This window comes from Carassius carassius, chromosome 35, assembly GCF_963082965.1.
Source record: "Carassius carassius chromosome 35, fCarCar2.1, whole genome shotgun sequence".
Lineage (NCBI taxonomy): Eukaryota > Metazoa > Chordata > Actinopteri > Cypriniformes > Cyprinidae > Carassius > Carassius carassius.
In genome coordinates this window covers 18559866-18845615 of record NC_081789.1, presented here as the reverse complement: position 1 = coordinate 18845615, position 285750 = coordinate 18559866, and the positions used below count along the sequence as shown (strand labels likewise).

At 37.3% G+C, this 285750-nt stretch overlaps 22 protein-coding genes, 1 non-coding gene and 2 pseudogenes across 40 annotated transcripts in view; 14 read left to right on the top strand and 11 right to left on the bottom strand.

Annotated features, from left to right (window-relative positions):
- Nucleotides 1–17224, top strand: part of LOC132116140 (ribosomal protein S6 kinase alpha-3) — a 46808-nt gene extending 29584 nt beyond the window's left edge. For 3 of the 6 annotated variants that reach the window (XM_059524755.1, XM_059524757.1, XM_059524759.1), the window contains 20 exons: nt 3548–3664; nt 6767–6848; nt 7832–7912; nt 8025–8104; nt 8257–8363; nt 9231–9268; nt 9553–9695; nt 10028–10098; nt 10993–11081; nt 11537–11601; nt 11690–11792; nt 11990–12114; nt 12217–12342; nt 13120–13209; nt 13734–13892; nt 14577–14738; nt 14827–14903; nt 14979–15096; nt 15199–15339; nt 15913–17224. In XM_059524755.1, the coding sequence (XP_059380738.1) occupies nt 3548–3664; nt 6767–6848; nt 7832–7912; nt 8025–8104; nt 8257–8363; nt 9231–9268; nt 9553–9695; nt 10028–10098; nt 10993–11081; nt 11537–11601; nt 11690–11792; nt 11990–12114; nt 12217–12342; nt 13120–13209; nt 13734–13892; nt 14577–14738; nt 14827–14903; nt 14979–15096; nt 15199–15339; nt 15913–16035 (2097 nt within the window). In that variant the 3' untranslated portion in view covers nt 16036–17224. Of the gene's footprint in view, nt 1–2811; nt 3327–3547; nt 3665–6766; nt 6849–7831; nt 7913–8024; nt 8105–8256; nt 8364–9230; nt 9269–9552; nt 9696–10027; nt 10099–10992; nt 11082–11536; nt 11602–11689; nt 11793–11989; nt 12115–12216; nt 12343–13119; nt 13210–13733; nt 13893–14576; nt 14739–14826; nt 14904–14978; nt 15097–15198; nt 15340–15912 lie in introns of those variants that run through there. The other 3 variants (XM_059524758.1, XM_059524760.1, XM_059524756.1) reach the window with 3 other exon arrangements.
- Nucleotides 17225–18287: 1063 nt separating this feature from the next.
- On the bottom strand, nt 18288–19991 carry si:dkey-226l10.6 (zinc finger protein 337). Its single transcript, XM_059524050.1, has 2 exons — nt 19542–19991; nt 18288–19379 (listed from the first exon to the last, which is right to left on the bottom strand). Exons 1-2 carry the CDS (start codon nt 19824–19826, stop codon nt 18288–18290), a joined length of 1377 nt encoding a protein of 458 aa, XP_059380033.1. The 5' UTR covers nt 19827–19991.
- A 362-nt stretch (nt 19992–20353) lies between these two features.
- On the top strand, nt 20354–23002 carry eif1axb (eukaryotic translation initiation factor 1A X-linked b). Its single transcript, XM_059524754.1, has 7 exons — nt 20354–20532; nt 21074–21157; nt 21268–21371; nt 21651–21701; nt 22314–22395; nt 22524–22615; nt 22743–23002. Exons 1-7 carry the CDS (start codon nt 20517–20519, stop codon nt 22746–22748), a joined length of 435 nt encoding a protein of 144 aa, XP_059380737.1. The 5' UTR covers nt 20354–20516; the 3' UTR covers nt 22749–23002.
- Nucleotides 23003–24495: 1493 nt separating this feature from the next.
- Nucleotides 24496–45145, top strand: map7d2b (MAP7 domain containing 2b). Of its 3 annotated transcripts, XM_059524750.1 has the most exons (17): nt 24496–24782; nt 26084–26152; nt 26489–26652; nt 31123–31225; nt 32447–32536; nt 34296–34391; nt 34517–34646; nt 40191–40310; nt 40412–40635; nt 40962–41094; nt 41182–41362; nt 42137–42241; nt 42735–42782; nt 42875–42953; nt 43241–43367; nt 43478–43731; nt 44439–45145. In XM_059524750.1, the coding sequence occupies exons 1-16, from the start codon at nt 24755–24757 to the stop codon at nt 43722–43724; spliced, it is 1944 nt and encodes a 647-aa protein (XP_059380733.1). In that variant the 5' UTR covers nt 24496–24754; the 3' UTR covers nt 43725–43731; nt 44439–45145. The 3 variants fall into 3 exon arrangements, with proteins under 3 accessions (XP_059380733.1, XP_059380734.1, XP_059380735.1); XM_059524751.1 differs by lacking the exon at nt 32447–32536; XM_059524752.1 differs by lacking the exons at nt 24496–24782; nt 26084–26152; nt 26489–26652; nt 32447–32536 and having other exon boundaries at nt 30252–31225.
- A 1333-nt stretch (nt 45146–46478) lies between these two features.
- LOC132116136 (BCLAF1 and THRAP3 family member 3-like) lies at nt 46479–56512 on the top strand. 3 transcript variants are annotated; one of them, XM_059524747.1, is made up of 11 exons: nt 46482–46721; nt 50163–50206; nt 50297–50824; nt 51169–51852; nt 54877–55046; nt 55156–55294; nt 55482–55539; nt 55622–55752; nt 55949–56045; nt 56124–56230; nt 56417–56512. In XM_059524747.1, exons 2-10 carry the CDS (start codon nt 50169–50171, stop codon nt 56220–56222), a joined length of 1944 nt encoding a protein of 647 aa, XP_059380730.1. In that variant the 5' UTR covers nt 46482–46721; nt 50163–50168; the 3' UTR covers nt 56223–56230; nt 56417–56512. The 3 variants fall into 3 exon arrangements, 2 of the variants coding, with proteins under 2 accessions (XP_059380730.1, XP_059380731.1); XM_059524748.1 differs by having other exon boundaries at nt 56124–56241; nt 56417–56507; XR_009425601.1 differs by lacking the exons at nt 56124–56230; nt 56417–56512 and having other exon boundaries at nt 46479–46721; nt 55622–55821; nt 55949–56046.
- Nucleotides 56513–56928: 416 nt separating this feature from the next.
- lipib (lipase, member Ib) lies at nt 56929–62190 on the bottom strand. The gene is made up of 10 exons (XM_059524749.1): nt 62072–62190; nt 60054–60430; nt 59850–59958; nt 59660–59761; nt 59336–59425; nt 58940–59107; nt 58015–58104; nt 57817–57925; nt 57559–57732; nt 56929–57473 (listed from the first exon to the last, which is right to left on the bottom strand). Exons 1-10 carry the CDS (start codon nt 62121–62123, stop codon nt 57398–57400), a joined length of 1347 nt encoding a protein of 448 aa, XP_059380732.1. The 5' UTR covers nt 62124–62190; the 3' UTR covers nt 56929–57397.
- Nucleotides 62191–63548: 1358 nt separating this feature from the next.
- On the bottom strand, nt 63549–66466 carry zgc:112408 (uncharacterized protein LOC550260 homolog). The gene is made up of 6 exons (XM_059524746.1): nt 66357–66466; nt 66142–66248; nt 65720–65962; nt 65407–65610; nt 64999–65133; nt 63549–63879 (listed from the first exon to the last, which is right to left on the bottom strand). Exons 3-6 carry the CDS (start codon nt 65816–65818, stop codon nt 63691–63693), a joined length of 627 nt encoding a protein of 208 aa, XP_059380729.1. The 5' UTR covers nt 65819–65962; nt 66142–66248; nt 66357–66466; the 3' UTR covers nt 63549–63690.
- An 808-nt stretch (nt 66467–67274) lies between these two features.
- Nucleotides 67275–78703, top strand: abcc13 (ATP-binding cassette, sub-family C (CFTR/MRP), member 13). 3 transcript variants are annotated; one of them, XM_059524745.1, is made up of 23 exons: nt 67275–67536; nt 67881–67924; nt 68009–68138; nt 68243–68418; nt 68682–68859; nt 69033–69284; nt 69419–69484; nt 70274–70411; nt 70889–71035; nt 71155–71233; nt 71341–71380; nt 72174–72231; nt 72366–72585; nt 72660–72808; nt 73028–73183; nt 73304–73494; nt 74128–74248; nt 74327–74428; nt 74622–74765; nt 75279–75437; nt 75684–75850; nt 77519–77713; nt 77811–78703. In XM_059524745.1, the coding sequence occupies exons 1-23, from the start codon at nt 67465–67467 to the stop codon at nt 77893–77895; spliced, it is 3069 nt and encodes a 1022-aa protein (XP_059380728.1). In that variant the 5' UTR covers nt 67275–67464; the 3' UTR covers nt 77896–78703. The 3 variants fall into 3 exon arrangements, with proteins under 3 accessions (XP_059380728.1, XP_059380725.1, XP_059380726.1); XM_059524742.1 differs by lacking the exon at nt 67275–67536 and having other exon boundaries at nt 67855–67924; nt 69033–69293; XM_059524743.1 differs by lacking the exons at nt 67275–67536; nt 67881–67924 and having other exon boundaries at nt 68073–68138; nt 68243–68306; nt 69033–69293.
- An 824-nt stretch (nt 78704–79527) lies between these two features.
- Nucleotides 79528–80910, top strand: LOC132115730 (lysozyme C-like). The gene is made up of 4 exons (XM_059524138.1): nt 79528–79732; nt 79885–80040; nt 80398–80473; nt 80661–80910. Exons 1-4 carry the CDS (start codon nt 79597–79599, stop codon nt 80731–80733), a joined length of 441 nt encoding a protein of 146 aa, XP_059380121.1. The 5' UTR covers nt 79528–79596; the 3' UTR covers nt 80734–80910.
- Nucleotides 80911–82531: 1621 nt separating this feature from the next.
- Nucleotides 82532–87594, bottom strand: chodl (chondrolectin). Its single transcript, XM_059524137.1, has 7 exons — nt 87319–87594; nt 85409–85754; nt 85172–85329; nt 85008–85058; nt 84836–84922; nt 84527–84623; nt 82532–83481 (listed from the first exon to the last, which is right to left on the bottom strand). The coding sequence occupies exons 1-7, from the start codon at nt 87392–87394 to the stop codon at nt 83397–83399; spliced, it is 900 nt and encodes a 299-aa protein (XP_059380120.1). The 5' UTR covers nt 87395–87594; the 3' UTR covers nt 82532–83396.
- Nucleotides 87595–96273: 8679 nt separating this feature from the next.
- zmp:0000000991 (uncharacterized) lies at nt 96274–106310 on the top strand. Of its 2 annotated transcripts, XM_059524740.1 has the most exons (5): nt 96274–96778; nt 97739–97878; nt 98033–98204; nt 100991–101036; nt 101461–106310. In XM_059524740.1, exons 1-5 carry the CDS (start codon nt 96663–96665, stop codon nt 105754–105756), a joined length of 4770 nt encoding a protein of 1589 aa, XP_059380723.1. In that variant the 5' UTR covers nt 96274–96662; the 3' UTR covers nt 105757–106310. The 2 variants fall into 2 exon arrangements, with proteins under 2 accessions (XP_059380723.1, XP_059380724.1); XM_059524741.1 differs by lacking the exons at nt 96274–96778; nt 97739–97878; nt 98033–98204 and adding an exon at nt 100792–100899.
- A 965-nt stretch (nt 106311–107275) lies between these two features.
- Nucleotides 107276–110316, top strand: c35h11orf65 (chromosome 35 C11orf65 homolog). Its single transcript, XM_059524049.1, has 11 exons — nt 107276–107595; nt 107627–107837; nt 108170–108224; nt 108308–108431; nt 108528–108620; nt 108716–108769; nt 108947–109156; nt 109433–109566; nt 109713–109880; nt 109984–110127; nt 110238–110316. Exons 3-11 carry the CDS (start codon nt 108184–108186, stop codon nt 110314–110316), a joined length of 1047 nt encoding a protein of 348 aa, XP_059380032.1. The 5' UTR covers nt 107276–107595; nt 107627–107837; nt 108170–108183.
- A 670-nt stretch (nt 110317–110986) lies between these two features.
- Nucleotides 110987–111997, top strand: LOC132116132 (NADH dehydrogenase [ubiquinone] 1 beta subcomplex subunit 4-like). The gene is made up of 3 exons (XM_059524739.1): nt 110987–111190; nt 111631–111771; nt 111859–111997. The coding sequence occupies exons 1-3, from the start codon at nt 111014–111016 to the stop codon at nt 111919–111921; spliced, it is 381 nt and encodes a 126-aa protein (XP_059380722.1). The 5' UTR covers nt 110987–111013; the 3' UTR covers nt 111922–111997.
- Nucleotides 111998–112060: 63 nt separating this feature from the next.
- On the bottom strand, nt 112061–118093 carry hgd (homogentisate 1,2-dioxygenase). The gene is made up of 14 exons (XM_059524738.1): nt 117967–118093; nt 117859–117915; nt 116542–116613; nt 116371–116459; nt 116128–116293; nt 115932–116023; nt 115806–115840; nt 115577–115656; nt 114921–115020; nt 114701–114825; nt 113563–113667; nt 113349–113475; nt 113076–113257; nt 112061–112997 (listed from the first exon to the last, which is right to left on the bottom strand). Exons 2-14 carry the CDS (start codon nt 117871–117873, stop codon nt 112854–112856), a joined length of 1332 nt encoding a protein of 443 aa, XP_059380721.1. The 5' UTR covers nt 117874–117915; nt 117967–118093; the 3' UTR covers nt 112061–112853.
- A 9355-nt stretch (nt 118094–127448) lies between these two features.
- Nucleotides 127449–133946, top strand: LOC132115727 (aristaless-related homeobox protein-like). The gene is made up of 5 exons (XM_059524136.1): nt 127449–127752; nt 128488–129037; nt 130582–130627; nt 132072–132391; nt 132750–133946. The coding sequence occupies exons 1-5, from the start codon at nt 127569–127571 to the stop codon at nt 133003–133005; spliced, it is 1356 nt and encodes a 451-aa protein (XP_059380119.1). The 5' UTR covers nt 127449–127568; the 3' UTR covers nt 133006–133946.
- Nucleotides 133947–137429: 3483 nt separating this feature from the next.
- On the bottom strand, nt 137430–199487 carry pola1 (polymerase (DNA directed), alpha 1). The gene is made up of 37 exons (XM_059524737.1): nt 199314–199487; nt 194274–194398; nt 194092–194188; nt 193934–194014; nt 193722–193837; nt 193465–193527; nt 193237–193338; nt 192874–193021; nt 192628–192778; nt 192336–192511; nt 192004–192116; nt 191806–191919; nt 191643–191717; nt 191387–191525; nt 191116–191270; nt 190883–190967; nt 189954–190015; nt 189765–189854; nt 189556–189672; nt 189293–189468; nt 189050–189179; nt 188772–188891; nt 188579–188675; nt 188369–188493; nt 188140–188286; nt 185648–185770; nt 170493–170525; nt 170296–170388; nt 169897–170102; nt 169561–169693; nt 169024–169155; nt 168756–168930; nt 167097–167278; nt 164005–164136; nt 151935–152051; nt 147106–147202; nt 137430–138376 (listed from the first exon to the last, which is right to left on the bottom strand). The coding sequence occupies exons 1-37, from the start codon at nt 199360–199362 to the stop codon at nt 138234–138236; spliced, it is 4419 nt and encodes a 1472-aa protein (XP_059380720.1). The 5' UTR covers nt 199363–199487; the 3' UTR covers nt 137430–138233.
- A 956-nt stretch (nt 199488–200443) lies between these two features.
- On the bottom strand, nt 200444–200533 carry trnar-ucu (transfer RNA arginine (anticodon UCU)). The gene is given in 2 exon segments: nt 200444–200479; nt 200497–200533. It is a non-coding gene; the product is annotated as a tRNA-Arg (tRNA).
- A 226-nt stretch (nt 200534–200759) lies between these two features.
- Nucleotides 200760–202128, top strand: rrs1 (ribosome biogenesis regulator 1 homolog). Its single transcript, XM_059524735.1, has one exon. It carries the CDS (start codon nt 200804–200806, stop codon nt 201836–201838), a length of 1035 nt encoding a protein of 344 aa, XP_059380718.1. The 5' UTR covers nt 200760–200803; the 3' UTR covers nt 201839–202128.
- Nucleotides 202129–210640: 8512 nt separating this feature from the next.
- Nucleotides 210641–223178, bottom strand: mybl1 (v-myb avian myeloblastosis viral oncogene homolog-like 1). Of its 2 annotated transcripts, XM_059524733.1 has the most exons (16): nt 222708–223178; nt 219998–220097; nt 219428–219499; nt 218964–219056; nt 218298–218518; nt 218014–218200; nt 217749–217826; nt 217246–217344; nt 215970–216200; nt 214686–215057; nt 214467–214606; nt 214259–214373; nt 213667–213777; nt 213376–213489; nt 213086–213265; nt 210641–212735 (listed from the first exon to the last, which is right to left on the bottom strand). In XM_059524733.1, exons 1-16 carry the CDS (start codon nt 222728–222730, stop codon nt 212610–212612), a joined length of 2262 nt encoding a protein of 753 aa, XP_059380716.1. In that variant the 5' UTR covers nt 222731–223178; the 3' UTR covers nt 210641–212609. The 2 variants fall into 2 exon arrangements, with proteins under 2 accessions (XP_059380716.1, XP_059380717.1); XM_059524734.1 differs by lacking the exon at nt 217246–217344 and having other exon boundaries at nt 222708–223175.
- Nucleotides 223179–224180: 1002 nt separating this feature from the next.
- Nucleotides 224181–238290, top strand: LOC132116126 (serine/threonine-protein kinase Sgk3-like). Of its 2 annotated transcripts, XM_059524732.1 has the most exons (17): nt 224181–224438; nt 229649–229839; nt 229933–230016; nt 230647–230719; nt 231842–231917; nt 232262–232337; nt 232555–232604; nt 232761–232818; nt 233147–233230; nt 233336–233467; nt 234170–234282; nt 234755–234791; nt 235172–235258; nt 235674–235769; nt 235856–236011; nt 236197–236286; nt 237087–238290. In XM_059524732.1, the coding sequence occupies exons 2-17, from the start codon at nt 229762–229764 to the stop codon at nt 237255–237257; spliced, it is 1461 nt and encodes a 486-aa protein (XP_059380715.1). In that variant the 5' UTR covers nt 224181–224438; nt 229649–229761; the 3' UTR covers nt 237258–238290. The 2 variants fall into 2 exon arrangements, with proteins under 2 accessions (XP_059380715.1, XP_059380714.1); XM_059524731.1 differs by lacking the exon at nt 224181–224438 and having other exon boundaries at nt 229432–229839.
- Nucleotides 238291–238440: 150 nt separating this feature from the next.
- Nucleotides 238441–245193, top strand: LOC132115635 (minichromosome maintenance domain-containing protein 2-like; annotated as a pseudogene).
- Nucleotides 245194–254447: 9254 nt separating this feature from the next.
- Nucleotides 254448–257017, bottom strand: LOC132116125 (transcription factor 24-like). Its single transcript, XM_059524730.1, has 3 exons — nt 256089–257017; nt 255314–255768; nt 254448–255068 (listed from the first exon to the last, which is right to left on the bottom strand). The coding sequence occupies exons 2-3, from the start codon at nt 255749–255751 to the stop codon at nt 254967–254969; spliced, it is 540 nt and encodes a 179-aa protein (XP_059380713.1). The 5' UTR covers nt 255752–255768; nt 256089–257017; the 3' UTR covers nt 254448–254966.
- Nucleotides 257018–257969: 952 nt separating this feature from the next.
- Nucleotides 257970–264354, bottom strand: ppp1r42 (protein phosphatase 1, regulatory subunit 42). 4 transcript variants are annotated; one of them, XM_059524727.1, is made up of 10 exons: nt 264216–264354; nt 263908–264022; nt 263165–263338; nt 262567–262733; nt 262267–262405; nt 261670–261786; nt 260097–260214; nt 259433–259564; nt 258944–259076; nt 257970–258051 (listed from the first exon to the last, which is right to left on the bottom strand). In XM_059524727.1, the coding sequence occupies exons 3-10, from the start codon at nt 263294–263296 to the stop codon at nt 258009–258011; spliced, it is 981 nt and encodes a 326-aa protein (XP_059380710.1). In that variant the 5' UTR covers nt 263297–263338; nt 263908–264022; nt 264216–264354; the 3' UTR covers nt 257970–258008. The 4 variants fall into 4 exon arrangements, with proteins under 4 accessions (XP_059380710.1, XP_059380709.1, XP_059380712.1 ...); XM_059524726.1 differs by having other exon boundaries at nt 264174–264251; XM_059524729.1 differs by lacking the exons at nt 263908–264022; nt 264216–264354 and adding an exon at nt 263796–263859.
- Nucleotides 264355–267421: 3067 nt separating this feature from the next.
- cops5 (COP9 signalosome subunit 5) lies at nt 267422–272326 on the bottom strand. Its single transcript, XM_059524725.1, has 8 exons — nt 271984–272326; nt 271650–271884; nt 270491–270619; nt 270002–270067; nt 269810–269895; nt 269593–269704; nt 268140–268288; nt 267422–267677 (listed from the first exon to the last, which is right to left on the bottom strand). Exons 1-8 carry the CDS (start codon nt 272118–272120, stop codon nt 267587–267589), a joined length of 1005 nt encoding a protein of 334 aa, XP_059380708.1. The 5' UTR covers nt 272121–272326; the 3' UTR covers nt 267422–267586.
- Nucleotides 272327–273561: 1235 nt separating this feature from the next.
- LOC132115726 (GPI ethanolamine phosphate transferase 1-like) lies at nt 273562–280521 on the top strand (annotated as a pseudogene).
- The last annotated feature ends 5229 nt before the right edge of the window (nt 280522–285750 follow it).

Below are 285750 nucleotides of genomic sequence, written 5' to 3'. Positions count from 1 at the left end.
TGAAACACTGTCAGGGCTGGACGGAGATCCCGCACCTCATGGCAGGATGCTGGCTGCTTTGAGGGAGCCCAGGCTGACACGACGCCAGACTGATTTGGGCTGGAGCAGGATGGAGGATTCGCTGGCCTCACTTCCACATCGCTCTCTATGGGACTCTGAGGTATTTATAGTTCCATCGGCTTTGGTGATAACACTGAAGATGGGAAGAAAAGGGAATTTGGGGATCTTCATGGAGGTGGACTTTACACAAGTCTTGTGAGCTTTACATAGGGGGCTGTTGAAAATCTCTAGGTGTGTTCAGAATGGAATACACATATTCTGCACAGTGTTTTCCACAATTTTTCCAAAATAATATTAAGAACAGAATGCAGTAAGCAACTATAAATGTTAATTTTGTCCTGACTTTTGGCAGTTCAGTCAAATGAGTCACTATGTAGATGAGGCTTCAATATTGATTATGATTCATTTGTCACTCTCCAGATTGAAGGTTGGGTGCATTGCATCGAGGGGGACAACAAAACACACAGTGTGCTTGTACAGAGTGTATACTTCATATTTTGGCATTGTAGTAGGTTTTTCTGGTATTTTATGACAAACATTGACATATTATGCAAAAGTATACCGACAGCATTATTCCCTTCGGAACAACCTAATTTTAAAATGGAAAGAGAATTTGAAATGAATAATAATTATTTTGAATTACCACTAATATTTTCCAGATAATATTATAATATTGTATAATATCATTTTTTTTACCTTTATTACAGTGACAATGTAATAACAACTACATTGTCTTTATCATGTCACACATTATAATATCGTTATTTTTTTCGTATTGCACATATTTGGTGGTCCTTTGAATTGAAAACCGATTTTATAAAAATATATAATTTAATTTTTATTTCCATTTTAATCATTTTAGTATAACTTAAGCTTATGTATTTGTTAGTCTTTTTTAGATTTAGGTCTTTCAACTATTTCAACTATAGTATATTTCACATTTTTTATAGATTTTGTTTCAGTTAACAATAACAGCTTCAATTGTAAGCTGTCAGACTTTAAACTTTTGCCTGGTGGACAGTCAAATGGATAAGAAAATATAGACTTTGAAGCTGGGATCTGGGTGATATCTAGGCCACCATTTCTTAAGCCATTCCCTTCATCCCTAAATCCCCTCCCTTTCATTGACTTGGATCTATGTCATTGATTTCATTGCAAGAGTGCCCACTACTAGTGGAAGCCTTGGAAGAAATGGTGATCACTTGGAATCTGCTTTGAAGCATATATATTATTTATTATTGATGTAGCATGCTATACTGTATGTAAATGGGTATGTTTTGGCTGTTTTAAATATTAAAAAATAATATATCATAGATTTGTTTGAGGTGGGGGTAATTTAAACACAATCTGTGGTGATGTCACAACCTTGTTGCACTGTGGTCTGTGGAGATGCCTGACATATGAAGTAGACTTGCTTCATCGCTCAGAATCGAGGGGTCAAGGGTCCATCCACATAATCTTTCCTTGTCCACTTCACAAAGTGGAATGCACTTTAAAATGGCAGCGGGGATTCCCCTGAAGGGAAGTGCCCAGGGAAGTTTGTGAGTGTGTGTTTATAAGTGAAATGCAGCCATAGTGACCAGTGTTCAGCTGTATTAACTTAGCCACTATCAAAGCTGGGTAGATTACTTAGAAACTGTAGTCTGTTACTGAATCCAAATTACAAAACAAAAACTGTATTTAGTAACATAATCTATTACATTACACATTTTAGGTAATGTAATAAGCCTACTTTTTGATTACTTTTAGATTACTAAGTCGTTTATCACATTGATTTAAATAGGATAATCTTGTACCATATTGATATAAAAATGCATACATAGAATAAGTAAATAATTCCAATGCATTAAACATTACGTTACATCAAGGTTTCCCAAACGGGTTTGTAAAGGAACTGCTGGGAGTTTGTCAGTTTAATGAAAAGCAGATAATTAATGAAATCATAAAAATGCCAAATTATAATAAGTTTGAAATAACATGAATCAGAATAAAACACTTACCAAAAAAAATCTAATATTGATTTTTTTTTACCTGCATGTCATGTGACCATTAAACCAACAGGGAACTGTGAAAATGGAAATGTGAGATTTAATTATTAAAACGCTTGTTTTAAAATTTCAGGCTACTTCAAGTAAATCTATTAGGTGAATTATGTTCAGATGACAAAAAAACGTTTGGAAATGTCTGCATTACATGCAAATAAGAAAAATGTTAAAATTGTGCATTCTTTGTGTGAACTTCCACACAACTGGAAGACTTGAATATATAGAAGTGGTATAGGCTATAAAAGAACATTTAATAGATAAAGAGGAATTAGAAAGAATCAATTAATTGTGAATCATTTATTTACATGTGAATAATATATAATTATGTCATCAATAAAAAAAACAACAACTGTAGTCTGATTATGAGTATTTTCAAATGTAATTTAATCTAATTACAAGTACTTAAATTTTGAAATCTGATTAAATAATCCAGATTACATGTAATCAGTTACTACCCAGCTCTGGCCACTAGACTATGTCCATATTAGACTATGTCTAATGAACTAGTTTGAATAACTAGCAGTTTGTCAAGTTACTTTTCGGATTCAAATAAGGCCAGTCTACCTTTTTAGGTAACTGATTTAAAAAAGTTATGACCAGTCTCAAAGAAAAAATTAGGTGAATAACTATTTTATGCAGCCGAATGTTGTATCATTTCAGTTGAACGTTGTCTAATCAACTACTCTTTCTTAATGCATCGTAGTGGAGGTTTTGTTATTGTTTGGGTCTCAGTATATTGAGCAATGGAGGACTGTCTGTGCCCATAAACTTTCATCAGTTGCGTGAGAGACACTTTACTGGTACGCCAACGTAGGATGACATCATCTCACCATGAGGACATGGAAAGCTGATGGATTAGAGGGGGATACAGCGAAATGGATGGAGAGAGAGAGAGAGTGGGAGGAAGAGAGTGAGGAAAGAAAAGCTTGAACGTTGTGTCTTTAGTCACCCTTCTCCACACCCACCGTTACTGGGATTGAGCAGGAGGATTGGGGGCGGTGTCATGGCAACCATGTGGGAAGCTGTCCGTCACTGAGCTTTCTACTGAGTTCGGTCCTGCTCTCTCTGTGCATCAGAAGCCCAGCAGCAGGCGCACACTGGAGAGGGACTGCCGGGGCTCAACCCCTCCTCCCTCAGGCATGGAGCAGGGTGACGAGCCCCAGGTCGAGCCCGAGAACACGTGGGACACAACGGCGCACTGCCGTGATGTGCGTGGCGTGGGTGAGAGTGATGCGTTTGCGACCGCATATTCAAGCCACGTGTTCATTTAATGCTGCATGTTCAGGTTTATTATAGAGTTGAGGTGAATTAAGTAAAAGTGATTTCTCTCTGGCTGGTGATCTTTTTCTGGTTTATTTGAATGTGTTTGTACATCTGTCAAAGTTTTTTGTGTTTCTAGTTGATGTAATTCTCTCACTGGCTTGTTGTCATCATTTCTCCAGGAAGAAGTGTCGGTTAAAGAGATTAGTATCACACATCATGTTAAAGAGGGCTCAGAGAAGGCCGACCCGCAGCAGTTTGAGCTCCGGAAGGTGCTTGGACAGGGCTCCTTTGGAAAGGTATGTTGCATTAATTTGAGGCTGTGAACTAAGATTTTTTTTAATATACTGTATACATGATGGTACAAATTTATTAACGGGTCAAATTTCTGTTATACTGTTTATACCAAGGGTCTTCAACCTTATTAGTCCAAGGACTCCATATAGGTCCATGGAGAGACAGAGCAGGGACTACTGTTGTTATTGTAAACAAAAAAAAATTAGTAAACAGTTAGGGCTGTGCAAAAAATCAAATGCGATTTTCATGCACATCTCATCAGTAAAGATGCTCCTGTAATTAGAAATATATCTCCAGCACGTGCGTTCGGATCAGGGTTGCCAGGTTTTCACAACAAATCCTGCCCAGTTGCTTCTCAAAACTAGTCCAAAACTAGCCCAATCGCGCTTCCAGGAGGTTCCCCGATAAAAATTGCTTCCCGGGGTTACAATATAAGTTTTTTAGCAGGGTTGCCTTGGTAAAATTCGCATTTTAGGTGCTAAATATCACGTTATTTGTATTGGGGTCGCTTCGACCTTCGGACATGGAAAAACACCACAGACTTGGCAACACTGGTTGGCATTTACTACACCGAGCCGTAATTCACTGACAATCTACACAAAATCGATGTTAAAATCGCAGGCGATTCTTTGTCGATTTTGTGTTAGTTGTCGGTAGACTACGGCTCTGTGTAGTATCTGCCGCTCCACCTGAACCAGTGTTGCCAAGTCTGCGATTGTTTTTCATGTCCGCGTTTTGAAGCAACCCCAATACAAATAACGTGATATTTAGCCCCTAAAATGTGAATTTTACTGATGAGATGCACATGAAAATCGCATTCAATTTTTTGCACAGCCCTATAAACAGTTGATGAAAAAAAGTTTTATAAACTTAACAATAACTGAAATAAATATTTTTAAGTTGACATACTAAAATATTAAAATACTTATGAATGAAAAAAAAACACATAAAATTACAAAAAATATAAAATATAAAAATAAAAGCTAATTCAAGATGTTAATAATATTATAGAATTTAAATAATAGGGGCCTCCTTGATACATGCTGTATATACAGTATATGGTGCTGTATTTGAATTAATAAATTTAATCAATATTATATTTTTGCTTAATGCATACTTTCATTTTTCAACTTTTTTTCACTTTATAATAAAGTGAAATAAAGTAATAAAGTAATATAATAAGTTTTCATTTGTTAACATTAGTTAACTGCATTAGTTAGCATGAACTAACAATAAACAACACTTCTACAGCATTTATTCATCTAAGTTACAAATTTGTTTTAGATAGCATCTAAAAGTTGAATTAACATGACATTTTTTATTAACTAATTAGCTACATTTATAATATAAAATAGGTTAATCAAATGATTAACTAGGTTAATAAATATTGTAAAAATTTAGAAAAAGAAACTTACCTTCAAAAAATGATCAAACAAGGTTAAAAAGCAGTTAATACTAGGGGTGTGCACGGATAGTCGAACTTTCGAATATTCGTTCTGCTCTAATTATTCGATAAATAAAAATGATATTCGAATTATTAAATTATGAAAAAATTATTTTAAAAAGTCCACAATAAAACCTAATTCGGTCACTTTCTGTGATTCTCCACGGCATATTTGAAGATGTATGAAAGCAAAAAATAATTAATGAATCAATAAGAACTGCGGTCTTCTACAGTACTTCAAATATGCCGTGGAGAATCATAGAAAGTGACCGAATTGAAGAACATTGTTGCGGCATCTCTCAAGCAACGAATAAACACCGCTAACTTGGAGAATGCAGTGAAAACTCCTCTTCTCGCGTCCGCCCTAGACCCTCGGCACAAACATCTCAGGTTTCTCGATGAAAACATGAGAGAAGTAAGAAAAAAAACTTTTTTGAACATTATTAGAACATTTTCCTTGATGCGAGTGGTGCGGCACCAACGATGAAGAGGATGCAATGCCCACTCGTCGGAAAAGGCTGAGCCAGTTCTTCAGCGATGATTACAGAGAGTCCAGCCGAGACGAGTGGGAACAGTTCTTGCTGGAGCCATGTATTTCACCAGATGAGGATCCCATTCAGTGGTGAAACGAAAACACGAAGCGCTTCACAAAAAGTATTCGCTTAGCACACCGTTATTTGTGAGTCCCGCAAACGTCTGTGCTGTCAGAGCGCGTTTTCTCCATGGTCGGCCTTATTGTTAACAGACTAAGAAGCCGACTTTCCCCCGATCATGTTTACATGCCCGTGTTTCTTAACAAGAACATGTGAAACAATAGAGAAAAAGGCAAAAAAGATTTGCTGACCGTTTAAAAGTTTAAAAGTTAAGTGTAAGCTACGTTCTGTACAATAGCCTAATTGCTGCAGGCTGCTTTACGTTTTTTCTTTGTTCAATTGTTTTTTTTTTTTTTTTGCTTTTAATTTGTACGTTTGTTTGTTTGCACCCATTGTTAAAGGTTTACAGCTACAAAACACAATGTGTAATGTATAAGCTTATTGTGTGTAAGCTTGTTCAAAAATGATGGAAACAATAAATGTTGCTGAAAAATAACGTCTGTCGCATTAAACTTAATTTAAATAAACGAATATTCGAATATTCGTTTTTTGTGAGCTCAAATATTCGAATGTGATATTTGCGGAAAACGCCCATCCCCAGTTAATACATTAATTACTAAGTAATTAATGTATAACATAATCAAATGATGCATATTATATATTACCTGTATGTGATGTTTAAAAAATTTAGGTAAAAAGACTGTGTTGTGTTAATATTGTTACTGTAATTTGAAATTACTCATACAGTGATATAAGATTTTGGTCATACCACCCACCTATACGAATATATTTTTAGTGTTTGGTGTGTGTGTGTTTGCATTGTGCTTTGAGAGGCAATCAGCACAGATGAAAGCATGAGCCATGCACAGATTGAAAAACTGTCATTCATATTTTAACGACAATCTCAGTAAAATTACACGTGGAGCTAGTCATGGTCACTATGGTTACAGTGTCATGGCACAGAACTAATTATGTTTTCAAAAAGAACTGATGAGCACAACAGATCCTGTTTTAAAGCTTTTTTAATGTTGTTTTAATGAAGCCTTGATTTTGTTTGTGGGTTGTAGGTGTTTTTAGTGAGGAAGACAACAGGCCCGGATGCAGGACAGCTGTACGCAATGAAAGTGCTGAAAAAAGCCACCCTAAAAGGTATTAAGCAAGTCAATATTGGGTTTTCAGTGGCCAGTGCTGAGATCTAGAACAATGGCCAATATTACAGTATGTGCATGTACATACATATTTATTTATTTAAATATTTCGTTAACTTTTAAATTATTTAAACAATAATGAAGCAATAAGGTATGCATGTATGTAAATAATTAAAAAATAAAAATGTATATAAAATATAATAAATGTATGTGAATGTATCATTTATTTTTCAGTTATTCATTTTTTTAAATCCTTACTAAAATGAAATTACCTTTTTTTTACATAATCTTTAATCAAACTGCACTGCAATTGTTTATCATTCATTGACAAGACTGCTGGTACAATTTGACAATCCTATTTAAAACACTTCTGTAACCATTATTGAACACTGTTTATGTGTATTGAATAATCAAATATTGATGTGGGTCATGTATAATCTAGGAATTGTAGGAAGTACGATTTGGCAAATTTGACTTCTTGAAACAAATTCAATAAAACAGGAAAAAGGTTTGATGTTTGGCCTTAGTCCTATAGCTGAAAATTCAAATTAATTGTTTTTGTCCTCAAGAAAGGCATGCAGGTTTGCAAGCCAAGATATTAACGGCAGTTCAAAAGTTGCATTTACCTTTTCCACAGTAACCTGTTTAAATTCTGTTTGTTCTACTGTGTTGGTTGGTTAATTCCCAGCTGTAGCTGTTTTAAGAATGTAAATTGATGTTTGTGGAAGGGTACATCTATGAAAAAGAGCCCTTCCAGATGATAAACACATCTACATCCACAGGAGTAAATTGACTCTCCTCCCCCTACAGCTCTCAGCTTCTCTTGTCTCTCTGGCACTGCATTTTTCTCCCTACTTTATTTAATTAGTCATCCGGTGCCATCTGCGTAATTCTGCTGTGGCAGATTTCTGGGCGGGGGGGAACGTTGTTAGTGAACTCAATGGAAGTAAACAGAAGTGTTGTTATTTATGTGTGTGTTTTCAGTACGGGATCGGGTCAGGACTAAGATGGAGCGGGACATCCTGGTGGAGGTTAATCATCCCTTTATTGTTAAGCTACACTATGGTAAGTGCTGGTCAGCAGCCAATCAGAATAAAGAACCGCTCTCGTTCTAATGTTCTGTTAGCCAATGAAGCCATTCTTTCTTTCTCACACTCTTCTCGTGTACTTCTTGCAGCATTCCAGACTGAAGGAAAGCTTTATCTGATTCTGGACTTTTTAAGAGGAGGTGATCTCTTTACTCGACTGTCAAAAGAGGTAAATAGTGAGTGGTTACCTCAAGCAATGCATTTACATTTAAACCTTTAGCAAATGCTTTATCCAGAGCATAGTCTGATTTAGCCACCAGCTTGAAGTGTCTTTGCAGCTTAGAGAGGACAAGACTGTCTGATTGGCCTGTCTTTCCTCAGGTGATGTTCACAGAGGAGGATGTGAAGTTTTATCTGGCAGAGCTGGCTTTAGCTCTGGACCATCTGCATGGACTTGGCATCATCTACAGAGATCTGAAACCAGAGAAGTACTGAATGCTCTCAAATCCAATTTAGACTAGAATTTAAAAGCACAATTCACCCAAATCAATGAAAATTGTTTTTATGTGTGACATTTATTATTTCATTCCAAACTTATTTATTTTAAAACAAAAGGACCATCAAATTCCAAAAAGTGGGAATTTTATTGTACTTTTAAAAAATAAAAAGAAGGGGGAAAAACAAAGTGAAGTATGGAAAGAGAATTTGGGAAAATGTTTTAAATTAATTGAATTATTATAAATGAATTTACATTTTTATTTAGCAAAGATGCATGATATTATTTAACAGTGACAGTATAGACTTTAATAATAAAGTATAACAGAAAATTCTTTATTCATTATTAAGAAATAAATTCTGTTCTTCTGTTTCTTACGACTTATATATATTTAAAAAAAACATTTTAAATGGCAATAATATTTCACAAACAGTACTGTTATACTGCAGAAATGCAGCATTGGTGAACATAAGAGAATTATAAAAAAATATATATATATATTTTTAAAAAATCTTGCTTTTAAAATCTTAAAAATCTTTTGAAAAATAGTGTATATTTTCCTTTCTATGCTTCCAATTTTTTTTTAAATCACTAAAACACATTCACTCACTCGTTCTTTTTTTATTTATTTTTTATCCTTCCTCACTGCTCTCTGTAAAGCCATCCATAAATCACATTTATGCCTGGATAGAATAGGGCTTTAAAAATAATGGCTGTAGTCTTGTAGCCGTGACATATAGAGATATGTCCTCATGGCTCTGGGTGGGAATGGCAGTAAAAAAAAAAGGGGATCCTTTGTCTGAGTGTGTTCATGCTCTGTTAAATGACTTTTTAATGCTGTGAATCTGTGTAATTTCAGCATTCTCTTGGATGAGGAAGGCCACATAAAGCTGACAGGTAGGTAATTTCAGATTGCTGGAATGGCTGCATCAGCATGGTGCCACCTTGAGCGTTTAGGGCTTTGTGTTGATACCATTCGACTGCAGCCTCATGGGAGGGCAGACAGACGATTTAACCTTCCCTCTCAGGTTTATGACTATCTATATCACACTCTATATGACAAGGTGAATCGCAGAGAGCTAATGTGTGGGAAATGAATGTGTAGAAAATGGAGTAGTTTCAGTTGCAGTTTTGTAACACTGATGTTGTCATACTAAAATTGTGTTTGTGTGTGTCTTCAGATTTTGGACTCAGTAAGGAGTCGATCGATCATGAAAATAAAGCATACTCTTTCTGCGGGACAGTAGAGTATATGGCTCCAGAGGTGGTGAACAGAAGAGGACACACTTATAGCGCTGACTGGTGGTCTTACGGTGTATTAATGGTAAGGGAGCACCACTTACTGGTTTTTTTTTTTATTACAAAGGTTTTTTTTTTTTTTTGTACCTTTTTTGAGGGGGTAAATTTTACGCATTTTATTTTATTATTCATTTTTATTAATAAGTTAATAATGTTATTAATAAATTTAAATGATTTTGTGATTTTAAAAAACATTTAGGGAAAAAAAACATTATTAAATAATAACTAATATAAAATTATTGAACACTATTCCAGATTGCTCCAGCTCAGTTTAGATAGTGTTCCATTAGGCAGTAAAGCATAAACAAAAATTATTAACATTTCAGAGAAACAACTTGTTTCGTTCTCCATCCTCAGTTTGAAATGCTGACTGGAACGCTGCCTTTCCAAGGCAAGGACCGCAAGGAAACCATGACTATGATTCTAAAGTAAGTGTGACGGCCTCATCCTTCCGCTATCCCGGCAGAGACTCCACTCACACTATAATCTATACACAGTCATCCACTCTGAGTGGGAAGAGCCAGCGGAATTGGTCTGTGTAACATCTGGATGCTAAGTGCTGTAGAGATAAGGATAAGCCCTTGGTTTAGCTGACAGTGCTGTTTAACTTAAAAGACTAAGCACTTAACTGTCAGTAAACACTTAACTATACAAAACACGCGTCACGTCACAGTGCGGCCTGCTGAAGAGTGAATAACGCTCCAGCGTGACACTAGCACTGCTGTGGTGGATAATTATAATCAAAGGTCTGCGTACAGTTTTACGGCTTTGATAAACTGTAGTAATGTGGTTTTAGTGGAATGACCGCAGACATTTAGAGAAGGCAAGATGAGAGTTTCTCAATTACAATGTTCATCTGAGGCTTCTGCAGAGGACTGAGAAGAACCCACTATTGCAACTGAAGTGAATACAGTAAGTATTAGCTTTGGAAGTGACATCAGTTCAGATGACAGTGACTCATTTTGTCTTTTTCCTCTGTTCTGTGTTGTTGGAACTCAAGACTTGTGTAGACAGATTTTGGATCATAATTTGATTTTATCGCCACAAGATCTGATACACATACACTGATGCTCATTCTGATAAAAAACTGCTCACTTAGAAAGGAAGTGATTTTCTGGCTGACATGACATGTTTGGCATGTAAAGGCTGAAAAATTCTGTAGAAAAGACACTTGGATAACAGAACATTAGAATTACAGTGTTCTTCAATCTGATTGGTAAACGACCGGCACTTAAAATTGTGTAGCTTAATAATAAAGGGATGATCTTTCATTTGCTGACTATCTGAACTCTGGCTTGACTTGTGACTTTTTTTTTTTGTAGGGCGAAGCTTGGAATGCCTCCGTTTCTGAGTTCAGAAGCTCAGAGTCTCCTCAGGAGCCTTTTCAAACGAAACCCTTCCAATAGATTAGGTAAGCCCACTCACATACACTGACTTTGAAAAGTTTGGGTTCTTAATTCTATTCTATTCTATTCTACAAGGACACACTGAATTAACCACAAACATTTATATTGTTAAAAAAATATATATTTCAAATAAAAACTGTTCTTTTTAACTTTCTGCTCTTTAAACATTTTTTTCCACAAAAATGTACAGCACAACTATTTCAGCATTGTTTATAATAATAACGTAAATAATATTTCTTGATATTTCTTAATATTTCATATTAGAATGATTTCTAAAGGATCAAGTTATTTTTGCCTTTTACAGAAGTTAATTACATTTTTTTATATATTCAAATAAAAGCAGTTGTGTCAAATAATATTAATATTGAATTAATCATACTGACCCCAACCTGACTGGGTGGCCATTTCTGCAGAGTTAGTTATTCATATTTGATTTGAACTTGACTGTGGTCATCTGCAGGTGCTGGTCCAGACGGAGTTGAAGAGATAAAGAGGCACCAGTTTTATGTTACCATCGACTGGAATGTGAGTCTTTACAGGAACGTTTTTACAGGAATGACACTCTATTAATGTAAGGTGGTTTTAATGTTTTATCGTGTCTTGTTTGTCTAAGAAATTATTTAGAAGAGAGATTCACCCACCCTTCAAACCAGCCTCTGGCAGACCAGACGACACATTCTACTTTGACCCAGAATTTACAGCAAAAACTCCCAAAGGTACATCAGCTTATAATAACGGACTATGTCTGGTGCTAGATCAGGTAGACTGTGTTTGCCAGCCATCTTTAACCCCCTCTCAGATAGAAAACATGAAAACCTATTTATTTAAATGCTGCTAGACCTTTTGAAATCTGTCAGATTATTTAATAGTGTATTTAATAACTTAATCAAAGCCGCTGTGTGTTTTCTGCTAGACTCTCCAGGTGTACCCCCTAGTGCCAATGCCAATCAACTCTTCAGAGGTTTCAGTTTTGTGGCCATCAGCTCAGAAGAAGACTCTCAACCCTTGCAGAGCAACAGTGTGAGCTCTATAGTTCAGGTATACACGCAGTTAAGCCTCTTTCCACGTAGTATATACTGTTTTTAATGTCTAGAGTCAGATTTTATGTCAGCATTACATCTGGTTGCTTTCACTCCGTAGCAGCTCCACAGAAGCGTGTCTCAGTTCAATGATGCATATGAGGTGAAGGAGGATATCGGGGTTGGCTCATATTCCATCTGCAGACGCTGCATACAGAAAAGCACAGGAATGGAGTATGCAGTGAAGGTGAGAAACAAGTCATATTAAACCAACACGCTGACTGGTTGCTTTCATCAAGGCAGTAAGCCACCATCCAGAACACTTTAGCAAATTAATAAAAAAAAAAAAGCTAAAATATTTTTAAATGTCCCAGTCATTATTGGATATTTAACTGTGCCTGATCTTTTCCCATTATATTTAGATTTAAAATAAAGCACAAAAAAATAAAATCAATCATTTTAATTGTAAATTTAGTCCTCATAACATAACATAAATGTATCAAAAAGGAACACTCATAAATAATTATAAAATAATAATTATTGAACAAAAAACTTAATATATTTAAAAAAAAATTAAATCAAACTTTAAATGAGAGTTAAATGTTATTTTAAAAATTTTATATATGGACATTATTTTTCATTTTTAATAATAAAAAACACTACTAATTTATTATCTTTGTTAAATTGTATTATTTAACAAATGAAAATGTCTTGATTTTGATTGCTTCCATTGTCCTCATTTGTAAGTCGCTTTAGATAACAGCGTCTGCTAAATGACTAAATGTAAATGTAATATTTAGCATATAACAATGAATATACGGTAAAAAAAATTTATAGTGGACATTATAATACAGAAATTCATTTCACTTATTGTTTTATTTTCAATATATATATAGTTATTTAAAATGTAGACAGCATTAATTTTAAGTATTTTTGGCCTTTTGAAAGACAATTTAGTACTGCCTTTTTAAACAATGACTTTCTTGGACATTGTAATATATCTCTCTATATTTTTCTTGTTTAGATAATCAATAAAGTTAAACGGGATCCAACAGAGGAGGTGGAAATTCTGTTACGCTATGGACAGCATCCAAATATAATCACCTTGAAAGACGTGAGTGTTTCGAAACAAGGATGCAGTCTTTTTATTTCCTCCGTGAGGTTGAAAGACAATAGTCTGTGGCAGCAGACTCTGAACTTTGTCTTAGTGGCTAAACACAATTATATTAAGGTAATGTCTTGTTCTTTTCAAAGAGCATTGATGTGTTTACCTAAAACCGATTCTGGAATGAGAGTACTGTAATGAGTTTCTGCTCTCATAGCGTTTCCTGCAAATTACTCCGAGCAGGTTATCCATCATTCATATTCATTTAGCAGTGTATTAGTATTATTGTTTCCAGTGTTTCCTTACATTATAAATGCATCTGCTTCAAGTGTTCCTTAAACATGGCATTGATTGCCTTCTAACACAACGTTTGTTTTGCTGCAGATGTAAACATCCTAATCATGCTGTTATGTATTGCAGAATTGGTTTCTACAGCATTTAATGAAATGTGATGTTAGTAATAAAATAGAAGAGATGTTGAATTTAAACTGATTAGCGATGATCGAGTAATATAACTGTGTCACTGTATGCAGGTGTACGACGATGGCCGCTCAGTGTATCTGGTGACAGAACTGCTGAAGGGAGGGGAACTGCTGGATAAGATCCTCAGACAGAAGTTCTTCTCAGAGCGGGAGGCCAGCGCTGTGCTGTACACCATCACAAAGACTGTGGAGTACATGCACAATCAAGGGGTATGTGACCTCTCTAGAGCTCAAACTCTAGCATGTGCGCAGTACATCAGAGACAATAGCTGAGGGAATGAAACTTAAAGCCCTGTTGAAGTACATTAAGATTGTGATCTTGGGAAACACATGAGGCTTTGCCTTGGTCTTAACATGTACTGGTTTATAATGGCTCTGATGCAGATAAACTTAACATTAGAAGCCAGTTTGGTCTCATTCAAGCCGCGATAGATGTACACTGCCATTCAAGAGTTCTCGAGACATTTTGAAAAAGTCTTATATGCTCATCAAGGCGGCATTTATTTGATGAAAAATAGTCAAGGCAAGGCAAGTTTATTTATATAGCACATTTCATACACAAAACCGTAATATTGTGAAATATTATCACAATGTTTTTTATTTTAAACTGTTTTGTAAAATGTCATTCATTCCTGTGATGCAACTTTTGATCAATTTAATGTGTCCTTGCTAAATGAAAGGTATTTATTTCTTTAAAAAAAAAAGAAATCACACTGACACCAAACGTTTGAATGGCAGTGTAATATAACTGTACATAATAAAATTTAAATGTAAAATAACAATAATAATTTGAATTAGAAATTTAAATGATTATTTAAAATGTATTAAAAACTGTATTTATACGGTTCGTGAGCCACCTTGGATCTAACGTAAGCTTCCTTTCGTCCTCATCAGGTGGTTCACAGAGATCTGAAGCCCAGTAACATTCTTTATGTGGATGAATCTGGGAATCCCGAGTCCATCCGGATCTGTGACTTTGGCTTTGCCAAGCAGCTGAGAGCGGAAAACGGACTGCTGATGACGCCCTGTTACACTGCCAACTTTGTGGCCCCAGAGGTACATTTTACATGTCGGAGGAGGCACAGTATTTTGTAAAATAAAAGTCAGTTTCTTAATCCAAAAAAATAATAATTTTGGTCCTCAGGTGCTGAAGAAACAGGGGTATGATGCTGCCTGTGATATCTGGAGTTTAGGTGTCCTTTTGTACACAATGTTAACTGGGTAAGCAAGTAGGTAAACCAGCACTATAGTTTTCAAAATGTGTTTGTATTCAACTGACACTGGGCTTTTTCTCAGATTCACTCCATTTGCTAATGGCCCAGAGGACACTCCAGAGGAGATTCTAGCTCGAATCGGCGGTGGGAAGTTTTCTCTCACAGGCGGATACTGGAGCTCTGTTTCATTTGAGGCAAAGGTACCCACTTGAGAAGAGCATCTAAATTACACTCTTCAAAAAACATCTCCTTAAAGGCCCAACAGACAAAAAAAAATCATTCAAACACCTCGTCTTTTACAGGACTTGGTGTCTAAGATGTTGCATGTAGACCCCCATCAGAGACTAACAGCTGCACAGGTGTTGAAACATCCCTGGATCCTTCACAGAGACCAGCTCCCCAAATACCAGCTGAACAGACAGGACGCCCCCCATCTGGTCAAGGTTTGGCCCTGCCCACACATTATCCTTTAGAATAAAACTTATACATCTAAAAAAAAGATTCCCATAAATATTTTACTTTGCTCTTAGAATTATTTGATATTTTAAATGCTCCTAGAATACACAAGGGTCCCAAATTCACTGATTTTTTTTTTCTAATATCAAGGAAATGTACTGTATTTCTATAGTATTAGCAGTCTTTTAAATATTATTAAATGTATATTTAAATTCTTTTTTATATTTATATATATATATATATATATATATATATATATATATATATATATATATATATATATATATATATATATATATATATATATATATATATATATATATATATATATATATATAAAATATTGCATCCTTTGTTCCACAGTATAAATTCTTTTAGGACTTTGCAATTGCAATATTTTATATATATATATATATATATATATATATATATATATATATATATATATATATATATATATATAAAATATTGCATCCTTTGTTCCAGTAGGTAAGGACTAATTATTATGAATGAGGATAGATTAATTCAGGAAGGTTTGTGTGAAATCTTTCCTCCTGTAGGGGGCGATGGCTGCTACATACTCTGCCTTGAACAGGAACGTTCCTCCCATGCTGGAGCCCGTGGGCTGTTCTATTCTCGCTCAGCGCAGAGGAGTGAAGAAACTGACCTCCACTGCTTTATGAGCAAATACCTTCCACCTCCAGCCCTGTGAACTCTTGCTTGGTTTGAGCACAGCCAGAACTCGGCTTGCTTGCTGTCCACCATGCATCATGGCCTTAGAGCCAAGCGTAGATTCTGAGGACCCCTGGTGGACAATTAAAATCTTCCTTCACTGTTTACTACGAGGGCCAATAAAAACAGTTCGGCCTGTACAATCACGGCTCTGCCTCTAAACACAAACCAATAAAGAATCTGTGGACTATTTCTGAGGAGCAAATTACCTGAGTGTATGAATATAAACATACTGCATCTCAGTCATTATAAAAAGTTTAGATGTATTCAGGGAGGATGTGGATTTAAGAGGACGACAACAAATTCCTGCACCAAAGTGTGCGCACAGTTGCGAAAAGCTCCAGTTGTATGGGGATGTTGTATACGGGATGCGTTCCTGTCAGGCTAACACTGAATATTCAAATTGTATCCTGTTCTGGCCTTTTATTTTACGTCATTAATGCCACATTGCATATTTAAGTTCCAGCAAACCTTGTTCTCCAGTCATTTTTGGATAGCTAACTTGTAGAGACTCCTTCAGCAGATCCATACAAGACTATAAGACAAATGTTTATATGACCACTGCTGGCGTTAGTTTTTAGCGTTCCTTTTATAAAACGACATTGTGAACGAGGTCCAAAGCACAAAAATGCAGAGGAGGCCTACATGTAAACGGCACAGAATGTCAAATAGAGAACTCAGGTGAAACGCAATACATTATACAAAAAAAAGAAATAAGCTGGGATGGAAATGTAAAAGGCTGTAAACCTGCTGACCTGTTTATTTGTTTGGATGTAGAGAAATACAGAAATGCTCAGAGATTTACTTTTTTAGTGACTACTTACAGCCTTGACATATTTTTATAAATGTGCATGGGCAAGATGCTATATTAGCTCTGTGCAAGTGGGCATGACTGAGGATGTTTTCCCCCTTTTGATATTTTTTTTAATTCTTCTTCTAATTCCTTGCGGGTTTTATTTTTGTTTGTTTTTTCCTGAGCAAGTTTAAATATGTTGTGCATTTTTCTTTTCATCTCAGTTGTATTTTTCCCGTCTTTGACTTGGAAGAGTTCTGAAAATGTTGCTGTCCATATAGCAAGCTGCTATTCTGTTCTTTCTTTTGTACATGTAGAAAATAAAGTTTGCCATTTTTACAAAAACACTTTATTATGACTGTAAATGTCTTTTTTTGCACTGTTGTCATTTTTATAGAAAGTGTTCATCATGGGTGAGCCAAAATATGAAACCGTATGTTTCAACACTATATTAATTATTTATAATTCTGGTTTTTAATAATTTTGCATGCTTAGTTTGCAGTGTGACTGAGCCTTTAGAAACAAATTTACTAAATATATATACACTACCATTTACAAACCATATTGGTGTAAATTAAAACACTAATATGAAATATTGTTACAATTCAAAAACTTATTTTTAAAATGTATTCCTGTAATGTATAAAGCAGAATGTCTCCAGTCTCCAGTGTCACATGATCCTTCAGAAATCATTCTTATATGCTGATTCGATGCTCAAGAAACCTTTATTAGTATTGTCAGTGTTGAAAACAGCTGTGCTGCCGAATATTTTTGAGGAAAATTTTCTAAATGAATAGAAAGTTAGAAAGAACAGCATTCAACAGAAATTATAATTGTCTTTACTGTCACTTTTGCTCGATATAATGCATCCCCATGCTAAATAAAAGTATACATTTTTCATTAAAAAACTTACTAATGCCAAACCTATAACCTATTGTATTTATAACTATAAAATGCAGAAGATATAACCATAAATTTGTCTCTTCGCATCAAGACTTTGACCACAACAATTGGTCTTAAAGTAATAATCATACATGATATTTGAATACTGTTTTAAAGAAATGCATCGTATAAAATATTTGTCTTTGTAAATATGCACATAGAATGTCTAAACATTATTAGCAGCTAAACATTATTACTAACACCACAGAGACTTACATTTTCTACATGATAAAAAGATAATCAAATGGACGTACAATATATCGTTACATATTCTGTAAAAAGAAATACAGAAATCTGCCTACAATCTACAATTTGTAGTTTAACTGACCATGTAGCTAACATTTAAACAGAATTAGGCCCTTAGGTTTAATCATAAACCTACCTAACTAGTGAAAGAAAACATGGGTTTTCACCTTTGGTTAGCTAAAACTGTTAATTCATTATACAATTCTTGTTTAGACTGAGATCTCATTGTGTGCCAGAGACTCCACACCTTCGGCTGCTGCCGGATCCACTGGATTCCCAGACAGACCCTGTCTCATCTTCACAGAGCAGCTCCATCTCAGCTTCTTCCTGCCTCCCGGTGACTGGATCCATTCCTTCCTCAGAGCTATTCACACTGACGAGACTGATTTCAGGATCGTCGGGCTGGTTCTCAACAGACTCGTCATCAGGCTGCTGCTCGGGAAGGCTCTTGTGCTCATGGGTGGCCATGTGTGATGTGTAGCCTCGCTGTGAAAAATAAATTTTGCAGATGTCGCAGTAGAACGGGGTCATCACGTTGTGTTTGTCCATGTGTTTGACGTAGCCGTTGACTCTTAGGAACCCCTTATCGCAGATCTTACACAAGAGTTTCTCTCCAGCATGAGATGACTTGAGATGCTGAATGAGGGAACCTCTAAACTGAAAGCTCTTTTCACAGATGGGGCAGATGCATGTGAGTTTAGATGAGTGATGTTTCATGTGAGCAACGAGGGCAACTTTGTAGCCGAAACGCCTGGGACATAAGTGGCACTTGAACGGCATGGTCGACTCGGCATCCTCGTGAACCTTCTGGTGAGCTTTCAAAAAAGCTTGATGGGGGAAGCCCTTTCCACAGTGTTGGCACACAAACCTCCCTTCTGGATTCTCCTTAGTGTGTATGACTCGATGGCTCAGAAGGAGACCCATTTTATGAAACCTCTCCCCACAAATTGAACAAATATAAAACTTCTCCTTGACTTCGGATTCGGTTTTATTTTTAGCGTGATTGGCCCGTCGGTGCTTCATCAGGGTGCGTCTACTGCGAAACCTCTGGCCACAAGTTAGACAGTTGATGTACTTTCTGCCATGATCTTCTCTAACCCCGGAAATTTCGGTCGAGATGCCGTCCTCAGTAATGGCTAGCTCACTCTCTTCATCTTTAACACCCTCATCGGGTGAGGAGATCAGCACTTGTCCAGATGTCATGTTGGAGCTCAGCTCATATTCAAGAGGCTCCTCTTTGACACAAGCAAGTGAAACAGCCTCAGAAATGGTGATCTTACATGTGTCATCTGCCAAACTCTCATCTTCTGCTTCCTGTCAGATACAATATGACACAGTATAGTATTACATATTATTATACATCGGTAGATGTGTTTACATTTAAATTACATAACATAATTAAATGTAACTGTACTTTAAGTGTAATTATATATTAAGTTTATAAATCATATATAATAAATAAAATGAAGATCTTACCTGTATTACCCTTTCTGACTCGGGTGATCGATTAAGAGTTTGTACTGTAGGAACAGCATCCACGCTTAGTATCATGCATGTGGTGTAACCCAGATCCATTTTGAAGTAGTTCTCCTCGGAGAAATGTTGCCCGCACACTCGGCATGAAGAGGTTGGGTCTTTACCTTTACTGTCTTCGATAAACTTCAACCACAGACTGCGTCTTTTCGGATCCTCGGGTAACATGTAATGAATAATGGTGTCCGATCGGTTCGGACAACCACCTACCACACATTTATGCAGCATGTTTAAAACGCAACTGGTTTGAGCCTCAATATGGAATGTTTAGACTAAGCTGTTAATTGCATCTAGATTGCATACGATCAATTGATCATAGTAGAAAATTCCACTTTGAGACCTTTTAAATAGTGAAAAGGCGTTCAACCCAAGGCGCAATGCTGTTTCTTCTGATGCCACATTTTGATGAGGAAACTATCGCCACCTACCGGATAGGAGGACAAGTACATTTCTTGCGATTAGTTTGTTTTTTAATCTTAGATTTATTTTTATTAAGCGCTTCTTTCTTTTCCACTGTATTTTTATCCGTGTTAACATCTATACCTTTAGCTTTACATAATATATATGTTCTTTTTTCTTTTCTCTTAAACAATTATTGATTTAATTATTTATCATATTAATTTCATATATTATTATCATATCATATCGTTTCAGATAATAATACATTTTATTTAGCCCACTACCATAAAAATTCATATTCTATCAGTATCAGCTCCTGAGCTGGTGGCGGTTCTGAATAAAGTTTTGCGCTGTTGAATGAGGCGATCTGCGCATGCGTCGTTGTCAGCTTCTCTCGCTAGCGGCGCTGATCTGTTCACAACAGCACGTTTGAAATAGTAAAAAAATAAGTAAAATACTGTTAGCATTCCATAACGTTTCTGATTATTATACTAGAGCCTTCGACGTCGTTTAAAGAACATGCCGAAAAATAAAGGTAAGGTGGTATGTCAAGATACCCGTGTGAGGTGTTAGCATTGAATTTAGCACACAAGGAAGGTAACGTGTGATATTGAATGTCGCAGTTTATTGCCAGTGTTTGATGTTTAATTGTGGCAGTTGAATTAGTTTTTGCTTCTGTATTTGATTTGCGTTTTGGTTCATAATGTAAAATAAAAGCTGCTTGTCAAGTAATTAAGGATGCGTTTGGCCTCCATGTGTTGTGTTAGTCAGGTAACGTTAACGTTACTTATGGATAGTGGACCTGTTTAACGTATTTTGATCTTTACATGCTTATAAATCATTACGTTTAATATACGTTTAATGCGCTAATATTTGTAAAAGTGATCATACACGCTAAAGTTAAATAAATAAACGTGAAATTAAGATGTCATCGTAATGGGTGTTGAGTTTGTGTACTTTGCTCAGTCATTAGGCAACACTTCGTTGTTATCATAGGACTCTGTATTGTGTTAATAAGATGGCATTTTTCCAAGTTTTTGATGGTATCTGAGCACATTTAATTTTTCTGTATCCAGGAAAGGGAGGAAAGAATCGGCGACGTGGTAAGAATGAGAATGAATCAGAGAAAAGGGAGCTGGTGTTTAAAGAGGATGGACAAGGTGTGTTGTAATACTCTTGTGTATAATGATCTTTGCCTTCTCTTCAAAACATGATCTGCTTTTGGCTGTATCCTTTTATTTTCCAAAAAAAAGCTGCTTCTGTCTTCTAGAATATGCTCAGGTCATCAAGATGTTGGGAAATGGGAGATTGGAGGCCATGTGTTTTGATGGAGTCAAGCGGCTTTGTCACATCCGAGGAAAGCTCCGGAAAAAGGTGCACTTTACAGATCCAGTCTGTGACACTTCAGACTGAATGCAGATTCAGCATTTCCATCACTTTGTGAATGAGATTGGCTTTGTGGACTGACAGAAATGTTTAGACCTCAGTCAATATTGTTCGATGAACCTAAGTAATGTAACTCATTTTAACTGTGGAAAATTTCAGCAGAGGACAAAATGTCATGAAATGAATTGTTGTTGTTTTAGCGGTTTTTCATTAAATCCTAAAATGTGTGTTACTTGAGGTCTTATGTCTTCATCTTTTTTAATTTAGGTGTGGATTAACACATCAGACATTATTCTCATTGGATTAAGGGACTACCAGGTTTGTTAAATATTTTTAAATATTTTATGTAATATTATACATAATATAGCTATAATATAATTAAATATGATTTAATATTAAAAACACTTTTTACTATAATAATTGACTGACAGGTATGTTTAATATTTAATATAATTATGTATTGTAACATTTTGTTAATTGTATACCTTGTATAATTTATTTAGAGATCGCAATGAAAATAGCCTTGATGCTTGCATGGAGTTAAAAAGAGAAATGTTGTATTTTCAAAATACTATTTTGAAATTTTAATAAAAATAGAATTGTTATACTCATTGGATTAAGGAGTGTATATATAATAATTATATGTATATATAATTTAATATAATTAATTATAGTAATATAGCTGTATACAAAGCCAATAATCATATTTTATGATTGTAATATATTTAAATATAAATGTATTAGGAATTCCATATAAATGTCATTTGTTTCCCTGGAAAGAAATTAGTTTACAGTATTTTGCCATTTAAAAGCTTTAGTCTTTCAACTTAAAAATAAGATTCATGCTGCTAATGAGACTACAGTTCTCTTATGCACAGGCTTTTTATGAAGTGAATATCTGACGTTCTAAATTCTGAAACATCTTTTCAGGATAATAAAGCGGATGTCATTTTGAAGTATAATGCTGATGAGGCTCGGAGTCTGAAAGCCTATGGAGAGCTTCCAGAACACGGTGAGTATATTTAATCTGAAAAACCTGGTTCTTGATTAATGGAGGTTCTTGGCTTACAGTATGCTGATCTTTTTGCTGCACTGTATTAAATGCCTTGTCATTAAATTTTTACTGTTGGTGCCTTGCAGCCAAAATCAACGAAACTGATACCTTTGGGCCTGGTGATGACGACGAGATTCAGTTCGATGATATTGGTGATGACGATGAGGACATTGATGATGTAAGTACTAAAACACTCTTACATTCATCTGATGTTTAAGATTAATTAAAAAACTCAATGTTTTGATTAATTGAAATGGAGACATGATTTTTTTTTTTTTTCTTACAATACCATGTTCCTTCCCCAGATCTAAGAGGAAAACGCTGGGAAGTGAATGTTTCTCAACCCCGAAGCGACAACATCCTCACATCCCCCCTTGAAGTAGCCCCTCCATCATTATGTACACGGAGGCTCAAGTTTTAGGATTCTCTGACTAAACACATGACTGCATTTTCACCTTCAATCCATTTTGTTATCTTTTAATGTATTTATATTGATTTCACATCAAGTGGAATTTAGTTACAGTACGGAATCTATGGATTCGCAATAAAAAGATAACCAATTTTATGTTTGGTCTTGCAGTCTGTATCCTAATAGACATGTTTAAAAGCTCTGTAAAGGTGAGTGAAACTCTTTTGGTAAAAGCTGATATCTAAGAACGCCTCTTGTCTTTTTGAATGTTTTTGAAGTCTCTTATGATTTACTGGTCACACAGTGATGCATTGGACGATGCATTTATTCAGAAAGCCTATCTGATTAGCTCTTTGTTTTAACCCATCTTAATTTTCTTGTTTATTTTTTTCTACTTCAGATGATAATGATTGAATACTTATTTTGCAGGGTTGCTGAATTTATTAAATTAACTAATCTTGAAGCTCTATGTATTACTTTCCAGTTGTTACTTCACAGTAGTTACAACGTAATTGCTTGATACTAAACTACAGAAAACATCAGCAACTGAAATATTTGTAAGATGAAAACGGACACCTTTTATTTGTTACTTTCTAAAATGATAGCTCACAAAGCAGATAACCAGAATAAGGAAGTATTTTTGTATGCAAAGTGCAAATAGGCGAATCAATGCAAGGATTATGAGAGTTTATTGATTGTGTTCTTGCAGATTTGCCCTTTTGGATGAGCATGATGCTTGTTGGTTATAACTTGTTAATTTTAGGTGTATTGTTTTGATGAGCTTATGATGGTTGCTTTTTGTCCTCTGCTGCTTTTGATCAGAAAACCTGTTATTTTGAAATAAAATGCAAGAACATTCAAAATCCTAGAAATGTGTATTTTAAGCCTTTTAAATATCATTGTCCTATTTTTTTTATTATTTATCTTCCACCAGGTTTCTTCATTTTGTGGGATTTTTTTTAACCTCCAGTATTTATTTAAAGAACAATCTTGTAATATATTGTCTTTGTTGCAAGTGTTTTGGATATAAAAAATGCAGTATATTTATAGTAAGTGTGTGTCTAGCCGTAGGCTTGAGTGATATTAGTCACTGTGTTTCACCCCGTCACGTGTGTTGCAGTGTGAAAAACAAAGTTAGCCTATAGCACATGCATCTACATGCTCAGACAGATGTTAACACAGACTTGGAGTTCAATACTGTAGTGTGAAAATAGCCTATATGTTCCATAATATCATATTTGGTTTGTGGTTAAAATTGTTACTAAAAAATTTAATCACACACTTCTCTAACTGGATGTCTGCACTAGAAATAGTCTTTAGAGGATCTAATTGTTCACATTTTGCATGCATATATCTAGTCCAGACATATAATCCAGGCAGATATTTGCATATTTGAGCAGTCCCTCTCATTATGAAAATGCCATTTTAAGTAGATAAATGGCATCCTGTGTTTCCCTTTGTGATCACTGAAGTAGGCTATGGTTATATATTTCCAGGCACGTTTAATTAAACGTCTCTAGGAAAAAATCAATGAGAGTTTCTGCCCTGTGCACAGCTGCTGAGCTTTCCATATATATATAGCGCTATGTAAACTATGACGTAATGCGTTGCTCGTGTGTGCATTGCTTACGCACGCGCGCGTGCGCTCGGCACGCGGCAGTTGGTCGAGCGTGTTATTTATTAGAACCTCGCGCGCTTGTGGCTCTCCCTTCAGCCTTCGCTAGTAATATCTAGTCGAAGTCCGCGATAGTGTTCGGATGAATCAAACCTGAGGTGAAACTGTGTTTAGTTTTTCGTTGCGTTTAGATTTTTCTCAACTTAAATAGTGATTGATTGATAAATACATGTAATGAGACGGAATGTCATCTGGATTTTGATCGTTGGAAAACTCGCATACATCAACTGAAGATGGCTACCATCGTGGAAAACCTGACAGGTACGTTATGTTGTGTTATATTTTCGTTCTTTATAAAGAAGCCTCACCCAGATTTGACAGACTGAGGAACGATAACTGGGAAAGCGAGCTGTTGTCATGGAAACAGGCTGCTGAGGTGAGAGGAGGAAGACTGACCTGTTCAGGTAAAGAGTGCGTGACCATTATGAAAAGGGAATATACGTTTTTGCAAAGTATTTTTAAATATGTTTGAATTATTATTAGTATTATTAAAGATGTGTGACTATCATATGGGGAAGGAAGACCGGCAGGGGGTCAGAATTGGGCACAACACCGGGGCTAGTTGGCGCACTGTTTATGCCAGTAAATTCTTCTCAAGAGTTGGTTAAATTTTTAATCCTATACATACCTTAAACTACTACTACTACAAAAAAAATCATATTTCACATTTCCTCTGTTATTAGAAAGAAAGATGCGGGTTGTTAAAACACGTTGATCTTTTGTGGCAGGGCATGTTGTTAGACTACATTAACATTACATGGCGCAAATTTGTACTTGCCATCTTGAATCATTATGCCTATTACAGGCTTTTCAGCTAAATTTACAAAGTAAAACGATCATGAAGCATAAAACAGTAAAGAAACAGCAAAATTATCAAACCTGTTTTAGCTGACAAATGAATAAATTGTTTAGCATTTAAAACAGGCCAGAAGTTCTGAATTAAGAAAATTAACAGAAATATTTGAAACTAACATCTAAGATACAAAATCTCTGCTGTAGAAAACGCACTTAATTGCACTCAAAATCTTACACTGTAGTTACAAATATACACTCTGTGACAACTAGCCCTAGTTTGCACTGCAAGCTATTTATAGCTATATTTTAACAGACACATCAGAATAAATTAGTTTGATATCGGGTTTATTTATTAGATTCTGTTTATTGAAAGACTCCAATAATGATTTAACAATGCACACAGTATGATATAAATGCCTTTTCCTTTAAAAACAAAGCAAAAAAAAGTGCTTTGTCAAATGTGCTTTAGATATGAAGCTTAACAGGAATCTGACAGACTGTGCCACAGGCTCTGCTGTGAATCGTGAAAGTTCACTTCACGAAAAATCGCATTTGTGTTCCCTTTGAGCATGTTGACGTTGCATATATTTGCATACCATTACACAATTAAAGCGAAGGTTTTCCGCCAGCTTGTAACAGGACCATAACCACGATATACATTCAGGGGCTTGAATATTTGGTTGGACAAGAAAAAGATTGCACAGACTCCTAAAGTTGTGTTCACTCTATATGTGCAGTTTAACATTTGTTTCTTTTCTCATGCTAAGATGGAGGCTCGAAGAAGGACAGAATTCGACTGGCCAAAGAAAGAAGAGAGGAGAAAAATAAGAGCCAAGGTGAGCTGCAAGTCTTTTATTCGGTTATTACCGTCAACAACAAAATGATATGTTCCTTTTAAAGTTGTCTAAAACATTGGCCTGCTTTAGAACCATGTTTAATTCCTAAATGGATTTCATGACAATCTTGTTGATAAGTTAAAGCAGAGGGTTATTCCAGGGCAACAGACTACCGCTCCATTCATCACTAAATCCGATGGTGGAAGACTTCTGATAATACCACTAAGTGCTTAGCACAAATGAATCAGTATTGTCAGCAGGTAGGGAGAGGCTTGGCCTTTCCCGTATCAGGGCAATCTATAGACTTACCCGTGTCCACCCTCACCGTGTGTGTAGCTGTGCGGGAGCAAGCTCTCTTGGAGAAGGAGCAGCGCACACAGCAGCAGTATGAACGCTCGCTGGTGGAGCGAGGAAGGCGTCTGGAGGAGCAGCGGCAAAAGGAGATGCTCCGTCGTTCCGCCGTGGAGGAGAAAAGGAAGCAATGCATGGAGGAGGAAAAGGTCAGGGTTTACAGCCAAACTTTATTCTCTTTGTGATATACACTTATAGGACCGAAATGAAGTATTTTTCTCATACACCTTCTTATCTGTGAATTCTTTTATTTTTGGATTTGTTTTGTGTAATATTATGATAAATTATGTTTTGTATTATGCATAGTTATGCTTGGTTATGCATAGTTTAACTTGTTTAATATTTGGTGTGGTGTGTGTAATTTGTAGCTATTAAAATACTTAAATACAGAGTCCAAACAAATGCATCAGATAGGGAAAATATAAGTAATATGCAATACAAGTGAAAGTTTGAGGTCAGTAAGATTTTTCATTTGTTTTTCTTTTTTATTTAAAGAAATTAAAACACATTGTGTGTGTGTGTATGTATGTATATATATATATATATATATATATATATATGAAACAGTTAATACATTTATTTAGCATGGTTGCATAAAACTGATCAAAAGACAGACATTTGTCTTTACAAATTTTACTATTTCTCTTCATCATAACCTTCACCTAAGATGCCTGAATCGCAGTTTACAAAAGTTGCAAAAAAAGTTATGCAATTATTTCTAAAGCATCATGTGAAACTAAACACTGGAGTAATGATGATGAAAATTCAGCTTTGCCATAACAGGAATAAATGACAATTGTAAATATTTTCAAATAGAAAAGAGTTAATTTAAAGGGGTCATATGATGTTGCTATCACCATACAGTGATGCCGTCTTCTGGCATGGCAGGCAAAACCAATAAAACCCATTAAAAAAAGCATTTGTTGCAACAAGTGGGGATTGTGATGAGTCGGCTGCCTCCCCCCTTGAGAATGGCACAACGGGCAGACAACCACATTTGACGACCCCGGGCTGGACTCGTCCACGGTGAAGGCCGATCCAGCGAATCTATGCGCGATGTTGATATATTTCCGCAGCGACAAGCACGGAACAGCGCTAGGCATGACGAAGCAAATATCCTTCTCTTTTGGAATGCCAAACAAAGAAGTTTTCGCTTTCACAATGAAACACAGCTTCTCCACAACATGGCGCTGTCAGCTACAGCGAGAAGAGAAGTTATGCCTTCTTTCTTGGCAAGAACTTTTGTGCGGCGTTATGCAAATCTTTCCAAACAGTGACGTAGACATGTGGGGGCGTGTTAGAACGAGCTGTTTTGGGAGGGCGTGGTTGACTCTTAACAACGTTTATAAAGAATATCTCTCTGGATTTGAGACTTTAGTCTTTGCATCTTTACAGATTTTCTTTATGCACCAGGAGCTTGTAACACTCCAAAGAGAAAGGAAAATATCATATGCATCATATGATCCCTTTAATAATGTTACACAATATTCAATTTTTTTACTGTTTAATATGTAATAAAAGCCACCTTGTTGAGCATAGGATACTTAAAAATACTTAAAAAAAAAAGTGATAATCTCTTACTGGCCCAAACTTTTCAAAGGTATTGTATATCGCTAGTATTTCATTATATTATAATCTATATCTATGCTTAACATTGACCCCTTTGATCTCAAGACAACAACAAACACTCAACAAAAAGTGTGATTTTGGGGCTGGACTACCTTTTTGTCCAAACAATGGAAGATCTAGGGTACATTTAAGAAATCTGTTTGGAAACAGTTATTACCTTTGCATTCTTGCTGATAGCGCGAAAATTACACACATCATCTTTAAGCCAGAACAAAAATGTTATTTTTTGATGTGTACTGTAGGAAGTCATTCCAATATTTTTCATATGGTAATATAAAAGCCAATATATTGTAGTCAAACATCCCTCATTGGTGGAAATAAACAGATTTGAGTTGAAAATATGAAAAAAAAAATATATATAATTAAATCGCTGTAGCTATGTTAGCTCAAGATGTCCAATTTGTTATGGTGACTTCACACATGTTGACATTTTTATTGGGCTCCAGTTAGATTTTAAAACAAGAATAGTTTATGTAATCTGTGTGTAATTAAGTCTCTATTCCTGTTGAATTTAACCTCCTAGAGTTCCCACCTTTTGTGACATTGAGCTTTGTCTTAACAGAAGAGTGAAGTCTTTGTTTTTATTGATTGAAAACTAGCCCCCCCCCCCCCCCCCCCAGTCAGATGCTGCAATGATTGGTGACTCTCTTTGGAGTGATCAAATGACCTCACTGTTCCCGATATTCATCTTAACTGACATGTACAAATCAAATTTCTTTAAAACATGGTGTGTCATAGTAAGGGTCTGTTTGAAGAAGCTAAAAGGAAAATACTGTACACTGTGATTAAGATGCCTACTAAGAGAGACTGCAGTCACTGGATCATTGTGTGCAGGGTGTGGTTTGTGTGTAAGGGTATGGTAGTGATGTGTCTTACCTCAGACTACTCTGATCTTGACCAGCGTTTGGATTTAAATTAATTCTGGCTCTTCAGCATCTGCAGTGGTGTCAAATCTTTTGCAGTAGCCTGGCCTCCTTACATCCACCTGCAGACAATATGCTGCATGAGCCACCTAGTTTTATGTCTGCTCAAAGCCATTGATAGCCTTTTTTTGTCATTAGTCTTCATTAGATTAATCAAGTGAAAAAATAATGAGATGTGAGAGGAGAATGCAAGATGCATGAAGGGTTTTGTATCACCTTGATGGGTTTATTTTGTGATAATGACTACATTGTTGCTCATTACATGCTAAATTATGATGAGTCTGTCATAGTTTACTTACCCTTATGTTGACTTCTGTGGAAAAAAAGGTGATTTTTTAAAGAATAGCCTGCCTTGTGCTTTTCCTTATAATTAAAGTGAATAGGGTTTGGATCTGCTGCTTTGAAGCTACAAAATGACAAAGAAGCACTATAAAAGTATTGTAAGTATGATGGATACAAAATGTACACTAACAGTGTTTCTTTGTGAGGAACACTGATGTTTGAATTTTAATCGTTTCTCCACACAAAGCAAGCGTACGTCTTGAAATATCTCACAAGTCATGGGAACTGCTTTTATGATACTTTTATGGTGGTTGTTTGTGATTTTAAATCTTGACAGTCCTAGTCCATTTCATTTTGTTTTGTGAAAAGAGCAACAAGGATGTTCTCTGTAAGTAAGTGATGACAGAATGTTGATTTTGGGTGAACTGTCTCTTGTGAAAAAGAAGTACAATTTTAAACAGAGCACCTATTACAGAATAAACTATAATATACTTTAAACATATTAAGTACAAGTTGAATGTAATGTTTTCAGCCACTTAACTATAAATAAAAATGTATTGTTTGTTTAATTTAACATATGCGATTAGTTGAATTAGCACTTTATTGACTCATGTAGGACTTCAGTACATCTTTATATGTAATTTAATAATTGATTTGAATAGCTCTGAAATATGGTTAAACTGAATTGCTGAATATATTAACAAGGATTTCTGGTAAACCAAATTACACTAATGTAATCTCTATTGAAACCTTTATTGAATAAAGCATTACAGTTTAAAATTATAATCAAGTATTTTACATGTGCTTTGTTACTCAACACATCAAAATATGGCTTAAGAACATGACAAAAGACTATTAAAACTGATTCAGTATGTATGTTGAAGTAAAACTTTTAATTTAGTTGGGAAGCAGACATTTTTATGTAATTTCTTTAATATTGTATTATTTACAAGTACAGTTTTTTATAATATATTAACAAGAAATCCATTTGTAAATGGAAATGTTTTTAATCATAAACTAAGACGCTACAGAGTGACGAGATAAACTTATACTATATATAGTATAATGGTCAATATACAAATATATTTGAAGGCATTGTTGATCAGTGAGAATGAAGTTCTTAAGAGAGTCATGTTATTTCACTCTTATGATTTTATTCCTCATCTGACTAGGTTATGTGTTGTTTCCTTGAATCTGGGGAGTTGTTTAGTTGTGTATTTTATATGTGTAAACATCAGTGCTTTAGGAAGGGTTATGAGTATACAAAATCAATCAAAATGTTAAAATCAGAGGGAGAAACAAGGTTGTACTGGTTAGAGGAAATGTCGATAGTGGGGTGGGATAGAGAGAGAGAAATTCAGGAAAATACATATAGGTTTCCGTATTTTCCCTGATGCAACCTGTGTCATTATAACACTCACTCGTTGTGCTTGTGCTCACCGTTTATGTCAGCCGCTGAGGGGGAAGGGTGTGGGTGGAGTTATGGCCGTCCTCTCCTCCGCCTGGCTGTACGCTCTCTTAGACACACAGTCACCTGGGAGGAGAGAGATACGAAGAGAGAGTCACTGAGTACAAGGGAGAGAGAGGACGAAACAGAAGGCAAGGCCCTCATCATTTTCCACGTACGCATACGAGGAGGAAGAGCAGGGAGAGAGGGAGAGTCAGAGACGGTTAGGAGAGGTGTGTGCCATGGAGCAGCCAGCCTCATCCCCATCCACTCGCCGCCGCAGCGAGAGCTCTGTCAAAGAGTCTCTTTTCTTTCCTGTTTTGGAACGCAACGAACAGGAGCGACTGGAGGCCCTGATGCGACGTTCTATCGAGCGGAACCTGCAGGCGGACCAGAGGCCCAAACGCTGGACCTGGGGCGGACCTCCAGGATTCTGTGAGGGTGAGTGTGTGTGTGTGTGTGTGTGCACTTGCGAGGGCGTGGAGGGTCCCTTGTGTGAACTCCTCTCAGGGCCGTGGGAAGCGGGAATGGATGGAGAGATAGGAAAACAGGGTGTGGGAACTGCACTGCAGCCCTTTTGTTTTAAAACCGACTGGGATATTGACTAATACAGCAGCTGTGAGATGAAAATGCAGTTGTTTTATGAGTGAGCTGCAGTGTCACACTGAGACATCGAGCTGTTTTTGATCTAGGGGTGTCGCCCCAGTCGTATGAAAACACTCTGTCTCAGAGTGTCAGCGACCGATCACAGACTCGTAGGCATTATAAATCATCTGTGCAATAGCTGCCTGGGGGCAAGAGGCAATTTGGGCTGTTTTAGATAGAGAACAAGTAAACTGTGCTGTCACTGTGACTACACAGCCGAAAGCTTTTTGCTCTGTCACTGCCTCATTCTGACTTTAAATAATGCCTTTTTTGTCCCTGAACATTTCAATTACACAAGCCTACGCTGAAACTGTTTATTGGAGTATGTTTTACAAATGATATTTCAGTCTTCAGTCTACTTCAAAGTCTTATGCTCAGTATAATATTTATTTTACTTGCTGTTTCTTTGATATGGTGAAATTTACTAGTGATTTCTGAGCTCAAATTGTTTTTACACCAACTCCTACAGTATATCAACACTGGAAATAATGCTGCTTTCAAGCCAGATGTGAAAGCACCACCCTGAATCTGTGGTGCATTCATAACTACATCAATTATTTACACCGTTCAAGAGCAAAGCCTTAAGCCTGATCCTGAGTCAGTCTGATAATATATCTAGACAACATGAATGTAGCGTCTGTTTTGCTTTGTGGATAAGGGCGAATGATTGAGAATGAGTTTATGGTCCTCCTTGAAAAACATTAGGCTCTCTGATAACCTGATATCATCGCATCAGCTGCATGCTGTGCTCTGGGTTATTTCATCTTGCAGTGGTTCATATTACCATCCTGCTTTTATTAGCGAAATTACTTTCTTTTTTTCTTCTTTTTTAACAAAGAAAAACGTCCTGTTGGATATTATGCAGCTTCCCGTCAGTGGAAAAAACTGCTGACGGGGTGTATCAGTATTTCACAGGGACACGCTGTTATGACCTCTCATAATATTCACTGTGATCTTGTGAAATACTCTGTGCTCATGCACCTGTACTTTTTCTGCTTTGCATCACCTGCTGCACAGGTGATCCTAAGATCGCCCCGCCCTCTCCTGCTTCAACCTCCTTAACCAATGACCCCGCTGCTCACCCTTCTGCCAGCAAATCTAGGAACGGTACTGACTTCCTGCTGCTTAACGTGTCATCCTCGTCCAGTTTTCTAAAGTTTCAGTCACAGTGATTCTGATGTTGTTGTTGCTGTCATGGTTTGCATGTGCATGAGATTTTACATAGGTATATTATATGTGTGCAAAGATTTATACTACCGTTCAAAAGTTTGGGGTTGGTCATAATTTTTGATGTTATTTTTTAGGTTTAATGTGAATGAAGCAATTATTTTAAGCAAACAATCATTTAATCAAATATTATTACAATTTAAGATGTTTTAATATTTTTTACTATATTTGAATGACTCGGGTAATGGTTGCAAAAAATCAGCTTTGCGATTATAGGAAGGAATGTTCAGAATTGTTATGCTGCGTAATATGTTCGTGGAAACTGATTTCTTTGATAAATAGAAAGTTTAAAAGAGCAGCATTTATTTAAAATAGAAAATCTAAATAATCACTTTCGATCAATTGAATGTGTCCTTGCTGAATAAAAGTATTAATTTCTTTAAAAACATTATTGACCCAAAACTTTTGAACGTTAGTGTATATTGGTTTTATTAATCGTGGTTTTTAATGCTCTGTTGTCTTATTTCAGTGGTGATGTTTGTTTATAATTGTGCTTGCTAAGGCAAATATTGCTAGACGTTTTCCACTTAAATCATCATTTCTAAGTGAAAAACTTATAATATCTGCCTGACAGATGATAAACAGGAAAAAAACATTTCGACTTATTTTGAATTAGGGACCAGAATAACAGTGGGTATGAATTTTGGACTCTGGTCAGTGAGAAACCACTCAAAACACCTCAACGGTCTGCTGAAATCTACTTTAAACCCCTTAACATCCACATAGCAATATGGTAAAATATTTGCATATAAATAATTGGCTTTTATATAGTTGTTAATTATTGTTTTGATAAACCGTTTATATTGTTATTGTAAAAAAGCCAAATTAAATTATTTAAATATTATCTGAAAAATGCTATCATAATGTAAAAAATTATTTATGCAGTGTTTAAAAAAAAAAGTGCCCCCATCAAACTTCTACAAAATGGAGGTTACTTTTTTTTGCAAGGTCGAGCACCACTCACATTTTCTTCACAAAATGTACAAGTCTAGTTGTAATTATCATTATATTGTTTGAAGTGTATGTTTATACGCAATTGTAAGCTATATTCATGCTGCAGCGCCCTGGTAACACACCCTATAATCAAGTTTTGCATGGACAAGCACCTATCATTTTTGTGTTTGTATTTTGGAGTAGTTTTTATACTGTCAGTGTCTTTCTTTCCAAGTTGAATGTAAACATTGTATCAATGAGGAAGCAAAACATAACAGGACATAGAGGTTACAACCATCAGATTTGGAGTCTGTCATATTGTTCCTCGCCTAGTAAGGGATCCGGATCCACCTACAGCTGCATTGCACCCCCTAAAGAATGCACAGGGGGTCTCATCTGTCAACTCATTTTAAATGCAGGCCAGCTTAGCAAGCTCCCCTGCAACATAACACATGATCTACATAAACTCAGAAATCAACCTCATATGAAAATGAGCCTGCTGTTCATGAAAGTCTTTGATTAGTGTAAATATTCATACCCAAATGGCCACCAATTATTAATCAGAAGAAAGCCTCTGGCATATATCTTCCGAATGATCTTGTATTTGTAAGTCTCTGAGTGAATGGATATCATTATGCTTGTGTCTGATCGCCTGTGCCTGTGTTCTCTTCCTCCCTGAAACCTTTCGTAATATGTTTCACTGCAGTCCAAGATTTTATGATTCCACCCGAGTCCCCAGACTCTGTCCTGAGCAGGCATCTCTCCTCCTCCTCCACTACTTTAACCAATGTGTCAGAGAAAGGCAAGTGTTTTTGCATTAGCTTTCGCTAAAATTTAATTCATTGCAATTTTTGCCCCACCCCTATTTTCTCCTTTGTCTTCCTGTGACCTCTGGCCCCTCAGTGTCTTGTCTTTGTTCCCGAATAGCCTCCTCCAGCCCTCACAGGTCTCCTTACAGGGCTTCACCCATTAGAGCCGAGCGGAAGAAGGTTAGCACATCGTCCTACGGACAGCTGGATGACTTAAAAGCAGCCACAATCCCAAAAAGCCCTCAGGTCTGATCTGCATGGATGTGACCAACATTTTGTCAGATATTTATATTTGGTGCAAAGCACAATGGGACACAACCCACAGAGGAGCTGGTCTCCTAGCAACTGCATTTCACAGATCTGTGTATGTCCAGTTTCAGTTGTGGATTTATAGCCATAGATTTTTGTACAGGGGGTTCTGAATGTCCTGCAGGGGGTCTTTTGACAGATACAGTAAGAGACATATATAATTTTTTTGTATACTTCAGAATGTATTTCTAAAATGTATACATTACATATCTTGAACATTCTAGAAGGTGAACATGTTGATATTGGTGAAAATTCAAATCTAATATTATTTAAAGAGATAATTCATCTTACATTTTATTCCAAACCTGTGTGACTGACTTTCTTCTGTGAAATAAAAATAATTGTTATATAGTTGAGAAACATTTCCCAAAATAACTTATTTTATGATCCACAGAAGAAATTAAGTCAAAAGACCTGAGCAACACAGTTTCATTATAGTTAAATACAATTACATTTAAAACAATGAAAATTTTTTAAATAAACTAATTGTTAACTAAAATCAAATGCAATATAAATAACGTAAACGTCTAAGATTATGTATGTAACCCTGGTTCCTCAAAGGAACGAGACACTGCGTCGAGAACATCTCTGAATAATGTGTATAATCAGTCCAAAGGAAGGGCGAGACGTCATAGGCGAGACGTCAGAGACCAGGAAGCATAAAAGCATGAGCGGCGAAGCCGGTAATCAGTCTCAAAGGATGAAGCAAGCGCCGGCCAGAGATGCCGGAAGTGTGGCACTGCGACGCAGCTTCTCGTTCCTTCAAGGAACCAGGGTTACATACGTAACCTTAGACGTTCCTCTTCAGGAACTTGAGCTGCGTCGAGAACGTTTGGGGAACGAGAATGCCCACGCCGCCAGACTTTCAAATCTCTGCCTAGTGTGGAAGAGCACAGCTAAAGCAAGAGAAGGAGCCTGACAGAACTCGTGGACAACCCGTCCAATGGCCAAACTTCAGAAGGAGTGAGTCTTGACCCCCAGGAGAGGGTAGATCAGAGGACTCGAGGCTTAGGATAACATCCTGATCACCGCTTAACATAAGCTTCTTCTGGCCGGATTGCCTCAGCCTCAGCGCACCATGGAGGAAACATGTAACCAGAGGGTTTCTGCCCACTGACTGGCCACCGAGAGGGGCGCGGTAGGCCACCATGGCCACCACGTAGACCTTCAGGGTGGAGTGGGTCAACCCTGCGGAGAGCCTGCAGGAACTCCAGCACTGTGCCATACGGGCAGTTAACTGGGTCGAGCTGGCGGTCTCCGCACCAAGAAGTGAAAAGCTTCCACTTCAAGGCATACAGTTTCCTCATTTAGGGAGCTCTGGATTGGAGAACGGTCTTACAACCTCGGTTGTAGAGTTGTGCCTCCTCAGAGACAGCACCTACAGCCTCTAAGCTCCATGCGGGGGCGGACCCTCCGCCTGCGAGAGGAGATCTCTCCTGACGGGAACCTCCCATGGAGTGCCGTCAAAAAGAGAAATCAGGCCCAGGAACCATACCTGGCCCGTCCAGAACGGGGCTACTAACAGCAGCCGGACTCCGTCCCGGCGCACTCTCTCCAGAACTCCCGAGAGCAGAGCAATCGGGGGAAAAATGTACAGATGAAGCCTCGGCCATGTCTGTACCATGGCGTCCAGCCCCAGTGGAGCTGGATAAGTCAGAGGAAGCCAGAGGGGACAGTGCGATGTCTCTCGAGTCGCAAACAGATCCACCCGAGTCTGGCAAACATCTCTAACTCTGCTTCATCACCTCAGTGTGAAGCCGCCATTCCCCGGGCCTCGGCCCCTGCCTCAACAGGATGTCTGCTCCCATATTAAGATGCCCAGGAATGTGAACTGCTCTGAGCGAGAGGAATTCGTCCTGGGCCCACACAAGGATCTGGTACGCTAGTTGTATAAACGGCGTGAGTGCAAACCTCCTTGGTGGTTGATGTAAGAGACCACCGCTGTTGCTGTCGGTGCGCACCAACACATGGTGACCTCTTAGGTCTGGGAGAAAATAACGAAGTGCACGAAGCACGGCCAGCATCTCCAGGCAGTTGAAGTGCCATGTCAAATGGCGACCACTCCACAGACCACGGGCAGGGTGGCCACTCATGACCGCACCCCAGCCGGTGAGGGACGCGTCCGTCGCTAGCATCATGCGGCGACAAGGAGCTCCCAGCACCGGGCCCTGGGACAAGAACCAAGGCTTCCTCCACATATCCAAGGCACGTAGGCAGCGCCACGTGACCTTTAGCATGCGAAGTGGGTTTCCCCTCAGGGAGAACCCCTTGGTCTTGAGCCACCACTGTAGGGGTCTCATGTACAGCAGGCCAATAGTATTCACGTTGGACGCAGCTGCCATCAGACCCAGCAATCTCTGTGACTGCTTGACAGTGAGTGACCGGCCTTCTCTCACTCTCATGACTGCAGTGAGGATCGACTCGATCCGAGCAGGTGACATACGTGCCTGCATCGTGGTCAAATCCCACACCATGCCCAGATAAGTGGTTCTCTGAACTGGAGAAAGCACACTTTTCTTGGCGTTAAGTCTTAACCCCAGCTCTTTCATGAGCGAGAACGACACCTTGTTGCCGAACCGTCATCTGCTCAGATTGAGCTGATATCAACTAATCGTCAATGTGGTTGAGTCGTGAAAGTGTGGGGTGAGAGTGCAAGGCCAGTGGAAGATCTGTATTGGTAGGCTTTTGCCCCCAAAAGCAAGCCTCAGGAACCTCCGATGAAGAAGGATGGAGATAAGTGCATCTTTTGATAGATCGTGACGCACCAGTCCTCGGACTTGGCCTGTGCAGGCGTTCTAAACTTCAGTCCCATGACTGAGAGGTTAAAAAGCACAGATCTAGAAAAGGACACAACACCTCATCCTTCCTCGGAACAGTGATGTACCGGCTGTAGGACCCGGACTCTGCAACCCAAGGAGGGACCACCTCGATGGTCTCCATCCTCAGAGAGAGTCTACTTCTGTTCCCTTACCAGAGCCTGCTTGGGGCCCACCAGAACTGGATTCTGTGGCCTCTCACTACAGTGTGCAGGACCCACTGAGGCACATTTGGCAGTAGTTTTCACGCTGCAATATAGTCTACTAAGGGAATCAGCCTCTCAAGACTGATCTCTGCGAGACTGGCCTCTGGTGCGCCTAGAGCCACTAGCTCGGTGCCCTGAAGCGATGCACCGGCAGAGGACGACCGTACTAGCTGCTCTAGAGACCCCCGTAGAGGTAGCGAGCCTCTCAGCACCGCTACGTTTCCGGGCGGTAACTGAGAGAATCGCTCGCCGGAGATCGCTGCTCCCTGGAACAACGGCAGGGTTGGCAGAACGATCTCCTGAGGGCACTGAGGAGAGACGGGCACCGTGTAATGCGGTGTACACCACTCTTCCACAGAGGGAGCTGGCCCCCAAAACGTCCTAGGTCTAGGCGTCAGGACGTTATGATGAAGGCTATCCAGCGAAAACAACGGCTTTCCACTAGAAGCCTTCGGCCCGGGAGCGCCACTTTGACTCTAGCGTCTGCGGAGTACAAAAGTGACACCCCCAGCACGTGGGGCTGGAACACGGTTAGGACTGCTCCGCCCAGCAGCCCCTGACCGCCTCAACCTCCTCAGAGGAAGAGCGGTACACACGTGTTCTCACACAAGAAATCACATCCCTAGAGCCCCTGTACATCTAACTTCACATAGTCAGATAAATATGTCATTTTATTCCTTAGAATTAAATGTAGTCAGCAACCAGACTAGTCAACACGGTCTGGTGTAGAAATAACTCACATAAAAATAAAACAATGTAATACACGCATTGCCTCGGCAGCGCTCATGTCTTTTTTTTAATATATATATATATATATATATATATATATATATATATATATATATAGATATAGATATAGATATAGATAGATAGATATTTTTTCTTTTATGCTACTCAGTCACACAAACAACATCAATCTCCTCAGAGAAAGATGGATGTGGCAGCGAGAAACCGCAGCGCTGGTTTCCAAGCTTCGAGAACGAGCTCTAGATCTAGTGAACACGGGTGGAGATAGGACGAGCCGTCTCCAACCCGTTCGCCAGATCATGTGCGATTCCCGCTATCGTGGTCGCCGTAATGCCTCAGCACCAGCGAAACCGCAACCGCAAGATCGCATGCACGGACACACTCCTTGGAGCATGCCCGGCGAGAGCGGAGCGCTTAACAGCGAGAAAAGCACAATCAGCCCCCCGAGAGCTGACTGCACGAGCTCCACTCTTCATTAATGCTGCTTATGTTAATATTAATATGCTTGTGTGACTGGTGCTTGTGCAACTGGCGAGCTCATCGACGCCTTTCCACATCAATCTCCTCAGAGAAAGACAGGCAGCGCGTCGCGCCCTCTCATCGGGGAGAAAGTACCGCAAACGCGGGCTTCCGACCACCGAGAGCGGGCGCCGGATCTGGTGGCTAAGAAAGAAGATAGGGACTTGCCCGTCTTTCATTCCTTCCAGCAGATCCGAAAGCGAATCCCGCAAGCACAGCCACCGTTCCGCCTCGGCGAAAGTGGGGCTGGCACCGCGAGAAACACCAGTGAAAGCTCTCTCCTCAACTCCCTCGAGAGCTGACACTGCGCGCTTCACTCTCAAGCAGACAACACACGAGCTGCGTGTGTCGCCACCTTTTTTTTTTTTTTTTTGGCAGGGAAAACGCACAGCCTGAATGCTGCCTGCTCTCGCCCAAAACTTCTCTTGATTGAAGCTTTGACAATGGAGTTTATCAGTAGACAAACGACACTAAATAAGACTCACAAACAGATAGCAACTGACACACACACAGAGTGCTTACTGAAGACACAAGGCTGATTACCGGCTTCGCCGCTCATGCTTTTATGCTTTCTGGTCTCTGACGTCACCCGCCTATGACGTCTCGCCCTTCCTTTGGACTGATTATACACATTATTCAGAGACGTCACGCTGGACGCGTTCCCCAAACGTTCTCGATGCAGCTCGAGTTCCTGAAGAGGAACTTATTTTATTTTAGTTAGTTTACAAGACAGCATTTCTTATTTTCGTTTAGTATAACTTCATGTACTAAAATTTTTAAATTCAATTAATAAAAACTATACAACACGGTCACATTTGAAACAACAAAAACTTATACAAAAATTACAAATGCACTGGACAAAAAATTCCTAAACGATTTAACTAAAATTTAATTGAAAGCAGAAAATATTAAAATTTAATTAAATTCAAAATGACAAATAATAGCACCATAATAGTATATTAGTAATACTAAAAAAAACACTGGAGAAAATCAGTAAATCAGAATTTTAATTCTTGGTTATACGATCACTTAATGCATTAGTCTTTATGAATGAACAATACTTCTGCTGCATTTATTCAATTTAGTCTGAGTTTGGCTGAGAGACTATTGTTCAGGTATTTGTAGTTTTATGGCTTTGTTAGAACAGTGAATTGGACAAATGCATAATTCTGATATCTGTTTTGGATGTTTAGACTGAGAGACCTGAAAAGAGCATCACTCAAACGTTAGCTGACTCATCTACAAAAAAACCTGAGTCTCCAACAACACCCACCCGAAGTTCTTCTACAAACAAGAACCCCAGCACACCGAAAAGGTTTTGTATTTTATGATATTATCATATATTATTACTTTTTGTCATTTATTTATTTAAAGACTTTACTGAGTGTATATTTGTTTTTTCTCATTTGTAATTAGATCCAAGTCCTGTAAGAGCCGCATCCAGTCCCCAGCCTCCCCGGGTCAATACCCCCCTTCCCCACTGAGGCATAGAGCCATAACGCCAAGTTTAGAAAACAAGAGGTGGGAGGGAGAGGAGAAAGGGTCCATGGAGATTAAAGGCTGCAGCACTCTAGATAGAAAGACCTCCAAAGCAGAAAAAATCTCAAAATCTACAAGCAAGGAATTTGGACATAATGCTGGTATTGTTTTTGTTTTTTTAAGACAATTTTTTACCTTTATATACTGTTATAGCATTTATTATTATTTTGAACATGCTGTTAATTTTATATTTTCAGGTTTAATTTTAGATCAAGTTAAAATAATAGTAACTTTGTCATTTTTATTAGTTTATTTGGCAAGGCAAGTGAAAGTTTTCTCATTTTTATATTATTTTAGCTTTCAGTTATACAATTTTAATAGTTTTAGTTTTATTATTTCCGTTAACATTAAGAATACTCATTCTTTCATCATTTAATATGAAACTGTGCCAGTGGGTTCTCTAAGTGCCTCCTGTCTTGTGTTTCAGAGTCTCCAGTAACTCCCACTGGGAAAGCAGGTACCAATGATGCAGAGGAGGCCTCCAGGCTGCTAGCGGAAAGACGACGCTTGGCAAGAGTACAGAAGGAGCAGGAAGAAAAGCAACGCCTAGAAGATGAAAGGTTGAAATATTGTGTGCCTCTAGTGTCTGTGTGTCACATTTTTGTGTTTGCTTCCGTATTATATATCATCTTCTTCATGAATCTCAGGCTCAGGGCTGAGGAGCTCCAGAGGCAGCAGGAAGAGGAGAGACAGCGGCAGGAACAGGCAGCTCGAGAGGCAGAGGAGAAAAGACAGAGACAGGAGGAAGAGCGCTGTCAAAGAGAACTGGAAGACAGGCAACAAAAGGAACAACGCTGGAAGGAGCTCCAGGATGATCTGGAGAGACAGGTCAGAGGGATTATACAATCAATTACATTAAAATACAATCAATTAGATTCGTTTTTCAAACGGTCGAAACTAAACGTCTCAGACTGATGAAAATGTTATACATTTTCATTTATTTAATAATTTTTTTTAAATAATTACATTAATACTATAATGCAAGATCTATTACAGTTTCAGTAGTGGTCTTAGAATTTTGTACCTCACTGTTTTAACAAACAAAATAAAAATAAAAAATCTACATAATTATTACATAAATACATAAGGAACAAGGAAAATGCACAAAAATAAAACTGACTCATCAAGACACATGCAGCATACTCATCCATTAGGTCACTGACTCAAACACGTGCAGCACCAATCTGTCCTGATTCATTATAATAGTTGTTTAAACACTGGAACTCAAAACTCTGAGACCACTGCTGAAGTGATATTATATATTATAAAATACATTTATTAGATGTATATTTTAGATTGATTTGATGTTTTATTTTTTATTATAAATTATATTTATAATTCGAAATATATTATATTGTCAGCAGTGGTCTCAGATTTCAACAAACACAAATTAATAATAAAAAATTTAAAAAAAATCGAAGTAGTATACATAAATACAAAAAAAGACCACAAAAACAAACATAAATAACAACTCATCGAGACACATTCAGAATACTCATCCACCCAGTCACATGCAGCCACAATCTGTCTTCTGTAGCTGTGAATATCTGTAGGGGTGAATGTGATATAGTTGGAGATGTGATGTGTCATGATGTTTGGCAGAGGGAGGAAGCAGTGCAGCGCGTTCATAGAGAGGCTGAACGGAAGAGACAGGAGCGAGAGCTTCTGAAAATTCAAGAGGAGCAGGAAAGACTTCAAAGGAAGAAGGTTCTTTTCTTTTCTTTGTGTTTACGTTTAGAATCAAGCAATACATTGAAAATGTGTTCACATTGACTCTATTAAAAAGATTATGCAATGTAAAGTGCATTATAATGAGAGAAGTTTAGTGGTAATTATGAAGTTGTAATCCCTGAGGGCTACTAATCTATGCATAGATTTATTTCCCAATTAAAACTTAATTTAAACTTTATAGAGTGTGCAACAGAGCAGCTGTATCTGGCTGCATGTAAAGTCAACGAGAAATGGTGTTTGCAACCCATTTGTAATTTAAATCCTTTCATGGCAAACAAGATATTCTACTTGATTTTATATGATACGTTATTTATTTGGAAATGATTAGGTGTATTTTACATTGTCTGGTTTGTGGTAAGTGTTGAAAAAAATAATCAAAACAACATCCGCAACTACTTACTTTGTTGCGTTGAGATTATGTTTTAATTAAAGCTTATGATGTTGATGTTTGCATCTTTGATTTTGGCAGCGCATTGAGGAGATTATGAAAAGGACAAGGAAACCGGATGGGGAAAAGGTTAATAAATTCTCTGCAGGCCAATTAAATTATCAGATGAAAAATATTTACTGACTGTAGCAAATAATATTGCATGTCATGTGTTTGGATAGAAAGAAGAGGTGCAGATGGAAGTCCCATCCCCAATTTCTGTTTCCCAGTCCATCTCACTGTCTGCTTTGGAAACTGAAGGTATTGATATGACCTGTATCATTATACAGATCTATAGTGAGCATGTGTTTAACCCTCCCTTTCAGTGTATTAATTCATTTAAACACACAGACTCATAAGTCTTTTTCTTGTTGCTGAGTGACTCAGCATGTGGAAATCTATTGTCTCTAGAAAAAAAATAGCGCCATCAAGTGGTGTAATTACGACTGAAATTAGTTTGTCATCTCAAAATAGAATCTTGACAATCTGGTAAAATGCTCTTGATTTTTTTTTTTTTTTGATTAAACTACATTAATCTCACACAACAGGTAACACAGCAATTATTAGTCCACCAAAGGTAAAATCTGAGTCCCCAATCATATGTCTTGAGCCACTGGAAGCAAAGAGCTGCGGGGTAGATGATCTCTCAGATGGGGTTCAGTCCATGGATGTCAGGTTAGCTCCAACAAAGCCATGCCACGTTATTTCAGAATAAATAGGTTTTATAACCACATTGATCAAATATTGCCAGTTCATGTAATAAACCAAAATACTTGTCATTGCAGTCCAGTGTCCAGAGACGATCTCGTTTCAGAATATTCCCCCATCAGCGAGATCTCACAGAACAGCATGACTTCTGTGGCTTTGGGCGATATCCACGTTCTGACAGGACAGGTGTCACATCCCAAAGTGTCTGCTGCTCCAGCTTTTGGTGACTGCAACAAGAACCTGATCCAGGATTGCAGTAGCGCTGCTATTGACTCGTCACTTTTCCAGAGTCTTAGACCCACCTCAGACAAGCTCAACATCTAATGCAAAGGTGATTGCTTTTTCATGAGGTGATTTTGGATTTCTTTTTATCACTCCATGAGTCAGAATATTCTGTCAGCAGCCAGATTTTTTTCCAGATTTTTGGGAATAGAATGTTTTATAAGTGAAGTGAAGTGGAGATTTCTGACTTGGTGCATGAAAAAAACTAAATTAAGAAAACAGCCCTTTAAAATATATATTGTAAATGAAATCTAGAGATCCAAATAAATAAAGTACATTAAAAGTAATACTTAAAAATGTATTGTGGTTGTTTTCTTTTCACTAGTCTGAAACAACATGCTATGAAAAGCCAAATACCCCAAAATCTCAAAACTGACCAAATATTTTTGCCTGTAGTGTTGCCTTAAATGGACAGTTCACCTCAAAACTGAAGTTCTGTCATTTACTCGCCACCATGTTATTTCAAACCTGTATGACTTGTTTATTATTCTGTGGATCACAAAATGACATGTTAATGAGATCAGTAGCGAAGTCTGATTCTTGAATGAATCATTCAGACTAGTTTTGTGAACCTAAGCAGCTGATTCATTCATGACTCAAAAGAACAACTCATTCACTAATTGGCCATTTTCATTGTTTAAAGAAACTCAGGTTTGAAACCAAAATGATAGTGAGAAACAGGGCAGAATATTAATTTTGTGGGTAAGCTATCCCTTTAGCTTAACCATCTCATATTTGTTGTCTTTTCTGTTTTAGACACTATTGAAGCATGGGTCTGGAGTGAACTAATGAATTGGAGTTGAGCTGAAAGATGAGACCAGGCCTTTGTGCCTCAGCAGCTTCCTGAATATCCTCTAAACAGAAGAACAAGGACTTAACGTCAAATAATGTGTTAATAGCAAAGAAGGGACAACCTGACAGTTGATTCCCCCACACATAAAATAAGGTTCACCTGATCCTCATGTATATTATATTTCACATCATTTCAGCTAAGTATCACCAAACAACGCAACTGTATTAGGGCAGTCCTAGTGATCTTCTTATTCTTGTTATACACCTGTAGCTTTGAAGAGTGATGCATCGTGACAATTGTAGCAGCTCCATTGTGTAATTTGTTTTATTTTGGATTGCATAAATGACCAGCAAACCGAGCAGTTATGTGCTGCTTCTGCTAATTGTGCTGTACTGTATGGCTGGGGTTTGCAAACAGTATATTGTGTAAATCCATGACTTCTCCGCATCGTCTCTGCAATCCAAGCTTTGTAGTCTGAAAGTGGATATGAATAGATGTAAAGTGTGATATTATTCCACCATAACACTGTTAAACTGGCATTAATGTATTATTAGTCAACAGCAGTTAGACGTTATGGGGACATATACAGAAAAAAAGTGTACTTCTAATGCAATTTATTGTGTAAAAGTTTAAAAAGGGAATTAAAAGTGCACAGTTTCATTGTGATAAATAGCATAGTGCTTTTAATTCTTCATAGACGTTTTCTGTATTGTTTTGTTATATGACATCATTGCACACAGCTCTATGCAGATCAAGAAAACCAAGCAACCAAGAGCAACACAAATCAAACTAATTCAAAGATCTGAACTTCCTGAGTATGTTGCTTAAAATACTCTGTTTACCATCTTGTATACTCAGGTTGCTAGTGAGCTTTGCACGTGAGTTTAGTTCTTTTGATGTTTGGTGGTGATGTCATGATGCTATAGTGTAAAACTTCAGATGCGCTGGATTGCTTCAGGACCAATAAGAAACACATTTCTTGAAAGATGGAAGTTTCTATCTATCTGTCTATCTATCTATCTGTCTGAACTTGGGATGTTGATTACATTTTTGATTATACAGAGAGTGATGGGTTAATACTGTAATTCAGCACTTCAAAATGACATTTGAGAAAAGGTGCATGAATCCGCTGCTTAGAATTTGCTGAACCTTGAGATAATGACATTACAATAAAACATGTATCACACCGTGATCTTTCCTTATTTACAATTTATATAGTTGTACTGGTTTGCAATATGTATTTGCTTGCATTATTATATCGAGCACATGCAGCGACATTATATATATATATATATATATATATATGTATGTACGTATATATATGTATGTATATTTATATATCTATGTATATATATATATGTATGTATATATATATGTGTATGTGTATATATATATATGTATATATAGGATATAGGGATATACTGTACTGGATATATATATATATATATATATATGTGTGTGTGTGTATATATATATATACATATATATGTGTGTGTATATATATATATATATATATAGGATATAGGGATATACTGTACTGGATACAGTTTATTACAAGTTTGATTACCAATAGCGGGACATGTTGTTACAGTGTATAGTATAATATAATATAAAGATATATATAATGTAACAATATAATTAATATCCAAAACAATTGTTTGCGTTTTTTGTGAATCACCTTATATTTTCTCTCTTTAATGAATCGTTTTGTTTCCTGATAGATAGATGGATGTTTTTACATTTTTATATACACATTCAATTAAATTACATATAAAATATAATTTAAAAAGTCATAGACAACATTTAAAACACGTGCCAACGTGACGAATTATAAGTTGAATTATATGATGATATTATAAATATTTGATCAGGCGGATATTCCTGTGAACGGTCAAAATGTGTTTTTTTTTTATTTCTTTTTATTTTATTTTATTTTGATTTTTACATGTGGGTGACAATCTACAAAAGTGTCTGTAGGGGCCAGTGTCGTTCACTGTGAGCTGCTGCTGAAAACGAGGCAGTCACTGATTCTCTTCCGGGTCAATCTTGTGTATGGGTCAAGATGGTCGTGTGAAAAAAAAACAGATATATCAACAATTCACCAATATTTGAGTCATCGTTCTGATTCTCATAGCTCTTCATGCTGTGATGTAATTCACTGTGCGACAGTTTGTTCCTTTCTTTCGCGAGAAACTGGTATTTTGGTGGACGCATCGTCTAGCAGTGCGTGGAAGCCGTTTCGCGGGGTATGTGAGGCTAACAATAAGTAACGTACTATAACATTACTTTCTGGTATTTTATTCTATAAATTATGTTCATTTTAAAACGTGTTTCTCTATAAATGTGCTTTATGCCATACTGTAGTATCACCGTCGATCTAAGGTCATTTTGTGCTGCGTAGGACTATTAAATGGTTCATCTGAAAAATGTTGAGGAATATTAATTATTAACGTAGTGTTAGTTAGTGGAATGAGTTACTGTTTCATTTGGAGTGCTTTTGCAATCTCTTTTCATTATGTACGAGCATTAAGTGGCAGTATTTCTGTTGCTTATAATAGAGTTTTTATAGTTTAGCCCTTAAGTCATTTTGCGATGGTTTTACTTCAGTAACGCCTACTGCAGTCGATATGGTATTTTCAGGGCTTAAAGTATTCCGGCACCGTGCCGGATCTCCGGCGTGTGGCCGTGAGGGGAAAAAATATATAATATTTGAGAGCCTGCGCATGCAGTTTAATATTTTCGAGCCAATTTATTTCTTATACCAATCATATGAGAGGAACGCAGCTTTAACTAACGTTACAAGCCTATCAGAAGCAGAGAAGGGCGTGAAGGATGATTGACGCCCATGCATCAATGTCACGTTAGCGTTGTCGGAGAAAACAAAAATGGAGCGCAAGTTTATGAAGCCTTGGGATGATGTCCTAGACTCCTAGCAATAGATAAAGGACTCAAAAATAAATGGCGCTTTTTGGCAGTTGGTGCAAGAAACTGAGAGAGCCCGGGGCTTGTTTCTGCATGATTTACTCGAGGAATTACTGTATGCCAGCAGCGGTAAGAAAGTGCTTGCTCGTTATGATTTATGTCGCGTTCCAGGAAACCCGTGTTTTCCAACCTTAACCTGTGAAACAACAGCCAGTGTTTATGCAAGTGGTACACGTTGAAAAATAGATTTTAGGACAGTGTAACGTTGCAATAAAATTAATAATCTAGCTAAATTTCCCTGCGCTCAGAAGTCAAAAGTCGTTAGTCGTGATTTGAAATAGTGACTTGCGAGCTAAAACCTGCACCAGACTCCGGTCATAGAGCCGCTGCCCGTGCACTCAAACTTACCACGACGTTGCTGGGAGTAGAGACCTGCGCGGGAGGGATTTTTCCGTCCCGCTCCAGCAAAAATGTTATTTTCTCCCGCTCCCGTCCGCAAACAATAAAGTTTCGTCCCGCTCCCGCCCGCAAAATCCCGCGGGTAAACGTATAGCCTACAGTAGTTTTTCTTTTTTTTTAATACATTGCATATTCTGCCTGCTACTCTTATTTTTTCACTTGCTCCCCTGTTGAATATAAATTTAAAAAGAAACGGAAAATAAACAAATGTTTCGTTTTATTTGCGTTTAATTAAAAGTATGAACATGAACAAGGAACTTAGAACATATACAGTAAAAAAAGTAAGAAATGTAAATAAAAATATATATATAGGCCTACCTATAATAATTAGGCTATATAGCCTTATAAATTATATAATAATAATAAACCTGGATTTATTTCAGTTTCAAAGGAAAAGTATCTTATGGGGCCTGAGCAATTCAAATATTTAACAAAAATATCCTTATTCCTCTATAACAAAATAGATCAATTTGAAATATTAAGCTAAATAAAAATAAACTGAATTGACTAAAAAAACTGTACGACTACTTAATGTGCCCATGCAGGAATATCATGTCTCTGAAGCTCTCTTCTCTGTTGAGAGCTTCAGTTTAATCCTTCTCTGCTCCAGTATGCGACCGCAAATACTGAAAGCCCTCTCCGATGGTGCGCTAGCGGGAATACAAAGTACATGGCGTGTTTGCTTAATCTCGGAAATTCGTCTTTTCCACCACTGGAGGACATCATCTGGCTGGTCTATGTGCTTCTAATCCATCCAATTTGACATTTAAATATATCGCTATTACGGAATCGAATTACACGTCACTGTCTATGCACCGCATCCTCCCATTCCGCAAAGTCTATTTAATTTTATTATAAACAAAGGTCTATTTGTTTCTAGTTCTTTTGTTTTGTTATTTTGTCTTTTATTTGTCCCGCAAATAATTTCATTTTCCCGCAACCCGCACACAATAATATGTTGCCGCCCGCGTCCGCATTCAGCCATCAAATATTGTCCCGCGCCGCGCTCGGTGGCGCTGGGTCCCACGGTACTCCCGCGGGAGTGCAGGTCTCTAGCCGGGAGCAACTATTAGCTGACACACCGTTGTCTATGACTGACCATGTCTGCGATTAAAAAATACGTGTGTGCACATTTATAGCAGAAAATGATTTGTCATTCAGAATTTCGCAGCCACTGGTCACCCTGTGTAGAAAACTGGCAGAAGACAAAAAAAGCGTTCACTAGCCTGTTGGTTTCAAATCAACATGCGAGTTACATCCCAGAAAAAAAGTGATAATAGCCTTGATTTCACTTCTAATCTTCAGTTTAGCAGTTCAGTTCTTTAGCACTTTGAGCACTTAATTATTTAAGCACTTGTTATTGTTTAGAAGAAAACACTTTATTTGACATAGTACTTTTAAATAAATGGTGCCAAACATAATCATTGAAGAGATTCATGTCTATCTCAGTCTGTTTACCATTTTCTAAGCACTTTAAGCTCTTGTTACTGTATTTTTGTTACTATCGTCAATATTTGAATTAAGTCTGTCTGTGGAGTTTCTCTCCAAACACCCCCCCCCCCCCCCCCCACCCCCCAAAAAAAGTTCAGGCTCAGGATTTTTTTTCCACTTTAACCCCTGTATTTTTATAAATGTATTTTTTGTATTTAATTTTGCAGTGTTAACGAAACGATTCGAAGGGTAAAGAAAAAATACCTGCATAAATTGTTAGGGGAAAAAATGGGAGGGGGGTGGGGTTCCTGTCATTGAAACCTGGTAATATTAAAATTTTTATATGAATTCCAGGCTTTTGTTCCACTGAAAGCATGATTTAGGTGCTAATAAGTATAATAATTTAAATGTATTAATTTTACAAATTGACAAAAATGGAAAATTGTCTCATAAATATCTATATTAAAACAAATAATAATAATAAAAATAATAAAACAAAATCTTAAAAGCAATCATTAGTGACCAGAAAAAATTATAGAAAATCATGCATATTTACTGCCTGGTCATAATGTGCCGAAACGTCAAAATACTTTACAGATAAGTTTGTTTAAACTTCTTATGACCACATTCAGTGCGTATTTCAGGTTTATAATTCATATAAACTTGAGTTTTATATTTAACACACAAAAGAGGGATTTTAAAAAGGGTGTTTATATATATATGTATATATATATATATATATATATATAATACGCCATTTTGTGCTGTTGTATTTTGATGAAAAACAACTATGTTAAAACATCGGTAAATTCTCAGAATGGAGACCTCGGTTGCATAAATTTGGTCTCATGGCTAACAGTTTCTTGTTTTTCAAGGAAACAATGTCACGTCCGCGTTCGAGATCTCCCTTGTATTCAAGGTATTTAATCTAAAGTCGGTGTTACAAAAAACTTGTTGTTGTTGCATTGCTGGTTATTAACAGCTTCTTGAACCTCTCGAATATTAACAGAATCCCAACTATTCATGGGAGGAGAGCAGAAGGATTATATGATAACCAGATACATTCATCGGTACAGTCTGATGCGTGGAGAAAACCTGAATATGGTAACAAAGTAGAAAGTAGCACACATTGGAACAAAGATTCCTATCAAGGAGAGCAACATGTTGACCACTGGGCCAATTTAATTGATGCGATAGAGCATGCTCAAAAAAGAGGGGCTTCACCTATGACCAGATACCACATGCAGGGAGATGAAGAAAGGCCACCCAATTCTCCAAGGAGGATGCCTAGGGAAAGGTTACCTTCCCCCGATCACACACATTTTGGTGTTGAAGAGCGCTACAGGAAGCCATCACCAGGCTGGAACAAGAATGAAGGCGTTGATAAGGAGCTCAGTTCACAACATAACCACAGAGAGTCGAGGGAAAGGTCTTATCCAAGACATCCTGAAGGAAGAAGACAGGACAGGATGGATTATGGATATCATAATGAAGAATATGGCGGTCAATATCAAGAAAGGGGCTCCATTTCAGCAAGGTACAAGAAAGCATTTCTTTCCTCGATTCATACGTCTGACGTGGATGGAGAGGAACGAAGAAAAGAAGAAAGGATTCTGTCACTTCATTTGATAAATAAATGTTTTTCTAATTACATCTGTTATATTTAATCTCTTTAATCTTACATTTTAGTCAGTAATGTATTTAATAAATGTATTTTTTTATTTTTAACTTTTGTTTTTTGAGATTAGTTTAACTCTCATTATCATCAATTGGAATATATAGATCCAGTTAATTGTACTGTTCGTTAAAACCTTGCTAGTAACTTTATTATTGTAATTTAATTCTAATCTTAGACAAATGTTACTTGCTTTCTTAATACAGGTCATCAAAGTCAGATTATAGGGAGCATCAACCTCCTTCTGAAGGACTTGCAGATTTTGGTCTGCAGGATGAGTTTGTTGAGCATCACAGGGGCTTCAGCCCCCTTCGTGCACCTGTCATTGTGGAACACGATCATGGAATTGCAAAACAGGTTTCAAGGAACCGCGATCCCCCCAAAACGAGTGGCAATCTGTGGAGCAGAGACCCACCTAGGACAAGTGAAACCCAGAGGAATCGTGATCGAGATAGAAGAGACCAAGCCTATCATACACGTACCTTACAAGATAGACATGGCGGACAACCAAATAGTAATCCCAAAGAGGAATCAAGAAAGAACTACTCCTCTTATGGAAGAGAAACTCAAGGAAGAGAGCGCTCAAGACACATGGATCAACCTAGAATGGAGTCACATTCAAGAGACTCAGAAGCACGGAGGGAAATGGATTTAAGGGATGTGATGGATGTTGATTTGAGGAAAAGAGAAAGAGAACCTACCCCCGATTGGGAGGAAGAGAGATCGCAAAGTAATCATGGAAGGATGATGGGGCAAGGAGTGGTTCGCCAAAGAGCTCCGTATCACAAGAAGCCAAACACTAATGTTGGTCCTGCACCTAGAATGGATTTCAGTGAACAGGAGACCCTCAAGATCAAGGTGGACATGAGTCGCCCCGTTGGGCCAAGCAGGTATAGTATCATTGTCGTACCACTTTTGGTTATGGTCAAAAGTTCATGCCTCTTTTCTATGTCCACTGTCCCCACACCATGAAGACGTGAAGAACAACAATCTACAGATTGTGAACCTAAGGAAGAATCAATGGAAAGTGTGGAGTTGCAACCAGAAAACCCATTAATGGGCTGTTTTGTGTCTTATCATCGTGTACATGGGTATTGAAGATCATACTAAAATATGATCACTGCAAGAATAATCTTCAATCAAGCTTCCCAGGATATCCAGGGCAGCCCTATGAAAAGCTTTAAAAAAGGAAAGGATTTTAAGGATATTTGGATGTGTCCCCTGAAGTTCAGTCATATCTCTTGTGATTAAGCCATCTTATTCAAATCAGGGAGTAATGGAATGTATCAAGGATTGCTCTAACATTTCTGAAGTATTCATCTGGTACTTTTGTGTTGGCACACAAATTAATGTCTTGTTCAAGCAGATGTTCGGATGTGAAAGCTACTCAACATCAGTAATAGGGAAAATGGACTACTTCAAGGCCCTGACGTGGCTGATGCATCCTAAAATGGGACCAACAGGAGAAGGACACTACTGGTGATCATTCACAAGAAAAGGGTTACATATATGGAGAAATTCCAAACTCTGTACAAATCCCAGATTGCATAAAAAGATGCAATATTCAAGATATTGCAGTGTGCTATTTTTTTGAGTGTCTTAACATGTGAATGTTTGTTCTATGGAGAAGATGTGATTTGGATTACCTTTCATCTTCACTCTTCATTTAAATGGAAGTCACAGGACCAAATCACCAGGTTGGGTATAAATCCTGTTGAAAACACATCTTTCTGCTGTTAATTCCTTCAAATTAATGGTTCATCAGATGGCTGAAGTACTAGACTGGAATTACATGGATCTCAGCTTGATTTGGTTATGGACCATTGGTTAAGGGTGATGTTCTCCACCAGTTAGCCCAGGCAAAAGAAAATCAGTCCACCTTTTTTCATTCCCATTTCGGCTGTTCAATAACGTGTCTCCACCAAAATACCAGTGGCCTACAGGGTTTGAGCTCTTCTACTTTTAAAGCGGTATTGACTACAGGTAAGTCAGCAACCATACAATCGAATTGAAGTTGAGTAGGTATGCCCAAGTTTTCCAGATGTCTACATCATTCAAACTGTTTGCGGCTTCAGATTGATTTCCTTGTGGGGGAACAAGTATGGCCATGTTTGAGACGAAAAACACAGATTTTGTGATCACTAACCTGCATTTGATGATGACTCTCATTCAACAATCACCCATTCTGCATTGAGTGAGTACAGGAACATGTGGATGGAGCAAAGATGCTTGGGTTGAAGAAGACATGATGTTTCCATTGCATAGAATCCACAGCTATCAATTCACAATGAAAAAAACAAAACAAAAGAATATTCTATTCATGGACATTGCAACAGGAACATTTTGAAGCCTTTTTGTATTTACTCATTTGGAAGACACCTCTATCCAGAGATTTATGTAAACCGTGCCTTCAAGATCGACATTTTGTGTTCCTTGCCAAACAACCCATGACCTTGGCATTGCTAGCACCATACATTATCAGATGATCTACTGGACCTCCTTCTGCATTTTGTTTCCATATTTAGATTTTGGATTAGAAAGTCATCCCGTTGTATCAGTAAGTGAAGAGAACTCGGTAGGCATGGCTATTTGCAAGATTAAGAAATTTTTGCCAAGTTTCCTAAATATGTATCCATTATGTTAAGGGTATTTTTAACAAGCATTTGGCAATGCAGAAAATTGAAGACCCAAAGTGGCAACTGCAAATTCAAAAATAATGCCTGCTTCCAGATAAACTTGATTGAAGCAACTGCCAACAGACATTTAATTTCTTCCCCAAGACAGTCAAGCAGCAAGATTTGCTTATGAGATTTACATAGAAATGATTTGACATATGCCAAGGAAAAATATGCAATCATTGCTGAAATTGGAGGGTGTTTAATTTTATTCAGCAAGAAGAAGGATCTGTGAAGACACCAACTTAACCGGAGATCTTCAAAACTCTCTTCTAGAAGTTGCCTAAAGTTGATGCCATCGCTCCCATAATTGAAGATCTAAGTATCTAATACTTGTCTAAGGTTACTCAAGCTCACCAATCAAGATATTGCACTGCAAGAACATTTTTTTTGACCGGTTCTATTGTTCGCCATGTGTTGGCACTATGAAACAAATGAGTTTATTGAAGGATCCTCTGAATGGAAACACGCAATGACAGTGAGAGGAGAGGCATGAACTTGCCATATTTATTATGACCTGAAATTTTTATTATGCGTTATTCAATTATTTATTTAGTGATATGGTATTTAAATGAAGGTTGAGCCAACCCAAATTTTAGATTTGTCCCAAATGGCATACTTATGCATTTTTTTATGACGTTTTGTAGTTTAAATAGTGTGGGTTGTGTTCACACTGAAAATTTCAAAAAGAAAAAGTGGAATGTTAGACAAACTTCATGCACTCACCGTCTCCGCTTTAATTACCTAGAAAAGGGGCTTGCGCTATCAGTCACTGTTTATGAATGAAATAACTTTATCAAATTCATATAGACCTTGAGTGAACAAAAATTATGAATTGCTAAAACTTCTATCTGAATAGTTTGCACCTACTTTTTATTTACTGGGTCACAGTGAATTGACACGAAGTACAATTCAGTTTAAATTTTCTGAAAAAAAGAGAACAATTTTAACTTCATGGCAAGAGACGTCTTAGATTAATAGAAGTAGTGCTGGTAAATTTCTAGATAAAAGGGATTACATGACAGGTAAAGGGCCAAGTGTTTTGCATTAAAAATAAATATTGCAGTGTTTATGCATAATCTCCAACTTTCTTACTGAACTTTTGTACCAGAACTTTGTACTTTGCTATTCCAATTTATATTCATTCATAAGTGTTGTCATCTGATTAATGTGTTAAAAAGGATCATTTTAATGGAATGGGACCTTATATCTCTGTATATCATGTGACCTCTCGTTCAGTCATTTAGGATATTCTTCAGATAGGCAGTTATCACTTGACTTGGTCAATGTGGGTCGACAACGCCTTGATTTCCTTCCCATGCTGGAGCATTCTGGAACTTACAGGGAATCAGCAGTGCATTCTGGGACATTTGCCCAAGAGATCATTACCCTTGTGCACCAAGTTAAAGGTCAGTAACCAATGGATTAGCTTGGCAGTATATTGTGTATCTTAGAATGAGCTTATCTTACGTAGCAAAGAGTTGATTTTGGTGAAGTGTTTGCTTATTTGTTTTGCAGAAAACTACTTTAGGGGCCAAGGCATCACACTTAATGAACGTTTTGCAACCAAACAGTATTATTCACTCCAAGATGGCTTTAAAGAGGCAGAAGAAGAACAGGAGGAGGAGATGGGAAACGTGAGACCAGTTATGAATAGGTACATTGGCTAGTTAAGTTTTTGTTTTTAATTAGTGGGGCTTGCAATGGTAAGCATCACTTTTATTTATATTTAGGGTTAATGTTTTTATTTATGATTAAAGATTTAATCACCCCCAATCCTAAATTGGAAATTTTCTCCACACCATTTGCGATACAAGCATGAAAATTCTGTTATTTTATTTCAGGCAACACAGAATGCCTTCATCAGAAACTCAGATCTTCTGCAATATAGGGCCGGATCCAGTAAGTTGCCCTTTGTGTAGGTCCATCAATATCAAATAAAATATTGAATGTATGTTGGTACAAATTTGAAATGTTTTGCTAGCTTCAGAGACGACAGCTTGTCCCCGACCCTGGCGACCTCAGATATGACCTGGAGCGAAGAAGACAACAGCGAATGGAGGGTGTGAAGATCACCATTGCTGGGGGAAACTTTGCTCCATTGGCTCCTAAGGGGTATGGACTGTGAAGTGTTCCTGTTAGCTGTCTTCAGACCAACTTTTAATATTATTGCTATACATTCAGGTGCCATGCCAATATTTTTGATTTACAAAATTATGGTCTGGTTCCACATACTGTACAGGGCTTAGCCTAAGCCAGGATTAGGCCATAGTTCAATTAGCAATTTTCTATTGCTGTTGTCTTTCCAAAGTCAAGAGAGTGAGCCTCTCTATGTGAGAGATGATCCTGAAGAAGCGAATGAGAACTTTGGGTGGTCGGAACAAAACCACGAGCGTCAAAGGCAGTGGGTGAGTTGTTGTTGATGTGAAACATGTCTATTTTTAAGAGTATAATTGTTCATACCATGACTCATTTTGGTCCTTCAGGATGTTCCCCATCAAAGAATGCCAGTACCTAAAAGACAGAACCTCAATCCGCTGGGGAATTTCAGTCGGAAAAGCAGACCACGGGGACGGAGGACTTGAAATAAGTGGTGAGGAAAATGTGTGTATTTAATTACATTGATTATGTATGTTTAGATAAATATGTATTTATAACTTTTTGGACTAATATATTTATACATTATTTCTCTGAATTTCAAACACAAGTATTTGATGTAGTTAAGATTTGCTTCTTTATTTTTCTGACCTCTCTATTTTATTTTGTCTGTTACCTGCAGGTGGCAGTGCATGAGAAGAAAGTCATCAATTCAACCCTGAGGTCACTTGTGCGCACCTGTGTTTTTGTTGTTTCTGTTTGATTTTTATTTATTTATTTTTTTTTATAATAATATAAGAACCACTAAGACCTTGATTCAAGGTCCACTGCTTCTCCACATTTGGTGGATCTTTTTCATCCATTTTTAATTCACCCGTTACCATTTGTTTGATTTAAGGAAATTGCTTGTAAAGATTATTTGATTCGAAGATGGAAACAAATATAAATGGGGCACCTCATTGGGCAAGTTAAAGTGATAAAGCTTAAGTATCACCTTGCCCTGCTCTCATCCTGAAATAATGCTATTCTACATTATCAGTGGAGTAACTTCAGTTTTGTTTTTGATTTGATATTCCACAATATTTACAATTTATACAGTATGTAAATTGAATTGCTAATTGAATTTTGAAATTCAATTGCCATTTCATAGCAGTACACAACACATGGATAGTTTTGCTTTTATACTAAAACACAGTCTTACCTACATATGACAAAATCTGATGTATCCTGCTGTGTAAACTTGAAGTAGAAAATAAAATCTATTTGTTGAAAATTGTTCTCAAATGAAGCTTCAGCTGTTTTCAGTCCACATCATTTATTTTACAAAAGAATGCAAAAGCTGTACATGTAAAACATCTTTACAGTAGATTATTTGGTTCATACAGTATAACAATTTTATACTAGTACAATCACAGAAAAGGCACTAAAAGTTTTTAACTGTTTAGATGCTTTGAAATGTCTGTAATAGTTCAGGTGTTTCAATGTGATTTTCTACAGATGAAATTAATTACAGGGCAACAGTTTGAAAAACACCTCAGCATTCTCCTCCAAAATATTGTCATATCAACACATTGGTGGCATGTTGGGTAAAGGAGCACTCACCATAATTAAATGCCTGTTTTAGCTCAAATAAGTGTTTCAATGTAATATTCTACAGATGACATTAATCACAAGGCAACGGTTTAAAAGACACCTCAGCATTCTCCTCCAAAATAATGTCATATCGACACATTAGTGGCCTGTTGGGCGAAGAAGCACACACCATAATTAAATGCCTTTTTTGTTGAGCATGTATTACTCAGAAAAGTATTTGTAGTTACTCACCTGTTTGGATTTTCAAGTGGGGTTATCCGAATACGAAGCAGCCTTATCTTGTATCGAGGTCCAATCATATTCCCAGTGACAATCCGTAAAGAGATTTTCTGAATTGGATATAAATCCTCATCAAACTGTGCCAGTATTCGAGTGGATGTATACTGCTCAAACCTCAACAGCTTACTAACAAAAACATACAAAACAACCATTACATGATGATAAGTCAAAGATGAATGGATTTATAGAATCTCATTACAGTTTACGTACGTATCCATCTGGGACTCTATTACATTTTTGCCATTGTACAGTCGGAGAATGACCACCCCCCAGCGCAGAAACTGGTTCCAGGTAACTAGGTCCACTCTGTAACTTGTCTCTGTTAAAATGAGAAATCAGAATATTGCACAAACCCCTTTTGAGAAAACAGCTTTTGCAATGAGCCATTCTAGAGCTGCTAAAACTCACTGTTGTAGGGGAGCTCAGCCGTAGTTGAGAAATATGCTCTTGTTTGCCCCAACCTCAAGAGTGTATCCCTCCACTGGCTCATGTCATAACCTAAAAGTTAATCTTACATTATAAACACTCTTGATAGCGTAACAGCACTGTGAATTTTATTTTATTTTTTTGTATTGCTTCCTTTGTCTGTTTGGTTGTGATTGTTGGCTCAAAAAAGAATTTTTTTTTTATCTGTTTTGTTACATAATCGTTCAGAAAGCATTTCTGAATGCTTTTTCAGCATTTCTGAAGCTCAAGACCCATTTCTTATTATCAGTGTTGAAAATGGTTATGCTGTTTAATATTTTTTTATTGAAACCATGATACGTTTTTTTTAATAGAAAGTAGAAAAGAACAGTTTAAATAAAAATCTTTTGTAACATAAAAGTACTGTGTCTTTTGATCTAATAATGCATATTTTCTAAATAAAAGTATTAATTTTTTTTTTTTAATTGCTCTGTGATTGCAACAGTAGGTGGGGACAAGCGGCTGATTAGGCTGATTGATACACGGAGCAACTTTTTTGAGCAATAATTCTTGGGAACTTTTCCATAGAGAACGGTTAAATTTCTATCTAGATTTTTTTAGATCGGTCATCAGCTCTGTGTCCATTTGGTTGTCCAATGATGTCAGCATTGTCCAGTGTATCATCAGCCTAAGTGACTTTTTTTAACATTCAACTGATTCTTTAAAAAAAAAAAAACACTGAATTATATTTTTTCAGTGCAGTTTGTTAGGAACAGGCTGGCAGTACCTGGCAATGTTGTGTCTAAAATGTAAGTAACCCTGTATATTCATTTCTTTATTGAACTGTTGTTTATATCACACTTGGAGTGTTTTCTCAGTATTCATATTTTCATTTATTGTGGTTAATTACAAAATGTATTGCTTTTACCCAGAACAGGACAGGAAGCAGGCTTGAAGGTCTCACACTGTAAACATTGACCACTGAGGAAGTCGCTGTATGAGGAACACGGATATGCCATAAGTTTACAGGTGTGATTCAGAGTGCACAGGTACAGGAAAACAGACCTCTGATGATCACACACAAAATACGATTTCCCTGGAGAAGAGATGGAATGAGATTACATTTTAGCCCTATTAGCACAACCTTGTAATTAACTCAATCCTGTTGTGAGGATTGCATAATTTAATTATGACAATATTAATTAAACAGCCAGCTTTTTGCATTTTTAGGTTTATCTGGGGTTTATAACATTCTGTATGAGATATATCATTACATCAGATTTCAACCCTGACCTTTCCCAAATGTTAATCTTAATTTACTGACCTGAGAAGATGGTCTTGGGACATCCAGGCTGATCTAATCCTCCATTGGCATAGAAATCAATATGGCCATGGGTTCCTCTAAGGCCAAAAGCTGCCACAGGAAACAATGTTTGAGCGTGGGATTTTTAGGCTATGTTTGGCACACTATGTAATACTATTTTAGTAGATTATACTGTCCACAGTGTGCAAATTTTCAGTATGCATGGAATACTTGAATGACCTTCCACAGATGCAAAAATGTGAAATATACAACAAAAATGTATCTTTTTTTTTTTTTTTTTATTCTGTGATTTCAGTAGCATGTCCTTAAATTTATTATACTTACAATTCATATCTGTGTGCAGCACATCTACAAACTGGGCATCAGTTGGATCAAGGCGTTCCTCAGGGGGAGCGCTGGCAAACATTGGTCCTGCTGGGTCTAGACCTAGAGTTGACCAGGTGAAACATTTAGTAAACAATATTTATTGGACTGGAACAGCCGGTTTTGTTTTATTGGATTTCCTGAATGTCACCTGTGATTCTGCCCACCCTTCCTCCCAGCATTGCACCAATGAATCCAGCCACATGTGCACCCAGACTGACTCCGATCAGATGGATGGAGTCAAGAGATGCTCCCTCCTTCTGAAAGTAACACCATATTATTGATTAAATTGGCAGACATTACTGGCTAAAGCTATTTCAGAGCTGAAACGCTATTGAAAGACTACTGACCCTACCTCCATACTCTCTATGAAGCCAGTGATGTTCACAGCCGTACCCCGTGTGTTGGCCACAGCCGCAAAGTAATTGAGATTTGCCGCCCCTCTGTTCCAATCCACTACCAGGATGTTCATGTCCTTCTGTGCTGCTAATAAGTGCACAATGTGGTTGATCCAGATAGGCGGTGCCCCCGTGGGCCGGTACCCATGTATGACAAAGGTAGTGGGTCTGCTTACATTAAACAGGGGTTCATGAGTGAAGTTGTGGTGCAGGAGCTCCTGACCACACTCGAGGTTTGCACGGGTGTAGAGCAGCAGGCGCACGTAGAGATAGGTCCCCATAAAAGACTCATGGAAATCCAAATCGGTGAAGTTGTCGCAATCACTGTCTTCACCTAATGACAGAAAATACTGGTTTACTGGTCTGTATTTTGCTGTATGTGTTTGTGTGAAAGAGATGTTGTTGTAAACTATTGAACTGAATCATTGTCATGGCTCGTTATACCTTTTTGTTTCTAGCTAGTTTTGTTTCAGATAAAAAAGTACACATAAACGAAATTTCGAAATGTTGCTGTGGCTAGATTAAGTACTAAAATTACTAAAAGTGAAATTAATTAAAGCTCTATAGGAATATTTAAAGAAACTAATGACATTGCAGATGCACATAGAAAAAAAAAAATTATTTTTTTTTTTATAATTACATGAAAATGTAATTGTAATTTATTTTTTGTAATTGTAAATGTAATTTATATAAACATGAAAATGTTAAATAATGCCTGCATATCACAAATTATTACCAGAGCCAAAATGTTATTAAACATTTTCTTTTTTTTGTGTTTCTCATTTAGCCTTCGGTCACCAAGCTTAGCCGCAGCTTAGCCATCTAGCTTAGCATAGTACCAGTTGGCTTTTTTGATTAGTTAAAATAATATCAAAATACACTATTTTTTTACAGGCATCAATTAGTTTTTTAAAATGTGAAGAAAAGGTCAAAAAGGACTCAGAAAAGTGTAGGTAGTTCTGTGAATAATTCTAGAATCTGCCGTAGTTGATCATTTACAAATATTCCTGTTTTTTTTTTAACTGGTGATAATTTTGTTCTGTACATTTGGGGGGGGGGGGGATCACAAAGGTCAATTTTATCTCTATTCTTATTTTTTCACAATATTGACACAGACTGATCCACAAGTAAAGTAAGGCTGGATTTTAACGGCCCAGTTCCCATTCATCTCGCTGTGCATAATCTCCACTACACACATCACATTTGATGCTTCTATTTCTCTTTACCATCAACCTACAAAATATCCTTTTGATCAACCTGCAGATTCTTAAACCATAAATTTGTCCACCTCATATTTAAGCCACGCAACCTCTCAGGTTTTCCATGTAGATTTCCGACCCAAGAGGTAATCTGTGCTCTGTAATTAGCCTGCACGCAAGTCACAATTGGATCATGCTTCTATAAAAAAGCAGATCATCCCACTTCTCCTTCCACATGTTCCCCTGCCCCCTCCTCTTCTCCCAGTAGAAAGATCTGAGATGATTACAGGTGTCAGTCACATGAGCTCCATGAGGGTTTGTTGTATTTAACCCTCTTTCACACTGATCTGTTATGTCTGCCATCTGCAAGCATTACTCATTACACATTTTTATCAGGCTCTTATGTTAAGGTTAAGGAAATTAACTTTAATGTTAATGAAATGGTTATTAATCAGTTATTGAATGACTTATTTCCAAAAATGTCCAATGTTATATTCATAAGAGCCTGATATATATATATATATATATATATATATATATATATATATATATATATATATATATATATATATAAATGAGTATATAAGTTCAAATACAGAATGCTGAATCAGAAATGAAAAACTTCCCAGATTAAATATGACAGAAATTTTAGAAAAGAAATGGCTGAATCCTTCTCTAAAGAATAAAAAAATAAAAAGTTTCCTAATGCCCAGATGATAAGAGTCAGCGGAACAAACTGTTAGCCAAATTAAATTGAATATTGTCCTGTATCTTACCTTTACAAAGCATAAAGATGCTCGGCAAAATCAGGAAACGCCACAGTGACATTCGCACCACAAGATGTGACAGAGGTAGACACAAGGAATATCAAGAAAACTAAGAAACAACATCGGAGTATCTGTAGTAAAGGAAAGATCCAATGTAGGAGGGGTTGTGGGCGGAGCGAAGGAGATTGAATGAGATCACACACTGTGCTCAATGGACAGTGTGATAAGTCAACAGGCCATCTTAGGACTTCCAGAAGAGTACAGAACATGACAATCAGCATTTGGTGACTTTACAGGGATAGTTCATCCAAAAAAGGAAAATTCTGTCATTTACTCACCCTCATGTTGTTTCAAACATGTCTAACTTTTTATTCTTTGTGGCATTTTTGCATTTTTCCTTGACAGGACAGTATAGATGGGGGGTGGTAACAGGAAAGCTCCACATAGCGAAAGTCATACAGGTTTGAAATGACACAAGAGCAAATAAATGTGAACATATGACAAAGCTTACATTTTTGAGTGATCAAGTCCAACATTTTTTTGGACACTTCCAGTTGCTGCTGCTTCTTGTCAGGCATATTCTGCCCTCCTGTTTTGTTCTGCATTAAAGGGCACAAGGTCACAATAAAGTGGTTCTCCTTCCAAACTCTAGTAAAAGAGCCACCTCAGCACAGATATTCATAGAGGATACCCTGTCAGCAAATACACATGTCATTTTCATATTGCATCTATATAGAGCATTGCTATTGTAATAGTCTCCAGAGAGAAGCAATGACCCAGAATGCATTTACATTGCTTCCCTGCTGGGTGCCATAAAACTTGTTTTCTCCTAAAATGATGTTATGCATGAAATTAGCACTATCCTATATCTTGTAGCCTCAATAACCTACTTCACAACATCTTTGCATTCCCTGCAGGTCCTGTTTATGTGACTGTACAGTAGCGACATAGTACAGAAGTATGTTTCTTTTAAATTCTTCATCAGTATGTATAATCATCAGCATATATACTGGAGACAGCAGAAATGAGAGCATAATGACAGTGTGTCATTAGGGTTCAGGGTCAGACCAGAAGCTGTTTTGTCTATGTGAAGTTGAAACAGATTAGATGGCAGATTACAGTAACTACTAAACTGTCCATCCATTCCTGCATCTGATGTAGTCAATCCTATTATGTGACTCACCGATCAGGGCTCATTGTACCCATTTTTTCTGCATCAGGATGACGTATTAACCATTAGTCTTTTCTTATGACAGCATCAAGGGTTAAACAGTCATTCTGTCATATGATCATGTTCTCTGTGTGTGTGTACTTGTTGTTAACATAGGCTGTAGGCATACACAATGAGATTTAAATCAATTTTATTCTCATACATAAAGGATTAGTTAAATGCATACAAAATAATTAGATAATTAAATAAAGCAGATCGGATCAGAACAAAGTTTAGCCATAAATGTTTGATCATTTATGATTATAATATTCATGTAATAAAAAATATGTAAGAAAAGATGCAAAGTGCAAAATATCTATAATATAACCAGAATATGTTTTGCCTATATTTAAAACAAAGAGAAACATTGTACTGTACAATTGATAACTGAACATTAATAGATCATGCCTATATAAGGTCACCTTTTCATGAAATTAGAGATGAAGTCAATAGGAAGAGGAAAGACAATAGTTGAGTTCCTTTCTGAGGCAATCTCCGTCAGCGTCTGCATGTAGCGCAGCTGAAGCGCAGACGGAGACTGTGACATCACGTCTGCTGCTTCCTTCAGCGCACGAGAGGCTTTCATTTCTCCCTCTGCTGCGATCACCTGTTCATGATAGATTAGAACACAAATATGTTCATTTAACAAAGGCAACACTTAAGGGGTCAAGCACTTCACCATGATAAACACAATCCCAATTCACAGTCTGGCCTCTGGCACACACCTTTAATTACTCAGAAATTTCCATTGAGCAAATCCGGTTTGTTTTTCCGCTGTACTGTGCCATAGTGTTATGACATAAAGACTCAGGTTTCCAGGCAACAATATGACTCGCATTATTGTAGTGTTTATTGAGAGAGCTCCTGCTGTATTTTAAGGGGAGGTCAGGTTAGCATCACTGAACTATTGTGAATGGATGGATGGTTAAATTAATATAAAAAAAGATAAATGGTGGATGAATAAACAATGTATGACACTTTTCTTTTAATATATAATTAAGTTCATATGTTTACATAACTCAAGAGATAATGATAAATGAGAGATGATGACTAATAGATATAATAATAGCTGCATAATAGATATTTACATATACTGTATTTCACAAGAAAAAAAAATATTTACACACATTTTATATATATATATACATATATATAATATATATATATATATATATATATATATATATCACAAATTAAATTAATGTAACTACTATTTTACATTTTATTAATTTATGAATTCTAATTATATTAAAATTATCATAATATATTAGAATCTAATAGAAATATAAATCTATTAATTCTTCTGTGTGCACACACACACACACACACATACACACATATCCACAAGATAAAATAACCACATTAACAGTCACAAAATATAAACATATATTGCAGATTCTGTAAGAGTCTATTGTAAGTGGTCAGTCATCACAAATAGCAATAAAATGAGGCTAATATCTTGACCGGCAAGTGCTTTACTGGTTTGTAGGTCTTGTTTTGGAATTTTATTGGCTTTAGGGGGTTACAGTTCATTTATACTTCTGACCATATGTGAGGGGCTGCAGGTGTTCACCCACCAATCGGAGAACAGTGTGTCTCCCCAGACAGACTGAACACAAAGCTGCAAAGCTGATAAGACTAAACTTGGCAGGCTTAGCGGAACAGACAGAATAGCGTGTGTTTGTGTGTGAAGCATGTAACAATCTTTCAGTGCTCAGACACCCACCTTGGCTCTGGCGTCTCTGGTGGCCTCGGCCTCAGCTGCCATGGCTCTCTGCAAAGTGGTGGGCAGTTTGACGTCTTTAAGCTCGACCCGTTCCACTTTGATACCCCAGTTCTTGGATGCAGCATACAGCACAGCCTGTCAGGCAAAAGATGAAATGAACTGTTTTTATTTAAGGCATTTATATGATACTATCCAGAAGAAATTTTTAATATACTTTAAAAATAAAGATTTCAAAAGTAAGGTTTCCGCAGTGATGCTATGTAATTGAAGAAACATTTTGAGTTTCCCTAAAACCTTTTGTGAAAATGGAAATATACCATAAATGTTAAAGGTTCTTCATTGACCTATACATGCCAATAAGGAGTTAACAACTAAAGATTTAGTTGTTTTCAGGAAGGGTTATCTTACCTCCATCTGTTCAGACATCTCCTCACGGTCTTTTAAGATGTCTGCCAGACTCTTAGTTCCCAGCATGTTTCGTAATGTAGTCTGTGCAAGCATCTTTGTGGCATGATTTGCATTCTCCACTTTGGTAATAGAGACAGTGGGGTTAAAGACACGATAGTAGACCACCGCGTCCACCATGATTGTCACTGAGTCTTTGGTCAGCACCTTGGGAGAAAATGTGATACATATTAAGTTTAACACAATATGATATTTAACTCATAATATGTATTAATTGAAAAAACAATGATTAAACATTTTCAGTTTAATCACTCACCTCTTGTGGAGGGATGTCAAAAGACACTGTTCTTAAATCAACCTTTCTAAATGTGTCCACACATGGAATAATCCAGAACAAACCTTTAAAACAATCCATAAGGAAAACTGCTAGTTACAACTGAGCTAAGCAAAAAAAAATGTATATTGATTTTAAGAATAGTAATTAATAACCAGGTCCTTTAGCACCGCCTAGGAGTTGCCCCAATCGGAAAATAACTGCTCTTTCATATTCCTGGACAATCTTTTGACAAAAAGGAATTTAGATTAGGGATTGGTATATATAAATAATAAAGAAGTTATGAGTCATTTTTAATTAATTTGATGACCTTAATGTTTATGTCAGATTTTATTGTTTGATAATAATAATAATAATAATAAAAACATTTAAGTAGGTTTTAAATTAGGTAATTTTTTTCTTACCTTCATACAAAACCAGACCGAGACAGGGAAAGTAAGAAAGACAAGGAGGAAGGAGAGGAAGGTAAGGAGGTATCCACAGAACCCAGAGCTTCTGGATTGATCACTGTCTGATTAAACACAAAACGCAAAAAAAGAGGTTAGTCTCAATGGCATCAAAATGATCTGAACAAATATATTATTTTAAAAAATGAGCAAGAAATAGAAGCCCGGCAAACCTGACTGCAGTATGACTTTTGTGTCACTCTCATCATTTACAGGTTCAATTTTGTTCCTGGACATCTCGCTCGGAGAAGACAGAGCTATAGACATGGTTAGCAGTTTTAGTTTTCTGCTGGACTGATGAAATATAGTTTCAGTGAGATATTTAAGGTGATTTAAATATGTTCCCTTTTTCCACGACCGCCCATTTTCACACACAACACAATATGGAACTTTGCATGGCATGTCTCTAAGCAACAAAACTGAGCTCATGCTAAACCTGAAAGTCGATTACTTTGAATGAGGCCTTATCATATATCATCATTATATCCTCTTTTTGTTTACACGTTCTATGAACAACTGTTTTTTCTTCATGTTCAGGTGCATAATGTATTTGAATATACGGAATATAATTAAGAATATATATATTTTATATTTATATCTTGTATTAATGAATAAAATAATTAGTCCAGTTAATATTTATTTTAAGAACTAGAAAATGTATTTTAAACCTGAAAAAAACTGTCATATATATATATATATATAGAGAGATAGATAGATAGATAGATAGATAGATAGATAGATAGATAGATAGATAGATAGATAGATAGATAGATAGATAGATAGATAGATAGATAGATAGATAGATAGATAACAAAATAATACTATTATAAGTATTTTAGTGCCCTGAAGAAGCTGCTTAATACATATTTACAGATATTTCCCAATAATGAAAAATACAATTTATCTACAGCATATATATATATATATATATATATATATATATATATATATATATATATTCAGTCTTTTTCGAGTTCTTTTTTTTATTTAATATACTTTGTGTGTGTATTAAATTAGAAAAAAAGCTCTCGAAAAAGACTGAAAAGCTTTACCCAGCAAAGTGAACCACGCCCACAACCGAAAGCGCGCTCTCATTGGACATGTGCACACGCTGCACGCTCCTCTGTTTATACTCGGTTTTATTCCGCACGGAGAGCGTCCTTTAATTATCCCAAAACATGTCAGAGATGATTTAAACCTAAATATCGTCGACAATTGTAAATAACGTGAAATTTAGGCTACTTTATTTGTTTTCCTGTAAGATGCCTTTGTTCCAGCTGTATGAGACGCAGATGCAGTTATTTACACGCCGGTAGACATTATATTGTTTTCAGACGCTGCCACCGAAATGAGGTAAGTACAACTTTTATTGATCTTTTTTCCCACTGCATGAACTGAATCTCTCTTATTTTTAGACTGTCAAGAGAACGCCAGCAGAGAAGTTCACATTATTGTAGCCAAGAATTGATATTTCAAACACTTAACGTTAAATAAGATTAAATTATTTTTGTTTTGAAACCGTTTTCTTCAGAAATACACATTTATTTTTCTTTTGTATTCCCAAAACAATATTGTTCTTTTTAATCGTTTTTATATTGATGAATCTATTGATTCACTGCGATATTTAATAAATGCATATTATCTCCCACAACTGACTAAGAAGACTACTGTCTCTGCATTATGATTTTTGCACACAGTCAAAAGGGAGTCTTATCCATATGAACCTCTTTTGGATAAACAGGTAAGCCTGAGCCTATAACTGGGGAGGTATTCTATGATGTTATAAACCACAGCAAGCTTTAACCGTTTTTTTTTCTGTATTCAGGATGGTTGTAATGGGACGCAGGGGACTGCTGCAGTTGTCTGACCTTTGCAAGCTGTATAATGAGGAGTCTGTCCACACCCTATCCTCTGTGTTTGAGCACGAATGGGAAAAACAACAGAATTACACTGAGGTAACTGTGAACAATAGCCAGGGACAAACACCTCGGTTGTACTTGTTTTCATTGTTAAAAGCATGCTCTGACTGAGATGTATTGTTAATATTTTATTCATACAGAGGTTGGACTTAGAAGAGGATTCTGGAAGAGAGTCACTGATGGTCTCCAGAAAACCCAATACTGGTTACTCTCTCCTTTATGCAGTATGGGTGACATTCCGTCCAGCTTTAGTCAAAGTTGCGCTTCTGAGACTGTCAACTGATATTTTTAGCATTTTAGTTCCTTTGACTCTCAGGTATGACTCTGATTCTTATTTCAAGCCAGGGCTAGATAAGTTGTTCATAAATACAGTTAAAACTTTATATTGTTAAATATTAATACAATATAAAACAACAGTTTTCTTTTTAAATATCACGTTCCAGAACAAAATACTTTCAGTATTAAAGCACCAATAATAATGGATGAATTCACCAAATCAATGATCATGTGACATTGAAGACTGGAGTATTGGCTACTGAAATTCTCTGATCTGTTTTTGTACATGTTTTTTAACCTCAGGTGGGTTATCCTGTTCTGTGAGAGGCAGGCTGTGTTTGACTGGGCTGGATACACATATTCTCTGGTGGTGATGGGAGCAGTTTGTTGCTGTGCTGTTTCTCAGCATCACTTTGAGAAACATAGTAGGATAATTGCAGCCAATGCACAAGCGGTTCTAGCTGGCTTCCTCTACAGGAAGGTAAAGGTCTTATTAACGGTCCAAACAAAATACAGTCTGCAACTATTTTTCACAAATGTTTTGTCATGTCACTCTGAAAGTATATCCATTTCTTTATTTACTGAAAGGATTTCTTCTTTATTCCATGGTTCATGTTCCCTCCATTCCACCCCCCCGCCCCCAATACATTTAAGACATTGTCTTTTTCCCATAGTTCTGAGCAGCAATCCAACACCACTCAGGGGACAGATTTGTTAAGGGAGGTTGAAAATGTTACAGAGCTAGTGGTCACATTAGCTTGTCTTTGGTCCACTCCCCTGAGAGTCGCTCTCTGTCTGGGCTTACTGTGGGGAGAACTGGGCCCAGGTGTTCTAGTGGGGGTGGCATTACTACTGGTCCTCATCCCTGTCAACTCTGCAGTAGAGCGCAAAGCCAAACAGCTTCAGGTTAGTAAGGCAGGTCTGTTCAAGAATTCCTTGGGAGATTGCATGTGAAAAATAATAGATGAAGCATGTTCAGTGTGTTTCTGTAAATGTTCTGATGCTGATACGTTTTATAATCTTTGTCTTTTGTTCCTCAGAGAGCTCAGCTGATCATCATGGAAAGGAGTGAACAACTCATCAAGGAAATGTTGCATAAATTCCAGGTCTTTTCTGTTCCTAATCCTCTCACGTGATCCTGACATTTATAGTCCTAACTCGACTGAATTTGTTTCATTCCCAATCAGGGGTGATTCTAGGATTTCACTCTTAGGATGGCTCAGGCACGTACCTGAGCATGAGATGATCTAGGTTGGAGGAATATTTCCTGCCTAAAGGACCAAAAAATATCAAGCTCAGTTCTTACTTGAATGACTCATTTTTAATCATCTCCGCAATTATCAAACCGCAGCATTCCAATCAATTCCCGATGGACAAAATCAAGTCCTGCTCCGCACTTTTTCTCGCTTGAGAAGCCGTTGTGCTTGGATGTCAGTATAGGTAAAAAAAAAAAGACATTTGCAGCTTGCGTTTTGTGGTGCTTTTAAAAACAAAACAATAGCATCTCTTTCACAGTAATGGTTAAATTTTTTTATTTCACATGTTCAATGTAAAGTTCCATGTTGGCTGTCCACATACAAGGCTTTTTTATGCATACTTTATTCAATGCCTAATTAGAAATCATAGAAAATTATTTTATTTTGTATTATATTTAATTATGAAAATGTTAATGTCTTTCAAATAACATGCCATGTTATATATTACAGCAAAAACAGAAGTGTTTGAAACCAATGAAACCTTGTCAAAAAAAAAAAAAAAAAATGTAGGATGTGGACTTGGTTCAGTCCATCAGTTGTTGATTGGATGCAGACAGATATGTTTACAAAAAGATTAATAACATGCATTTAGGTGAATTTTAAAGTGAACCATCCCGACTTTAATCTGTCTTTGTGTAGGCACTGAAGTTTCTCACATGGGAGTCTTGGTTCCATCAAAGAGTTTCAGAGTCACGGGCTAGGGAGCTGGAGATACTGAGAATTCTGGGATATCTGACCGCATTCTCTATGCTCAACTCCATCTGTATGCCTTTCCTGGTGAGTGCTTGATATTCAGGACAAATGCCTTCATGAAAAACAGACTGACACAGCTTCAGCAGGTTCATCAGCAAGTTCATCAGCTGGTTTTTTTTCTAGTGCTACTAGTTATTTTACTATATAATGTAGTCAAGAAACCTTGTTGGTTCGTGTTTAGAGATATTCCATATCCTTACTAAAATTAAGTTTTTTTTTATTTTTTATTTTACTTCTGCTAAACTGCCCTCTGTGACTTTGACTTCAAATTACCTTGTCTCTGTTCTCCAGATGCACAGGGGCTTACTAAGTAAACAAATCCACAGAGCTCTGAGATTAAAACCCAAATCAAAGTCTATTATAGATTACAACCTGAGGTCAGAACATTTTGGTCCCCATCATTCCACGCTTTCATCAGAATGGACGTGCCCTGTCACTGGACAGATGAAATTAATATCTTCTTTGACCCATATTTCCCATATTCTTTAACTTTCTGTGCAGGTTGGTTTCTCTAGTATTGGTGTGTTTGTGCTGGTGGATGATGGGAATGTTCTCACACCATCTCAGATCTTTACATCCCTCTGTTTCTTCAGATTGCTCCGCCCACCTCTGCTGGAGCTCCTTGGGCTCTTCTCTGCGCTCAAGCAGGTAGCATGCATGTGACATGACATCAAAACAAACTTTATTGAAGGTTTTAAATCTAAAGTTTCTTAGTATTTTATTCATATTTTTGTTCTAATGAATTAATCTCAGCATGATTTATGCAGGCACAGCAGTCTCTTTGCCATCTGGAGAAGATCTTTCTTAGAAAAGACTTGGACACCACTCAATCAGTTACTTCAAAAGGTAACATCACCATATATGACAACTCACTGATGCTTGGTGAAACAATTTTTTTTTTTTTTTTTTTTTGGCTGTAAAGCTGTAAAGTGTTACCTGGTCATGTGTTACAGAAGAGCTTCTATCTGATGGCTTCCAACAGCCATGTGACAGGTAAGTTTGTACTTGTTTATTTGTATTTTAGAACATGTATATTTATTGTTTTATAATGTATTGGAATTAATCTATTGAACACTACTCATGTAAACACTTAGTCTGCTAAGAAATGTTCCTGTTTTAAAGAAGTCTCATATGCTCAAAACAGTAAACCAATCTTGTTATGAAATATTATTACAATTTAAAATAACTGTTTTCAATTTCAATATATTTTTAAAATATAACTTATTTCTGTTATCAAATCTGAAATTTCAGCCAGCATAATAGAAATACAAATGTTTGTGTGCATGTTACGTTATCCTCTGACATTTGATTAGGCAGACTCCAGAACATTGGGTAAAGCACAGTGCGTGACCTGACCCTTCGGTCTTGGTTGTCCAGTACAGATCCAGAATTAATATATTACATTTGCTTTAATCCAAGAACAAACATCATTGCATTTAAGAGCATTAGCAGTGCTTCTGATTTTAATATCTTTCTGATCCCCCTGAGAGAATGTATCATGCTTTTCTTACACTGTGTTCTATGTACTAGAGAGGCCTTTGTGGTTTAGTCATGAAGCTTAGTGCAGGTTAAGAAAGGAAGATATGTACAGAATCACAGGGATTGCTGGTCACAGGGTGATGGGGACCAGTAAAATCTCATGGGAAAAACTGAACAGGGCTGCCAAAGTTTTCTTTTTATCCCACATTAATGAGCTGATGTTTCTCCAACCTGCTATTCTTCTGATGCTTGCACTGCAGTTTTACCTCAAATAGTCGAAATAATTTTGATGTATTGATTTTTACAGGTGTAAAGATAAGCACAGTCATTCTGATGAGAAAAGTGATCACTGTCTATCCCAAAAAGTATGTACCAAAAATTATTTAACTTTTTTAATATTTTTATATATATATATCAAAATTATAATTGTCATCTTTCAAAATCTTTAAGAATAATATGAAATGTATATGTATATAATGATGTGGTTTTGTAATTTTAGGGCAGTGGAAAGTCCTGCACGCTGTATTTGAGGGCTTTCGGCTGGCACTGGCTGGCAGTTTCTTCGCTTGTCTACCTGTCTGTGTGTGCTGTTAGTTTAGCACAAGATGGGATCCTGAGTGTGTGGACGGGTGAAGCCAAAGAAGTTCAAGGCCTGGAAGGGTGGAGAGAGCTCAGAAACTCACGACTGTCTGCGTACGCATTGCTCGGACTCCTGCAAGGTTATTATCAACCTTTGACTTTGTATTTGAGAATGTGTATTTGTTAACTTACTGTATATGCTTTTGTATCGCAGCTTTCCTTGTGTGCTGTGCTGCCTACTGTCTGACCTGCGCCTCTCTCAGGGCTTCTTATACACTGCACTCAAAGCTTCTGTCAGATGTTCTTCACATGCCTATGCATTCCCAGACTGACATGAGACGGCTACTGCAAGCATTCACTCAGGTGAGTGTTGTCCCCCAGGAGGCGGTGTGGAGCATAGTTCAAAACAAGTGAACTGTAAAAGGCCTGTTTGATTCCTACATGTAGCAGGTCATCACTGTTGTGCCCTTGAGGAAGTATATATTATATAACATATACAAGTAAATATGATATAAAACCAAGATAGATCTTCCTTAATCCCGTTTTAACAAAACCAAACATTGTGATCTCATGTTGGATTAGGATATGCAGGTGATTGATGAAGAGCTGCCCAAACATTTGCAAAGCTGCTTGAAGAGTCTTTTGGACATATTGAGCACCATCACTCTGATCAGCTTCATCATGCCGGTTTTCAGCCTAGCTGTCTTCCCACTGCTAATCCTCTTCCTCCGTATTCAGGTACATCAGTTTTCCCAGAATATATTGACCTGAAGCTTTATACATAAGCAAATCAACATTTAGCATCAGGAAGTATTTACAAATGGATATTATACAGGTATTTCTTTTTTCTTCTTTCAGTCACGCTTTGCTTCAGCCCAGAGTCATATCAGACACATGGAGACAAACCCAGTTGCTTCTATGGAGTGTGTGACACAGTGTGTTGAAGCTCCACTTTCTGGGCCAAAACATAGGGAGGTGTGTCTGACACACTGCCTCCAAGCCTTAAATCAAAACCTGCTGGTCAAGTACAACAAAATCAACACAGAAAGGTCAAAAATGTTTATATATGTGTTATATATATATGTGTTTGTGTATGTATGTGTATGTGTATTATTTATATATGCTCAATATGTGAAGGATTCTGAGAGTTCCGCTTGTTGTGAACTGATTAAAAAAATTAAAAATGAAAAAAAAGTTTGACTTTCAACATTTGAAATTAAGCACCTAGTAAATCATCAGTGAATTTAATGATTAACCTTCTATTGTCTCATTCCAATAACGTAACTCCCAAAGTATGTGTGTGTGTGTGTGTGTGTGTGTGTCTGTATTTCTGCCAGCTTCTTATAGCTAATAAATTACATGAATCTTTTAAAGCAAAATTATTGACACTGATGTTTGTACACAAACTAAAAAGGTTTGTTGCTGAAAACGAGGTAAGAGATTTGGTGCTCTGCAAGTTTTGTTTTGGCCTGCCTCCTGAACAGCAGTACACCAGGGGGCGCCATTCAAGTGTAATACACATCTGTGATTGATTTTTATTATTGCTTTTGCAACTGGAGTTGTCTTGTATTTTCAAGCCAATTAAATATTGTACATATTTTTATATAAATAACTTTATATTAAAAAAATTGTTGCAACTTCAGCTGCAGCTATGATTAGTTTGATTTATGACCTGTGTGCAGTCGGGCTGCGTTGCGGTTAGATGGTATTGCTGGGATTTTGCTGTTCCTGGTCAGTCTGATTCTGCTGGAGACTGAAACGGACTCGGGGCTTGTGGTTCTGGCATTGATCTGTGCCTTCAATGTAAGTTCATCTGTTCTGATCCCTAACCTAAGTTTTGTATGATTTATTCATGATGATTATGAAAACATTTTGTTACAGATTAAAAAAGCGGTTCACCAATACCCTCAGGCTGCCTCTGATATCAACATGGACATGCTGAGCATGCAAAACCTTTGTGAATTTGCCAAAGTGGAGAAGGAGGTACAGGATAAAATAATACTTACTTAACAAGTAAATACTTCTCTTTGTGCTTGCCAGCTCACACCTAACCTTACATGGTCAGATTCATTGTGTACTAAATCCCAAAGAGGATGCCTTGTCACCTTTAAGTGTCACTGGTTGTCATTTCCTCTCCATGGAAATGGACTGAGCCAACTGCCCCATTATACCTTAGGCAGCATGGGAAAAATCCTACAGACCACCCAGTGACTGGCCCCAGCATGGAGAGGTGAAGTTCAGGAACTACGAGTCTGAAGCCTCCTCTAATGAATCACCAGCTCTTAGAGGAATCAATCTCACCATTCTAAAAGGGGAAAAGGTACTTTGAATATTTGTTTGTTTTCTTGCCAAAGATTTACATACTGAAAATAATTAATTAATGTTATTTATAAGCCAAAGACTTCCATACTGTACTGATAATAAATAAGTTAATTTATTTATATTAATATTTATTTATTTATAAGCCTAATAAGTAAATTAGTTACTAATTAATATCATCATTTAATTTTATTTATACAGATAATAATCAATATCTTTATGTATTTTTATTCAACATTTTTATTTTTTATTATTATTTATGTTAATCTCAAATGTAAAAATAAATCAATTATATTATTTTAATCATTAATTTATATTTGTTAATTTATGATTTAATAATAATACTTTTACTAATATTTTACTATCATTGTTATTAGATTTACATTTCTATTGGACAATGTATTCATTTTAAATAATTTATTTAAAATTCGTTGATTATACTTATGTATTTATTTTATTTTCCCCATTGAATATATCCGTATTTAAACCTCAGGGTGGTTTTTGTTTGTTATAGATTGGGGTTGTGAGCAGGGGGAAGAGCGACACCGATGCTTTGGTTAGCAGTCTGTTCCGGTCAGTGGAGGCCAGGAGAGGCGCTGTGCTGATTGATGATATAAACATCGCCCGCATGGGTCTATTTGACCTTCGTAGCCATCTGCAAATCATTTCTCAGGTTAGTCAAACAATTTTACATTTGCATAGAAGAGAATGGATGTCGATCTAGCTCAATCCAGCCACAGCAAAGACTGGAGGCGAAGGAGTGTTGACAGGTAACAGAACTATTTCACTGGGTGAGGTAGAAGGAATGCTCTCCAATATTGTATGTAATGTAAAACTAGCTTTACCCAGGCTCCACCAGTAATAAGCATTATCTAATTATTGAAGTCACTAATGAGTTATGGTGTTCTGTGTGTTACAGGTTCCAGTACTGTTCTCTGGTACCCTGAGGGCTAACCTGGACCCGTTTGCTCAGCATACTGACGCACAGGTGTGGTTGGCTCTGGAGCTCTGCCATCTGAAGGAGCGTGTTCGACTAATGCCTGCTCAGCTGCTGCACCCTGTACAGAGGACCTCCCTTGCTTTCAGGTGTGTGGGAAAACAATCTTTGGATCCCTCGGGCCAATTTTACATGTTTATATACCAGAATATAGTCCATCTTCATATAGTTATATAAATGGCTGATGTAGAAAATATAGTAACCTATTGTAGATATTCAACTCAAGGTCCAGGTAGTCTATTTATTTATTTTACTTAATCGTAACATTTATTTGATATAAAATGTCAAAAATATGCATTAGAAATTGCAAGTTGGGTACCACAATAATTTGTGAAAGTACGAAATTGAATATATTATATATATATATATGTGTATATATATATATATGGAAAACAAAAATTAAATAAAACATTTAATTAATACAATCAAGGAACAGGATAACAAATAACTGGAAAAAAAACAAGTTTCTTATTTGACTATAAAATAAATACGATATATTAATTTAAATTTGCAGACTGGGCAAATTTGTCATTGAGCTGATTCATTGTTTCCTATCATTTGATTTTAAGGCTGCTTATTGTGTGTTAAAAATTGTGACCAATCTGGGTCAAGTCCTGGTCAGTTAATAAACAAGTAAATAAAAATGTTTTCAACCGTAAAAAAAAAAAAAAAGTTAAATATTAAATAATCTGTTAAATATAAAAAATATTTTATTTATACTTTTCATACAAATAAAAATCAGTAAAACACTAAATCAATTAAAAAAACTGAATCACACTTTATAAGTTTCTCATTTTATTATTAAAAAGTTCTATTAAGTGAATTTTGTTAACATAAATAATTGAGCCGCAATTGGTAATAAAGGCTGCTTGCTTTGCATGGAGAAGAACTGCAGCGTGAAATGATTCACGTTCCGGCTGGAATCAATCATGAGTCCAGATCTGGACCAGGCGGGCAGGAAGTCGACCGGAAGTTGAAGTCGGCCGCGTATCGCCATCTTGTAGCAGAACTTCACTTGCGTTAGCATTCCATTGACTCCCATTCATTTTGGCGTCACTTTGACAGCGAATAACTTTACATCTGAGGCGTTTAAAGACTCCATTTGTCCATTATTTATTTCTAAAGATACACGACAATGTATAAAGGGCTCCATTAACTTCTATGTTACATTATGGCCCCGTAGAAACAGTTTTTGTAAAAATAGGCTAACGATTGCATCATAACCACTCGACTCTCTGTCGCATAGTAGAGAAATTACCGTACAGACAGGAGGAGAAGCTCGCAGGTAATCGGTGAGACGTCAAGAGAGAAGCCCATAGATACAAGCCCTGGCGTTACATTTTAAAATACTATACAAAATAATTAATCAGAATACTTACTCCTGCTCACTCACGCCAAAGAACTCCCCGCTCAAGCTCCCTGTCTCTGCAAGATTAACGATGGCAGTTTGCACGCACAGCCACTTAAAAGATTTACATCTGTTAGACAGGTTGCTGATGTCATCAAGCTTAGTTTGAGTCTGCGCGTCAGAAACGGAAGTGCTAAAAATCACTAAAAATGGGCTTCACTTTTCTCAATTGAGTTCCAATGGGGTCGCTGTGTCCATTTCTTTTACTGTCTATGATCTGGACAGTGGCTGGACAGTTTTATTACCTCATGAAACAATATAGTTTTCTCTATGGCAACCTTTGTGTACCGGCACAACAAACAAGTGGTTGTTATGGGTTAAATATTTTTCTGTTTTTGTGTTGTGAAAGCTTTGGCCAGAGGAGGCTGCTCTGTTCGGCCAGAGCCTTGCTTGCAAGGGTCAGAATCCTGCTTGTGGAAGAGGCCCTTCCTTGTGTGGACCTAGAAACAGAGGACCTGGTCCAGCAGTTGATCCACACTGAGTTTAAACACTGCACTGTACTGTGGCTCACTCAGAATCCGCTCACTGTCATGCACACTGACAGGTCAGGAGCAACAATCCTTATGTAACAAGTGACTCATCCTGTCATTAAATATCAAGTATTCCAGTTCGGTATTTATGACCTTTTGTTTCTCCTTCAGGGTGCTGGTTTTGAATAAGGGACAAGCTGTGAACTTTGACGCCCCTTCCACTCTCCTCCAGCAGGGGCCGCTGTTCAGTCAGTGAGACGGGACCTTGCTCTTTCATCCAACTATTATTCTGTTATTATGTACTTATTTCTTATTGACTAAATATTTAAGATATTCATTTTACATCATGCATTAGGTTATCTGAAGCACAGTTTATTCACACGTTAATTAATGAAGGTTTTGGACATATTAAACTGAATAAATGATTACATTAAAAAAAGTAACAAGTGATACACAAACAGATTTTGAAATATTCAAGCAGATTGTGGGTGTTTTTTTGTATTTGTATTTTCCATTTAATATTTTACAATATTAATAATCTATTTAATTTGATAATTTAATTGTAATACAGTAAAATGTTTATTAATTTATTACAATAATGTTTTTGCCACCTAGTTAAAATAATAATAATAAAAAGTTTAATGTCTTGCTTAAGCACACAAACTTGCCAGTTTATAATGTTTACAAACATGAGTTTCAAGATACCTTATATATCTGTGCTGTTTATAAAGGGCTATCACTTATCTTTCAGCTGATGGCAGATCAAGTTTGATATTTTTGACACCTTTGATACTCTTTTGCTAGTGTTTTACAAGAAGTAGAATATGTCACACCTGCAGTATGATAAATGATATGTAAGCAAGCAGCAGGTCTTCCCTTCTAAGGGCTGTTTGTGGTTATGCACAGCGGCCGTTTGAGCTGTTTGTTGACACATTCTCATCTTCTCCATTTCCTTTGCTGTTGTTGTCAGTTAATTGCACATTAGGTTGCACGAAGGAGCCGTTTTTTACACAACAGTTTTCCACATTGTAACTCTCTCCGCATCTTTCCTCAAGATTTCCGGATGTTTGTCTTTTAAGACATATTACAACTTGTATGGAAATTTCTGAATAAAAAAATATAAAAGCAATGTATATTTAATTTATAGAGCAGTGCATATATGTGTGTGTGTGTGTGTGTATATATATATATATATATATATATATGTGTGTGTGTGTGTGTGTGTGTGTGTGTGTGTGTATGTATATATATACATATGTGTGTGTGTATATATATATATATATATGTGTGTGTGTGTGTGTGTGTGTATATGTATATATATATGTGTGTGTGTGTATATGTATGTATGTATGTATATATATATATGTATATGTGTGTGTGTGTGTGTGTGTGTGTGTGTAAACGCATGTACATATATATATATATGTATGTATGTATGTATGTGTATATTTATGTGTTATACATATATAATTCCACATGTGTTAATTCATAGTCTTGATGCCTTCAGTGTGAATCTACAATTTTCATAGTCATGAAAATAAAGAAAACTCTTTGAATGAGAAGGTGTGTCCAAACTTTTGGTCTGTACTGTATATGTGTGTGTGTGTGTGTGTACATATATGCTGCTTTCTTTATAGCTACATCATGACTGGGTTTCCCCAGTATTGCATATTGTCTTATGTTCAATCTTGTTTGATCCAAGTCTTTTACACAGTTTCTCTGCACATAAAATAGATGTTTTTGTTTATAGAAGTAAAAATAGAACAGCCCAAAGTCAGTTATTGCCTCAGCAGCCATATCTGAAGCATCTGCAATCTCCATGCACTTGTGAAAAATTGGTTGCGACACAAACCTTTCACTTGACTTATAAATAATCCCACTCTACAGCTTCCACCCTCCACCTGAACTCCTCTTCAGATAGCAGATATTGACTGGTTTTCTGAGCAGCAGTGCAGATATGAGGGTGGCGATTGCGGTCTTGTGTCTGATGTGGCTGTGCTCGTGTGAGAGCCGCACGCTGGGTCGCTGTGAGGTTGTCCGTATCTTCAAGAAAGAGGGACTTGATGGATTTGAGGGATTCTCGCTTGGCAACTGTGGGTACTTTTGTTTTTGTGATTATCAGTACTGACTTGCAGTGTTTGGCATATCTGATTGTATTAACTAAATCTTCAATAAACATAAAATGGATTATAAAACTGGTCATAATATATTTTATTCCCTTTGGTTTTGAACTTAATTTCAACAGACGTGTGCATGGCCTACTGGGAAAGCAGGTATAAGACCCACAGAGTGCGTTCAGCTGATGTTGGAAAAGACTATGGGATCTTCCAGATTAACAGTTTCAAATGGTGCGAAGATGGCACTCCAGGTGGAAAGAACCAATGCAAAGTTCCCTGTTTAGGTACTTTATTACCTTTAAATAGATTTCATGTGACACTACTTGTATTTAAGTGGACTAGTTAAAAATTTACGAGAATTATTTGGATGTTGCTGCCTGAAATACAGTGGGGGTCTGAAAAATCTGATTCAAAATTGTATTTAGAATAAAATAAATTGATACAATTAATTGTATTGTATAAATATTTGCTTCAGAAGTTATTCTCACAAAACAATTAGTGCAGAAACAGTTTTCACCCAGAAATTTCTAGTCAAAAATACAAAAATCATGAAAAAAGTAAAACGGATTTTTGACTCCACCGTATCTGTGTTTTAAACTTTGATATTACATTTTTGTTTATACATGTTTACCATTTGATAGATTTGCTTCAGGATGACCTGAAGGCTTCAGTTAAATGTGCAAAGCTCATTGTGAAAACAGAAGGACTGAAGTCATGGCAAGTATTCACTGCATATATCTTTAGGCACAACTGACAAAGCTTATTTGTCTGATTAACAAAGGTCGCTTGTCCCTTTAGAAATTTGGCCTCAAGCTATGTCTACCACTGCATTACATCCAGTGTATTGATCTGTTGTGCATTTGTGCTTTTGACATAATGGTAATGTTGATCTTTGTGTCTGCAGGGACACCTGGGATAGTTACTGTAAGGGGCGTAAGATGTCACGCTGGGTGAAAGGTTGTGAAGAGCACTCATAAGGCCTTGATTGCCTGCAGGAGATTATCTATCTAATTATCTATAATGCTTTCAGATTATGTACTAATGCATTTAAACTCTTGGTTGATGTGACTTTTAAATCTAAAAGACATTGTCATTATTACCATTTGTGACCTTGATCTTGAGATGTATATTAAAACATCTTCCCAAATTGTTAATCATTTGTGCTTTGCAGTGCTTTTCAATCTCACATTTGGCTAAAGCTTATGCAGCAGCAAATTATGACAGATAGTTTGTTTGATACTAGTAGATAGTAGCAGAGGGCTGCTTTTATTAAAAATGGAATAATCAGTAAATTTGAAAACACAAATTGATTGAACAGTATTCTTAATATTGGACACGTCTCCCTCAATGTCTATGCTCATTATGTGTTTTCTATGCAATTTCAGGTGAATTAAATACAACTATATGAACACATCCATATCACTGTAAAAAAAAATAAAAAAAAATAAAGGCAAAATTTACAAAATAACACATTGAGTTAAATATGACATTTGTAAGTAAAAAAAGATTAAAATAGGCTTTTTTTCTTGTAAAGGGTACTCAAAAAATCTGTTTTATTTATAATGAAAAATCATTTTTACAGTGTACTAATTATTGTTAATGTATTATTAATCTTCCAGTTTAATTTTTGACTCAAAGTGTTATCCTGAGAATATAATATGCAATGCAAGTGACATGACATGCACACAAATACATAACATCGTATTGGTAGCACAACACCAAAATGCAATATTAATATTAATTTAGCAGCATAATATGTACATAAACCCATAATGTACATAACCAAACAGAATGGTTTTTCACCATAAATCAAGATGACTTTATTTTCACATCCAAAAACTAAATTTAACAATTTTACAATTTTACTGTGAAATTGTAATTAATAAGTATTTATTAAACATTTTTATTATTATTATTATTTTTGACCATAGCATTTCTACACTCTTTAACATTAAATTAATTAATGAATTTTCATCGCCTCCTTTATTCCAGTTCTTATAAAGCCATGTGAAGAGCTGTTTGGATCTTGTTCGGGTGGAGAATGAGATGCTTGTGTTGTATCTCTAATAGGCTAAAATCACCCCCCTCTCCAGATGGGAAAGGGTTTGTTTCTTTAATTCTACCCTGTGCCTCCAGAGTAGTGATTACAGTCATATCTATAATTACCAGATCCTGAGTGTGTGACGCGAGTTCTCCTGTCGAAGCAGAGGACTGATTAGTTTAATTGGCTCCGTAATTGGCAGTGTGCTTTAAAGTCTATGCTGTCACTAATTGCAGGCCAGGGTAAATCGCATACAAAGTACCACATCTTTTTGGTGTTAATGCGGTCCAGTTCATTTGTCTTATGTCTGGCTCTAACTCTGCCTTCCAGCTGGACCCCCTGAAAGCTTTGTGATCGCCATGTCTATTTAAATTCATGGCCACTACTGTGTTTCACATAAACAAATGGTGTAATTGCCAGGGGGAAATCTGTAGAAATGAGCTTGGATCTGTGTGTAAGGTATTTTTTCTGGCAAAAGAAACTTGCAAAAGTGTTTGAGGAGCAGAGATAAGGATATTAATTCTTTGTATGTGAATACAAGATAATGCTATTAATATTCAATATCTGCTAATCACATTAAGAGCTGTTTATCGATAAGAACCTTTTTTGGTCCGTGATGAATCACAAAACAGATTTAAAAATAAATCCAGTATCTAAAAACATGTTGAGTTTTTGTTTGTGATTAAGCATTTACGTGGCATGACTTTAGAGCCATAAAAACATACTGAAACATCTTCGCAATTCAATATTTTTAATCCGTTTGTACACGTCCAATTCAAAATATACAAAAGTATTAACAGCACATTTTAAATTCAAACACACAATGTTACTCACGCTCACTAACTGACTAATTTCGGTATCTGATACAATATCACTTATGCTAACCAGTTTAATACGTTTTAGCTTTGATATTTTCTATATGCAGTATTGTAAAAGGGGGTGATAAAATATTCACATGCAAAAAACTGCATATATAATAGTGGCAGCTTTGCAGTCACATCATACAAAAAATATGTACATTTTTATGAATTCATCTTTTTTCTTTATGACAACATCCTCATAGGCTGCAGAGCAGAACAGTCACTTTATAAGCCAATGATTCTGTTCATTTAAAGAATGAGTGCAGATGTTTTTTTGCTACCAAATTATTAATCGTATGCACATAACTATACATGATATTGTGCCATTATTGGCAATGCATGATACATTTTGGGGATTAAATAGGCCTCTCATTTCTTGAATGAGACACATTACTCTAATTCTCCAAAAACCTATGATGCTGTCTTTTTATGCTCTTTTGGAGATTAATTTCTTTTCAGTTTGTGTGTCCCTATTCGCAGTCACAACAAACTCTTTATTCCTCTTTTTTTGTGGTTGTGGTTCTCTGAAGAAAAATGAAATGGAGAAGAAGGTTATGGGAATAAGCAGGAAACTTGTAGACTTAAGAAATTTGTGAGAGCACAACATTTGTACAGAAATGCAAATATGTATCTAACTTTTAGCTAGTATTGTTAAATCATACACTAAACTAGCCACCAGACGAGAATGTTGCTGATCGAGCCAGAAAAATGGAGCTGTTTGAATCATGGAGATGATTCTTTAAACCTCCATGCCACTGTCTATCTTTGGCGTCTTGGAGATCCAGAGAGTTGATTGGTTAACACTCGTTTTGGTCCGTGGTTTACTGTTAAAAAAAAAAAATTATGAAATATGCACCCTAACATGCACCCCTCTATGGGTAGATCTGTTTATATATACTGTTATACTGTAATCTGTTAATATTTGACATGGATTGTTTGTCTGTGCATTGTGAATCAGGTCGATTTCCCCACGTGAAACTCTATGTTTCTAAAGTTTAATAGCACAATGCATGGAAGACCAGACATTTAAAGGTACACACTATAAGAAACACACAGCAAAGCAGCTGATATGTGACTCCTCCAGGTCTTATGATGGTATTTAATCATGAGAACAAGTGGCAAACATCATAAAACAGAAGCATCATCTGTTAAGGAGTTAAAACGTTCATCCAAAAGCTTTGAACTCACTCCAGGAAGCCTTTTATCGTACAGAGCGCACTCAGTCATTGCCAGTGATTAAATGCATTGTCTGAGGATCCCCGAGTCTGCTACAGTGATCGGAAATATGTTAAAAAGACATCACTCTGTGGGGCGTCAGCCATATAAACATAATAAATTACACAAATAAGCTACTATATAATGTCCTGTCAAGCACGGACCGAGGGTTAAAGGGAGATGAACTGTGTTTCATGTTTTGTGTTGAGGAGAGGGGGGCAGAGGACGGGAATGGCTTGCTTCAGCAGTTCCCTGCAGAGCCAGATATTGATGGGAATAGAAGTCAAGTTGGACTCTGTCTCTTAGGTAGTGTGACGTAATGTGTCAGGCAAACACCTCCCCCTTTATGCCAAATGTGCACTATAATAACAGTGTTGATGGTGATTAGTTTGGGCTGAGCTGTTTTGGCAGGCACAGTTATAAACAGCTGAATCTAATTAATCACGGTAAAACCTCTGGGTTAGAGAGAAAAACGGAGGATGGTGTCAGATCTCGGCTAGTGAGCTGAAAACCTGATTAATCAAGACGCAAAGGCTGTTAGTGAGACACTGACTTCCTGATGTGTCGCAGTTTTTGGATGATACTGTGCATAATAGGACAGCGCATTAGCATCCGTCTGACAGAGCTTACAGTGATTTGATCTTAATGGCTCACCTCTTGCTCAACATCTGGAAACAGCACGTTCCTGAAGCCACCAGGATCAGCAAGAGGAGAGGGATGGTAGGGATAATCACATATATTAGCAGCATACCTGGGAAAGAAAACAAAAACACACTTTGGCTTCCATATTCATACAGGCATTTATTTTTAGTTGAATTCTGGGTTCAATATGAGTGAAACTCAATAGACAGCATTTGTGGTTTAATGTTGACTACTGCAAAAATATAATCTTGACTCAATCATTTTCATTTTTTTTTTTTTTGTACTGAATATTCATTTAAATAATTTAAAATCTAATGTTACTTGAGGGCCCTGGCATTATAAGTAGAGGGTTCTCATCCTGATCAACGGGAGGTGTTCTCCCTTCCTCTTGTTCTTCTGAGTTAAGACCTGGAGGGCACATTACCAGATAAGTATCAACACATCCGTAACTCTTTAAGTCAAATGATGACAGATTTGACACCTAGCTGCTTACCAACATCAGGGCCTCCAGGCGTGTCACTCTGAACTTTTACCAGGTAACTTTCTGCTCAGAATAAAAAAGACATTGTAAGCTAAACCACTTTAGTAGGATGAATTGAGTTTAATCAGGTCACTTTTGACAGTCATATAAAAAAATTCACAATGCAAATCACCAACCTGGTTCATACTTGCAGATGAAATTGTGCTTCATATTGCACCTATCATCATTCCACTGATAAAGATACGGCCCACCAGGCCCAGCGAGAGCTGTAGGCTGGTGATACATCACCACGCAAGCTTCTCCTCCACATGATGGTTCATCAGCATACCAGTTTCTGGTCAAAAGAAGTGCTCATTATAATGACTGTTTACCTGAGGTAAATTTCTGCTTTGAAAAGATCAGTCACATCTCACCTAAACTGTGAGACACTTCCATCTGTCCACCTATACAGGTCAGGACACGAGGCGAAGCTGCCATGCTCCTGTGCGGTCTCGTCCTCCACCCGTGTCAGCCCGATCCAGAAGTCTCCGTCTGTGACGCCCGACCCGCTGGAAGCACCGGTGGAAGTGGAGACGCTGAGTTCCTGCAGAAGATGTTCAATGTGCTTCTGCTCCGCAGTGTTCTCAATGCTCAGCAATGAACCGCCATCCATGTCACATGCATGCTTAGCCTCCCAGAATGCAACGCGACTCGACACATCCCTGAAGTAAGCGATTTTATAGCACGGATGCTCGGAAGTGCCCTGACACACTGTCTGACCTGAAGACACAAAATGAATAAAGTATTTTTAACGACTTGTTCTGCATAACATTTGCTCCAGTAGAGGATAGATAGATAGATAGATAGATAGATAGATAGATAGATAGATAGATAGATAGATAGATAGATGATAGATAGATAGATAGATAGATAGATAGATAGATAGACAGACAGACAGACAGACAGACAGACAGACAGACAGACAGACAGACAGACAGATAGATAGATAGATAGATAGATAGATAGATAGATAGATAGATAGATAGATAGATAGATAGATAGAGATTGGGATGTTTAAAGGATGCTCATTTAAAGGCTCAGCTAAGAGGAAAATGCATGGAATTATTATTAAATCATAAACAAAGCACTTCTATTATAGAGAACACTTAAGATGCACTAATAGGCCCAGCAAAGAGAACTGTGATTAATACACAGACTGTTAAAAGTCTAATAATAACATTAGCTCTCTGCCCGGGAGGTACTTTAAATAATTGCTTGGTCCAGATCTGCTATATCATCAATCTTAGCCTAGTAATGGGCCGGGTTTAACTGGGGGAAACCTGGACTCAGCATTTTCTCTACCAATTTCCTTAGCTTTCCTCCACAATTCCTTTCTGTGTAGCACAGTTTCACTCCTTCCAGCATGGAATGTTCTGGCAGGTCCGTTCTTCAAAATTTCCTCTTTCTTGTCACTTTTTGTTAAACCCCAATCTCATCTCAAAGAACTACTCAATTTCAATTCCAGATTGTGCATGCTTTTAGTTACCACGCATATGACAAATCTATTTTATCTCTAACAATCTCTCTAGTTTTTCTTTCATAATAATTTTCTTTTTCATCCCATCGCTTTAAGACAAGTTGGAGACAAGCTTCAAGAATGATCTTCAAGACAAATCAACTTTGGGGAAGAGAAAGCTATGAGCTGATGTGTAAGATTATATAAAAGAATCATAACGTTTTTGAGAGATACTTAAATTATAAAATAAAGTAGTAGAGGTGAATAGGAATGAGCACTCAAAAGCATTATGAAAAATTACGGAATTTTGAAGCTGCCCCACAGAAAATCAGTTTGAGAACAAAGCTGGGGAAGAGAAAGCTATGTAAATATAATTTAAAAACCACTAATACTTCTAATACAGACTGTGGTGTGACAGTGGGTTGAAAATAATACTCAAAGGGACAGTTCATACAAAATGAAAATGTCATCATTTACTCATCCTGATCCTTGTTTCAAACATATATGTCTTTGTTCAGTGGAACACAAACGTTAATTTATTTATAATTAATTTATGGAGAATTGCAGTTTTGGTCACCATCTTTACACACATTTTCAATAGTGAAAGTGAATGGTGACTGAGGATGTCATTCTGCATTCAGGTTTGAGACAATCTGAAGATTATTAAATAATATTTTTGTCTGAACTACCCTTTAAACTCGACTAATAGCTATCTTTCGAGCAAAATTTTACCACAAATAACGGAATATTTTCTCACTGGTTTAAATTCTGAAATAAATTAGGCTATATGAATGAAAATAGCGTCATACTAAATGAACTAAAACTTACCACTCACAACTCTCGCGCCATGGATGCACGAGACAAGGAACGTCAAAGCACAAAGGATTCCAACTGCCGCGCGCATCCTCGCGTGTTTCTCGAGTATGATGGTGTGAACTTCAAACAGAGTTGTTCCAGTCAGGCGCCTTTTTAACGTTTATTGGAAGAGTCTCTTCTTCATAGTGTTCAAAGACATGATTTCCACCGAGCTGGTTTGACACTCTGAAAAGCGCCTCTGAATTCTGGAGGGAGAGAGAGAGAGAGAGAGAGAGAGAGAGAGAGACACGCGCCTCCACTCACGGGCGCGTGGCTGGCTGGGCTTTATTGCAGGTAATCGGACAGGGCGCAGATGTTCATCACCTCCTTTATTAAATGAAACTCGTCTCAGGGTCGACACGCGTTCTCCAGTTATAAGGTGGATGATGGGGCAAGTCACAAACACATAGTTTTAGTGTATAAAATGATTTAAGCGTGATTGGGTCAATGGTTGAGGTGAAAACACCCTTGAATAATATGCATCCAATTTAGGGAACCAGAAAGACGCAGCCAAATTATTATATCTCAACTGATCCTGGTGTAAGTTTAATGTAGGTCTGGATGGTCAACAACTTTCATAACAATATCACATTTACAGGTGCATCTTATTTTTTTTTTTTGAATATCATGGAAAAGTTATCTTTGTAATTTAATAAAAAATGAAAAAGCAAACTTTCCTATATTCTAGATTCATTGCACACAAACTGAAATATTTCAAGAGTTTTTTTGTTTTAATTCTGATGGTTATGACTTACAGCTTAGGAAAATTAAAAATTCAGTATCTCAAAAAAAAGGTGAATATTTTCTCAAAGATCAATCAAAAAAAGAGTTACAAAACTGAAATGTTCAAGATCTCCGAAGCAGGTTTAATTATGCACTCGATAATTGGTTGAGGCTCCTTTTGCAAAAATTACTGCTTCAATGCGGCGTGGCATGCGGTGATCAGTCTGTGGCACTGCTGAGGTGTTATTGAAGCCCAGGTTGCTTTGATAGCGACCTTCAGCTCCTCTGTATTGTTTGTCAGATGTTACTTATCTTCCTCTTCACAATACCCCATAGGTTCTCTGTGAGGTTCAGGTCAGGTGAGTTGGCTGGCCAATCAAGCACAGTAATATCATGGTCATCAAACCACTTGGAAGTGGTTTTGGCACTGTGGGCAGGTCCTAAAGTCCTGCTAGAAAAGGAAATCAAAATCTCCATAAAGCTTGTCAGCAGATGTAAGCATAAAGTGCTCCAAAATCTCCTAGCAGAAGGCTGCATTGACTCTGGACTTGATAAAACACAATGGACCAACACCAGCAGACATCACAGCACCCCAAATCATGACTCACTTTGGAAATTTCACACTGGACTTTGGATTCTGTGCCTCTCCAGTCTTCCTCCAGACTCCAGACATTGATTTCTAAATGAAATGCTGTAGCCCTTTTCCTGGAGAAATCTGAGTGTGGTGACTCTTGATGAACTGACTCCAGTTTCAATCCACTCCTTGTGAAGCTCTCCAAGTTCTTGAATCAGCTTTTCCTGACATTCTTCCCAAGACTGTGGACATCCCTGTGCACCTTTCCCTACCACAGCTTTTCCTTCCAGTCGACTTTCTATGAATATATTTAAAACAGCACTCTCTGAACAGTCGGCCCCTTCAGCAGTGACATTCTGTGGCTTACCTTCCTTGTGAAGGGTGTTGATGATTGTCTTCTGGGCAACCGTCAAGTCAGTAGTTTTTCCATAATTGTGGTTGCATGTTCTAAACTAGCCCAAGAGGTACCCAGTATTTATAATCAAAATTAATCAAACTAATCAAGCTCAAAATGGAATTTTCATTTTGTTTTTTGTTTTTTGATACTGATTTTTTTTATTTTCCTAAGCTGTAAATCGTAACCATCAGAATGATGGTTACAGAAAACAGAAAATTAATCTAGAATGTAAGAAAGTTTGCTTTTTTTAATTAAATTACAAAAAATAAAGACCTTTTCCATGATATTCTAATTTTCTGAGATGCATTTGTATGATGCACCTGTATACAAGTGAAGATAAAGGATGATGCAAATTCAGCCAGTCAGTAGATATTCTTTACACTGAGCCTTAATGACCCTTTTGGGGGTTTATTTTGCAATAATAACCATCTTATTTTGGCTATTTTATAATGAATACAGAATGCTTCAGTTGACCAATCAGAATGGAGTATTCAATTGTATTTAAATCTAAAGTACCATAAAATAATTAAATTCCTGTTTTAGAAACAAAACAAAGTGAATTAGGATTGACAGCAAAATTATGTGAACACATAAATAGATATATCCTGTTTCCTGTCAGACCTCCCATTAACAAAATCATCTCTTCTCAGCTGACACCCTTCATCTCAGTTATTTAACTCGCTTTACTTTTACAAAGTTGTTTTCTTCATAGAGGATCACATGGTTTCCCTGACCGCCTCTTCATGGTTCTGATCCATGAGTTGAATATCCGAGGGAGGTTTTCATATTGTCCTCAAACACGTTTCTCTGTATGATAACTAATTATGTTGTCAAAGCGAGACGTCAGCTCTGTGCGTGGATTGATCTGTTCATCCAGAAGCGCAGAGCCTTTCCGACCTGAAGGCTGTTAACTGAGCTGTAATATGCATCGACGCAAAAATGCTATTACTTAATTTGCTGTTCCCTATCGATTACTTATTTCCCACTGAAAATGCCATTCCGCTCCTAAAGTGTTCGATAACGACACCAAGATATTCTGTGACACATTATCAATAAAAAGGCAGCTGCGTTATTACTAGGACCCTTGTCAGCCAATGTATTAAGAAGATCTGGCAGGAAGCACCGGAAGCAGAGAAGAGAAAAGAAATGTCAGGCAATCACGAAAAACTAAAAAGCTGAGTGCACCACCGGCAAGCTTGCAGAAAAACATCTTAACTGGACCAGAGAAATGGGGTAGTGCTGATTTTGCAAGCCTGGACAATGGGCCCAGTCTGCAAGCTCTGCCAGAACATCACATAACTCTCCGCTCTCATCATCTGCTGCTCACTGTTTCTCCCCCTCTCTGTCTTGTCTTCTTTTCAGATCAAGCATCCAAGTCACACTGAGTTCATTCTATCAGTAAGCTTAATTGCCCTGAAGTAATCAGTGGCATCAGGTTTAGGGCACGCATGGTTCACATTAAAGGATTGAACTGTGCTTTCCTGCGAAAAGAGGTGGATCCAAAGAAGTCTAATGTTATTGCTTTGTGTCAACAGATGCTGCGACCCTTTTTAAGAGATTGGCTTTAAATGTATTCATGGTTTTTGTGACACTTTTACCATTCTGAGACCCCAGCCTGAGATACTGACACATTTTTAAGATGCTGCTGATTTGGAACTCTATTGGAAATCTGACTAGCAGTACAAAACACTTGTACTGTTCATTTGTGCCACCTTAGGATGACCTGACCTATGAACTTTGACCCAATGAACATATTTCCCTATTAGCATATACTCTTATTGTCAAGAGTACAAGCTAGTTGGAAACGACGTGTCAATGGGTTATTAAATCTCAAAGCGCATTTGGTTCCACTGAGCATTACTGTACCTAAAAATAAGCTTGATTTTAATTGAATTAATCCTGAATGGATTATTTCTGAGCAATCATAAAATGTAGATTGCTTTAGTGTCTTAAAACAGAAAAATCCATTGATAGCTGGTATTGACTTATTTCATTATCTTTCCTTCTAGGTTCCTTCAAATGGAGGTCTCTAAAGAGGGCAAGAGGGAAAACTCATGCTGTGAAAAATGACATGTAGAGGGGGAAAGACACCATCCTGTCATGGCTCACCCCACCACAGATGTATGTTGAGCCCCTCAAGCCTTCTGGGTAAATGAGAACAAGCTCTTTGCTGATTGGATTAAAGCCTACGGTTTGGCAATGTGAGATTAAGGGAACATTAAAGAGAGAGAGTGCCTGGGATCCATTTAAGAATCTCTGTGTTCAAATCTATACGCATATGCTTTCATCTCCAATAACTCATATATCCAGCCCAACTGATAATTGACCCGTATCATCTTTTGCTATAATTCACTTCTGGGATATTGTGAGTGTGAGTTTGGCTAGGCTTGCATAAGTATTAGTGCTCTATTATGAACATTTCACATGGGTTGATTGGGATTGATCAGCGGTCCATACCGCTGCACAAGCCAATTAATGGCTGTCTCGTAGGGAGAGTCTGGTTGGCCGAGTCGCAGTAGATGTAAATGCAATTGATTGACTGTAAGAGTTCGTCTAAGTGATTTGGCCCTGTATATCGGCAAGCCGAGTTTCAGCTATATTTGAGAAGAGTCTTCCCCATCCGTCACAAGAAATTGCTTCTGTTCCTTCATCTTTTAGGGTGTTTGTGTGCAAATTGAGCAAAGAATCAGAGTAGGAAGGGCTTAAGGAAAGTGTAAGTTCGGTAAAATCAGCCAGGGAAAAGTACAGCTTTAACAAGCAAATCTATTTATGACCCCTCTGAGACCCGGGGTGCAATCTCTTTTTGCTCTCTCTCATCACTTAGAGAGGTCATTGACTTCCCCAACAGCGTCCCTGTCCCAAAAAGCATTGGCTCCGTGGGCTGACATCAGCTGGTGACTGGATGCTTGTACCAGAATTAATGTAATCAGTTATTACTGTGTGAGCCAGAAGGGCAGCATGCCTGTAGGCTAACACATGAAAGCATGCAAATAAAAAATAGCAGTGTAATAGCAGTTAAAATGTTCATACACTTAAAATATTTGGCCCTTTTTTGTGTGTGGTTTTGAAAAAAAATTATTTTAATGCTAATCATGGCTGCATTTATTTAATTAAAAATACTGTAATATTGTGAAATATTATTAGAATTTCTGTGATGGCAAAGCTGCATTTTCAGCAGACATTACTCTAATCTTCAGTAAATGGTAAATGGACTGCATTTATATAGCGCTTTCAACAGACCACATGGCCATCCAAAGCGCTGCCTCACATTCACCCACTCATTCATACACCGACTGCGGTGTCAGCCATTCAAGGTGGCATCCAGCTCGTCGGGAGCAGCTGGGGTTAGGTGTCTTGCTCAAGGACACCTCGACACTTGGTCAGGTGGAGCCAGGGATTGAACCACCAACCTTCCAGTTTGTAGGCAACCTACATGAACCACTAAGCCACTGCCGCCCACAGTGTCATATAATTCTTCAGAAGTTATTCTAATATGCTGATATGGTGCTCGAGAACAACTGTGCTTCCTAATATTTTTGTGGAAACTTTAATGAATAGAAAGTCCAAAAGAACAGCATACATTTTAGAAATATTTAGCAACATTATAAATGCCTTTGCTGTCAATTTTATGATTTAATTATTTCAAAAATGTTAATGATTTAAAAGATTACAAAAATTACTGACCCAAACATTTTGAATGGTAGTGTATGTCCTGTTAAAATCATTTCTCGTCCTCAATTTTAATATGTTGTTTTCGGACACAGGAAAACAAACCTTATATTAATTACAAATGTAAAACTGATGTTTAGAGAGGCTGTTGATGTCTACTGTTTTCTCTGTTTATCCCTCTGTTTTATTTCCTAATTTAACTATGAGAGATTTGAAAAAAAAAAAAATCAAGACCTCAGTATGGTAGCAGGGGCAAATGACTTCTGTTAGGACCAAGAACAGGGGTGTATTTTCCCCTAAATTGCCCTATTTCCACAAATGGACTCTTATTGATTCTAAGAATGCATCCCCTCAAAACAGATAATCTGTTACTGCCATTTGCCTCCTCTAGTCACCACTTAAGTATAATTACCTAGAAGTCAATACGGCTGCCAGGCTGCTGCCACGGTTAACCTCTCAGTCACCAGTCACAAGCATCCTGCTCAAATGTCCTCTCAGCCTGGCACAATGACAGGGCTCTGGGTTTTTAATTAAACGATTGTCTTGTCAATTAATAAAGATGTTCCTGGTGCTTAATGAGCTCAAGGCATTTTAAAGACAGGCTTTGGTCAGCTGTAGATTTGAGGGCACAGGGGAACTGCATTAACTACAGCTAGATGCAGTTTAGCTGTACATAAGGCAACTTTATTTACTGTAGCATCTAATTTATGCCCTTTATGGACCATATTTTAATTACTCATGGCAATATCTGGCAAAATAAATCTTATTCTGAACCATACAGTGGTGGCCAAAATTGTAAAAATATATATATATATATATATATATATATATATAAATAAAATATTGAACTTTTTTGCCTCCAAAACATGATTTAATTTCATAATGTCCATGAAACATGCAGATGTTTGTTCTGCACAACAAATATCAGATAAAGTAAGTCTTTGTAAGTCTTTCTAAAGTAAGTCTCTCATATATTTCCTGAGAACGTCAACAGAAATGTCATGCAATGCCTTCTGCAACTCAAACCAAGTCTTTCCTTTTAATGTACAATTAGATCTGTCCAGTTTATTTTCCAACTTACCTCAATGAGAGTAAAAAAAGGTAAAGTGAAAAAGTAGCAGCAGTTTTTGCTTGTAAACAATAATATATGCATGTTTCTCTCCTGATTCATATGAGAATACTTTTTCAATGGAGAAAGCAATATTATGGAAAGACTTGTTTCTCACAAAGTTTCTCACTTCTTGTGAATAATTGTGATGTTTTATCAGCTGTTTGACAGCACCCATTCACTGCAGAGGATTCATTGGTGAGAAAGTGATGTAATGCTAAATTTCTCCAATGAACAAACAAACTCTTCAACTTTCGGGTGAACTAATCCTTTAATACCATTTAAGAACTTTTATTTATTTTTTACTGGTGCTATGATTAAGGTTATTTATGCTGTGATTTTACAAGCTATGCCACAACCATTATAACTATCTTAGTAATATACATCCACATCCACCACCTATAATAATAACATTTCATCAAAATATATAATTAATATATACCTTTAGTGATATTGCATGAACCTATTTTGTTAAGAGCTGACTCTTTACCTGGAGCAAAATGTGTTCTATTCAATATACTGAGGTCTTTCTGATTTGCTGATTATATTTTGTGATTACTAATTTAGGAACCTAAACCCTCGATTATGCTAACCACCACAATACATGCTCTGAATACACTGCCATATTGCAGCCAGCATTTAAGAAAATCAATTCACAGTTATGAATTGGCCTTGTCATAATCTCTACAGGAGATAATGCATTTTCCAGCACTGTCGGTTGATTTATACAGCAGATGACAAGCCATCCATGAAATATATAACTCCCTCCAGCTGACGGACTACTACAACCAGCACGATGATCAAACTGAGCTTGTGCCAAAAACCTAAAAGACATTAGGCTAAAGATGAATTTATCATACAAGTTATGCACTATATTGGTTTCTGTTTTAATCAGCAGAGTTCATTAAAACTGTTTAGATTTTATTAGAGATTTAAATTACATTGCTATTATGGATCGAGATAAGCATCCCTCCATGACAAGATTTATAATTGCGGTGGCTGAATATTTAGCCTTTGTCTGGAAGCAAACATCACATCTTTATAGAACACATTGCCCCTGCCTAGACAATAGAGTGGTTCATCACAATTATTTTATTCAAGTCAATATTATGTATGTGCATCTGCATAGCACCCTTAAGCAATGCAACCACTGATCTATATATGTTCTCTATTATAGATCAGTGAATGCAACACTACAATCAGGCTTCTTGCCTTAAACCAGTGGAGCTAATGAGTCTAATTGATGACCTTTAGTATTTCTACATAAAATAATTAGGAATCCTGCTCTGGGCTTATTAATCCTTGCAGGATAAGCAGAATGTCTGACCAGCTATCCCTCTTGATTACTGACAAGGAAAAAAAAAATCTTAATTAGGATTGATTTTCCCTTCCATTTTATTCACCACTTATTCAATATTTTGCTTCTCAGTAAACCTCATTTGCACTTTGACAGTGTGATTAAGGGAAATGAACAATTATTTTGTTGTTTTACTGCAATTTTCAATCTTATTAATGCTAAGAGTATAGTTTAGGAGGATTTTTGTTATTATTTTACCCTTCAAAATGTTTAATAAGAGGCTTGCTCGGATCCCAGATGCAGACACATTTGTTTACATTACCTGTTATTTGTGTGCTGTGTCCGATTCGTGGGCGAATGGTTCTTTTGAGTCGGATCTTTCACAGTACTCATTTAAACTGGTTCTCATTACCGGTCCGAGCAGTTCGCTAGTCATCCGATTCAATGATTATTATTTACATTAGTAATAATAAATCAAGCAGATGACAGTTTCACAAACAAGTTTTAAGCCTAGTCCCAGACTAAAATGTAAGTCTAAGCTGTTTTAGATTGCACTGATTGATCTTAATATATATCAATGCCTTTGTTTTGTCTCAAGGTGGACACCAGTCAAGTTAAAGCCCTGAGAAAGTTTTAGAGAATCTGATTAAAATGAATAAAGTCCAGTGGTGTAAATGTATACAAGTAGGCTTATGTTTAAATGCAAATTGCCATTTAAGTTCTAACTGGCTTGGATTAATCATAAATGCAACAAACTGAATGAAGACGAAACCAATCAACCATTATTAATCAAAAAGTTATAAATAGCTACATGTGTTGCACACATCACATGTCTTTGTTAGAATATTTGAGAGTATATAGCCTTTGCCACGCCGAAATGCCATCAGTGACCACGTGCTGACGCTGTTCTGTTGTGAAGTAAAGGAATCACTGAATCATTTTAACCGGTTCTTTAAAACGAATTGTTCTAAAGAATCGATTCGCGGAAATGCCATGCGCGGAAAAACACACGTACTATTGTTCAACTATCGCTTGTTTATAGCCTTCATATCGTTGGTTATCTGACATCATAGATTACAAGCTTTATAACAGGTCTATGCATTTTATTATTATAATTTTCATTTTTCAATTAAAATCAGTTTGGAAACGAAAGTCTCTCTCTTGAGTGGAAGTGCAAAATCCGAAATATAACAAGGTGACTTATGATACAGGAAAATAATCAGTTTCCAATTATGTCAAGGTGTCTTATCACTGTATAGGTCCCATAAACTTGACATTTCAAAGTACAGATTTTGCTGCTAAAACACATGCTCACTCCGCACTTCCGCGGCTCTGCCCACGATAACACGTCTCGGTGGGAAAGAAACATTTGACGGGTGGCGTCGGGTCTTACGGTTGTCGGTATGACGGGTCTGCATCACCGCGCGCGATTTTCTCCGATAAAATTTACAGTTCTGCCGCCTGTGAGGGTACTTTAGGGTACAGCTGATCCCCGGAGGGCATAAAGGGAGGTAACCAAACTAGATGAGCCAGATACATTAAGCCTATAATGTCAACACATGATCTGAAGTTGCAGCAGTCAAGTTGTCAAAGCGGAGTGAAAGTCAGCGTGACGTGCGGTGTCTCAGATCAGGAGGGATCTTACACACAAACTGATAAATCACGGTAGGCTACAATACAATGTTTCTATAAGTTCTTGAAGTTTTTAGTACGTTTTCTTACTCATCTTCTCTAACACAAAAACTGCTTTTCCTGCTTTTCACTGTCTCAAACTGACCCTTATCATCCTCCGCAGACAACATTATGGAAGTCTGTAGCTTTAAGCGAACAGGTTGTAAATTAGTTCTTACGTAATTTTGAAGAGCTTGCGTAAATATTAGTTTGCGTTAAGTAAGATGCATCCGATGTAGTTTTACCACAGTTACACATTCTTTGTCAAAGAATTATAACAAGATGCCAATGGATTGGACATTGATTCAATCATTGAACTTTTGTCTGGAACCACCCCAGTTATATAATACATGTTTTTATCTTGCACACACATAGAAATGCATAGCTACATAATCAAGGATTTAAGATTATATATCTATTTTTTTTACCAACATATTTGCTTGACTACTTCTATGTTTAATCGTTTCAGATTATTTTAAACGCACCTCCACAATATCTAATGAGGTGTCACTGATATTAATCTTTTGCTGAATGTCATCCCAACATGTCTCACCATGTTTATGGTAAGACTTTAGCTCTTGTGCAATTTGTCACACCCACATTGTCTCAATTGTTTTAATAATAATAATTTTAACAAAGGGTAATTTAGCCAAAATTAATGTTCAGCATTATTAGGAGAAATACAAGAAAGTCTTTTCTGTCTACTTGGCAACTACTGTAATCATTTTCTTTGCACATGTAGAGGTGAGACAAAACAAGTGAAATTTCACTGTCACTGATATGTGTCGATATATTAAGAAAACATCTATGGGTGTTCCAGTGAAGAATTCTTCTTAAGGGAGTGAACTTTAATTTTAACTAAGTAGCTGCAGACATGTGGTGTCTGTTGAGAACAACACTGCCGCTCTCTGTAGACTGTATTGTAGCAGTATTGTAATGCTGAAGCTTGATTAGTTTTCAGAATGTAAGTGAACATGAGAAAATCCATCCTGGACCATTGGCTCAACACATCAACAACAAGAAAGATTTAGAAACTAGAACTACTGCTTCTTCACCATCGTTGCAGTTAACAGGCCAGCAGAAAAGCAGCAGAGGTGAGTTTGTATGACTGGATTATAAGATGCATTTGTTTTCAGACACAGACTTTGGGACGTAACACCTTATCATAAATTCATTAAATTCTGACTAAAAGTTCATTTTTATGACATGCATTTATTTGCATATGTGAAACACTTCTCAACTGATCAGATTTGCAGATCAGGCAAATAATACTTCTCAGAGCTAAGGAAGACCTCAGTAGGACATCTGAGGAGCAGAGGAAGCCTGCCAGATTCACTTCCACCATCTCTATCAGTCTACCCAACAGAAGAAACAAAAAAGACACAGCGGAGGAAAAAACACTGAAAGCTACAACTAACCTGTGAGTTTTTTTTTTTTTTTTTTTTTTTACATTTCAACACTTTTCTTGGGGGGGGGGGGTCATCATGCTTTAAAAAGTGTAGTGTTCACTTTTGTTTTTAAACTAAATTTTATAGGTGCAAACTGTATATATAATTTTAACCAGCCATTTACCAGTTATCGGTTTAAAACATGAAAATAATTATCAGTATATGGCATTGACCAAAATTCCTTATTTAGTTTAAAATCCAATTTTATAATAAAACAGGATCAACTGCTGAAATAAACAACTTCAGTGAATGATCAAATTTGTAGCATTCACTCCAAAACTGTTAGTCTCCCAATTAGTAAATGTTTTATGAAAATGTAATTCCACTTAATACACACTGCACATAATATTGTCTTGTAAATTATGCCATAGCACTTTGTGTTTTGTGTCATTTGCACAGTCCTAGCCAGGGCAGCAAACGCCCTTTTGACCCATGACTGGCAGTAATAGTCCTTATATAGCAATAAATCATGATTTAATGACAATGAATGATAGTGTGAAAGTGTAAAGGCAAAGATTTGCTGTTTGGCTGTACCATTTCTAGGTGTGTTCATGCTCTCAAATAGTGGTTACACCTTTATAAAGTCTTTACACCTTGATCTTAGAAACAGTAAATATTAATTTATGTGTAGTATTACAGTATCTTATTTAAAAAGGTTTGACATCACTGCTCTCTCATTTTTCAAAGCAGATATTAAACAGGTTTTTTTTTTTTAAGAGGTATGTGTATTTGACTGTATGCATTAATGTGTGAGACACTCTGTACTAATTTTAAAACAGTTTAACCATGGACCCCTCCCTTCATGTCAGGCAAGTGAATTGTTAACTCCTAAAATGCTTAAACTGAGAGAAAGGATGGAATGTCGTTGATCTTGTTTTCCTGCGTTGCCTTGCTGAACATATAAAAGACGTTGAACTAGAAGAAGTACAACCCGAATTCCGGAAAAGTTGGGACGTTTTTTAAATTTTAATAAAATTAAAACTAAAGGAATTTCAAATCACATGAGCCAATATTTTATTCACAATAGAACATAGATAACGTAGCAAATGTTTAAACTGAGAAATGTTACACTTTTATCCACTTAATTAGCTCATTTAAAATTTAATGCCTGCTACAGGTCTCAAAAAAGTTGGCACGGGGGCAACAAATGGCTAAAAAAGCAAGCAGTTTTGAAAAGATTCAGCTGGGAGAACATCTAGTGATTAATTAAGTTAATTGATATCAGGTCTGTAACATGATTAGCTATAAAAGCTTTGTCTTAGAGAAGCAGAGTCTCTCAGAAGTAAAGATGGGCAGAGGCTCTCCAATCTGTGAAAGACTGCGTAAAAAAATTGTGGAAAACTTTAAAAACAATGTTCCTCAACGTCAAATTGCAAAGGCTTTGCAAATCTCATCATCTACAGTGCATAACATCATCAAAAGATTCAGAGAAACTGGAGAAATCTCTGTGCGTAAGGGACAAGGCCGGAGACCTTTATTGGATGCCCGTGGTCTTTGGGCTCTCAGACGACACTGCATCACTCATCGGCATGATTGTGTCAATGACATTACTAAATGGGCCCAGGAATACTTTCAGAAACCACTGTCGGTAAACACAATCCGCCGTGCCATCAGCAGATGCTAACTAAAGCTCTATCATGCAAAAAGGAAGCCATATGTAAACATGGTCCAGAAGCGCCGTCGTGTCCTGTGGGCCAAGGCTCATTTAAAATGGACTATTTCAAAGTGGAATAGTGTTTTATGGTCAGACGAGTCCAAATTTGACATTCTTGTTGGAAATCACGGACGCCGTGTCCTCCGGGCTAAAGAGGAGGGAGACCTTCCAGCATGTTATCAGCGTTCAGTTCAAAAGCCAGCATCTCTGATGGTATGGGGGTGCATAAGTGCATACGGTATGGGCAGCTTGCATGTTTTGGAAGGCTCTGTGAATGCTGAAAGGTATATAAAGGTTTTAGAGCAACATATGCTTCCCTCCAAACAACGTCTATTTCAGGCAAGGCCTTGTTTATTTCAGCAGGACAATGCAAAACCACATACTGCAGCTATAACAACAGCATGGCTTCGTCGTAGAAGAGTCTGGGTGCTAACCTGGCCTGCCTGCAGTCCAGATCTTTCACCTATAGAGAACATTTGGCGCATCATTAAACGAAAAATACGTCAAAGACGACCACGAACTCTTCAGCAGCTGGAAATCTATATAAGGCAAGAATGGGACCAAATTCCAACAGCAAAACTCCAGCAACTCATAGCCTCAATGCCCAGACGTCTTCAAACTGTTTTGAAAAGAAAAGGAGATGCTACACCATGGTAAACATGCCCCGTCCCAACTATTTTGAGACCTGTAGCAGAAATCAAAATTGAAATGAACTCATTTTGTGCATAAAATTGTAAACTTTCTCAGTTTAAACATTTGCTATGTTATCTATGTTCTATTGTGAATAAAATATTGGCTCATGTGATTTGAAAGTCTTTTAGTTTTCATTTTATAAAAATTTAAAAAACGTCCCAACTTTTCCGGAATTCGGGTTGTATTTAGGGAGAAAGAGTAGCGTGTGAAACATTGAATTAGACAAGAGATTTGTTTTCATCATAGTTTTGATGTTTGTTTATCTGCCTGAGGGAACTTATCTTTTGCTGAGATTTTGAAAAATCTAATTTAACACGGAGGTATTTTTTAATCTACGTACTTTTATCATTTTTGCTCATTTAAAAAATCATATGCTAATTAAAAATTATTTTCTCAAATTGACTGTTACAGAACACATGAAGACGTAAAGAACACAGCTAATCAACACCACTCAGAGGTAAGCATTCAAGCTAAGATGCATTAAGATGCATATTATTTTTTTAGCAAGAGAATGTCTGGTGTAAAGATACAATCTATGTCTTACAAATCAATATCTTAAATATAATGAATATCTCTATTGTACTGCCCTTTGAATACATTCCACTCCATGCTTGCATTTTTGACATGCAGACAATTTTTTTAGTGGAATGTAAAGCGCAGTTGTGAAGCTGAACTGTCGGTATAAACACTTATGGAATGGGAGTGGTGATTTGTTCAAATAGTTCAAATACATATGAGAAGCATATATTGCAATTTTCCCAAGCAGCTCTGAAATGCAATTTAGCAGTCTAAAATTTACAAATGCTACTGTGCTTGAATTAGTGCCTGTGATTTTTGCAAATTTTGGCAATAATCAAAAGATTTGTTTCTTGTTCTGACAGCTAAGGGACGTGCTTTCACAAACTGACCAATGTGGCGAATCAACAGGTGATTTATTTAAGAATGGGGATGGGCCAAAAGCAAGCTTTGATGAAGACTGTTTTTCCACTCTGCAACAACGTGGGACAAAGCAGGTACAAAATACAGGAATACAATACAACATAGGCCTTCACGAACAAACAGAAATTGTTCACAACTCACAAAGACATTCTGCTCATCCTGTTTGTGAGGTTCAAATAGAATTCAACAAGGAATCTGGAGCCAACGACTGCAGAGAGAATGCTTCAACAAATCCACAATACCACAGTAATCTGACCTCCCTTGAAGTGGACAATGGTCTAAAAGCAAGCACTGATTCCCAGTTTTTTACACACCATTCAGAAGTTGCAAACCAAGTCTTGTCATCAGACTATTTACCTGCTCCTCATTCTGAAAATACCCCTGAGCCAGAACCTGGTTTTATCAATCCTACATCAGCTATGTTGTCTTCAGCCCTGGCCTCAGTTCTTGTTCCACCTTGGAGTGGCCGCCTTCGAAGACCCAAGCAAGGCGGCAATGACGTACAGCATGAACCCAAAGACTGTGGACAGAATATGAACCCATCTACCTTATTTCGCCAGGATCGGCAGCAACAATCATTTCTTCCTTCCCAGAGGCGACCATCTGAACACATGTTGGCCAATGACAATGACATGCAGTTGACTGCAGGAACCAGCTATAACTCTCCTGACTGGCAAAAAGAGAACAATTCCCCGAACATCACAACCACAATACAGCCAAAGAGACCCATTACCAAGTCCTCTTCTGTGGTGATGTACAATAATACAGATTTGCATCCTTTTCCCACACCTCTGGACACACGTCAGGTACCAGGTTTGTCCCATTCAGGGTACAGAATATCAAATACTGGAGATAAACACGAGTCTTTCAAATCATTGAGCTCTAAGCCAACAACAAGCAGCCTACTTCTTTCCTTGAGGAGGTCAAATTTGAGGAACTCTAGTGCTGAGCCCACACAATCAGAGACTCAGATGACTAGGTCTGTCAGGTCTCTTACATTGCCTAGCAGAGATGTTCTAACAACTCCATCATTTGCCCATCCTGTTAACGCTGCTGCCCAAACCGCCGAAAACCCAGACACTCCTGCAAGAACAGAGGAAATGTCAGTCAGTCAGTTCCATTTCTCACCTAGAATTAGGAGAAGAGTGCCATTAAGGGCATCGCTGTTTCTAAAAAATCCAGAGACAGAAATTTCAAAGAGACTAGAAGCTTCTATTGCCAAAGCAGAGGAGGAACATTTCCCACACTCCACAACCAAAACCAGCCAACTTGGTGTTCTCAGATCCCAACAACGTTCTTATTCAGTTCTTTTAAGGGAATATTCCAGTATAGAAGACACAGATGCAGTGGAACAAAATACTGCCAACAACACCAACCTGCAAAACTCCTATGTGATCAAACAACAAGTAACTCCAGATACCACATTTTCTCCCAAAGATTCAACAAATTTTAATGTTCAACAATCTGGCTTTAATGTCCAAAGATTTAAATCGCAAAGCACACACAATATAACAGACAGCAGTTCTTTAGGCACAAGCACTTTCACAGACAGGCTTAACTGCTCACCCAGGAAAGACTCTCCTGTAGATGGAACAAGTCCCACAAATATATATCTGGACTCTAAGAAATATTCTCAGTCAAGTCAAAACCCAATGGATCTTTCAAGCCCTCTTTCTCCAAGCAGACCTCTCAGAAGTGTAAGAGAACCAAGCATTTATTCATACCTACGGGAGTACAGCCCGGCGGTGTCCACCCCTTCCCCTTCCACCCCTACTTCCCACATACAGAGAGGTGAAACATCAACTCTTAAGCAAGATAGAGGCGTAACACTCACAGGTGACTGGAAAACACTTCCTTCAAAATTTTCATTTGACTTCAACCCATTTGCGCCACAGGTAGAAGTGTTACAAAGAAGCTCTTTTGGCTCTCAAATAGCACCAGCTCAATCTCTGCCTCCTGATTTTGGACGAAGATCAGCTCCTCGTCTCAGTACATCTCCATATTCTAGCCTCATCTCCTCACGACCTGCACTCAACAACACTTTACAAGACCTACCCTCTCTGCCTGTGCACACAACTCATACCCGATCTACATCTTATGATATTGTAACCACACCTGCAGACTTCATAAAAAGTGTTCCAAGCTCTTCACTGTCCACATACACAAGCATTAGAAAACCAAAGGAACAGTTTGCTGCTTTTAACAGAGAACAGAGGACAGCAGTTCAAGCTTACACAAGCACCCTAGATAATCACAAACCTGCCCAGCCATGCCTTTTACAATCTGCTCCAGATGCAAGTTTTGTCATGGAAAGCCAAAGCACTAATATAAGCCCACACCCAAGGCAGCTCAGCACTGGCTCTAACAACTTCTTTAATCAGGAGCATGATGGCCTGATGGAACTTCAGCTTGATATGGGTAATGCATACCCCAAGCACAGGCAGGGTGAGAAAGGTAAGTATATATTACCTGATAAGCTCACAGGAGAAAGTGAAACTCCACTGACAGTTGAGAAAGAGATTCCTGCCGTGCATATGCCTGAGAGATTGCAGGAAATGCAAAGTTCCAATTCAAAAAAAGGCCTCTTTAGTTCACGAGTCAAGAAAGACAAAGAAGCTGTCTTCTCTTCAGCTTCTTTGCCAGACAAAGAGGATGTTAGTCCCCAGTATTTAAAAACCAAAAGACATTTACCAGTGTTTAGAACGAGCAGCAGGATTGACCAGATGTTAAATCGCTTGAAACTGACATTTGGTGTCAAACGTTCAGACAGCTCACTTGGCACACTACCAAAAAAGAACAAGAGTCTCACTCAGCAGCCCTCAGATACTGAGAATTTTGAAAGTCCCAAGACAGAGGAGAAAACCTGTTCTGAGAGCCACCCAGCACCCTCTAACTCCTCTTTAACAGCTGATAAAACATCTTTAGGTTCCTTGTCACTACTAACATTAAAGAAATTTGAGAATACATTAAATATGAGTGATCATAATGAGTCTAAGGCCGAAATAAATGATTCTGGGTCCACACAGGAGGCCCCCAGCTCATCCTTGACCGTCGGTAAAGCATCTTTTGCCTCTTTTGGATCTTTGTCGCCACTTACATTAGAGAAATCTGAGAATACTTTAAATATGGATTGGCAAAATAGATCTACAACTGAACAAAAGGGTTCTGGGTGCACATGGGAGGTCCCCAGCTCATCTTTGTCCACCAATAAAGCACCTTTTGCAGATTTGTCCCCACTTACATTAGAGAAATTTAAGAATACTTTAAATATGGACTGGCAAAACAGATCTACAACTGAACAAAAGGGTTCTGAGTGCACATGGGAGACCTCCAACTCATCTTTGACCATCGATAAAGCCTCTTTTGAGTCCTTGTCACCCTTGACATTAAATAAATCATCCGAGAATAAATTAAATGTTGATCAGCAAAGGAGGCATAGCGATGAAAATGGAAACCGGTCTTATGGTAGGAGCTTTAGTCCACACAGGCAAAAGACCCAAAATATGAATCGTTCTGTCACCTTACCACATTACAGAAAATCCTCTGTCGGTCCCCCATCGCCCTTTTATTTGTTTGATTTTGATTCAGAAGACATTCAAAATGACAATGTGTTTTATAGTCCATTGAGCAAAAAAACAAATTCACTTTGTGAGTCAGATGACTTCTCTCCTCAGAGCGCCACCAAGAGTCCTCTGCAGCAAAACCTTGTGAGGTCTCGCTTGTCCTCATCATGTGCTGATTTAAAGTATGGGCTACACAGTGGACGATCTTTCTCAGTTAGCAGTGTGGTTTCAAGCCGACCATCAGGTCCTGGACGAATCTCGACAAGCAGCATCAGTGACCTCTCAAGTTTGGATGAATTTCTGCCGAAAGAGAATTATACAGTAGTTGACTCTCCAATGAGTAGTAGCCTTTCCCCAATCTATGATGCAAATTCAATCACTGGTAAACAGTCTCAATCTGGATATACAAATAATCTTGATCTTGATCATGATGATGCAGACCCAACCCCACCTCCATCACCAACTATGTCCTCTTCACCTCGTCGTATGTCCCATGCTCCTTCTGTGTCTTCCCCCATATGGACATCTCCAGAAAATCTGTCTCCTCCTCGTGGAATCCTGTCATCAAGGCGCCACACAACCAGCATGACTGTTTTTGAGGAGTCTGATTCTGACACCACAACTGATGATGAATACTATCTTGATAATAGTGATGCAGCAGAAACAGAACTTTAGAGGAGAGAATTGTATGTTGTTCAATTCCATCACGTTACAACATATGCTAAACATTAACAAATGTTGCAGGGTTTTTCTATGCATAGTGTCGTCTATGACAAAGCTGCAGCAACATTAGACCTCTGTCAAACCAATCTAAATTGTAAAACAACTAGAAATACAGATTATATATAGAAGGAATTATAATTATTTCAGAATTATAAGACCATGTTGATTTCATATTTCTTGTTATATATTAAATATAATGGGTTGTTGAATACTTTAGTGCTTGAGGATAACAATGTTTGATTTCACGATGAATGTATTTACAATACAGTTCAATGCACTGTTTCATTAGCTTTTTTACATATATATTTTCTGGATCTTGAGGCTTTGAAATGGTGAATTCTCATGTTATTCCTTTTATTGAGGCCTGTCTCCTGTAGATTATTGGCTGTTTCATTCACTGTGGCATTTGAAAGCATAGCGTCAGCCACAATACATTATTTTCCTGACAAGACATTCTATAGTCAGAAGCTGCCAACCAAGAAACTGAACGGCAACTATGTTTAACAGATGTATTTGAATTTTTTAAATACTGCCTCTTTAACATTTAGAAAAAATATATAGAAAATAGAAAAATGTAATATTGGTGCCTGCAACGCTGATGATTCCACATTAATTATGGCTAAGTCTGTAAAGAAGATGATGTAACCGATATCTGCTGTCCGTTTGATATAATTGTTAAAAGTATGAAAGTGTTATTGAAAACAGTGGCTGATCCTCATCCACGACTTGTTAATTTGAGGTTTCAAACACAGGACCTCTCACAATCTACTGTATGCAAAATACATACCACAGATGAACTAAGCATTCTTATAAAAGACCACACAGTTGATTCTATATGCTGTATAATCTGATTTGCTGTTTTGTGTGCGGCTTTCAGTGTAATTTTAATTGATCTTTTTTGTAATTTATTATGCAGGGCAGGGGTTTGGGGCATTAGCCTTAAGGACTCTCCATAAGACATGTCAATTGCAAAACTGACCTACAGTATTACCAAATGCTGTGTAACATAGGTCTATGTAAGGTCCTTTTTGTAAAGCCATTTCTTGAATGTCTTTATTAAAACAGTTAGGCCTATATTTATGAACATTTTATATATTAGGTTGTATTTTTCCTAACACAGAAGTAGAATAATATTGATCACTTATAAAAATGTAATAAAGTATTGACTAAATGACTAACTTTGGATGGTCAACTGCTATGTTAAAATTTGATTAGCAAGTACACTCTAGTCTTAGTAAACTTGTACTCTAATAACACAGAAACTCTTAATTGCAGCTCATTAAAACAGGTCATGTCACAGCCTGCCATAATTATACAATAAACAGTCAGTTAGATGAGTGATGCAACTGATTGATCGATGTTTCAGTAATGGTTGACAGGTTTGCTCAACAATCACTAGGCCTGTTTTGTTAGAAAAAAAAATCATGTCTGTCGTTAAAGGGCCATATTTTGAGTAACGTTAGCCTATTTTTTTTTATTATTAATTAACGATTCAATGTCGCAATCCTTAATTTTTCGCAACCTACTGTCGTAAGGATGTAATCTGAAAAGGTCACTAAACGAATCTTTTAGTTAAATGATTAATCTCCTAGTCCACACGTAGTTTCCCATTTAAAATGTATTTTGGATAAAATCTCGTATTTCTAGCTTTCTAGCATTGAGGTAAAAATAAGTCTGTTTTCACGTTGCTTTGGTAACGGTTGTAGGCGTGCAGTCACCAATAAAGGAGTCATACTGTGTCTAGGCTTTATTTTTCAACTCCTTCAATGTTAAGTTTAGTCTTTGGTTGCAGTTTTTGCTCCCTTTACGTTGTTTACTTCAGTTTGTCGATGTAATTGTGAAACTCCAGTTCACGATTTTGTTTACTTTTCGATAATCACCGGATGGGTTTGATTTCTGTATTATCGTAAAGATAAAACGCTTTATTTTCAGTACATTGCTTATTTTAAACACCTTGTACCTATTGTAATTCTGGTATTTTAAGCATATTGGCTATTCTGTTACTTGAGAATGAAGAGGACTCAAGAGATCAAGTAAGTAACATTTTGTGGGCCGAGTGATTTGAAAAAAAAAAAAATCTTAATTTTGAAATGAGTAGGCTAACGTTATATGGATGGATTTAAATGTAGCCTAAAAATAAATAAAAAAAAACAATCATAATCCTTGCTGAATAAACCAATTTCCCTCCTTGACATGGCACAGGCTTAATCGGGGTGCAGAGTTTTAGCCTTAGTTAAACAGTATAATTTATAGGTTATGTTTTCTCTATTCCTTTTTTTTCAGCCCTTTTCGGTTAATTTAAATGTAAATCCATATTAATGTATCACAGTATAATTTTTTCTCTCTCTCTCGTTTTATCCTTAAGCAGCATGTGCTAGCATGAACAAGAAAATGACTGAACACACATACTCTTTTGACAGGTATGAAATACAGCAAAACATTTCTAAATGAGTGAAGCAAGCAAAAAAAAAAAAAACTAATCAAATCATTTTTTCCCCTTTAGGCATCACACAACATCTCCAGCTGGGGAAACTACCTCAGACACTAATGTCATACTTGTCCCACAGCTGGAAACAGTTTTCAGCAGAGCAGCCAGGATCATCCAGCGAGCGTGGAGGACACATGTTGTTAGTGATCACACTCAACTTTCATGTCACATTTTCTCCAACATATGACTGAATGATGGAATAAAAAGTAGTGCATGCTATGTCTGTCATGTGTAGGATACTGCTGTTTTCAAGCACCTCAAGAAACTAGTGAGTTTTCATAATCAAGGGGATCCACGTCTCCTTCTTAGATTTATTAACCCGGCAGAGGTAGGTTTTTTTTTTTACAATGCATGTGTGAATATTTAGATGTTTCTCTTCTTTAAAAAAAAAAATAAATCATATGCCTGAATGTTTTGTTGTAGGCTAATATTCTGGATGCTGCTTCAGGGGCACTTATCCGATTCAGACTGGGTGGGGTGAGTGTTGATTTTATTCATCTTTCCATGATTAGATGGTTATTTGTCCTCAAGAACATGCTGTAATGTTTTATTGTGTTCTGCTCTAGAAGGTTATGTTATTGAAAATCTAATTATAATGAAACAGACACATTGCCACAAATTGCAATTTACTTACTAATGTTTATAAAATTCCAGCCAACCTATCCTCCAAACATCTACTTTAAAATATACACTCGTGCACCCATAGTGGATATGTGTGCCTCCAGTCCTAAAGATTACACACAGCTAAAGAAACCTGCTCCAAGCCAGATTCATAATGGCCGACTGATGAGCAATGACAGGGAGGATCACTCTGGGTGGTACCAGCGGGTAGAGAACAATGGCTGGCGGATTTTGTCTTGCAAGGTGACATATCCAGTCATAATACTTTCATTTTCATTTCACCTTTTGTATATCAGAGCATTTCAGTAAACAAAACATATCCAACCAAACATTCAGCAGCCATCACTGCCTCCATAAATACATTTAAAAAAATATTACATTGCTGTTTTTACTGTATTTTTTATCAAATAAATGCAGCTAATTTCTACTGTTTCATGTACAATTTAAATTGTAACAGTACGAAAAATATACAATTGTTGCCTAAGCATTGTATGTCTATCACTGCCTTTTTGATTAAAGATTTCTGTGTTTGAAGACCCAATAACTCAAGAAACCAATGTTAAGAAGATACAATTCCATCACTTCAAAATCCGTCGGCGACAAGATTTTGCAAGAAAAAAGAAGATTCGGAAAATTGAATGGATGAGAAAAATGTTGCGTATTTTAAAAATGTCTTTAAAGTAGCTGTTTGATTGTTTGTATTTAGGTGATAAGATGTGTTCTGCTGAGCTAATCATAGAGAAAACTGGAAATATGTTATGAATGATGACATAATGGTAAACACAGATCTTGTGCACAGGCATGCTGAGGGTCTCCTGCATGCTCATACAGAACACGACGAAACAGCTCTGCTGGTGCAAGAATCCACAGAGTTGATGGATTCCTTTGAACAGATTGGAGCAGATTCAGTTTCTGAGCAGGAAGTAGATGAGCTGCTGGAATGGACCAAAGCTCTCAATTTTGATGAGTAAGATGTGACAGACTGTACTTGCCATCATCATGGTAGTCATAAAATATCCCAATTAGTATTTTTTCCCTTATACCATTTAGAATATTTGCTTGTCTCTCAGGTATATCAATGAATGGAGGAATTTGGGTACCAGCAAATGCTGCATATTTATCAAAGGTAAGACTTTGGGGTTTTCCCTAACTCATCTTTATTTAGGAAATAAACACTTTTGTTGCGTTGTAGCGCCCTCTACTGGTCAAAATGGGTAATCCACACTTCTACTTTTCTCGCTATAGATAGGCTATCGTCGGAGAGTGACAAGGAGGACTTTGCTCGTGTCTCTATGCGTGATATTTGTGAGATTCCTCAAATCAGTCAGGATCCAGTGGTTCAGTCCAGTGGTGAGCCAACATCTGGATCACACCTGAGGCTGGAATGTATCATGCAGCACTAATAATATATTGCACAATCTGATTTGCTTTATTCATTTGAATAAATATACTAGGTCATGTTTTTCGACTGGTTTTGTGTGGTCAAACACATTTTAAATATTTGATTTATCCTCAAGGAAATGTTTTTTTTTTTTTTTTTTTTTACAGCGGTATGCAGGGTTGTAATTAACTAAAACTAAATAAAAACACATTTCCATTACTTGGAATAAAATAAACATTAACTGAAATACAAAAACGTATTATTTTACACATTATTTACATATAATTTATATTTCAACAAGTTGATAAGCTCTTTTCACTTGAATTTGAAGTACTACAATAACTAAAAGTTAATACTATTAAAAACTGTATCCTGTAGCTATATATATATATGTGTGTGTGTGTGTGTGTGTGTGTGTGTGTGTGTGTGTGTGTGTGTGTGTATACACACACGTAGGCCTATAAAAAAATACACAATACAATTACAATATTATATATGTATATAATGGTATATTAATGACTAAACTAAAACAACGATTTACTTTCATTGAAATCGGATAAACCCACAGACAGTAAAATAAATAAATAAACCAGTCTTTGGCGAGACATTCTGAATTACCGCGAGACTTGTGAATGTGACGAGGTCGCACGCAGCCAATGAGATTTCTATTTTTTGTCGAGGCGTGGTTTTTTTTTTGTTTTGTTTTTTGCTGTTCTGTCATGGCGACCTACAAAGAGGCTTCTTTGGCCACTCGGCCAAAAACATTAGATCCAGCCGAGTATTTCAATCTTTCCCCTGAATACCGGCGGGCTGAGGAGAAGAGAGCGGCTCTGCGGGCTCAACTGAAGCGGCAGTATCTGCAGCAGCTGAACAATCCTCATCGGAAAGAGCTGATTGTAAGACGAGCCAAATAACACATTCTGCAAACATTACCTTGGGGTAAAACAGTTACAATGAAGCTAGAGATAGTTATATATATAACGTTATAGTACTAGTTTATAATTTTATGATGTTGTAATAATTACATATTTAGTCTACATTTATGTTTCAGAAACCTAGGTTGTTTGTTTAATATTGAATCCGCAGTGAGTGACCTTCACTGAACGCTGGCTAGCGCTGACTGCCTGTCAGCTTTGTTTTGATTAAGTCTCTATAATCTTTATGTGAAAAGATGTAATAACACTCTATACTCTTATTCAGAATGCAGCCTGGGTGTGTTGTTTGCCACATTATTATTCACTGTCCTGACAAATGCATTATTGAAACTTCCAGAAGGTAACGGAACACATTTAAACAGTTTGATGTAGTCCTCAAGCTCCATGTGTTTTATTCGTAGGAGGATCCTGCTCTTACACGCTGGACATATGCACGCACCAATAACAACTACTTCAGGCCGACTGCTAAAACTTCATTAATTGGTGGCTTGTTTGGAGTTCTTCCTCTTTTCGTCTTGTATGTGGTGTTTAAATCAGACCGGGTGAGTTGAAGATGTATGAATTCACTTCTTCTGTATTTATGTTGCAGTGGTTATATAATTTTAACCCTGTTTTCCCCATTTTTCCAGGACAAAAGGGAGGCCAAGATTAAGGCAGGGACCTATGAGCGCCCCTATAAACTGTCAACATAAAATTTTTGATTTCACTGTTTATGATAACATTGAGTACTTGTAATTATATTCTAAATAAAATACTTTATTGTTGAAACTTCCTTTATCGCTGTTATTGAAGAAAAATAAGTCTCACAATATTTTTGTAATTTCATAAGGCTTTAAAAAGGTCAGAGCAGTGTTATGGATAAAGGTGCCATGATGTATAAATCATGATATTAAATGTTGCCTGCATTGCTACAAATTGAATATCTTTCTCAGTATTGTCTAGATGTATATAATATCTGACATCCTTAAATCCAGATCCATGAGATACAACTTAAGATGCAAAATATATATAAGAAGTCTTGTTTTCTGAAATAATTATTAAAATTATGTGAGCTTGTGTGGTATATAAAACAAAATTTTCTTAAACTATTTGCATATATTTATTCTTGTTTTAATCATTAACATTTTGATCGGTTACAGAATACAAGACTTATTATCTTGTCATTTTTAAGAATCTTTAGACATTTGCACTGAAAAACAAGACAAACAAACATACTAAGAACACATGTACAGTAAAAGTTATTTCCATGTATTAATGGTTGGGTGCAGAGCTAACAAGTTTGCTTTTTTTGTGAATTAAAAAGTAATGGAGACCTATTGGATGTTGTATTTTGAAACTTTAAAGTGTTGCTCATACAACTCATTGTGTTCTCCCTAGACATTTACATGTTGATGTACTGTGTTCCTTATATATTCTTTACTTTGTCTTAAATGTATTTTTATAAAACCTGCAGAAACAATCTGTTTAGTTTTATTGGTTATATTCCAATAGCATGTTTTATTTTGATATCACAGAACAATCTCTGGTTCACTCTCAAATCCTCAAATCTATTGATAAAACCATTGTGAATCACTGATCCACTGTCAAACAAATATTATGATGACTGTTGAGGTGTAACCATGTTCTACTTGCTGCTGGGCTTCCAGTTTGGATTGAAGTGAGTTTTTAAAGCCTCCCAGCATTTATAGTAGTTCTTATCGAGACGGTGGCAGGTGTCCAATCCCCACTTGGTCACAGCCATGCTGAAGGATGACTCAAACATGAATGCCTGTTTAATACAGCATTATTCAGAACATCATCTAGCCTTTTACATGATGTATTTCACAATTAACCATTTGAACATTACCATAGTGCCTTCAGCAACTCTCTCTGGTTTGAGGACAGCTGTGCTGTTCTTCTCAAAACAGTCGACATCAGGGCCGTGTGGAGTCATGATGCTGTGGAGACTGGCTCCTCCAGGCTGGAAACCTTCTTCCTTCGCTTCATAATGGCCTTTGATTAACCCCATAAACTCGCTCATGCAGTTCCCTGTTAGCAGAGACAGAGGGCGCTCTTTAACAGCATGAATTTTATTTGATTTGAATACAAGTAGGCTGTGTAGTCAACAACTCTGACTTACTGTGGTAGTAGGGAGGCCGAAAGGTGTGATCAGCTACACCCCAGCGAGGAGGAAAGATGACAAAATCTGCAATGGCCACACCTGGACGAGTGGATTTCGCTGTTAAAACGGTGAAAATCGACGGATCCTGGAAATTTAAAAAAAATCAGGTAGCCTAATTTGATTGATAGTTCAAATGTAGTGATTTTAAGAGGTCAGATGAAACAACACTCACTGCGTGATCAAACGCCACACAGTTGATGACCATGAAGTTTTCCAGGTTGTATTTGTACGGTGTGTAGTTTCCGTGCCATGCCACCACATTAAACGGCGAAAAGTCCTATTTGAACACATTTAAAAAGACAAAAACATGGATACTGTAATAATACACTACGTAATGAATTTCTGTAGACTTTGAGTAAATAATCAATAGTAATGTCAACCGCGAAACACTAAGACGGCCGATCAATGCCCGCCCCTCAAGAAAGCGTTTTAACGCCATCGTTTTGTTTTGACGCTCTAACGTTACTCCTTCACTTGAAATACTAGGTTACGAGGCGCAGAAACGTCTTCGTTAAAAACCGCAATTTTATACACCTTGATAATGTTGCAGCAGACAGATTTTGAATGCTGCCGGAAAAATCAATATAATTCATTACAGCAGAGACTGCCTGCTGTCCTGACCCCCATGCGCCCTCCTGTTGTTTCAACCCACCCACATGTACAAACACACACACACCAGTCACAACTGTACACACAAACACAAGTCCAGCAACTCAAACAAGAACATGACTGTTTTTACAGTTACATTCAGTCACACAAAGACGCTCTCCATGCACCCTGGGGTTTCTGGGACCCCAAGGTTTGTAATCTCACAAGCATAACAGTTCTCAGGATAACTCTACCAGACTCTATTAAAATGAAGAAGAAGAAAAAAAAAAACCTCATACAAAACACAAACATATTTTCCCAGTCAAGCAAATAATAAGCTAATTTAAGCAATTTCAGCACTCAGTTGGAGGACAAAACAACAGGATAAGGTTGTACCTTCTCCTTCAAGACAGAGCGTAAACCGTTTAAGAGAGTACAGACGGCGAGACCTGTGTGCTCAAATATAGATGCCTGCTCTCTCTGCATTATTTTTTTCTGTTACAATGAGTGATACTGCCTTGTGATGCTACTTTTGCTGTCTCTAATTTGCTCCTGACAGCCGTAACAAGTCAATTATTAATTTGTCAAGACGGGGAAATAAATTCAGTGCAGAAAGATGCTTGAACTCTAGAGAAATTGAACATTTTGTGTGTAATCTATCATTCAGTGCCTCATTGATATCGGCGATGGGAATTACTAATGATGCAATCATTTCACGGCACCTGTTGACTTGAGAAGAGCTTTCCTTGGTACTTGTTGACAACGGTGTAACCTGTGGATACAGTACGGTCTTCGTACCAAGCCACAGGTGTTTGGAAGTCCCTAGGGTTAGCCAGTCCATTAGCCCCTGCAATGTACAACCAAATTAATAGATTTATCCAAGCAGCTTATGAAAGCTTTAGTTATTCAAAGGCATTCAAAAAGAAATTATGTTGTACATACCTATAGGACCCAGGTCAGGCAGCTCAAAGTGGGCCCCAAACACTTCTAGAATGTACCCCCTGGTTTCTCCAAACACATCAACACTAAAACGCATCCCTTGCTGGGAAACATAGAAAAGTACATAAAAATATTTTTTTTTACATTAAGTTTTTGTGTTGTTTATTGGAATATTGAATGCAAACTTGAATTTAAAATACCATTAAAAGATTTGAGTCAGTAAGTTATATTTTTTTCTGAAGTAAATTAATACTTTTATTCAGCAAGGATGCATTAAATTGATCAAAAGTGACAATAAAGCCACTTATAGTGTTACAAGAGATTTCTGTTTCAAATAAATGCTGTTATTTTGAGCTTTCTATTCATCAGAGAATTATGGGGGGGAAAGTATAAAGTTTCCACAAAAACTATTAAGCAGCACAGCTGTTGTCAACATTGAAAATAATTTAATAGGATTATGTGACACTGAAAAATCAAGTATTTGCTGCTGAAAATTCAACGTTGCCATCACATTTATAAATGACATAAAATAAATAGCAGTTATTTTATTATTTATTGTAATAATATTTCACAATTTTACTGTTTTACTGTTTTTGATCAAATAAATGCAGCCTTGGTGAGGAAAGGAAACAACTTCTTCTTCAAAAAAAAAAAAACACCTGAATGACACAAATCTCATTGGGCTCCACCATCATCTTCCCAAATTCTGTAGTAATCAGGATTTCACCTTGCTGGGGCACTAGAACACAAATTTCAGTCCTAATCAAAAGAAACTACTACTGCAAAAATCCAAATCACATAATAATCCTGAAAAATAAAAATAAAAAACTTGAAAATATGAAAATATGGCATGAAAATATGGCATGAATAATGAGACCGCAAGCTTACCAATAAGGAAATCACCATCTGCATTTTGGAAACATCTATGAAACAAAAAAGTACCATCTAAAAAAAAAACACTTTACAGAGAAGGGAAATAAAATCATTGGTGAGTTGAATCTAATTCAGACTGACTTGTCAATCATTGAAGTGTTGCAGGTGTACATGTGTATGGCGATTCCATTCCGAGATTTTGAATCTCCAGCTCCACAGACTGTGTGTAGACCCTGAAAATATCAAACCGATGAATGAGCATCACCGATGGCATCACTGAGAATTATTTAAATATGAAGGCCATATGAGCAGTGTGGACAAGGATGTAATCTTTTACCAATATGAAATCCACTTTTTTCTCAGAAGACTTGGGGATGTTAAACGGCTTCCATCGTAGCTGGTTGGGGTCGGGCTCCACTTCATTCCAGTTCTCTGTGAGATCTCCACCGCTCATCGGAGTGAAAGGCTTGTGGCGCACAGAGGGTAAAATGCGGTACAGCCAGCTATAAACATAAAAATTTGGTTTGACTGTTACATACTGTTGTTTGTTTTGTCTTGTTTTTTGCAAATGTATATATACCTTCTCTTATTGGTCGACCGAGGGCAAGTGAAGGCAGAACCAGAGAGTTGCTCAGCATATAAGCCATATGGACACACTTGTGGATTGTTCTATAAAACAATAAACTAAACTGTAGTTGATGTGTAAAGTTAATTGGTCAGGCCAGGTAGGTGATAAAAGTTGTGGTAATACCTGTCCCTCAGGTAGAGATCCTGGACAGCGAGGGTCCTCAGAGGCAAACTCATTTCCAAAACCGCTCATGTACTACAGGGTTATTTGAAAAGTATTGATAAAGTATGAGTTAATTTCATTTATTAAGAACTAAATGGCAAAATATGATAAAAGAGAATAGAAGAACACAAAGAAACTGTGTAGGGCCATCTGAGTATCTCCCCCTTCCTACGAGTGAGCGACAAAAAAATGTGCTTAGTCATCGTGCATCTGCAGATGCATATAGAGCAGCTCTTAAACATCTCAAATAATAACTGAAAACATAACTCAAGTTAAATATGGCAATAAACTCATAGGAATTAAGATTTAAAATGTAATCTAAAAACATCTGACAAAATATAGTTGATGCCAGTTGTTTACATTCTGCTTCTCTACAGGCAGACAGTTGAGAACAGCAAGAGTCTACTTTAGCAGACTGTCAGATTTCCTTTGAATTTCGATTTATAAAACGAGAGCATTCTTCTGAAAAAAAAAAACCTTCCATGAATTTAAAGTTTATGTAGCCTAGAGCCGAGATTAACCTCATCTGGGCAGCTGCAGATTCCAGTGATCTGATTGGCCAAGTTGGAACGCCCCCATCATGTAACGATGACATGAAAAACTCATTTTCAGGACTCGGTTCTTTCAAACAGTTCGCTACTAAGAATCGATTCAGACTATCAATTGATCGATGTCCCTGTACATGTTCTGAAACATTCAAAATAAAGACATATACTTATTGTTTAGGTTTTATTTATTTCGGTGTTTACTGCAATGGCATGTGTCCCAGTTAAGTTTGTTGTTCCGTTCTACATTTCAGCTTATAAAACTATATAAAGTTTTCTTTTTACATTTAAGAACTGCTCTTAAAGATAGATTGTCTCGTGGGTCATGAATAAATCTTTCAGGGCTGCTTTTCCAAAAAGCATCTTCAGGTGTTTGTTTAGGTATAGGTTTTTAGGCTGAAGATGGTATTTGGAAACTTAGTCCAAACCGGTTTTGAGACTCGCCTCTATCTAACCGTATTCAATAAAAAGATCCGACTCAAAAGAGACACGGACCTCACTATGCTCATAGGATGTAACGGTGAGTTTACAGCGCTGTTCCAAACACAATAATCAAGCATAATTTTTGCAATTGGTATATGTCTAAATAAAATTGAAGAAACAAGTATTTAATGAAAAAAAGATTACCACTATAACCTGTGAATAAAACTTTATGATGATATAATTACTGTAAGTTTAAACTTATGATTTATTTTAGATACGCATTCGTCAATGCAGTCCAAAGTGAACTTACCTTCAAACCAGCCATTGTTTCGTTATTTTCTAATACAGTCTAGTTATATATCAACTTTTCAAAATGAGCTGCAAACTTCCACAGATGCAACTTTCTCCAGGAGATCTTCGCTCAGCTCCGATCCCTTGAACTGCTCGTACTGAGTCCTCGCTCTCTTGCAGCAGAAGACCGAGGGAGGAACTTGGGTCTTATTTACTTTTTTCTCAATATGGTTTTAATTAGACTCAGACACGGCTCGTGACGCAACCAGAGATTTGGGCAACGTTTAGGAGGGGAGGAGAGGAGAGTTTCGATGTTCACAGATCGTGCAAAGAATGACCCCTGGCACAGGTACAGCAAATGTCAGTCAGGGCAAGATCGTAAAGTCCAGTTCTCAGTCCTTTAACAAATGCACGTAGGCCTATTTCTTGTTCAGTATAGAGGAAACCAAGGAATGTTCAAGCTTTTTATTACTGTAGCTACATCTGTTTGGGTTTTTAATCCCCAAGTTTTGCAATCCATCTGAAATGTATTATATTGTTACCATATTTGTGGAAATTTATCACAAAAGTTCAAATGTATTTAAATGTAATACATAAAAAACCCTAATAAAATCGAAAGCAAACATGAATACAAAGGCTTACAGTCTTTTTTTTTTTTTTTTTTAAGTAGCCTACATTATAAAGTAGTGTCACTGCCAGTGTTAAGTTTAATGCATTACTAAGTAATTACAGTTATTTAGTAATTAAAGTCAGGTAAAGGATTGCTCTTGTTTTTCTGTAATTTAATTTGCTACAGTTTTTTTTACATTTGCATTAAAAAGGCTATTGTACAACAATTCTATATAAAACAATTGACCATCAAAATGTAACATCTGGTGTTAAAAGCTGTTTTTTATGTAACTTTCTCCCTGTTAACATGTAGATGTTGTGTGGATGTAATCTATGCTGATTCATGATTCCAGTTCTGGCCTTTAACATCAATTTAGATGATCACAAATCAGAATTCAAGTGACCAAATAACATTGATGTTACAAGTCTGAAAGGAAATCTGTAACATGTACATACTTCATCCTGTACTGCACTTAGAGAAGGCCAGAGCTGATCAAATGCTGTTGTTGTTTCCATAATTTAAACATAGGCAACAGGCCGGGCCATTATGTAGGTTTGTGTCTAAGGTTCCACAGTATGATACTGAACTCGGGCACCGGTCCAATTGTGCATTTCTTTCTGAGAAAATGAATAGGCGTAATAAAAAACAGAAAACAATATCACGTCGAATCAATTTGCCTCTTTCATTCCACACACTATTCCCTTTCTCTCATCTTTTGGGGAGGTGATGTGTTGGTGGGGTAAATTATGGCAATTCTCATGGTGAGGCGCAAATAAACTCAGAGCGGCAGAAGTAACTGTTCTCTACTGAAGCGTGCAGCTGTGCCGAGACTCCCGCTGGCAGGCCGTTTAGGTGCTGTGCTCAAGTCGAGAAAGACTAATGCCGGAAAATATCTCGACCCAGTCTGCGGAAATTGATCTGCTCCTCAGGGGAAAAAAATGACTGATTTTAATTTTGTCACGCCTCTCTCTCGCTCCCTTTCTCGCCTTTCTTAAAGTAAGCAGTGTTCTTCCACAGGCAATAGAGTGACAAAAATGTCTCATGATAGGTGCACAGATGAGCAAAAGTATTTTCTACAATATAGCCTTGATGTTCTCCCCCCTTGGATAAACTACAAGTTGATGGACTTGAAATCAGACCCCCACACATTCCGTTCAGTGAAATTCACAATCACAGGATGCAAGGCGGTCCGTAAACCCCGGAAATTCAGGATAGATGGTAAAAGCTACTGTGTATGGATTTTTGGAGGCACCCCAAACCCAGTCTGATGCATGAGCAAGTGTATGATAAATGTGCTTCCAAATGCTGCGTCCTGATCCCTCTCACCTCATGCTGCATTTGCACCAGCAGTAGTCACTTACTGCTGAATAGATTTGCTGAGACACCCACTGTCCCCTTTTTAAAATGAAGAGCAACTGGCCTTGTTAAGGGAGTCTCTCCAGCGGCTGTAATGTTATGCAAATGGTTTAATATGAAGATAAAGACTGTAGCGGCATGCCACGCTCTACCAGTTCAAGCCCCGGTGGATCCTCAGAGCCTTCACTAATGAGAGAGGGATTATTCTGGAGTCATTAAATGGTGCCCTTCCTGACATCTCTCCCCTCCTCCCCTGGTTATGCCCATTAATGCACTGTACACAGACTTTAGAGATACCTTTTACCACCGGCTTCTGGTTTTTTACACATCAGAATGTCATTGAATAGCAAATTACATTCTCTTCCCACAGAGAAAATTGCTTTTGAATCGCTTAGTTATAAGGATTTTTTTTTAGAAAGGAGGGGGAAACATGCGAAAACATAATTACTTGTGTTGAAAATCTCATTGGCAGTTGTTGCTGCTGGTTGCTCTGGAAATGCATTTAAGGAATTATGCGGAAATGCATCTGTGTGTGTTTTTGTTTGAATGTGCACAAGAACATGTACAAAAACTGTGCTCTTATTGACCAATACTAGTGCATTAAGTAACTGAAATAACATCACACAAGCTAGCTAAAATGGTTGAGATTTGGCGAGATAGCTTAAGGACTAATATCAAAGAACTTCTATAAAACCATCACATTGAGCAAAAATGTTCTTCAGATTAATGTGTTCTTCACAGAAAAAAAGGTTCTTTAAAGACCGGTTTAATGAAAGGATCTTTGGGGAACCAAAAATAGCACTGTGTTGACATGTCCGCCATCTTGGTCTATGCATAGCGGCCCATAGAAACAGCAGCTAATAGGCCATCTACCCATATCTCTATGGGTTTCACAGCGATGCCACACAGAATAACCATTTTGGTTCCCCAATGATCCTTTCGTCTTTCTTGTGAGGATCATTTTAATAGTCTGAAGAACCTTTTTCCACTGTATTCAGATGTGTTATATGGATGTTAAATGTTCATTATGGAATCAAAAATGCCTTCAAGGCCCTCTTGGAACCTTTATTTTTAAGAGTGACATGTTGCATCAAACTCATTCAAAGCTCAAGAATTGAGAAGAGAATGACAGACAAAATATTGGATGACCCTTGAGTATCTACTCTAGATTTTTGACCGTTAAATTCCTGCTGTTGAAAAAGGGTAAGACCACCATGACCCTGAGGGGCAGAACGAATTTACTGTTACTACTTCCTAACCACAGGGACTCCAAGCACCAAGAAATGGAGAAGTAAGAAATCCAATATAGATGGCATGGCTTCACTCGGCTCCCCATTGTGCAGTTCATACCAGCAACCCGGGATCAAAACGGTTTTGTCTCTCCCACTAAATTGGTCTGGAGGCCTTGGAGAGCAGTCAACTTTTACTAATGATGTCCTGTGATACATTCACATACATTTTTTGCCCTTTTCACACACACACAAACAAAGAATAATATCCCCTTTTATCACTGTCAGCCACCCCTGACCACTTCCAATCTGCCAGCAACGGGGAAGCAAAACAAACAACTATGGGAGCTAGAGTCCTGAAGGAGAAAAAGAAAGAGGGGAATAGAATAACTGGCCTCGTGTGGAGGCAGAGACAGGGACGGAGCTGGACTGAGCCCGAGAAGAGCTGTCACAGCATCCATTACCATCGCAGCTGAACTCCAGAGAAGCCATCTCAGCAACACGCAGGAAGCTAATTTCATTTGAGATGAAGTCTCTGATGAATTGCTGGGGATTTATCCCCTATAAGTATCCACAGACCTCATTAACAATACCCCAAGACATCATGTTTAGTGCTTTATCAACATCTCCTGGCCCTCGCTAAATTAGTCATATATATAGGCAAGCACATTTTGAGCTATGTTTTGGCCCACAGTTCAACGGCCATTTGTTTCCGTTTTTGTTTTTTCGTTTTCTTCTGATGCCTTACAGCTCCACTGTCAGTAGAACCAATGTAACACATTTAGGAATGGTCACTGGCCATTTATCAAAATAGTTTAATTGGTCTGCCCTATACATAAAATGTAATTGAATGACCCTGAAATGTCACAGTACAGTTCAAAACTTATTTGTAATCTTCCTTAATTACAAGCCTTCATTATTCTTTGAACACAGTAGTGTAGGCTACACAACTTCATATTTTCTCCTAACAAAAATCAAAGATATGATTAAAAAATATAGCTAGGCCTTTTTACATTAAATTGTTTACATTAGATTATGAATTTCGGAATTTATGTTCATGAATATCAATAACGTATTTTTTATTTAAAAAATAAAAGCAATCAGGAGGCTTTGGAACAAAAAACAAAGGGGCTTATTGCATATTTCGGCACTAATCTGGAAGATGAAAGGTTTCAAATATCAATATTTTAAAACTAAATTACATATCTAAATGAATAATAAATCTACTTCAAATTACTACATCTGCCAACATTTCCTTTATAAAGAATGTCTACCTTTTCATGAGACATTTTACTTTTTTTAACAACATCATACTTATAACATATACATATATACTTCAAGCCCTACTTAAAAAAAAAAAAAAAAGCTATAAAATAGCGTCTCATCATTTACCCATAGCCTCCAATGCTTAAGAAGATGGTAAAATATAATTCCATAATACATGACCTCCTTCTGTGATGCTCTCCAGGTCCCGATAAAGCTCAGGCTACACAGATTATTTTCCTGCCATTGAAAACCTCTTGATTAGGCTACTTCTTTTATACGAACGTCTAAATGTCATTTATTTCCTTGTGTCGTTTTTACAAAATTTACATAAAACTCAGACAAGGTCAGATAGCAGCTAAGTCCCTAATTTACTCTAATCAACTTTCATTTGCATGGCGATATTTGCGCGCGTTATTGACGCTAACTGAATAAATGGACTTCTTCAAACTCAAGGGGAGAGGTTTTGATAAGCTCATGGGAGAAGAAGAATAATTTGCATGTATTACTTTGATTAACTTAATAAAGGATTGTCATTCTTGAATTTAGACTTTCATATTCTTTCCAAGAAGCAATCAATAAAGGGCAAGAGCACCTCTTTAGATCATCAGCACACATGAACCCTCTTTACAGGCAAAAAGATAAAGAAATAAAATAAATATATGCCAAGTCCTGAAGCCCCTGTACACTTCTTCATGCCTAAACGATAATAAGATCGGAGACGCAAAATTGTTCCATCTCATATTTGTGACCTTTCACCCAAATGCATTATTAAAGAAGCCATTCCACGCTTCACGATCCACAAATCGATAAGAATGCAGAGGCGACCTCGCGTCCCCTCTAATCTACAAAAAATTACATTCAGACTTATATGAAATGATGCGCAAAAAAATATAGAAACTTGAAAAACTCCCAAATGAGGCCAGTCGGCCGCGGCTGTATGATCTCTAGGCTACTGCAGTGTGATATGATGGGGGTCGGGTCTAACAAACACAAATAAGACCAGAAAGCAAACTGTGCATTGTTTTAACATAAGTAGCATGTTCAAACCACTGTTCAAAAAGACATTTAGTTACCACAAAAGCTACAAGAATGCGCGAAATTACTGCCAGCGAACAAAGTAGCGTTTGCTTGAGGAAGTTACCATAGCAACAGTGCAAAGACAACATGGTTGGCCTTCTGTCTTTTTATAGGATAGTTTTATTACATACTACAAATCATACATTTATTTAGAACGTCTTTAATATTTACGTCATTCACTTCCGAAATACCCACCTAAAAGTCGCTGAATAAAGGTCGTTCACACAGAACGCGTTTTCACATTCCACAGCGTTACTTTTCCAATTTTTTCTTTTGGGTATTTTTTTTTTAATGTGAACACGCAGTAAACGGATGTGTTTGACCAAAAATAAATAAATAAAATAAAATAAAATTATATATATATATGGATGTGTTTGTCTGTTGCGATGCAGCGTCTCGACGTTCCTTAAACATGGCGCTCAATTTAAAAGTTCAACTTTAAAAAATCTCGACGCCTTGCGTTTCCCCCCGTGCTACTTCTCCTATCTCCCGTTTTTCGAAACAAAAGTTCAGTTTAAGAGAAAGTGCACGCTATTCTTATTCGATACTAGGCTATATCAAAAGTAAGCTAAAAATGTATTCATTTGCATAACAATGACTTTGTTAGGTTTCTGTTTCATGGTCTTAAAGATATAGGAAGCACCTGTGGTTAGGTAAAGTTGAAGTGATACTAAAGTTTTTTGACAAAGGTCACAGGCAGTGACTGTTTACATGGACATCAGTTATATAAATTATCTGACTTATTCTAAATTAGACAATATTACAATAAAGGTGTTTGCATGAATTGCTTTTAGAATATCCCATGTTCCCGTTTAACACGTACATAAATCGATTAATGGCACACGTCATTACGTACCCACGTGACGCCATCCGTCCCCTTCAGCATTTCACGAATAAATATAGTTCGTCTTCGTGATGATTCCATATACAGTTGTGGGTTTTTCTCAATGATCCCTCTTGGAACCGAATTTATTTATCTTCACTATTGACTTGCCCATGTGATGCAATGCAATGCCCAATACTTAAAGAGGTAGTTTATTCAGAAAAAAAAAATTCATTTATTCACTCATATGTCAGCACAAACGTGTCGTGTCTAACGTTATTTCTTCTGAAAAACAAATCAAAATATAATTTTGCTAATTAACTCAAACATTAAATGATAGCTGGTCATGTGGTTGTGAACTTGGATGGCCAATGCAAGTCATGCATCTGTAAACAATACGATATGCAAATGATGTCTGTGAGCTGCAGACTCTTGATTCCTTATGGACGTCAGAAAGTATTTACAGATGAAAATATATCAAAATCAAAATCTAGTGTTAGCCTACCAATAAATAATCATTTGGCATGCAATAAAACAATTGTAATCCTATTTACTTGTGTCTCCAACGACAGGATCTTTGGTGAAAATGTTTGAGTTGTCTTTCCTCTTCCTCCTTCTCTCCCTCTTTTTAAATAAATTCAAATTATCGAGTCAGTTGAACAAAATTAGGGTCCTTTTGTTTTTATTAGTGCGTACTACTGTTGAAAATTACAGATGATCATTGCGTTCTAGATTGCTATTGTTGTTCCGATCATCGACTGTCATTCTAAACTTAAGCTAACAAAGTCATTAAATTGACTCCCTCGCGCTCTCATTATGCGTGGGGTTAATAACCACTAATTAACTTTGCTTATGCGCGCGTCTGAGAGCACGTCTTTTTGTTCGCCCTTTCAAGCAGAGTAGCATCCAATTAAGTCACAGCAACAGGAATGAAGACACACCACCTCTAGAGCACAACTGTCATCTGTGTGGCTCCTAAACTCAACAGTGAGCCGCTAACCACACAGTAACCTCTACCATCAACTAATTAATAATCTGAACTTCCTGTCTAATGCATGTTTTGAGATGGCAGATAGATAAATAGATAGATAGATAGATAGATAGATAGATAGATAGATAGATAGATACTGCTAAAAAAATTAATATGCAATTATCCATGATTAGATCCATCATCAAAACGAAATGTGGCGGAAACTTTCCACATGCATTACAGCTGATAATTTAAAATAGCGTCAATCATGAAGAAGTTCTCGTTTAGTTTTTCTTTCTTTTTTTTCTTTTTTTGCTCAACCGACTGAATTTATCCCTGAGCGCTTTTGTTAACTCCAGAAGATGGCGCTGCTTGAAAACGTGGGAGTGATGGAGTCTATATTAGGGATTTGGACACACTCTAAGACACAGCTGTTGATCTGTGGGGTATAACATCATCGAAACGATGTAAAGTGTCACCTACTGTTACTTACAGTTTGAGGAAAGCTTCTTGTGATCGGAACAGAGGTTGGTTTGCATACGCGTATCCAAAGCCCGACGAATTATGGGCCATGTAAACCCTGCAAAACAGAAGACGATTGTAGAAATTATCAAGTTAGGCTGTTGTGAAAATATGACACACTGTGGTATCGGGTAATAGAGGAGCGTGAAACTGACTGGCACCCACTAACAGTTTGCCTGCCCGCACGTAGAGCGCTAAATACTAGACTCAGGACCGAATATGGAAAAATTGCGCATTTTTTTTTCAAATGGGTGCGTGTAATTAGTGCATTTAAACAAAGCGCGGATGTCCTGCTGGCCCTGACATTTCTTTTCTTGGGTTAATAACAGAGCGTGTATAAATGAATCAAATTGTGCCCCCAAATTACATAGAGACTTTAAATACCCGTCTGCATTACGCGCCTGTTTGGGAACGAGAAAAATGTCTTATATTTTTATTACTGTCATTACTCTTTTCTGTTGATCTGCTTGGTGCTTAAGTTTCGAGGGGTGGGTTGTTCTATGTTCAGTGTTGTTTATGAAGCTGATATCTCAAAGTCCAATTAAAGCCAAACATTAAAACTTTCACAAATGTTTTTAAGCACGAGAATTTTTCACACACTGTATTTTCACGACCCTAAACTCAGTCAGCCCAAGAGCAGAACCGTGTAGGCTAACCTATGAAGAGGAGAGTGTAAATTGCAGCTTCGTTGCAAGTTTGGGATTGAATTGTGAAAATGATCCTTTTAACATTGATGGGTCTGAGCGGCGGTTAGGGTCATGCCATCCGCAGCAGGTTAAATAGACTTTCATTTAAAATTACATTCTCAATCTGTCTCTCCAGTCTTCTGCTGGAGTCTAGATGCCTGCAGTACGCTCTCATCGGCCTATTATCACCACCCTCACTTTTTAAGTCAATCATCTATGGCTATCTGATCGCTTCACTCTGAGAGGACAGGCAATTAGGCTAGGTGTGTGTACTACCGTTTTTATACAGTCTATGGTGTAGGCACAAGAGGACCAGGTGAACAATTCACCCGGTCAGGCCCTGCCTCTACTAAATGGGCTTGTGTCTCCTTTTTTGAAATGGATATGGTGTAAAATAACATCAAATATACTACCACAACTAAACATATAGATAAGACAGAACAACCAAAATTAGACAAACGGGCTTTGTTATTTTAAAAAGTTGCAAAAAAATAAATGCATGGCACGAACGTATTCAAATAATATAAAATAAAAAAGCAAGAATGCTCTTTCAGCATTATTTAAAAAAAAATTGTTTTATGTATTTGTTGTATTTTTTTGTAATGTCTGTGTATTTGAATACCTTCTTTTTTGTATTAATTTTAATTTATTTAGCCTATGAATTAAAAAAAGACAGCGATATAATAATAGCCTAATAATAATAATAATAATAATAATAATAATATATTTGAGTTATGATTAAAAATGAAACATTCAACATCTTGGTAAATAAAACGTTTCTAAAAGTGTTTCCCACTTGTTTAGATAGCCCAAATCATTTTATTTCAGTTCGGAGTTTTTTTTTTTTTTTTTTTTTTACTTATCTGCAACGTATTTAGACTTTCTTTATTAATCTAATTTCAGTCTAAATGTGGAGGTGCTTATCAGCGAGTTCAGTAATCCATCACAACATTCGCGGAGTTCATACCGTTTAACTTTAATGGAAAAATATATAAAGATCCCCCTTGTTCCCTTGGGAGCCAATCAGGTTTGCTTTACACGTCAATGCAACAGAACGGAGAGCGGAGCTACTGGGGATTAGTGCATATGGCATTAGCGGCCAGGGTGGGATAGGCAAGAGAGACGATTCAGATACAGTGCGAGAGAGAGTAACAGTCACCCACTCGAGCACAACCTCGGACGACACAAATATGACTAGTCAGTACGACGACAATAGCCGCGACCGAAGCGAATGTAAAAGCAAGTCGCCCACCGTGCTTTCCTCCTACTGCATAGACAGTATACTGGGCAGAAGAAGCCCGTGTAAAGTCAGACAACTGGGAGCGCAAAGTTTGTCAACACCCGTCAGACCGGACCACGACCAGTCAGCAGAAGGTAAGCGCCTAGACGCTTTGACGTTATTTCTTTTCTGCTGTTTTACGTTTTGGTCACAAACATGGCACACAGTTAATTGATTTCGTGTGCATTTAACTTCACAGTTGTAGAAATGTGTAGCCTACAAAAATAGTCTCATGGTCAGAAGCAACACCTCTGCGTGTGAAAACAAAGTCCTGAAAGTTTTGAGAACCTCTCAAATAATAAAAAATAATAATTAAATGAACAGCACTGAAATGCTTAACTTGTTATTACACGCTTCTTTTCAAAATGCTTTACAACTTTATTGATAATCGTCTGATCTAAAAGTTCCTTAGAAAACTGTGAAAGAACCCACATGGTTTCTTAATGGACCAATACTTTAATCAGGCTAACAAAAATGTATTAAATCAGAAATCATATGAATGTTGCCATAAATCATGGCAATCATTCATGGTATATATATATATATATATATATATATATATATATATATATATATATCAAATTTCCATATAGCCATGACTATAGTACACGATTGAAGAATCTGTATAAAAAAACTTTTTATTTTTACTAACTGTATATTTAAAAAATAAATAAAAACAACATTATGCAAAAATGATTCTTGATATGTTTTTGGCTGAACCACCAAAACATTTTTAAGAGTGCGTGATATTTACAATATTCCTAGAGCTGAACAGGTGAATTCACAGTGCTTGGTGCATTTAAAAATCTTATATTCTTTTATCTTTCCAGTCACCTCCAAAGAGAACTCGTTTGACGCGGACATGCACCTGCCGCCCAAACTGCGCCGGCTCTACGGCCCTGGGGGGAAGTACCTGGACTCCGGGAGGGGGTTTCACGAGCATCTAGAGAAGGGTGAGAGGGAGAGACTGCTGGACCAAACCTGTGAGAGTCTCAAAATCAGCCAAGCGCCACAAGTCAGCATCAGCCGTAGCAAGTCATACAGGGAGAACGCGCCCTTCAGCCAGAGTGATGAAGGCCAGAGCCCCGAGCACACGGCGCAGGAGCTGATGGAGCTCAGCACACTGAAGTTTGAAGAGGACGTTGTCAAAGAGGAGGCGTGCGGAGACGCCAGTCTGTCTCCCAAGGATGAAGAGAGCCTGCACAACGATGGGGATGTAAAAGATGGCGAGGACAGTGTGTGTCTGTCGGCCGGCAGCGACTCGGAGGAAGGGATGCTTAAACGAAAGCAGAGAAGATACAGGACTACCTTCACCAGCTATCAGCTGGAGGAACTGGAGAGAGCCTTCCAGAAAACACACTACCCTGATGTGTTCACTAGGTACAGTAGATATACCACTTATTATGGTTTATAGATTTTAATTATGAACAGAATGCATGCCTTAAAATGAACGAAAAGAATAAGTATTTTTTCCTAAATATTAAAAATGCATGTAAATAAAATAGTTTATTGTTAAATTCAGATCTGTGTATTTTAATCATCGAAATAACATCACGAATCCATAGCCTACTTTATTTTTTCCAATCCAAATCAACAATTGAAGAAATAAACAATTTCATATTTATATTTAAATTATAAATATTTGTAACATTTTAAAAATACAAAGCCCCAGGGGTGTGTGTGTGTGTATGCAGGTAGATTAATGAAATAAAACCTTTGTGCCCAACACATTTGTGGTGGATATATGTATATATTCCGTTTTGAAATTAAATTTTATTTTGTTTTGATTCCCTCGGGGGAAAAATTACACCGGTTGATCGTTTTATATTAAATCGAGTATAATTGGCGTGACATTCTGATATCAGAGAAATAATCACTAAAACGTGCGCACCCTCGTCTGTGTCCTGTCCTGTACACTTTATTTTTATAAAACTGAAACTCACATTATTCTCTATGGATCAGTTAGTTAATAGACTACTGCTAGCATCACTGTGAACATTCGTGACCGTCAAAATAAATATACGTGGGCCTTAAAAGAGCTCAACAACAGCAACAGCCTACTTAAAACTCAAATATATAAATTAATAGTTTTAATTAAGAGCATTAGAAAAGTAAGCCAAAAAAATGCGGACAAGACAAACTGAAACATATACGTTAAGCATAGTATAAACAATGAAAAATTTCGTGGTTTTAAATAAAATAGCATAATAAAATTAGGCCTATTTTTTATATGAATGTGATGTAGCCTACTTTGTCCTTATGTCATCGATATAAAATTCAGTTTGAGTTATACTATTTTGAGTTATTCATTACAGACGTTTAGACAATTTTGTTTATTAAAAATGTTGCTATAGCCTACAACTGATGTTCTTTATTTTAAAAGGGAAATCAGTTTACGAAATTTGAACATTAATAAGAATTTTGTATTTGAACTTTATTTGGAAAACGTTGCCCCACATTTATTCGTATAGTCACGTTGCATAAAAGAAAAAATAATCAATATGCCACACAACATAAGTCTATCAAATAAAAAACATCAGTCTGCCTAATGACAGATTTACCCGAGGACCGTTTTTCTTTAACAAAAATGTTCGTTGTTGATCATGAAATATCGATGTTTATATTGACGTGGTAGATAATTGTCATAAATTTAGCCAGGTATATTTTCAGTAAATGCTCAATTGTCATATAATAGTCTAGATGCCATTATTTCCATCATTATGTTGTTACAGTCAGTGCACTAAAGCCTCGCCCAACGAAACGATCCATTATATAAAAAAAATACAAGTTACCCGTTCGATTCTCATCAGCCCTAAATTGCTTTCACAGGTTTCTGACAATTTAGGCAAAATCTGTTTTCTTGCGGTGTTTGTGTTAAAAGAAATCCCTGCACACATTTTGATGATCTATGTTTTCTATTCCAGAGAGGAGCTCGCGATGAGGCTGGATCTGACAGAAGCGCGCGTTCAAGTGAGTGCTTACTTTTCTTCCTTTCGAGCATAAAAATAAAACAAACTATATCGAATTTAAATGCACAATAATATTAACGAGTAAGCTACTGTACAAAACACAACTGAGAACGTTGACTCCATTCAGATGTTAAAAGCATTTAAATTGCAACGAATTGAGAGAAATTGGCTGTGATATGACCACTTGACGACATTTTAAAGGTAAAGATTAACTAAATGATGTGAGCCTGCGGATTCTTGCAATTTGCTTACTTATAGGCGTTAAGACAATACACCTAATGGTCTATATTTAATTTCATTTTAAAGTGACAATCGTAAACTTGGGTAAATGACCCTGTACGTCATGGCAAGGTCTTTCCTGTTATCGAAAGTTATTATACACAATAGAGCGAACATTTTAGCGGCAATTACACAGACGCCCCTGATTCATAAAAGCGCACTTAGCGAGAGAGCAAACACTGCTATTCCAGGGAGAAAATGGTGTTTGAATTCTCATCGCCGGCGCGGGGGAGAGGGAGGGGGAGGGGTAGGGGGATAATGCTATTTGATTTCCCATTTTGTGATTGCAATAGACCGGCATTGATCCGATGCTTTGCACTTGGAACGAGTGAGAGACTATTAAGGGTGTTTGCCTCCCCTCCTTTCTCTATTCAAAGCGTGGCTCGCATGTTCAAGCCCAACTCTCATAACCAAAGAGACAGTGCAAACATGAGGGTTATTGGCCATGTAAAACAACAGATGTCAATTTGGAGATGTGGGAGAACAAATCACTTAACAGGCACGATCAGGAGGTGATAAAGCTAATAAATGCCCCAGGGGCCATGCAAAAACGGTTTGGAGCATGTGTGAAAGGGGCCGAGGTCCCTGTTGGTTTGTCTGTTTACACTTTCCTGCATTATGAGATCCCTGTCTGCAGGTCGTGTTCTTGCTGCACAACCTAGTGGGGTTTAGCAGGACAGGAGGGGGATCGTGGGAAAGTTAAATAGCCTTTTCAAGCAACTTACATTTGGAGGAATTTAAAGTGCATTAATTGTTATTGGATGTCGTTCAGCTGTTATTCCGACATCTTTTGTTAACACGGCTCTTAATTACCACGCTCCACCCCGTTTTTTGCTCTGCCCGAACCAGATTTTAATTAGCAAAGTTAGGGTAACAGACCGTAAGTTTGGCGCCATGTAATTACCCTTGACTTCCAGCCTATTTGTCACCTCATTAAAGCGAACCAAATATTGCACATGAACAAGTGCGACAAGCTCATGCTTAAATGACCATGCAGGCTGTCAGGTGGAATATTAATGTCTCTGGATCAGAAACAGAAGAGACAAATTCTTAAGGCCAGCTATTTAAGTGTGCTCCTCACCAAAATCGCATAGATGCATTAATCTGAACACCAGCATTTGTTAGTAAAGTTTGGACTTTAATGAGGCTTCTCTCCCAACTCTTAGGTTTGGTTTCAAAATCGAAGAGCGAAGTGGAGGAAACGTGAAAAGGCAGGTGTCCAGGCTCACCCCACAGGCTTGCCCTTTCATGGGCCGCTGGCAGCTGCTCACCCCCTGAGTCACTACCTGGAAGGAGGACCCTTCCCACCTCACCCAGCTCTGGAGTCAGCGTGGACCGCCGCTGCAGCAGCTGCTGCCGCATTCCCAGGTCTGGCACCACCCCCAAACAGCTCCGCCCTCCCTCATGCCACACCCCTAGGCCTAGGAACCTTCCTGGGCACAGCGATGTTCAGGCATCCGGCCTTCATTGGACCTACTTTTGGCAGGTAAAGACCATGCGATAACAAGGCTCCAAAAGCTTTTGCAGTGATGCCATAGAAGAACCATTTTGGATTCTCCAAAGAACCTATAAGTGAACAATTCTTAAAAGAACCTTTTTCCAGGCTAAAGACTCTTTTGTGCAATGTCAAGGTTCCATTGATGCTAAAGGTTCCTCATGGAACCATAGATGCCAATAAAGAACCTTTATTTCTAAGAGTAATTATCACATCTAATAAATGCCCATGGCTCTTCTGTAGTACACTGGAGTCATCCGACTGATACTAAACCTAAAAATTAGCTGTATAATCACTGGTGTGAGCATGAGTGCAGTACATTGTATCACAGGAACTCTCTTCTGTTTAGACTCTTCTCAAGTATGGGTCATCTGACCAGTGCTTCCACGGCCGCTGCTCTCTTGCGCCAAACTGCACCGCCAGTGGAGGGTCCAGTGCAGCCGCCGACAACCCTACCAGAACCACCTTCTTCCTCATCTTCTACGGCCGCCGACCGCAGGGCATCCAGCATCGCAGCTCTGCGTCTCAAAGCAAAGGAACATTCGGCCCAGTTGACCCAACTGAACATCCTGCCGTCCGGCACTGCGGGGAAGGAAGTGTGCTGATCCTTCTCCTTAAAAACAAAACAAAATATTAAAGAAACCATCTCAACAAAAAGCACGACCAAATCCATATAGCACTAGCACACCAGAGACCCGTTTGACACTGGAGTCACTACTTCACTGCGCCTCCCACTGGACAACATCACTATAATTTACACAGTGCACCAAACATGTTTCAAAACCCTGAACATAAAGATTCTGAGTGTAATGTAGGCTTCTCAGAGGGTAAGTTAGAGAGGCTGTGTTTGGTAAAGTCATTGAATAAGTTGTGTATTTGGGTCAGGATCAAATGTGGTAAGACCCATTTACTGTACACTCACACAGAAAAGAATCATTGGAGCCACACTGCAATACACACAGAACTCGACATTTCTTCCTCTTCTCTCAGTGCTGAAGCAGAGATGGGTCAATATGCCAAAGGGAACTGCCACAACTACCCATCCTGAACCATATCCATTCACGTTTGGCCTCAATATTGGGAAAACAAATCAAATTTTTGAAAACAAATACTCAGCTTTACTTTCTGTTCGTTTCCAATTCTCATGTTAAATATGATATTTAGGAAAAAAATAATGAAAAAGAAATGTTTTGTTTGTTTTAAGGATGAACAATGTGAAAATCTAAACTTTAGCTTGTTTACTGATCTGTTAAGGGTATCCTGTATATATAGCTCTGTTAAAAAAAGGAATGAAAATGGGGGCAAAATGACAAGAAAAAAAAATAGTTTATTTCAAAAGATGTTTTGAGAATATGCTCTCGGTGTAGTACTGTAGGAATGGTTTCACGTAGATTCATCCTCTGTTCGTTTGATTCAAATTTTAGATTTTTAGATGAGTATTTATGTCTGCCCGGTAGAGAGCCTGAAATCCAGAACGGGAAGTTTTGCTATTCAGTGAGAATTTTCCCTGTCGCGCGCAGGGACCAAGTCGAAATAAAAGAAACTTGTGAAACAAAGACCCTCCTGTATTATTTACAACTGATAATGCGAATTAAGTTTACTGAAATAATAAGTTTACACTTTTTAAAGGTTATCAATATGAAAAAGAGAGAGATAAAATTAAAACACCATTAGTGTAGGCTATAGCCTACTTGGGAAACGAAATATTTCTGCAGTTCTAAAATAAAGCAAATCAAACTTTATTTTATATTAAAAATATGAAATAAGAAGTCGATCACAAATAAACATCTGTTACAAAATATAACTAGGCATAATATTTTTTTTTATCGTAAATGCTTCAATGGCGCGATTATTTGACTATCTAATGATCATACACATATATGCGCTTCTATAGTGCCGATTAATAGTCATAAGAGTCTATTTCTAAAAGTAAATGGGCAATTATTCGGCGGGGAGCATGGAGTAATAAGAGAAAACAATTTAAGTGGTCACTTAAAAATGAATCAATTACCACAGCAGTTCAGTGTGGCTAACTGCAATCATAAACATTCATGTCGTGGAAAGAGCCTTTTTCCGTTTATTTCAGTTTGCTATAAATGATTGATAATATATTGTATTTATTTGTATTTAGTCAGATGATGATATTCATGACGGCTCTATTCTTCAAGCCTTGACAAAAAGCGACTTGTAATTATTCTGCCATCTCATCCGATGTAGGCCTTACAACTTGTAGAAGCGCTAAATTGGACGCAACATCTGTAAATGCCCAACTCTGTTAAGTCCCTTTCTCATTAATGAAGTAACAAGCAGTTTATCAAAAGTCTTTCTTTCGAATTCCTTATTTAATTCCCCAAATCCCTCTCCTTTGGATCTCACGGGCGAAGCGATGCCATTACTGCAATCAATGCGCTCCATTCAAACGAAGTCATTTTCGCCCATTTGACCCATCCATGGTGTCGAGCCAAATCGCGTGAAATTACCTCAAGGATTACTTTTCTTCTTTATCGCGCGCGCCGCTGAAAAGATTTCTCCTTTCCTTGTTTTACCCGCGCTAATCCGTTTCATTATGACGCCACAAACAAGCAGGATCAGTAAAGATTGAACCAACGAAATGAAGACGGGTTTGGAGGCGTGCATGGGGGATCAGTGCTCTTATAACGCCCAACAAATTCTTCTACTAAATATCGCGCGTTAAGGAACCCCCCCCCGCAGCAAGTCCATATTAAACATGTTGGCATGCGAGAATGTTCAAAGGAGCATTAAGCAAAGGAAACCAATTTTCTCTCTAGTGCCATACCTCCAAGTGAGGTGCATAGACTTTCCCCCCCTTTATTTGTGGAAGGGACCACTGGAGCGTGCAGCCCACTTCTGTTGGGATTTTTATGAGATTTTCCAGAATGCCTTAATCTTATTGTGAACATTATTAATGAATCGCAAACCAATTTGCTCGTAATATCTGGGGAATGCTCGCCACAATTGTAGAGGCATTGACCTGAAGTGCTTAGGGCGACTTTCTCTTTAACTCTTTTCTTACAATTCATGAATGAATGAAGAAACAGGCTTTGTGGAGACTAAATTTGCCTCTCTATTTGTGGAGTGTGTGTAGATGATTCATTGCCAACGTTCTGACCACATATGCTAAAACACCTGTTTGGGAACCACCAACAAAAATCAAAGGCACCAAGTCATTCCAGCAAAATGAGTGCATGCTTCATTTTCAAAAAGCAATTCACAACCCAACTGAAACATTCAATCAGACAAAAAATGGTTTTAAGTGTTAATAAATTATACTGTAATGTATTTGTGGATATATCAGTCTTCAAAAAAAAAAAAGTTAACAATTGTATAGCCATTTTAGTTTTGCTCAAGTTCATGACAAAGATTATATATATATATACACACACACAAATATCAAGTTTTTAATCCGTAAATGGTTTACTGTGCAAAATCTTGGTAAGCAGCGTTCCATTAAAAAAAAAAAAAAAAAAAAAAAAAAAAAAAAAAAAACATTATACTTACAAACCTTTGTCCTTAAAGAGTTCATTATGAAAATGTTTTATGGAATTGTGCATCATTTTAATAATCCTTATGATTGTAGCAGGGTGGATACAGTGCATCTCTTTAATATAATATGTCTATTAGATTAAAACAAATAATAATAATACAAACAAAAGAATAAACAGGAGAGAGAATCATTTTTGGCATCTTTCTAGGAAAAAAAAATGATTTTTTCTTCTTGTGTAAATGGTAACTTTTAAAAGTAATTGTTTACATGTTCCCATGAAACAGTAAAACAACATAAAATATCAAAATATAAGTACATTTAGAGTTCATAAATGCATGGTAAAATTTCACATGCATTCCCTTGATTTTGGCTCACTGGGCTGTGCTTCAACAACCAGCGAATAATCACACTTTTCCATCTCGACACAGCTCGAGACACCGGGGGTAGGTGAAAGCACTAAAGGCGCTTTGATGAGCCTTTCGTCCCCTATTGGAGCAGTAGAGTAAGAAATCACGGTGAAAAGGGCTGAATAGCGGGCCACTGGAACCCTGTCCCCTTTTGGTGTGCCTTAATTCCCTCGTCTCTTTTACCCTCATCCAATTAGCCTAGTGTATTAAGCGGTTTATCATCTCATAGCCTGCTATTCAGAGAAACAAGAGGAGCACTTTGCAATAGGGCCGGCTTTCCTTTTGACACCCACGGGTACTTACATATTCCACGATGCCATGAATAATAGAGAAAGAATAGGGCACTAATTCCCTCATCAAAGAGAACCTTGTCCACCGCTTTGCTCAACACCACCATTCTGGTCAAAAAGACAGGCAATAAAGCTTAGCATAACAAAAACGAATCATTCTTATTAGCTTAGTGGGGTAAATTAATGCAAAGCCTCGTCTGCATTGAGTGGCCCAGTTTGAAAACAGCCTCTGTGGGCTCGACGAAATCGCGTTTGCGGTTAAAGGAATGTCCTGTTGAAAGCCCCACATCATGCAATGACTTAATCTTGTAAAAGTGCGACATAACATTAAGGAGCTACCTGCATCTGTTAAGTTTCACTCTGAAGCACACATTAAGTTAAATGTATATATAGGCCAATATGAGTTTAATACATCAGCCGCAAAGGCCTACAATGTGCAAAATGCCTTCTGTCATGCTACGGACATAAAGTAGCTCTTAAGTGTTGCTGCACTCTGCAAGGTTGGTGCCATTAGTCGCAACCATTTAAGGCGATTTTTTTTCAAGCATGGCATTTATGGAAATTGACATCTGATGAAATGGTTTAAGACATCGTCTAACTGTCATTATAAACACATGGAATGAGCAAGTGAAGCACCACATTCTTAAAACCGACTCGATTTAAGTGGACTAATCTCCTCGCTTTCACACACTCTTGGCTTGCAATTCTCCAGGTCTTGAAAATGGAGCCTTCCATTTGGAGAAGTTAACTCGCCCTCTTCAAATGTGTAAATGTCATCACTCCCTGCAGCATGGTGAAATAAAATAATCAAAAAGGGGGGAAAAAGGGACATTTTATGAAATAATTTTATTGATGTTTCCATATCAAAAACAATTAAGAATCTTGAGACACTTTTATAAGCAATAAACGTTCAAAATATGCAACACAAGCTGCCACAACGATGCAAGTCTAATAATCGGTCTAATAAATTTGGAACATACCAGCTGAGAGCATTTCAAAAACGAGTTCAATCGTTCAAAACTCCACAAATCACTGGCTATCTCTGTATCATTGGCTAATTGCTGTGCTGTTAAAGATGAAGGGGGTAGTAGAGAAGTCATTACTGAACTAAGACCCCTTCAAACCGCTACAAGCCCCCCATGAACTTGCCTGTCATTACCCCTGATTGTTATCTCTAAAAAGCCAATGTGTGTGGTGCTACCAGGGGAGTGGGGGGCTGGGTTTGTGTTGAGAGTGTCTTTAGCCCCTTATCATGGCTATTTTACCACAGATTCATCATCGATTAGACCTGGACAAAGGCTAAATGGGATGGGACACAAGAACACAGATTAGAGCGAGAGACAGGTGCTCAAACATGGAAAGGTTTGGTGATTACATGCAGATCGACTGTGAGCTCGTCACCTTTGACCTTAATTCACGTCCAAGCCGTCAGGCACAAAAACACTGTCAGGGATTACAAATGCAAATCGAGTGAGCCAGAAAAAAGCATAGATTACAGAATCACAAGGTGTATTTACAGCAGACAGGAATTAAAAGATGAAAACATAACATTGTACGGGTTCTCTTGGTGGGAGGATGGGCATAAATATTATGCCATATCTGATTACCCAGGTTCGCTTCAGGACAGTTGGTCAATACTTGAGGGCTGTAAAGGCCTGGAAAAGTTTGGCGAGGTTGACCTCAGAGTAACCGCTTGTGGAGAGGACGTTGTCGGTTACATCCTTCAGCATTTTGTACACCTCCTTTTCTTCTTTCCAGACATTCTTGAATTTCTCTGAGAAGAGAATGAGACAAAATGTAAAATCAACAGACTTCTAAAACCTTTCGATGCCATTATGATTCCCTTGTTCTTACCTAAAACATAAAAGAGGCTATATATTTTAAATATATATAAACATCCATTTATACTGTATCAAAAATAAATAAAAATCATTATATTACAAAGGCAATATTACATAACTGACACATTGTGATTTTGCTAAGGCCAAACTATTAAAATAAAATTATGGAAAAAATTTACTTTGCATTTAATAATAAATTTTATTTTTAAAAAGAATATAGTCAATGTAGCAAAGTAATTCAACATTTTATTTTGATCATTTATTGAATGTCATAAAAAAGAAAAGTAAAAAAGGTAAAGCTTAATTAGTTAGCATGTTAAAGTACAACCAGTCTTTAAAAAACATCAAATTAACTAGAAAAAAAGTTGATTATACTAAATAACTTAATATATTATAACAATATTCTATGAAAGTACATCACCATATGCCTTTTTTCAGCCATAATATATTTGAATCAGATATTTATTTACTTCTGTCTACATGCAACACCTACAAAACACACAAGCCTTGTAGCAGGCAGGGCTGGAGTTGATCCATAACGAGTCAAAACTGATACGAAAAGAAAAATATCAGTCATAATATCGAACTATGCTCAAGGACATGTGCTTGAGGAGGTCTATCAAGTATTATTTCAAATGAAAGTCTTTGAGAATCGATAAGGAACCGGCAATCCAGGCAGTTTGAGGCTAGAGCGCTGGCGAGAGGGGCTAGGTGTCTGCAGAAGCTAAATAGACTCTTCTGCCAGGGGGCCACGGGGTCATGCAATCGGGTCGATATCCAAGGTCATTTATCCCATCAGGAGGGCCTTGAATACCATAGAGACGATAGAGGAGTCACCGGCAGGCTAGCAGAACTGAATGAGAATTACAGACTGAATCAAAAGCCTTTAACCAAAGACTTTTGTTAAAAGCAAGTCTTTGCTTTGAGAAGAAAGAGCCAAGACGAGTATTAACATGAATGTACCTTGAGAATATGTAAATGACCAGGGTGAAATGTGGCCCTGTACCTTTTATTACCACAAAACGGTTTTTATGCTTGAAAGATGACTGAATCTGTGCCTCCTAAACGTTGCTGGTCACCCAACTGGTGGTCTAGGACTCAATCACAGTCCATCTCCATTAGCAGGTGTAATACAAACAGAGTTACAGAGTTGCCCCATGGGGGAAGAAAGGTCAATCGTAAAAAGTGGCCAAACACGAGCATCAAAAATGAGGGATGGCATTCCAAACGCACCATCTGCAGAGCCACTTACCATTATCGTGCACACATTTCTACCTCTACAAGAAGAAAGAGACTTGAAAAAAAAAACAATGCTGGCACATGGAATAGGGAGAGGGGGACTATTTACCTGAGGAAAGAAAGAAGGGGGGGGGGGGGGGGGGGTGAAGAAAGATGATGATGCATGATCAAGGGAAAGCAATCATGTCATCATTTTTGAAAGGTGGGAGAAAATAAATTTTTTTTCTCTTTCCCACATTCTCCTCTTCTCTTCTTCATTCTTCTCCCTCAATCACTGTGTGCAGAATATATAAAAGAAACCTAAAAGCCACAGAGGTTGTCAGAGACCTCGCATTCCCTCCCGGCCCGGCAGGGGTCGCGTTTAAAATAAATAGCATTTTTAAGAGGAAGAAAAGATGTGAAGAGATAGTGAGGGACGACGTGAGAAAAAGAGTGGAGCAGACAGCAGAAGAAAGAGAGGAATATGGAGCGAAAGAACAGATGAAATAAAGAGAAGGCGATGGGTGCGACAGAGGACAGCGACGACAGTCCAGAGAGAGAGAGAGAGAGAGAGAGAGAGAGAGAGAGAGTGTATCAGCTACCATGTGCTCTAACAAGGTGTAAATACAATAACAAGCATGTAATTAAGTGAGCATGATGAAGTTAATGGGGATCATACATTCCATTTGGGCTGCTTATGAATATTCTATTAGATGTTATCAGGCAGCTGGAATAGCTTTTAATTTAATCATCATTCCGAGCAGAGAAAAGTTCTTTGTGCGAGTGTAATTGCACAGAATGAATAATTGATTTGACAATCGCACCCGCAGACTTCCAGCAGCTCAAGGCAGGCAGAGCGTGGGGGAGGAAGTCTGGGGGAGGGCACGCGCGTCGTGCCCTGAAGAGGTTGCAGAGGAGCTCGCCTGCAAATTGAGCACTATCAGTACACAGATAAAGGACAATTTCTATTTTATCAATGCAGTGAAATTACATTACTGCCTGAACATAATCACACTGCCCACACTTAAGAGGAGACAAGGCAGAGATGGAGAGTGAATTAGAAAGAGCAAGAGATACAGAGAGCGATGGATGCGGAGAGCGGGAGAGAGGAGGAAATGGAACGGAGGGAGCAAAAGGGCTTGCCTAAAAGACGTTATGAATTGCTCTTCATGAAAAGAATGAAATCAGAGTTCAACATGATTTGGAAGTCATTGATATGGGATATCTAATTTCTTCGAAACTGCAGAAAAAACTGTTTTATTATGGAAGGACTCCTGCCGTGCATGAAATTGCCTCCACATTTAACTCAGTAGCTGCAATCAGGCGGAGGACTGTGGTTTACATGTAGATCAGACTCAGAGTCTGCATCTAAATGTCTCTCATTTCTCACATGCGTATGCGCTGATATACACAAAGAAAAATCACCCCACGCACGCTGCATGCAGACACAATGCGTGTGTGCGATATAATCCGCTAACGGAGCCGTTGAGAACATCGGTGAAGGAGGTTGAACAAGAGGATCATGGGACTTTTTTATTTATTTTTATAGTCAGAAGGCCAGAGACTATAGTGGGTCTGCTGATGTGCGTTACAGTAGAATTTGCCCAAAAAGTGAGATATAGAGGTGTCTTAAAATTGAATGCATTTAAAACATTTAATCGTAATTTATATATATATATATATATATATATATAAAAAAAAAAAAGTTGAATGTAATGTGTTTAAATTTACTTAACTGGTTGGCATGTCAAATTTGATATAGGCATTTAGTTTGGTCTGACCTTTAACAAGCTATTCTGAATATGAACAGATGCACAAGTGTCTGTTCAATACACACAAAAACATTATTTTCGGAAAGAAAAAAAAAAGGGAGAAAAAGTTCATAACAGTACAATAATTACTACGATATTTTAAAAAAAGTCAAATGAAGACCTTTGTGTGGTTGGGGACAGTGTTAAATTAAATTCAGGGCTCCTACCCATGTTCTTAACTAAGAAAACTTAAGTCAGTGGAGAAAAAAAAAAGTCAGTGAATTAAATTGTCTCTGACCTTTACAGGGGACTCAACCCTCTTTTTAGTTGTGGTATAGTTTACTGTCTTAGTCTAATTTACATTCACAATGGTGTTTACGGAAGCCAACCAATTTAGAATATAATAATAATACTAACAACAATGACAGTAATAGCCGTATATTGTAAAACAATTGCACTGTAAAATAAATGTAAACTAAGCTGTTCTTAGGCATGGAAAACACCGGATCACGAGCTGATCGATTAAACAAAGTGCGTGTTTCGCTTTGAAACGCATAGCGAAAACAGACTTGATGAAGGGATTAAGCCAAATTGTGCTTTTGATTTTATTTAGAGGTCTAACAATAAGGGTTTTTCACTGCCCGATGCCGATATTTAGAAATCAGGGCAGCCATTGGTTGACATATAATGCCGATTTTTAAAGCCAATATGGCCATTTTTCTTTTTTCCCCCCATTCATCTCATAATAGTGAGTTTGAGCAAATTATTATTGCAGGGTACAAGATAACAGTAAGCAAGTAATAGTAGTAGTAGCCCAATTTAGAGTAATAATGCATGGCTCAAAACTTAAGCATCTTCTCAAAACAGTTCTGAAGCATGCTTTTTGTTTATGTTTACTGACAGACACCAGTGTTTCCAACAGACTGCAAATTTAGCGGAGATATAGCAGTTTCCCCAGTAAAAGCTGTAATCAAATAAGCGCTGCTCACAAACGCTACTTTATCAGGCATTACAGGAAAGACTAAATGAAAATGATATAGAAGCTTTTCTGAAGACAGTCAGTTCTTTTCAATGATAGATTCACATAAAAACACCCTCACTGCATTTTAATTTTGAATCGTGAAGAGCTCATTTTATTCAACGAAATATAATCCTTTTGGAAAATCTATTTGTAGCGGTCAGTTTTGATATGACGAGCCATCACAAATAACTCAATGTATAGGAAACACTGGACACTGTTAGAAGTCAAATGGCCATAGTGATAACAAAAATAAAAGATTTCACACATATTCGACAGCCTGCTGCTCCTAACTGCTTAATTGAACATGTTTCTACTTTCACATGAAAATGACTTGTTGCATTTATGAATATGATAACTTTCCGGCATCAATTCTAGTAAGGTAAAACGTAATTCCGCTTTCAAAACGGTCTGTTTTGCCCTGCCATTAGCTGACGCTTTGTGTGAAAAAGCCTCTGCTGCAGAGTAGGGGTGCGCCATATCATACCGTGCATGATAATACTAGTATAATTTTTTACATGATAAAAAAAAAAAAAGTGTCATAACGCGATATAGCGAAGCAATGATATACTGTATGATGCACATGGTGGCCACGTCGAAGATGTGTGCAGTGTAAATAAGGGGTTATAAGGTGTTTTTTCTGTCTGTGGCAAATGTGTGTGTGCTCGCACTGGCACGACCACCGTGTTGTCCAACTCAACTCGCTGTTATTTCTGTTGGATCTGAGAAACATCAAACGCAAACGAAACGAAAGTTGAACTAAACTGCGCTATGTTTTAGCTGCGCATCGCAGACCATTTATCAGCTCGAACTGCGATGAAACAAACTTGCTCTAGCTCAGAACAACTCTACTCCGGAGCCAAAGTTGATTTCGCAACACTGTTTTTGCACAAATGCAACAGTGCTGCTAAATCATTGAAATTCTGCACAAAATTCTGTTATACACAATGCCGACCTACATCAGGAAATCAGAAGCAGTAAGGCTAACTGTAACCCTGGTGTGGTAGAAATAGACAAATGCTTTACAATCTTTACAATCAAATTCTGTATAAACAATAAAATAAAAGTAATAAATAATAATAAACAAGAAATTAACGTAATATGATTAGTAACTTGCACTTAACACATAAAACAATAGTAATTTTATGATTAAATCTATATTTTAATACTTTTAATATTCTTGAAATATTGGGATATAATTTTGAGGCTGTACCACCCACCCCACTGCAGTGTGTAATCTGCCGATATGATTAATTAAAAAATTGTCAAAAATCAGCCGATTAATCGGCCAGCCAATCAACTGGACGACCTCTAGTTTTATTTAGTTTGACAGATACTGTGTCAAAGCATAATGGCCCAAAACACGACTTTAAAGACCATTTATGTTAGAATAGGAAGTTTCAATATATTTAAGGAACATTTTATACCGTAATGTGACCACGATGATGTAGAGACAGTTTTGCTATCATGATACCACGGTATTGATAATACCGTTACATCCCTAGTATATTATATAATATATACTACATATACATATATATTTAATTCTAAATTACTACTAAACTAAAAAGTGTAAAAAACTAAAACTGCATTTCGAAATAGAAAAAAGTATGAAATACAAAATTGCATTAACTATAAAGTAAAGAAAAAATATCAGACTAACAAAAACCCAACTTCAAACATTACGGCGATGTAATGAGCTGAGGACAGGGGACAGGTTCCAGACAGTGATTTCTTTGAATATAGATACTTGAGAGAAGGCATTTTCTTTCCTTTACCTTACTTTCTGTGTGTGTGTGTGTGTGTGTGTGAGAGTGAGTGAGTGAGTGAGTGTGTATTTGTGTGAAGGGGGGTTGGGAGGCCAATTACCATCAGTCTTTTCTCTCTGAAGGAATCAGGTAATCTAGTGAGGAAAAGACTGCAAATGGATAAAGCACTGACCAGCAATTTCACCATCAAGCAACAGAGGGATGAATTCACCATAGCCCTCCTTCCATCACAGCCCTGCAATGCATCCCAGCAGAACCAAACCACAGCACCACCTCTGGCCAAGATGACACACTGCAGCCCGTCCAAACAAACTTCTTCAAGGCAGCGTGTAATTTTACTCTTCTCTGGGCTTAACTTCACAGACTGACCAAAAGGTTCATTCACCCCTTTTCATTGTTCAGACGCCTTCCAGCGACCATGGCTGAAGACAGCTGGAGACTTCTAACCTCCAGCCTCAGCGTCCAGCAGAAATGGCTCTCTCTTGCTCAATCTACCAGCAACGTACGTCTCCAGTTATCTAAAGCTCCACAATAACAGCGGAGCAGACAGAATAGGGGGAAGATTGGTTTTTCTATTGTGCTGCTGGTCTGGCATAATGCCCACTTTAAAAGCAATTCCTCCGTCATCAGAGACGGACAGAAAATCTGGCAGATACGACACTAAATGTCTCATGGTGTGAGGGGGAGGTGGTTGGTAAATTACGAAAAGGCGTGCGTGTATGTGTGTGTGGGAAGAGGGCAGCTAAAAGTTTTCTGAACTGTACTTTATTCCACTATCGCTCCTGAGCGCTTCCATCGCCGTCAACAGCGGCGGACCACAGCTCAACCCTCTACCTTTGTTCGCTGCGCTCTGGTAATAGGTGCAAATGCACTGAAGAAAACACACTTTTGTGGTGCAGCGTAACAGGCTTCTAGAAAGCTAACCTTCTAAGCCCTTGTGTGGTTTATAGTCACGTTATGATTTTCATTTTACCAATTGACCATCCAATGACACACATGATGCCTGCTTTTAAATCTCACTGATCTACACATCTATGAGCAAATAGCTGAGACCACCAAAAATTACATATAAATGTATATGCAATTTGAAAAACTGAAATAAAGTAAAAATACAAAAAAGGCAACATTTCTCTATTTTGTTTAACTGAAATTAACTAAAACTGAAATCATATTAAAAATCAGATAATAATAAAATAAATAAAATAATACAAATTACAAAAACTTATAGAAATTCAGCATTAAATTGCATTATACATATTACTCAAAGGTTAAACTTTGGGACTTGAAAAGAAACACCTACATTTACACACAGAATCATTTTTAGTATATAAATAAAAACAATAAAAACTGACTGTAAACGTTACTAACCTGTAACCACCATTACTAACCGGCATTTAGACTAGCTTTTCACTGACTGGTTAAGGTAAAAGTCTTAATGGTAAAACAATTAAATGTTTTAAATCACAGCTGGCTAGTATTTGACCAATTCCAGGTGGAAACCAACATTACTGCTGTATCTTCATCATGAACTAGACACCTAACCTGCACAACATAAATACAAGGATGCTGTGATGGAACAGGTGCCCAGTGCGAGACAGTACATTCAGAACACAAATTACAGCAAAGTTACATCCCAGGGTCTAAATAAGAAACTGGACCAGGTAAAAGGATGTACAAGCCATGCAGCCCTGTAATTTCACCCCTAGACCCCTGTAAACGCGGTCTATAATACAGTAATGTGTAGTATTATAGTGAGAGGGGAGATAACCGTTCCAAGGCTATACTTCAAAGCCGTGTGTGATGTCCTCTACTAATCCTACAATATACACGTGTACATGCCGGAGCTACATGTATATACAGCACGATGATAACCAAAGATGAGTGTGATACTAAATGTAACTAGAAAGCAAAAAATTCCAAACAACAAATGGAATAAACACAGTTTTGGAGAATATTTGAGAAGAGTATAATATTTTTTTTGCGAAAAAAAAAAAAAAAAAAGAGGAGGAGGACAAGAGGAGTAACGTCACCTCTCATTGCGCCTGGTGGAAATCAGGGCTAGAGGGTTAAAATCACTCCTTCAGGAATTAGAGCCCCGGCTGCAATGATGGGCAGTGTGGCTGACAGAATGCCGCAGATTGGCCTCAATTACTAGCAGAAACAACAGTCGGGAAAAAGTAAAGAAATAAAATTCCCCAGAGAAGCCAAGTCTATAATCATGTTAGGCCCCCGCCCCCCGATAACACTCTCCCCTCGGCCTGCTCTACGTTCTGAGTGGTCATCTATTGATTACACATTATATTTATCTACGGCTCTCGTGCCCAGCTCGGAACCTCATCGGCACATGTAAAAATAAATAAATAAATGTATAAGTCTATTCCAAGAGGTCCTTTTTAATCAAGTGACATCAATCAAAAAGGATTGTGGGTAAGTAGCCACGGCTCGGCTAGCGGCGGCTGTGAGCGGTCTGGATCCTCCAACGACCCGCTGAAAACATATGCTCCATGTCCCATTATTTATGAAGGGCTATCCTTTAGCCTTCTCTCCAATTACTCGCCCTATCATTTTCCAAAATCTAAAAACTGTTTTCAATCAACATAGCCAGCGCTATTACCGAGGGCCTACGGGATGAGAGGAGGCTCTCTCTCACTCACTCCCCTCTTCCTTCCAACTGATTGGGCCGCTTTGCATTCCGCACCGCGCCGTTCCGTGATTGAATCCGTCGCCTGAATTACGGCTGTCGACTCGAGTAGCTGAGGATTCTTAACCCAACCTTGTGGCCGCCTCCAACCGCTGTGAGGTGTGTGCGCGTAAGTGTGCACAGAGACTGGAAAAAGTGCTGGACGAGTGTTTATGGGTGATGTTTGTGAGTAAATTTCCAAGGTAATTAGTGATAAAAGTCTTACGTCTATCCTCTGTCGACAGGACCTTTTTGAAGGCGTATTCCCAGTCGAAGATGAATCTGTAGAAGCACAGTTGGTGGTAAAGGGCTTTCTCTGAATACTACAATAAAAAACAAAAAAGAAAACATATTAGACCAGTTATTACAACTTACAGGGTTATGAGACATACACAAAACTCCATGGTTATGCTTCTGTGAAACAAAACAAGGTAAAAAAGAAAGGTTAACATGATTGGTCTCAAGTTGGTCCAAGAACCAAGCTACATAAAAGGCCAAAATCAATAGCTTTCATCTATTGGTTCCAGACAAAATGCTCTGTAAAACTGTATCACCAATACAGGTATAACATATGGAATTTAACAATTATCTGCGTTCAGCCATTTACTGTGGCTCTTGACTGATTTCTTGTGGATCTCCAACAAGTACAAATTCTATTGCACTGATGTGAAAAAAACAAAAAAACAAACCAAAACTTCAATAAAATAAGTGTAAGAATATTGGGAGTACAGACTAAATTCAGTACGTCCATGCAAGCCAGCCACAATGAAACTAATGTTTAATTAATACAAAAATTATTATCCAAGAAGAGTAGATAAGACAGTTTTTCACTGATTTGACATTGAAGATATCCCTTTTTTAAGGCTTTAAACATGGCCTGCTATTCAGCAATCCCATCCAAATCACATAACACAATAAAAGATTATATTACAAATTTACACTGTACTGACATTACAAAATTGGTTAATGGTTGCAAAATGTACTTGTGACCAGTTCACTTTTTTAAGTTAATTAACCAGTTAATTTTTTCAGCCTGGTTCTCATAAGAGAACCTGGTGATTTGGTTTGGTCCTCACACTGCATATAGCGTGACCCATTAAATGCCACTATAAAAAAATGAATTAATAATAGTTATAATATTATTACACTATTTATTTAGTTTTTTTTTTAATTAAATAATAGTAAATAAACTAAATGATAGTGTGTGATAATATTATTAAAAATAAAAAGCAGTCCTAGTATTAAATACAAATGCATTTATTTCATAGTAAATAAACTTAAAAATAAAATGCTAATATTTACTACTATTTTGTTTGTTTGCCTCTTTAAGAAGAATCGCTTTATGTTGGAAAAAAGCATCTAAAAATAAATAAAAGCGTTTTCATCATATTCAAACTTAAAATCAGCAGGCTTTTATTTTGGCGGGTTGATGGCAAGTAAGTATCCGCGCTTCCGGATTTAGCGCTGCTGATTAAAGAGCGTCAGTGGATGAATGCATAGACAGTAAAAGAATAAAAAATAGCCTAGATTTATGCTTTCAGGTTGAAAATAAAACTTATATAGTACAGTTTGTGATCTAAAATGGTAATGGTGCATTAACAGCTATCAACCATGTCGGTACGCAAATGCGCTGTCAGAAAATATTTATATTACGCATTTGTTATTTTGGTCGCGCATGCGGACCACTTATGTGCACCCCTGTTTATAAACACTGCTGACGCTATCTATTCATTGTTTGTATGTTTGTGGTGATTTAATCAAAGAAAATAAAAAATATTGTTTTGTAATGTACTGTAAAAAGGTTTAGGGCCCTTTGGCATGGTTTTAAATGCACTGTGTACTGTATCAGTGGTAGATTTCTCCACAAAAATGTAAGATCTGTTCATTATAAAAAGTAAAACTATTACTTTAACATTCAAAGCTCTTTACCAATTCTTTAGTGACACTGTGGTTGCTGATTATTCTCTTGCATATTCAATATAACTGAAAAAAAGAAAAAGGAAAAAACCAATTAACTAAAATCATACTGATGCAGTTTAGTACGTGTTATTGTCCCGGAGAAAATGAAAGGCTGAAGCGTAATGAGATTGGTGCGGCTCAATCAGGGGAAAGCTGGAGAATCACCTATGTTAATTACAGCTGCGGAGACAGGTAGTGTTTGTCATATATTCTCCACTGTCACAGACAAACACACGCGCTCAGTCAAACCCTGAGTTTGGAGTCACAAAACCAGTGAAACTGTCTGATTGGCCGAAAACAGTCTCTCCTGACAAAAGCAGGAAACGGTGTTTGGTTTGTAAATTTGGCTGTAATTACCGTTAGCCATGTGTCTAACTGCCAGAGGCGTGCAGGTCGAGCGAGAGAATAAAAGAGAATGGGGAGGGAGAGAAAAAGAGAGAGAGATGTTCAGCTCTGAAATTACCTCTTTCATAATAGTTTGTTTTGGTAAGGCAGCATGTGTGGATCTGATGAACAACTGTTGCTGTCAATTTGATTAGCCATTATACTTTTATGTTAATTGCTGTTATTGGGTCACAGTCTTTCTGTGTCACCATAGAATCAGAGTGATGTGGGTGCCGGAGGAGTTTAGCAAGGGCTCTCTCCTCAGCACAACAGCTTTTAATTGCCCTCTACAGCTTCCGATGAGCCCAGCAGCTGTTGACCCATAATGCACTGGCTGGTCAACAGCCGTGCCTGTCTATTCAGCAATGTGGCCATAATGGAGCTCCTATAATCAGCGCCAGGTCACCATGTGCGCGCGAAGGAGATCGTGAACTAAAAACTCAGTCCAAGAAATAAGTGGACGGACATGCGAGGCAGGGCTAGGACGAGCTTCACAGCTGTGCTGACAGGTGTCAAAAGGGGTGTGACCAAGGCACCGTCAAACGTTATTGAATTTAAACCCCCCACCCCGCAAACCGAGGCCCCTCCCTTATGCAGCTTTGCTCGGCTCAATGCTTTGTTCCTGTACTGACACCATTTCAATTTTCTCCACAAATCTGCAGCATTTTTCGGCCCGAGTGACTGAGGAGCAAACCAGCTGTGAAATTGCCTCTCTCCTGAGACCCCCGCCTCATCTCCCCCTCCTTGATAGAGACGTGGCAGCCAGTGCCGTACCACCGAACCTTTGGTACAGCCCAAATGCAGCCTGCCGGAAGAGCTGGATGGAGGGGAAAAGAGAACGTGTCAAGCGTGAGGCCTTAGATCATGACCAAAGGGGTGTAAAAATAAAGTAGCTACATTTAAAAGACACTCAATGAAGATCAATGGCCAAACATATGATGCAGATCGTTTAATGACTCATGGTCATGGTGGTTATATGTAAAGGATGTATAATATCCTCTATGAGATAAAACAGAGAAAATGGCTACTCTTTCAATTGCCATAGATCTGTGCAGCTGCAAAAGAGAGGACGTGAAAAAACAGACGAAAAATCTCCAAACAGTTTTAATGAGGCTTAAAAAAAAAAAAAAAAACTTCCTATCTATCTGAGTTAATTTTAACGGGCTGAGCTGGAAAAGGAAGGCGATCGGCATCACAAGGTTTCATAACGAGTCAATATATGTAAATCTTTACAAGGCAAACACAGTGGGAAACAAAGACATTTAACTGAAGCGCCAGTTGATGTCTCCACTTTTTGTGCACATAATTTCTCCCCATTGAAAGGTATAATTGCCTGCTATTTGAAGATATTCATGCTCAATTTTTGAAATTAATTTCAATTGGGGGGAAATGTAGAAATGTCAGCTCCCGTGAAAGGGATTTGATTTCAATTATCCTTGCTCAAAGGACTGTGATTTCCAAATACACTTAAGCAAAATTATGACAAGAATTTTTGTTCCCAGAAATTCAGTGTTTAAAGAGCGATTAGACGATAAATGGACTGGCTTTGAATTGAAGTGAATGTGCCGGTTACCATCTGAAAGGCACTCAATTATCCCTGATTGCTCCTGTTATAATGTATCAAATAGAGATACCTGCTATTGCTGTAATTTGTGTGAAAATTAACATGCTGCAATTTCCACTAGAGGGAAAAAAAGGAAGCCCTAATGGGTGCCTGAACGTACATCAATAAAATGGAGAGGGAGAAAGAGAGAGAGAGAAAGAGAGAGAGAGAGACAGCGGGTGGGGGTGGTTGGAGAGATCTACGAGCGAGGAAAAGCAGCTGAAAAAGAAAAACGGAGAGAGAGAGAGCGTGCCAGTGAAAGAAAACGAGGGAGAGAGAGGGAAAAAATTTAATTTACTGAAAATATTACAAATTGCACCTGTGTACAACTCCTTCAAATTACCGGCCAATCAGCCGAGGGTGCCTATTACGCTTCCATTTAATCTGGATACAATGGTAGTCAATGTCTCTGTGTCCGTGGAGACACCAGAGGAGACGCATTGCTGTCAGCCGAGCTGTAAAGCCCAGAACGACAGAGGGACGGTAGAGGGGTGAGGAAGTTAATGTTTTATTCAGCCGGCAGTTTAAACTGCCATCTCACCAGGCAGAGCGGAGGACAGCTAAGTGGCTATGGTGACAAGAGAAATTGTCCTTTTGGGTTTCAACCTGTCGCCACAGAACTAGATGCAGAAATAAAGCACGAGAAGGAAGAAGGAATTGATGGGGGGGGGGGGGGGGGGGGTGTTGGTAAAGGGATGGAAATGATAAAGAAGACAGACAGGGACAAAGACAGACACTAATTTTTTTGGAAAGGACGTTCCTCACTGTGTCTCTAAACTGGGCGAAGATGCTTCAAGTGATCACAGGATGAAGAGTGAAACACCCCACATACAGGTTTTCAAGCAGTGAGTCCATGGCCAAGTCCAACTGGAAGCCGTTTCTTATCAGAGGAAGTTGTTAAGGCAGGAAGCAAACCCATAGTGTGTCATACAGGTCAGACAGGCCCCGTAATATATAATGGGTAGAAACATGAGTGACTGATGGGGAAAAAAGTACATGGACAGGGAATAAAAGGCCTGGGCCAAGGCATGGAGAACTTTCACAGGCTCCACAGCACCACCATCTGGACAAAGTGACTGTTTCTGTATACAAAAAAATGTGTGCAGTACCTCAGGCCTCAGCGTGGATCTGAGACAGGCTGGACAGATCGGTCCAGACCTCGAGAACGCGATGGGTAGCCGGCGGGTTCGGTTCTGGCAGGCCTGATCCTCACACAGCAGCCAACCCTGTGTAAATAGAGAGAAAGAAAATAGTTTAAAAAGCTGATCAGCAGTTATGCACATGTCCATAAGTGGCTCGGCCCCCAGGAGACGGGTCGCTGGTGATTTTGCCTGTGGTGGAGCCGTGTGAGGCCTCAGCCTGCAGCAGATGCAGCTGCCCCCTGCTGACACTGCCTTTCCTGCCCCTGTTATTACAGCGGGGGCCAGGGGTAATGCCCTGCTAATGACGGAGCACTAAATAAACCCCTAGTATCAGAGGAGCACCTGTCCCTGAAGCATTACCACCACCTACCCTACTATAGACTGAAGGAGGCTGAAAAAGAGAGAGAAAGGGGGAGACAAAAATAGAGACAGGAGAATAGGGCCTGGTGAAAGATGCAATATTAGATGAAAAGATGCAATATTAGACATAAAACTAGAACTTCAACACTTTTTTTGTGTTGAAATTACACTTTCATTCAGAGAGAACACATTAAAGAATTATAAATGTTACAAAGAATTCAGTTTAAAATAAACATTGCTTTTATAAATTTTCTATTCATCAAAGAAAACTGGAAAAAAAACTGTTTCCAGAAAATTAAGCAGCACAACTGTTTTCAATGTTGATAATCACATTAAATGTTTCTTAAGCACCAAAACAGCATATTAGAATGATTTTTGACAGAACTTGTGACACTAAAGACTAGAGTAAAGGCTGAGGAAAATCAGCTTTAAAGAAGAATAAATTACATTTAAAAAAAGTATTTTAACAATATTACCGTTTGTAAAGTTGTATGATATTTGAGATCAGATAACTTCAACCCAGGTGAACACCATTATCACTTAAACACTTTAAAAGTCAGTTTATTTATTTCCTGAAGTTGTCAGTCTTTACACCCAGATTTTATTTCTTTTTTAATTATTATTATTTATTCATCTATTTTATTCACCTGTACGACCCACATGAACACCATGACTCTACATGATTACATGTTCCAGGTGTCAATTCAAATAACTTCAAAGCTTTCCTTTTTAGATTGCACAGAATATAAATGTTAACTAACAGCATTGAATTTTTTTTTTCAAACTCAGTTAAGGTCTGACTTAATTCTGGTTTAAAATGCCAATTTTATGCTGCAATTAATTCCTTATGTATATAACAAGTTTGCTCAAGTTTCACTCAGAAATATGGCACATAAAGGTAAACTGGTTTCATTTGTCTCTATTGCCTGATCTACAAGCATCTGTGGATAAGCTGGTCAGCTGCTGAATCCAGAGCTGAGTCTTGTCATCCCACCTGTGCTGTCAAACCTTTTCGGCCTACATGGGTTATTGTTCAGACCTCACAGCATTATCGGAATCAACGGCTTGTTTTCATTTCTCAATTAATCTCATCTGGGATGCGTTTTGTGCGGATGTTATTTGCGTAATTAGCAGTAAGCCCAGGGGCTAAGGGAAACCCAGAGTGTGTAATTGAATCTGAACATATGTGAGCTGTTTGGCTTTCATTTTGAAGAGAGCGTTGGTGTTATCACCCCTCTGTTTGCCTTAACAGATCTTTTGTGCCCCTGGAGGCCCAAGACTAAACCAACAGTCCAGTTCCCATGGGCTTAGCAAAAGACTGCGACTACAGAAACACACACAAGCCAACTGAAAAAAATTATGTCATTGTTTTTAAACCCAAAATTCAGCAGGGATGGCCAGTAGAGACTGTCCTATGTACAGTGGCCTGATTTGATGAAAAAGGGAGGGATGGAGACTTTTTGCCATTTCACCTGTTTGCTGACACACATTTCTTTATTCTGAATTACTGCCCCTTAAAGAGGCATTGAGCTTACATACATGCAGAGTTCTGAAGTATTTTATTCTCCTCCTTGGGCAAAAGAATAAAAACAGAGTGGTGGTGAAAGAGATAGCATTAGCGTCAGTGCACATCACAAAAAATAGGCCAGAAACACACTCTTTGCAAGCACATTCAGTAGAGGTGTATTTACACTTTTACCGGGAATCAGGCTGATCCGATATTAGAAGATCTGCACTCCACCGTGGTTAGCGCTCACATTCACTGATCTATATATAACTGAACCGCGCACTTGCCCACCTCTTCCAAGCGAGCCAGGGACTGCTAAATGGAGCAATCACACTAATAAAAACGAACCAGGCTTTGGGGGTCAAACTCGCTCCGGTTAAGATTGCCTAGTGTGAGCACATCCTAATTATTCTATTAAAAAAGTGCACAAATCACTACTTTTGAATGCATTTTTAGTTCTGTGCATAACAATGCAATTAATTGTGATTAAAAAATTTATTTGTTGCCCAGCACTATCAATTACATTTTAATATTTGGTCACAAATTGCATATTTAGACATAGGTTTATGTATTCTCCTGTGTGTTGGCAAATGTTTATAAATGATTTATGTTACAATTCTAGTGAGATAATGCTCACTAGCCGTGATTCCACTGTCGGGCCAGTGCGAGCCAGTGCTTCAAACGGGCTCGGCAGGGCTAATAGCCTCGGGCCTTTAGCACCAAGGTCAAAATAGAACTGCGTTTCCACTGTCGGGCCAGAAGCTCGACTGCGCTTCACTAAAACCCGCCCTTAACATGCCTCTCAAAACAACGTCACTCCACCCCATCATTACACCAACAAAGAGAAGTTATCAGAAAAGTACCGTATTTTTTGGACTATAAGTCGCATCAGTCCAAAAATACGTCATGATGAGGAAAAAAACATAAGTCGCACTGGACTATAAGTCGCATTTATTTAGAACCAAGAGAAAACATTACAGTCTACAGCTGCGAGAGGGCGCTCTATGCTGCTCAGTGTAGACCACAGGAGCACCGAGCAGCACAGAGCAGCATAGAGCGCCCTCTCGCAGCTGTAGACGGTAATGTTTTATCTTGGTTCATGTCTCTTAGTTCATTTCTCTTGGTTCATGTCAAATCAATTTTGATAAGTCGCACCTGACTATAAGTCGGAGGACCAGCCAAACTATGAAAAAAAAGTACGACTTGGAAAATACGGTAATAAGAAAAGTCACTGGAACTAGCGCAATCACAAAACGAACATGATAACAGCTGCCTTTTGTTTGCATGCTTTGTTAAAAATTTTAATCCAGAAGCATGATGTTTTACTATAATAAGTGATACTTTGATCATGATGAATTAATTTATCATAATTGAAAATGTCACACAGAAATAAAGCTTTATCCTGCTTATTCAGTCGAGTCTGTTTTTGTTTATTTAAAGTCACAAAGCCTATATAAATCACATTTAGAAATAATGATAATTTCTATATTTTTATAAAAGCTCCCGAAAAACCCCCAAAAAAACCCCATTATATTTTTATTTTTATTTATTTATTTATTATTTTTTAACCTTTATTTAACCAGGGGATCTCATTGAGATTTAAAACCTCTTTTCCAAGAGAGACCTGGCCAAGATGACAGTGTATTGACAGCGCACAGTAACAAATATGAACAACCAACACACATACATAAAAATAAACAGTGTGCATTACACTACTTAAAAATTAGACAACATTAGACTACTTAAAAATACATATTAAAAGCAGTGACAACGATTTATAACATCTATATATTTATGATAGGCTACACGGAGCTAAACTCTCGAGACGAGACTTATGACAGATAAAATATGTTACTAAATAAATACACGATTGTGATAAAGAATAAGAAACTGGCATTTCTTCAAGCGGTCACATTTACCATGTTTACTATGGTAACGTTAATGCCTAGCGTGCATAGTCTTTTGCATCATTTATAAATTTCTGCCTTGAATGGTGATTATAATCCACATTGGATCAAGTTATTTGAAACACTCGCTGCTGACTGAACGTGAGTTTTGAGCTCAACTTATTTTAAAAAGTCTTTAATTCTGGTGTTCTATCTTAACTTTATGAAATGATCCGCGGCGCTGAAGCTCTCCAGATGCGGAGAAACTCCGCCTTTGTTCATAACCACTCCTCTCCTTTCGTAGGGCCAAAAAACCCAGGCCGTTAGCCCCGAGGAAGCACAGAGGAGGTACGATCAAGCACCGGAAGTGACAGTGGAAATGCGTCTGGCCCTGGCATGCATTAGCATGCCTGTTTTTAGCCCGAAAGTGGAAGCGCGGCTACTGTTTTCCCAGCAGTTCAGATTCACGCTATATGCAGAGGAAGAGTTTAGCCCCTTTCTCACATACAGTCTTTACTGGTAAATTACCATTAAGAAATCATGTGTGAAAAGGACCTTTTCAAAAATCCAGGTAAATATGTTCTGGCAATCATATCGTTCTTATGGAGATTAAATTATTACTCAGAATAACAAATTAAAAAGCAGCGGAGCTTTGTGAACCGCTCTATGTAAATATGCGTTAGATGGACATCTCGGACCATGGCACCTTGCTGCCTTTTGTCGCGTTTCTCTATTAATCAGGGCTGCGACTGCAATTGGATACTATTATGCGCATCTCATGTTAATAAGAGCAAAACATTCTGATTGGCTAGTAATGTTAGTTTGGTTGAGAGTGAAAGCTGCTCCTCTCATACCATCATATATTTTAAATGTAGGATTTTTTTTTTTCACAGCCAAACGGTGCACGCAGGAAATAATTGTTCTGGTAAATATTCCTTAAAAATCATGTTTTAATAATAATTGTATTATTAGTAGCAGTACTATTATTATATTAAGTAATATATTCGTCACAGTTTCTTCAAGTTAAACTGGACTTTTATTTTGATGGGTTACTGTGAAAACCTTTATGTCTCTTTGTACATATGATGATAGTTTTTCCTCAAAAGGAATTGTAAAATTCTTATGAAGTGACACTCAGAGCAGTTCTAGAGATTATGTTTGTGTGTTCATGCACTCATATATTGTGGCAGCAAAGGCTGAAAACACTTCAGTATGTATGTAGTAAACCAAACCGCACATCTGCCCCATTCACTCACACAGAGACACGCAGAATATGCAGGATTTATATTTATATAGTATATTTGTGGTTTATTATTCACAGACATTAATCAATATTGCATTTGCATTTAAGTGTATGTTTTATTTATTCACCCAAAATTTGGCAAATCCCACGTTATTCAGTAAATTCCAATTTTAATGCCATGATTCCACGATTCTGTAACATGTCCTTTTTTCAGCAGCCATTATTCAAGTCACATGTTCATACAGAAACCATTAAAATATACTGATTTGGTGTTTTTTTTTTTTTTTAATTAGTGTAGAAAACAGTTGCTGCTTAATATTTTCGTGGAAACCATGACATACTCTTGGCATCTTCCAGTCTTCGGTAATATATGCCTGCCCTGCTCACCAGTGGATGCTCAAAACATTCTAAGAATCTTCTAAAAATACAGAGGAAACATTCACTCTATAAACTAGAGACCAGACAAAGTACTCTAAACCAGGTGACAAAAACACAACCTGCTTATTTGATAGACAGACTCAGTTTGCATCTTCACTGTAACCAAGAAATAGGGGATGGGCAGAAAAAAAGAAGAAAATCAGGGAGCAAAAGAGAGAAAAAAAACATCTAATTGATACACTAAGAGCTCGCTCTGTGAGAAAGAGGCAGGGTAAAGCTTCATAATTGCATAATTATACCAGTCGATACCCGACACTGCGAATACAGCCACTTCTGCAGCCGTCAAATGAGTTCCACATAATTTAACCAAACACTGGGCAAAGACTCGGGCCCACAGATCAGTGCAAGCTACCGGAAAAACGTTCTCACTCTTCTCCTTTCTTTCTCGCATCTATACCTGCTGGTCTTTTTCTAGAGCGGCTACACCCAGAGTATTTCGGTTCAGACTGCAATCAGAACTTGGCACTTAAGGTTTCATAACTGTGTCAGGTTTGTAAGGATATGTGTGCTTTCTTAACCATTGTGAATGAGAAATACCACTTTTACTATCTCTTCAACAACTGATGCGGGAAGGATTTTTTTACAGTTTTCCAAAGAAAATGATGCAACGGGTGGTTGCTAGGGAGTTGCTATGCAGTTACAAGCTCCAAGTCTTTATGATATTCTGGTCCATTGGGCTACAAAATTAATCAAAATAACACAAAATCGCAACATGGCTCAGTGCAATTATCAAATAGCGAAGGCTGTGATTTAATTAAATATATATGCACTGTGTTTCAGCGTGTTGTGCGAGATGATCTTTTACACAGTCACAAGTATCCTCTCATGTCAAAAACTGAATAAATAATAAAAGTCATAAAATTAACAAGCAATAGAAGACAAAATAAAAATAAAAAATTTCACGTGATACTATTTTAAAATATCTAATATTAATAATAATGGTGCAATTAAAAATGTAAATGGTAAATAATTTAAAATCACAAAAATCTAAATTTTATCAATATCAATTAAGCAAAAAAAAAAAACCCTACTGATCCCTAAATATGGTAAATGCAAGCCTCCTTTTTTTTTTGTGCCTGTTTTAATGCAAAAATTATACAAGTAAAAAGTACGTAAAACATACAATCCAAAAAACATGTCAATTGCACAATTTGAGTCATTTCCATCCATAACCCAAACACGCTTGATGGCATGCTGAAGAAACCGCAACAGAGATGTGTGCCTTAGCAAGCACCGCTAAATGAAGGAATTTTGCCATCTAAACACCCATAAATTCACCAGCCCCACTGAACATGCACACAACCCCTCTGATGCCCTTAATCCAGAGCTGCCCCTTTTAGTTGAGGAAAAAAAGCTGCAATTACAGGCAGCTTGGTGCAAAAAAGCCCCCAAGACAACAGCCTCTCATGGGCTTTGTGCCTTGGTAATCAACAGCTGTACATTCACACAGCGGCTGCGGAGCCCGAGAGCGGCTGAATGGACGCAAATGCGTCCACTTTGTACATCTCTGCTTTAATCAAGCCTTTTCTATTCAGCAATCTGACCTTTTGTTCAAAACAGGATTATCACCTTTTTTATTTATTTTTTTCGGTCACCCCCCCCCCCCCCACAACCACCATCACATCCCGAAGCCAGTTACCAAGGGCGAAGCACATGACGAACATAATTGCAATAATTTGTTAAACGCCATGGCAACCCACATTAGAATGGGGTAAATACGGGGGGTGCCACTTGGTGCCACGCTCTCATTTTGTAGAAGACTCCAGGAGTCAGAACGGATGACAAGGAAAGAGAGAAGTGGGGGGGGGGACGAGGGGAAAGCATATTTGCTTTGTCTCTAAAGGGTGGTTTTATTGGTAATGGTGGTGGGCTGAAGGTGGAGGTGGCAGTGATTTCTTTCATGATTAATGCCTCGCTGGTGTTCCGTAGGAAACTCAACAAACACCGCTGACTTCCAATCTGTAACCATGTAAGCTGCAAGTCCTCCCTCACGCAGCCAGGCTTTCTCTCTCTATCTCTGCGAACAAACAACTCTATTTGAGCTCTCCCCTCAGCTGAAAGGAATCCTTAATTACACAATATCAGCCTCTTCATTGCTCCTAGTGTGGGAGGGGATGGTTGAGCTGTGTCCGCTGAAGCCGGGCCTGAGCGAGGAGGGGGGCCGCATTCACTACCAGCAGCTGTTTCACACATACTGACAAAAGAGCCTACAGGCACCGTCCCAGCAAGGGAGGTGGCTACATTCAGGCCGCTAATTGATTTTTCTGCACAGCACTGTGGGAGAATATACCCCCATGTCTTTCAAGTCGGATTCGTGAGTTTACGGCATTCCAGAACTTCCCAGCTCGGCTAGAGAGTTCCAGAACCTGGCTCGCTTTTTCCCCAAATGGACATGACATGTAGTGATTATGGTTGTCGATCAAAACCCTCAGCTGGGAAATTAGATACACAGACGTATGTGCACTCTTAACGCAGGCCCAATATCTGCACACTTGTCACATCGCCAGGGCCGGTATTTCTGCAAAGACACAGCAAGTGCGCACAAAATTAAACCCATTTGTGACACAGCGGGAGGGGGGCGGTAGCTGTTTGGAGCAACGCACAAAGGGCGAAAAAACGCATCTGAAATTCAATAAAGACAGGAAATAAACAAACAGAATGAGGAAGGTGAGCTCAAATTAACCCATGTTACATGCTCACAGAGTGGCCGGGTGGTGAAATGTAAATGAATCACTTAAGACCAACTCATTAGGCAGGGAGCTAATTAAAGTAGAGGATGAAGACTCTTGGACAACAGGGCTGTACAGTGCGAGCATTTCACTCGCATATGCGCCTAAAAATAGTTTGTGCGAGTAGAAAAAATAAAAAGGGAGCACCGGTGCGACTACGGATTTCAACCCTTTCATTCGCATTTTGCTCCTAAACTAAATCCATACTATGTGTATCAAAGTAGAGTAGCCCACAATTCTCGCGCATCTCTGTATAAAAAATGGACAAGCACTGTCCTACAACTTCTTTTTCACACCTGCAAAACACAGAACTCATGTGATGAGATGCGGTGACGTCGCCCTGCGGCGAGTTTATGAATGAAAACATCCACGCCGCACGGCCAGAACGGGCGATTTCCCGCCCGCGGAAGTTAAAATTAGGACAGATTGATCTCTCTCTGTGTGTGTGTGTGTGTGTGTGTGTGTGTGTGTGTGTGTGTGTACGTGTGTACGAGAGGAGGACTAGTTTCTCCACGCCACTGCGGAGTCCGACGATGCGGTGGAGTTGAGCGGAGCGATATCGGTGTGACAGTCGTAGCCCGCTCAACTCGAACGTTGAAGGAAAATTAACTGACCATGTACAATGAAGAGAATTGACTCGTATTTCCTAAAAAAGCAAAGCGAAACCGCTGACAGAGCGGACATCGGTGAGAGAAATGTGGGAGAAGTGGAATCTGGGACTGACGATGTTGACTCCGTCGAGCCGGAGGAGATGCCAACAGTTAGCCTAGCTAGCACCGGTAGTGCTAGCAAGGTTTACAAATTTAAAGCCGACTGGATCAAGCTCTTCTCCTGGTTGGAATTTGAGGACAACCTCATGTTTTGTAAATACTGTAAAGGCCAAAAGCAGGCAGGAAATTCGGCATTTGTTTCTGGAAACCCCCATTTTAGGGTGTGACCTGGCAGCTGTTGAGGATGAGTGGCAGGGACTGAAGATCTTGGTCAGTCAAACTTTCAAGGACAAGTCCTACAGTGGCCTGTGGGAGACCATGCTGACCAAGGAGCCATACAGGGAGGATTACAAGGTAAGCAAACACTGCTGAGTATTTGCATGCTGCAGTGCCCTTCTCCTATTATTGGTGGTTAAAGATGAGATAAGTGAGGCCTATCTTAATCCCCCTAGAACATACTGGAGTTGGTGCAGCTGATGCTAGTGTTGCCCATTTCGGCTGCCCAGTGCGAAAGGGGCTTCTCTGCACAGAACCGCATAAAGAGCTCCAAAAGAAGCAGCCTTGCAGTCTCCACCACCGAAGACCTCATGAGGATCACCCTGGAGGGGCCCAGTCTTGAGGACTATGATCCAAGTCCTGCAGTGGACCGCTGGATGAACTCAGCCAAGCGTGCCAGGCGACTTGACTACAAAAAGATGTGGGACAGGGGTGTTCTCTGTGTTTAATTGAGGGTTACAGTAGGCCTTATGATGGCCCTGTGTTTATATGTATTAGTGCACATGTGTTACTGTGTACGTGATTTGAGTGTAAAATAATAAAATTGTGTTATTTATGAAATTTAGTAGTGCTCCTAAATTTTTTTCTGTGCTCCTAAATTTTTTCACTAGGAGCACTTGTGCTCCTAGTGAAAAAGCTAAGCGTACAGCCCTGGACAATAAACTTGATAATGTGTACCTGTAGTGTTACTGTATAGGACATATTTAAAAGGAAGGCACACGAACACAGAGCTTCGGCAAAAGCATACGCAAATTATTATTTTGTCTTTCACAGGACACAAATTCTGTGACCCTTGACCTGTCAAGGTTTTTTTTTTGCATGAATTGCAGTGTTGTGGGTGAGAAACAGGAGAAGTTGGTTTAATATTTTGAACGTTATTATAGGTATGCTGATATTTTGAGTATTGGGTCTACTGACAGACCGGTATCAAAAGACTAGTATTAGTAATAAAAATTATTACTACATTACATAGCTTAAAATATCATAATACATTTTTATATTCACATTTGTATTTAAAAATGTAAAATGTAACTAGAGCATAAATAGATTGATTCTGAAAATCATAACTGACCATAAATATATATATATATATATATATATATATATATATATATATATATATATATATATATATATATATATATATATATATATATATATATATATAAAAAATTTTTTCAGCCATATTTAAATTTTTAAATAATATTTTTAAAACTTTTAAACTTTTAAGTATTTTTGTAGCTTCTTAAGTGCAGTACCAAATGAAAGAAATATAAGAAAAATGTACACATCATCATCATGTTCATATGTTCATATGTTTAACCCTCTGGCTCTTAATGCATTGGACTGCCTTCTCGAGCATCAGTAAATGTTTCCTTTTATAAATGTTTCCTGTAATAGCTGTGTGTAATAGCTGTGTATCAGTGTGAAAAGATGGATCTCATCAAATCATAGTCACTGTTGGAAAGGGTTCAAATATGCAGAAGAACCAAAGAATGTACAGGAACTGTTCAGGACCATCGAGGGACTCATGAACAACTATCACAACACAGAAAAACAGTTGTGAATCATCCAGGAAACAACACACATTATTAAGATTGTACACCATCTTAGACTGTACACATTTGGTGAGGACTTTCTCCATCGATTTGCAAAACTCTTGGTGCAAATTAGGGCTGTCAAAATTGACGTTCGAATATTCCCTCTAAAAAAATACACGAATATTCGAACTATTCGAACATCTGGTTGCGCATGTTGTCAATGACGCGCATTACGTCAATAACAGGCAAAAATAATACAAAGAGACATAACTGCTTGTATAGATAGTCTATTTAAGTTTAAACATATATGACAACGTATTACCTACACAAAAACAAGGAAATCAACTAATGGCCAAGACTGCAGACCTCACGCTCTCTCACCCTCACGTTCTCTGCGCATAATGGTTAAATGAACAAACACATTTTTGTGCAAGCAATTTAAGGTCGCGACTGTTGTCCCAAATATAGCAGGCTTCATTCAGTGATTGAAACATATATTATTAATATTAATTGAAGTTTTACAGCATATAGAACTGACATTGAATGCTTCGAGCGAGCTGTGCTATGGTAAACATGGAACTTTTCCTTGACATGAAACGATAAATAATCAAACCTCGGATCCATTGCTTGACAGAACTCCCCGAAGCCTGCCCCATCCGCGATACTGATCGGTCTCATGTCCTTAAAAATGAACGAAATTATTTTATCCGTTATGGCCTCTTGTCGTGTTGCAGACAAAGAGCTTGCGGCGGGCGATGCAAAGTAACGTTAAGTGTCAAGACTTGACTGTTTAGCTGGAGTTCCACACATTATGCCATGCTCATTTGGGTGCACATTTTTGAGATGTGACCTCATGTTGCTAGTGGTCGAATGGTATGCTAACTGTATCTTAAATAGCTTGCATACAACAATCTCGCGGGTCAACAATTTTACCTCATTTTCTCTGCTGCGGTCGAGTTGGGCTCTGCACTTGCTGGCATCTTCCATGAAGACGCATCAACTTTCAGCAGTGATGCTGTGCCAGACAGTGCGACTCCTGTGAGGCTGTGACCTGTCCCTGAACCCTCAGGCGCGCTAGCGCGCCCACTCGCAAAGCAGACAACCACGCCTCTACTACCGCGGGCCTTTTTTTCCACATTTTTTTTTTATTCAAATATTAATTTTCACCTTCGAAATTCGTTTTTTTAAAACTATTCGAATTTAGAATATTCGTTGACAGCCCTAGTGCAAATAGGTATTTATTAGTTACATGGCTCCTTATTATGCGACACCTTATCCACTACACCTGCAGCGGCCAATCTGAAACACATAGGTGGTGCATTACGAGAAGGATTTGTTCATACTCACACTGTAGTATCTCCTGATGTGGCGGCGAATGTCCAGTTGCAGTTTGTTGCCAATTTTAATATGATGCTCAATAGGGCTGCCTCGACAGGGGATATGGCAACAATTCTTTAGGCTGGGCTGTAAGGTGCTCCCCTGGAAACAAATAACTGAACTTAACACAGCATTTGATCACGGCACACAAGCCACACACATACATCATCATCCACATCATAATCAGGGCATTTATCCTGTTGACTGGCATTGCCCAAAGAAGCTTTTAAAGGCTATTAGACCTGACCTATTAGACATTCAAACAACCTAAAAATATAATGTCAGTGCCCTTGGACCAAGGCTCTAGGGTATCTAGGTTGGGAACAGAAACATACGAGCAAAAATGGCACTTCATTAGGCTTTCAGCTGTGTATCTGGGTGACAGCATGTAACAAATGCCATACTGCGCAGATGATTTGCAAGCTTTGCCAGCTTTTCTACATCTAAAAGGCCCCAGACCTCCCACTAAGAAACAGTGGCAACAATTGTAGTTAAACAGTGGATAAAAACTACTGTAGCCTGATATCCCTTCAATCTAACCTCACATGGGCACTAGCAGAGCTGTTTATGGTGCTCATTATGCCTCAAATAAGCTGTGTGTGCGGCTAATGCATCAGCACACTTGCTCGAGCTCACCGTCTCACACAAACACATCACTCTTGCTTTTATGGTACGGTGGTGGTGAAGCTCCGCTCAATTCACTCTCCGGTAGTCACTGTGAGCCATTAGCGTTTTTATGATCTTTACATCTCTCTCTGAGCGCCACTTTAAGGGGGAACCATGTGTCTATGCAAATACTGTCTAGTATCGTCTGTTTGCATTCCTGTTGTCCTCCTCCCGCTCTCCACGGCCGGCTCTGATAAGAGAGCGATCTGCAGTGACTGTGAGTCAAGTCTGTTCTTTAAAGCCTTCTTTTCATCAACGCACTCCCTTTAACCAGAACTCCGCTATAACCCTGTACTCCTAATTATTAGATACCTTATCAGAATTGTATGTAACACGCTATATGCCATGCTGAATATGAAAATAAGGCTGTGAAACATAAGTATAGTTTTGTTTAATGGCTTTAATGTTTCCTGCGCTGCTTTTGAGAAGTGTCCCCTAAGCACTAAGGTTAAATATTTTTATGTGAGCACACAGGGCTGCCCAAATTTGTGAACAAACTACTCAGTTGTGGTTTCTTAATGACTCCGTTGAACTGCCTGGTGAATCAGACAGCTCACATTCTTACTGTATCAGCCCTAGATGAAGTATTTGGACACTGAACCACTGAATACAATCCAACTGAACCAAACAGAGAACTGTTAAAATACTGTAATAAACACAGACAAAAAATTAAATCATAAATTGTAATAGTAGTTAAAGATACATAACTGTAACGAGTTTCAAAGTTTTGTTTTAATGGTAAATAACTAAAATAAATGGTTTATCATTTTCAAAAAAAATTGTTCAAATGTGTCCATTTTCAGTGAAGTAGAAAGCAATTAATCCAGCGCTATTTCACAGCCAATTTGTACGCATTTTACGAGGTGGCTAATTCGTATGAACTCGCTTGTATTATTTTTTACAATTTCTTTGACTTTTAAGTTTAGGGGTGGGGTGAGGTGAGGTGTGGTCCTTTTCCACCTTGTAAAATACGTACGATTTTTCACAAATTGTATGAATTCACACAAGTGAGGTAGTACAAATTTTTACGTATTAGCCTAGCCACCTTGTCAAAAATGTATGAATTGCCATGAGATCAGGAAGATTAATCTAAGTTCCGTACTGGAAATTGGGGAAAAAGGGGGACTGAACCCAATTCAAAAGTCCTTTGAAATAAATGAAATGAATAAAGTTGTTTAGTTGGGGATTGTGGGTCAGTGCCTTTTGTTTCAGAAACAACCCTGCAGGAATCTCTCTCTCTCTCTCTCTCTCTCACACACAAACACTAAAACCCATGTTTCCTAAAAAACTAAACCAAACAAAAAGCAGTTACAATCTATTGATCTGCCTTTTTTCCTTGTTTTCATTCACTTCAGTTTAAATGTGTGACCCTGAACCGCAAAACCATTCTTAAGTGTCAATTTTTTAAGTTTCAGATTTATACATCATCTGAAAGCTGAATAAATAAGCTTTCCATTGATGCATGTTTTGTTAGGATAGGACAATATTTGACCCGAGATACAACTATATGAAAATCTGGAATCTGAGGAAAAATGGCTTTGAAGTTGTCCAAATTAAGTTCTTAGCCATGCATATTACTCATCAAAAATTAAGTTTTGATATATTTATGGTAGGAGATTTAAAAAATATCTTCATGGAACATGATCTTACTTAATATCCTAATGATTTTTGGCATAAAAGGAAAATCAATTATTGGGACCCATACAATGTATTTTTGGCTACTGCTACAAATATAACCCAGCTATTTAAGACCGGTTTTGTGGTCCAGGGTCACATATGGTGTTTACCCTGATTAAAGTCCATTATGGCTTGTAACGCATTTCTAAGTTATAGTGCGCATAAATGCCAACCAGTTTTTCCCAGAATTCCAAGCCTTCCCTGGCCTGAAGCATGCAAAATCTCTAAACAGCTAGGAGGACAGAGGTCAACCCAGTGGAGAGGGGGGTCAATGTCACTTTTCATGAGTCTTGGACAAGAGAAAGCTGTGCATGAGCATGTGCGTGTGTGTGGACCCTTAATTAGAGGCAGATTACACACGCTCCTCTAGCCCCCGCTGACCTCGGCCTGGAGTATGACGGACATCCTGTGTACTGAAGAGCTCCAGGAATATACCCCAGCAGAACCTCTCTCCCCACTGCCCAGCTCTGCCAAGCCTCTATAAATAAAGTGTGTGGCTCTGAAATTAATAGGCCGGTAAAAGCCTGAAGCGGAGGAAGTAATTACCTGCGCCGCTTAAATTTATTGTTACCTGTCATTACACAATATTTAACAGGAAGTTAAGGTAGGATGCAATCGAATGGTGAGAAATGCATGAATCGGGATGGACTGCTTGGCATTTTGCTGACCGATAAGATCAGGTCTGCTAATGGATGTGAATATGAGGACTGATAACTCACCGCCCCTTCAAACACGTTGTCGTAGATGTTTTCGGTACCACAGTCAGGGCAAGTGAAAGTAAACCTCTCGCAGTCACGGTAGCGCTCTTCGTCAGTAAGCTGGGCGGGAGCACCCAGAAAATTGTCCACTTCGTCCTCACGTTGCTGCTGCTGCTGAGCTCGGAAGTGACTTGGGTCGAGCCCTGGACAAGCAGGTAAAGAAAAACGTTCAAGTTATAAATCTCTTAAAAAAAACACTCAAACCATTTAGCATTTAATAGCAAAGGAAACAACTATGTAAATAAACAAAGAAGTCAGCAGTGCAAGTTTGTTAAGTTCTAGGTTGAAATGTACTTCCAGTGTGTTGGCGATAACGCCATGCAGGCTCAGACTTCCCCATGGATGTATTTATGGACAGTGATGGAAAGAGGGGTAAAAGGAAAAGCTGAAAGAGGAAAGAGGGACAGAAAGAAAGAGAAGATGGCACGGCCGCTGGAGGCAAGAGGAGGGAGACTAGCTAACGATAAGAATAAACTGGAAACATAATAAGGGGAAAGAGGAGGGGTAGAGAAAGCGCAGCTATCCGATTTTTCCCAGGCAGCTGAGATCATCAAATCATTAAGAGACAGCAGCTGAATCTCCATTTAATCCCCCCAGGTGACACCGAACACTACTAGAGCACGGAAAAACAGCCTACGTCCCCCTGGGTAATTTGGCTAAGTGAATAAATGAGCACATAAGTAAGTGTTGACTATGAGACTTCGGGGATTAAACGCCGTCTCTGAGGATCCAAACCCGCAGAGGCCCGAGTGCTGCTGCCATCTACAGGTACACATGCAGCATGTCTCTCACACACATACACACACACACACACACACACACACACACATCTGTGGTCAAGGGAACAGGGTGGTGCATGAACTGTAGTTAGGAATGGACACTGAATGTTGTGTGCATTGTGAGAGTGTTTTACATGACTACTTGAGATTTAGTTGATCGGGATATACTGGAAGCAAATATGGCGTAAATTGTGCTGCTAACCGATAAATAAATGAAGGTAACCAGCTACTTGGTTCTGGTGACACGGTGGGAAGATTGAATTAGCGTCTGAGTTTTGGACCCAACGGCGGGATACCAAACAACAAGGGTCTGTTGTCATGGAGACAGAGTGGCAAGGGTTCATGCACTTTTTAAAGAAACTGAATTTCCATCTGGGGGTGGTGGTGGTGGAGGGCGCTGTAAATGGGATCTCAGCTGCTAGGGAAAAGAAAGCAATAAATAAACTTGATTTTTTTTTGTAAATGATCTGAAATTAACATGTTTACAAAACAACTAAACATATAACCTTAATCTTAAAAAAAAAAAATATATAAAAATTATATCAAATCATGAATGATTCGTTAACAACTTAAATCAGTTAAAATATGTTCAGAATTAATGTTTTTTTTAATAAAAACAAATACCTAAATACATAAAATGAAATGGCTAAAAAGCTTCATTAATTTTCACAATGACAGTTAAAATAAGTTCAGAGATTACAGTGAGGTAAAAAATTATAGTAATTCAATATCTATATTTATATGCTGCTCTTTGTGTCAAAAGAAATTATCAAACTAATCCTTTTTCATTCATCCTTTTTGGCAAAATATAATCAATACTGATCCAGACAGACTGTCTCACCAAGCCATGTAGCAATAAGCACTGCATCAATGCCTTCGATAGGCTCACAGATTCGGCCCACCACAGGGTGCACCTGCTGGGACAGGTAGTACTGTGTGTCCAGGCTGAGTCCCGGCTGTTTCTGTAGCTGTTCCAGGGCATACGCCCTCTGACTGGCTGCCAGGTTTGAACCATCCTAACAGAGGAAAGCACAGGCAGTGGGGGAAGGTTAGTGTGGGTTTACTGCCAAATTTTAGAGTCAGAAGTACAAAATACAGAGGCCACTCACCTGACAGATGACATAAGAAACAGTGTCACCCGCTTTAATCTTCTTTCCACCCTGGGAGTTGATCCAGAGGGCAACATGGACATGGGGGAGACTCTTCTTGTCAGGGTAGTCCTGAGGATCCTTTGTCAGGGACTGGAAAAAAAAATATTTCCCTTGAACACACTTCACGAGACAGTCATGAAATTTTTCCCATGACTTAAAAAAAAAAAAATTCATGGTTTTAATGGTTTGAACATTTTAAATGGGTTTTGTGCCATTCTTTACACAACTACATAAATAAACAGATGAAACTCATAATATTTTCAGTTTAGAGTAATACATTATTTTTGCTTCAAATAAAAGCTGCTCATTTAAACTTCATATTCATAGAATAAAAAAAGATCCCAAACTTTCAGTCACTACATAAACCAAAACACCATTTGTTTTTTTGTTTTGAGCTGTTAAGGTTTTATAATCTTTTAACTAGTAGTGTAAATATTTTCCTTATTCATAGCCGAACCAATCTGCGAAAAGCCTGTTTGTAACTCAGTCCTTTACCTTGTGTATCTCAAACATATTGAGTGGAATAGTGCCATTGGCCACCTTCTCTCCAACCTCAATCAGATGTTTCTGAATGTTCTCTACGATGGTGTCCCGGTTCTGGTCTGACAGAATCTGACCAATAACATAACTACACGAAAGAAAAAAAGATCATATAAATCACAACAGTATTACAAAAGAATATATACAGAATCAGAAAGAGCTGTTTGCACACACACACAAGGCATTTGTCTTGGTGTCAGGAGCTTCAAGTAAAACAAGAAAGATTATTACTACATAACTGTCTTTATAAAGAACACATAGGGCTAATGATTTGTAGTTCAGTGCACTGACTTGCCACACTCTTTGGCCAGGTCACACCAGTCTCTACGCACAATGTCCAGGCCTTTGAGCTCTTGCTTTGTGGTGTATTTGCCATCTCCCTGAGGCTCAACCATCAGTGCAGCATATTTCTTCTTCTTCAACAGCAGAAGGGACTTAAAAACACCGTCAATGTCAATCTCCAGAAGCTTATAGAGTTTATTCACCTCGCTTTTCACCTACACACACACACACACACACAGAGAGAGAGACACATTTATTCAGTTGCTGAATGGTTGATTTTAATTCTCTCCTGACTGTCAGTGATGTCTCAATCATTAATGTCAGACTCATTCAAGCTTTAAAAATCCAATAATGCATTTTTCTGTGAGAAGTGCAGAAACCCCCCTCCCTTTCCCCCAAAAACCTTACCTTGTTTCCCAGTTTGAAGACCTCCTCCAGATTAGTGCTGTTGGTGTTGATCATGATGGAGTCGGTATCCCCGTATATGACCTCAAGATTCATCTGAGAGAGAACCACAAACCATCAAACCCACGCACGGCTTACAAGTAACAAACACGGCAAGTGCAGCTTAATTATTACTGTAACGTACACCAATCATGACTCACCCTCTGCACCAGTTCTTTGGTGTGCATCAAAATCTGCGTGAGACAAAAGACCGCATGTCACTCGGGAAACACAATAAACACTAAACACAGCAAGTGGAGAACAATATCAATTTCAAATCGGTCTAACTTGAATGTCAAACAAACCCACTCACTTCGGCGAATATACATTTATCAGCAAGAAATACTACGGGGGAAAAAAGCGCACATCCGTAAACTCAAACACATGAACATTAGGACTCGCACATGCAAAGTACACAAAGAATTTAATTAGCAAATCTATTCAGTAATTCAACATTTATCAAAGGGGGAGAGAAAAAGCCTCTGTGATTTGCTTCTAAATGGAGGATAATTGGCTAAGAGGTCTATTAGCTGCACTGAAATGGGGCTCCAAACCCACACACCAGCAGAGTCATTATAAGGCCTAATAGTCTTAATCACCACTGGACTGCATGACGAGAAAAAGAGAGAGTGAGAGAAGGGGAGGGTTTGTCCAGCTGCAGAGGGAGACCCATGTAAACCACAGCTGTCAGAGAAAAAGAGAGAAACAAAAGGAAAAAATGAAGGGCAGACAGAGCGAGGTAGAAGAGTAGCGCAAGAGAAAAATAAATACATAAAAGCAGCAAAAGAAAAATTAAACAGAGGCTAAAAAAAGGGAAAAAGGCTTAGTGGTCAGAGTCATGGTGCTAATTTGGGAAACAGGTTTGAATCACAGCTCCCAGCTGACTGTACTTACATGTCACTTACGGATTACAACCAATATTGAATTTAAAAACAGAGGTTTACAAGATAATTAAATGAATTTACTATAGTACAATGCAAAAGTGCGGGGTCTGTAAAAATTCTCCTATGCAATTATTTGATCAAAAATACGGTAGACAAAAACAGTAATAGTGTGAAATATCATTACAATTTAAAATTACTGATACTTCAAAAAATATTTAAACATTCCTTCTTATCTCTGCCGAACAAAGTTTTGCACTTAGGATTCTTTGATGAATAATACATTCAAATTCATTAAATGCTCTTTGTGCTCACACACACACATAAAAATATTTCAAATGTCATGGAGAGCACATACAACAGCATTTATTTGAAATAGATTTGTTTTTATTATAAATGTCTTTAATGTCACTTTTGATCAATTTAAGACATCTTTTCTGAATATACAACTATTCATTTAAAAATAAAAATCTTACTGAAATTTTTGAAAGGTAGTTTGTTTTATTACAGAAAAATAAAAACAACTAACATCAAAAATTAAAGTCACAAGAATTTATGCTGTCTCCAAACGCCCACAATTACTTCTGGGTGTTTTGAATATAAACTGATAAAAAATAGTATTCTATTAGTGTATATTCCAAATAAGGATTTAATGACAAAAAATAAATAAAGGTATATAAACATCATATTTGGAATTTTCAAAACAGAAATTGTGCCTTACATGAGATTCATAACTGGAATATGACCAAAATCTGATTTCTAAAAGAATATTCCTTTGCATTAAAATGTTTCTTGACAATTTCCCTTCAACTCTTTATTTTAGAACTCTTTGCAAGTGGCCTCAAAAATGATAAAAGGAAGGTGACAAATCTGTCCCATAATAAAAACTGCAGACAGTAACAGGTAGACAGAGACACTGTACATATCTGAAGTGTCATGATAACAGTTACTGTTTACTCAGGGTGTCCAGCCTTAAACATACACCCCACAGCCGCTGTGCTGGCATGCAGGGTGACCTCTGTGGGAGAGGGACTCGGACAGGTGGGGGTTTCAGCAGGGGAATAAGGGGCGCTAATCTGAGGCCTCAAAGAGACAGGGACACACTGCAGCCTGTCAACAGCAATCGAGCAAGACACCAGGATTCATGCCCCCCAGCACACACATACACATAGCCAAACCCAAGCCCTCAGAGGGACAAGGACGAAGCTATTTCAGAGCACGGGAAGCTCCACTCCTTGAAACTGGAGCAGGACTTAAGCATGCTTTATGAGGTGTAACATACCTCCCAGAGGGAAGTAGGAGGTCAGGTCTGAGTAGTAACAAAATAGCTGTCGGCATTAACCAACATAGCCAAGGTCACCCCAAAACACACAGAAACGCACAACTAATTAAGCAGGATTAAACATCTGTTATGTGTGGTTTGCTGTTGGTGTGCCATCCATTTTTGCATTTTCAAAACTGGACCATGATATAGACTAGACTTGAAGAATATGCAAGTACTTGCCAGTGCAAAAGTCGCTGCCAAAGTGTTGCTACATGTTCTGTTCTCAGTGTTTAAGGGTGTTCTAAACAGGGCTCTGAACCGGTTCAAGAAACAAAAACCGAAAACCAACGAAATTTTGGCAGGAACAGAACCAGAACCGAAATAAAATTTTATAGTTCCGAACAGAATCGAAAATTTGAAATGGCCATTAACCAGTTAATAACGTTATTTTATTGTTCCATTTAATATTTGAAATTTGCTGTCAACCAATCACGAATTCCAGTAGTACGTCCTATGCAAATGTGGCGCTGAAGCCAACGAGTGAAATGTTCGCTCAGCTGTGAACATAGGTAAGTAGCAATGGCAATGAACCGCCCTTAGAGTTTATCTGAAGATAGCGTGAGATGAATTCAACAGATCACACACACCTGCAGCGCTTCTGTGAACGGAGAAAACAGAAAAACTATAGGATTACATAAAAAGGAATATAGGCATATAAACTATATATATTTCGCTTAAATCATATTGACAGATTAATGAAACAAAATAATTTTTTTTCTAAATTACAGTTCATTATGACACGTTCCAAAGTTTTTGGAAAGGAAAACAAAACAGCAGAGAGTGGGCCCCTAGTTCTTTATTTTGCGAAAGCTTTACAATTTGAATTATTTTGTAAAAGCTTGACAGCTTTGAATAATATCTTGCTTCTGTATAACCAACCAGTGTTGGTATGACCTTACGCACACACAACATAATTTTGCTATATTGAAACCTGTTCATTATCAAAATAAAATAGAGTTAAAGAAACAAATAAAAAAAGTTACACTGCTCCGTTGTACAAAGTTTGTTGCGTTCAGCGTGACCGCGCCTCACTGTGCTGATAAAGCCGATGTGAAGGATGATGTTTTACGTCGATGAAAGTACAAACACTATGTAATAAATCATATTTTAGCATCCAGATACATCGGGAATATGGAAACATTTGGATTCGTGCCGAATGAGAGAGGTAGGCATCAGATTCACCTTAAATTAATTTGTTTTTGGATTGAAGTTTTTATAGCCTAAACATTAGATGATTTGTTTTGGAGAGGATCTAATAACCGTTTTTAGAATGTTTGTTAACATTTTGCTTTAGCCTAAAGGCATTTTAGCCTTCATTATTTTGGAAAGTAAAAGGGCTAATAAAATGTGACGTGAGATGCAACTTGTTTTTTTTTCACTCCCAAAACACAATCTTATACAAGTATTGTTTTTTTGTTTTTTGTTTACAAATACAGCAAACTTTATTAAATATCTTAAAAATACTTTAATGTCTTTAAATTGTTGACAGATTTTTTTGTTTGTTTCTTTAGTAGCCTTTTGGCCTATACATTTGGCCAAAATCTAGAAAAGAATTTGGCTGTGACTTAACTCAGCGTGTTATTGGCTAACCTTTGGCTAACCAGATCTCTCTTTTTTCCTTTTCTTTTTGAGTACAGAAAATGCTGTACTTTATTATTAGGCAAATTATTAAGCAAAGAAAATTGTTTAAAAAAAATAACGTTATTAACCAGTATTTCTTCCACCCGAACCGGTTTCGGAACGGTAATAATATCAGAGGAACGCAGGAACAGAAACATTCAAATATAGATTCAGCTCAGAATGAACTGATTGAATTCTTTTTTTCGTTTTCAAGCCCTGGTTCTGAGGAACTGCTTACTTTGCATCTTCAAGGTATAGTATGGGCTCTTTTGACTTGGGCAGTCACATTAACAACATTTCTGGGAAATTCTGCAGCCAAAAACGCCCAACGTCAAGTTGCTCTTTGTGAGCAACTTTTTTCCCCTACACTTTTGACTGTGGGGATTCCCACATAAAATACTACCAAATTTTGTCAAACAACAAGTGTGACTGCAACTTTAGATATTTTGATCTCCATATACTGAAGTACCATTTGTTTTAGTTTTCTAAGTTTTAGAAAAGCAACAGCACATGAGGTTTATTATTAGGGTTAAGGGTTTGCTCAAATCCATTACAACAGTAGTAATACGTGGCATAGCAAGCACCACTAAATATAATACATAATTCAGCTAGGTAAACACTAGGTGGGATCACAGAGACTTTCCAGGAGGCTGAGATGGCTCTTGTCCTCTGCCTATGCTTTGCACCCGGCTCTCCAGCAGTACCCTTAGAGCCCACACTTAAATTGATACATCATCTGTCTGTGTGAGTGTTTCTGACCCTGAGCAGGTGCGAGTTTACTTCAGAGGGAGCCATAAAGTTACAGCTACTTAGCACTGCAACTGTATACTGTATTACACAGTTCATTTAGCTTCACCACTAATGCTGACGTAGACATATTAAACGAGTTGGGAAAAGGAGAATTAGAGGGATAGAGGCACCAGGACAAAAAAAAAAAAAAACGTAAAAGAGGCTACAGTGATAAGTTAGATTATGTTTGTATGTTTCCATAGCCACTGTACTGTATGTCGGTGTATTATGACAACAGAAAAAAATTGGTGTGAGTGGGGCCCATTGAGCTGAAAGACAAGTCATTCGACTATGGCTCAGAAATGAGAGCGGAGACGGCTCATCTTAAAACACATGCCGACCAACACATCTGAGAGTAAACATACTGAAGACACAGAGCCTCTGACACCGGAGTCCAGAGATGTTTTGCCAGCATTGGTTTTCTGAGTAAACCGTTTTTACAATAAATGACACTTCGTTGCATAGCATATTAAAGCAATATTATCTTTTAAAGTCTTTTAGTGAAAGTGAAAAGTGAAAGTGACGTGACATTCAGCCAAGTATAGTGACCCATACTCAGAATTTGTGCTCTGCATTTAACCCATCCGAAATGCACACACACAGAGCAGTGAACACACACACACACTGTGAGCACACACCCGGAGCAGTGGGCAGCCATTTATGCTGCGGCGCCCGGGGAAAAGGAGAAAAACTGTGAATGTGCCAGTTTAAATAGGCAAATGTCAAATAGTTTGACAAATGTCAAACAAACTCGATTTCATAATTGTGGTCCATATAGAGTTAAGCATACAGTAATTGTTAATGATTCATTTTAAGAGACACATGAAAAAGCACAGTAACACATTAATTCAGTAAACCAATAACTGATTCCACCAATGATTCATTAGAATTAGAATCACTTTAACAGATGTAATAAAAGAACCAGCTCACAAGAGTCTTTTGGTAGTGAACTGGACATAAAAATGCTAATTTGGTGATAAAGAAGTTGTTTAAAACAATGTCTTTATGGTCTCTTTTGATCAGTTTAACACATTATTAATAAATAAAAGTATACATTTATTATTTAAAAAAATAATGGGCGATATGAGCAAAAATTAATATGTCTGTATATCTCATATTGGCTGATTTGCAGTATACGGTAGCCTATTATCTCTGTATTTTGCATTTGGATTAAACAAATGTAAGCATGTAGGCATATATTTTGTGCAAAAATAGCAATTACACTTTACAGTTAATGCGATCAAATACACTAACTTGTAGGTTTAAAATTCTACATGCGTCACATTTATTGTCCAACTATGAATATTTCAGCAAAATGTATACATTAGACAGTTATTGCGCACCCATTTCATTGAGCTCTGTCTTTTTGCCGTGCATGTGTGCGGTGTCGCTCGTTCTAAATTGAGTCTGTGGAGTTTAGCGGAGAGTTGCTACAGCAGAAGTTAATGAACTTCAGACAGCAAAATGGAAATTTTCCATGTTTTTTTTATAACATTTACAGATGAAGAATATACCTGTGAAATGTAAGTTATGGGTTAAGGAAAACAACACATATCAAACACATTAAACAGTGCGTCAGCCTTACACACATCCTTTCTGCCAGAGCATCTAACGGGGCTAGCGTGAGCCGCTTTGAACTGAAACTATAAACTATAGTCTATTTAAATGAAAAACAAACAGAAAACTATCCGATTAGTTTAACTCTTCATCTTTTTCTGTTGCTTGTTTTGAATATTGCTCATGGACGGGCCATCACTAGATTTTTGCATAGTTTAGAGTAGGGCTGTGCAATATGGGGAAAATATCGAATTGCGATTTTTTTGACAGATACTGCGATTGCGATTCGATTTGAGATTTAAAATGTGCGAAGTCAAGCTTCAGCTCAATATTGTCAATAATGTGCAGCACAGTATGAGTATCATTACCCTGCTGAATAAAAAAAGCACAAATTACAGTTTCCATTAAACCATTACAAATTCCTTTTTGTTTTAGGCATTATTCCAATAGGAATGACTGTTGATCTATTGGTTGCCATCTGCCATATTACATCCCACCAATAGAATCCATCAAATAGACACCATTATAGTTTACATTAAAACCAATACAATTCCCATTATAACCCTGAAATCCATTCAATTATCAATTGTGTTTTGGGACAATTGTATATAATATATATATATATATATATATATATATATATATATATATATATATATTCAGCAGTCTGCAGAATATATATAAATTCAGCAGACAAGACTATAATGGTATTACTACTTTTACAGAATTAGCTTAATTACTGAATTTCACTGGATTTATATTTTTATATAAAAGAACTGTATTTTTTAATCAATTATTAAAGTATTACGTTACATTGTATTTGGGATTTCAAGAACAAGTGGAAAATTTGCTGAATGTTTCATTTCATCCAAGTGAAATTAGCAAGCAGTTAGACTGAATTTACATTTGTTTTAAATGCAGAGCCAGGCGCGAGTCGACGCAGGTTGCGTGTGTGCGTCAAGCCTTATCCATACTGCCAGATGCGCTCATGGAGATTTGTGGTAGAGTCACGCGCGAATATAACAGAGCATTACGAAACAGGCTGCATGAGTGCGGGAAGTGTGAACGGCTCGTCCGTGACGCGGGATTCGCTCCACGTGGGGCAGAGAGGAGCAAGTATGAGAAGCATTCAGAGACATAGGCTGTGTGTGCAGTCTTCTGAATCGGAAATAGCGGACATACAATAAGGGATGCTCTTGATATACATAGTGATGCAGCTCTTGCAAATTATCTTTTTTTGTTTGTTGTCCGTCTTTTCGAAGCTTAATTTACATAACGTTTTTCTTTTAATTTGCTTAACTATTGATCTGACCCTGTAGACGCCATAATCCCACTGTCTCCTTTTTTTTTCATTTTAATTTTTTTAATGGTGGGCGTTTACACAGTTGGCTAGAGCAGAGCTGGTTGGGGCGAACGGAGGTGCGCTCACTCTATTGGTAAGTAAGACTGAGATTCAAGATTCCCATCCCATTTAGCTAATTACATTCAATTTACATGGCAAGCTAACCAAGGAGTAAAAATGTCACATTTTTAGCCATGGCTCTGTCTCTAAATAGCAGTGTATGAAACACTAAACACACAGACCACTCTAACTCTTCTGTAAATGTTTTTGACATTCTGTACTTTTGTCCGGCGGGCCAACAGTGCCCCATTTAGCCTTTTCTCAGCTCCCTGTCTGACTGCGGGCAGAATTGACAAAAGTGGACTGTAATTACAAGGCTCAGTGAATTAGCGGCTGTGTCAGAGCAAAAGCCGCCCGTTAGTAAGACGGAAAAGGGGACCGGACCCTCTCCGTCACATGCCTGGGGACACATCTGGAGCGTGACATGATGAAGAGTCTACAGAGGGTTATTATGGAGCCTACCATCAGATCACTAATGCCTCTGTCACACACATCTGACTAATTGTTCTTCCTTGACGCATCAATAAACACTTTTTATTTTTTCCACTTAGTTGTTTTTTTAATGTTACTTATGAACTGCATTCATTCTCCATTTAAACTTGCAGTAATGTAAAGTTAAACATGCCATTAAGAAATGAGAACAAATAAGATAATATTAAAACCTACTTTTTAATAACCTAATTACATGGTGATATATTAATTTAAGTCTCAATGTATTATAATATTCAATTTAACAGTTTAATTTGGAAATACACCACTTTATGGAAGTAAAGTCATTCCAAATACATATTAATCCAAATTGACTCCAATAAGCACTTAATGGAAGGCGATACCAAGCAGTGCATCCTAATGGTGTTAAAATACCACCCATGAATTGAAGCAACTGGCTCAGATTGCAGTGACTGACAGGACAGAAGAGTTTGGACCTGTCTACCCATAAGGGCCTCATCTTTTTCACCCCAATCGACAGGTCTGTCATTAACACGTTCATTTATCTCTTCTCAACCATTTCAAGCGGGCGGCGGAATAGTTATAGAGAAAAAACGAAGTCTACGGCTGCTCTCGTAAACAGTTCATTCCTCCTGCCCCGTGGTGCCATTTGCTCGCCGGGGGCATCTGGTCTACTGTTGGCTTCGGTGCACATCATAGCAGGCATTTTAAGCCTTGGAGCGGTACAGAAACCTTGTAAAAGAAAGTATCTAGTGACGATTGTTTTGAAAAGTGTCCTGCTGAAAAGCATTTTGAGGATGACAGTCCTCTGCCTGAAATAGCAACAGCAACACTGCACTGTCAGGGTGAAATACGTCCGCTGTCATCTCTCTATCCTCTGACCAGAGGATCTAAAATACACACACAGAGAGGTAGATTTAAACCACAGAGGGACGTGCAAAAATGAACTGCCCTCATAGCATGCAAACATATTTTTTTTTAGATAGATGGCTGCATAAAAATGTAATCTCTCTGACAATGTGCAAATCATCTAAAGGATGTAACAACAGTACAATGACAGTCAATAGAGATACATTTATGCAACACAGGTGCACGCACATTCACAGGCCTTGTGGATCACATGGGCTCTGAGCTCCAAGGGGTAAAATATCGCTGCAAATCCTTTCTGATTTAATACGACCGCCTGAAATCACTTCAGCTGCCAGCCTGGCATTTAGAACTGGAGGTAAAAATATCCCACTAAAAAGAGCACAGCGTTCCCTTTCCAAACCCCAGCATAATACCTCTAATCAATATTTCCCAACAAAATTTATTAGATCTTGTTTCTGAATTATGAGCTTGAGCTGACACGTACATTTACACACTCATGAGCTCTATTTTCTCATACAGCACAAATAAACTCGACACGAGTTACAAGACCTTTACATCAGTGGGGTCCAGTGTGAGAACATTTTGGGCCGGTTGACAGCAGTATTATAGTTAACTAAAAAAAAAATAATTACATTAATGTAAAAAAAAAAAAAAAATAAAAAAAAAAAAATTATATATATATATAATAAAATAACCAAATTAGACTAAACTATAAATTTAATAAGTTTAAATTTGAAATTAATTGCAGCTAATAGCCAAGATAACAATTAGGGATGGGACGAAAACCGGTTTTATTGATAACCGTGATAAAATGTGCTGAAGGTTAGTAATATCGTTTAAAAATGAATTATCATTAAAACCGTGTTTGATTATCGCGGTTTTAATAACTCACTATTAAATCATGTCCAGCCAGCAACAGTCTGACGCAAGCGCAGCGCACAATGTTTTTTTTCGAGAAGGAATGGCGAAAGTCAGTGACTTTTCTATGCTTTTCTATGCTTCTACACTTTTCATTGTAAGGAAGGAAATGCCACAGAATTTAATCTTTCTTTAAATTAAGTGCATAGAGTTGCTTGTTTTATTAGTTGTTTGTTGATTATTAAATATAAAACTTGCTGAAATGTTTTCAGTGTGAGCATCAACTATTTTTGAACACTTTCATCTCGTTTCAACAAAACCGTGATAATATTGATAATCGTGATAATTTTAGTCACTATAATCGTGATATTAAATTTTCATACCGTCCCATCCCTAATAACAATACATTTTCATTTAGTTTAACTTGTACTCAAATTGATAATTTTATTTTCAAATTCAATTTGAAAATCATTTAATAAACTACATTAGGGCTGTCACTTGAGAAAAATCAAATTCAAACGGATATCGAATATCATGCAATATATTCGAATATCTACAAAAAAAAACTCGTAGCCTAATGGCGATTCAATAACAAATGTATTAACAGTGAGGCATAAACAGGACTATCTATCTGGATTATTATTATTTTTACTTAATGTTTGAAACAGCAAGGCATATAGCCTAGCATAATTCATTTTTTAATATTGTTTGCAAGAAACACCAGTCTATCAACTTGATCTGGATTAAGTGTGGCTCTCTTTTTATTTACAATGTTCCCCGCGTTGGAGAACACAAGTTCGGAGCGCACAGACGTGCCTGCCTGGCTACTAGCTATTATTCCCTTGATTTGGTCATGGGCCTACGCTACAAAATGCGCTACACATGGCATTTTAAAAATCGGATATTTTAAATTAAAATAAAACACTAAATTAATTATAATAATTGTTGTTGTTTACCCTCCCCCTAAATAGGTACACAATAAAGGATGATGGATAATTTTAATGAATCGTCTTTGTTCTAATTGACTTCAGAATCAACAAGCAGTTCTGTTTTACTCCCAAAGGAGGCTGTGGTGTGTGTAACGTAACACTATGTTCTACAGTTTACTGAACTACATCATTGGAAAATTGAGTGACACCTCAACACATGCAGGGTGACATGATTCTTTCCACCTATTCATTAACAACAGTAATACCAGTATCTCAATGAAAGATGACTATTACATTAGAGCTAAACTGAAACATTTCAGTAAGCTGAATGGGGAAACAGGGAGCAAACGCTTATCGTTAAATCAAACAACATTGAAAGAGTCCGCAGAAGGCATTAGTAAAGAATAACACCTCACTCACAATGCCGGCCTAAATTAAAAGGTGCAAAGCTCTTGAAGGAACTTGTGTGAGGAACGTGAAGCTACGCGAAGCTGACTGCATCTCGTGCCCAAATCCAAAAATATGCTTTGGGCCCTGTGACTATTTGTTAAGTCCAGTGATATCAGGAGCAAATCCCCAACCAGAAGACCACAGGGTCAAACGGTGCATGCAACAATGCCTACAACGGGGGAGGAGGGCACTCACATCTTATTCTGGGAAGGTTAAAAATGACCTTTGTGATTCGGACAACTGGACGTTTCCTCTGAGAGAGCAGAAAGGAAACAATGTTTACTCCGATGACACCCAACTCACCACGACAGCCCACCTCGTCTCACCAACAGCCGCTCGAGATCTGAAGTAGTCATGGCACAAGGACATGGCATCCATGACAGCATGATTCGTTTTTTTTTTTACCTTTTTGAACTTGTCTACACTAGGTAAAGAGGGGTCCAGGGCTTGGTGGCAAGGCAGGGTGAAAGGTCACGCTAACTAACGTTCCAGAACCATCAGCAGTCCGCAGCAACAGAAGTTGTAAACATCACTCGATTAACCCCGGACCCAAACACCCTCCCCCCAGCTCCACAGCTGAAGCTCCGCTTTTCACACTGGCCGCCACACAAAGAGCTCAAAATAAAATTTAGGCACATCAATCAGGACGGACCCCTCAACATGAAACCCTAAACGCCTATTCCATGGCATGCATGTCATACCAGGGGAGTACAGGGTTCGCACCAGAACAAATGTTTCCCTGGAAAGGTCAAGGGCCACAGAACGTCACTTCACAAGTGCTAGTAAAGGCTAAATGCACACAGCTCTTACTAACTGGCCTGCAGGGGGATTTCCCCAAATTGTAATACAGCAAAATAAACTAAACCACAACGGCTTAAGATGGTTTTAATCAATTCCAAACTGCATTTAAAAAGAATCTGAATCTGTAGTCATATTTTAAATCAGAAATATAAATCATTTTGCTGACCCAGACTATGTCTGTGTCTATAGATTACAAGCAAAAACACAATGACCACTTTTAAGAACTTTTGCAGGGTATATAAATAAAATTAAAAATGCAAATAAATACAAAACATCTTTTTCACAAACTACTGAGGTGGGTGTTGAGGTTCACAAAAAACGGTGCTAGGGGAACCATAGAAAATGTATTATACACACACAAACACACACACATACATATGTATGTTTTTGCTAGTCTAATGAAATAATAGTTATGTAAACCGGCCCAAAATCAAGAGATACCCCTGCTTTAAGAAACTGAACCTATTACTTCACTCGAAGCAACCAGCAAATAAAGCTCAAAACATTCTCCCATGTGGCACCTCTAGACTTCAACCCACTTTACAACACCTGCTGGCTGAATTTACACCCCTGTGGCAGGTTAGAACTAAGCTAGCTTCTCAGAAAGTATTAGTTAACTCTATAAAAAGCAGAGCGCTTGTAATTCTTATCCCAAAACAATGATGGTGCAGACAGCAGATCATCCATCAGAAGATGAGACCGATGCATCGGACTGACAGGATTTAGTGTTTGACGATCGTAAAATCCAATTGTCAAATTAGACAACGGTTACGATCCACGTTCTGAGTGTCTGGCACCAACGGAAGACACGAAAAGAAAATTGCCTCTATGACTTCTTGCCCTCTTAAAAGTTTGAAATGGAACATCGTGCAGTGAAACCCCTCAGACGCTGGTGCCAAACACCCGTCATCTCCATCACGGCTCTGAGAACCTGCATATTTCAACAAGCTGAGAATCACCGGGGGCTTGTCCAGATCCCCTTACCATAGGCCAATCAGGAAAGACGAGAAGCTCAGGAGGGCATTCGAACAGGGGCCAAATCAAGCATCTTTATCGCTATGGAAAAAATTACATCCGCTACACCAAAGCCTATCACTAACACTGTTCTCCACAGATAAAGAAGGCCCTCAATCAAAATATAAATGGCAACTGAATACAGGAGCATTCAAGTCACGCCACTAATGTCAGGGTCAACGTAACGCAAGTACGTGTGAGTATTTGTTGCTACCGCCCCCCTTCCATTTCCCATTGATCTCTACCAAAACATCTTAGTGTATAGTTCAGGATCATGCTGATTGACACTGGAGAATATGTATCACAATAAGACTTAAAGTAATTAAAGTTGTTGAGTCAAGCTGGGCTTGTAGAAATGAAGAAATGCATTATTAATATCGTCAGACTCCAGTGAAGTGGTTTAAATACTGCAAAACTGAATTTTAAAATGCAAAAAACAACCTTGCAAGCATTCCTTTCACTGAATTTCCCTCACTGAATTTATTGGGTTTTTAGCAGCTCTTCTTGTAACAAATGAGGCAGTGAAAACCTGTTTTGAATGCTGGGGCTAATGCAAAAAGATTGTAATTATTGGTTCCCCCACCCAACATATCAAACAATGCCCCACAACTCCCAGCAGCACTGTGGAAGAAGGGAGAGGGGTAGGAGCGTGAATGTAGCCATTTGTATAGTTACACCCTGGTGGGTTTTCAAAGTCTGGTCTCATTAAAGTCAAGAGCAAGTAGCTGGCAATCATGCCAAGGAGGTGGCATAAAAGGAACAAGAGATCAAGTCAAATTGGTTAAAGCACAAAAGAGAACAGTGGCTCATGAGGAGGCAAGTGAAATCAGAGCCAGAGGCCTGAGGTGCAGCTAACATGGACACACGCTTAAGGATGGATTTAGACTGCTCTCTAGTGGCAGTAACTGTAGATGGCACCTGTGGTTAATAAAGGGCAAGATATGTAATATAACAAGGTAAACTTCATGTAAATCTATTTCAAACTTTTTTTTAACATTTAAACTAACTAAACACTGCATATTTTACATCTGGTTTTATGACCTGATTGAGAAACAAGGTGAACACTTGTGGAAAAAAGTCATACCACAGCAGTGTTGTTACTGTTAACTAAAACTCAAACTTTTTATTACAAATCATTTTTTATTAAAACAAGGCTAAGATAAAATAGTATATTTAGACAAATTAGAATGTTGCTTAGGCAACTAACTGAAATATCATTGAGCTTAAAGGGACAATAAGTAACTTTAGGTATTTTATTATCTAAAATCAATATTTTTATTCATAAATATGCCCTCAATGATGTACAAATACCTATGCCAATGTTTCAACTAATCCTCGTAAATGAAGAATTTATTATCTTTATATACATGGGACGGGTAGGTCGACGGAGGCTTCCATGTAGTTCCGCCATCTTGCAAAACTATAATAGCAGAGAGGGACAAAAAGTACTAAGCCAACGCGTTTCCACAACGCGTTTTCGGTCAGAGCCAGAAACGCAGGTGCAGAGCAGTGAGAGGCGCTTGAAACTGCACCGGCAAGTTTAAAAGTCTGGATTGCATTCTTATTATGGATCATACATATGCCGCGCCACATTTTATAGGTGGAAAGAGCTAATGCTGGATAAAGATTTCAAAAGAGACGCTGAAGTGGCCTGTTTTCTTCTCGACAGGTAAGTCAGTGTTACAATTTATATTATAATATTTTTTCTTTGCTTGGTTGTTATTATATAGATAGACGAACATTTATAGTTAAAAGTTAAACAGGCTATTTGATGAATAGCAGCTATTGAGTAATGTAGCGAAGGTGCTAAAAACTAGATTTGTAAGTTTTAGTTTTTGTAACCCAGAAATTCTATAGAAATATTTTATTAGAGCATACGATTTTTCTTGCATTGTTTGCACACCTAAGGCTACCAAGTTAATGTTATCTGACATTTTCTGTTATTTATCAGTTATACTGTGTCCTCGCATTGAATAATACAGACGCATACCGTAATTCAGTATCTTACTCGTATAGTGTTAGTTGTCATGTTGCAGTTTGTTTGAAATAACACACCTGTTCACCTGAAGGAAAACTCGACGAAGTTATTGAATTTTTGCTTATTTCGTTAAAAAAAAGTCAACTTTAAAGTCACCTGTATGCTTATATAATCTAAATGTTGACAAAAACTGGCTTTAAAAAAATGCATGCCTTTGCAATTTACAGCCTCTGACAGAAATATGGACCCAGAAAAAATATATAATAAAACCAATGTTTTTTTGTAAAGTAAATGATACAAGTCATTATAAAAGGCGAGACTCAAGGTCTTTGTTACATTCCATTTAAATAGAGCATATCTAAACAATGTTAAATACAGGATTGTGTTACATACCTCTCTTCCTTTATGAGTGACCAATGCAGCCAAAGGCTTGGCGTAAAAGCGACTGAAGGAAAAGCCAAGGCATCCATACATGCTGTTAGCGGTCAGCTTCAGGGCCTTCTGCCTGATATCATACTAAGAGAAAAGATTCATCAGGGCTTGCATGCAGTGTTTTAAAACAAAAATACGATTAGCAGAGCTAGAAAAAAAGAAACATGCCAAACTGACAGCTTGTTACAACCCTCTACAGACACCGTGGCAATTTAATAGCCATTGAGTAAATTTTTAGTTTACTCACCAGACTGATATATATACACACATATATACACATACACACATATATACACACACACACATTTTAAAAATGTTCAGTTTTTTAAATATCTTAAAGCATATCAGTCAGTCAATCATTATATAGATACAGACGATTGGTCTGGAAACGCCCTCGGGAACGCCCCGTCACGTGATGTGAATTTAGCCCATGGGGGAAAACATTGCGTTGGCGCCAATTGAAATGCACGGGACAATCATGCCGAAGAGTTGTTGTGTCGCTTTCTGTACCTCCAATAAACTAAGAAATTATGAAATGAAGTTCTACATCCTTCCTAATAAACATACAGAACCGGAAATGATGACAAAATGATCAAGGGAAGTTGTGGAATCCCAAGACTAAGCATGTGTATGTGTGCAGTCGGCATTCATCACAGGCAAGCTACGTTAACATTGTGTTCATTATTAACGCTATCAAAACTGTGTAAGGTTGTTTCAGAAAGTGGCATGTATATATAATTAGCCTTATCATTCTACCTTAAGCAAAACTATGTAACGTTAGCCTAGTGTCGAACATAAACCCGTTTACCCACTTAAAAAAGCGCGTGGACACGTAACAACTTAGTTTTGTGTCAGAACTTTTACACTTTCATTCATAAATTCACCCCGTCTGTGTTTGTGAAACGATTGAATCGCGGAATCCAGTCAAAAATAGAACTTGCTGTATAAAGCAGAACGTCACGGAATTTGGCTATTTTTGAATGAATACATCTATATTAGGGCTGTAAAATTAATCAAATATCGATATGGACTTGTGTATATGAATATTAAAGTTAAAAGAGACTAAAATTGTTCTACGCGTCTCTGGGAATGATCGCTCAACATGTGCATTTTTGTCATTCAGATACACACGATGTTCGCAGTGTTTTCCCCCACAACGACTCCGCCCTCGCCACGCCCCCAGCTATGACTATATGCCGACTGTATGTATGATAACTTCATCATACTTCAGCAATTAGAATTAAAAAATGGGACCATGTATGAATGCATATTAGTCATTTTAACTGAACTTAGGACTGGTGGTGGTGCTTTTTTGGTCATTCAGTGTTTTTGTAAAAACTATAATAATATTAATTAGGGATGCACCGGTTGGTTATTATTATTTTTTTTGTAAATTAGAACTTGCATACACGTTTGAAAAGCCAGAAATAAACGTCAGTTCTGCATTAGGATGATTAGATTTAAAAATCACCTGCTGTAGCACACTGAAAAAAAAGTGTTTCATTCATCAAATTAAAATATTTTAGGGTAATGATTCACATCTATATTTTTTTACTTGAGAAAATTATTTATTTAGTTATTTATTTTTCATTGGCTCAAATAAAAAAATATAGATGTGAATCATTACCCTATTTTTATTTTTTTTAATTGAATGAATGAAACACTTTGTATCTGTTTTATTCGCACCAACATTATTTGATTTTAACATTTTGGAATAATGTATTTATATAGCATACTTTTATTTAGTCTCACTGGTAAAGACCTTTTTTTTAAATTTAAAACCAAATTTAAAAACTAAAACTGAAGTACTGAATGCTGATTAAGAAACCTCTTATTGAATGTGTGTTGATTGTGTTGTTTGGACTGTAGAACTATGTAATTGTTGCCTTTAATTTCACATGGTTACAGTTAATCTTTTCATTTAAGGCCAGTTCAATGTAGTTTCAACCCAATTCAAAAACCAAAGCTAAATGCTGATGTCTGTACCATCTCTGTTTGTATTGAATGTAGGCTACTTACTGTGCAGTTACTGCCGTTAATTTCAGATGGTTACGGTTATTGTTTTCAATAACCAAAAGCCAGTTTGGCCTATTAAATACCAAATAAACATCTTGTTTATGCACACTTTCCTTCTTTCTTCTTTGTTGCTTAAAGATATCGGTATCGGCCATGAAAAATCATGATCGTGCATCCCTAATAATAATAACAATACTAACAAATACCACTAAGAACAAAATGAAATGCCAATAATAGGACGATAACTTATACTCAGCTTCCAACTCACACACTGGTAAGTAAAATATGAGAATTTATCAGCCAGTGGCTAATACTAGACATTATTTATTTGCCCAGAGTGAAGATTTAGTCGCATATGTGAATGATTTACTCTCAATGTAGAGGGCTGTGTTATCAATAAAGAAAGGCTTTGAAGTCTTGCCTGGGATTGTACTTACTTGCAAGTACACATCGGGGTTGAGGTCCGCTTGCTTCATTAGCAGTTTGACCTGTCGTCGACGCTCCACAAGTTTTCGAATTTCTTTGGGAAGAATGCCCATCTCCAAACTCTGATCTGGCAACTCGGGAATCTCATCATCATCCTCCTTTAATCATGGAAGTAGTTTAAGGCATGCTCAAAATACATAATCATACCCATGCAGGCAAAGCCAACCACCCCCAACGAACCTCAGTTTTCTTGCGTGCATTGGTCGCTCCTCTCTCAACAGTAGTAAAGCAGATGTTGAACTCCTGGATGATGGAGGGGTACAAACTGTTGAAGTCCAACAGGAGAATGAACTTATCATAGAAACCTGATGGAAGAAGATACAATAGATCAACTGAGAGGCACAAACATAAAATGCAACAAGTGGTATGCACAAGGACATTGTCACTCACCAACTTTTGGGTCCAGCACCAGACCTCCAGCATAAGCTGCCTTCTTCCTTGTTTTGTTGGACTTGCCCTTCCCTGAGTCTATATCCTCATCCTCACCCTGAGAGCAGAATTAAAATAAGAAAAAGTTCAGGAGTAGTATTAATTAAGATTAAATGGTGTGATAGCTGCAATAATGGAGGGAGGAATCTGATACCATATCTTGCTGTGGCTTCTTGAAGAATTGTTTGTCTGGAACAATGAAGTTCTTCTCATGGAAAGCATGGAGCAGTAGGTACTCATTCCTCTCAGAGCGCCCTCCCATCAGAGTACGAGACTGTGAGAGAATAAGTATTAAAAGAGAAAAGCATGACATGCATGCATCATTAATAAATTAATCATGTGTTTTATCATTTACATGTTTTATACTAATTGTAATACAAAAGCCAAGCTAGGATGTGGTTTGCTTATGTGTAGTTTGTCAAGGAATCTTACCATGACATTACCAGCAATGTTAGTGATCTGCAATGCTAGTGGCAACACATTCAGCTCACACATGATTTGCAGAATTAGCTTGGCATCCATCCAGGTAAGCTCCAAAAGGTAGAGTAAGTGCGGGGAATCACTATGAAAAAAGGAGAGAGAAAAAAAAACAGAAATATTTAAATACTGCTGCAAACATTCTGGATGAGGATCTGAAGCAAGAACTCAAGTTACACCACACAGGTGGCAACTAACCTGTAGAAGTTCCTGATGTTTTCTGGTGGCACCACCACCCTCTCTGTCTTTAGGATCTGGGCAGCCAGCTCAGTCAGGTGATAACTCTTACAGCGGATCAGTTCTTTGGCAGAGATCTCAACATCACAAACCAGGCGTCCACAAGTGGCACTCTTCTCAGCAAAGCCACTGCGACCCTGAGATAAAAAGAAAAAAAAAAAGATTAAAACATGATAAAGATCATAATCTCATATGACTTCCAGTCCTCAAAGAATTCATCGCACCCCCAGTTTTGGCATGTTGGCTCTTCTAAGACGGCCAATCTTTGACCAGTGAGGCACTTTGCACACATTGATTCTCTGCAGGAGTACTTCAAGGTCAAATCCAAAGATGTCATGCCCCTACAGCATCAAAAGGAAGATGTGATCGAATTAGAAAAAATAAATAAAATGCACCAGCAACACACCAGGTGAATGCATGCATTTGAACTCACAACGATCACATCTGGATCGATCTTGTGCATCTTGGCCAAGAAGAAGCCCAGAAGCGTACGCTCTGTACCAGCAATCTCTACTATACCGTTCTGAGTCAAAAGAACAGTAAAAAAAAACAGGGGTTTATTAAATGCACTTCATAATTCCAAAACAAAACAAACTTCATCTAATAGATAAGAACAAAATACCTTTTTTCTAACCGCATCTTTAAAGTCATATGGAAAGATACAGTCGTTGGGCTTGCTCACCACTGCAACAGAAAATAATTAGTTACACAAGCTAAAAATAAGCTCTGACATTATTAAAATGACTCTGTTTAAATGTAACCCTTATAATGCACGGTAAACTAAATATTTTTGCATTCTGGGTCAGTCAATTTTGACATTGGATTTTATTTAAGTCATAACAAAAAAAGTATCTGATGAACAACTTCTCTTTAATGACTGAATGTACAAACTTTCTATACTTAAATTTTAAAAAAATCTTTAAAAATGTCAATTTCACCATACATGAAGTATAGCAAAACCAATGTAATGCAAGAAATAACCATCAACATTTGAGAAACCTAATCTGAATATACAGTTACATTAAACCTGTAATAACATGTACAAGTCAAATAACTGATGACTATAACAAAATACATAAAATCTAGACATTCTTATACTAATAAAACATCAAAACAACAAATATTACTCTAGAATGTTTTCCAACAGGGTGGATTAATTTTAGTTGAATAGACAGTCACTTTTAAGATGAAAAGATCATACATTTTTCATGCTGCAATGGTTTAATATCAATAGGTAGCAGCAGTATAATGTCCACTTTTTCAAACTTCCATTAATTTGGTCTTTTGTAATTATTTTTCAAATGTAGTTTATTTGATCAAGTCTATCACATACATTTGCTGTCTCTTTATAGTATGTTTGTGCATGGATACTCATATTTAGCAGGACAATTCAGTCTCAAATGAGTCTCATAGCTCACAGATAAATGAAATAATCTCTTCTGACTCAAATGACCTGAATGTGTTATAATGCTTAAAACAAGACAGTTTTGGACTTTATGTTGAGGGTATTACTCTCACAAGCATATTAAAATGCAAAGTGATGGAACTCACCACAGAAATGGGTCTGGAAAGGGGGCCGTGGTGGTGCTTTGTCCAGAGGAAATTTATGATGAATGAGGGCAGAGAGGGAAACGATCTGCTCAAGGCAAAACACAAGCAAAGGAAGTGATAGTGAACTCATTTAAAGCCATACTGCAGCTGATCTACGAGTTAATGGGGAATGATTCTATAATCAGTCATCAGAGACCAGCAGACAGGTCAGAGGTATCAGACCCAGATATTACCTCATTCTGGTGAGTCTTTGGGTTCTGCACAGTCTTAAGGCTTATAGACATGACGACCAGTGGAGGCGGAGACAGGTCTTTAACTACTGAGATCAGGTCAATCTTCTGTGCAACAGCCTCCACTTTAGACCAGCTAATAGGCTGATTGCTCAACTCTAGAGGGCACAGTGAGAGTGGACACGGTTAAAGATTAAAGTATGTGGACAATTATCAAATTTTACCTGAAATACAGAGCAATGGTATGTTTGTGTATTTTTAAAGATAGACTCACGAGGGGTCTTCACATCAAGCCAGCAAGGCCCCCGGATCTTTCTGTTGAGGAGGAAGTGTTCTAAACTAGAGGTGTTGGCTCCAAACACATGGGAAAATGTAGAACCCTTCAGCTCAGATGGCAAAGGAGGAAGTTCCGCCTACAGAAACACAATATACACATCACAAAAAAAATGTCTCAGATGCCAAGATTCCAGGAAGTTTTTCTAAAACGGACATGACAGTTTTGAGTTTACAAGTGAGAGATGTCTACTCACAGAGTATTTGACTTCAAGGTACTCGCTCTGTGAGGGGATATCTGGGATTTCAAAGGCGTAGCTCTTTGTCACAGGCTGTTGGAAAAGGGGAAGCAGAGTTTATAACTTTATATTTGTAGCACCAAAGTTACCTCAAACAGAAATTATAGGTATTAGCAATTACCTTGGACTTAAACTTCATGATTTTGAACTTCTCAGACAGACCGTTGAACTCCTGATACACATCCATCATTCCTACTGGAATGTCTGTCTGCTCGCCAGTTGCCAGATTCACTTTCTAAAATTACACAAACACAATTTAAAAAAGGTGAATTAAAGGTGCATGTTTTGTATATGCACGTCAACTAAAAGGTGGTTTTACATGTTCTCTGGGAAGGAGATACATCGTCCTCTCAATGTTTTTTACAGCAACACAACAGCTGACATGTGCTTTAGCGGACTCAATCCAGACTTTTCCAAACAGGTACACCACCCCTGGAGAGGAAGACACAATTAAACTGTATAATGCCACTTTTGATCATTGCAATTATGTAGGAATAAGAAGGAAAACTTTAGTAAATTGTGCATTTAAAGTCAACGCATTTGATGTGACTATATAACAGTCAATTATGGGTCACAGAATAAAGCTAAAACTATTAGAATGGATTTGTATGCACATTTATTATGCACACTCATGGAGGTAGAGATGCTCACCAGGTTGGTTGTACTGGTCTTCAAAAGCATCCAACCAGTAGAAGCGGAAGACCATGTCTCCATCAGCTCCCTCCACTAGCGGGAGTTGGCTGGAGTCCACCTGCACTTCCACAGGAGCCTCGATAGGTTCCCCCTCCTCAATCTTCTCCCAGCCCATGCCACCACCCAGTCCGGATCTGAGGAGCACAAACAAGATGGTTATGGCAGAAAACGGCCTTCTTTGTAGGAGGACTGTCACATCAATTCATATATAGACAATTCTTAATACAAAGCCTGTGTCTTGCGGACATACATTAACATCTCATCCTGTGGCTCAGTCTTGGGCTCCACATTAACATTGGAGGTGGTCTCAAGCTCCGCCTTCACTTTCACTGGTTCCTCCTCAATGTTCTCTGCCTCCATGGGCTCATCAAAGTCCATCTCATCAAACTCAATCGCCTCTTCTAAATACAAATATAAAATTACAATTACAAACAATATTTTTTTTTTAAATTGCACCCAAAGTCTGTGGGAAGGAAGAAGGGCAATTATACTGTACCTTCAGGCTCCTCCGCCTGGGGCTTCTTTATCTGTGTAGCAGCTGGTTTACTAGGTTGAATGTGAGCAGAAGACCTGGGTGAAGGGTCAGCTGGAGGAACCCGTGTCACCACAGGTCTGGGCTTCGACATTTGGACTCCAGGTGACTCCTGAGAGATATACAAAGGTTTTAATAGAGAAATAATAGAGTTTTTCATATACTAATCCAACACCGTGTAAACTAGTCTAATGCATCTTCTCAAAAGATAAAAAAAGTCTCTGATTCTCACTAAGGTTGGATTTATTTGATTTAAAAAACAAAACAAAACAAAAATCAGTAAAAATAGTACTATTGTGAAACATTATTGCAATTTATAATGACTACCTTTGGCACCTGTGGTTTGACTGAAAAAGGATTCATAGGCGATCCCAGTGTTTTCTTCTTCTTCAAAGTAATGACTGGTGGTGGAGTGAACAAAACTAGTTTCTGGGAAACATTCAACTGGTTATTTGGTCATATACCTGCAATAACTGATATACTGTAGTACAAACACTACAGACAGAAAGCACCTACAAGATGCCTGATTTGATACAAAAGGTCATAAACATTCACCTCAGAGTGCAGATCCTGCAGAATATCTCCCAGCAGATCATCTTGAGACAAATCCACATGTTTCTATAATGCAAACATGGTAAAGACAATTCTATTACACTTCTCTGACCTTTATTGCAGATGCCAAATAATGACAGAACATTCCTTCATATTTAAGAACAGGTTCATTTAATTAATCTTTGAATTAAACATTTACGTAAAGGCCTACGTTATGCAAAAATACCAAATGGTGAACAAAGTGGCAAAGTGACTCATACCTCAGCAGGTTTCTTCACACTGCTATTCATGAACATGCTTTTAATGCTGTTGGGTTTACTGACAGACACTTTTTTCACATTCTTTTTCGAATCCCCTCCCTTTCCACCTTGTTTACCTGTTTACAGTTAAATAGAGGGCAAAAATAACTGGTAAATACAATTCAGGGAAAAATGCTTAATATTGCAAACACAAGAATATAAAAAGGACTTACTTTTAGAATCCTTCTCCAATGCGTCATCATCCAAATCTTCATCAAAGATTTCTCTGCCATCCTCCACATACCCTGTCCCATCTATTAAAGAGAGCAGACATTCAGCTGGTGCCCATTTAAGCACTGAGGTCAGTATGAAGTATGAAAATTTGACTGACCATCATCAATGATCCAATCATCATCCTGTCTCTCCCGCACCATTTTCGAGTACTGCTCTTCATCCACCTCCTCATAGACACTGGTGAACTCCTCCACCTGATCAGAACACAATGTCAAAACACTGGAACAACACAGAAGACGTGTACATCGAGAAAACACCAAAAGCAGGCATGCAACTCACCTCATATTTAACCTTCTCTCCCTTCTTGGCTCGTTTAAGTTGCTCTAAAGCCGACTTGCGTCCCACTTTCTCTTTTTTCTCCCGCCTGGAACGTGAAGTGGCAATGCCACATGTGTCGGACGTGTCTATAGGACAAAGAAATGTGCTTCAGTAAAACCAAACTGCATTTAGTTAAAACATATTATATAGAAAACTGTAAAATGACAGGTCAGGAGTGACATATGAAATTAAAATAGATGGAAGATTATATAAAAAAAAAACATTGTTATAATTTTCCAGCAAAAGCTATTATGGAGTTAAATCAAATATGCTGCATAATTTTATTATTGTAAAACAATATATATATATGTATATGTGTATATATATATATATAGAGGTCGGCCGATATATCGGTCGGCCGATATATCGGGCCGATATTTGTCATTTTTTAATAATCGGCATCGGCCAATATCCGTGTTTAGTAGCGCCGATTTAAAGTCAGGCACGTCGGCGGGCAGCCCCGTGTTATTGGTGCGGTGAAAAGTGCTGCTGCTGCATGTGAAGCACCCCAAGCCAAAAGTTTTGGAAGATTCAACAACAGTCCTGGGAGATAAAGGTAATCGGAGATTTTCACTCTGTAAATGGGGTGGAGAGGTTGACCGCTCTAACAAACACTGCAGCGTGACGTTACCAAAGTAAACTGTCTCTGACGTTACTTCGCCCCGCTCACAGACAGCACCGCGCTCGGAGAGACAGCTGTCCTGGAGCTGCCCAGAACGGTGAATCACATTTGTTCGGAAGCATGGTTTGATGCAGACAATAACCAGTTTTCCATCCAACTCATTTGTATTTAGGGATGTCAATATTCGATAATTTCCATGATCGATCGTCGTTTAAATTAATGGTTAATTAATTACCTTAATGCTGCAAAATGCGTCTGCAGTGGTATTATTATTATGTGCAAAAGCCACTTGGAAAAAAAGCTTTCTCACCCGAATTAAAGGGGTTTTAGTCTGACTAAAATGCTAGTAGCAGGACTATAAAATGAATAGATGTGATTATGATCATTTGATAAAATGAAGAGAGCGCGCCATACGTTGGAGATCATTTTACTTTGTTGACTGTTTCTCGTCAAGGAGACCGCTGAATGCGCCTCTTTAAATGGTGTCGTGGTGCTTGTTGTTGTATTTTAAAACGCAACTGCAATGTTTTCAAATGACACGCTATAGTAGTGGTGCAACGGATCATCATTGATCAATATCTTCGGTTCGGCACACACGTGACCCCCAGATTGATTTATGAAAAAAAAAAGTTGCGCATGTTTAGTCCACACTCAGTGGTCATGGCGAGCGGAGGAGCTTGAACGCCCCGCGCATTTTGGATTCCCTGTCAGATATAATGATGAAGGAAAGAGGTTAGAGTGAAAAGATTGTGCCAGATCTTTATGAACAGGAGAAGAAAAAAGTTGTGGATGAACTATCCCGAGTATCCTTTGTTGCGTTCACGACAGACGGGTGGATGTCCAGGGGGACGGAGAGCTCTGTGACGATAACTGCTCACTTCATCACAGCACACTGGAAAATGAGAAGTCGGGCTATTATGTTAAAAAGAAGATATTATGTGCACTTTAAGTTGATTTCATATATTTTAATTTAATAATTTAATGTTAATAAAAAAAAAAGACAAAACGTATGTTTATTTGTCTCGGCCTTTTTTTTTTTTTTTTTTTTTTTTTGCTGATCCGAAAAATGATCCGATCTATACGAGGACGAGCGAGCGCGGGTTTGACGAGATGTATTTGGAGGTTATTGCTCACGTCTCGTTCTGCACATATCCAATTGTTTCCATATTCGCAATGTATCTGAATGTTAAACTATAATATTTTTTATTTATTTAATGTAAACTAGACGGAAAGATCATTCTCTACACATGAGCAAAAACCTCCTTGGCATAACAGCAGAGTTTGACCGGTATATTTATAGACCGGTATACGGTCTATTTAAACTGACCAGTGTGACCTTTTAAATGTTTGGTTGATTATACTTTATTTTAATAATGAACAGACTGCCATGTAAGTTTGAAATTAGAATGCACTTTAGATGTTCTGTGTCATTTATACCAAACACAAATGTTACTGGTTGCTAGTGTGTTAGCAGCACTACTGTTGTTTATTTTTTATATATTTATTTTTTTATATTTTTCAGTTTAATTGACTTTTATTTCTAAAATTGTATTTATTTAAATGTATATTTAAGTTTACATTTATGTTCTAACAAACTTGAAAAATTCTACTTGATAAATGCTCTAAAACTTTAATGCAAATGATTGACTTTATATATATATATATATATTACCTGTTTTATATATTTAATACTTGGTCAGTTAATTGATTTTGTTTGGTTAACTTTGGATACATTTTTTATTTTAATACCGTGCAGTGCACAAAATTAAGATTCGAGAGATGGTTCAAGTCAGTGCTCAATAAATGATAAGTTTAGAAATGTTGTGCATCCACTTATTATTAGTGTTTCATTTTAGCATGCAAATGAAGGGGAAAACTTCAAGATATCGGCCCCCAAAAATCGGCAGCACATATCGGCCATCGGCTGACCCTGACCTCTAAACATCGGCATCGGCTATAGAAAAACCCATATCGGTCGATCTCCTTATATATAAAGAGTTTTTTTTATTTTCATGACTATGAAATTGTAGATTCACACTGAAGGCATCAAAACTATGAATTAACACTAGGGGTGTAACGGTACGTGTATTCGTGACGGAATGCAATATTTTGTATGCGGAACATAGGTACATTTTCGTGTTTCCAAACGAACATATTAAGTGGCGGAAGTCTCCGCGTTCAGCGCAAATCCCACCCTGCAGCTGATTCTAAGGCCGGTGACACACTGGATGCGTGGCACAAGCGTCTCAGCCGCGTGGCGTGTCCGTTTTTAATTCGGCTCCCATGTTAACAGGTTAGAGCTTGCAGACTGCCTGCATGAGGCGCGCGTCTCAGGCGCGGCTCGAGCTGTGCGGAAAACGCGTGCATGCTAGAAATAGAACCGACGCCTATTTTTCACGCGACACGCAAGCGTGTTGGAAGCGTTTCCAGGCAAAATAGAATAGGAAAATATGTTTATATGTCATTTTGTACACAAATACATATTAATTCATGACACTTGGATGTTTGAAAGTCTATAGGCAACATGAAGTATAGATATTGTTGTCATGAAGACAAGAGCCTGGTCTGTCGGCGGTCTCCCTGTCACCTACAGCAGCAGGCACGGCACGTTTCTGGTGAAGCAGGCCTACAAGCTGGGATTGGTAATGCTGCACTGTAATCATAGTTATTTATATTTTTCATTATATTTTATTATATGATATTGGTTTGAGACTGAGATTATTTTATTTAGTGGAGAACTTTGCAGCAGTATTTTATTTCTTATTATTTTTTTATTTTATATTTATTTTATTAAAAAGTATTTTTCTTTCTCTTACTGTACCGAAAATGAACCGAACCGTGACTTTAAAACCAAGGTACGTACCGAACCGTGATTTTTGCGTACCGTTACACCCCTGATTAACACATGTGGAATTATATATGGAATTATATACATAAAAAGTGTGAAACAACTGAAAATATGTCATATTCTAGGTTCTTCAAAGTAGCCGCCTTTTGCTTTGATTACTGCTTTGCACACTCTTGGCATTCTCTTGATGAGCTTCAAGAGGTAGTCAACTGAAATGGTCTTCCAACAGTCTTGAAGGAGTTCCCCGAGAGATGCTCTGCAGCAGAGGTGACTCTTGGTCTTCCTTTCCTGGGGCGGTCCGCATGTGAGCCAGTTTCTTTGTAGCGCTTGATGGTTTTTGTGACTGCACTTGGGGACACTTTCAAAGTTTTCCAGATTTTTCGGACTGACTGACCTTAATTTCTTAAAGTAATGATGGCCACTCGTTTTCCTGTACTTAGCTGCTTTTTTCTTGCCATAATACAAATTCTAACAGTCTATTCAGTAGGACTATCAGCTGTGTATCCACCTGACTTCTGCACAACACAACTGATGGTCCCAACCCCATTTATAAGGCAAGAAATCACACTTATTAAACCTGACAGGGCACACCTGTGAAGTGAAAACCATTTCAGGTGACTACCTCTTGAAGCTCATCAAGAGAATGCCAAGAGTGTGCAAAGCAGTAATCAAAGCAAAAGGTGGCTACTTTGAAGAACCTACAATATGACATATTTTCAGTTGTTTCACACTTTTTTGTTATGTATATAATTACACATGTGTTAATTCATAGTTTTGATGCCTTCAGTGTGACTCTACAATTTTCATACTCATGAAAATAAAGAAAACTCTTTGAACGAGAAGGTGTGTCCAAACTTTTGGTCTGTACTGTATATATATATATATATAGAGAGAGAGAGAGAGAGAGAGAGAGAGAGATTATTATTATAAACACTAAATATTGTATTAATTTCTTTAAGATACATAAAATAAAACAATTAAAATAATGTCTGATAATGTTTTTACTAGCATATATAGAAATATATTTCTAAAAATAAAACTATTTGAGCAGATATCAAATAAGAAACGGTTTATGGTTGTTATTATTATTATAACAATTACTAAGGTCCGAGATACACATATATCAAATATATGTATTAAATATGTTAATGTAAATGTATAAAGATTTAGGTCTAAGTCTATTACATACAGGAAACAGTTATAAACCGATCATTTAATATGAACTTATGTGTCAGTTAATGGAAGCGTGACGCTTAACGTTACAAAGTGAAACATTCGGTCAAAGTCGCTGTTGACACTTCACGTTCAATTTACATTCAAAGACTGAAGCATCATAATTACTCAACAAAAGCATATTACACTTTACATAAACGCATATTTTAGCGATTGGTGCAGGTAACGTTATATTAGTTCATTATATTTCGTATTATATTCGCGCCGTCTGAGCAGGCATCCAATAAGCTGCCTGTCTGAATTCATTGCATTAATATTCTAAAAGCTAATAAATACTGAGCTCTGTGAACACGCTCACCACAATCTCCACCGTCCATGTCTTTATCAGGAGTTGAGACAGGAGCCATTAATATAAACTATTGCCTGATATGAGGTAAAAGTACAGTCGTCTTCAGAAGCGTCGAGCCAAAACAAGAGATTCCGCGCCAAAGTGTCTTCCCGGGGAAACTCGAGCAGCGGATATGACGACATCAGCAGCAGCCGTCCAATCTGAACCAGTTCAAAGATCCGAGTTGTTTAGACAAACATGATTCAGTTTGTTTTTAGACCACATATTACTTTACGAAGGTTTGAGCATTAGTTTTTTTAGTTATTATTAAAGTTACAAATCACTTCATCTGTATAATGGGAAAAATAATTCAGCATTTCTAATAGAATTTGGTATTTGCCAAGACATATTTTTGCATGCAGTAGCCAAAAACAATGGAACATATTTTTATTTGATATATATATATCAAATAAAGATATATATATATATATATATATATAAAAATGTATATATATATATATATATATATATATATATATATATATATATATATATATATATATATATATATATATATATATATATATATATATATATATATATATATATATATATAAAAATATATATATATATATATAAATTTTGACAGAGTGGCCCCTAAAGCACCTGACAAACATAACCAACACAAGTACAAAACACACAATCAGTTTAATACACGACAGTAAAACAAGTGTGAATATGAACTAAATATGAACTAAATTATACGAAATAATAAATTATAACACTAAATAACATGAAACTAGTTTCCATTTAAACGTCTCCATTCAAAAATTAAATATTTTGTTGTTGATCTGTATAAATATAACCATTTTTGTCGACCTACTACCTCTATGTATGTTATTGTTCTTCAAAGAAAACGTTAAATAATCCTCCTAACATATTCACATAGCAGTGATAAATATTAACATAAATTTAATATTTGATCGTAAGTATCGAAAATAACGCCCCATAGCTTTAAAACACATATGTTCAGTTCATCTATAAGATTCACATATTCTCGGAGTGAATCACTGAACCGTGTTTGGTTGAATCGTATCCCCGAACACTCAAGGTAACTTCTGGCATATGGCCATTATTATCGTTTCTAAAAGCAAAAACTTCGACTCTGGTGGGACTCGAACCCACAACCTTTGAATGACCTCGTTCATCAACCTAGAAGTCCAATGCGCTATCCATTGCGCCACAGAGCCGATGGGACGTTCTGCAACCGTATCGGTACTAGTTCCTACCTCCGAAGTTTTAGTAGACTACTTATCATATTAATACATAGACACTATTATATTACAAATTATTGTTTTTCTAAAACTTTATGCTTAAAAACATATTATACTTTTATTTGCTTAAATATTTTCGTATTTTATTCTTTTCTTAGTAGGTTGTCAGGTCTTTTATTTTGAAATGAAGTACTTCCGCTTTCGGCAGCACATGTTGGTAAACCACGTTGTGTCTTTAGAACCAAAATGGCTTCGTGCAGCGTTGAAGACGTGCTCGCTAAAGCCGAAAGAGACGAGGCTGAAAAACTAAAAGGTATTACAGTAAGCAAAGAGTTAGACCTTGAATTTGACCCGGGTAATTTGCTTGCGTTTGATAAGAACCGGGTAGATACTCGGGAATTTAAAGACGGCAAACGGGAAGACTTTCTCCGCTCACTGGCGAGAGATAACACTCAACTCCTCATCAACGAGGTATGGAAACTTCCAACAGAAAGAGTTGAAGAAGTCATCGTCGCCAAGCTACCAGAGCCAACCACTCTATTACCCAGAGAAAAGCCTGCTCCAAAACCAAAGCCTCCTACAAAATGGGAACAGTTTGCCAAACTGAAAGGCATTCAGAAGAAAAAGAAGACCAACTTGGTCTGGGATGAAGTCCATAAGGAATGGAAGAGGCGATGGGGATACAAACGTGCCAAAGATGACACCAAGGAATGGTTGATCGAGGTCCCAGAGAAAGCAGATCCCAATGAGGACCAGTTTGCTAAAAAGAATAAAGCCAAGAAAGAGCGAGTGGCCAGGAATGAGTACAACAGACTCAAGAACATCGCCAGAGCTCAGAAGATCAAGGTGCCAGGCATGGGACTCGCACCCACCCCTCAGCAGTCCAAAGTAGAGCTGGCACAGGCGGTCAATATCGCCAAGATCTCCACGGCCTCTGTTGGGAAATTCCAGGACAACCTGCCCAAGGAGAAGAAGCCTAAAAATACTGGGAAAAAGAGAAAGTTCCAGCCTCTTATTGGTGACTTTAGTAGTGAGAAACAGAAACAGCTGGATTTACTGAAAGTGATGGACAGTAAGAAGCCACGACTTGACATCACCAAAGCTGTGAATAAGCAAATGAGGGAAGAGGATATGGAAGCGAGGCAAAAGAATAAGAAAGACTTTGGAAAGAAGGGACAACGGGGAAAGATGTCTGGTAAAGGAAAAGGAAAGGCTGGTGGAAAGGGAAAGGGTCCTAAAGGCAAAGGACGGAAACCTCAAATGAAGCAAGGAAAGAGATAGAATCTTCAGCAGTGTGTGCTGCTTATATATATTGTAAAATCCTATATATATTGTATACGTGATGTTGACCTGTCATGTGTCTCATAGAGCCATAACTTTTAGTGCTGGTTTGATTCTGTACAATATGTGGTTGCACTCTGGTGTTCAGACTTTTACAGTGTTTATAAATAGCTTGGATGTAATGCTGGACTGAAAATAATTGGGATTTGTTTTTTACACAAATCTTTGATTTAATATTGACAACTGTTATTCACATAAGTGATTTCACAATAAATTCAAATCATCTCTGGTATGTCGTCTGTTCTTGGTTCAGATAGATTATATGTCATATTTTACTCAAAAAGAAAAGCTAAACTTTATATATATATATATATATATATATATATATATATACTACCATCAAACATTCCTTTATGTATAAATAATTAGCTTTTTTAATTAAATTATCTATTGCATTTGTTAATCTCTAGCCAGTTTTACATTATTCTATGCAGAATGGAATTAGTTTCAGGCTGTTGGTATTGAACAATGCTGGCATCTAGAGGTACATTTATGTAATACGTCTAAATATGTTTAGTTTATCTAGTTTTTCATTAACTGAAGAAGTTAAAAATCATAAATGTACTACAACAATGTTCTCTGCATGATTTGGCCATGTTATCTGAAACTACCCCTAAACATTTGTTTGGATTTGTCATTCTTGGTAGATTAGTTAAGTGTGTTACTATATGGAGTAATTTAATGTGAATGAAATGACCTTAAATACTCTCACCGATCCACTGAATGAGAAACAAGACACCATATGTTCAAAATATTGATGCGTCTGCAGAGTTGGTGGCTCTTTCTAAACAAATTAATAATCATTTCATGAATTGATGGATGGTGTTTGACCACAGGCACGATCTCGGATCAGCTGGGGGCTTTGGGAGGGGAAGTGCCCATCTGTTGACTGCTGTCGGGTTTGTTAAGCATCATTAATCAAACAATCACAATACAAATAGCCCACGCCAATGTACAGAAATATAGGGCACACTTTATGTCAAAATCAATTAGCAATGCTGTGCTGAGAATGCGAGGTGTTTACCGATACACCATGTGAGATTAGTATACAAATGTTGTAAAAGGCTCAAAACCACCAGTTGATGTTATATATTTGAAACGATCTATTTAGTACTCCACTCAAAATACAGTGTATCTCACAAACATGCTGAAAGCAACAGCTCATTTATTTAGTCATATATTTATATGGGCGGTTGGATTTTTTTATTACAAAGTAATCTTAATTGAAAATTTATTTCTGAGCTATCACATAAGTAATTAATCTATTAAATGTAATTAGATGGTGTTAACACAGCGAAGAGCAGAGACTCAGTGAGGGTGACGTCATTGGTATGGTGGTACGCGCGCGCGAGTTGAGTCATGATGAACATATGTGACCCTGGAGCACAAAACCAGTCATTAGGGTCATTTTTTTATTTACATTTTTTTAAATATATGTTTTGGAAAACTTATTTATTCATCTCTCAGATGAATAAATAAGCTTCTGCCTTTAAAGTTGTTCAAATGAATTCTTTGCAATGCATATTACTAATCAAAAATCAGTTTTGATATATTCACGGTAGGATACATCTTTAAAATATCTTCATGGAACATGATCTTTACTTAATATACTATAAATTTTTTGAAAAATCAATCATTTTGATATACACAATGTATTGTTGGCTATTGCTACAGTTGTGACTGGTTTTGTGGTCCAGGGTTGTATATAAGCTCAGATAGTGCCACAAAAGCAACATTTCATACACTATATTCTTTCTGCAGCACATTTTTTTATACAAAGTGGAGCATTTTAGGACAACACGAAAATAATCTGATTATCTTTGTGATTTAGCTTTTGTTTATGTTTCTAGAAGGATGAGTTCATGGCTGAGGCTTACAACAGCTTAAGTTCAAACCAGGCCGGGACTATAGTGATCCTGGGGGAGGGCATGGGGTGAGTCTGTCATCATACATAATGAGTCTGCAAATAACAGATCTTTACGCCCGTCGACCCCCACCGACACACACGGGCAGCTGCTCCCCCTCCCAGCATCACACTCCCTAAACAGGTGGCTCACTGCACATTAACTAACAATGCACACAGATAGAACACCAGGCCTGATCAATTCTTACACAATGAACCCTTACAAACAGTTGTGCTACTAAATATTACAATTAAAATAAATATTATAAATGGTAATGTTTTTCAGGATACTTGAATTAATATAAAAATTGAAAAGAACAGCATTTATTTATAAATAAATAAATAAATATATATATATATATATATATATAGCATCAAAAACTGTTTACAACATCGAACATAATAAGAAATGTTTCAAATAAGCATATAAGGATGATTTCTACAGGATCATGTGACAGTGAAGACTGGAGTAATGGCTTAGCCAGCTTTGCCTTACAGTAATATATATATATATATATTTAAATCTTAAGAAGTATTAAAAGATATTTAAAACATAAAATACATTATAATAGAAAACAATTATTTTAAATGTAAGAATGTTTTACTGTAAGTTACTGTTTTTACTATATTTTTAATCAAATAAATGCAGCTTTATAGAGACTTTTTTCAAAAACATTTAAACATCTTAATTATTCCAAACTTTTAAACGGTAGTATATAAACCGAGCAGGAAACATTTTTATATACAGTTCCTCATTCGATAGAAACTCTTTTCATGCCATTTCTCAGCCAATAAAACAATGCTGCCAGTGCAATTTCACACTTTTCACCAGCGTGAATTTCTGTGTGGTGACTCTCTGGGTTCGAGGGGCTTGTGGAGATCCTATTTGAGCAGTCAAGGTGTTGCAGATTAAACCTCGCTGTGGTCCTTTGATTGGTGATGGTCCCGGACCAGTGCTGAACAGCCTGTCACTTGTCTCCCCTCGTCAATGAGCTGGAATCTGGGTCATCGGGAATAAACAGGGCCTTTGTGCTTGTTGTTTCCTCTTTGTGTTCCCCAGCAGAGGCAGGCTACAAATCCCCTGGGAGGGACGAAATGGAGGAGGGCGCTTTCCTGGCGCTCAAGCGTGAGGCCCAGGCACACAGCTCTCCCAACTTGCTCCAGAGGATCTTGTCCAAGCACTAAAGGAATAGCCACTGCCAGGGGGCCACCAATGGGGCTTTTGATGCTGAATGAATGACTCTTCCTTTACAGAAGGCATAGGAGAAGTAGTACAGTAGCTGTTTTAGATTGGGTATTCGTATTCTTAACTAATTATCAACCCTGTGATACTATATTAGAGGAGACTGGAGGCACACATTTTCCTTCAGAATCTTATTTTCATATAAGGAGCATGTATTTATGTGCCAAAGGTAACATATTTTGCATTTGGACAGAATTAATCTTAATATTTAATATTTAATTAATTAAGTAGTCATAATATTACAAGCTGAAACAGTAGTTGAGGTAATTGTAACACTAGATGAAAAAATACTTAATATTAATAAAATCACACCTCAAAATAGTCAGTTTATTGCTCAATAATATTTTAATTATATTAATAATACTGTCAGATTGTAGTAATGTCATAATATACATATTTAAAACAAAGTTTAAGGGGTACATTATAATTTTTTTAATTAAGCAAAATACTAAATGGTAAAATCTAAATATTTAAATAATACTGCATTAATGTTTATTAAGGATTTAGTCTTTCAATTCAGGCAGATATTTTCAATGCATAAACAGTGTTATAATTGCACTTGATATCTCCTGGTCATGATAAATAATATTGTACAGCTACCAGTAACAGAAATACTTTGTAGTATTTTTAATTTGTTAATATTAATAACATTTTAATAACACTATGATTACATTTATTTTTATTTTTTCTGAAAACCAGGAAGATAATATAAATTTAGGTTTTAAATCGAAGTCATCAAAACTTTAGATAGCAATATTTCTTGTAAAACACACTCCAATAATCTTAATTTTTATAGTTTTATATATATATATATATATAAAATAGCTTCAATAATGTTATTCTAATAAACTCCTATTTCTATGCATTGGTTACTTTGTGAATTTATATATTGGCTAAAAAAAATATTTATTGGTGTAAGTAAAATTTAAGAGCTAAAAAAACAAACAAATTTTTTTACCCTTGTTGCTGTGTAGTGGCACAGAAAAAGTCGAATCAATAAACATGTCAAACTCGTCAACCACTAACATTTTAATGTAACAACAATAATTATCTTCCCATAGACCAGTCTGGCTGCTTTTCTAGAACAACCGCCAAATCCAATCCCTGTACTTTAGTTGGAAATAAAGTACTCATCATGCACGCCATATATTATAAGATTAACTTTTTGCTCTACTGTTTCCTTTGAATCAGATCAGCCCCAGTAACTGACTTCTCTCACTTTTTAGCTTAATAAGATGCCTTGGCCATCTGCTATGCTTGGCTTACTGGTCACAATGACTTCAGCTTTCTCCTGGACCCTTATGCAGGGCTCTTATGGAACCTTATTAACCCTAATCCACTGATGCAGTGACTGTTGATGTCATATTGATATGCTACTGCACTTCAGAACTTTTAAAACTGCTGACTTTATACATCTTCTTTGTATATATCTTACAATTGTGTTGTTATATCTCATAATTTTGTAATTCTGAATTCTCAGTATTGTTTATATCTTGTTTGTTTATATCTTGCAACTCTTACTTTTGCATTTTGTGTACATGTGATTTTGTGCACTAATATAAATTGAATGTACCAAACCACTTCTTGAAGGAAATATGCATGCTGTGATATAAACAGTTCATTTTGTCTATAATTCCAAGAAATAAAGTCAGAACTGTAAAATAAAAAGTCACAATAACCTTTTTTATCTTTTTATTTTGTGACAGAAACGGGCTTCCATACTAGGCTAAACTGTGTGTGCAGCAGAAACATTCATACTAACATTGTATATGAAGCGCAGCACACTATAGGCCTCTGTTTGAGATTGGTGTCAGCCAGGGCCCCTTTTGCTCTTGAAACTCAAAAATCACCCATCTAAATGAGCTTTTTATAGCTCAAGCTTCTACTGTATAGCTATGTGCCTGGCCAGCTCAGTGTCCAAACTCTCAGCAGTCAGCCAGTCATAACCAGTGGAAAGACTGACCTATATTAATAGGCACCTTTGGCAGTGGAGCACCACGCCTGGGTTTCCCGCCTGAACTGAGGGTGCCTGCCAGATGACTGGGTAAGTCACTGCTGCGATAGCCTACCATCTGCTGTCTACTGAACACAATGGCAGGCAATGTGCACACAGACCCAAGGGAGGGGCTTCATGGGATGGCTCTGTACAACATGCTGCACTGGGACACCTCTAAACACACACACACACACACACACACACACATGCAAAGTGTGCATGGTGCTTGTCCCACTCGTAAGATTATATCATTATTACAGGAAATCTAGGGAAAAGGTGGTGTGCATACAGGTTTTCATCAAATATTATGTTGTATTAACATTTGATGGACCTAGTTTGCCCAATTTTCTTTCATTATTTACTCGCCCTCATGTGGTTCCAAACCTGTATGATTTTTCTTTCCTCTTTAGAACATATAAGATATTTGACGAAATGTCTCTGTTCTTTTGTCCATACAGTGAATAACCAAATTGGCTTGGTAACCAACATTATTCATAAGAAAGTCAGGCAACAGTTTTGGAACGACATGAGAGTGAGTAAAATGTTAGAATTATCACTTTTGGGTAAACTATCCCTTTAAGTACACAAAAATTGCATAATTTTGCACAGGACATGACTTTAAAATTGCAAAACAGCCAGTGAGTCAGATGTTGATTCAGTAAACTGAGATTCAGTGAATTTCTTCAGTGAAGGATTCGCCAAGCAGAATTCCTAAGTTTGCTGGGCTTTTTGAGTGATTCATTAAAAGAACCAACTCAAAAGAGTTGTTTGTTCATGATTCAAATGAGATTGACTTAGCTGCATTATTGATTCACTAAAAAGAATCAGTTCATAAGAGTTGTTTACTTGCAAATCGGAACATTTTTGTTTTCGTCATTATTTATACATGTACTGTATACTCATTAATAATGATTTTTAAAGATCAGTATTCTCGATATAAATAAATTAATATAATATATAAATAAATTATAATATACAGTCATGTGAAAAAGTGTGAATCTACAATTTTCATAGTCATGAAAATAAAGAAAACTCTTTGAATGAGAAGGTGTGTCCAAACTTTTGGTCTGTACTATATATACAGGTCCTTTTCAAAAAATTAGCATATTGTGATAAAGTTCATTATTTCCATAATGTAATGATAAAAATTAAACTTTCATATATTTTAGATTCATTGCACACCAACTGAAATATTTCAGGTCTTTTATTGTTTTAATACTGATGATTGTGGCATACAGCTCATGAAAACCCAAAATGCCTATCTCAAAAAATTTGCATATTTCATCCGACCAATAAAAGAAAAGTGTTTTTAATACACAAAAAGGCAACCTTCAAATAATTATGTTCAGTTATGCACTCAATACTTGGTCGGGAATCCTTTTGCAGAAATGACTGCTTCAATGCGGCGTGGCATGGAGGCAATCAGCCTGTGGCACTGCTGAGGTGTTATGGAGGCCCAGGATGCTTCGATAGCGGCCTTAAGCTCATCCAGAGTGTTGGGTCTTGCGTCTCTCAACTTTCTCTTCACAATATCCCACAGATTCTCTATGGGGTTCAGGTCAGGAGAGTTGGCAGGCCAATTGAGCACAGTAATACCATGGTCAGTAAACCATTTACCAGTGGTTTTGGCACTGTGAGCAGGTGCCAGGTTGTGCTGAAAAATGAAATCGTCATCTCCATAAAGCTTTTCAGCAGATGGAAGCATGAAGTGCTCCAAAATCTCCTGATAGCTAGCTGCATTGACCCTGCCCTTGATAAAACACAGTGGACCAACACCAGCAGCTGACATGTCAACCCAAACCATCACTGACTGTGGGTACTTGACTCTGGCACCTTGATTTCCGAATGACATGCAAAATTTGTCCAAAAGTCCAGTGCTGCTTCTCTGTAGCCCAGGTCAGGGGCTTCTGCCGCTGTTTCTGGTTCAAAAGTGGCTTGACCTGGGGAATGCAGCACCTGTAGCCCATTTCCTGCACACGCCTGTGCACGGTGGCTCTGGATGTTTCTACTCCAGACTCAGTCCACTGCTTCCGCAGGTCCCCCAAGGTCTGGAATCGGTCCTTCTCCACAATCTTCCTCAGGGTCCGGTCACCTCTTCTCGTTGTGCAGCGTTTTTTGCCACACTTTTTCCTTCCCACAGACTTCCCACTGAGGTGCTTTGATACAGCACTCTGGGAACAGCCTATTCTTTCAGAAATTTCTTTCTGTGTCTTACCCTCTCGCTTGAGGGTGTCAATGATGGCCTTCTGGTCAGCAGTCAGGTCGGCAGTCTTACCCATGATTGCGGTTTTGAGTAATGAACCAGGCTGGGAGTTTTTAAAAGCCTCAGGAATCTTTTGCAGGTGTTTATAGTTAATTAGTTGATTCAGATGATTAGGTTAATAGCTCGTTTAGAGAACATTTTCATGATATGCTAATTTTTTGAGATAGGAATTTTGGGTTTTCATGAGCTGTATGCCAAAATCATCAGTAATAAAACAATAAAAGACCTGAAATATTTCAGTTGGTGTGCAATGAATCTAAAATATATGAAAGTTAAATTTTTATCATTACATTATGGAAAATAATTAACTTTATCACAATATGCTAATTTTTTTTAGAAGGACCTGTATATATATATATATGTATATGTATATATATATATATATATATATATATATATATATAAAATTAATCCATATGTTCCCAGTTCTTTTTCAGAACTTCTTGTTGCCTTTGTCTCTTCCTTGAAACATCCAAAATACATAAAGCCATCACAAATAGCACACATAACCATTATGGTAATTTTATAAGCCGGCTAGTACATGCAGAGTAATTTTTTTCTACTTGTAGACCAATAATCACATCAATCAAGACTTGGATTTCAACGTAAAGATTAAAATTCTTTCTAAATTTACACATCACTGTCAAAAAATACAACAGGTGTTTGTTTTCGGTTGAGCCAAAATGGATTCAGTAGCCATCAAGCACTCAGTGCACTGTACAAAAGCCAACCAATTTATCCCCAATGGGCCTTTGACATCTCTCAAGCCTGCATTGACCATCTGAAAAATACAATAGCAAAGTGTTCTCCAAATTTGAAAGAAATATATAAGAGCACATGTGTTATAGGCTTGTAATGGCCGTCAGCAGCAGAAGGCATGTCAGTGGGGCCTTGCGCCCCTCTATTCAGGGGAAATTGAGTGAATGGGCCTGCAAAACCAACAGACATACAGAACAATAGAGCCAAAAGACATTATTTCATGGGCGAGTGGGCCTCTTTAAAGACAGCAGCTGACCTGTGGAGAGCTGTGTTGTTCAGGGAGGGTGTGAGTCCACAGACCCCAAGGGCAGAGATTGCAGCACCCCACGGCCCAGTGACAGCAGATAGCATCAACTCAAGAGACCTCAACTTCCATTACCGCTGTAAACACCTGGCTTTCAGAAGAGAACAGTACTCTGCAAGGTCTTTCGCAGTGTGACATGAGAGAGTAGGTGATTATTAGCCAAAAAATTAGGTCTTAGGAAGGATGGAAGAGGTGTCAATCAAAAAGCTAAATACTGTTTGAATCAGTTTCGGAATAATCCATAACCTCTAAAGAAAAATACATAAGTGGCACATTTTAAAGAGCATATTTTTATTTTTAGGTATGTGAATGACAGCATGGCTATTGGTGAGTTGGTTGTAATATCAAAAAAGCAGGTTATTATTGTTCAGCGGAAAACAATGTCAAATACGTAACACTGCATGAGAAAATTGTATGTCAGTTGAAGTGCACTGCTGGTTTTCATGCATGTCCGCTTGCTACATATTCTTGCTTCCCTCAAGTCTACAGAAAAAAGGAAATCCCAACAAACAAGACAAACACTTTGACAGTAAAATGAAGATGACCAAGACATAATAAACAGTTATCTACAATGTTACATGAGCCATTATAAATGAATCTCAGTAACACAGATGCGTTGAGGGACACAATATGTAGTGTTTCTTTGAATACAGATGGTGTTTTTGCATTCCAATATCTGGGTAACATTTAGCAAAAATAAACTTTTTACAACTTTTTTTATAATGATAAAACCCAATATGTAACGCTAATACTGCCGAATTCTTTAACATCAGGGTTTTTCTTTTCCTCAGACTAACTTATCATTGTGAATAACCTGAAACTATTTTACATGGGCTCTTCTCATGTTAATAAAATAATAAAACAAGACATTTAATTCAACATTTCACCTCATATGAGAGCAAAGCAATTGTCCTACACTTCCTTCAAACCATTGTGCTTATGTCAATTCCTGCTGTAACTCAGTAGCAGCGAGCAAATCCTTACAAACATTTGTTCCAGAGCAAGAAAGTGGGAGAAAGAAACTAAGTTTACACCATTTTCCCTTTCGGATGACGTCTTGACATGTCAGTGTTAATGAAATGTTTAAATACATTCAGCCACCAATAAAAATCCCCACATACAACAAAATGTAAACACTACAGAGGGCATAAAACAATAGATAATAATGACAAACCAACAATAATGCAATATTTGAAAAAAGTGCAATTTCCCCATATTTTGGAGGCTGAATGCTGTTTGCTCCTACTTTTATGGTCAACCAATTGGTGTAAAGAGGACGGAACCTTACTGTACAGGCCAAGAAATTAGTGGCAGTGTTATTGAAATGAGAAATATGTAATGGAAGGTAGTCAAATCTTTAACAGAAAAGAAATATAATTAGATTTTCTTTATATCTTTGAAATAAATAAATTAGTTAAGATTTAATAAATAGAACCTACAGCTCTAAACGAACAAATCTCACCTACGTATCTGTTCTTGGAACGTGTTATTTATAATGCAACATGCGCATTAATATAAGTACCAAACATGATTTTGGCTAAACTGAGAACATTTTCATAAGCAGCGAAGATGCTGGATTTAGACTTCAGTTGCAAACATGCAAGTCAGCGATTTTACGCCTCTTTAACAACCTTCACTTTAGAGCAAAAAAATACAAATAAAATGTTCGAGGTACCTTCCAGTAAACGTTAACTTAGCAGATTCATGCTATACAATACATTCAGTGAGTGTCTTACTCTTAAAAAATAAAATAAAATAAAATAATCGGGGTGGAACCTTTGTTACGTTTGGAGCGGAAACGATTACGTTGTAAGTGCTATCCAGTTACTCCTCACCCTAGCAAACAACCACAGTAGTGCAACACTGCCAGTGCTCCCCAATCCTTAACACCAGTCTCTAAAATCCTCTAAAAAGAGCTTAAAACTATCTGAAAATATCAGTTTTATGATTTTTTCCTTTAAAAAAAAGCAGCCCTTAAGAATCAGCACACTGTCTACAGCTAAAATTTTTAAAAACCATTAGCTAAATTCTGAAAATCTAGTGCTATTTGTATTTTGACTACATATTATGACTACATTTCCATACAAGTTTTTTTTTAATCCTAAGCGATACGTTGTTATGTCAGTAGGTGTTAAGCAAACATTATAGTAAGTGTTTCTGTTTCCTACACCAGATTGTCTGAGAGGTTTAATGTCGGTGTGATAGAGGAAAAGAGGAGGGTTGCTGTAGTGCAGTAGTGATGTTTAAAGGACGAGAGCTCTGGAAATGCAGGCGGTAGGGTTGGTGTTTAAGTAACGCCTGGCCTGCTCAGTCATGATCAGCTGATCCTCCGTTTTCCCAAAAACCACCGCCTCCCACTCACTGTTGGCCTGTTGGATATGAAAATATTTGAGTTTGACCAAGTAAGCTGGGAAAAATCAAGCTGGGAAAAAATTAAATATCAATATTAGATATATATATATATATATTTATTTATATACATAAAGTTTCCTTAGTAACTAACTGAAGTACTAAATTACTAAAACTAAACTGAAAACTGAAAAATAAAGTAAAAGCTCATTTAAAAATATGAAACATTCAGTTTCTAAAAATTCTTTTTTATTTCAGTTAACGAGTCAATTATGCGTTTCTGCAAGCACAATGAATATAAATAAGTGAATGTCATATCAGATGCTTTTCTTCTTTGCTCTGATGCTAACAGAACAACTGAGTGAATTACCGGAGCGGGTGTTTGGTATGGTGGGCCCCTTTGGGTCATGTTTTTTCTCTTGTCCTGTGGGCTAAGCGAGCGGACTATTGAAAAAGATTCCTTCAGTGATCCAGGAGAGCAACAGTTCTCCTCTCTCTCCGTCAATGGCATCATGAGCATTGATCTGGTCAGTAGGTTGTTACTATGAGACTAAAAGAGGGGCGAAGATGTCGCGTGAAGAGGAGAAACAAAAGCAAACTCAAAAAGTTAAAAACACTAATGGTGCATCATAAGTTTGTAAATTAGGATAATGGGCTTACCTCTTCATTGCTGTTAATCTGCTGTTGGGGAAACAGCTGTACATTTAAACAGTCTTTTTCCCAGCTGTCCAATACCAAAGACTTTCTCACTTTCCTTGCAGGAGCTTCCATCAGCTGTGAACCCCAAATAAAACAGTTTAAAAATAAAAACTAATGTTAATAAAAAAAAAAAAAAAAAAACTAGTGTTAACTAGTTTAAAAGTTAACATTCGATAAAAGCATTTGAACATTTAAACTAACCCCATTTGCATGATTGTGAGACCAGAACAGACGTAAGAAAGTGGCCGGTACCTCATAAGATCTGAACTGAGGTTGGTTCTGCACTTGTGTGAAGATGTCAGCCCCAGTTTCCTCTTTCAGAACTTCTCTGATGTCCTCCTCAAGAAGTGCCAGTGGTTGGGGCTGAACACACCAACATAATATATGAAAAGGCAAATGAATGAGTGAAGCACCAGATAAAGCTAATAGATAAATGCTAATAGTTTAATTTGGGGGTGGAGTGAGGCATTTTTTTTTAAATATATAATTTTCTCACCTAAATGTTTGATCATGCAGTGCATTTTTACAATGGGGAAAGTGCTGCACAATAGTTTACACACAGCACAATCCTGATTTGTAAGCTGTATGTGAGGCGGCCTTAAGGCCAAAGTATACTGTGTCCATCCAAGTTACGCGGTTGTCCGCGTGACAAAATTTTCATAATCAGAAGTGTTCGCACACCGTCCGCAGGCAGCCCAATTTTTGTGACTGCGTGGATGGCTCGAGAGCAGCGCAGACTGTTTTACAATATATATATAAATATATATACACACACATAAATAAATATATTACTATAGGCCTCTTAATAATGACACACATCAAAGGTTTTTCCATTTGGACTTACCACCATTCTTAACGGGCCGTGCATCTTCTCCTGGGCAGCAAGGGCATTTTTGAAAGGAGTGGGTGTTCTTGGAGTGTGGACTATAATATTCTTATGGAGTTTTGGGGTCCTAAAACTGTGAAGACAAAAACAGTATTAGTCATTTCTGGATTCTGAGATTTTATGCTCGATATTCTTAAGACAGCAGAAGTGAAGAATGATGCCTGACCCGGTGTTCTCCTTCTGGTGTTTTGGTGTGGTCTCTCTCTGGTGGGGTGTGTTGAGGAGGCATTTCTGTCCACACACTGGAGTGGATGTAAGAGCAGGATTGTCGAGGCTCAAGGGCTCACCACCAGAGACATTGAAGAACTAAATGGGAAAAAAAGGTTTGAATGAATCCAGACAATTCTGTGGTCTAAAAGGTGTTTTGTTAGAAATCTAGCCATACCTGAGAGGGTGAGAATGGCAGGCCTTTGACAGGGGTGTTTTTTGGTGAGTTCCCACTGTTGTCTATGTAAGCACAGCTCCTTTCATCTGCAGGTGACTGATCTCCTCTCTCTCTTCTCTTCTTTCTCATGATGGACAGTGGTGGAGAGCTGAATCTGTTCATGCAGGTGTTAGAGAGAGCCACAGACTTGCCCTGGTTCACCGCGGCACACTGCCTGCTCATCGCTGGGACAGCGGGAGCATTTATTGGATAGGCCAGGCTTTCTGTGCACCTCACCAGGGTCGTACAAACATCAGTGGGGTTAGTGGCCTTCGGAGAGGGGCCTCCCTCAGTGAGATCAAAGCTGGTCACATCACTCCAGGCCAAAGGATCCTGAAGCATCAAAACATTTTCCTCACTTTTCATTAGTGGCAAGTAAAAATATGCATCTTTGATATCATTTTACTAAACTGAACTAAATTACTAAATTTATAATACAGAGTAAATTATGCTTGGCATATAATGAAGTAAATTATATGTAACCAATATTGAGGTACATATACTTTACAGAATGCGTTCAGAAATGCTGTAAAAAGGGAACTGAGAAAAATAGAAAACATGAAATCTATAACTTAAAATATAACTTCAAACCTCACCTAAATAAATACAGCTTTTTAAAGTTTTGATTAGGAGGGTGTGCCACTTGCAAGACCAAAAGCAAATAATTTTTTTTTTTTTACCTATCATTTATGGATGCACAATATAGGTACAGTCTTATATCAGTTATTGGCTAAAATACTTCTTTTTTTAAATCGATCAGTATTGGTTGATATTGATATTTAATTGTGCATGTCCCCTATTTTTTATCATCCAATGGACACCTAAAGTTTTTTTTATTTAATATCACTGTTAATCTGTCTCAAACTATATATAATATTTGAGTTTTTGATATTTTAGATTGAATTTATTTAGACAAAATATAACAGTATTTTAATATCGTCCATTTCTCGGTTTTTAGTAATCAATATTTAACTTACTGGTTATATTGTATGTATTATATTGTCTTGGCAAGAATTTTAATAACATCTAGAATTAATCATTCTGATTAAAATATTAATGCAATATTATTATTCAACATGTATACATTACAGAAATATTCTGATATATTTTTATTGCAAAATAATGAAACTATACTATAATATTATCCATATTTTACTATCTATATTATATATAGATAATACATTATCTATATTATAGATAATGTACAATCCATATTATATTCGATTTTTGTAATTCTCTGCTTACCGAGTCAATAAGCTCCATGGTTTCTGCAAACTCTGGGATGGTCTCTAGAGTGGACAGCACAGCACTGGCCTCAGCAGCCAGGAACTTGCTGGGAGAGACAGGCAGAGGCATCCCAGCAGGCCGGCCCTGCTCTAAACGACACACCTCGACCCCTCTGTCCTCCATACTCTCTGTGGTGGTGACAGTATCATCAGGAAGGCTGTCCGACCAGCTGGAGTAGCTCTCTGGATTCTTTATAGGATCAAACCATTGAGGTCAGTGAGAAGAAATTATGATTATTAAAAAACCATGATAAAATTGAAGTGATGTGGAAGGGAGAGTTAAGACACATCCGAGCCAATAAACCTACACTACTTCACTTATAATATGTGAATTTCATATTACTTTGTGACCATATGTGATCCTGGACCACAAAAGCAGTGATAAGTAGCATGTGTTTATTTGTAGCAATAGCCAACAATACATTATATGCGTCAAAATTACATATTAAAAAAATATATATACCAAAAATTAGAATATTAAGCAAAGATCATGTCCCATGAAGATACTTTGTACATTTCCTATCATACATATATCAAAACTTATGTTTTGATTAGTAATATGCATTGCTAAGAACTCTATTTCGAAAACTTAAAGGCGTTTTTTCCTCAATATTAAAATTTTATGCACCCTCAGATACCAGCTTTTCAGTAACTCGATCAAATATTGTCCTATCCTAACAAATATTATTCATCTTTCAGATGATGTGTAAATCTCAATTTCAATAAACTGACCCTTGTAAACATTTATGATATTAACCGAAAAAAAAAGCATAAAAGCAATATAATCTCTATAGTAATGATACACTGCATTCTTGTTGACAAATGACAAGGAAATGGTGAAGAATTATTTAAAGCCATTCATTTTCACCTAAGTTGATAATATTATTTATAATGATAGGATCAATTATAATATGCAGAAAAGAATACAGTATGTATTGTCAATATAATTTTCATATAACTTAATGATGAATATGTTACAATTAATTGATAAGTGCAAAAAAAAATATATATATATAAAAATTAAAAAAACATGCTTTCATGCCTGAAAGCGGTCACTAGCGGTCGTTTTAGTTAATAAAACTAAGGGTGGGTGTGAGGCAGGGAGGCAGTGAATGCGGGGAGGATTTACTAAGCAGCACAGCTAGAAATGAGGGTATGGGGGAGTAAGATGGGAATAAAGGGAGGCGATGGGACCTATAGCGCACTATTCTACGAGCACACACGGTGTTTCTTACACGAGGGCCCGACTGTCTTCTGACTTCATTCTCAGCTGACATTAGCAACAGCTCTAGCTCCTTAATTCTTTTCTCTTTGTCTGGGTCATCATGGCATGGCTGTGAGGAAGAAGAACCAGGAGGAAGAGGCGGAAAGAGAGACCGAGACACACAGTTTACTGACAATTTCACAAGACTTTTATGAGGTCCTGAATTTCACCAAGCAAAACCACTCAGGATTCAGCTGCTTTTTAGGACTTTGATATTACATTCAATTTGTTAATTAGCCAAACACTATTTTATAATCCATATAAATTCGTAAAACTGCACTGGTGAAATCCATATAAGGAGCAGTTTAACACCACACCAAACCACACACATGCAGATTAAACAATTATACACAAACATATGAGATTGATTTTTGTTTTAATTAATAGAGAAGACAAACAGACTTCAGAAAGCAGGAAGTTCAGAGATATAGAGGAGACTGAAGCATGCCGTGAGAACTGCACCATGGGACTTACCGACATAAAGCTAGAGATCTCAACACTGATGTTTTCAATACACTGGCCACTTTGTGAACCATACGGATATCTGGGTGGCTGCTAATCAAAAACAATATGAAAGCTTGTATGTTAGACACTTCACATTTGATGTGTATAATATTAAACATAAATACAAATTAATTCAAAAATTATTGTTAGGTTAATGTCATATCAAAATTCAATACTATTTTGTCTAAAAATAATTATCCAAAAAAAAAAACTAAAGAAAACCTAAAATGATCACCTGTGTTTGGCCGCTCATGATCATCTGATTCTGGTTATGTTGATATTCCACAGATGGACTGGATTTGGGGCGTTTCTTCTGGTCAGGGTCACTGCTGTAGCTCTTGCTGCCCTCCTGCAAGTAACCCTCATGTTCCACTTTCCTGCGCATGGTGGAGTTCCAATGATTCTTAATGGAGTTGTCTGTCCTATAAAAGTCCAGTAAAGTAAAGGTCATTCTCTGGCCTACACACACACTGGTATTCTTCTATATTCTCGGTTTTGAGTTCAAATAGATCTTTTTACCGTCCAGGAAGCAGCTTTGAGATCTCAGCCCAGCGGTTGCCCAGACGTGTATGTGCTTCATAGATAATACGATCCTCTTCCTGGGTCCAGGAGGATTTTTTCACTTCTGGGTTGAGGTGATTGTGCCAGCGCTCTCGGCACTGCTTGCCTATGCGGCCCTGTAAGTGCTTGGCAATCACTGACCACCGTTTGGGCCCATACTTGTGAACCAGCTCAATCACCTGTTGAGATGTGAAACATGATGAACAAATGATCAGAACATAAGTGAGACTGGAGTAATGGACGCTAAATGCTGTTCTGGTGAGCATAAGAGGCTTCTTTTAAAAAGTCTTACTGACCCAAAAAACAGTATTTTATGTACAACTTTTAAATTTATATTAACATTATAAGCCGAATAGGGCAAAAAGTGTTTTTTGTGTGTGTTTAGAACAATGCCAGTTCTTCTGGAATGTTGTCATGCAACTTCCAAACAGTGTGTTGTAGGATACTGCAACAAAAGCTTTCAGTTCTTCTGGTGGTAGAGGAGGAGTACAATGATGTTTGCACTCTAAAACATAAAAACAGGACTATGAGGTCATCACACCCCACCCAAACGCGTCATCTTTCGCCATTTATTCATCCATCTCTGTCTTCCTCTGAGGACATAGAACACCCGGCTCGTCTTACCCTCTGATCCTCCTCTTTTGTCCAGGGTCCTTTCACCAGCTCTGGGTTGAGCACCTTTTGCCAACGGTGCTGACATTGACCATCTGTCCTTGTCTGTCAAAGTGCAACAAAATCCCACATCAACACCTGCAGCTAGTACACATACACCTACAATAACAACACCTTTACTAACTCACAGGCATGTCACTAATAATAAAACATACATTTAATAAGAGTACTGCTGAAAGTCTATCTAGTCTTTCCTTTGCAATAGTGTTTTTCAGTCTAAAGATAGAACTTAATATGATGGTTTATAGTAAAATGGTATAGTATGGTACAGTATAGTAACACTTTATTTAATTTGAATACGCATGTGAAATAATAAAAAAAAAAAATCACTTCACAGCTACACTACAATATTCCAGCCACATTTTAAAAATGCTTTTAAAGTAATGATCAAGCATTTGATTCAGCAAGTTACTTACTGGGAAATAATTGGCGATTGATTTCCAAGCATCAGCTCCCTGTTGCTCAACAAGCTTCTTTAGCTTCTCATCCTGCGCACGAAAGAGATATCATGAGATTTTTTTTCACCTCAGACACAACTTACAGGCTGTGAGAGCAGAACTAAAAGCACTTGGCAATTCCCCACCCTTTCCTGTTTCATCACAGAAACCTAAAACGTTTCCCATTTGAAACTTAAAATATCATAGACTGCCATTCAAAAGTTTGCAGTCAGTAAGATTTGTGAAATGTTTCTGAAAGAAGTCCCTAATCCTTTAACAAGGTTGCATTTATTTGATCAAAAATACAGTAATATGTTTGTGGAAACCATGATACATTTTATATTCAGGATTCTTTGATAAAAGGAAAGTTCAAAAGAACAACATTTATTTGAAATAGTAATATTTTGTAACAAAATAAATGTATTTACTGTCAATTTTAGGCTATTTAATGCATCCTAGCTGAATAAAAGTACTAATTTCTCAATATATAAATATTACTATTATATGTGAAATAATTAGAATTAAAATATAAATGCATGTATATAATACCTCATCCCGGGACCATTTAATTTTGCACAGGGTCTTTTTGGAATTCTTGGGGTCTCTGCTGTCAGGGTCCGTAGAATGACGTTCATCATCCTCATCTTCACTGCAGTCATAAAACACATACAAAGAATACAGAAAAGGAAGAGTCAAACACAGTTTTGTGTTTGGTCTAATTTTCTCACAGAAGCCATTACTCTCAAACTGTCTGTCTGACACAAACCGTTGAGCAGACAAGCATGATCACTCATCTGTAGATACAAGATGCAAACAGTTTAGAAAAGCAGCCAGCTCGTTAAACAGGACATGCCTGAGAGTAATTACTCTGCAAGCTGGCAATGCAAGCCACAAAAGTGAATTCAAGCATTATTCAACTTATTTCAGTGCATTAGTTTGCATTTCAATTTATTTGAATATTATTTTTTTCCATTATCCAAAAACACACACAAAAAACACATTCAAGTCGTTTCCACAGATGTAAATTAAAGTGACAATCACAATGCCAAAGACTTCAGTCTATAGGAATGCCTTGTTGCCTGGTAACATTTCACCAATGCAATGAGATGGACAGTATTTAATCAACACCATGCACCGGGTAGTTAAGTCTCCCTGGGATACCAGAGCGCAAACTTAATGGAAAACCATTTATCCGATGCTAATAGTGACTATCAACATAAACCAAGCTCAAGCCTTATTTGCTGCAGAGCTGAAAGATTCTCTAAAAGAGCAAGGAAGGAAGTCCAATCATTAAAGAAATTTGCAACAGCACATTTTTCCAGAATGCCTTGATGCAAAGTCTAAAGTTATGAGGAAAAGTGTTTAAGTGTTGTTTTAGGCCGAAGTCCAACTTTGACTAAAGCGGTACAAATATGGAAGTCCAAAATCCTTCTTGCTGCCAGTCTGCATGTTTATCATTGAAACATTGGCTGGCTCTCAGTATTACAAGCCACTCGATGAATGAAGTGTTTCATTTAAGAAGCATGCTTCAGTATGATCTCCACCCTCAAGGAAGGGGTGAGGTGATGAACAAGCCTGCTATACTTCAGAGGTGATTTGCTTGCTTTATTCAGTCAGGAGACAGGCCAAAGTAATGCTCGGCCAATGGAAGCGATCAAACAGGATCTGGACAAACTACAATCATAGTCCATCAGATTAAGGCCTGCAGCTGGTCTCCCTTTTGAAATAACATTCAGATATCTTCCATCAGTATGTGACACACAGATTTATCAACCCCTGATTTAACAAAGAGAGGACAAGAGAGACTCACACAAACATGTTGGGTTTCCATGTTTTATGGGGTCTTTCCATAGAAATAATTATTTTTATACTGTAAAAACTGCATATTCTATCCCATAACACTAAGCCTACCCCTAAAAATAATTCTCACAGAAAACTGCAAGTTTACATTAAAAAGAAAAAAAAAATCATGATTTAGCATGATTTATAAGGGCCTTTCCTAATGGGGTCTGAAATGTTTCCTGATGGGAAACACACATTAAAATCTTCATTCATCCAAAAATACCATTACGTTTCTTTTTAGGTACAACAACTAAGCAGTACATCACCTTCCTCCCTCAACGTCATCATTTGGAAAATCTAACTAGATGTGAATAAATGCTTGTGTGCCAAACATTACACACAAGATGAATGTACTTACTACTTTATTACAACTCTAATACACATTAAAGTAAAGTCTAATACTTATTGTTTACCTCTAAATATGCAAATCTGTTTGATCAATTTTTAACATTGTTAATAATGTATTACATATTAATTTAACTTCTAATGACTATATAATATAGGAAATGCTTTCCTTCCTTAATCCCTCCAAATCAAACTGAATTATAGGCTTTATACCTAGAGTGTAAATGTATAACAAATGTGTACATTTATACAAAGAGTAAGATACAACTTATTACATATTCACGGTCTGCTTTAATATCCTTTGTTAAACATAAATGTTGATTGTCTAATAATGTATTTATTATGTAATAATGACCTATAAAGGCAGCAGGACGCAACTGTCATCTAATACCATAATCCACTTGCACCTTCTCTTATTTCTGTTTAGTGAACACTATCACATGTAAATAAATTAAAAACTTTTTTAGTAATTTTTTTTTTTTACAATATTTTTTTATTATAAATTTTCAGACAAATTTTACTTCAGATATTATAAAATAACCGGTTAGCATGCTAGTTCACTTCAGCTGTACTGTTCGATAGGGAACAGCTAGGCTAACTACTAGCATTCAGGCTAACACAATAAACTAATCTTAAACATTTGAAACTGTTTGATAAATGACATTTGGTATGAGGAAACATGTTTGTATATATAACAATATATAATTTTTTTTATAATGCTTGAGTCAGTCTTTGAATCATGATCAACCTTGTGGATCAGCAGGTGCTACATGTGATCCGTCACTTACTGTCATATCATTTTTATACAGTTAAATATCACAAATTATTAACATAAATATTTAAGTATTGATATTTTGAGCTTTACTGTTGCCATAGCGACACAAATAACTCATCTTGGAGACTCCAGATATAAACAATCTAACGTTATACGATCTCCTGATGTTGTGTAAATTGGGCATCAACATAAGATCTGTACATTTACACAGAATCCATAACACCACAATTATTCTGCTTATTTAAATGTTGATTTTGATTAAGTTTACAAGGCACTGAATAAGATTGATCATCTCACCTGCGAGACTTCATGTTGGCCATGACAACTGTGTTCAAGTCCAGCTCGTTTCAAAGGGAAGTGTCTTTAAAACATCCAATATTGCAATTATTTTCGAAGTGTAGCAGTTCTTGTTGAAAACACACAGCTGACATTTATCCACACGTGCTACTGTCACACATGTATCTGTTTTCCGTGAAAAGCTTCAGATCCGTGCAATCACATCCCCGAGAGCAATTTTGCAATAAATACGACAAAACGTCCTTCCACAATGCTTGTTATTAAATAAGGAAAACCAAAAAAGATTACTTCCAATGCGATCTCAAAATGGTGAAGGTAGAACATATATTGCTATAACTCTGTGTTAGTCTTGCGCACCTTGAACGCACACACACCCCTCTGTACTGTCACTCTGGACTGTGTTCTCAGCGTGTGTGAGTTTTCCAATCGTTCTGTATCATTTTTTTGTCCATCCCGCCGAATCTGCGCACAGCCTTCTTCCGGTAACGGGTTTGAATCCGCGCACGCGGCCTCGTCGCTGATTGGTGTAAAAAGGTGGGCGGAGCACCTTTTTACGCCCTTTTTATTTGCATACAGCTAGTGATAGTGTGGGACAAGTGTGAGATTACTTTACCGCTTAACCTTTTCATGTTTAAATAATACAATTAAAGGTATTTTGTGGAGAAGAATGTAATTTTTTCGCAGGTTCTGAATATTGTAATTTACAGCACTGCTTAGGAAAAAAAAAATCTTAAACGTATCACAGGCTTTCTAATTATGAAAGTCCATGCTGCCCTCTTGCGGATATTTTGTGAGTTTTTTTGTCTTTGGAAAATGTACATGAGTATATCTGTTTTGTTTGAAATAAAGTGTATTTGTTAAAAACAGACAAATTATTTACAATTTAACACATTTAACTAAACGTTTGCCTTGCAATGTTACATAATTACTAACATGATGAATTGCACTTCACACACACACACACACACACACACACACACACACACACACACACACACACACACACACACACACACACACACACACACACACACACACACAGACACACACCAACCCAGTATACTTTTGAAAATTGTATATATATATACCTGGACCACAAAATCAGTTATAATGGTGTTAATAGGACAATATTTGACTGATATACAACTATTTGAAATTCTGGAATCTGAGGCTGCAAATAAATAAATAAATAAATAAATGAGAAAATCGCTTTAATATATATATATATATATATATATATATATATATAACTTCAGATTAAAAACCTAATTACTATATATATATATATATATATATATATATATATATATATATATATATATATATATATATAAAGTTTATAATATAATATTATATATAGTTGTCACAACAGAACCTAAAAAGTGAAACAAATATGAACCATACAAAATCACATAAAATGTGACTGACAGTATTAGTGACAGTTCTTCCTCCAGATGGAGCTGTTGTTTATGTTCCTTTACCACATAACTATTCTTCTTCCCCCGCGTTTAGTCGCGTGACTGATTGTTTCGGAACTTCGGAACAAACGACGATGTGCCTTTATATCACGGGTGGCTCGTTGGTAACATGATGAATGTTGTCTTTTCAGTTAAGCTTGGTCAATATTTAGTTCCCAGACACGCCGAGTTTGATTTTTGAATCGTTGCACTTCCTTTGCCTCCCGACACGTCACTGGAGCCAGTTGGATGGAAGTAGTGAGAAAATATTAAGGCAAGTTGTGTCTTTACTCTCTTTGAACTATCTGAAACACACGAGTGGCTCTAGAAGTGCGTCGGTGGTTGTAGTAAGTTTTGGCTGTAACAGGTCCACTCTCTGATATAGTATACAATGTACATTACGTACTAAAATTGTTTGTTTATTGAAAACAGCCTAACGTTAGACCGATTCCAGAAATACAGAGCTCTACAAAAAATAAACAAATGTCAGCCCACATTCAAAAGATATTTGCTTTGGTTGGTTTCAGTTTACAGTAGACTACTGTTTCTTACCATCAGGATTTAGAAAATGTAGTGTGTTTTTTTTCTAAGTCATTCATGTCATTTGAATGTGTTGTGCACACAGAGGTGCTAATATTTTTTTTAGCTAAATAAAAAAATACTATTTTAGGTTAATAGATAATATCACAACAGCATACTGTTCTTGTTAAGAGATACAGACCAATACTCTGTTTATCACTATTTTACTTAATCAGTTATTGTTTTTTTTTCAATAGCAGCTGCTAATAATAAGCACCCAATAGCTATTGTAATTTTTTTTTGTAGTCACATTATTAAGTTATTTTATTCTATAGAAATAATGATACAATAAATGAAAACAATCCTGTATTACTGGACACTTAAAATAACATGTTGTTCAATATGTAATTATGTATTATTATTATATTAGATTGAACTGATTTGCATTAAGTTCCTACACCGTTTTAACAAACAAAGCATTTAAATAGAGAAATGTCATGTAATAGTTGCTTAATGGGGAATTAAATTATGAATCTTACTTCATTTAGTGTCCATGAGCAATAGCCTACGCATTGTTGACAGTTGAACTAAAAACTATATGAGCAAAAAGTGAAATATTCACCAAGTCTTCCATTAGAATCTTTTATTAGAAGTTAAACTGTTATAAAGAGAAACATTTACAGTTGGTTTCTTTGACGCATATTTCACTTATGGGTTCCATTGCACTGTTGTTTTAGATTTATCTCTTTCAAATAGTGTAGGATTACTCTAAATGCGAGATGAAACCAGAGAGTTTCAAATGCAAACCTGTACTGATGCATTTTTTTTTTTTTTGCACAGCATGCATATAGATTTTTATGTGTGACATGCCTGTGCAAGTTTATACCTTTTACTTTTGTACTTCCTTTTTGCTGCTCAAACCTGTTTGAGTTGTTGTTATAGAATGAAGCCATATTTAATAACAGTAACCTTTTGACAGCTCCAATGTAGTGATGACATTAACTAAGCTTCTTAAAATTGCATAATAATGAGCTTGGATCTGTTGTATCCTTTTTCCATATATTATTTTGTTCTTTTGAAATATGCCCTTTAGAGTGATCTTTCATTTCTCATGTCATGCATAAGGAAACTGGCTTCTTGTTTCGGTTTAAAGGTAAAGTGAATTTATATGAAGTCTTTAAGAGATCTTTATATGAATAAATTAATTCAGTGAATTAATTGACATATTTAAACCACAATCTACATATGCATGCACGCAAATGCACATTTAAATATGCATGTGTGGCTTCAGAAGTAGTCCATTAAATCATTAAACTATCCAAGTTTTTCAACTTTGAAGAATAGTTGATCACGCAGGCAGAAAAACCTGTAACATTCCTCCAAGTTCGCAAGAATGTAGAAAAATGCAGATCGCAGTGATATGGTAAACGGTGTCTGCAACTGCTACAGTCTGTTATCTCATCTGAACACATTTAGTTTGTATTTCATATCACGCAATACAAGGGTAACACTGGAGGGTTTAGAATAAGCCCAGTGCTTGTTTTAATTTTTTTTTATTGTATTATGTATAAAGACGTCTATTATTTTACAAAATTTTCTGTTTTTCTTTCTGTATTGTTTTGGCGCTCACTATTTTGATGAGGGTGGTGCATTTAAATCCAGCATTTCTTTACATTCTAAATTATTAGGAGTTATTTAATTATTATTTATTAATCATTATTCACATTTTTGGAACATAATAAATCTTTTTATTGATTTTGTAAAATACCAGAATTTCTGTTAGGTTTATGTAATTGTGTGATGAAATTAGATGGCATTAGAAGTTTCTGCAAGGCCAACCCAGTATACTTTTGAAAATTGTGTATATATATATATATATATATATATATATATATATATACACACATACACACACACACACACACACACACACATATTCACATGTAAAACAATAACAACATATACGAAAGACAAGACATTACCATTTTGGTGTCTGCTTCAAATTACGTTTACAATAGTAATTTTATATACATAAAAAGAAACGTTAAATGCAAGTAAAGATTCTGCTTTCATATTTCAAATAACTTTGGTGAAAATAAAATGCCAAAATACGGGGGAAATAATGTTCCAAAATGTAAAATTGTCATTCAGCGTAATGGTTCAGACTTTGATTTTTTTAAATAGACATATAAAATACCAAGTTAAAAAATACATTTGTTGTCTTGGCATTTTCCAGTTAGTGTTGTCTGTATTTTATTAAAAGGACTATGCCTTATTGTTTTTTAAAAGTAGGCTACACTGTAAAAAAAAATAAAAAGTTGAGAGAACTTAAAAGTTTAAGGCAACCTCCTACAAAAACATGTTGAGAAAACTCAAATATCTGCTGAGGCTGGTTGCCTTAAACTTTTAAGTTTTCTTAATTTAATTTTTTACAGTATATTTAAATAACCAGGGGAATGTTGTCCCGTAAATGCAGTTTATCAGAGGTCATTCACTATTACAGGAACAAGAAGCCATTCTGAAATCATTAAAAAAAAACTGACAGTCATTCAACAGTGTGTGACAATGTTTGCCTGAATACTGCAGCAATGTTGCATGGCATGGAGTCGATCAGTCTGTGGCACTGCTCAGGTGTTATGAGAGCCCAGTTTGCTCTGATAGTGGCCTTCAGCTCTTCTGCATTCTTGGGTCTGGCATATCACATCTTCCTCTTCACAATACCCCATAGATTTTCTATGGGGTTAAGGTCAGGCGAGTTTGCTGGCCAATTAAGAACAGGGATACCATTGTCCTTAAACACAGCTGTGTTGACCTTGGACCTCAGAAAACACAATGGACCAACACCAGCAGATGACATGGCACCACAAACCATCACTGACTGTGGAAACTTTACACTGGACTTCAAGCAACATGGATTGTGTGCCTCTCCTCTCTTCCTCTATACTCTGGGAACCTGACTTCCAAAGGAAATGCAAAATTTACTTTTATCAGAGAACATAACTGTGGACCACTCAGCAGCAGTCCAGTCCTTTTTGTCTTCAGATGCTTTTGACGCTGTCTGTTGTTCAAGAGTGGCTTGACACAAGGAATCCAACAGCTGAAACCCATGTCTTGCATACGTCTGTGTTAGGGATGCGCCGGTACTAGTATCGGTACCGAACGGTACCCGGGCAAATTAAATTTGGAAGTGATCATCCTTATCCCCTTGAAGTGGGGACTTTGGAGTGAGTAGGGCATGTGCGTGCCATTAAGTAGTCGTTAGGAATGCACTTTGCAAAAGGAGCAATATAATTTCCTCATTCTCTTCAGCTGGGATGTTCCCGTGACAGCAGATTCACTGATGGACATCGACATAAAAACAATATACATTTAATGTTTTAAAAAGTTTTATATATATTAGTTTTTTTATATATTATATAGCATATTTTTAAAACTTATTTAAATATAAAATGTATGTTTATTTGCAACGGTTATGCTAACAACAATAATAATAAAAAAAAACATTTATAACAGTAAAACAGCGACATCTGCTGAAGGACACATGCTGCGCTGTCACAGGAACATGCCAGCTGAAGATAATGAGGAAGTGATGTTGCTCCTTTTGCAAAGTGCATTCCTAACGACTACTTAATGACAACACATGCCCTATTCACTCCAAAGTCCCCGCTCCAAGGGGATAGGGATGATCACTTCCATTTGGAATTTGCCCAGGAACCGTTCGGTACCGATACTAGTACCGGCACACCCCTAGTCTGTGTGTAGTGGTTCTTGAAGGACTGACTCCAGCGGCAGTCCACTCTTTGTGAATCTCCCCCACATTTTTGAATGGGTTTTGTTTCACAATCCTCTCCAGGGTGCGGTTATCCCTATTGCTTGTACACTTTTTTTCTACCACATCTTTTCCTTCCCTTCGCCTCTCTATTAATGTGCTTGGACACAGAGCTCTGTGAACAGCCAGCCTCTTTTGCAATGACCTTTTGTGTCTTGCCCTCCTTGTGCAAGGTGTCAATGGTCGTCTTTTGGACAACTGTCAATTCAGCAGTCTTCCCCATGATTGTGTAGCCTACAGAACTAGACTCCGAGACCATTTAAAGGCTTTGCAGGTGTTTTAAGTAAATTAGCTGATTAGAGTGTGGCACCAGGTGTCTTCAGTATTGAACCTTTTCACTATTCAAATTTTCTGAGATACTGAATTTGGGAATTTTGAAAATTAAAAGAAATAAACATTTGAAATATATCAGTCTGTGTGATGAATGAATATAATATACAAGTTTCACTTTTTGAATGGAATTAGTGAAATAAATCAACTTTTTGATGATATTCTAATTATAATACCAGCACCTGTGTGTGTGTGTGTGTGTGTGTGTGTGTATGTGTATATATATATATATATATATATAATATTATATATATTTATAATATTTAATGTATTTAATCCTTATTTCATCATGCTTGAACCATGATCTAAAATGGAGATCCACTCTACAAGAGAGTGGAGTTTTACATCATTAACATGTCTTGAGAGGTTCCTCCTGGCCTTTAAATCTGCATCTTGTAGGTCCAGTGTTGCGTTCTCTAAAAATACCTCTGGTATCTCAGAGGGGGGGAATAATGTCGCCCACCCAGCGAGCATTTGTGTGCTGCGCTTGACAGAGGGAGTGTGGAAGTGGCATACGAAAGAAAAACGTCCCCGTTTGCTCCCTCCCAGCTGGAGAGAAGCAGAGGGAAGGATGAAAGAGATTGAGGAAAAGAGAGGTGGAGACTCATCGCTTGGCTGCCCAGACTGAGGCTCCTCTCTGTGTTCATGCCACAGTTGATTAGTGACTCTGAGTGGCCTTCCTGTCCTGTCATGCAAGACCCAAAGAGCCCTCTGGAGCTAAAGTGGATGCTGGACACTGCTAAAAAGAGCGCTTGGCTCTAGTAAAACATCTTGTTTATGTTTTGGTATGTTTGTGTTCTTTGCAGGACCGAAATGGAGATTTACCATCAGAATCAAGTGTGCCAGAGAGGCAGGAAAGCAATCTAAGGACCTGTTGCATCTATGAGCCGTTGCTTGTGAGATTCTGAGAGGTCTCAGGATGGAGGAGCAACCGAGCTGCCCCAATGTCAGCATTCCCTGCTCCAATGAGCAGAGAGACAAGAAGAAACGCTATACTGTGAGTGACCTCTGGTGCTCTTATCTACTTTTTGAGAGCTCTGGCTTGCCAAGTTGTAGTACCGGATGTGTGTTTTAACCCTTGTCTTGTTAGGTTTACAAAGTACTTGTCAGTGTTGGAAGGCATGAGTGGTTTGTGTTCCGGAGATATGCGGAATTCGACAGACTGTACAACACTGTAAGTAAACTGAGTTGTAGTCAATGTGAAAAGACAGGCAGACTCCAGCTATTTTTAAGTGACATTGATTTTGGTTTGGAGCCTTTTTCTAATGAAGTATTCACATATGACCAATTAATGTAAAGTATGAAACATATAATATTAAAGGAATATGCTTTTGTGCTCATCAAGGCTGCATTTATTTAATCATAAATTCAGTACTAATGTGAAATATTATAAAAATGTAAAAAAAAAAATGTAAATGTAAAAATCAATGGAATGTTTTTAAGTTTACTCCTGTGATGGCAAAGCTGAAATTTCAGCAGCCATTATGCCAGTTTTCAGGGTCACCAGATCTTTTGGAAATCATCTTAACATGCTGATTTGCTTCTAAATATAGATTTCTTATTATTATCAAAGTTGAAAACACTTGCCCTGCCTAATATTTTAGTGGATGCCTTAAACAGGATTCTTTGATGAGTAGAAAGTTCAAAGGAACAACATTAATTTTAAATACAAATCTTTTGTAAAATAATGTCTTTACTGTCACTTTTGTTTAATTTAATGCAGCCTTGATAAATAAAAGTATTAATTTCTTTAAACAAATCATACTGACCATAGACCTTTGATTAAAAATTTGTCTATTTGCAGTTAAAAAGACAGTTTCCTGCTCTGAATTTGAAGATTCCTGCTAAGAGAATATTTGGAGACAACTTTGACCCAGGTATTTTACAGTTCCTTGATTTCTCACGAAATAAAATGCATATTGTTCAGAGCTCACAGGAATTTATGTCATCTCGTGCACATACATTAGTGGCTTTATTTAGCTTAGTAGAGATCACGTGTATTTGCCAAATTAGTTTATCCAACAGTGTTCCATACAGAAAATCAACCATGCTAAATCCGCCCTGCCCCGAGCCCATAAAATCTTTGTCCTTGTTTAATCTCATGTTATGCTCTCAGACAATGTGGCAGCAAAATTGTGTGCATAAATAACAGAATGAAAATGCACACCCAAGAACCAATTGTATTTAGCTCATGTGTGACCAATTGTGTGGCCAGTATATGTGGTCAGGATCTTTTTCATGGAGAAACCATGAGTCTGGTCTTTGGAAGCACATGTTAAATCTGTGCACATGTTGTAAAGTCTTCTCCACCATTGGTAAGTTTCTCTCTCTCTCTGCTTTTCTCTTTCCCTCTCTTTATCTCTAGATAATTGCTGTCTCACTGGACAATAGAAATCGAATTATTTGGTGCACATTTTTACAGTAGTGTCCCATGCTGCACTGAGAGACTTAGGCCACTGGTTTTGATAACTGACTGATATATTAGTTATTTCTCAAAGGAGGTGATGTTATCATGAGTAGTTCTCAAAAATGGCTCTCAGGTTTGTTCTGGTCATGGGCAGCATGATATTTCAGACACATCAGAAGCTTACATAAGCACTTTGGATGAACCACAATCTTACTCTCCTGTATTTTTGCATATATGTCACTTGCTGGAAGTTAGGCAAATTCTGAAAAAACCCTGCATAGTTAAAAAATCATCCAGACTACATCAGATATGAGTTTGCTTGCAATGAGGATGAACATGGTTTTTGTTTACCACAAAGTGTTTAGAGCAGTGAATTATTGTATAAAAACCAAGATTCAAGAAGCTTTCTGAAAACAAAATTGTACATTATTTTATTTAACCCGTGTCATTGAAAACATTTTGGCCTGTGCAGTTCATAATAACATTAAATTAAAAGTATACACATTAAAAGTGTAGTGTTGTCTCACTACTTGAGGAACTCAAATTCTAATTTTTTTCTAATTTGCACCTGTATATTTTGTGTAATTCTTAGAATTCATAACACAAAGAAGAGTGGGGTTACATGAGTTTATTCAGAAGATTGTGTCCCATCCACAGCTCTCCAAATAGTGAGTATATCAGCCAGTTACTGTTGCTGCAGTTTTTATCACCACTCACAGTATCAGTGCATCTAAATGTATGTCAAATTTGAGTGGGCTTTACAATGGAAACGTGCCAAAACCAGCCACAACCAGATATCTCTCTGAACTTTGAGTACAAAGCAGTTCGATTGTATCTTGTGAACCCGTGCCAAATAAAAGATGCTTCTTTTTGATTCTCTGTAAAATTGTCCATGGTTACGGTTCTTGTCACAGCGAGTAGTTGATGTTAGCTCATATTCCTCCTCACAGCTGTGGCTTTGTATTGCCTCAGTCAGACCTCTAACATGTGAATGTTCATTTCAAATGCACAGTCCGGATGTCAAAGAATTTCTGCAGATGGACAAATCTAAAAACTTCTCTGATGCTTCAGAGGATGAGGATGATAAGGTTGGTATATGTACTAATGTTATGTTTTTAATATATAACATATTAAGTGGTCTTCATTCTTCTCTTTTAGTCTTGCTTGTTAGCCATACTATCTATTATGCATCTTTTTTTCTGTATGCAATTATATTTTTGTACTGTTCAGATACAAATAAATTATAAATAAATACTACGTGCATGTTATACAACTGTTAGTATTATTTTGCCATATCTCTTACAGAGTACCTCTACCTCTAGTAATATAAACCTAGGGCCATCTGGAAATCCACTGTAAGTATTATAGAATTATTTTAAATAATCTGTTCCTTTTGTATAATGATAAATATTGTATTTCTGCCATAATTTGGATGCGAAACATTCAACTGGTAGAAATAAATGATCCATATGTTTTAATTTTAGGCTTAATCACAGTGTTTTTTTCAACAGTGCAAAGCCCACTGACTTTGACTTTCTTAAAGTCATAGGAAAGGGAAGCTTTGGGAAGGTAAGTTTTCTTTTTAAATAAAATGCCTAATGATGGAAATGATCTCAAATGTGTGACTTCCACAGTTTGTGAGAGAAAGTAGGTCCCTTGTGTGTACATTTTGAATCAGTTACTGAAAGCTCTGAATGTCACTGAGGCTTAATATATTGTCTGTTTTCTTTGCTGTACGGTTAGCCATAGCATTCGTTTCTGAGCCACGGACTCTCCATTTAGGAAGTGAAAGTTTCTCAGTTTTGAAGTCGAAGCCTGTCTTTTTTTTTATACCCATGTGATGCGTTATTGAAAGGTGAAACTATTGCTTACCCACCGTGTTGTCTCCCACACAAAGGTTCTTCTTGCAAAGAGGAAACGGGATGGGAAGTGTTATGCCATCAAAGTCTTGCAAAAAAAGGCCATTTTACACAGGAGAGAGGTAACAATTTTCTTTGTTTTAATACCTACTCTTTCTTTATGCTCGCTCTGTTATGTTCTTTGGCATTTGATTAATGAATTCCCTTGAAATGTTCTTTCATGCCAGCAAAAGCACATTATGGCTGAACGTAATGTGTTGCTAAAGAATGTTAAACACCCCTTCCTGGTTGGACTTCACTATTCCTTTCAGACAACAGACAAGTTATACTTTGTCCTGGATTTTGTCAATGGCGGAGAAGTGAGTATTTTTGGTTGAGAAGCTCAAGGCTGACATCTGCCTTATCTCATCTCAAAAGCCACTATTTGGCAGATTAAACCAATATGTTATAAATATAGCTATTGCTGAAGCTGAAATTTGTCATTGTATGACTTCTTAAAGGGACAGTGTACCCAAAAATAAAAGTTCTGTCATCATTTACTCATCCTCATTTCGTTCCAAACCTGTATGACTACCCTATTTTGTGGAACACAGAAGAAAGATATTTTGAAGAATATTTTTTTACTTTGCACAGTGAAAGTCAGTGGGGACCTCATTGACTTGTATGTTGTGTACCACCCAAAACATAAAGTCATAGAGTTTTGATGGACGTAAAATTAAATAAACGATGACAGAATGTTACACTATTTTTGGTAAACTATTCCTTTAACAAGGAATTTGACATGTAAATCAGATGAGGATTTCAATGCACGACTCTTCCTAATTTTTGGTCATTTTATTGGTATTTTGCAGGGTTCCTATTCACAAGCTCAATTAGACCACTGGTCTTGACTTCCTGTTTTTAGCTAAAAGTCTGCTGACGATATTTTAAACATCAGCTAATGAAACGCCACACCAATAATTGTGAGGCAGGCTACAGAATAGAGATGATGTAATGGGTAACCTGACTATTTTCTGCATTTATTCATTGAAAATGACAACTTTTGATTCTTTCCATTACAGCTTTTCTTTCACCTCCAAAAAGAACGGACCTTTCCTGAACCCAGAGCGAAGTTTTACATTGCTGAGATGGCAACTGCTCTGGGTTACTTACACTCTCTTAACATTGTTTACAGGTAAATGGAGCTTCACTAAAGGAGCACTTGTGTTATAAATTCGCCTGTTTGGTGATTCTAGGATGAAGTTTAATTGTTAAAGTGTGTGAGAATTCCCAGAGGCAGTGTTTAACAGACACATTCTACACCACCTCCCTCCTATGGTTTTCCCAATTCTTGCCCAGAACGTATTTGAAACATTTTGATTGGTGAACTGGCTTAACTGTAGTCACTTAAAATTACACTCACGTGTGAAATGACCATCATGAGAGCATAGTTTGCATTCTTAGGGTGTGACGCTATATGACTGCAAGGAATAGCTCTTCATATGAATTAAATGCATTATGAATAGCTTGTCTTGTCATATTATAATACCTATAATTCATTGTTACGATTTTTCTGTTTAATGTTCTGTGTAATATTTTTTTTAGTTGAATTGTTCCTGGAAACATATGACAAAATGCTAACAGGTTAAGTGTTCTTGTGTTCCCAGGGATTTGAAACCAGAAAATATCCTGCTGGACTCTCAAGTAAGTGCCTCTTTTTTCACATTTTTACCATTGCCAGAGTGTAGCTGATCAACGTTGAGAGAGTTCCAGGGGAAACAGAGTAATCTACCCTCACTGTGAAGGATAACAAACTCTTCTGATTTCCTGAGACGAGATGTACAGAGTGTAGCTTTGTCCAGCCAAATTAAATATTGCATTGAAACTTTTTTTTTTTTTGTAACAAAGCTCAAGATTAGTTTTATTTGTGCATTTCCTTTCGAATCTGATGAAACTGGGAGGTTACAAGGCCCTGGCAAATATTCCAGTCAGACACAAGATTCTTTGGCTCTGTGAAGAATAGGCCTTTTGTTTGGTGACATACTTCCTGAAAATGTTCCTGTTGGCATCTTTTGTCTGTTAAGGGACATATAGTCTTGACTGACTTTGGACTGTGTAAGGAGGGCATCTCCCAAGCAGACACAACGACCACATTTTGTGGGACACCTGAGGTATTATAGAATATAAATATGATGGTTGCATGATGCTTACATTACAGTTCAAAAGTTTGGAGTCAATATGATTTTTAAAAAATAGGAAATCAATACTGTTATTCAATAAGAACACATTAAATTGATCATAAATACGTTTGTTATTTTGTTCTTGTTCAAATAATTCGGGAAAAATGGATCATGGTTTAACATATTACTGTAAAATGTTATGGTAAATAAATTTGTTTAATTAGTTGCTGAATTTAAAAATATCTACTTTTCATGATTCTTATTATTGAATTGTGACTGATTTGCTAATGACGCTTTTCCTAGATTAACCTCATTACATTTTCTGCAAATAAACATTAAGCTTTTGGAGGCTAGAATAACGCAATGATTGTAATGCAATAATTGCTGTCTCTTGTTGTCACGATAGTATCTAGCTCCAGAGGTACTCAGGAAACAACCCTATGATAACACTGTGGACTGGTGGTGTCTGGGTTCTGTGCTGTATGAAATGCTTTTTGGGTTGGTAAGTTACAACCATAAATTTGGGTAGTTGTCTTTTGAAAATATAGGCGATGAAGCTTAAATCTTGTTTTACCTTCATGTCAACAGCCTCCATTCTACAGCAGGGACACACAGGAGATGTATAACAACATTCTTCACAGAGAACTTGCCGTGCGCCCCGGGGCATCCACAGCTGCCTGGTCCATCCTTCAGGCCCTGCTGGAGAAAGTCCACACCAGGAGGCTGGGCTACAGAGATGACTTTGTGAGCTATTTAGTACTGATGCATCACCCCCTGGTGGATGACTTTGTAGAGTATTTCAGTGGCATCTCAAAAGGATTTCTGCTGATTAGTTTCCTATAATATATTACATTCAAGCAAGGAGTGTTGAAATGAAAATATTTTGGAATATTAAAAAGTCCTTGTACGTGATATCCCATTTGTTGCAGAATGAAGTCAAAGGACATGAATTTTTCTCATCTATTAACTGGGATGACCTTGAACAGAAAAAGCTTCCTCCTCCATACAACCCTAGTGTGGTAAGACTTAGTTAAACTATATGAATGAAAAGTTGCTGAAAATTTACTCACCCTCAGGATATCCAAGATTTTTTAGTTTTAGATTAGTTTGTTTCTTCATCGGAACAGATTTGGAGAAATTTAGCATTACATCACTTGCTCACCAATGGATCCTCTGAATCAGTGCCATCATAATGAGAGTCTAAACAGCTGACAAAAACATCACAATGCTCTAAAGTAATCCCCTTGACTTCAGTCCATCAGTTAATGGCTTGTGAAGTGAAAAGCTGTTCATATGTAAGAAGGAAATCCATCATTAAGACATTATTAACTTCAAACTAAAAATATGTGTCTATCCATAATATTGTTTTCTCCAGTGAAGACATCATCTTAGGGGATAAATATATGCAAATCATGCACCATTTATTAAATGAAAATAGCCCAAAACAGCTCTAAATGTTACTATTTTTTTATGTGAGAGGACAAGTTGTTTTTGTTTTGTTTTTGTTTTCACTAGAGGGAGTTATTTTGGTCTCATATTTTAATATGCTGTTTTTATCAGCTGTTTGGAATCTCATTCTGACAGCATCCATTCAATGCACAGAATCCATTGGTGAGCAAGTGCCAAAAAATGCTAAATTTCTATAAATCTGTTCCGATTAAAAAAACTAACTAATTTTTGAAAGCGAAAGGGTAAGTCAATTTTTAGCAAATTTAAATTTTTTAGGGTAAACTATCCCCCATATAACTATTTTGCTAAAGTTTCAAAAAAGCAAATGCATAAGTGTATTCAAACAGTCCTCTCTCTTGTTGTCTTGCAGGAATCCCAGTATGACATCTCAAACTTTGATCCTGAGTTCACAGCGGAAACTGTGCCAAACTCTGTGTGCTTCTCTTCAGAGCAGTCAATCGTCAATGCTAGTGTTATGGAAGCTGATGATGCCTTCGTGGGATTTTCTTATGCTCCGCCATCAGAAGATTCTTTCCTGTAAGGGTGGCGCTGCTAATGGAGATCTACAGAGAGCTGAATGAAATGTCTGTGATTGCTCTCTCTGATGAAAGGGAAGAATTTGTTTGATGAGCACGACGTCATGAACAGTGGATGGAACTTTGTGTTTACTAACAAAAGTTTTGGGGTGCAGGGTGTATCAGACTTTATTTTTATGCATAAATAACATTATATTTTGTGTAACATTGAACACCTTCTCGGAGAGTTTAGCTCAGGAGCTGAAGTATTGATGTTTTTTTTTTTGGGAGGGTTTGTAAGAATTATTTTCAAGGGCTGATGATATTTGGCTGATGACACATTCCTTGTTTTGCCCCAACCTTTACACTTGATTGCTTAAATACTGTGCAGTACTATATGACCAATTATGTTCTTGTAGTTTAGTCTCTTATCAGAAATTTGCTATGGAAAAAATGTTCATATAATGTCAACGCAAGCAATTAAAACATTGCTGATTGACAAATTAATATATATATTTCATTTATATGGTTTAATATGTATGCGAGTTAGAAAATAGGCAGTCAGCTTTTTTTAAATCATAATGAATTTGATAAACCCTGTAAGGTTTTGGGCCATCAACAACCATAGTAGAGTGTGAACTGAACATTTGTGGCTATTTTCGTGTTAGATTTGAATGTGTTAATAACACTTAAATCCTGACAGTGACCCTGTAATAAACATTCCCACCCTTTGATTATGAGATGAGACACCACAGTGCCTGCTGACTTATGATACTGTACTGTAAAAGTAAACATTCTTGAATTTCTTGGCTATCGCGTGATTCCTCTCATTTGCATATTTTGTAGAACAATATCATACATCATAATAATGTTTTTAAATAGATGTGGTGCTTACCAAACTCATTGAATAACGCAACACCTTAAAATTTTTGTACACAGGACACATCTCATTTGCATATATTATACGTTTTTGTACAGTCTATGATATTATAACACGAGCTTCCCACCTGTATATGTGTTATCCGTTTTTAAAGAAAGATAATAAAATATGCAAATATTTGTTGTTAACTAAACTCACTGAACTGCACCGCATTTAAGTTTTTATTCACAGGTTTTGGACACCTTGTTCGAGGTTGACACATTACGTGATCTCATTTGCATATTGTATAGCGCGCGTTTCTCGCCCAGCTACAGCGGTGCATCTCGGAGATGGATGGGTTAAATTCTCTAAAAGAAGCAATAATAATCTATTTAGACAGAAGTGGTAGGTTAAGTAAACTCATTGAAGACTGTAAAGTCTTTAAAGGTTTGTTTATTAAGTTGGATGTATCATTGGTTATTTAGTTAATTAAAATACTTTAGTGAACAGGAGCTCGTGAGGATGTGACACGTCAGGGGTCCGCTGTCCACATCCGTTTTTATCTTAACTTTTAATTATTACATTAAACAATGTTATGACATTACATAACAAGATGACTTAATCACTGTTTACACACTGAACAAAATGGAAAAATGTTTTTCGGGTGGACAGCAGACGGAGGCCGTGTATTCCGTTTGGATGTAAATCCCTCAGATGCGCTTGAACTGGACGCCACACTGGGAGACTGTATACTGCACGACTCTGTCAAGGCCGGTTTACTCTTTCAGTCAGTGAGTTTCTCAAATAAAAATACACAAATACCCGATTTATTAGTCCGTTACACCACGATTTGTAATCTAAAATTGCTTAGAGTAGGCTACATTTACATATCAACCAGTTTTCTGTTGGTGAAATATATTTTATTTTAAATAGGACTATTGTGCTTAAAATATTTACATCTGCTCTATATTGAAACAAACCACTAAGAGTGCAGTGGTTATTTTTCAGGTTTGTTATCTGTCTATAAAAACACTCACTTACTGACCACATTGAAAAAGAAAACCAGGTGAGGAGCAGGTTCATTAAATTCATAACACCGCTTTAATAATACACATCAGTGTATTAAAATAGAAAAAAACATAAGTTACAATTTTTCTGTATAGGTTATTGTTGTTTTAAAGCCAACCCACTTGCCACCTTTTCCCAACTATTGCTTGGATCTCTCCGAGTTTCCCCGTGGTCTTGTAATTGCCATGACACATGTCACCAAATACACACAAGGAGCCAGGTTTCTCTGCTCAGAAGAGAAATGCCCTTGCTTTAGAGTAATGTTATTAACTTTATAGGCTTTTATGAATTTTTCTATTTGTTGTCTTACACAATTTGTTAATTTTTCCAAAGTGTTTCATCATATTAGAGTTCATACACCAGGTGCCACAGAGTCTACTACAGTTACGTAGGACTGATTTTACTTGCTTTCTCTGCTCTTCTCCGCTGAAAGAGGATGTGATGAAGTCTCTGGTTTTAGGGGGTGAGACAACAACATTAGTTAAAACATATTAATGAAATATTATATGGAGTATAAACTTGAATCATGAAATGATAAAAAAAAAAAAAAATCATAAAAAGCATAATACTTTTATTCAACAAGCCAAGGATGCCTTAAATTGATCAAAGATGACTATCAACAGTTATAATTTTATTATGTTAAAAATTACATATTTCTATTTCAAATAAATGTTGCTCTTTTGATCTTATCAAAAAGTCTTTAAAAAGCCAACAGTTTCTACAAAAAAAAAGAGAAACAGAATACACAGAAATAATTTAATTTAATATTTAATTACATTAAATGTTGGAATAGAAAACATTTTAATTGTTATAATAGTTTTTACTGTATTTAGGTCAAATAAGACTTCTTTCAAAGACAATAAAAGATTTACTGACCTGAATCCTTTGCTAAGTATTGCAGTAAAAGGATATGTTTTTTAATCCACAGATAAACAGCTAGTTGAGCTCATTCATGTGAGAGCAGTAGATGTTTTGGGAGTTCACGATGCTGGTTCCTTAAGATATCAATCTGTCACTCTTTTTCTAAGAGGTAAGTGCTTTTTGCATCTTAAATTACCCATTTTTCTTTCTAATGGTATTGCAAATAATCTTTACTTTTTAACTAACCATTAGGAAATAATCCAGTTAGTTTGAATCGTCATGCCTGATGAGCATGATTTTCATAATGTTGAAGCAAAGCTCTCAAATAAATAAACTAACGAAACACATCCACTAACAGTGTCTTTCAGTATTAGATTGGGTGTTTCTGTCTCCTTCAATAATACTTCTCAGTTAGCCAACTGGAGAAACCACAGATTCTCTGGATGGTATTAGCATATTGTGTTGACCTAGTGTTAGTCTGGAATTCAATACGTCGGACTCCAGTTACTGAACATACATGTTAATAAATGTAAGGTACACTCATTAGTTGCTACAACCCATAGTGGAATCATTGTTTAAAAGAGCCTGCAGTGTTTCTCTTGGCAGTTTTGTAGGTGGTGAACATGTTTCTCAAATAATAAGTGAAGACCTGCTCTCAACTATCATTGTTTTGTTTCTCTTAACGTAATTAGATGAACTGTGCAACTCCATGAGAATCGGCCATCTGTACCAAATTGTGGGGATTCCAGCTTATGTGCACCAGTGGCCCAATCTAATCTGGAGCGTAGAGACTTAGAGCGTCTGACCATGGACCCCCAAATGTAAAGCCTTGTTTTGACTTGGATGGTATAAAAACAACCAGACTTATGCACAGCATGTCAAAATAATTTGCTCCTGACTGCCTTTCACAGACCCCTGTCTGGTTAGCAACAACTTCCAGAACCTTCAGACAGCCACGGCCTGTTCCCCATGGAGGTTTGCTGCCATTGTAGCCAACTCATTCGGTTCCTCTGTGATCCCACCTGGACTCTACAACACATTAAAACTGGGGCTACTTTTTAGTTTGGTGCAAACTGAAGATAATCCAGTCTCCCTACCACCTGGATGTGCTTGCTCTCACCAGCGAGACTCTACAGGTCTGGGTTGTTCAAATGCACGTCTCTTTAGATAATGGTCATCAAAATATGATGCATATTATGTGCATATTTATTCACAGGTTAATGAGATACAGCCTTTCGTTGGCCCCGTGTGGCATTCATCATATACTGACAGGAGATCTGTTGGCATCTCTGTCTAGAGATGAACATGGAGCTGGTACTGCCAACATCTATGCAGGTTTAGCTTTGCTGGCATCTGGAAGCGTCTGTCTTTTGGGAGATCTCATAACATACAAGAAAGACAAGGTGGACATGCTTCAGTCTGGTGCCAGTTGTTTAAATTATTTTTAATAATGAAGGCACAAGATAGAATACATTATAGATGCATTTTAACAATCAAGTAAAGCATATCTACTTTTGCCTCTCAGCTCTTGAAAGCAGAACTGTATCTGTTTATATTCCTGCCAAGAAATATGGTGATGATATGGACCAGCAGCTCTCCTTCCCAATCCAGTGCAATTTTTGGGCCCTATCTGCTTCCCCCTCCAAGAGGACAGCCAGATGATATAATGTGGTGCTGTGTTCTGTGGTGGGTCCATATCCAACTGTATTTATAGTCAAATGGAGCTTTTCCTCAGGAAATGAGATGGGAATGTTATTCTGGGAATTTTATATGCTTATGGTACATACCACAGAACTGATCAGATGTAGAAAGAATACAGGAATGCTTCACAGATGACCCCACCTCTTACTGTATTTGGGAACAGGAACCAGAGACAATGCCATCTATTTTAGGAGACTTCTTCATTGTATTTATTTGTGTCAGTATCCAAATCTCTCCCACTACTCCAAATAGTGTTATTTTATGTCAGTGCTTCTATATAGACGTCATAGTTTTGTAGCATCTGCTTATCTTACAGTGATTAAGATTTTTATATAAATGCAGGAAATGGGCTCAGCTCCTCTTCAGCTTGCAGAGTCGTTTGGACTCGTAGTCCAGTGTCGAGAGACAAGCAGCAATCATCCACTCCTGTCTATGACAGTGCATACTTTGAGACATGCCATGTCCCCAGGAGAGCCCCTATATCCAGCATGCATGCAGTTTACAACGCGACTATAAAGAGGTCAGTCAATGCACAATACAAGTCAAAAGTTCTTTCATTCAGCTAAAATTAATTATTCTGATAGGCTTTCTGACTCTTGCTCAGGGAACATTTATCATCTTATATTAATATTGAGTTCCTTTATGAAGGATCATCACAAATCTTTTAACTGTAATGATATTTCACAATATACTGCTTTTATTTTGATCGAATAAACAGCCTTTGTTAGCATAAAAGACTTTTATAAAACACAAAAGCTTTATTCCAAACTTTTTACCAGTAGTATATAATAAACTGTAATTGGGGTGCAGTTTCTTTGGTTGTTTGAAACTTCTAGAGATCTTGAGTAATTTGAATAATGTGGTTAGTACTGAAGTACTGTTTCCCCCCACACCAGTGGCGGATTTAGAAAATTTTGCATGGGGGGGCAAAGGGGTGGCAAGAGGTCTTGGCAGGGTGGCAGGGGTACATGGAATCCCTATATATGAATTGCTTTAAAAAAAACACACACACAAAAACACTTTTAAACTACAGTAGTTATTGTTTAATCATGCCCTTACACACTACAACGTTTTTTAATTCACAACACACACACCAGTTATGTTTAGACTACTTAATTCTATTGTATTTGTTATTTCCCCAGTTGTAACCTGGTTTCATTGCTGTGATATCTGAGAGGAATTGGATTTAATAGGACTGCTTAGGCTAAGCTAATCAAATGATCGATCTCCTGACTGGCACTGTATTGTGTGTTGTGACGTAACAGCCCAAACTAAAATTGGGTATTTTTATTTAAAGTAATTAATTAATTATTAAAGCGATTTAAGAGAGTAAAGAAAAAGAAAGGCTTGTTGTATTAGTGAAATAATTGTAACTATTTGCAAGTAATATTTTTTTTTAATTTACATAAATGAATCAAGGAAATTATAGCATATTTTCAATTCAAAAAGGCAAAATTTAATTAATAAATAAAAAAAAGTTGAACTTTTCTATTGTAAAACAGTCAAATATTAAATTATTTACTTACATTTTACCAGGCATTTGTTAACTTATTTAATAATTTTGACATTGATGAGCTAGACTGCTGAACTTTTAGTCTTCCTAACAACAAACAGAGCGTTGCGTAATGTAGTGCATCAGAGCAGCATCAATAATAATATCAAGTGAATCTGTTATCTGCATCTTAAGTTTATTGCCAATAATAATGACAGGTTTGCGAACGTGAACTCGGTGAGCTCGCGCAAAACGCATCTTCAGCACAGCGACTCATTTAAACGCCTCTGATTGGCCGATGTGATCAACAGACATGTCTGTGATTGGCTACAATGCTCAACGTTGCAAAAGCACGTCAAAAGTACCTTTAATGCAAAGGGAAAATATAAATAAAAATGTAATATGCACTGTTCATGATTAGTTAATCGCGGCCGCTGTAATCTTATTCACATTTTTTTTTCTGATGAATTGTTTTGCTCTGTGAGACAATTTAACAAAATATTCGGGGCTTTACTAAAAACTTTCGGGGCTTAAGCCCCATTAGCCCAGCCCTAGCGCTGCCCCTCAATATTTTATATTTTTTATTAAGCTGTTCTTGTCTTTACTTAAATCAAAATCAGGCTAATCAAAGAGAAGAGTGCTCTTACAAATCACGAGGGAGCGATTTGACCGCTGATTTTGCCTAACGTAATAGACTCGCTGTTTTTGCTGATGCTGAATCGCCTTTAGCATACAATACATTCATTACAAATGTAACTTTAAGTTAAACGTGTGTTTAAACTACACCTGGGGAAACTCACTTCACCTTCAGAGGATCTGACCGGGGCAGCTCAGTCTCTGGTTGCAGGGCCACCGCACCGAAGCAGACTCGCTCCTGTGTGTATGAGCCAGACTGAGCGAACGCCGCTCTGCACGTTTGAATCAGGGACGTAACTAAGTATTTGAGGGGCAGGGGGGAAGGGCGAATAATACATTTAAAATTAAAAATTAAATTGTTCACTTTTGGTAAATGTATTGGACATAGTGGTGGGTTGTTTTTGTAAGTACAGTTTTTGGATCATTAAAGTTAGGGGGCAGCTGGGGGCAGCCCCCCCTTGCCCCCCTGTAGTTCCGCCCATGCCCCACACCCCCAGCTCTTGGCTCAAGGCAACTAAAGGGTGGACATTGATCCAGAAGCTGAAAGGATGAGCCACAGCCATTACATGGCAAGTCGCAGGGTTTGCTCAGACTCAACAGAGAGATCCAGTTTCAGTCACTGTCAAACTGATGTAAGTGCTACAAAAACAAAATACCCACAGCTACATATGGCTGCCTTATTTATACCACTAGATGGAGCAGTTATATAACAAGTCTACAAATCCAGCACTGAGTTTCCAAAAGGACTGAATAATTTTTATCTAAATCTAAAAATAATAATAATCTAATTGTATTAATCTTCAATTATGCGGATGAAGCAGCACACAAGTAGAAATATGACCATTTCATACACATGACATTTTCTGGTTCTGGCAGGGTTGCTCTGGCCCAGGCTCATGCTAAACTCAGTCAAAGAACACAAGTTCTAGAGTAAGATGTAATCATTGCAGTTTTGCTGGGTGAAAGTTTGGTCACCCTAAAACATGGTTAGTTCTCCCATATTTTTCTAAATTCTGAACAAATGGATACAAAAATAAATGTTTCAATAAGAATTTTTTTCAATAATGTTAATCATAACCCATTCACCTTTCAGCACTTCATTACTAGTTTATAGTTAGGATCAAGCTCCTGTTTCAGTGAGTGCATGTTCCAGAGTTTGGAAATTAGAAAAGTTGGTCTTGGGAATGCAGGGGCCTCTGCGCTTGTTTTTCCACCCAATGCGGCATTTTCCTGTGCTCTCCGTGACCTGGACTCCTTACACCAGAGGGACCTTGTGCTGGAAGACTCCCACAGACAGATCTTGAATATTGTGGAAACCTATGCAACCTGCATAGTAGAGGAATAAACCAAGGTATTAAACACAGGAAAAAATATTTTTTTTAAAATTTGGTAAATCAACTGTGCAGTTGCTTCAGATAGTCACAGTGTCAGCAGCCCAATCTGGTCTCATGGGTAAATGGCAAAAGTGTGATTCATAATGGTAAGAAGCACTCATTTCATCTCCAAAACACACAAATTAGCAGTTAAAGAAATTAGATAGTAGAACATTGGAGATTCTCATTTTAAAGCAATTACAATGAATACCTAAAGAAAAATGAAAAAATACCATTTTAAAATCATCTGCACTTTTCAGGTCACGGTTTTCTAAGTGGCGACCCTTGTACCTGGTGGGATGAAAAAAGCAGGGCAAATTTAATGCTGGTGAAATCTTAATTGGGGAACTAGTTAGTCAACTCTGCAGTTTCTTCAGACATTCACAATGTCAGCAACCCAATCTGGTCTGATGGGTAAATGGCAGAAATGTGACATTCATCATAGCAAACATTAATATCTTTAAATGTAGTGTCTTTGATGCATACCCATTTTAAAGTTACCCGTTTTTATTAATCTGTACTTCTCATGTCACCCATTTCCAGTGGCAAATGCCATGATCCCTTCCATTGGCTGCAGCAATCATCTGGCTCCTTTGTGATTCAACAACAAAAAGGATAAATTTAATTTATAATTTAAGCTTCAGCTCTGCAGGTAAAAGAAATAAACCAATCTAAAAATGAATACCAAATACCCATGTTGTGTTTCAGCTATTGATTTTGTGCTCCAAATAAGCAGTGCTGAGTAAAGAACCAATAATTTATATATATATATATACATTTTATTTTATCCACCTCAAAAATATGACTGATGAACTAGAGGTCAAAAGGCACATGTAACACAGCTTGAGAGTAGACCCTCCCACAGCGGCACAAAGGCCTGGGCAGTACTAGTTCAACTCAAGGTCAGGACCTTTACCAAGACCCCAGCACCTCCAAGTGAATCAAAGCCCTGATTAACCAATCCAGGTCATAGAAGACCATTCCCAAACCAGCCAGACCACACGGGACAGCAGACCCATGCTGGACAGAGCATGGTCCTGCCGACAGGAGAGCGAATGGCAAAGGAGCAATTTATCACCAGATCTGGGACATTCGCCTGCCAAAATGATTTATAACAGTCCTCATGGGATACTTAAATCCCTTTTTAGGATAGGTCATGATTACAAAATGATTTGAAAAAATCATGTCAATTTGTGTAGAAACAGTCACCTTAAGAATATTGATTATGTGCTCCCAGAAGGAACATAATACATTGTTCCAAAACTTCTGCATCCACTTTGAGCTCCAGATAAAGAGCAATTGGAGTAATTTTTTCCACATAATTGCTAAAAAAAAAAATTACAAAAATAAAAAATCAAATAAATCTACACAAGCACCTAAACCTATAGTGTATGAAATTAATATAAACCAACACATTTTTAATGATCTCATTTCGAATAGGAGAACTTGACAGTAAAAGTACATTTGGGCTGATCCACTAGGCAACAAGCGACTTTTGAGACATAACGTAAGTTTTTTTTTTTTTTCACGGTGTAACGTTCATGCAAGGATCACGAAGGATCCTCATTAAGAAACTCATGAGATGTAGACCGATTCGTGCCTAATGATAGATTGATGAAATGCTTCAAATTATAGCTAATAAAATACGAATTGTGCTTCCACGGAACGATGTAAGAAATAGAAGTTATTCTCTATGTACCGCGCGTGCTGACTAAACATGTGGCAAAGCCAGGATGCAAACAATTTAAATAATAAATGAGCCTAAAACCTCATTAACAGATCTACAAATAGCTGCAATAGTACTTAAACTTATGTTCCCTTTCATAGGTCACTTCGATGCTGCGGTGACGTCACCGTATGGGAACACCTCTCGTTGTGACGAATGTCTGAAGCCCTATACCATCCCGCCAATCCTATTGCCCAAATAGCGTTTGGCACCGCCCTACGCATGCGTACGCATCGTAAACCTGAGTGCCGCGCACTATTTCGCTCAGATTTAATTTCCTTCAGGAAAGCGAATCATCTGTGCCCTAAGGAAACCATCTCGCGTTCTCAGCGTTTTTTTCTTTGAGCAGTGTTCAACTCCTCTTCGCGGACGCGATGAGTCAACGAAAGGTAAGAGCCGTATAATGGGTTTATCACAGGGAGGCACCATCTCGCGTTCTCAGCGGTTTTTTCTTCGAGCAGTGTTCAACTCCTCTTCGCGGACGCGATGAGTCAACGAAAGGTAAGAGCCGTATAATGGGTTTATCACAGGGAAGCACCATCTCGCGTTCTCAGTGGTTTTTTCTTCGAGCAGTGTTCAACTCCTCTTCGCGGACGCGATGAGTCAACGAAAGGTAAGAGCCGTATAATGGGTTTATCACAGGGAGGCACCATCTCGCGTTCTCAGCGGTTTTTTCTTCGAGCAGTGTTCAACTCCTCTTCGCGGACGCGATGAGTCAACGAAAGGTAAGAGCCGTATAATGGGTTTATCACAGGGAGGCACTCATGAGAGGTTCGTTTAGCAGCCTCTCTACATGTTCTCTCAGTGATAGCCTGCAGCTACAGTTCTGCACTCTGGAGTGTATTTTCTATAGGTCGCCTCGCGTCTAACCCCCACCATTACGCTTCTGCGGTCACCGAGGCGCCGCACGAGGTGGTGGTTTGGGGCGATGTGTGAGGCTTGGACTATGAATACAGTGATGCGCTGGAGTTTTTTCCACTTTGCTCGCTCTCCCCCACTCGAGTGTGTTTACAAATGTTGTTTGTCAACAAACACACTATGTTTGTCCACCGCGGCTTCGGACTCAGAGTAGGCTCTGGCCGGCACATGCGGTTCTCTCCCTCCGAGCGGACAGGAGAAATGCGCCTCCCCTTCCTCAGTGAGCTGTTGAATGTGGTTACCCGCGTGGTGGATAAACTATCCCCCCCGTGAGCCGCTACCCTTCTTCACGGACTTCGACCAAGAGGTTTCGAGGTCCTGGAAGCAGCCTTAATCAGCGCACGTTACGAACGCCGCAGGTTTCGCCACCATTGCTGACATGGCGGACTGCTGTTATACGGCGATGCCGCTGGTGGACGAACTCTCTAGCCGAACGGATCGTGCCGAACTCAGTCGCGGCCTAAAGTCTCGTCGAAGGCGTGTCGAGTCGCGTCTAATCTCTGCAAATTTACTTCACTTTATGGTGGTTCTTAACGAGAAAGATAATACAACCGGAGGCTGTAAAAAAGCTGCGGGGGGCAACAGATTTGGCGCTAAGTGCTACCAAACATACTGCCCGAGCAGTGAACCGTTCTATGACGGGGATGTTAACGGTCGAGCGCCACCTTGGCTAATCTCGCCGACATTACAAAAACCTGAGTTGGGCGGCAAAAGCCTCTCGTCCTCTATCCCCTTACAACAGTCTGCTGTTTGTCAGGGACTGTGCCCTCCACTAGAGAGTGCTGTTGGACTGCTAACGCACATCCAACCCTCTCGCTACAGTCCCCACACTCTAACATTGACTGTCTTGCAGCAAAGGCACCTCGAGCATCATTGGATTGAGCTATCACTTGAGCGCCCCCTCAGACACTCTGCACAATCCAGCCTTCAGAGTTTGAGGGACGGCACAAGAGGCTGACAAGGATGGCCTGTATATGACGGCTCACACAGCTGCCGTAATCACGCTAGCGGCGTGACCTGATGTTCATTTTGTTGGATTTAATTCTGCTGTGGATACGCTTCAGGATTAGACACAACGAAACGTAATGACTTTGACACATGCGCTTTCCTTGCTTACGGACGCTGTGAACTTTCCGTGCTCGGACGTTAATGCATGTGGGAACGGAGGCTTGGAAACCACTACGTTTTATGGGCCGCAGGGCAGCGCTTGCCCAGCATTTTCACTATGGGTGTTACGCACAATTCGTCACGGATACACCATTCAGTTCAGAAAGGCCCGCCTTTTTGCCATGGAAATCTTACTATGGTTGTTAACCAATCGTGGTGCTGCGGCAGGAGCATCTCTGTGGGGAATAGGGGCTATAAAAGTAGACCCCTCTCAGATGGACTCAGGTTTTACAGCCGCTATTTTGGTAAAATAAATAAAAGTGACGATTTACACCGTTTGAATCTTGCACTCAAGATGAGCAAAATGTAGATGTTAACGGTAAAGTCTATTCTGTCTCAGATTCAACCAAACAGTTGGTTTGGCACGATCGATCTGAAGGATGCATATTTTCATATTCAGATCATCAAGAGACACAGGAGGTTCCTTAGATTCGCTTTAGAGGGCAAAGCATATCAATACTGTGTTCTTCTTTCGGCATAGCCTTGGCTCATCGAGTATTTTCTAAATGCATGGACGCAGTTCTGGCCACGTTGTGGCTCCAGGGCGTTCGTGTATTGAATTGCCTGGACGATTGGCTGGTGTTAGCACAATCGCAGAGTCAAGCACACTCCCATCGGGATCTTGTGCTAATCATCTAAACAGCCTGGGCTTATGCACAAATTTCTAGAAGAGTGTTTTAATTCCCTCTCAGCGGATAACCTTCTGGGAATAGACTTGGACTCAAGTCTATGACAGCAAGGCTATCTCTCCCGCGCGCTCAGTCTCTCGCATCATGCGTGCGTCACTTCAAAGTGGGTCGCACAGTGATGGTGAGTTTGTGCCTCAGACTTTTAGGTCTAAAGGCAGCGGCATCCCCTGTAATCCGTCTGGGCTTACTTCATATGTGCCCTTTTCAGTGGTGGACGACAAGCCGGAACATTTCACCCCGTTGTCTTCCGCATCGGACGATTTTGGTGACATGGAGGTGTATTATGTCAATAAGACTATGGATTTCAACCGAATTCCATCTAGCTGGAGTTCGGCTGGGGATTTGTGCTTCCCGAGAGTCTGTCACGACGGAAGCGTCTTTGACCGGTTGGGGAGCTGTTTGTCAAGGGCGCCCAGCTCACAGAGTATGGACGGCAACACAACGCAGTTGGCATATAAACAGGTTGGAATTACTGGCGGTTTTTCTAGCTGTCCAGTATTTCTCGAATCTGTTGATCGGCCGTCATGTACTACTCAGGTCAGACAACATAGCGGTTGTGTCGTATCTGAATCATCAAGGAGGATTACGCTCTCGCCCCCCATGCAGGTTGGCGAGAAATATTCTTCTTTGGTCTCAGAACAGATTTCTTTCGATCCGAGCGGTTCATGTCCCCGGACGTTTGAACTTTGGAGCGGATTTGCTATCCAGACAGACTCTGGAGCAGGGGGAATGGAGGTTGCACCCCTAAACGGTGAGCCTTCTATGGCAAATATTTGGAGAAGCAAGAGTGGACTTATTCGTGTCGAACATGACTACGCATTGCCCGCTGTGGTTCTCCCTATGCCCTCTATCGCCCCTAGGCTTGGATGCCTTAGCTCACAATTGGCCCAGAACCAGCTTGTATGTTTTTCCCCCGATTCGTCTAATTCCAGCGGTGTTATCCAAGATACGGCTGGACAGAGTGGAGCAGCTGCTGCTGGTGGCTCCGTAGTGGCCCACACAGCCGTGGTTTGCGGACCTGGTCAGTCTGTTAGCGGGCTCTCCATGGGAGATTCCCCTCAGAGAGGACTTACTATCGCAAGCACAGGGAATGATTTGGCTCCCAAGGAAGCTGTGGGTGTGGCCTCTGAGCGGAGTGAGTTAATATGTCCCGGTCTTTCTGTTGAAACCACAGAGACTATAATGAATTCTAGGGCAGCTTCTACGAGATGCTTATATGCTTTCAAATGGAAACTGTTTACGACCTGGTGTGGAATTCGTATTATGGATCCGGTTTACTGCCCAGTGGCTTCAGTACTGGAGTTCCTTCAAGACCGTTTCTCTGAATGGAGTAACTCCAGCCACTCTGAAAGTTTACGTCTCAGCCATTTCAGCTAACCACATATATATAGATCAGTGGTTCCCAAACTTTTCCATTCTACGACCCACCTAGACAAGTGTAATCTATTTCACGACCCACCAAAATATATATATATAAAAAAAAATAAGAAAACGATTGACATTACTTTAAGCCTAATCTTAAAAGTTTGATGACAGAAATTAAGTATTTAATAAAAATAAAAAATTTTCACTACTAATATTTCAGTTTTAATTTTTGTTTACAGACGTTAAAATATGTAGTGTCCATAAAAACGTGAAGCAGGCTCACTCTAGTGAACTGTAATCTGCGCTGCTGTGTTTTGTTGCAGAAAATACATTCATGATCTTCCGTTTGTGTCGGCGAGAACGGAGCACAATCCAACACTTATTTAGAAAAGCATGAGAAGCAAAGCAGAGCTATCTAACACAGTTTTGAGATTAAAATAATTGTGAAATTGGTAAAAAATTATAATAAACAGATGTGTCTCATTTTAAATAATAATAAAAAAAATATATTTATTTTTGTGATGGTTAAATAAATGTTCAGCAATATCTTCAAAAGACTTCTGAACTTTGGCAAATTTTTTTCTAAACAGAGATGATACATCAAGGAAATATTGCAAACTTTTGTACATTTTGTTACGTGGAAATGTTTAAATCTTGTAGTGTTACAATTAATCCTGCATTTGTGCCCTGCTTATGGAATTACATTTGTTTCAATAATAATGAACGAAACTTTATAAAACTGAACGTAACTTTTTCAGAAACTATCAAAAATATGCCATTACAAAAGAAGAAAAACACTATGAAAATGAAAAAAAATTAACTCAGTCGCACAAATTTAACAGGCTCTTCAAATATGCTTCATTCTTTGTTAATGTTTTTCAAAGATTCGTTTTCGCTAATCGTGGATTCTGAATTCATTGCTACAGATTTCGCTTACGTTTCGCAGTTTTTCGTTTGGTGTTTTGACACAAACATCTCATGGGGGTGGTGTTAACAGTGATCTACTCTGATTGGATAGTGAGCTTTTGATGGACAGGTGCTCTCTGACCGGGAAGTACAGACGCCACCCAGTGGCCTCTCTCGTCCTTCACTGTCGTCGCTCCTCTTTTGTATACTTCCTATCTCCTCCGGGGTTCTCGAGACCGGTGAGTGTTGCAGGTGTCGCTCATTTCCCAATCACTCCACGGCTCTCGGCCCCGCCCCACTCGTCACATTCGTGCAGCCCTAGACTGAACTGTGTGAGTGTGTGTGTGTGTTTTTATTGAAACGCAAATTTAGCTGCAGCCAAGTGACTTTGTGTGACCCACCTTGTTCCATTCTGTGACCCACAAGTGGGTCGCGACCCACAGTTTGAAAACCCCTGATATAGATGGTGCTTCAGTGGGCCGTCATCTGCTGGTCTCGCGTTTTATACAGGGTGCGCAACGGCTGAGGTCTTTCTGCCCTGTGCGAGTTCCTTCATGGGATTTATCCATTTTGTTGCAAGGTTTATCAGGGCATCCGTTTGAGCCCTTTGAAACTATACCGGATAAAATCTTGACTTTTAAGACAGTTCTACTTGTGGCTTTATCCTCCCTTAAGAGAGTTGGGGATTTACAGGCTCTTCTGTTTCGCCCTCGTGCATGGATTTTGCACCAGGCTCTGTGAAAGTATTGCTGTGACCGAGGCCTATTATGTCCCTAAGGTCGCTTCGAACCCTTTTCACTTTCAACAAGTGGTCTTGGAGGCTTTACCCCCTGCAGAGGCGGGGTCAGGAGATCTGAGTCTTTGCCCTGTCAGAGCGCTGAAGACTTATGTTGATCGAACAGCTCCATGACGTGAGTCCGACCAGCTTTGTCTGTTAGGACACAAAATAGAGGCCATGCTGTCACAAAGCAGCGCATGTACCTTTGGCTGGTGGAGACTATATCTTTAGCCTATGAGGCGCGCGGACTCGCTTCGCCCTTAGGAGTTAGAGCTCATTCCACGAGAGCAGTGGCTTCATCACAAGTTTTTTCAGTGGTTCTTCTATATATGATGTCTGTGCTGCGGCAGGATGTTCCTCACCGAGCACTTTTGTCAAGTTTTACAGTCTGGATGTGAGGATGGCTTCTGGATCCTGGGTTCTGTCCGCTTGAGCAGATGCTTTCCTTGGATTCCAACTATCAGGTACGTCAGGCGTTATGGTATAGGGTTCCCATACGTTGACGTCACCGCAGCATCGAAGTGACCTATGAAAGGGAACATCTCGGTTACGTATGTAACCACGGTTCCCTGAATAGGGAACGAGATGCTGCGGTCCCGGCCGTTGCGTACCTTGATAGCATTTCTTCAGTTCATGAAATCTGAGCGAAATAGCACGCGGCACTCAGGTATATGATGCGTACGCATGCGTAGGGCGGTTCCAAGCGCTATTTTGCCAATAGGATTGGCGGGATGGTAAAGGGCTTCAGACATTCGTCACACCGAGAGGTGTTCCCATACGGTGACGTAACCGCAGCATCTCGTTCCCTATTCAGGGAACCGTAGTTACATATGTAACCGAGATGTTAAAATGCATCGACACGATAATTATTTGAAGTACATTTACCTCAAGTTATACTGCAACATGTAGGATTTGTAACCAGCTCCTTCCACGCTTGGCAAGAAAGAACGGGACGCATGCGTACTTCGCGTTTTAAAGGGGAACTTCCTACGCGCAGCACATGCGTCTTGGGTATTATTCCTGAAGTCTACAATCGGATTGATCTGTTGAACTCTTGCATACGTTTATGACACGTTTATATATATATAAAGCACTACCAAGAGAGTAACTAAAAGAAACTTTTCTTTTGATGAAAATCCTTGTGAAATGACTATATATATATATAGTGCACCCAGTAATTTAATAATCATATCCAAATAGTTTCCCTCTCAAGCAGATTTGCCTCTCTGAAGATTAAACATAGAATATAAACATTTAAATAAATAGATAAAGATAATCCATTAGACCAAAAGTACACTCTGCAAAATAGGTTATATAAGCTTTAAATCTGAAGCCCAAACTTGAAGTATAAAACATTTAATCTCATTAGAGTGGGTTAACATTTTTCAGTATAACTTTAACAAACTTTCAGTGCACTCCATGATTAAGAACTTTAAAGATTTTTTTTAATGTTTCCATGAGAATGTTTGCATCACATTAGATATATTAGAACTGTAGTTGAAGACAGTGATAAAAAATTAATTAAAATCTTTGATATTAATAATGTTCAGTGCTTGAAAAATATTTTAAACCAATGTAATTATAATTTTCTTTTTGGGAATATATTATTTTGTACACTGTGAAGGATTTATCTTGATAATAATATTGATGATAATAATAATAAACATGAGATCAGTGTAATATTTAAGAATGATTTTATTCACTATTCCAAATGTGCTATTCAAACGAAAAGAGGAAGGAGGAAAGGGAGGAGAAAAGGGAATGATGATGCTATTGTTGCGATTCTGACAGACCACTTCACATGACGAATGTTAGGTTGTTCACACATGCATTTAGTGCAAATGTTGTAACAGAAAGTGCATAGCCGACAGCTGAAGCATAACAGCTCATCAACCCCACACACGAATTCCAGACAGTTACAAGTACAGAACTGCAGAAACAGAATTCTGAGCAGAAACCCAAGAGCACAAATTGTTTCATATTTTAATCTTATTTACATATTGGAAATAATTAGGATATATTAATATGCACAGTACTCAGTTGTTTGCATGGCACAATAATCATCATTTCAATGAATTTAGTTCAGTTGACGCGTAAAACAACCATGTTAAATTTTACAGACTACAACAAAATTACTAAAACAATAACTTTAACCTTCATTCTTCATTACCTCAAAAAGTCTTATGTGCAAACGATCTATGTTTGAGATGTTGATGAAGATGCCCCTTGATTTTCATTTGAGTTACCCAGGAACTGTCCAGAGGCACCGACATATAATCTTGAACGCATCGGCCATTTCTAAAAGAAAAAAGCGACAAATAGAAACACTTTTTAATGCACAGTTTTAAAACACAGTTTTAATGAATTGCTATGCGTAATAAAGTGGATATTTTCAAGAAGCCTTGACCTTAACCTTAAAGTCTCCTATTCAAAACTTTTAAGACTAAACACAAATGTTTTGTAAATTAAAATGTATAAAATCTCACAATATTTTCGGTGGCAAAGTTCACTTTAATTCTAAAATATAGGCTAATTCGACTTACTTTCACAGGATGTAAGTAGCCATCTCCCTTAAGTGAGTTCAAAGTTTCAGTTTGTTTTGTGTTGTCCTCTTCCATCCCTTCTTCTTGCAATGTTCTTGTTAAATGCGCTATGTATGTGGTTGCCAGTATCAAGACGTCGAGTTTGGAGAGTTTGGTGTCCGGTGGTACCGACGGCAGTGTTCTCTGGAGCTCGAGGAACGCATGTCTGAGCGTCTGGACGCGACTCCTTTCGCGCGCTGCGTTGGCTGCCGCGGGTCTACCTCTGCCACAGAGGCCACTAGACGGGACCACCCTGGTGCGGGACAGGGCCTCTGCGCGCCGGCTGCCCGCTGAGAGCGTGTCAGGACTGGGGCTCGAGTTAGGGCTTGATACGGGACTGTCATCCATAACTGTCACAGAACCAGTGCCATCCATACGAATCGACTGTCTTCCAACCATTGAAGTCACTTTTTAACCTGGTTAAAATTATAGCCTACATAAAAAACACACATTAGTAAATAGCCAAACAGGCACTTTTATTCAAATATGCGAGAATGACATGTCAAAAAACAGGTTACCGGCCGTGAGATTTAAAAAAAAACAAATCTCATGGCCAGTATGAGTCATTCAATGTCAAAGAAAGAAATATTAGACTAACAGACGCCTTCAGTGTTTATGTTTTTCATTAAATAATTTCAGCCGAGAACATAACGTTTTAATATATATCCATTTTAAGAATTAGGTTACATTGTAGCTATAGACAATGGGAAGTTATTAAAAATGTAAAGAAACATACCTGTATTGTTAAAAGTGCTGTCCTATAAAACACACATTAAGGCATGAAACCTTCAAAGCTCGGCAAAGAAATCCTGTTTAAAATAATAGTCCCTTTCTCGTTGCAAAATTATATATAACTAGTCGTGGTGCTGCGCGTGGAAGGTGGGGATATATGTCCGCGCACACGCACTGTCCTCACCTGAATGACTGCGTAAAGTCTCCTGAGCCTCTAATTTATCGGGGAACACAAAAAGCTGACAAGTGTTTCACTCCGGTGCAATTAATCAAAAGCCTTTAAAACTCTGGCAATTCGAGCCGATCTCCACTGTTTCCCTTAGCATCGGTCTGTAGGAGGGCACAGTTCATTTTTCGACGCCAGTGGCAGTATATTTCGGTCCACCCAGAGTTGCTTTGCAAACCACAACTTTTCAATATTATATGAAATATTGTTTATTAAATAAATAAATACCCATTTCCTCTTGATTGGCTTTGTTGGGTGAACATGAATGTGGTTTGTGAGACCCAAGCATTCTATTTTTAAGCTGTCAAACAAATTCTATCAGATCATCTGCACGGTGATCTTAACTCTTCTTTAACATTTTAAAAGGGATATTGATATTATAATTTTGAGCCGCAGACATCGGCTTCATTTCCTGGGACAAAGCCAATAAATAAACTCTAAACACTGCAATCAACTGGCATGCTTGAGGAAATACTTGTGAGACTCCTAAATTAATCATTCTGTTTTCCGCAAAACGGAGATGTGGGAGAATTAATGAATGGAATTATTCATAACATGTATATCTGAGACTGTTCTTAATAAACATTGTTTTTGTAAGGATGAAGTAACAGTATTGCCCCCAGGCCAATAATTATGAACCAGAGCAAATGAGGTTAAGTACGCTTCTCTGTCTAATTACTCTACATCTTTCAGAGGTTATTACCCTGGTGTAGATATTAGTATATTATACGCAGGGATTGCATTCATGCATTACTGTATTCAGCGCGTAGTATGTCTAAATGTTATTATAGAATCCGTTTTACATTTAATATAAATACCATTCCAGTTTAGAATGCAGTGTCCATGGTGTTTATAAGCTTGCTGTATAATGTGCAAGTTGAAATGAATCCTCAGTAAAAAGAAAAAAAACCCCGTATGAATCTAAATGATAAATGTGCAATTATAATATAAACTTTTTTAATCACTTAACTAGTAATTTCATGCTTTAAATTAGCTAATTTCATTAGCTAATTTAAAGCAGGATGCAGTGAGATTGGAGCATTAATTTGTTGAAGCACTTAAAAATATAATATATATATATATATATATATATATATATATATATATATATATATATATATAAAAGAAAAAGAAAAATACCAATCAGAAGGTATGTTTGATGATATAATTACCAAATAACTAAAAAGCACAATCAAACCTAAAAAAGAGAAAATTAAACTACATATGTAGTACAGTGTGCAATTTCAGACATTTTCAATGACATAAATTCTAATTTGAGATTTTGCTCTTAGCAATAACCAGAAAAAATAAAATCTAAAATCTATTTGTATTATATTGAATGAATAATATTATTGTATATATCTTGACCTCCTAAAGAATAATGTACAAAACATGGTGGTATTTAAAGATATTTTTCAGCATTTATTAAAGGCAAACAAATATTTAGATACACAATCTCAGAATTTTAAACAGAATATGAAAATGCAAAATAGGCAGTGTAAAAGAGAGTGTATTCTTACACAATGGAGAAGCTGCTCAGATATTCACATTTTATAAAACTATTAAAGCTTTACTGAACGTTTTCCAGAAAACTCCTAACACACAGATGACAAGCTAAGTGTGTATGTGAGCGATTGACTTTTGAGTCAATTTATAAAGGACACTGATAAAAGTTTTTTAATCAGTAGTTTCAGATTTTCAGAGTCTGCCTGTCCTCACAGGAATATACATCCCTCTTGACCTGTGAATGCATCAGAACAATCATGAATTATATTAAATGAAATGCTTTAAATTATCACAAAAGTACCCCACAAATTTGGTTGTCTTTCATGCTTTTGTGTTTTGTAATAATAGTAATAAAAACAGCCTAGAACATAATAAATGCTTTAAATACATGCTTTAAAACACGCTTCTGTAAATTATGACTAAATATCCTTCTGTTACTGGACCCCTATAATAACATAGTAAACAGCTAACTAGGACTTTAAACAACTGTCATTCAGCATTATCATTCCTATTACTCACACATTAGTGCCTTTGCTCGTGCAGTTTTTTCTTATAAGTACAGAAACATTCAGTTCATATTTATTGTAGTTACATCAACAAATAATTTCTGCATTTCAGAGGCCACACACTGGTAAATCAACTAAAATGATAAGTAACACGTTTAGGACATCAGACATCAAAAGGGAATGATTTGTGCAGTACAACTGTAGATTATGTCACATTACACAGCGCAGAGCAATTGTTAACCTCAGGCCAGTCTAAAGGAGAAAGCTGTTTATTTGCATAGGTGGGAAAAGTAAGACTCACACAACTTGATAAATAGCAGGCAGTTATACATCATGTCTGAAGGCAACATGTAACCTTACTCTGATAGCATTTATCCCAGAATCTATCTTCTTTTTTTAATGTAAGATGAGTTGTAAATATATATATATATATATATATATATATATATATATATATATAAAGTATATAAAAAGTATTTTTATTAATGTATTCAAATATAGCTGATAAAATTTGATAAAAACAAAAATTTTTTTTTAATCTTTTATTTTTTCATTGGCCGCAGATTATGTAAAGAATAAGGGAGTCTTGTTAATAGTACAGACATTTTTGTTTGTTTATACCTTCTTCCTCTGCTGTCTCCTTGTACTTGATCTGTCCGAAATGTGACGCCAGGCTTCCCATATTCTGACGGCTTACTCAGAGAGCTGCTGCGGTCATGGGCAAAGGGATGTTCGGGGCCCACGCGAAAGTCAGCTACAGCAAACAGGGGTTACTCACACATTGTCATAAAACTGAAACAAGGCTTACTTAAACACATACTGATTATATACAACAACAAAATGGGGAAATGTGTTAAAAGCAAGAAAATCTTGTGGATATTATAAATGACTGGAAAATTAAGAGAACAAAATGAAAGTGACAGTGCAGTGCACTCAGCTCAGAAATTCAGTAAATTAAATAATGTTAGGGCACTATTTTTCATAGTATGTAAAGTCATACTTCAATAATATATTTAACATTTATTTCGAGGGTCTATAATTAATTAATGGAAATAATTGTTAGTAACTGAATAAAAATGTAAAGAAAAAAATTGCAACAAATATTCATACTTGTAAGTTGATTCGTGATTTGTTCTTTGATGTTTTCTCCATCATCTAATTTCTTCTTTGCATCTTTAGAGGCTTTCCAGTTGATTAGAAACTGCCTAGACAGTTCGTTTATTTGTTTTCCATCAAGATCCTCTAAATACCAAGAAAAACATAGTTTCTTTGTATAATTTCACTAAAGAATTATAGAAAATTCATAAACAGTACAAAAACAACTGTTATTGAAATAACTATAATTAAAATGCTAAACATCACTGAAATGTTATTAAAAATTGTAAATAAAATAAATACATAAAATAATAAAATTAATTATAAGAATAAAAAATAATTAAATTACATAATGAAGGCCAAAAACGCCATTCATAAATAACGTCATATGACTCCATATTGGGGCTGTCAAAGCAATTAATCACATCCAAAATAAAATTGGTTTAAAAAGTTTACTTTTGTGTGTGTGTGTATATATATATATATATATATATATATATATATATATATATATATATATATATATATATATATATATATATATATATATATATATATGTATGTGTGTGTTTACTTATAGACACATTATGTAAACAAAAAGTTTTATTTCGGAGACAATTAATTGCGATTGATCGATTTGACAACCCTGCTCATCACAAGTTACGATGCTATTTCTCACCTAGAATTTTGCAGGCAGTTATTAGTCTGTCCCTGTATTTAGGTTTGTGAGACACAGGATTTCTATTCAGATCCAGTAGCCGCAGTTGAGACCACTGGCTGAACACCGTCTCTAATTCCTGAAAGCATAAATAAAGGCATAAAATTTTACTTTTAATCAGTATAAAACAAAATAATTAGTAGACACAGTAAATGACTATCATCTTCTCAAAACTTTCCAAAAAAGTAGTTGCATGCTGGAAAAATCCTACAACACTACAGAGATTTTGCAGATATAACAGGAGATGTGCATGGTTAAAAATTATCAGGGCATTATATTTAAGACAAAGAAGCCACAAGCATAAACATTTTCAGAAAAAAAAAATTCAGAGGGTAAAAAGTATAAACAAGACATCAGCTTGTTTTAATAAATACTGTCACTTGGACTGCGTGACTAACAAGTTCCCCTGGGCAGTAGTCCTCAAGCATGTTGTCTGCAGTGTATGTTTATCTAAGGACACATTAATCCAGGCTGGAAATATGAATACTCTCTGGACACGCTCTGATTGTTCATTGCCTTCCTGTCTCAACTAAAGTGCTTCCACTTTTCAGTCCGCGTGCAATCAGCTCTAGCGGGACCCCAGCGAGCCACGCTCTCAGGCTTTGATAAATGATCGTGTCAGGTCTGTCACTCTGAGGGCTTGGCTGGGAACTGCCCAGCGCCAAATTGCCCTCCCATGCGCGGGAGTGCTGAATACTGGGCTCTTTCCAGCCCCACACTGGGTTAATGATGGCCAGTTATGAACCTGTATTTGACCAGTGCTTCGATCCCTATCTGCACCGTCTGGCCGTGCGCCACTAACAGCCTCTGCAGAACCCATTTGTCACTCGGCTGACTGCCTGTCATAATCTATTTTAAAAATCCATAATGTTTCCACTGGAATTGGACCAAACTGTGTAAGGGAGGAATTGATCCTTTGGGTGCTGTCATCGCTGAATCAATAGTGGCAAAGGGGTTGTATAAATTAAAGGAGATATCTGCTAAACATGAAAGCTTCCTCTGACACAAGGATCACTATTATCAGTGGCAGTTGCTGAGATTGTCTTTTGAGCTGTTGGACAAAGTTACCAAGCTGCTTTTCTACAGAGGCGTTCGGAAAGTGTTCCTTCACCATTTTTTTTAGTTACTGAATGTGTGATATCAATAGGCTGGAAAATCCCTTTTCCAGAAAAGGTTACTTTTCAGCTTTAATTTCACTAAATGTTTGGCTCAAATTGGTTTTTAATACAAGACTGAAGTTTTAAGGGGCACTCAGTGTATTTCAGAGGAAAATCAGTTCACTAAGGAAGGAGGAAAACTTGTGCTTGTTTAAATTGTCAGCAGAAGCTGTCCCTGGAGACCAGCCCGCTGATTTGTTGAATAATTCTGACCCTGTGCAAGTCTGGAGACTGTTGGAAGGATTTGCAGGATTAGGTTTTGCACTGCTCTGCCTCTATCATCTCACACTTCATAGGAACATACAACTTTGTCATGGTTAGACAGAACAAAAATTCTTTATAAGTATCTTTTTTTATGGAAAAAAAATCACATTTACCAGTATGTCCTGTAGCTGGTTATCAGTAGCGTAAAGATGGGTCAGTTTTCGGAGAGGGGCCAACTCCCATATTTCATCAATGTTATTTTTGCTGATATTCAGAATGCACAGAGTTTCCTGAAAGAATTCAATATTAATATAATTAATAATGCACTTTAGATTTAAAACCAGTCCCACTTCAGGTGAGCCAATGAAGATTTCACTGTGTTCGTAAAAGGAGAGCATTTAGGAATCTCTTGGCAGGGATAAAATTGGGTGCACTTATACTTGCAATTTCATTAATTATCAAAATAAACAAAATTCCCAACTTTTCGGTTTGTTTTCCCATAGCCAGGGCAGTAAACACTCCCTGTTGATCTGTCAGACAAGGAGGCAGCCACAGAGAGCTCTTTTATCCTCATCAAATTTTGCACAGAACTGCTTTGATACACATCTTGGTCCACGAATCCTACGTCTCTCATCTGATTCTGACAAGCAAACTCTCAGGACATAGTGCTATATCAATCTAAATATAAAGTGCAGTAGAACGTAGATACCATGAAACACCCTCTGTAAGGCTTTTCACTGAGGTGAATGTTAAAGCAATGAAATACTTACAGAGAGGCTACAAATGGAACGGGGGTCAAAGACCAGCTTTTCTCCACAGGGTAGTTTCTGACCTTCCACATGCAGCTCCTTCAGGCTTTTCAGTTCATCTAATCCCTCCACCACAGTGATGCTGTTACCTCCCAAGAAACTCAAATATAGAAACATTACTAGTTAATCGTAGTTAACAGTAACATTCATTGCCTTTTAATAGTGCTGTATGTATATTTTCAATGGAAACTATTAACGTCACTGTTCGCATTTCAATGCAAGCAAGAATTTATTAATATGCTTGTACTATCATATACTTACAGTTTGGAGAGCTTATGGAGAGATGAGAGGTTCTCTATGCAAGAGATGTTGTTATTTTGCATATATAAGTGTGTAAGGTTTGAGGCGAATCCCAAATTGCAGATTTGTGATATTTGGTTGTCATATAGATAGAGGACTGTGAGGTTTCTGCACATTGATAGATCATCCTACAAATTATAAAGGGGAAAAATAATCAGAAAACAAACAACTCAAAAGTTCGGAATCAATTTTTTAAAAAGTTTTTTCAATAAGTCTCTTATGCTTACCAAGGCTGCGTTTATTTGATCAAAAATACAATAAAAAATATAATATTGTGAAATATTATTACAATCTAAAATAAAAGTTTTCTGGTTTACTACTGTATATTTTGAAATGTAATTAATTCCTGTGATTGCAAAGCTGAATTTTCAGCAGCCATGTTGAAAACTGTTTTTTTTTTTTGGAAACTGATTATTTGATTAATATAATTTTACCGTCACTATTGATCAATTTAATGCATATATGCCGGATAAATTTGTTTATTTTGATTATACTGTAATATTGAAATTGAAACTTGAATATTAAATGGAACTTTAATATGTTTGAACTAAAAACTTACAATGTCTTCTATACTTCTGTTTGAGAAGTTGAGATGGGTCAGCTTCTTCAGATACTGCTGGAGAGATTCGCTTCTGCAGGCTTTTGAGAAACTGTTTGATTTTGCGATCAGATGCACTGTTAGACGGACCATAATGACTGAGTGTGCAAAAATCTCACAGGATAGATTTCTCTTCTGCAGAACAGTATGTCAAGGGAAGAGGAAGATTTATGAGAAAACACTAAAGCAATGCATATAGAAACATAATCGAATACATTTTAAGCACTGACCTCAGAAGATTTTGATCAGAATGTCTTTAAATAAGGTATAATTGATGAAGTGACCATTATTTCTTTGATGATATGTATTTTTGAGACAGTATAGTCAATTGACCCTTAAACCTTTGTCAAAATACATATTTTTGAATAGTGGGAACCCGAGGCCAAAGGTGAAATGGACATGTGACCTAAGATTAGCATAAAGGGAGATCTCTGCTCCCCCCCAAAAAAGAAAGAAAAGGAACAACTGCAACAAAAAACAAACAAACAACAACAAAAAAAAAACAATCCAATCATCTTGAGATTTATATTGTCTGTAAGCTTTACCCTGCACATCTGCAGTGTTGTATTATATAAAACCAATCCAGACTTACAATAACACCTTACCAGAAAGGCCTCCTTGGAAAGACCTTGGATGATATTTTACTCCAAATGCTTGACAATACAGACATTGAACACTAGGACAGAAGTAAAGGGAATACATACATCAACACATGACAGCAGGTCGGTTTTACACTTGATCTCCGAGCAGTAGACTATGGGGAGATGACATGAAGAGCCTCTTAAAATCAATAACTTTCTGTGGTTAAACTCCAGGGAACTGGATGGAGACAGCAGTTTGCCAATCATTATAATATACTGCAGTATATTTAACAATATATTGAAATTTACACTCTTGTTACTAATAGACAAAGACAAGCAAATTAGGCTACTGGCATACAATTATAACCGCAAACAGAAAAGGCACCTACGAACAGCTGATAGAGTAGAAATAAAATGAAACTTTTTCTTACCTTAATCCACAAATCCTATAAATTAACTGTCGTCAGCTATGAACCCAACGTGGTTTGCTGCTGCAAAGTCTTTTCTCTTATCGGCTTTGTTTAGGAAGTGAGAGCTGATGTTGCCATGGCGACGAGACGCGAGCGCAAGGTCAGCTTGCACGTCAAAATGCGGCATGACGCATTCTCAACAGAAATAGTTACGTTTTTAATTGTTTTAAATTCCGTGCGAGTTTTAGAACACGATGTTCATCGCATTTATGTGTGAAAATTTGAAAGTATGCTTTTGCAGATGTTTTTGATAACATGTGTTTGTTATCAATAATTTAAAGCATTCATGTTTAAAATAAATTAAAATAATAACACAAATGAATGACCGGTCAATAATATAATTTAATTATTATTGTTATTATTTTTACACATGCATATACCTGTTATATGGCTGAGAAAAGAGAGACAGTGAGAGAAGCCAATATATATATTACTATTATTAATGGTATTTTAATCATAATAATTCATTATTATAATTATAAATATTTATTTTAAATGGTTCATGCAAAAATGAAAGTTTTCAAAAAAGGTACTTGTTCTCGCATCAACTTTGTGGATTTTTGCCTGAAGTTGTGTTGAGACAGTGTTTTTGCTCTTGTGATGATGACCAGGGTTTTATTCCATAGATGATTAGATTAAATAAATCATGAGTTCAGCCAAAAAAAGGTCATCAGGTCATCCAAAATGAGGATGAGTTTTTTTCTTAATCAGAACAGATTTGGAGAAATTTAGAATATCATCACTTGCTCACATATGGATCCTCTGCAGTGAATGGGTGCTTTCTCGGGATCCCCAAAGCACAATGGTGCTATGTGTCGGCACACTTCCCACAAGGTTATTGGCACCAACTTAAAAAAATTATAAAATGAAGAGATTAAATTACACACTAAAAAAAAACTAGTGGAGGATTGAAGAGAGAAAGACAATTGTTGGAAATGAAAAACTAGGATTAAACCAAAACCTCTGGCCACCCTTGAGGCTAAAGTAGACGAAACCCTGAAATCAGAAACCACGTTTATCAACTTCAGCTGGTAGAACCACACATTTCCCCAAATTTGCAATCTCAAACTGCTGCCCCTAATAATGCAGATCATTTTTAGAGAAGTGCCGTGGCTTCGGTGAACTGAGTCACTGCAGTGACCCATGTATTGTTATATTTGGTGGAGGAATGTGCTTCCTGAGACTGAGACTTGCCTCCATTTATGAATGCAGAATACTTGGCAGAAAGGAAATGTTGCTTTGGTTGGTTTAGGGATGCAGAGGGGGAGTACTGCCCTTTTCAGACTCTCCTCTGGAGCATTGAACACGTTTCACCTCCTCACTACCATGCTTGTTGAGATTATTATGGTCCAAAGAAAACATCAGTGCTACCAAATATCTTGAGGTCATTGGTCCCAAAGGCTAGTTTAAACATTAGCATTGTGATCAATAGTCACTGCCCATTATCTGTTCTCATCACTCAGATATATTCACTTAATCACATATCTATAGTTCATAATATTATTTTAAAACATGTTTTCTTTGGGTTCAGAAAATTAGAAAACATACTTTACAATTGAGTTAATGGATTTCACTGATGTTGGTTCACTCATAGAAATCATAATATACTTAGGCTTAGTTATATTTCAACTAATTTATACTCTTCTGCTCCTTATTCTTTACTGCAAGTATTAAAAAAAATGCTTATCTGGTGATGATTATAAGATTAATTTGTAATTCAAATGGGTGAAATACAGAACATATGCATAGGATTTTTTGATGACTATGATTTTAAAGGAATAGTTCATGCAAAAGTAAAAAAATTCTAAAAATGTACTTGCTCTCAGGTCATCAAATTTGTGGATTTTGTCCTGAAGTTGCAGCAAGAATGTTTTTACTTGTGATGACGACCAGTGTTTTATTCCGTAGATTAAATTAATTAAAGGAATAGTTCAGTCAGAAACGTAGCATAACATCACTTGCTCACCAATGGATCCTCTTCAGTGAATGGGTGCCATCAGAATTAAAGTCCAAACAGCTGATAAGAACAACACAATAATCAACAAATAACACAACTCTAGTCCATCAATTTGTGGAAATATGCATTTTTTTAATATGCACAAATCCATCATTAAGACTTTTTAATCGTTTCCTCTTTCCACATGATTAATTTTTAGTCTGGAATGGATTACTTGTGGATTATTGTGATGTTTTATCAGATGTTTGAACTCTCATTATTATGGCACCCATTCGCTTAAGATGATCCACTGTTGAACAAGTGATTTTTTTGAACAAACAAACTACATTTTGGATGGCCTGATGATGAATACATTTTCATTAAATTAAAGTTTCTGGCTGAACTATGGCTTTAATTAATTCAATACTCTATGGAATAAAAAAATTGGACTTCATCACAAGAGCAAAAAACACACACTCTCACTACAACTTCAGGCCAAAATCTACAAATTGCATAGTGCATAATTGAACAGACTGATGCTTTCCGGAACACAACAGAAATCTTAAAATTAGTACAATGATGTGGGGTACAAAAATGTGCATGAATATGAAGTCAGCACTGTTGTCTGTAAGAAAATGCAGGCACGTGTGTGTGCATGTAACCACACAGGCGTTGAGTGTCTGCAGCGATAAAGAGCAGACACGCAGGGCTGAATAGACTCCACTGTATCGGGCTCCTGTTCCTGTGATGCATCAGTGACAGGCCACAGCGGAACGCTCAGAAACCTGAAGGACTGTGTACAACACAGAGACAACCTGCACAGGGTCGTCCTGACAGATGCGCTGCGGCCATGCCAAGCTGTGTTTATCTTTGGGCTGTTGAGTTTGTTATTCCATTATGTAATGCTATGACTGGCAAATATGAAAATGACCTCTTGTGGAGCACTGTGGTTTTTGTTAAATATAAATGTTGAATACTGCTGTTACAGCTCCCGACACAAGCTATGGGAAATGGGAACGGTGCTGTACCGTGTTACACACTGAACCCAGAGGAGAATATATTTCAAATGTCTAAGCACTAAGGAAAACTCATTTGTCTTGATCTAAAAGACAGCTTTGACGATGAGCTGGGCGAGTTATAATTTCAGACAAGACTTTAGCAGTAAATGTGATAAAATGAATTGCAAGTAAATTAAGATGAGGCAAAGAAACACCTACTGTCTGTCAACGAATCAACCTGAACAACATTTATTTCTTTGTTTAAACAAATGATAAATGATGCAAACAATCCTACAGGAGAATTCCTTTGAATCTTTCAAAGCAGAATCTGAACGAAAGAACACATAACTAAGCAAACACTGCATGTGAAGTCATCTAACTTCAGTTCCTTGACTTGTTCAATTGGAAGATGTGTTCACTTGATTGAAGAGTTTATCTTTGATAACCTGGGACATCAAACCATGAATTGCTTCAATGGTTGTCTTGCAGCTGAAAAGCAAAGAAAGATGTCTGATCATGTTATCAAAATCAAAAAGTGGGGACCCTTGCACCTAAACAGACACTACCCAAGTCATCTATAAGCTCACACAAAATAAATATAAATAAATGTGAAATTAAAAATAAATAAATGAAATAAGTAAATAAATAATCTTTCATGAAGAAAAATAAAAAAAGAAAAGAATAAATATGACGTCAGTTTTTTTAAAATAAATAAATATGAATAAATGTGAAGTCAATATTATATTTTCAATACTCAAATGACACAAATTTACCCTCCTGCCACATAAATAAATATATATATATATATAACAACATGCATGACATCTGAAAATAAATAAACTTGCCTTGGCTTGTTTTTTTTTTTTTTATTTCCACTTATTTATACTATCATAACTCACAATATATTTTTAATGGAAAAATGTAATACTGAATTGATAGGGATTGTTTTACCTGTCACGTGTTGCTTTTGCAAGTTTGTCCTCAGATTTCCTATCATGAGTATCTAAGCCCAACATGAAACTGCCTCGTCCCAGTTGAGCTTCTGCCTGCTCGAGCTTCTCAGACAAGTCAAACACCTGTCCAGTGGTGTAGTCTGCATTCTGAAGGAGCAAGAGCCATTAACACCACAATTCCACTTGCTCTAGCTTCATTTCACAATTTCACAACAATACTTAAACCTTCACAGCATGCATTCCAATGATAATCAATTAAGCAGGTTGTTGAATTGTTTGCTCAAGCCTCCTGAATGAGGTCTCAAGCGTTTGCAGAAGGTGAGGTTGTACACTGCCCAGACGAGGATTCATAATAAAGACAGACTCAGTGTCTTACGATCTCGGTCTGTGGTGACCACGTAATCACTGACAACACTTCTTCGATGGTGAAGCAAGTCACTTTTGACAAGTAGTCAATTTATCTCTAACAGAGCTCTGAGGCTGCTGTTTAGTTAAACAAAGCTCATGACAGAAAGTCATAGTCAACAACGACAAGCTTTCAAAACTAATAGGTAGGAAAACAAAAGCAGCATCTACAAATATTAATCATGCGCACAAGTTGTCAACAAACCCCTGACATATTATTGATCTCCTGCACATAAAATACTTGTACCCTTCAGAATCCAAAACATTTTCAGGATGATAACGATAACAATTACGTAATATTTTTATACGAACAAGAAACAAGATATAGAGATAACAGTACAATGACAAACAGATGAATACTGTTCTGGTTATATCCCAGAAATGCTAGCTAATGTTATTGCACTGGACTAAAATATACTTATTTTGCTCATTTAGGGTTAAACAACTTGCTAACATTTTTTCACATAATATTTAGCTAATTTTTCCACATTGCTACATTTCGGTGTCTCCAGTCAAAAATGACAGGCCTATATAAAATAACTTTAAAATATCATGTTACGCTATATTATGACCAAGTACTAAATTCAATCTTTTTACCAACTTGTTTTCTTTTGATTGTAACAGTTTTGTATTTCTCTTCGGAACTGACTGATTTTAGACTGATTGAGTAAATAATGCTTGTTTTCAATCAGTGCAAATATGACATGTAGTCTCTCAATTAAATTAACCTGAAAGCATTATAATTATAAAACAATTAGCAAAGTATTTTTTGATGAGTATAGCACAGAAAAGAACCACGCTCAGATCAATGAATCTATGAACAGTCAGTTCTAAAAAAAGAAATACAAAATCTGTGCTCACTGCATAATGAGAGATTTATAACCATTTTTTTTAAGGTCTGTTATTTTTGTCCAGGAACACCAAATTAGGTGAAAGTATTTTCAGCACAAGCACAAGGGTTGAATATCTAAATATCTAAAATGACTCAAGATTTCTGCACATATTGCTATATGAAATACAATAATGTAATAAAAGACAGTACATACTGTCAGAAGGCTGGAGGAGCTCAAAGTGTTGACCCAATACTTATTCCACAACAGCTCTAGGAGTTTGCGGTCCAGGGAAGACTTAAAATAAGACACTTCTAAAGCATAGTACCTAAAATCACAAAACAGTTCATGGTAAATCTCCCATATTTTAAAGCAAAGTCAATAAAATGAAATCAGTTTCCATGTATAAATAAGTGCATAAAAAAAAGCTTACTGTTTGCAGTGCACTCCAAAGTCCTCAATCTTGTTAAGTGGTATCGTTTGGTATTCAGATGGACCCTCATCTGGAGGCTTGTAACCCTAGCATTAAAAATTTAAATATGTGATGAAAAATCATATCAAACTCATATAAATGAATAGACACATACATATGAAATACTAGACGGTTACTAAAAAATGTTCCTACCTTCGGATATGTCCTGAACGCTCCGAGATTAACCTTCCCTGCGGATATAGTCCTTGTGGGATCAATCTGAGAAGGATGAAAATTTACAAGGACTGTAATAAGCAAAACAATTCAGTCAAATATAACAAATAAAAACACTGGGCTGCCAGTTTAGCAAGTGAAAGTTATGAGCACCAGCTCGCTATTTGCCCTCAGCACAAAATAAGCAATAGCAGCGAAGGGTAAACTGTATAATGTATTCAGTTACAAAGCCAACACCCATTAATCAGACACCACGACAAAAATGTCACCAAACTCATTTGTATTTTAGGGGTCAATTACGGATCAGTGATATTACTGAATTTAAACTGATACTTTAACAATTTCGTAGCTGAGCTATTTTCCCCCTCTGTCTTCAGAGATTGATGGGAACAGGGTTTAGAGAGGACTTTGCAAAATCTGCCCTAATGCAAAATAAGCATCCAGTTTAACATTTTTAACAGCTCTTACCACTACTGCGACAAAGGGCTCTTGAAACTGCTGGTTAAGCATCTGAGTGCTGACATCTATGCCTGAAAGCCAGCAGCCGTATCCAGGATGACTGTGGTACCATCCAATGGCATTCTCCAACCGCCCTACCTAAATGAATTCAGAAATGATGAGCTTCAGACTTACTAATATATAATCATATGCTGGTCATAACATTAATGGGGAGTTCATGCATAAATTATCTATGAATGTATAGCGTATATTGTAGTTCATGTGACTGTTAACTGTAACTTAGTTTTTAATTACCTTTTTTAAATGGTCTTTTTGTGATAAACACATTTTTATGCAATTGTCCCATGTAGTCACATTATGAAAACTGAATGCATAATAATTCTAAAAGTATTAGTAAAACATTTAGAGGAATACAGCACATCACACCAAGATGCAGCATACACAATACATGTTTATTTTAGTTCTTATGACTGTTAACCACTTACTTACTGATTTGTACTATTTTTAAATAACCTTTTTGCCTTCAATAATTAATTTCAAATGGTCTTTTTAAGTGGTAAATATCTTTTTAAGTACAAATATCCCATATAAGCTCTCATTTGATATTAGATATTAAAATAGTAATGTGTTGTAATTATAGGAGTGAAATATTTTGGATGAGTATAGAATATAACACAAAGACGCAGCATACATAATTTGTGTAGGTTTGATTTCTGTGAATAGTCACCATTTATTAATTATTTTAAATCACGTTTGCGCTTTTATTGATTTATTTTAAGTGGTACTGTGATGTGATATTTTAGAAGTGCATATATTCCATGTAGTCTGTCGGTTAACATAAGATGAATATTAATTATAAATGAATTAGTCAGATATTTTTGGATGAGTATCATATATATATATATATATATATATATATATATATATATATATATATATATATATATATATATATATGATACTCATCCAAAAAAAAAAAAAAAATATATATATATATATATAATGGATATTAGTAGCACACTGCACCACAGAAAAACTTCAGATTCAACATATGCAATATACCTGCAATATAAAGCTGTGGATACTTACATATTTAAAAGCAAAGTGTGGATTTGTTCTTATTATTTGCCTTATATGAATTTTAGACAGTGCAAATGGGTTAGTGTACCTGTTTAGCATTCTCTATATAAGCAGCCATGTATTCATAGGCTGCAGCCTGAGCATTGACCCGCGTCTCAGTGCCCTCCACGGGCAGAGCGAAACTGTCCATGATGTTCATGGTCTCTCCATCCACCTTCCCCAGCATAAGTCCCATCACCTCAAGGTTTCCTCCAGATCGGGCATGCATCACCATCTTCAACAGTGCCAATGCTGATATCTTGCAGTATTTAAAATAATGATGGCTGTAAACAACAAAGCAGTATGGAGAACTGTTATTCATCAGTCGAAAACAATTGAAGCCTCTTGAAGAGGAATAGATTCGGATAGTGTGGTAAACTCACTCTTTAGTCCACGGTTTGGCTGCCAGAATTTCTTGTTGTTGTTTTTTATCATACTTATATATTTCATCAATACTCTGAACTTCCTGCATGCTGTTTGACAGCTCCCATGTTTTCATCGCTATGCTACTGCCAGCCATAGCTAGAGTCGGGTTTTACGTCCGGATTAACTATAACGAAGTATGTTCAATACTAACGTTACTTGTAATTTACGAGATTTAAAATACTAGATAATATCGCAATGCGTTTAGTTTATCTAAAATTGTAAACGCAGCGTTTAGTAATCATTCACAAAGCTCTTCTCTGTCCCTTTACTGACCAACTCTGAGACTGAGTGAAGCTAGCGACCAAACGCGTTACGGAGGAATTATATTTGTGTCAAAATAAAGCTCTCAAAGTATTTCGACACTTATGGTTGTTAAATTCGCTTTTCTCTGCTCATTAAGGTTTACCTTTATTCTTTGATTAATTGTTAATTATGTCTGTTTTTAAGTCATAGTTATTTTATTTATTTTTTGTTTCTTTATCGTTATGTTTACATTTTAAGTTTTTACGATTAAGTTTATTTTTTTTAATCTCTCGTTTGTTAAATTTGAACTACTCAGTTGATGCTCTTATTTGTACAGAATCATTTTTGTCTTTTGAATTAATTATTTATTTGTTTGTTCTTAATTTTAATCTAAATAAAGACGACCGTATAGACTACCATATAATGTACTATTTTTCAGACTACTATTTACTATTATGGGACAAAAAAATATGTAGATGTGAAGGAAAAGGCCAAAATTAGTATATCATTACAGCATATCAAAATGTAAAGTGCAATTTGGGTTTTTAATTCTATGCTACTGTAAAAATATGGAGACATTAGTGTTTTTCTATGACTTACATAAAAAAAAAATTCATGTCATAGTCGTGATATCACTGACATTATTTAAACTAATTACACTAAAAAAACACATTATTAAACTGATTTTTGTTTTTCTGAAGGAAAAACACTCACATGGAGTAAACTACATTTCCCGAAATGCATTGCACAATTTCCAGTTCAAAGGTTACCAATACAAGGAAGAGAATAAAGGTTCTAAGTTAATTTGCTTACAAACTATTTGTTTTGGTAGGTCAAAAGCCAAGTTTTTCGCCACACATATAACAGTACGCTAAAACAGATGAAAAGCCTGAGTGAAAGACGCGTTTTTTTTTTTAAACCTGTGTCTCGCGGACTCACGGTCACTCATACTTTGCGAGTGATTTGATTGACAGCATTGATGGACTGATACCCGTTTTTATACAGTCTATGACTGATATACATTTATTCACCTTAGATTAAAATTTAAGCGATTTTCAAGCGGTTTTTTATTCACTCATACAATTTTTTTTTAAATATTTGCAAATGTTACTTATGTGATGACTATGGATTTATAAGTCCTTTTGAATGTACAGTCATGTTAATATGTAATGTCTTTAAGGCAAAATTCAAAAGACTTTAAAATATAACCAAATGCATTTCAAATGTCCAGCATTTCTCTTGTCTTTCTTTCCTTTTTCTAAATCAGTGCCACTGGTCTGACAGCAGACACGATGAAGATGATGACATTCTTCATCGTGGGACTCATGTAGTCGTAGTCCTTCTTTCTCTCAATATTTGACATTTATTTCACATCTCCTCTCGTCCATGGAATGATACCACAGCGTATCCCTCTGGCCCCTCTGGCCAAGCACCTGGTGCTCTTTGTGGCAGATGGTCAAAGAGGTGAAAGTCTCTTTAAGCCAGATGACAATGGGACAGTCAGGGCGTGTGATTGAGGAGTGTGATTGAGGAGAGCGGCACATAGGGAGTGTCTCACACTCGAGTCCCTACAGAATCACACTCAGGTCACATGGCTCTAATAGCGGGTTTTTATGAGGATGTTCATGCTGTTGCCAAGGGTAAGCAGCAGTCGCATGTGTGTTTCTGTATAACCTTTAATTGCATCACTTATTTCCGTGTTTACAGGCTGGAAGGAAAATCCAGTGGAGTTAGATTCTGTTTTTAATGAAAGCAGGCATTCCTGGTGTTGGGGAAGTCCTGATATATTACCGATGTTTACTAAAGATATAACCACACACCTGTTAATAAACATTATACTGACATTATTTCGTAGCTTTACCAGCATGTGTGTTTTGAGCCACTGGAGACAATGTGTACACTCAAACTTGCCTCCACTGATGCTTCCAGACTTGATACATGGGGATTTAATGAAGTTAAGGTAGGATACTTTTATGAAGGGGCTTTTACGTAATTACTTTTGATGATCTAAACTTTAAAAAAAACACACAGCTGTTATGTCGGCAGTGATACATATTAAAGCATGGCCCAGCATTTAGAGGTCTGCTATTCGAAAAATCATAAAAACAAATTGTTTAAACTTAAACAGTACAACATGCTTTGTCTAAAATTATTTTAAATCAAATTTCTTAACAATTTCCTAAATCTTGGATTATATATTTTATATATAGAAATATTAGATTAAACATATCTTTTCTCTATTTTAATATATTTTAAAATATAATTTGTTGAATGCTCAGTAGCCATTACCCCAGTCTCCAGTGGCACACGATCCACATGTATCTTTTAGATTTGTAATTTTTTAATTTTGTATCAGTGCTATAGTTGTTGAATGTCACTTTTTTTGAGCATCCTTTGTTGAAAATAAAGTTCAAACGAACAGTATTTATTTCAAATATAAATATTTTTTAACATTATGTCTTCATTGTCATTTTAAACCAATTTAAAGCATCATTGCTAAAAATAATTAACTTGAATTTTTTTTTTCTTTTTATATCCTTAGTCTGAAACCTATATGAGGATACGATTGAACAGCATGGCTAAATTATCTTATTTCTTTTTTTTTTCCCATTATGAATTTTCTCAGTGGTGCCAAAAGTAATGAAACTCTACTAAATATGTTAAATGAAGAACAGAATGTGTTTTTCCTTCCTCTTGGAGATATACACCAATGGCATGCCTACCGACCAATGTCAAAGTAAAACACATCACCACATTAGACATTGTAATGTGTTTAACACCTTTTACCTTTTTTCTTTTTATTTTACTGTTTGTATAAGTGAAAGATAAATGGAATTTTATTATAGTATAGTGTGTTGAGATACCTTGAACTAAATGTTTTTATTTATATACTAAATGCATATATTCAGAACACCTTAAATGAGATTTACCACTAGGAGGCGCTACTGCCATCGTCAAATTCTCAAATGGAATATCTTCTTCATTTACAGGGAATATCTGGAGAACATTGGCCTGGTTGATGCTGGTGTCGCTGAAATTGTCACTATGATGGACGACTTTTATGGGCATAATAGAAAAACGGCTTATGTTTTTACGTCCGATCATGGCATGACAAATTGGGGTAAAACATCTCTGTCACCTTTATAAATTTAAAACTTAAGAAATCTGTGACAGGACACTTTGTTAAAAAGGTTAATAAATTACTTTTATCTCTCCAAACGAAGTCAGTCTTTTAAGAATTAAATAACATTCACTTGTTTTGTATTACGGTTCAAGTTAAAGTCAACATTACAAAATAACGTTTTGTGTAGAAGAATATGTAATTTGCAATGCAGTATATGTGTATATGTTTTATAGGATCTCACGGTGCGGGACATCCATCAGAAACGCTGACCCCACTGGTAGCTTGGGGCGCTGGGGTTCAGACAGCACAACGGGAGAGCTCTCACAAATATGATGATAATTATTTAAAAGGTTTGTTTAATGACTCTTGGATACTTCCAGGAGAGTGGATGTGAAAACGGGTGAGATTTTTTTGTTAATGAAATGTATATAAAAAATACAGGAACACAGCTGAGCTGAACTTTTTATGCTTTTGCAGGCTGATATTGTTCTGCTTATGTCATCAATTATAGGAGTTCCCTTTCCATTGAACTCTGTGGTGAGTTCAGTGCTTTCCCATCACTAGTTTATATCATAGAGCAGTGCACTTCTATATAGACATAGATGCACTTTTTATATTCTTTTATTTATGCATTTCTTGCATCATAGGGTGTGTTACCTCTGAATTACCGGAATAACAGCCAGCACTTTAAGGCTGAGAGCATATATGCAAATGCAATTCAGATCCTGGAACAGTTCAGGGTGAAGTACAGTACACTTTCGTCCATTCTGTCAGTTTTAATTATAAACAGCTATCTTGTGTTTATTAAATCAACAGATGAAAGTGGCACAGAAGAAAGAACCAACAATATATTTTCTGTTTACACCCTACCAGTGAGTAAAAGTCAATGCTTAAATGGATACTTCACCTAAAAATAAATATTCAGTCATCATTTGCTTACTCTCAAGTCTTTTCAAACCTGTATGACTTACTTCCCTTATGAAACAAAAATATATTGCAGTATATTGGAAAATATCATGTAATATATTAGGCATATATTCTTATATATATTTGTTTTTTCCAATATATTGCAATATATTGAAAGCGGCAATCATTTGTATATTTTGCAATATATTATGTAATATATGTATCATCAATATATTATTAAATGTATTCAAATATATAATATATTAGAAAATAAAAAGGGAAAATAATATATTACAATATATCACAATATATTTTAAGAAATATATTGGTAAATATATTTTCCTTTCGTAAGGGTTTCTTCCTTGGAACATAAAAGATTTTTTAATTTGCCAGCACAATTGATTGGTCAGTCTTCTAAAGGTGTTGGTATATAGCTGCTAAGGTCAGATCATATTGTGAGATATATTTTTTTTTTACATCTAGGCCTCTGACTGACTCTAAACAGATGGGTTTTGTGCATAATGCAAGAAATTTGATCCAGAAAGGACAGTTTGATGAAGCAGTGAGTGTTGATTGGTTGTTGTCATGTCCAAACTGACTTGATTATCTTTATCTTGTCTTGCCATATCTTTCTTTGTCTTCTTCTCCAGATCCATTATTGTGAAGATCTGATAGTCAAGGCCATGGAGGGCTTGTCGTATTATCACACATATGAGAGAGTCTTTCTTGGTTTCATTGTTTGACCTCTTATGTGGTTTTGCTCATCTTGAAGATGCATGCCAGCCTACACAAACCTCCAGCTAACATGCACATGGTAAGCGGGAGATGTCGTGGTCATGGTCATTGCATTGCCATTAATATTGAGGTTAGTAGTTTACAGTGTTGGGGAGTAACTAGTTACATGTAACGGCGTTACGTAATTTAATTACAAAATTAATGTAACTGTAATTAGTTACAGTTACTAAGAAAAAATGAGTAATTAAATTACAGTTACTTATGAAATTTTTAACGATTACAAAGGGGATTACATTTGAATATTTACACACATCCACATACAGATTTAACTGATTTCTTTCCCAAATTGCACTGACTTTTCTGAGACATACCGCCCTAATAATTTCCGGGATGCGGAAATACAGTCTGGTTCGTAGAATCCAGTCATAAAAACGGAATGCCTAACGCGGACGGAATATGCCACATTTTGGATGACTAAATCAAAAGTAGGTCAGTTCACTTGAATCAAAACATGACATCGACTAGTGTCTGTGAATATTAAGCCCCAAAAATGCAATATATGACCCGCACATTCTGCGTGTCTGTGGAAATCAGGCGCGGACTGGACACCGGGAGAACCGGGACAATTCCCGGATTTTGCCCGCTATTTTAATATCATTATTGTATAATTGCCTTCCGAATGTACTAAAGCGATCATTTGCGAATCCGCCGTTTGATAATTAAATCTCGAATAAATCAGGAAGTGTTAGTCATGACTCGCGCGCTCTCCGCGCCTCCGCCAAATGGTTTGGATCAGACTCAGAGTAATCAATGCGAGAGAGAGAGAGAGAGAGAGTGAGAGTGAGAGAGTGGACTGCTGGAGCAGAGAAGCAGAACTACTGTTCAGGGTTTCAGGTCAGTTTCATCTGTAAAGATGCTTTTTTTCTTTGTTTTTTAATTTAATTAATCAAGCAGCAGCACGTTGCTCATCAGTCATCACTCAAAATACTATAAAGGACATCATTATTATCAGTTGTAATGTTACAGTAGTAATTTAGCTGAAAACCAATCAGATTTTTTTTATAGGTTTAGGGGGAGCTACGGACAGACAACAACACAACCCTTGCGAAAATTAACGTTTTAATATATTTCTATAAATCCAGAGAAAAAAGTTAATATTGTTTAACTGTGGTAACCAAAAATTTAAAATGATTTTACAAATTGAGTTATTTAAAAATAAATACAAATCCATTTGCAAAAAACAAAACAAAAAAAAAAGGTTATTGTATATAGGCTAAAAAAAGCATGGTCAATTTTTGTAAGGAAAACATGACTCGTGTACAGTATTAGGATTTTTCTATAAAGATATTGTAGTATTGTAGAGTATTGTATTGTAAAGTATAGTTTTGTTCAATCTTGAGTATTAATGTCATGAGAGAGATGGATAACAGGGCAAAATAAAGAGACTGAAGAGAAAAATGGAAGTGAAGGTGCAGTTCAGGAGAGAACTTTTAATTATTTTGCATGTCCCCAAATTAAAGATTTAAACCTTTTTTATGTCAGGTCCATACAAAAAATAGTTTTGTCCGTGAATTTGTTTGTATGAGTTTGAATTTTCCAGTCTGAATTATTTTCCCAGTCCGCCCCTGCTGTAAATGAATGGCAAAGACATGGTTTCATTTACTACACATAGGCCTACTGAAGCTCGCAGTGTTTTCAACCTCTGCCGCCTCAATATAGGAGTACACGAGCACATAAACAATTTCTAGAACTGCTCTGTGTCACTTCATGTGCATTTTACTTATTTTGAGAAAACTATCATCATATCAGACAGCAGTTTAAAAAAAACACCAATGTTTCAGGAGTTTATTACACAGAATACGTCACATGCTTATTAGATAACTGTATTTGAGTTGATGTATATGCTTTTATTCATTATTCTTTAATTTTCACAAATTTAGAAAGTAATCAAAAAGTACTCAAAAGTAATTAGTTACATTACTTTAATAAAGTAATTGAAAAAGTTACACTACTATTACATTTTAAACAGGGTAACTTGTAATCTGTAACCTATTACATTTCCAAAGTAACCTTCCCAACACTGGTAGTTTATTGGTAAATAAAGGTAAAGTTTAAATATATGTCATTTCCTGTATGTGTTTGTATCTGTGGTTTTCGAGGTAACAGGAAGGAGTCTGGGACAGATGTTTCTGTGTATAGGTCTGCTTGTGGCTCTCTTTTTGTTGATCCAGGCCAGGCTTTGGACCTACTACATCTACTGCTTGCTCCCTGTCATGAGGGAGTAAGTTACTCAGCCCTGTTTTTTTATTAAAGTATTATTTTGAGATTTTGTATAGATTACATTTAACAGTTTTATTAAATGATTACTTAAATGTAACATTATAGGATTATTGAGCATGCACAATTAAAGGGATAGTCCACCTAAAAATCTTCCTCTCCAGGAAAGAATTAAAAATGTTTTTGATGAAATTGGAGAGCTTTCTGACCCTCCATAAACAACAAGGGTTGACAGATACCAGTAAGTTTAAATTTGTTATCCAAAAACTATTGTTATTCTGATATATTGTGAATGTGTAATGTTAATTAATAAATATAAATTAACTACACAGGCCCAATAATGTGCAAAATTATTCACATGACCAAAGACAAATAAGAAAATAGGTGCATTTCACAAAAATGCTCAGAAAATCTGTATTTATTAATCATATTCAAATGTATCAATATATTTTATGCCCAGTCTGTTTTTTCCTCCTCATTAGATTTTTGGAGATTGTGTGTTTTCTCTTTGTCACAGATTTGAAACTCTTGCCGGTCTGGTTCGAGCAATCCCCTCATTACCGCTCAGCAAATGCTTTGGGTATTTTTTACTGGAATTGAATTACTTGTAAGTGCTCGATTAGCTGTGTGCTAGACATGGGGAATGCTGTCGTCTGTGTTTGAGTGTTAGCGCTGTTTTTTACTCTTGTACTGTAATTAGATGTGTTAACTATTTCAGTTTTTTTCATTTCCTGTCTGCTGGTGTTTTTAGGTTGTGAGTTTTTTTCTGTCGGGCCATGTTGACCTTGGGGCTGCTTGTGCTGGCACTGTGGCCTGTGGTTTCTGGTCTTTACACAAAAGTAAGGTGACCTTCTAAAGGCCCGTTCTGATCTTGAGTTATAGAGGAGCATTTTTTAATACTTGTTTTTGTATTTTATACTGTAGTTCAGGTCACTGAGCTGGATTTTGAGCTGTCTGTTTCTGGCTGTGTTTCCTCTGTTGCCTGTGGTGGGACGAGAACCGGACGTTAACTATGTGTGAGCACTCTTTGTTCACTTAGTGATGCCAAAACCTGTCATACACAATCATTTGTGTTCATTTTCTTCATTTAAACTGTTAAACACATTCATAAATTCTGATTAGTGATGCTGAATGGCATCAGGAAGGTTTATCTTCTAAATTGAATGTGTTTTACAGTACAATTTGCGCTGACCCTCTTCAACCCCTGAGTGCCGACCCTCTTAAACTCGTCTTTATATCTCTTGACATCATGTAAGGTGCTCTCCTCCGACCCGAAGGGATCGTCAGCTGTTCATCTGCCAGGTCATTTTTGACTCTTTCTCTGTTTTTTTTTTCATTCTAGGACATTTTGGTGCAGACATTTGAGGTTGGATATTGGTTCTGAACAGCATTTTGTGTGAAATATTTCCTTGACACACCCCTGACATTTTCTTCAAACATATTTTAATATTTTTAACAGCACATTTGCATGTTCTGTGGTTTTGGTTAATGGTCACATGGCATGCAGCTTTAGTAAGGGTTTCCTTTTAAATGTTTTAAATGTTTGATTTACTTATTTTTATGATTTAATTTCTTAGTAGACTGCACTTTCCCCATGAACCCCCAAAGAGATCCACAAATTCCAGCTGGGAAGCCCTGTGTTTAAAAATAGTGATCCAGGGTACAGTTCTGTAAAGAGTAGGTCCAGGCGAGCTAGATAAATCCAGTATATGACATGAAAACCATTTAAATAAGGCAAATGATTCACTAAAGGAAAGAGAGAAAAACAGAACAAAAGTCAGGAAGAATAGAAGAGGCTATACATTAAATACAATTAGTTATGACCAAAATGCAAATTATGTATGGTAATAGGGTAATTTTTATAGGGTATAGTTTGTATTTTATAGTTTATATTGCTTTTCCTGTTTCTGATTATCTCTGAAATTGTATGATGTCTCTTGCAAAAGCAGCAGACGGTAACAAACAACATTCTGTCTGGGTTTAGCTAGTGAAACCAAATCTAAAAACTTTTTTTTGTACATAAGACACATTACTGTTACTCTACTGTTAACTATTTCAGAATATAATCATTTAAACATTTTAAATAGTAGATACAAAATCAAAAAAGATATGATCTCTAGTAGGCTATTCCTTCCACACTTGCATTTAGCCTAAATGTAGCCTAGCGTGAGATTGGAAATGTATTGTCTTACCCCAAAATACATTTTGAAATATATTTTGGTTACTGTTTTTATTTACAATTTTTTTTGTTATATTTTTGACAACTTTTTATTTATTTATCTACTTACTTATTTCCATCCATATGGGCTAAATCAGGATTACATCTAAATTGAACCTACTTTAAACTTCTCTGAGAATCTTATTTGTGTACATTTGTTTCCAGATGATGCAGGTGATGCTGTGTGACCAGCACACACCAGTCTGCAGCTGAAGCGAGGCTTGCCTCTCTCGTTAACCAGCGTGTTAGCTGGCTTACACTAGCTTTGCCATCTCCATTCCCACAATGCTCTGTTTCCATTATAGACTGTAAAGGGATAGTTTGCCCAAAAATTGCACTTCTGTCATTGTTTACTCATCCTCATGTCATTCCAAATCTGTATGATTTTCTGTCTTCTGTGGAACACTCAGGAAGATATTTGGAGGAATTTATTTTTTTTCCCATACAGCGAAAGTCAAAAGGGTCCAGTGCTGTTTTGGAAGTTGGAACCCCGAAATATTTTCTTTTGTGCAGAAAAAAAAAAGTCATAAAGATTTAAAAATGACATGAGGGTGACTAAATGGCGTGATGAACCCTTGATGCATGACTGCTTACCAGTGAATTGCACTTCTTCTTTTCTTTCGTCCTGTTCATACTTTAACCCATGTTCTCTCACACTCTGTTTTTTAGGTTCCTCATTTTTGGTACCGTTGTCGAGTTCCACCAGGCTCTTTCACCGACTTCTGAGTATCTTGATGTCCTTAGTGTCTGTCTACCTCCTCCTGAACACAGGGTAAAAGCCACTGACCATCAATCTAACGCCATCAAATCATTCATTTGTATGTGTCTGTGCTAAGACTAAAGGTAATTCAGCACGTTAGATTTAGTCAAATTCTTCTCTTGAGGTTGTTGTCTAAGGAAATGGAATTCAAAAGCAAACCACATAGTGCATACAGTAAGCAGTTAAGTTGCAGAAGTTTTTAGTTTAGCCACTGACTGGTTTGAGACAGTTTCAGTTATACAGAGAATAGTATTATGAATAATCTACCATTCAAAAGTTTGGGGCTGGTTATTTTTTAAGGAAGTTACCAAGGGCTAATTTTATTTGATCAAAAAAGCAGTAAATAGTTAATGATATGAAATATTATTATAGTTTAAAAAAACATATCTATTTGAATACATTTTTAAAATGTCATGTATTCCTGTGATGGCAAAGCTGAATTTTAAGCATTCATTTTGTCTTCTGGTAAATCTGATTTGGTGCTCAATAAACATTTCTTCTTATTATCAATGTTAAAAACAGTTATGCTCCTTAATATTTTTTTTTGGAAACCATGATTAAAAATGTTCAGGTTACTTTGGCTACATTTACACTGCAGGTCTTGATGCCCAAATCCGATTTTCTGACTATATCCGATTTTTTTGACAACCCGCTTACATCATCTTTCAAAAGTGACCCGTATCCGATTTTTGCATTTACACTATACACTGCTGAAACTACCAAACGTAGACGTTCTGACCCGGAAAAGGAAGTAAAACAGCATGAAATACAATGGATGCAGATGCAAATAAAATTATACAGTGTTTTGCTTTCCACAATATTTTGAAAAGTCAACAAAAACCATCAGCAAAACATTGGTCTCGTATGGCGGAGAAAAAAAGGAGAGCCCTTTATTTCTGTAACAACCCTGCATTTTTGCATGCACTGTCTCTTCGCCCAAAAACTTAAAAGACATGAAACCTCCGCATTGCTCCACTGTGTGTATCCTTCTGCCTCCATCGCGCCTATAATAAGTCATGTGATCTCAGTTGGTGGTGTCCACCTGAGTTGACGTCACTTTTTTAATGACTTACGACTCGCATTTACTGGGGAATATCCGATTTGTCTGCTTACATGGCACATGCAAATGCACGTATCAGATTCATATCCGATTTATATGAATGAGGCCTGAATCCGATCTGAGAAAATCGGAATCCATGCAGTTTTTTCCTGCTTACACGTTCACCGGTCATATCCGATCTGTGCCACATGAAAGGAAAAAATAGGATTTGGGTCACTTGAACCATGCAGTGTAAATGGGGCCTTTGATGAATAGAAAGTTACAAAAAACAGCATTACTTTGAACCCTGAACTTTTGAACCGTAGTCTGCATTATAAAGATATTAAACAAATTACATGATGTTCTAATTAATAAATCAAATGAATTTCAGTTTATAATTTATTCTAAATTTGAATATAATTTATTTGAAACTAATATTTTACAATGAAAGCCCTTATCTAATAGCTGTTTGGTTTGTAAAATTGTAAAGGTAAGAGGCTCTTTTTCCTCCAGTGCTGTCATGGCTCATGTTTGCATGTATCAGCATTGAGCAGGAAGCCATGAACACACATGGGAGTTCAAATCAGACTGAGGTACCGTACCGTCCCCTCCTCCTCTAGGCCTTCATGCTTTTCTTCAGCCTCTAAAATATTCTCAAAATGTGGTTGAAGCTTATTGCATTGTGTAAAGTTTAGGTATCACGGTACGAGTAGACAGACCACTGATTGTACCGTTTCCTGTTTTCCCAGCTCTCCAGCATTGATTTTGGTGAAAACATTGACATTACTAAGATCAGGCAGCTGAGGCTGTATGTCATTGGGAGATCTTACTTCTTTGCATCCTTTTGGTCTACAAACTATTATTTGTGTCTTTTGATTATCTATAATAGGTGTTTTTCCATATAATTGCATTCTTCGGCAGCATTAAAAATGGCCTCTATTAATAGATAAGCTGGTCATTTTAAAGGAAAACAGTGCCATAAAGTAAACTTCAATTAATTATCTTCCCTCACAGTTTTGATCTAGCCTCAGTTTATTGCTTTTTGACCATCTTCAATTCTTTCATCATGGGCGGCCTGCTGATGTGGCCGTATAGCACTTCCTCATCATAAAGTTTCAGATTGACCCTTTTTTTCTTAAATTAGTGCCACATGCACCACAGCTATTTGTGCTATTATGCTTTGTTAACTATTGCATCCTCTTGTAGGTATTAATTTTATTTGTAATTGTGATGTGCACTTTCGAAAGCATTCAAGTGCCAACTCAGCTCTCATCTTATCAGAATAAATAAAACAGCAGGAAACCAACAGGTCTTTCTTTTTTTGCCCACAGTGTTTGCAGACTGACCACTTCTTCAAGCATTTGCTATATTTGTGGCCTTCAAAGACACTTCCTTGTTCTTCCGACAACTGGGCTTTAGTATCTAGTGTGTTTGATTAAAAAACAAAAACCTACAAAGTCCAACAAGGATATGTTCTGTATGTTTTGTATATAACTTTATGGTATTATTTTGCTTAAGTTAACATAAAATCTGCATTTATTTTATAGCCTTTTCCTCTTTGTGCTTGTCATCTCAGACTCGATGGTACTGGTAAGCTTAGCATATAGAACATGACAAATAATGGCAAAATTAAATTGCATAAAAGTTGCATTTTTATTAATCAACTTAACTTATCTCTCTTATTTTTTTCACCAGCACATATTTTACTTTAGTGAAGGCTTATGGAAGCTGGCTTGACATAGGCACTAGGTGTGTTAACTGTATTGTACTTTGTTTTAGCTTGCATTCTTTGGGGAAACACAAGCTCAGTTTGATTTGCATCTGTCATAAATTAGTGTTATAAATTAATGTGAGATGACTTGATGTGTTATGTTGGATTGCTTCAATTATGGACTTTGAGACTTGGTACATTGAAGTACTGTGTCAGAATATTTACAGATGTTGTCTTGATATCTTACTCTTCCTCATTTGAAGTTTACAAGGTGCCAAGACAAGCTTTCAGTAGCACAGTAATATGACTGATGTCCAGCGTGGGGTCTTCCTGTTTATGGGTATTTCTTAACATCATTGTTACTTAAAACGTATGACTGCATCTTACGATATGAAGACTTTGCATCGTATAACTAATATAAAAACAGTGATCTGCTGTTAATACATTACAGTGGACTTACAGATATATTAGAGCTGGGATTTAAAGGGGAATAACAATTCCATAAGGCTAATTTTGATTAAAGAGAAAGGACTTGATTATGTCTCTGTACATGTACTGTATGATTTATGCCAAAGGTGAGGATTGTTACTAAGTTACAAGATGCCATTATGGTAAATGTGTAGTTTTATAACTCTGTATTTTGAAATTATTTATTTAAAATAAACCTTCACAGGTATAAATGACATTTTTAAAATGTATTAAAAAAGTTAT

Excerpts from the sequence above, each read along its gene's own strand:
- si:dkey-226l10.6 (XM_059524050.1), bottom strand. The coding sequence starts at position 19,826 with ATGCTGCATAAATGTGTGGTAGGTGGTTGTCCGAACCGATCGGACACC. Across the intron at positions 19,380-19,541 it reads AGTCAGAAAGGGTAATACAG|GAAGCAGAAGATGAGAGTTT; the intron begins GTAAGATCTTCA and ends TGTATCTGACAG.
- eif1axb (XM_059524754.1), top strand. Across the intron at positions 21,702-22,313 it reads TTGGATTAAGGGACTACCAG|GATAATAAAGCGGATGTCAT; the intron begins GTTTGTTAAATA and ends ACATCTTTTCAG. Across the intron at positions 22,396-22,523 it reads TGGAGAGCTTCCAGAACACG|CCAAAATCAACGAAACTGAT; the intron begins GTGAGTATATTT and ends GGTGCCTTGCAG.
- map7d2b (XM_059524750.1), top strand. The coding sequence starts at position 24,755 with ATGGCTACCATCGTGGAAAACCTGACAG. Across the intron at positions 31,226-32,446 it reads ACCTCCAGGATTCTGTGAGG|GTGATCCTAAGATCGCCCCG; the intron begins GTGAGTGTGTGT and ends CCTGCTGCACAG. Across the intron at positions 40,636-40,961 it reads GGAATTTGGACATAATGCTG|AGTCTCCAGTAACTCCCACT; the intron begins GTATTGTTTTTG and ends CTTGTGTTTCAG.
- LOC132116136 (XM_059524747.1), top strand. The coding sequence starts at position 50,169 with ATGTCACGTCCGCGTTCGAGATCTCCCTTGTATTCAAG. Across the intron at positions 51,853-54,876 it reads CGCCCCGTTGGGCCAAGCAG|TCATTTAGGATATTCTTCAG; the intron begins GTATAGTATCAT and ends CCTCTCGTTCAG. Across the intron at positions 56,046-56,123 it reads ACGAGCGTCAAAGGCAGTGG|GATGTTCCCCATCAAAGAAT; the intron begins GTGAGTTGTTGT and ends TTGGTCCTTCAG.
- lipib (XM_059524749.1), bottom strand. The coding sequence starts at position 62,123 with ATGTCACTGTGGCGTTTCCTGATTTTGCCGAGCATCTTTATGCTTTGT. Across the intron at positions 60,431-62,071 it reads CATCTTTATGCTTTGTAAAG|GTGAAGACAGTGATTGCGAC; the intron begins GTAAGATACAGG and ends TTCTGTCATTAG. Across the intron at positions 58,105-58,939 it reads TGCTTCCTGTCCTGTTCTGG|GTTATGACATGAGCCAGTGG; the intron begins GTAAAAGCAATA and ends ATTAACTTTTAG.
- zgc:112408 (XM_059524746.1), bottom strand. The coding sequence starts at position 65,818 with ATGGATTGTTTTAAAGGTTTGTTCTGGATTATTCCATGTGTGGACACA. Across the intron at positions 65,611-65,719 it reads TTGACATCCCTCCACAAGAG|GTGCTGACCAAAGACTCAGT; the intron begins GTGAGTGATTAA and ends TTTTCTCCCAAG. Across the intron at positions 65,134-65,406 it reads AGATGTCTGAACAGATGGAG|GCTGTGCTGTATGCTGCATC; the intron begins GTAAGATAACCC and ends TTTGCCTGACAG.
- abcc13 (XM_059524745.1), top strand. The coding sequence starts at position 67,465 with ATGAGACGCAGATGCAGTTATTTACACGCCGGTAGACATTATATTGTT. Across the intron at positions 68,139-68,242 it reads AACAACAGAATTACACTGAG|AGGTTGGACTTAGAAGAGGA; the intron begins GTAACTGTGAAC and ends TTATTCATACAG. Across the intron at positions 68,860-69,032 it reads CTGGCTTCCTCTACAGGAAG|ACATTGTCTTTTTCCCATAG; the intron begins GTAAAGGTCTTA and ends AATACATTTAAG.
- LOC132115730 (XM_059524138.1), top strand. The coding sequence starts at position 79,597 with ATGAGGGTGGCGATTGCGGTCTTGTGTCTGATGTGGCTGTGCTCGTGT. Across the intron at positions 80,041-80,397 it reads ATGCAAAGTTCCCTGTTTAG|ATTTGCTTCAGGATGACCTG; the intron begins GTACTTTATTAC and ends ACCATTTGATAG. Across the intron at positions 80,474-80,660 it reads ACAGAAGGACTGAAGTCATG|GGACACCTGGGATAGTTACT; the intron begins GCAAGTATTCAC and ends TTGTGTCTGCAG.
- chodl (XM_059524137.1), bottom strand. The coding sequence starts at position 87,394 with ATGCGCGCGGCAGTTGGAATCCTTTGTGCTTTGACGTTCCTTGTCTCG. Across the intron at positions 85,330-85,408 it reads GGAAGTGTCTCACAGTTTAG|AAACTGGTATGCTGATGAAC; the intron begins GTGAGATGTGAC and ends TCTTTTGACCAG. Across the intron at positions 83,482-84,526 it reads TTCCAGATGTTGAGCAAGAG|TAAACCACGGACCAAAACGA; the intron begins GTGAGCCATTAA and ends TTTTTTTAACAG.
- zmp:0000000991 (XM_059524740.1), top strand. The coding sequence starts at position 96,663 with ATGTCAACACATGATCTGAAGTTGCAGCAGTCAAGTTGTCAAAGCGGA. Across the intron at positions 98,205-100,990 it reads CTGAAAGCTACAACTAACCT|AACACATGAAGACGTAAAGA; the intron begins GTGAGTTTTTTT and ends TGACTGTTACAG. Across the intron at positions 101,037-101,460 it reads CTAATCAACACCACTCAGAG|CTAAGGGACGTGCTTTCACA; the intron begins GTAAGCATTCAA and ends TTGTTCTGACAG.
- c35h11orf65 (XM_059524049.1), top strand. The coding sequence starts at position 108,184 with ATGAACAAGAAAATGACTGAACACACATACTCTTTTGACAG. Across the intron at positions 108,621-108,715 it reads GATTTATTAACCCGGCAGAG|GCTAATATTCTGGATGCTGC; the intron begins GTAGGTTTTTTT and ends GTTTTGTTGTAG. Across the intron at positions 108,770-108,946 it reads TCCGATTCAGACTGGGTGGG|CCAACCTATCCTCCAAACAT; the intron begins GTGAGTGTTGAT and ends ATAAAATTCCAG.
- LOC132116132 (XM_059524739.1), top strand. The coding sequence starts at position 111,014 with ATGGCGACCTACAAAGAGGCTTCTTTGGCCACTCGGCCAAAAACATTA. Across the intron at positions 111,191-111,630 it reads CTCATCGGAAAGAGCTGATT|GAGGATCCTGCTCTTACACG; the intron begins GTAAGACGAGCC and ends TTTTATTCGTAG. Across the intron at positions 111,772-111,858 it reads TGGTGTTTAAATCAGACCGG|GACAAAAGGGAGGCCAAGAT; the intron begins GTGAGTTGAAGA and ends CCATTTTTCCAG.
- hgd (XM_059524738.1), bottom strand. Across the intron at positions 116,294-116,370 it reads CGGTCGACCAATAAGAGAAG|CTGGCTGTACCGCATTTTAC; the intron begins GTATATATACAT and ends TTATGTTTATAG. Across the intron at positions 113,476-113,562 it reads GTGTGGCGTTTGATCACGCA|GATCCGTCGATTTTCACCGT; the intron begins GTGAGTGTTGTT and ends TTAAATTTCCAG.
- LOC132115727 (XM_059524136.1), top strand. The coding sequence starts at position 127,569 with ATGACTAGTCAGTACGACGACAATAGCCGCGACCGAAGCGAATGTAAA. Across the intron at positions 130,628-132,071 it reads TGACAGAAGCGCGCGTTCAA|GTTTGGTTTCAAAATCGAAG; the intron begins GTGAGTGCTTAC and ends CCCAACTCTTAG. Across the intron at positions 132,392-132,749 it reads ATTGGACCTACTTTTGGCAG|ACTCTTCTCAAGTATGGGTC; the intron begins GTAAAGACCATG and ends TCTTCTGTTTAG.
- pola1 (XM_059524737.1), bottom strand. The coding sequence starts at position 199,362 with ATGGCTCCTGTCTCAACTCCTGATAAAGACATGGACGGTGGAGATTGT. Across the intron at positions 191,920-192,003 it reads ATCTCCTTCCCAGAGAACAT|AAAGTGAATCTGGCAACTGG; the intron begins GTAAAACCACCT and ends GTGTAATTTTAG. Across the intron at positions 169,694-169,896 it reads CTGGCCAAAGAGTGTGGCAA|TTATGTTATTGGTCAGATTC; the intron begins GTCAGTGCACTG and ends TCTTTCGTGTAG.
- rrs1 (XM_059524735.1), top strand. The coding sequence starts at position 200,804 with ATGGCTTCGTGCAGCGTTGAAGACGTGCTCGCTAAAGCCGAAAGAGAC.
- mybl1 (XM_059524733.1), bottom strand. The coding sequence starts at position 222,730 with ATGGCCAACATGAAGTCTCGCAG. Across the intron at positions 218,519-218,963 it reads CAAAAGAGGAGGATCAGAGG|GTGATTGAGCTGGTTCACAA; the intron begins GTAAGACGAGCC and ends ACATCTCAACAG. Across the intron at positions 213,266-213,375 it reads AGATTAACAGCAATGAAGAG|TCTCATAGTAACAACCTACT; the intron begins GTAAGCCCATTA and ends CCCCTCTTTTAG.
- LOC132116126 (XM_059524732.1), top strand. The coding sequence starts at position 229,762 with ATGGAGGAGCAACCGAGCTGCCCCAATGTCAGCATTCCCTGCTCCAAT. Across the intron at positions 234,283-234,754 it reads TCTCTTAACATTGTTTACAG|GGATTTGAAACCAGAAAATA; the intron begins GTAAATGGAGCT and ends TTGTGTTCCCAG. Across the intron at positions 236,287-237,086 it reads CTCCATACAACCCTAGTGTG|GAATCCCAGTATGACATCTC; the intron begins GTAAGACTTAGT and ends GTTGTCTTGCAG.
- LOC132116125 (XM_059524730.1), bottom strand. The coding sequence starts at position 255,751 with ATGGTTGGAAGACAGTCGATTCGTATGGATGGCACTGGTTCTGTGACA. Across the intron at positions 255,069-255,313 it reads GCTACTTACATCCTGTGAAA|AAATGGCCGATGCGTTCAAG; the intron begins GTAAGTCGAATT and ends TTTTTCTTTTAG.
- ppp1r42 (XM_059524727.1), bottom strand. The coding sequence starts at position 263,296 with ATGGTCCGTCTAACAGTGCATCTGATCGCAAAATCAAACAGTTTCTCA. Across the intron at positions 262,406-262,566 it reads CTCCATAAGCTCTCCAAACT|TTTCTTGGGAGGTAACAGCA; the intron begins GTAAGTATATGA and ends TCTATATTTGAG. Across the intron at positions 258,052-258,943 it reads GGAGACAGCAGAGGAAGAAG|GTCAAGAGGGATGTATATTC; the intron begins GTATAAACAAAC and ends ATGCATTCACAG.
- cops5 (XM_059524725.1), bottom strand. The coding sequence starts at position 272,120 with ATGGCTGGCAGTAGCATAGCGATGAAAACATGGGAGCTGTCAAACAGC. Across the intron at positions 270,620-271,649 it reads ATATAGAGAATGCTAAACAG|GTAGGGCGGTTGGAGAATGC; the intron begins GTACACTAACCC and ends GAATTCATTTAG. Across the intron at positions 269,705-269,809 it reads TTTGGAGTGCACTGCAAACA|GTACTATGCTTTAGAAGTGT; the intron begins GTAAGCTTTTTT and ends TTGTGATTTTAG.